At 36.5% G+C, this 217950-nt stretch overlaps 11 protein-coding genes across 17 annotated transcripts; 7 read left to right on the forward strand and 4 right to left on the reverse strand.

The window, feature by feature from the left end:
* Positions 1–2501: 2501 nt before the first annotated feature.
* Positions 2502–13119, forward strand: LOC106131156 (homeobox protein ceh-2). 2 transcript variants are annotated; one of them, XM_013330158.2, is made up of 3 exons: positions 2502–3038; positions 11357–11544; positions 12610–13119. In XM_013330158.2, the coding sequence occupies exons 1-3, from the start codon at positions 2660–2662 to the stop codon at positions 13018–13020; spliced, it is 978 nt and encodes a 325-aa protein (XP_013185612.2). In that variant the 5' UTR covers positions 2502–2659; the 3' UTR covers positions 13021–13119. The 2 variants fall into 2 exon arrangements, with proteins under 2 accessions (XP_013185612.2, XP_013185620.2); XM_013330166.2 differs by having other exon boundaries at positions 11360–11544.
* Positions 13120–32733: 19614 nt separating this feature from the next.
* On the forward strand, positions 32734–48639 carry LOC106131287 (uncharacterized). Of its 2 annotated transcripts, none has more exons than XM_013330352.2 (6): positions 32734–32900; positions 38053–38226; positions 42979–43110; positions 43984–44056; positions 44934–45007; positions 45200–48639. In XM_013330352.2, exons 2-6 carry the CDS (start codon positions 38059–38061, stop codon positions 45701–45703), a joined length of 951 nt encoding a protein of 316 aa, XP_013185806.2. In that variant the 5' UTR covers positions 32734–32900; positions 38053–38058; the 3' UTR covers positions 45704–48639. The 2 variants fall into 2 exon arrangements, with proteins under 2 accessions (XP_013185806.2, XP_060808653.1); XM_060952670.1 differs by lacking the exon at positions 32734–32900 and adding an exon at positions 33174–33340.
* A 1255-nt stretch (positions 48640–49894) lies between these two features.
* LOC106131075 (zinc finger protein OZF) lies at positions 49895–53961 on the reverse strand. The gene is made up of 2 exons (XM_013330066.2): positions 52757–53961; positions 49895–51006 (listed from the first exon to the last, which is right to left on the reverse strand). Exons 1-2 carry the CDS (start codon positions 53884–53886, stop codon positions 50556–50558), a joined length of 1581 nt encoding a protein of 526 aa, XP_013185520.2. The 5' UTR covers positions 53887–53961; the 3' UTR covers positions 49895–50555.
* Positions 53962–54381: 420 nt separating this feature from the next.
* Positions 54382–82878, forward strand: LOC106131207 (methionine--tRNA ligase, cytoplasmic). Of its 3 annotated transcripts, none has more exons than XM_060952565.1 (25): positions 54382–54601; positions 56009–56135; positions 57699–57849; positions 58596–58739; positions 59660–59757; positions 60185–60298; positions 61726–61842; positions 62687–62762; positions 63481–63608; positions 64151–64255; positions 64829–64939; positions 67112–67178; positions 68232–68396; positions 70296–70397; positions 71087–71204; positions 71875–71945; positions 72480–72577; positions 73352–73500; positions 74540–74672; positions 76212–76355; positions 76754–76892; positions 77677–77730; positions 78755–78928; positions 79821–79988; positions 81171–82878. In XM_060952565.1, exons 1-25 carry the CDS (start codon positions 54499–54501, stop codon positions 81282–81284), a joined length of 2970 nt encoding a protein of 989 aa, XP_060808548.1. In that variant the 5' UTR covers positions 54382–54498; the 3' UTR covers positions 81285–82878. The 3 variants fall into 3 exon arrangements, with proteins under 3 accessions (XP_060808548.1, XP_060808549.1, XP_060808550.1); XM_060952566.1 differs by having other exon boundaries at positions 56024–56135; XM_060952567.1 differs by lacking the exon at positions 78755–78928.
* Positions 82039–118008, reverse strand: LOC106131214 (pyruvate dehydrogenase (acetyl-transferring) kinase, mitochondrial). The gene is made up of 9 exons (XM_060952568.1): positions 117719–118008; positions 94089–94146; positions 93052–93201; positions 92010–92194; positions 88446–88640; positions 87384–87550; positions 86790–86904; positions 86224–86333; positions 82039–85707 (listed from the first exon to the last, which is right to left on the reverse strand). The coding sequence occupies exons 1-9, from the start codon at positions 117819–117821 to the stop codon at positions 85546–85548; spliced, it is 1245 nt and encodes a 414-aa protein (XP_060808551.1). The 5' UTR covers positions 117822–118008; the 3' UTR covers positions 82039–85545.
* Positions 118009–118658: 650 nt separating this feature from the next.
* Positions 118659–120838, forward strand: LOC106131310 (putative gamma-glutamylcyclotransferase CG2811). 3 transcript variants are annotated; one of them, XM_013330386.2, is made up of 5 exons: positions 118660–118830; positions 119442–119637; positions 119944–120049; positions 120458–120583; positions 120710–120838. In XM_013330386.2, exons 1-5 carry the CDS (start codon positions 118759–118761, stop codon positions 120756–120758), a joined length of 549 nt encoding a protein of 182 aa, XP_013185840.2. In that variant the 5' UTR covers positions 118660–118758; the 3' UTR covers positions 120759–120838. The 3 variants fall into 3 exon arrangements, with proteins under 3 accessions (XP_013185831.2, XP_013185840.2, XP_013185848.2); XM_013330377.2 differs by having other exon boundaries at positions 118659–118830; positions 120458–120838; XM_013330394.2 differs by lacking the exon at positions 118660–118830 and adding an exon at positions 118862–119021 and having other exon boundaries at positions 120458–120838.
* A 724-nt stretch (positions 120839–121562) lies between these two features.
* Positions 121563–124124, forward strand: LOC106131301 (G patch domain-containing protein 4). The gene is made up of 5 exons (XM_013330366.2): positions 121563–121721; positions 122047–122198; positions 122678–122842; positions 123244–123350; positions 123540–124124. The coding sequence occupies exons 1-5, from the start codon at positions 121676–121678 to the stop codon at positions 124078–124080; spliced, it is 1011 nt and encodes a 336-aa protein (XP_013185820.2). The 5' UTR covers positions 121563–121675; the 3' UTR covers positions 124081–124124.
* Positions 124125–124649: 525 nt separating this feature from the next.
* Positions 124650–127526, forward strand: LOC106131328 (probable NADH dehydrogenase [ubiquinone] 1 alpha subcomplex subunit 12). The gene is made up of 4 exons (XM_060952693.1): positions 124650–124834; positions 125417–125558; positions 126684–126740; positions 127152–127526. The coding sequence occupies exons 1-4, from the start codon at positions 124734–124736 to the stop codon at positions 127287–127289; spliced, it is 438 nt and encodes a 145-aa protein (XP_060808676.1). The 5' UTR covers positions 124650–124733; the 3' UTR covers positions 127290–127526.
* Positions 127527–140269: 12743 nt separating this feature from the next.
* Positions 140270–164107, forward strand: LOC106131084 (uncharacterized). The gene is made up of 17 exons (XM_060952721.1): positions 140270–140375; positions 141001–141154; positions 143754–143938; positions 146934–146996; positions 148784–148869; positions 149753–149853; positions 150971–151115; positions 154631–154742; positions 155419–155500; positions 156246–156339; positions 157672–158034; positions 158775–158998; positions 159410–159610; positions 160201–160287; positions 160648–160729; positions 161690–161786; positions 162349–164107. The coding sequence occupies exons 1-17, from the start codon at positions 140277–140279 to the stop codon at positions 163567–163569; spliced, it is 3396 nt and encodes a 1131-aa protein (XP_060808704.1). The 5' UTR covers positions 140270–140276; the 3' UTR covers positions 163570–164107.
* Positions 152288–153538, reverse strand: LOC132903756 (coiled-coil domain-containing protein 113-like). Its single transcript, XM_060952764.1, has one exon. The coding sequence runs from the start codon at positions 153536–153538 to the stop codon at positions 152288–152290; it is 1251 nt and encodes a 416-aa protein (XP_060808747.1).
* Positions 164108–166143: 2036 nt separating the features above from the next.
* Positions 166144–206588, reverse strand: LOC106130774 (uncharacterized). Its single transcript, XM_060952692.1, has 10 exons — positions 206413–206588; positions 203655–203760; positions 176304–176399; positions 174665–174771; positions 173739–173887; positions 172477–172557; positions 171095–171244; positions 169290–169437; positions 168422–168557; positions 166144–167418 (listed from the first exon to the last, which is right to left on the reverse strand). Exons 2-10 carry the CDS (start codon positions 203710–203712, stop codon positions 167234–167236), a joined length of 1110 nt encoding a protein of 369 aa, XP_060808675.1. The 5' UTR covers positions 203713–203760; positions 206413–206588; the 3' UTR covers positions 166144–167233.
* Between the last annotated feature and the right edge of the window lie 11362 nt (positions 206589–217950).

Here is a 217950-nt window from a genome sequence, read left to right on the forward strand (position 1 = left end):
TGTATGTATGTAGATATCTATGTTTACTTATTTACATCTCTACATTAGGAATTCTGACCACATCGACCATAAAACAGCTTCCACATCAGTCGATGCCAAACAGGACTGATCTGCGCATGGGTAATTCATTTCAATGCAATTTGTCATACCAATTAGATCGTACATTCATATATACAGACATAAACACGTCAATTTCCCTTGCGGGGTAGACAGAGCCAACAGTCTCGAAAATACTGTTTGGCTTTATGATAGAATTGAGATTTAAATAGTTTCGTTCAATTAATAAAGCCGTTCATTCAAAGTTAGTTAAGTAAGGATAAGTGTTATCATCATATTCAATCTAATTGCCGTGTGGTTACCGGCACCAATAGGAAAAGATTAGGAAAACCCCATCTTTTTGACTGAAGGATAGGCTAATAAACCCGACGTGTATTGATCATACAGGTTAGGTTGCTAAAAGAAGCCAAAATTTATAAGCCTATCCCTTTGTAGCCTTTTACAACATCCGTGGGCACGAGATGGAGTACCTAGTCCTACCTATTCTTTTTTTTTATTGGTGCCGCGAACCACACGGCACCAACTTACGCCAACAAATAGTGTATGTCGAAGTCATTTTGGACATTAGCAAATATTCTTGAAACGTCGCTTAGCAAATATCCGTCATGAATAAACCTCAAATTGTCTTCTCAATATATCAAGGGTGCACAATCAATTTGGAGGGGGCCGACGCTAAGCGACGAGGGGGGAAATTGCTCTGTAATGACTGCTGGTCGCTAAGTATCTGTGCCGCGTTTGAGTGTAAAAGTCTATTTCTGTATTTTTTTTTTGTGAAAATTTTCATTCACAAATAACATTATTGGTTGACTTTTTTTTAATGACTGCTGGTCGCTAAGTATCTGTGCCGCGTTTGAGTGGAAAAGTCTTTTTCTGTATTTTTTTTTTGTGAAAATTTTCATTCAGAAATAAAATTGGTTGACTTTGTTTTTAATGACTGCTGGTAGCTAAGTATCTGTACCGCGTTTGAGTGGAAAAGTCTATTTCTGTATTTTTTTATTGTGAAAATTTTCATTCACAAATAACATTATTGGTTAACTTTTTTTTAATGACTGCTGGTCGATAAGTATCTGTGCCGCGTTTGAGTGGAAAAGTCTGTTTTTTTTTTGGGAAAATTTTCATTCACAAATAACATTATTGGTTGACTTTTTTTTAATGACTGCTGGTCGCTAAATATCTTTGCCGCTTGTTTTTTTTTTGGGTACAAAAATTATTAATTATTATGGGTCACTTAATTTGTTTAATATAATAAATTTACTATTAAAAATCTACCTATCTAATAAAAAAAAAGAAACTATTCTGAATTACATGTACCGCATAATTTTAATAAAATTTGTTGACTGGTACCTAGATAATGCTGCCAGCATTAAGTCCGCCAATTGTGCTATACATTTGTATTTTATAGAATAAAGGTTAAAAAAATTAACATTACAACACTTAGGTTAACTAGCGACCTGCTTCTGCTTCGCACGTACCATTTATACATAATATACCTACCTTCCTCTTAAATAACTCTTTCTATTTAAAAAACTGCATCAACTTTGTTTTATACTATATATGTACCTACGTACATTAGTACATACTAACAAATGGTCACGTCCATATCGCTTACGGGGTAGGCAGAGCCAAAATTCTTGAAAAGACTGATAGGCCATGTTTGCTGTTTGGCTTGAGAGTAATGACAGAATTGATATTCAAGTAATGACTAAGTAGGTTGCTAGCCCATAGCCTAAACGAATAATCCCAAGTTTATAAGCCCATCCCTTAGTCGCCTTTAACGACATCCATGGGAAACAGATATGGAGTGGTCCTATTCTTTTTTGTATTAGTGTCGGGAACCACACGGCACCAAAGTGCTGACAAATTAAGATACTTAGTCACTAAAGTCAATAAGATCCCGCCATCAAACGAGGCACAAAACGACGAATTTGTATAAAGTGCTGACACTGCCAAAACATTTTGATCACCACCAATTACTAGTGTACACTCCGACCGCAAATATAGCTAATACTATCTCGCTTTAACTCACCGAAACTGTATTTAGTCGTCTCTTTTACTCATCACACAAAAGTCGCCTTAATCATTGAAGCCTCAGTGGATACAGGCTCTATTTACTTCGCGTTGTATTCGAATTTGTGCCTTCTTACAACGGTATACAAGTCAATTTCGTGATAAATGTAATAAATGCGATGAACTACACAATTCTTAGTAAAACAGATCTTGTGTGTATTGTACAGATATGATTTTCTATTGCCCGCTAATAAACTTACGATCTAATGAACATTTATCTGGGCATAACGATAGACGTATTAAAGCTATCGAAATAAAGCTTATATTCGCTCGGCTCGGGCGTGCTATTAATAAAATAAAATTACGCTTTGACTACACCCCGTATGTGGGCGTGGCGGAGTTGGAAACATTTGACGCGAGTATGTCGCGAGTGAGCCGCGGCGGCAACACGCGTCTGTCAAATTTGAATTTCGAATAGTAAAAACTGTTATTTCAAATTACGCGCCAGTTCTATATATATATATTTTTTTTAATTACCATTTGTGCCAATAATTTAAATGGAATAGTGACTGTTTTTTTTTTAAAGTGAGTGATTATGGAATCCGAAATAAATGAAACACAGACTCAAAAGAAAACACCTAAGCCGTTTTCAATTGAATCTCTAATAGGGAGTGACAGGAAATCTCCGGAAATAGACATAGAAAATAACATATCAGAACATTCGAGAAATTCGGAGGACGACGACAATGAAAGATTGGAGGAAATTAACCGGATGCGGTATTATTTTAATGCGCCATTTTTGCAACAAAATGGCGTTAGTTTTCCTTTTTTATTGGGCTACCCTGAGCCGTGGTTGTCGAGGGTTTTTCGACCAGGCCCGGCTGTGACTGAGAATAAGGAAGAAGAGAAGAGAGAGAGTCCGGTCAGCGTTGGGAGTGAAGTTGAGAGTGATACGGGAGAGGATAATACGCAAGGTAATTATTGAAATACCTATAACATACATACATACATATGGTCACGTCTATATCCCTTGCGGGGTAGATAGAGCCAACAGTCTTGAAAAACCTGAATGGCCACGTTCAGCTTTTTGGCTTTATGATAGAATTGATATTCAAATAGTGACAGGTTGCTAGCCCATCGAATAAAAAAGAATCCAAAGTTTGTAAGCCTATCCCTTAGTCGCCTTTTACGACATCCATGGGAAACAGATGGAGTGGTCCTATTCTTTTTCGTATTGGTGCCGGGAACCTACTTATACCTTTTAATTAATTTTAAATCATTATTAAAATGTTATAATTAGGTAGACCTTTTAACTGAGATTACCTACAATAATTGAGATAGCTGACATAGAAAATTAGTAACATTTTTGTGGTAAGATAGGAAAATAAAATGTTTGCCGTGCCGTTCCCGGCACCGGAAAAAAGAATAGGACTATATCATCTTTTAACTAAGTACCTATATCGTAAAAGGCGACTAACGGATATGCTTTTTAACTTGAGATTTTTGTAGGCGATGAGCTAGCAACCTGTCACTACTAATTTGAATCTCAGTTCTATCATTGAGCCAAACAGCTAAACGTGGCTTACCAGTCTGTTCAAGACTGTTGGCTCTGTCTACCCCGCAAGGGATATAAACGCGACTTTATGTATGTATGTAGATATGTATGAAAATAAGAATTAAGTAAATGCATTCCTTAAATATAGTTGGCAACAATACTTAGGTCTTAATTATCTAGACACTATTTATATGCATACTATGTACTTACTTACTTACTTAGCTAGGAACATTTCTACTCCTACTATAAAAACTCTACCGACCTATATTTTGACTCCAGGCGTCGTAATTATGTTAAGGGTGGAGTACCCTTATCACTAAGGGATATGAAAAATAGATGTTGGCCGATTCTAAGACCTACTCGATATGCTCGCAAAATTTCATGAGAATCGGTCAAGACGTTTCGGAGGAGTACGGGAACGAACATTGTGACACGAGAATTTTATATACATACTAGTTGTGACGCGACTTCGTCCGCGTGGAATAGTTATTTTGGGCATCATTAAAGCCCACAAGGAGGAATAATTTTACAAGTTTTTTTTCACATTTTCTATTATTTCGTCGCTCCTAAAAGTTGCAGCGTGATATTATTATAGCCTAAATCCTTCCTCGATAAATGGTCTATTCAACACAAAAATAATATTTCAATTCGAACCAGTAGTTCCTGAGATTAGCGCGTTCAAACAAACAAACTCTTCAGCTTTATAATAATAATAATATAAATATATAAAATATATAATATATTTAGATAGGTAAGATCCCGCGCAGACTATATCAGACTGTTAATTGAGACTTACTTATACTTTATTTATTTATTTATTAAGGTAAACATACAGACATACTTATTACAAAATTGCATTATTATCCTTAGGAATTGTATTGTTAGTGTACCTACACAGCGTGATCATGTTTAATGAATCTTTAGAACATTTTTCTACCAGTCGTCCGTCGGTTAGATACATACATACATACATAAAATCACGCCTCTTTCCCGGAGGGGTAGGCAGAGACTACCTCTTTCTGTCGGTTAGATACTTAATGTTAAAGTTATTCTTTTATAAGTTGTACCTACTTAGGTACATTTGCCGTGTGGTTCCCGGCGCCATTAAAAAAAAATAGGATCACTCCATTTCGTTCCCATGGATGTCGTAAAAGTGGACTAAAAGATAGGATTATAAACTTGGGATTCTTCATTCAGGCGATGTGCTAGCAACCTGTCACTATTTGAATCTCAATTCTATCTTAAAGCCAAATAGCTGAACGTGGCCTATCAGTCTTTTCGAGACTGTGGCTCTGACTACCCCGCAAGGGATATAGACGTGATTATATGTATGTATGTACTTGAGATTCTTCATTCAGGCGATGGGCTAGCAAACTGTCACTATTTGAATCTCAATTCTATCACTAAGCCAAACAGCTGAACGTGGCCTATCAGAGTTTTCAAGACTGTCGACTCTGCCTGCCCTAAAGATACGCAGCGTTATGATAGATTTGAGATTCAAATAGTGACAGGTTGCTAGTCTATCGCCTGAAAGCAGAAAAAATAACTTAAAAAAAGAATAAACTAATAATTTAATAACTTATAAAGAAATTAACTTATTATGGTATTCCAAATGTCTAAGATACTTACTTATATTACTGCAAAGTAAAGTGAAAATCCGTTCAGTAGTTTTTACGTGATCGATTAACAAACACACACATATACACACGTCTTTACAAGCTAACGCGTTTATGTATTATTGTTTAAAAAAAATATGCTGAAAAATTATGTAAATGCGCTACGAATGTGCTACAGAGGTGCTACGAAAGTGCTACGAAAATACTACGAAAGAATCCTTCACATTCACTCATTTTAACGGTGCTTATTGACATTTTTTTTTCTTTTTTGTTGCCTGCCTAGCTAGTAAATAATAATGTTAAACATAATATATAGTGAGTTCGGGACAAAGATAAGCATACATACATACATAAAATCACGCCTTTTTCCCGGAGAGGTAGACAAAGACCACATCTTTCCACTTGCCACGATCCCTGCACACTTCTTTCGCTTCATCCACATTCATAACTCTGTTCACGCAAGCTCATAATATGATTTCATAGAATTTAAAAGCCGTCGGCTAAGTGTCGCTAAGCGTTTGCTAAGCGTCTTGCATTAATTGTAATTAAGTTAGTAGTTAAATTTCTTACCATATTAGACGCAAATTATGAAAAAAAATCTGTTTAAAAATACTTTTTACAAAGTAAAGTATTTGGAGGTTTATGTAAAAATTATTATATTTGCTAAATTTCATATTTATCTCTAATTTACTGATTCATTATTTTCTAAATTACTTTGCGTGTCGTCATAACGATACTTATCTTCGTTCATTCATTCATTCATATGATCACGTCTATATCCCTTGCGAGGTAAACAGAGTCTTGAAAGACTGATAGGCCACGTTCAGCTGATAGGCTTAATGATAGAATTGTGATTCAAATAGTGACAGGTTGCTAGCCCATCGCCTAAAAGAAGAATCCAAATTATCTTCATTCAAATAATAAAAATAATTGGATTACCTAAGTATTTAGAAAAAAGATCCATTGACACCAAGTGAGTAGCATTTGCCGTGTGGTTCCCGGCACCAATACAAAAAAGAATATGACCACTCCATCTCTTTCCCATGGATGTCGTAAAAGGCGACTAAAAGGCTTACAAACTTGGAATTCTTTTTTAGGCGAAGGTCTAGCAACCTGTCACTATTTGAATCTCAATTCAATCATTAAGCCAAGCAGCTGAACGTGGCCTTTCAGTCCATTCAAGACTGTTGGCTCTGTCTACCCCGCAAGGGATATAGACGTGACCATATGTGTGTATGTATGTAAGTAGCTGATTCTAACCAATTAGTTCCACCCCCTTGTGACAGTATTTGTGAACGTGCGAACCACTTCACAGCTGTACCGTGTAATTGTCGCTCCAGCTGCTTATTTCATGCTTAATTTTGAGTCAAAGACAATTTTTTTTTTTAATATATATGTCCATACAAATTTTTGAAGAGAACAGACACAGATAAAACTGACAGGAGGAACATACCAATTTAGTAATAGTTACCTTTCTTAACTACTTAATTTTATTATTTTGTACCAAAGTGGCGCTAAGTTCCCGCGTGTAAGTCAGAGTAGCTATACTAATATTATAAAGCTAAAGAGTTTGTTTGTTTGAACGCGCTAATCTCAGGAACTACTGGTTCTATTTAAAACATTCTTTTTGCGTTGAATACACCATTTATCGAGGAAGCCTTTAGGCTATATAACATCACGCAGTTACTATAAGGGAGCAAAGAAATAATGGAAAATGTGAAAAAAAGGGAAAAATTATTAAATTGGATGATTAATTAGCGCCATTTACACCACTTATTTTTTAACTAGCTGTGCCCGCGACTTCATCCGTTTGGAACAGATGTTTTGGGCATCATTGAAGCCCTCAAGGATGAATAATTTTCCCCTTATTTTTACATTTTCCATTATTTCTTTGATCTATAAATATAATAATATTGTGAAGTTGACGTTGTTGAAGAAAATGCTGCAGTGCAGTTTGTTACCGCTTCTTCTGCACTGACGCCTTGGAAGCGGCAGTAAACTTAGTTTTTAAGTAATTTATTTGACGTCAACCAATGTTGTTAAACCATACGACAATTATTAAGCGATATAATAGTATCTATCCTATAATAATGAATAAAAATTTTGAATTTTAATTTTTGAATTTGAATCTTTATAGTTGCAGCGTGATGTTATATAGCCTAAAGCCTTCCTCTATAAATGGTCTATTCAAAGCAAAAATAATTTTTCAATTCGAACCAGTAGTTCCTGATATTAGCGCGTTCAAACAAACAGCTTTATAATATTAGTATAGACTAGCTGTTGCCCACGACTTCGTCCGCGTAAATTTAATCTTAATCATACAGTCAGATACAGACAGACAGACAAAAAATGTAAAACAAAAATTCTCTATCCGTTTCAGTCAAAATATTAAATGTACAGACAAAATATTTTTACCGTTTTATTATATGTAGTATTTTGATTTTCAGTTTTTTTTAAATAAAATACAAAAACAACAAAAAAAAATCTTTTTAATAAAAAATAATATCTTGTTTTTGTTGGGATTCGAACTTGAACAGCCAACTTCACAGTCTCACGGACTAACCACTGGACCATCGAGGCCGTTGCGGTGGTGTCGAAATTAAAGTAGACTACATACATATGGTCACTTCTATATCCCTTGCGGGGTAGACAGAGCCAACAGGCTTGAAAAGACTGAATGGCCACGTTCAGCTATTTGACTTAATGATAGAATTGAGATTCAAAAAGTGATAGGTTGCTCGCCTATCGCCAAAAAAGAATCCCAAGTTTGTAAGCCCATCCCTTAGTCGCCTTTCACTTATATTTATATGTTATAGTTATAGGTATAATGCTGTCGTATAATGATAAATAACTTTGAATTTTTAATTTCGTATCTTATTTGCAGGCAAACTGATGCCTTGAGCTCATCAAATGTCGATAACTTTTTTTTTAGTGAACCGATTTTGATGAAACAAACTTTAAATGTTATTCTGAGTTAAAACAAAGCAATTGGTGAAAGTTTGAAGTAAATCGGTTCAGTACTTTCGGAGATAATCGTGATCATACATACAGACAGACAGACAGACAAGAAATTAAAAAAATATATTTTTGCTTTCTATTATTCATTCTAAGTGTCCCTTTATCCATTTCAGTCAAAAATACTAAATGTACAGACAAAATGTTTTTACTGTTTTATAATATGTATAGATATAGATAAGTTGGTAGGTACTGGAGTATGTTAACTATTTAGCATTCAAAAAAATAATATTTCAACCTTAGTACGTAAAGCGTGAAAATTTAAACAAAACCGCATCGCACGTGACCGAACTCAGTGATGTCCATTTACCAAAATTTATCGATAAACATCCGATTCGAATGAAATGCATTTTAAATTTACAAACGATTTAACACCGCCGCACTATTTACGAATGCGTTTCGAAATTCTAATTTTGAATTCGAAACGCGAACGAACGGCGGGAACTCAGCTTTATGCATTTACAAATCTGATTTTTATCATCTAACATTGTAAAACTGAGTTCTTATTGAAACGCGATAGAGGTTATATTGAATTTTTGTGACGGCAAAGTGAATTTTGCTTTTGTTTTTACAATTCATTTGGCGCGTTCGATAGCTGTCAATCGTTGGCGGCGCGGCCATAAGAAATAAATGTATTTATTTGCCGAAGGGAACACTTTTATGGCTGTTTTTTCAAGGAAATTGCACAATTGCACATGCGAATGCTTAAATTGAATAAAGATGGCGTGATGTCGAATTTAAAATTATGGCTGATTATATCCTATGTGAGTGCGTTTGTTGTGGTTCCTTTTTAAATGCAAACATATAACAGAGCCAACAGTCAACAAGAGGAATCCCAAGTTTATAAGACTATCCCGTAATCGCCTTTTACGACATCCATGGGAAAGACATGAAGTGGTTTTATTCTAAAGTGCAGGAAACCACACGGCATTTATTTATTTTTAAAATTACTTATATAAGTACCTATTTATTTACTAATTTATACTTACAACGGAGTGATATGATTTGTGTTACATTGAAAGGCTGAAGAGACATCTAGCTAGGAGCCTCTTTAGACATAGGTACTTAAAATAAAATTTATAGTTTCATTATCTGTCCCGGCAAGCGTTGTTTTGCCATATAAATAATTTTGAAGTAATTTCTATTTAAAATGCAATGATAAGAGTGGACAACCCTTATCACTAAGGGGTATGAAAAATAGATGTTGGCCGATTCTCAGACCTACTCAACATGGTCACAAAATTTCATTAGTCTTATCCACGTTTGCACAAATTACAAACAAAATATAGGGAAGTAAAATAATAAATCTTTTTTTTTTCACATAAAAGCAAACTAACATACATACATACATATGATCACGTCTTTATCCCTTACGGGGTAGACAGAGCCAACAGTCTTGAAAAGACTTATAGGCCACGTTGAGCTGTTTGGCTTTATAATGGAATTGAGATTCAAATAGTGACGGGTTGCTAGCCCATTGCCTAAAAGAAGAATCCCAAGTTTATAAGCCTATTAGTCGACTTTTACGACATCCATGGGAACGAGATGGAGTGGTCCTATTCTTTTTTTTATTGGTGCCGGGAACCACACGGCATACTAACTATTGCAAAATAAAAATAAAAAACTTCAGTCGATCATTAGGACGGCCGTCCACTACACGGCGTAGGCGTGCCGCTGACGCGACGGCCGTTCGTTTTTATTGACCATTCGGTGGAGCGATATCTTTTTATTTTCTTCAATCCGGAATGACGTGGTTGTTTACAAATGACTGCCAACTGAGATCCGGGAGACCGGGGGTCGCGGGTTCAAATCCCGCCGGGAGGATTACTTACTTTGGTGTTTCGCGTAACTACCCGATAAAATTTATATAGACGAAGTTTTAAAGTGCCGTGTGGTTCCCGGCACCAATACAAAAAGAGTAGGACCACTCCATCTCTTTCCCATGGATGTCGTAAAAGGCGACTAAGGGATAGGCTTACGAACTTCTTCTTTTAGGCGATGGGCTAGCAACCTGTCACTATTTGAATTTCAATTATATCATTAAGCCAAATAGCTGAACGTGGCCATTCAGTCTTTCCAAGACTGTTGGCTCCGTCTACCCCGCAAGGGATATAGACGTGACCATATGTATGTATGTATGTGTACGAAGTTTTAAGAAAGAAGGATCGGTGCTCCAATGATTGACTTTATCATTTGACGATGTTTTTATTTCAACGTCATACATTATCTGCTTTTCAAATTTTAAAACACATTTTTAGATCTTCTTATAAGTATACAACCTTAGTTCATTATACGATTTAACTGTCACAGATACTGAGTAGCAGCTCTCTCACCTAATAGCCTATTTAGGCCTACAAAACTTTATCTGCTCTCATTATTGTTCCTTTGCTATAAAAAACCCTTAAAAACTTATTTTTTGTACATAAGCCACTGCTTACTTGAGAGTACCTACTGTAATTCCAAGAGCTTGCATGAAGTTATTGATGAATGAAGCGGATGAAGTATGCAAAGACCATGGCAAGTGGAAGGATGTAGTCTTTTTTTATTTCATTCGATATTGGATTAGACTTTTGTCTTCCATCTCACTTGATGGTAAGTGACGATAAAGACGAAGATGCTACATGCTTTGAGGATGCTCTGCGCCAACGCCAATCTCCTGTTTGGTTTCCTTCCACCCAAAGGTTGACTTGAACAGATTGCATTAGCGATAAGTCCGCCTTTGTCTCTATCTGTTTTATGTAGTTTTGTATGTTTTACCTCTTATCAGAAAATAAAATCAAAAATCAAAAATTTCTTAATTTTCTCTACAATCTTATAGTTAGTGTATAAACAAACAAATCACAAGTAAGGAATATAACAAAAGATTGCTAGAGACTGATGTCTGAACTAAGCAGAGCCTGTATCTCAGTGCACCAGCCTCTCCCCACAAGGTGAATGACTGGTCTTATGGTGCAATAAAGAGTTTATCTATCTACATGCCTATCTAAGAGATACCCATTTTTTCTACTTCTGAATTCTTCTCCGCCCACTCCTCCGGAAAAGAGGCGTGTTTATATATAAGCATAGATATTACTTACAGCTTGAAAATTTAACCCAAATTTGTCAGCAGGCAACGACTCTGACCAAGAAGAGGACAATGCTGACACCCCCCGCGAGAGCAAGGCCCGCCGCAGAAGGACAGCGTTCACCTCGGAACAGCTCCTGGAGCTGGAGAGAGAGTTCCACGCGAAGAAATACCTCAGCCTGACTGAGAGATCGCAGATAGCGTCCGCTTTGAAGCTCAGTGAGGTTCAGGTGAGTCTGATTTTTTTTTTTTTATTCGGGACAAATTACACTGATTGATTTAGCCTCGAAGTAAGTTCGAAACTTGTGTTACGAGATACTAACTCAACGATACTATATTTTATAATAAATACTTATATAGATAAACATCCAAGACCCAGGCCAATTAGAGAAAGTTCGTTTCTCATCATGCCCTGGCCGGGATTCGAACCCAGGACCTCCGGTGTAACAGACAAGCGCACTACCGCTGCGCCACAGAGGCCGTCGATCGTCGTCATGTGCGTTAACGGCACTTAAGAATAGGACCAATCCTTCTCTTTCTCTTGCCATTATATATGATCAAGTCTTTATCCCTATCGGGGTAGACAGATCCGACAGTCTCGAAAAATATAAGGCCACGTTTAGTTGTATGGCTTTACGTTGGAATCGAGATTCAAACAGTGCTAATCCATCGCCTAAAAGAAGAGTGCTAAGTTTATTAGCACATAAATCCCTTTATTAATAAAAGGCATTAGATGAATGAGACTAGAAAGAGACTATCATGAGATGACTAGTGCAGCTTTCACCATGACTCAAAAGGAGTTATGTGCCCCTGCAAAGGTTGCGGAGGTCAGACGGGAGTCGCTTCGTGTAAAACCCTGACTTACCATATCCAGGAACATGGTAAAAAGGCACACCCTGAGAGAAAGAGAGGATGTTAATATTATAATATGAGATATAGATTAGTAATTTAAATGCTTAACGACAAATTATGTACATCGAAATGAGAGTAGTTTAGTTACATTACAAAAGTAGATTAATTGAGTGCAACAAAATATTGATAAGGACGCTTGGATTTCACCATAGGATAGGAAAAGTACTTATAAAGATAAATTAAAATTAGTTATGGTATAAATTTAAAAGATTTAAGGCAGACAACGGATCTGTTATACATATTGACTTGACTTGGCTTTAACCAAGTGCAGTACAACACCCAAGATCAAAGCAGTTTGGATCATCTTGCCTAAAACCAGGTTCACTGAGGTGTTAGACGGAAGCCGATTTGCATAATTACTTACTTTATATTCTGAATTACAGGTAAAAATATGGTTCCAAAATCGCAGAGCTAAGTGGAAACGGGTGAAAGCCGGCCTCGCATCCGGCAGCCACTCCGGCGGGAAAAACGGATCCGGCACGAAAATCGTCGTCCCCATACCGGTTCACGTGAACCGTTTCGCCGTGAGGACCCAACACCATCAGATGGAAAAACAAAACGGATTGCAATATAGAATAGATAGGACCCAACCTATTCCTAGTAGTTTATTACAATCACAGTCATCGGCGTTTTTAAGTGCAACAAAATTATCTGATAATCGACAAGATCCGATTATTATAAATCCGCTAAGTCGCAACACTATTTATGACGCGAGCATGTCCGCTAGATTGGCAACGATGAGTCAGGCTGCCAACTTAAGACATTTTTCAAGTCAAAATGGCCGACCCAGTTAATTTTAGGTTATTTTTAAGATTGGACCACTTAGATTTAGAATTAGTGTAAAATAGTAAGGTTGATTTAGGTAAGGATTGTATTATAATTGTGATTAAAGAATGTGTGATGAAAATTATTTCAAACGTTTCATTTCAACTTGCTATTATTGTACCTAGTTCAAGTCATTTAGAAATAAATGATAATTACTACCTTCTAATAATGTAAAAGTATGTTTTTCGAAAACCATTTCTATATTAAATCGCTGATTTGTCATTTTGATTATTGCTACCATAATGAAAACGTCTTGAATAACCTTTTCTTTAGTCGCAAAAAGTTAAAGCACTCTCGCCCTTAGCTTGGAAAGAGGATTAAAAATAAAAAAATAAATAAACAAACATAATTTCGCTTTAAGAATTTACATTAAAAATAATAAGTTGTAAAAAAAATACAAACTGATGGACACCCTAGACGAAAACTTCAAACAATAATGTCAGCGATCTTTCATTGCTTTTGTCCAAATGTCAAAGGGCAATCACATCGCATTACGGCTCCTTGCTTATGACACGTCATAGACAAGCACTACACTCCAATGTAGATGCATAAACTAACTTTATCTCACTGAACAAAAAGTTGAAAATCGCATGACAAGTTGGTCACAAACTTTGGTCTGACATTCATTGGAAAATAGCGTCTATTTTCAGCCGGTAAGTTCCAAAAGCCAAATTCTTAGTTCCGGTCAATTCAAACGTCTTCCGAATCTGAAATTATTGCTTTTGAAAAGATATTTAAGCTAAAGAAAAGGGAATCGTAAGTGCTATTTTAAAGGCTGAATTTTGCTTGGCAAGTTATCTCGTGATGTGATGTTTGGAAAGGAGATGGAATTAAGTGATTTAGCGAAAAGACACGCCCATCAAACGGTAGGCCATTAGGGTGGCTAAATGTGAAAGTTATTTGAAATTATTCTCAGAAACTAAATGTTGTTCAAACTGCATCAAATATTTATAATCATCTTTAGTAATAATCTGTTGGGGAGGATTTATTTTTATAGTATACCAGATATTAATAATTTTGAATCTATATATTTTCATTAAACCTCATTAAGTGCGAGATACAAACATACATATAATTATGCCTTTATCCTTTACGGGGCAGACAGGACCAACAGTCTCGAAAAGACTGAAAGACCACGTTCGGCAGTACGGCATCATGAAAATAGTGAAAGGTTGCTAGCCCATCGCCTAAAGAAAAGATTCTTAAGTTTATTACGAGTAGCCTTTCCCTTGATTGGTTTTTATAATCTACTAGAAAAAAGCATTTCAATTTCAATAAATAAAACAATATAACCACTCCATCGCGTTCCCATGGATGTCGTAAAAGGTGACTAAGGGATATGCTTATAAACTTGGGATTCTTCTTTTAGACGATGGATTAGCAACCTGTTTCTATATGAATCTCAATTCTACCATTTAGCCAAACAGATGAACGTGGCCCATCAGTTTTTCAAGACTGTTGGCTCTGTCTACCTCGCAAGGGATATAGACGTGATATATATGTATGTATGAGAAATGCAGATGCAAGTTGTTGGTATAAAGTAAAACTAATTACAAGCTAAATTGTCGCCTCATATTAGGTAATAATCGATCTATAAAAAAAAAATTACCAAAACACATAACACCTCAAAGCTGCCAGATGTGCTGTAATTCGGTACAATGCAGATAATCTGTGGGCGGGGCCGGGTGACTAACTAGTATCGAAGCCATTGTATCGCTGGGTTTGTCTTAATACGTACTGCCTGACAGAACAGTTACGCTTGACTTAAATAAATGTAAGTTGAACAAAAATAACGAAAATTAACATAAGCCCTTGTAAGTACTAAATTTCTCTTTAGTTTAAGTTCTATACTTATTGCAATTCTATCATTAAGCCAAATAGCTGAACGTGGTCTATTCTTATATTTTTCCTTGATGTATCTATATAAATAAAATAAGTTTCGTCTTAACCATTCACTGGGCAGTCAGAGCTACCTCAAAAAGACAGATGGTGACATGTTGTTAGCCAAAAGCCTAAGAGAAGAATCCCAAGTCTTCCACTCCCTTGATTGACGTTTACAATTTGCAAGGTAAGAGAAGCAGCCGGCACACACTATATTTCTAAGACTTGCAGCTTGGAAGTTTAAAAAATTATCTCAAATATTGCATGCAACATAATGGATGCATACGATTACTTATAAAACTATAGTTCACTACACCATACCGCATTTTGACATAAAAATAAATTATAACAGTACATATTATAACCTACATAATCTCTGAATTCGATGTTAACGATAAAATCACGCCCAGAATAAACCCCAGCATTGCTTGTTCTTTTAAAGTCACTGTAGTTTATTTCTATAGTGTCACTCAAATTAACACCCCTGTTATATTTTGTTATGTTCCATTTTGAGCCTATCGATTTATCTCTTGGTCTAAGATATGTGTCAGATATTACTCTTTCTGCGCAAATAGTTCACTGGTCGAACAAAGCGAGTTAATCTGTCAATCAATTCGGGGCGAAAATACATTTTTTTGTATGTATGTATGTTTGTAACGCCATAACTTTCCGAACGTTGGTGTGATTTTGATGAAATTTAAAATTTGTAAAGGTGTGTGTCAATAGATATTTTTCGTTTTATGGCATCAAAATCGGTAAAGTAGCACATTAATTTAAAGCGCTCACGAGATATAAGTTCGCGGCGAATGACAAGTAAAAGACAATGAAAAGAAAGTCAAAAATTAGATTTCTTCTTTTAGAGCTTGTTACATTTTTTTTAATGTCATTCGAGTCTCATACATACATACATAAAATCACACCTCTTTCCCGGAGGGGTAGGTAGAGACTACCTCTTTCCACTTGCCACGATCTCTGCATACTTCCTTCGCTTCATTCATTCCAGTCTTATAACCTGACTAATTCTAATTCGCGAGGACTTAAGTCGTGATATTTCACACAATAGTCAAAAATGTACTGAGAAACTAAATCCGCAAAACTTAAAAACCTCTCTCTTTATACAAAGATATCCATCTATAAAGATAGAAATGGTTTTTATAAAGAGGTAGAAATGCAACCAGGACAATCGCCATGAGAATCATTTAGCGCCCAAAGGAGACCAGAGACAAAACTGCCAGACCCACAGCGAGTGAACTAGCGACAACAATTAACAATATTCTATTATGTCAAATTGTCACCAGCCCCCTGTGCCAGATACTATCCATATCTCAAACACAATGTGGACCACGCCTCCCGATATATTTCACAAATGGCCCACCCGGCATTAATTGTTTGTAATTCCACGATCCAGAAAATAAAATGCGAATAAGTACGGTAGACTTTTGATAATTATCCGCTTAAAATGTGATTGCTGGTCGCCCTACGATTATGAAAAAAGAATTATTTTAAATGCTGTATCAATTGATATTAATATCAATATACCTACGATATTTTTTTTGTTTAGATAAAATTTTCTAAGATTAATAAAACATATTGCAACAATCTTTATATAGAATTTTTTAAAATCTAGTTAGTTCAATTGATCAATGATCTTATTAAATTAATTAACAGACAATAAAGAAATATTAAGTATCTTACTTACATACATAATACATACATAAAAATCACGCCTCTTTCCCGGAGGGGTAGGCAGAGACTGCCTCTTTCCACTTGCCACGATCTCTGCATACTTCCTTCGCTTCATCCACATTCATAACTCTCTTCATACAAGCTCGGCGGTTTCGGGTACTTTTGACCTGACCCTTTACCAGGACGTCCTTAATTTGATCAAGATACGTTCGTCTAGGTCTTCCCACTCCGACCTTTCCCTCCACACTCTCCTTGAGGAGAGTATAAGGAGAGTATCTTACTTGTACGTAACTTAAACTCTTTCATTACTAGAGTCACCTATGCTCGACTTCAGCTCTTCAACTGTGTACCTACTAAATACTTCTGTACCAAATACATACATACATACATAATCACGTCTATATCCCTTGCGGATAGAGCCAACAGTCTTGAAAAACTGCTAGGCCACGTTCAGCTTTTTGCTTTATAATAGAATTGAGATTCAAATAGTGACAGGTTGCTAGTCCATCGCCTAAAAGAAGAATATCAAGTTAAGTTTATCGTTTAGTCAGTTTTACCGACATATAACCTAACTATTAGATACGTTGACAGAAAAGACTGCGTTTACGAATTCGCGTGTAACGAATAGGTACGTAAGCTGGGTTTTGGATGTTTATCTATATAAGTATTTATTATATTATAAAATATAGTATCGTTGTGAGTTAGAATCTCGTAACACAAGTCTCGAACTTACTTTGAGGCTAACTCAATCTGTGTAATTAAAAAGAAAAGCGCTTTCACTGTATTTTTTTTTAATAACAGTAGGTATTATAATACATACATACATACATATAGTGAGAGGTTGCTAGCCCATCGCCTAAAAAAGGAATCACAAGTATGTAAGCCTATCCCTTAATCGCCTTTTACGACATCCATGGGAAAGAAATGGAGTGGTCTTATTCTTTTTTGTATTGGTGCCGGGAGCCACACGGCACTATATAGGTAGGTATTATAACACTTAACCAAAACACTTGGAGTCAAATTGACGGACAACCGCATCCCCCTAATTCATCCCTCATCCCCCTGACGCCGTGTTTGCGAACCGTGCCGTTTTAAATCTATTTCCTTGTTATTTGTCATGCAAATGTCGTTTTGAGCACTCAGGGCGCTGTTAGTGAGTGGCGTAAAGATTTATCGATAATTTATTGTAGGTACCTAACTACAGACAAAAAAAAAAGTCAAATCACTTTTTGTCGGATTCTGTGGCGCAGCGTAGTGAGTTTGTCTGTGGCACAGTGGGTCCCGGGTTCGAATCCAGGACAGGCCATGATGAGAAAAGATTTTTCTGATTGTTCTAGGGTCTAGGGAATTTTTATGTACATAAGTATTTATTATAAAATTTAGTATCGTTACATTAGTATCTCGTTACATAACTTACTTCGAGGCTAACTCACTCTATGTAATTTGTCCCATATATATTTATGTTTATTTATTCATATTAATACACACATATCCTTATCCCTTACGGATTAAACAGACTCGAAAATACTGTAAGGCCACGTGACAGATTGCTAGTCTGTGACCTTAAAGAATAATCCCAAGTTTATTAACCTTTCCCTTGACTGACTTTAACATTGTCCATGGAAGCTTGTACTAGCTAAATGTGCTTAAGGCTTTAGTCGCCTTATACAATATCCATGGTAAAGACATGGAGTCCTATTCTCAAGTGTCGAGAACCACAAGGCACCGGATAGTCTGAAATAAAACAATAATACTTTTAAAAATCTTTCATCGACATCGATATACGACGTTTTCCCATCCCTATCCAAACGATGGCAGTCGAGGCATAAAATTCATACAGTTGTCGGCGCACCCCTAATGTTGGCCACATTTCATATCAGATTTCCTGAATCCTGATGCTGTTTGTTACTTTATCAATTTGCCACATTATGCTTAGAAAGAAACATTAGATACATATATATCGTTATTTGTTTACATAAGTAGGTACTAATACCGTGTGGTTCCCCGCACCAATAAAAAAAAAAGAATAGGACCACTCCTTCCCTGTCTCTTGGATATCGTTAGTCGTGAAAGACGACTAAGGGCTAGAGCTTATAATCTTGGGATTCTTCTTTTAGGCGATGGGCTAGCAACCTGTCCCTATATAAATCTCAGTTCTTCCATCAAGCCAAAAAAGTTTCGACGACTTGCATTTTGTCCATAATTAAGATTGGATTATGTGCACGTACGAATTACTTACATACATAGGTACCTAACCTAACTTAGAGAATAGAAGTAGACTATGAGAATGTACAAAGTCATGTTTTTGTTTTCATATACCATGTAAACAACAACATTTAATAATGTCTCTGTAATCATGCAAAGAGATTCAGGAAATAAATTCCCAAAACAATAACAAAATCCTTGTTTAGAAAAGAATGATCGGTGGTCATTGCAAGGCCGCGTGTGGTTGAAACTTTTTTAATTCTAGTAGGTACTTGTGATAAATAATTCCAAGATATTAATAGTTCGTGATTCACGATAGAGAATTCATCTTAAGACATCTTTAATCAACATTATCACATTCGGAACACGTAACCTCAGGCGCCACTTCTTAAAAACACGAATCCGGTAAAAAAAAGTAACAATAACCCATTAAAATTCTTTATTTTTTTAAATACTTTAAAAATATGTTATGTCTGTGTTCTACCACAGAGTTATCGTATTTTAATTGATTTAAAATTCGAACGGTGTCAAACATTGGCGCCGACATGAAAAAAGTTGTGAATCATAGACAATTTGAATATGGCGGGAAGGAAGTGTAGCAGTGAAAGTTTTTTTTTATTGTATTGTTTCTTTTTTTCTGGAGAAATCGAAATCTTCGGAAGTCAGTATGTATCCTTGGCTTATACATATTCACTCCACGATCTTCACGTGTATCCATCCTTTAATGAACAACCGCTACCGTAATATACTAAGATGTTACATACATACATACATACATAAAATCACGCCTCTTTCCCGGAGGGGTAGGCAGAGACTACCTCTTTCCACTTGCCACGATCTCTGCATACTTCTTTCGCTTCGTCCACATTCATAACTCTCTTCATACAAGCTCGGCGGTTTCGGGTACTTTTGACCTGACCCTTTACCAGGACGTCCTTAATTTGATCAAGATACGTTCGTCTAGGTCTTCCCACTCCGACCTTTCCCTCCACACTCTCCTTGTATATCTGCTTAGTCAACCTGCTTTCATTCATCCTCTCCACATGACCGAACCATCTTAACATACCCTTTTCTATTCCTGTAACTACATCTTCTTTCACATCACAACATTCCCTTATCACGCTGTTCACTAAGATGTTATTTGGACCGAAATATCTAATACCTGTAATCGTCGAATAAATATACCAACCGCTATATACTAAGATATTATTCGGACCTAAATACCTAATACCTGTAATCGCCGAATAAAAACATGAAAAGAGTAATGAGTGTGACGGAAGTGGGAGACGTCTGTAAGGATAGCAAGTAGAAATCATAGCAATACAGTTATTTCAGCGAACTTTTGCGGCGAAAGACGATGCGGGCAACAGCTAGTTACACAATGAAGTTTGAGGAAAATGAGCTCAGTGTTAGTGCGGCATCATACAAAGCTATCATTGAGTGCATTACGTATGCCGCGTCTACCTCAGCACGCGCGGTGCATATCATGTGCAGTGCAATTAAAATGGAAATTAAGATACAGCAGACTTGGTGTCGTGTGGTTTTTTAAATAAAATAGATTTTAGTTTTGTAGCGGGAACGATGATTCGGCTCGACCGCCACCAAAGGGAAGATCTTCCGCCAGGCTACATGTTATGCCTGGGGAACCGCGGCTCCAACGATGTTGTGTCGGAGGTTGTATACACATATAGCTTCAATCCGTGAAATCTTTGAAATCGCGATTTAGATTCCTCGCTGCTATTGGTTGACAGTAGTTGTTTGATTGGATGTTGTGACGAGTGACGTGGAAAAGTCGCCACAGTTTCAAAAAGGTGATCACTTTTACAACCAAAAATCTAAGAACTACTGCCACCGAAGCGCAGGTGTGGAAGAAGCGGCAGAACAAATTACACTGCGGCATTTTCACCGGACGTCAATTTACAAATAGATCTTAAATCAAAACCTTTAAGGGACAATTCCATCTTCCGTAGATGTCGTAAAAGGCGACCAAGAAAAATCACATTTACCATCAACCATAATCTAAGCTGGATTAGGGTCCTATAATACACAGTTCTATTCTTTGTGAAGTTGACTTTAGCAAAGAAAATGCTGCAGTGCAATTTGTTACCGTTTCTTCTTCATTGACGCTTTAAAGGGTAGAAAACTTAAAGTGATTTATTCTCCGTCAACCAATGTTGTGAATCCAAAAGATATGACAATTATTAATTAAGTGATGTTTGAAATGTCCAAATTGTTTTGAATAAAAATTTTGAATTTGACAGTGTCAAGAACCTACGTACCTACAGAGTTCAGTATCTTTACCGGAACATGAGTCGCTTCATAAAACATACAAACATACCTACTAATCACGACTTTATCCCTTGGGGTAGAAAATCATATAAATCTAGAAAAGACTGAAAGACAAATTTCAATTGCCGAGTGGTTCCCGGCACCAATAAAAAAAAGAATAGGACCACTCCGTCTCTTTCCCATGAATGTCGTAAAAGGCGACTAAGGGATACGCTTACAAACTTGGGATTTTTTCTAGGCGATGGGCTAGCAACCTGTCACTATTTAAAACTCAATTCTATCATTAAGCCATTCGGAATTTTCAAGACTGTTGGCTCTGTCTACCCCGCAAGGGATTTAGACGGGACGTATGTATGTATGTATCAAGTCTATATCCCTTGGGGTAGAAAAACATAAGTCTCAAAAAGACTAAAGGACCAATTTCAACTAGATGGCTTATAATTAAGATTTAAATATTGACAGCTTGCTAGCACATCACCTTAAATTAGAATCCAAAGCTTTTCAGCCTTTCCCTTAATTGTATTTTACAATCTGCACGGTAACAGAAGGCACTGCCTCACACCATCTATATTTTCACTTCACGAGCAAAGAAGCTTTCTGCATTAACCTTTTAATATGAGTCATCATGATCATGACTAATCATTAGTTCCTGTCACTATGCAATCAATGAAAAGTTTTAGTATTCAATGCCTGATACTCGTTATATAATTTTATGGCGTACAGGTGTTTAGTATTTGCCATAATATTTTATGACTTATTGTTTTTGTCTTCGGTCTATGGTCAACAGATGATCATAGATAAAATTGTCTGCTTGATATTCTTGAAACGTTCGTTCTTCGAAACCGTTATTAATGTTTATAATGAATGTATTGTATAGTATAGTTGTAATTAGATTCTTCCGCATTGTTAATCCATATCAAAACTAGTGACGGCCCCAATAACATAACGTGTTAATTTATAATTCATGTTTCTCTCGTTAACGTGAAAATTTTTAGAAATGATTGAAAAGAGTGGATTTTCCGTATATCTACTTTCCAGACTGACTTTCACAATTGCGAAAGAAATAAGAAAATATTTGTGAAATGACGGCAAAAGTCAGTCTGGAAAGTAAATTAAAGTAAAATTTGGATAAAATACATACATCGAGTTGAAGTAATGTACTAAAGCCTTTTACGGTAATACATCGTGAGGGAACCTGCACATTCAGGCAACTGGATGTGTAGGTAACCATGGATCCAATTCGGGTTAGATTTACCTGCAAAGATAGCGGAGGTCAAATGGGAGTCGCTTCGTGTAAAAACCTGACTCATTCACTCTAGAATTCATGGGCAAAGGCATACTCCGGGCTCCTCTCCAGAGTGGTGAGGATGCAACTGGGACTAAAGCCAGGAGGAAAGAAGTAATGTAAAGGCTTGCCTATCATCATCACAACTCACATTTTTATTGAAAGTCAAAACTCTGATTTCTTTTTTTAACCGATTGTGTAGTAATGTAATGAGTATCGACGCCATTTCAACTAAACAGGACTTTCAAGTCTTCCGGCTAAAGGTTCTTTCTTGTATAGATTTTAGGCTTACATAAATACATACATATAATCACGTCTATATCCCTTGCGGGGTAGACAGAGCCAACAGTCTTGAGCGGACTGATAGGCCACGTTCAGCTATTTGGATTTAAGATAGAATTGAGATTCAAATAGTGACAGGTTGCTAGCCCATCGCCAAAAAAAAGAATCTCAAGTTTGTAAGCCTATCCCTGAGTCGCCTTTTACGACATCCATGGGAAAGAGATGGAGTGGTCCTATTCTTTTTTGTATTGGTGCCGGGAACCACACGGCTTTATTAAAGGCTTAATGAAAATAATTTCCAATTTCTATTCACAAATGACTCAGTGCCAGACTAATAGATTAAAAATGACGGGAAATCAAAACGTCGCGGCTTCCCAACAATTGTTCCAGGAACAGACGTGGAAATTTAAATTAATCGCCTACTGTATGTATTTTACCGACGCAAAACTGCACTTTGACGAGCCGCCACGGTCAATTCCAATTATTTTATTAACATAACAACGTTAACGATACGCAATGTCCATTTTAAAGTACCTACGCCATTTTATATCGACCCCTGTAAGTTGATAATCAACCTTATTTCGCGGTAAATGGAACGCCAACAGTCAGTCGTTCGAAAATTGGCGCGAATCTATCTGTCAAAGTTATCAAAGACAATGAGCAGATATTTTTTTAATTCGTAATGCGAAGGCGTATAAAGTTGACAGTCGTTTGCATGTTGTCAATTTCATTTGTCTGAAGATTTGTAATTTTCGTAGTGGTCTCACTTCAAAGACAGATGCTATCTGTTTGAAACGCAGTGGTCATACAAATCAATGCACAGTCATTCCTTGGTCCTTTTCTAATTATGGCGTAGCATTTAAATATGCATGTGATTTGATTACGTTAATTGTTGACATTAGAGACCTATAAAACATTTTTAAAGTGCTACTTTAGAGTCCTAAGTAGTGTTTACATCAATGTTTAATAGGAGGATATTGCCTTTTCAAATTTTGTTAATAGGATAGATATGCATATGAAACAAATCAAACAATTTATAAGAAATCCCGATTGGGATAAGTCCGCCATTGTACATATTCTTTTATATCCAATGACTGTTTTTTATTTTTGTTACATTTCTTTTTATGTGCAAAATATACTTTACACCAACCAACAAACAAACAATTTATAACTAAATCACTTAATTTATTTTATTATATATACAAAAAATACATTGTTAAAATATTCAGATTTTTATGCTTTCAAGACACAATTACGTAAGTGCTCATTTCCCGCCAAAAGCTGCATAGCTGCACGACACTCATTGACAATCGTTCCTCGAACGGCGGCGCTTTAAAGAAATTAAAAAGAAATAAGGGCATAGACAACCGCCATTGTCTATGCGCGGCGAATCAAAAAGAATCGATAAATAAATTAAACAGTCGTGACGAGATTGCTATGTATGTTCAATTGTTTGAGTAATTACAAATTTATGCTTATTTTGAGCTACTGTCATTTAATTTTTGTCGGCTCCTGTGGCGTAGTGGTATAATGTGCTCTTACCCCTGCTTTCAGTTGTATGCTGTGTTAGTATCTCGAAACACAAGTCTCGAACTTACTTCGAGACTTGTGTTTCGAGATACTAACTCAACGATACTATATTTCATAATAAATACTTATACAGATAAACATCCAAGACCCAGGCCAATCAGAAAAAGTTCATTTCTCATCATGGCCCTGGTCGGGATTCGAACCCGGGACCTCCGGTGTCACAGACAAGCGTTCTACCGCTGCGCCACAGAGGCCGTCACGATGTCCTCAAAATGGCAAGAAGGGTGAACGAAGGAGTTTTAGTGGGTAGGCTGGTACATTAGGTTAGCCAGGAGTCCCACGCTCTCCCGGCTGAAGACCCGGGGATCGTTCGTAAAAAGATTTCCCCTTCGATAACAAAAAAACAGGGGTCGGAACTCAATTCTCAAATGATTCCTCACGAATCTTTGAATATGTTGTCAATGTAGGTATAATGAGTAGGTAAGAACAAAAAAAATATCACAGAACTATGTATCTTATTGCCGTGCCGTGTGGCTCCCGGCACCAATACAAAAAGAATAGGTCCACTCCATCTCTGTCGTAAAAGGCGTCTAAGGGATAGGCTTACAAACTTGGGATTCTTCTTTAGGCGATGGGCTAGCAACCTGTCACTAGTTGAATCTCAATTCTATCGTTAAGCCAAATAGCTGAACGTGGCCATTCAGTCTTTTCAAGACTGTTGGCTCTGTCTACCCCGCAAGAGTAATAGACGTGACCGTATGTATGTATCTTATTGAGTTAGTACGGTGAACGAAATTGATTATTTTGGCGGGTTACAGTCGCGTGCCTTCACGTCTCAGTACGGTCAGCAAAAACAGATAAAAATATACTTAATCAACCGTCTTTAGCTATATATTATTAATAAACCTCACTATAGCGCGCATTTTCCATAATATTGTTCATACATACATACATACCTATAGTCACATCTATATCTCTTGCGGGGTAGACAGAGCTAACAGTCTTGAAAACACTGAAAGGGCACATTTATGTATATGGCTGAATGGTGGAATTGAGATTCAAATAGTAACAGTTGCCAGCCCATCGCCTAAAAGAAGAATCCCAAGTTTATAAGCCTATCCCTTGGTTACTATTTACGACATCTATGGGAAAGATATGTAGTGGTTCTAAGTATGTATGTATGTATATGTTTATCTATTAATATAGATAAGTATTAATTATAAAGTATAGTAGCGTTGAGTTAGTATCTCGTAACACAAGTCACGAACTTACTTCGACGCTAACTCAATCTGTGTAATTTGTCCCGTATATATATTTATATTTATTTATTATTCAAAAGTGCCATAAACCACACGGCACTTAAGAATATTATTTTTCATTATTAAATATTTAACTTCTCTGCTGACGGTACAAATCTCCTATTATCCCATCACTCATCGTCCGCCATCTATACGCTTAGCTACTAAATACGATTATTATGTTAATAGCGTACGTCGGAAATATTAGCCAGCCATCGACACATTTACAGAATTCCATAGACAAAAGAAAACTAATGTGTGACAGTGTGACACATCGGTTCTATACCTAGAACATACATACATACATATAATCACGTTTATATCCCTTGCGGGGTAGACAGAGCCTACAGTCTTGTAAAGACTGATAGGCCACGTTCAGCTATTTGGCTTTAAGATAGGATTGAGATTCAAATAGTGACAGGTTGCTAGCCCATCGCCTAAAAGAAGAATCCCAAGTTTATAAGCCTACCCCTTAGTCGGCTTTTACGACATCCATGGGAAAGAGATAGAGTGGTCCTATTATTTTTTGTATTGTTGCCGGGAACCACACGGCACTATATATCTATACCTAGAAATCACAGACATACAAACTTCCTCTATAAATCTGTAATAAACTAATTGGAATTCTAGAAAGACGACTTCGCAACGTTGGGAATTAAAAAACCTCTGTATTCGGTGCGGGGCAGATAGAGCCCAGAGGTATGGCCCAATGATGGAATTGCGATATTCATTCATTCATATAGTCACGTCTTTATCCCTTTCGGGGTAGACAGAGCCAACAATCTTGAAGAGACTGATTGGCCACGTTCAGCTGTTTGGCTTTATGATAGAATTGAAATTCAAATAGTGACAGGTTGCAAGCCCATCGCCTCAAATAAGAATCCCAAGATTATAAGCCTGTCCCTTAGTAGCCTCTTACGACATCCATGGGAAATGAGATGGAGTGGTCCTATTCTTTTTTATATTGGTACCGGGAACCACACGGCACAATTGCGATATACATTCTAATATTATAAATGTGATTCATAACTCTCTTCATGCGAGCTCGGCGGTTTCGGGTACTCTAGACTACTTGTGTACTCTTTCTTCTGGAAATATGTAGTTTTCAAATAAGTAAGATAGTTACTAAATTAAGATTGAATTTTAAATAATGAATTCACCGCCAATTCCTAACACAAATAATCCAGTCTAGACGTTACGCGTCGATATTTTTAAACGAAAACCGATTGCTGGCTAATCAATCGATTTGCATTCGATTCGAGGCCGACACCAATCAATGCACATCGATTTTTGCATACAATCGATTGTATTCAACTCGCGATTCTGCTAATTGTCTGCCATTTTGGATTTCCATTTGGTGCGTTTGCCAGGAGTTTGGAACTTTATAGAGTTAACACAGACACTCCCAAACTCACTAATCACGTCTTTATATTTTACGTGGTAGAAAGAGTCAAATTGTCAAGACTCTAACGCAACGTACGGGTAGTGAAGAAGCATACATACATATTACGTCTATATCCCTTACTTGGTAGACTTTTTTGTACAATATGGTTTCTCAGAACTGCATGGAATAAAAGTAAAATGATACACAACACCTAAAAAAGTGCATTCGTGGTAATATTCTAATCGGTTTAACATGTGACAACTATTTTTTTATACTTCATTACATTAAAAGTAACGTTAATTCATTTAAATTGTTAAATTAAATATTAAATCAACATTAAAATTCATTCTTTTAATTTCGTACATATGATATTGTAGTATTTTTAGTTCAGTAACTTCATAGGTACAATATACCATATGTACCTATGATATGACGATCTCGAGAATCCTTCTCTTTCCCATGGATGTCGTCTAAGGCAACTAAGAGATAGATAGATGGATAAACTCTGTAATGCACCAAAAGAAAATGGTAAAAAAAATGATTTTGTGGTATGAGAATAGGTTTATGAACTTGAGATTCTTCTTTTAGGCCCATCGCCTAAATAAAAAGATAGATAACTGGCGACCTGTCACTGTTTAAATCTTAATTGTAACATTAAACCAAACAGCTGAACGTTGTCTATTGGACTCAGTCTACCTCGCAAGGGATAAAGACGTGATTGTATGTATGTTTAGCTCAGAGAAAAAATAAGAGAACTCCATTCGGTTTGAATCTCCTCATAGCGCGCCATTTTGGTGCTCTTGCTGGTTATGGTTTGCAATAGAGTATTTATTGTCTATACTCTAATATGTAACACAATTAAATATAATTAGCAACTAATGGGTGAGCAATAACTATTAAACACACCGCTTTGGTACTCCATAAAAAAATTAAATCATTTCAATATCTAATAATAAAGAAAGGTTGTTTTTATGTCAACTTAAGAACACGTCGTTTGCGCATCATATTATATAATGTGCCGTGAGTTTCCCGGTACCAGAAGACAAAAGAATTAGACCACTCCATTTGTTTCCCATGGATGTTCTAAAAGGCGACTAAGGGTAAGGCCTAAACCTTAGGATTTTTCTTTTAGGCGGTGGGCTAGCAACCTGTCACTATTTGAATTTCAATTCTATCATTAAGCCAAACAGCTTAAAGGTCACGTTCAGCTGTTTGGCTTACTTATAGCATTGTGATTTATATATAACTAGCTGACCCGCGCAACTTCGTTTGCGTGTATCCCGCTACTTATTACACACACATTATGACACTAACTCCCATATTATTCGCATGTGCCTCAGTAAAAAAATATCTAAATATGTACTTAGAAACAAAAGAAAGATACCTATTCTATTAAGTTCTTTTTCTGAACTTATCTTACCTTAAATTACGTTTTTTTTTTAATTATTTCCCTAATATTAAATTGACCTAACTTTAAATTTTAACCAAAATCTTAATAGAAAATATCAATCCATAAATTACGGTTTTATATTTTAAAAAACTAATCTTACTAATAAGTGCGATTTAATACTAACCTTAGAATACAATACCTACTATTATCATACAATTATTGTTGTCGCGCTGAAAAGCACGTTTTATTTTTCTCAAAGAGCTGCGATAAATAAACGCGTCCGATCGCTTCCAATTTCAAAGTGCTAATGGGGAGCCGCTGTTTTTTTTTTTTTTTTTTGATATCTCCTAAACTATATGTCTAAATAACACACTGTAAACTGCAAAAATAATCTAAATTAAATGCTCGTGATGACTTATTTTGATAAGGATATATGTATTATTGGTTATATCACCAGTTAAACATCACCCAACGAATTAAATTTTTTTTTAATACAGAAAAGTAGTTTTTGTGACTTAAATAAAAAAGCTGGATATATGTTATCGCGGACTTTTTTGTAGAACTAATAAAGACCAATGTTTTAGCTATACATTGTTCTTACTTGTATCCAACGGTATAAGCGGCGCACGCACAAATGCAATCTTCAATTAGATTTTTTTTCTGACTTCTTGGACATAAATCGCTATAACTCAGCTAATATAGTTTCAATGTATTTCAATTATATATAAAAACCTGTCGGAGAAAATACTCTTTCTATTAGTGAAAACCGCATCAAAATCCGTTGCGTAGTTTTAAAGTTTTATGCATACGAAGGGACTACAGACAAAATGGGCGACTTTGTTTTATACTATGTAGTGAAGTGACAGGTTGCTAGCCCTTCGGCTAAAAAAATAATCCCTATTTGAAGCTTACACTATTTGAATTACTTGTTAATTGTTATTTTTTTAATCATCACACGTCCATGTGGCAAGTGGAAAGAGGTAGTCTCTGCCTACCCCTCCGGGAAAGAGGCGTGATTTTATGTATGTATGTATGTATCACACACACGTCCATGGCTCACGTAAGTAATCAATAAAATAATATATTATCAGGTGTGGAAGTGAAAACTCATAAAACCAAATAACTTCCGACGACAATGACCGCCGTTACAAAAGGATAACAATGCCGTAATCGATTTTAAAACTGTTTTATTGTTGTAAGTATACGCAATAAAAATGACGTAAAAAATGTTGTGCTTGTTCTCAGAGAAAGTGTTAACAACACAATTTGTAGTTAATTTACAAATTGTGTGCCGTGTGGTTCCCGGCACCAATGGAAAAAAGAATAGGATCACTCTCATCTCTTTCCCATGGATTTCGTAAAAGGCGACTAAGGGGTAGGCTTATAAACTTGGGATTCTTCTTTTAGGCGGCAGGCTAGCAACCTGTCGCTATTTGAATCTCATTTCTGTTATTAAGCCAAACAACTGAACGTGGCCTATCAGTCTTTTCAACACTGTTGGCTTTGTCTACCCCGCAAGGGATACGTATATAAGGGATACGTGACTATACTATGTATGTATTAAAACTAAATAGTTTTTAAATCGCTGAACGTGGCCTTTCAGTATTTTGAAGGCTGTTGGCTCTGTCTACCCCGCAAGGGGTTAAGACGTGATTATATTTGTGTATGTACGTGAAAATTGGTGATACCTAATGTTATGCCTATAAATTCCCCTTTTAATATGTACTAAAAGGGGAATTTTTAGAAGATGAATGCCTTATGTTGTCATATCCCTCAGTCGCATTTACGACATCCATGGAAAAGAGAAGGAGTGGTCCTATTCTTTTTTCTATTAGTGCCGGGAACCATACAGCACAAATATTTTTGTATAAATTAGATGTTATCTTAAAAAAATATATCAATCACCACCTATTCTAATCGATTTAAACCGGACGTAGAGTGATAGCTGTGAACACAACGCATATGAATGAAAAGACATGATTCCTTTGCCGTGACTCGCCAAAATATGAAACAATGGCCATAGACAATCGCGCCAAATTTCCAAACAAACGCCACAGATACGACCACGATATTATCGTAGAAAAAAAAACTAATAAAGTAGAAAGTGACAAAACAAAATATATCATTATTTAGTTTGTGCGTAGTCATTGAACCAATTTGTTGTTTAGAATCGCCGCCATGTTATTTTATTGGTTGTGTGGAACAGAAGTGGCGTGGAGCTGCTTTCATTATATAGAATAGAATAGATTTATTTTCATCACTTAAATCTAAATATAACTACTACCGCTTCTAAGTAGAAGAAGCGGCGGAATAAACTACACTGCAACATTTTCACCGGACGTCAATTTACAAATATAGATTTCATAAATCTAAATCGTGGACAAATGCACATTGTCTACATTAAAAAACATAAATTAATGTTAAACTAATTATTTCAATACGAGTATTTAATCGTATCATATATGATATATTTTACTTGTGTTCTTTCATTAAAAATACCTATTCATTTACTAATTCATGTATGTATACATAAAACATATAGGAATGATAAACACAAGAAACAATGATACTTAATTTGTATATTTCTAAAGAAATATTTTTAGCAGAAACATACATACCTACATAAATAAAGAGTTTACAGACAAACAAACAATATTATAAAATACATAAGTAAATACAAAATAATAAACTTATACCAAATAATACAATAAATAGGTAAATGATAAGCAAGATTCGGAGAGGTAATAAACTTAAACTGGAACAGAGATTTAGTGTCACTCGGGAGGCAATAAGTTTAACAGTATGGACAGAGAAGGAGATAGTGAATTTACCTATGTTTATTTCCCAAAAATAAATTTTAATAAAATACAAACGATACCGCTCTATGGCTTCCTATTTCGGATCTGCATTTTGAAATTGGAACGGCGCGAGACATAGTCAATGTGATGGTATCGCCGACCGTTTAGCATAGAACAAGACGAGTTTGGCAATGGATAGTTCGAGTATAATATCAATCGATACTCGACTGACTTGTCTTAACTCGTAATAAGAATCGAGAATCGATATTCATAGCACCATACATTTCTTCTTGCCAAAGACTATTTTGAAAGTGACATTTAGGTACAAAAATTCTTATATGTTATTGATAAGTTCTAATCTATACTAATATTATAAAGCTGAAGAGTTTGTTTGTTTGAACGCGCTAATCTCAGGAACTACTGGTTCGAATTGAAAAAATATTTTTGTGTTGAATAGACCATTTATCGAGGAAGGCTTTAGGCTTTATAACATCACGTTGCAACTATTAAGAGCGAAGAAATAATGGAAAATGTGAAAAAGACGGGGAAAATTATTCATCCTTGAGGGCTACAATGATGCCCAAAGTAACTATGTATTCCACGTGGACGGGGTCGCTAGCACAGCTAGTGTACCAAATAAACCTTTTTTCTTTTTTTTTTAATTGCTAGTACTACGGAAGTCCAAGTGCGAAGACTGAAATATACCTATATATTCGTACCATATCAACTAGCGTACATTCTTGAATCCTCACCACTCGGAGGTCCGCCTCGGTTTTTAGACGAAGCGACTCCCGCCTGACCCTCGCAACCCTGCAGGGGAACCTTACAAATATTGTTTCATGATTACACTTCCTCTTGCATGAACGTGCAGTTTTCCTCACGACGTTTAACATCTTCTCCGTAAAACTATTGGTTTTATATTAAACTAATTAATTAAGTAGGTAAGTAGTTATTATATACGCCGGTAACTCAACAAAAATAATAAGTAATTAATATGGATGTACCGCGACAGGATATGAACCTACACCTTCGAAATATTATTATTTATTAAAATAGGCCATATTCAACTGTCTTATGGCTGGCTAGCATAGAATGATCTAATCTGGCTAAGTATTACCCATAGGTACTCAATAATAAGTGATTGACTGACGGGTTGAGATTCAAATAGTTGCAGTTCGAATTATTATTATATTAGGCCACGTTCAACTATCTTATGGGTATCATAGAATGAGCTTATCTGGCTAAGTATTATCCATACTTATTAATAACTGACTGATTGAGATTCAAATAGTGGCAGGTTAATAGCCCATCGCCTGAAAGAAGAATGCCAAGTTAACTGGCCTTTCCCTTGTCTGACTTTTGCAATCTGCATGTGAAGAAAAACAGATAGCGCTTAGCACACACATTGGTTTTTGTTTGGTCGGTATTAGATTGTGGAAGCTTATTAGAAAAAATATTTGTAAAATAGATATCTATGTTTTCTTTTAAATTGAGCATGTAGTATTTATATTGGAATATGATTAACAGGATTAATATTCAACTCAGTGATCTGATCTAAATTTTTTGCATTTACTAGCGACATCTATCATCGAATAGCAGAACGTGTTCTATTTATAACAAAACAACCTTGTCTATGGACTTGGCATAGCGATGAAGTTCAGTTTGACAGTTCTAATGTAACCAGTGGTCATCGTATTTTTTTTTACCTCCTTGCATTTTGATACCAAAATATAAGTTATTCGCAAAGTGGTATTACGTGAACAACATGAAAATAAGATCCCACGCACTTCGAGAAAGGTGGAATGCGGACCGCTAGCATCGGTGAGTACTAGTTTTCTCGTCGGCAAACCGTTCTTATTTTTAACTGATTAAAAAAACTGTAGTAGTCAATTGCCTGTTAACCTTTTAACTGAAAGCCGTGGTCGCGTAATTTGACGCTATGCCGTGTTTAATTTTATTACTATCGAGACGGCTGCATATATTACTCGCATCTAAAATTGCTTTTCGGAACTAACTGTAATCATTACTTATCACAAATTGTTTTGTTATCTCTATTATAACAAAATTCATATTTAAACCTTTGATTGGACGTAAACTGCTTGATAATATCATTAACTGATGCTTAGTTATCTTTTTATACGATTTAATATAAATTTTACGTCAGAATTTTTACCTGGTGTGTTGTTTTGTGCTGTAAAATAAAACCGCGCTTTTTCGTCGAACGACAGTTGGTGTTTGAACCCTATGCTACATGATATAAGGTACAATATATTATTAGTTAAATCGTTCAAATTTAATTTTCTTTTTATAAAATTTCAAATTATTCTTTAACTTTTTTACATGCCAGTCTTTCTAAACATTCTATTTAAAAATTAAATTAGTTTAACCAAACTTTTTGTTAACATTATAATAGCAAATATTGAAAAAAGATTTGACTAAGACTATTTGCTTCTTTTTATTAATGCTGTGTCCTCGAAACAGGCACTGGAATTTAAATTAATGGTGCCTACATATTAGACTCTATTAGTTAGTACCTATTGCAGTACATATCAATGATGATAAAAAACAGCTTATTACATTCTGTTGTAGGTATAATCTATAACTATTTTATTACTAATGTGAGATCAAGGAAATGATAAAATTAATTAAATATTTCTACCCTATGTTGATAGGTTATGGTATAATTTGTGCATACACACATACTTATAATCACGTCTATATTCCTTCTGGGGTAGACAGAACCAACAGTCTTGAAAGGTCTCAAAGGCCATGTTCAGCTGTTTGGCTTTATGATAAAATTGAGATTCAAATAGTGACAGGTTGCTATCTCGTCGTCTAAAAGAACCTCAAGTTTAACAAGTATAATTTGTATTGAATTTAAAAGAACTTTCTTATATTTTAACTAGATCCCACCCATGACTGTCTTTGTTTCTTTTTATCGTGCTAGCTGATAACTTTCTGCCAAAAAAAACATACACACTAGTATGAAGTATGATTAAGTTGATTATTCAATTAATTTATATATATATATATATACAATTAATAATGCAAGAACAGAGAAAGGACAGATCAAGAGTAGCCTTAACCGATGAAATTTCATGAAAAAATTTAAGATGTAGTCTCTGCCTACCTTTCCAGGAAAGAGGTTTAATGTATTTATCTAAATAAGACATGAGGCTTTTCACTAAGATTGTATGCCGTGTGTCTTTGAAAAAAACATAGCGTGTACCAGCTATTCTTCTCAACCTGTGAAAATTGTTATTGTACTGCTTTCTCTGTAAAGTTAATGTATATTGGTTCACCTGATTTAATTATGTTTGCTATTTGTTAAAGGTTCCCGGAACCAATACAAAAAAGAATAGGACCACTCCATCTCTTTCCCATAGATGTCGTAAAAGGCGACTAAGGGATAGGCTTACAAACTTGGGATTTTTTTTAGGCGATGGGCCAGCAACCTGTCCCTATTTGAATGTCAATTCTATCATTAAGCCAAATAGCTGAACATAGCCATTCAGTCTTTTCAAGACTGGTGGCTCTGTCTACCTCGCAAGAGATATAGACGTGACCAATGACCATATGTATGTATGTATGTTTTCTAAAGGTTGATTGACAAAGAATTTTTTTATTATTAAGTTCACCTGTTGTAATATTCTCAGTAAAGTTAATGTACATGTACACATATATAATCACGTCTATATCCCTCGCGGGGTAGACCGACCCTACAGTGTCGAAAAGACCTTTCAGGCCGCGTTCTTGAATGATCAATGATGAAATTGAGATTCAAATACTGAGGTTGCTAGGCCATCGCGCAAAAATCCGAAATTTATACACCTTATCCTTAGTCGCCACTTACGACATCCATAAGATATGGATATGGGGTGTTTCGGGAACCACACGATAAGGAAAGTTTAATTAAAATTAAATAAATAATAAGCAACCTCTGCCTGAAGAAGTTGTGCACTATAAACTTATAGATAGATAATGCATTTTTTTTTTTTATATAAGTGATAAGATTAAAATGTGGTTCTTTGTTATATGTTAATTTACGTATCGTGACGACATCCGTATGCTACAGTAGCGTAAATTCTGAATCGCACAAACAAAGTTTCTTCGTAAACGCAAACTATCCGACGTTCTGTTAAAGTTCTGACTTGACGTGTGGTTCCCGGCACCAATACAAAAAAGATTGGACCACTCCATCTCTTTCCCATGGTTGTCGTAAAAGGCGACTAAGGGGTAGGTTTACAAACTTTGTATTCTTCATTTAGGCGATGGGCTAGCAACCTGTCACTATTTGAATCTCAAATCTATCATTAAGCCAAACAGTGTCCGACTGACCGTGGCCTTTCAGTGTTTTCAAGACTGTCAGCTCTGTCTACCCCGCAAGGGATATAAACGTGATTATCCTGATATTATAATTAGGTAACAAATCAAAAACGAACTCTTTTTTTTTAGCTTTTTTTATATTTGGCACTATCTTTCTTCTTAGTTCCCGAGACTGTTAGCTCTGTCAACCCCGTAAGGGATTAAAACGTGATGTATGTATGTATGTTATGAAGTTAAAAGCGAGCCAAAGGAATGTAGTTCCATTCTCGCGAATAGTGTCATTTAGGTCTCAACACGCAGCTATCAAATTATCGATATAAAAACCGCTTCTGCAAATGCTAACTGGTTTAGATAAAATTAACATTTATATCTAAAAAAAAAAGTAAAGACACTTGATCTAAACTCAGTTTTAACTTGTTTTCGGACTGACCTTGTCAATGTCATCCAAAACGAATGAGCGTACGGCCCGGTAGATCCAATTGCGTTCTGACCTCATAGAATAGATTTATTATCAAAATTGGATACAAGGTATCACTAATTGACGTCACATCACTTAAATCTAATTATAACTACGACCGCTTCCAAAGCGCGTGTGTAGATGAAGCGGCGGAACGAACGACACTGCAGTCTGCAGTCTCTGGAGTGGAACCCAGAGTTCGCTTTTAACGGCAAGAGTGGATGAGTCAAGTTCCGAGGTCAGATTTCGGTCTGACCTACGCAACTTTTGCAGGGGATTCTAACATACATACATACATATGGTCACGTCCATATCCCATGCGGGGTAGACAGAGCCAACAGTCTTGAAGACTAAATGGCCACGTTCAGCTATTTATATATATATTTATTCTAACCTATATTGTTGATCATTTCTAATAAAAGTCTAGTCTTAAGAATTTGCATGAAGAGAGTCAGGAATGTAAATGAAGTGATAGAAGTATGCAGGGATCGTGGCTAGTGGGAATATGTAACATCTGTCTACCCCTCCGGGAAAAAGGCGTAATATTATATAATGTTACTTTATTATTTCTGACTGTATAAGTATATTAATACACCCAGATTTTTTCTTTTTTATAGTCACACTGGCATGAATGTCAATAGGACCTGATTTTATCGTGAACTTTTTGTTTGAAATCGTTGAAGCTTACCACTAATATTATAAACGCGAAAGTTTGTAAGGATGTGTGTGCGTTTGTTATTCTGTCACGCAAAAACTTCTACGAATTTTAATGTTTTGCAATAATGTTGATAAGAAAAATTTCTAGTTTTAAGGCGGATAAAGTTGCGGGCAACAGCTATTGATATAAAAATACCTTAAAAAACATTATAATGTTAATTGTAAATGAAGTTTGTCCGTACTACGTCTACTGCCAACCAACCACCAATAAAAAAAAAGACTAGGATCACTCCATCTCGTTCCCATGGATGTCGTTAAAGGCGACTAAGGGATAGGCTTATAAACTTGGGATTCTTTTTTTAGGCGATGGGCTAGCACGCTAGTAGTCACTATTTGAATCTCAATTCTATCATTAAGCCAAACAGCTGAACTTGGCCTATGAGTCTTTGCATGAAAGAGTAACAAACATTCATACTGACATCCTGACATACAAACTTTCGCATTTATAATGTTAGTAGGTAGTATTTCGAACATTGCTACCTTCTTTTTTATGAAAATCAAAAAGAAACTTCGGGAGTGAAACCCCAAACAAAAGCTAGTATGCCTAAACCGGCATAGCCAACGACTCGTCTCAATAGTAATGTCTCGGATTCAATCTCGAATAAAATCTTAATTCAGGCCTTGGACAAACCAGTTCTTTTAATAGTTAAAAGGTGTAGTTAAATCTATACTAATATTATAAAGCTGAAGAGTATGTTTGTTTGAACGCGCTAATCTCAGCTGGTTCGAATTGAAAAATTCTTTTTGTGTTTAATAGGCCGTTTATCGAGGAAGGCTTTAGGCTATATAACATCACGCTGCAACTATTAGGAGCGAAGAAATAATAGAAAATGTGAAAAAAAAACGGGCAAAATTATTCATCCTTGAGGGCTTCAATGATGCCCAAAATAACTATTCCATGCGGACGATGTCGCGGGCACAGCTAGTGTAAAAATGTTTGTTGTTAAAAAGTAGATGACGAACGCCGTTGGTAGGTGAATGGAGCCCGGTTAAAATACGCGATGCACATAATGGCGCAGGTTCAAATCCCACCTCAGTCGTATCCCAACGACTGCTTTTGAAATTATGTAGGTACATTAATTTGAATACTAACCGTTGCTCATACGATGACGGAGAACGTAGTGAGGAATCCTGCAAATTGGGACAACTGGATTTGTGACCATTATGTTATATAGTACCCGAAACCGCCGAGCTTGCATGAAGAGAGTTATGAATGTGGATGAAGCGAAGAAGTATGCTGAGATCGTGGCAAGTGGAAAGAGGTAGTCTCTGCCTACCCCTCCGGGAAAGAGGCGTGATTTACCTCCATACCTTCATGTCCAAATACAAATACACACAACAAATACAAAATACAAACACAAATATTTTTTTTTGCTATAAATGCGGTACAATTATAGGTGTTACAAAGCATATACATTTCGCGCATTTAACCAGTAATGGCATGCAAAAATTAAATGATTAAACATATTCCAGACTGATATGTCAACACGCAGCAGCGCGACCGCTAACCGAGCACGGCGCGGTCACAAGGAACGCTCGAAGAACTTCACCGAGTTGGAGAAGAGGACGGTCCTGGAGCTGATAGCGAGGCACCGGGACGTGCTGCGGCAGGGCCGATCTAACAGCGCCACCAATCGGAGCAAACAGGTAACTAAATTGACGATCCCACTTCTGATCCGTTTATCCCATTTCAGATTTATGAGTTCCACTTCTGACACCAGAGTTAAATAGTCGCATCCCACTTCTGACACCAGTAAAATGATTGTAAGTGCGATTTGGGAACCGTTGAAATACTCCAGAGATTTCAAGTGTTGTATTTATTTCGTGTTCTTATATTTATCCATCTTATTACCATATCGTAAGGCGTATAAACTTTGGATGCTTCTTTTAGGCGATGGGCAAGCAACCTGTCGCCATTTGAATGTCAATATCTATCATTGAGCCAAACAGCTGAATGTGGCCTATTGGTATTTTCGAGACTGTTGGCTCTGTCCACCCCGCAAGGGATATAGACGTGACTTTCTGTATGTATGTTCTGGCAAAAGGGCAAGTTAACAGTACCTACCCGAAACCGACGAACTAAGATGGAGTAGTTCTATTCTTTTTTTAAATTGGTGACGGGAACCACACAGCACAATATATGTATTTATAAGGATAAATATTAACCAACAAGAAACTTACATCCGGAAATAAATAAAGCGTATAATCAGTTCAAAAGTTATTGTCACCAGATTAACGCCGATACTATCACGTACGCCAGTCGTCATAACTAGTGATGTACCTGCGATTGGGAAATTCCCAATATAAACTCTTTAAATTGGGAAATCACAGATTTTAAATTGGGAATTTTCTTTTCGTGAAAGGGACTAAAATTTGGAGGCTTTGAATTACCTTCGGCCACTTTAGAAACTAGTTTCTAAATATGATTTTTTTGTCTTCCTTCTAAATTTTTTTCGGTATTTTTTTTTTCATAAAGACAATAACTGATAAATAATATATTGGAATAAATATAAATGAAGCTATGTGATTAAAACTTTTATTTATACATACATATAATCACGTCTATATCCCTTGCGGGGTAGATAGAGCTAACAGTCTTGAAAAAACTGATAGACCACGTTCAGCTGTTTGGCTTAATGATAGAGATTCAAATATTGATAGGTTGCTGGCCCATCGCCTAAAAGCAGAATCCCAAGTTTTTAAACCTATTCTTTAGACGCCTTTTACGACATCCATGGGAACGAGATGGAGTGGTTCTATTCTTCTTTTTATTGGTGCCAGGAACTCTGCCCTCCGGGAAAAAGGCGTGATTTTATCTATACTTATATTATAAAGCTGAAGAGTTTGTTTGTTTGAACGCGCTAATCTCAGGAACTACTGGTTCGAATTGAAAAATTCTTTTTGCGTTGAATAGACCATTTATCGAGGAAGGCTTTAGGCTATATAACATCACGCTGCAACTATTAGGAGCGGAGAAATAATGGAAAATGTGAAAAAAGCGGGGAAAATTTTTCATCCCTTGAGGGCTTCAATGATGCCCAAAATAACTATTCCACGCGGACGAAGTCGCGGGCACAGCTAGTGTATGTATGTGTGTAATAGTAGAATTCCCACTTGAGATAATTTCCCCCGCAGTAACATCGAAACAGGTAACGGCCCAACGCTATCATTAAAACACTATACACCTATAAGATAAGCCGATGAATTTTAACGAACAAAAAACGTTTTGTGATTTTTTTTTACTATCTGCTAACCGTCATCGATCGAAGATTGATAAAATCATGTATTACGTTATTATATTCTAGCTGTGCCAGCGACATCGTCCGAGTGGAATAGTTATTTTGGGCATCATTGAAGCCCTCAAAGATGAATAATTTTCCCCGTTTTTTTTTCACATTTTCCTTTATTTCTTTGCTCTTTATAGTTGCAGCGTGATGTTATATAGCCTAAAGCCTTCCTCGATAAATGGTCTGTCAATGAAAGAATTTTTCAATTCGAACCAGTACCTAGTTCCTGAGATTAGCTCGTTCAAACAAACAAACAAACTCTTCAGCTTTATAATATTAGTATAGATGTATTTGATCAGTGCCGTGTGGCACCAGTATAATTACATTTTTTTTTTATCAGTGCCCGGAACCACACGGCACTCAATCCATAGAATAAGATGGAGTTAACGTATCCACGCATGTTTCGTGTAGTCTCAGTTCTATTATTGAGCCGAACAGCTGAACATGGAGTAGGTACCAGTATTTTTAAGACTATTGGCTCTGTCTACCCCGCAGGGGATATAAGCGGGATTATATATTATGTTAACGGATTCTTATATACCGTAAAATACACAGTTCGAAAGTTAAATAGTTAACTAAATAATTTGATGATATACAATAATGTTAATTTGATACCAAGTTCTGTGTAACATAAAACTCATAATTTGCTGAGATATGTACTCCTCGCCTCGTGTAAGCTGTTGACATAGACTAAGGAAAAGTAGAATAGAATAGATTTATTTGCAAAATTGGATGGATGGTATCACTTATAATATATAGGTACATTGTATATGTTTACTTTTCAATGGGGAGGTATTAATTAGGGAAATATGTAGAATTTTGCCGTGTGGTGCCCGGCACCAAAAGAAAAAAAGAATAAGACCACTCCCATGGATGTCGTAAAAGGCGAGTACCTAAAGGATAGGCGTATAAACTTGGGATTCTTAATTTAGGCGGTGGGCTAGCAACTAAAGCCAAATAGCTGAACGTGGCTTATCAGTCTTTTGGACTGACACTTGGCTCTGTCTACCTTGCAATGGATATAGACGTGACAATATGTATGTATGTAGATGATTTTGTCAATTGTATTGTTTCGTAAGATGCTGTTTGCAAATTAAGAACGCGCCATCCTATTCATTCCATTCTAAATGCGAAAGTTTGTAAGTATGTCAGGATGTCAGTATGGATGTTTGTTACTCTTTCACGCAAAAACTACTGAACCGATTACGATGAAATTTGGTATGTAGGTAGCTGAAGACCCAGAATAACATATAGGCTACTTTTTGTCCCGGAGTTCCCGCGGGATTGATTGTTATGTTATTTAAAAAAGGTTCTAGGCAGACGTAGTCACGGGCGGCCTCTAGTTACGTATATTAGGGTACTAGCTGTGCCCGCGACTTCGTCCGCGTGGAATAGTTATTTTGGGCATCATTGACGCCCTCAAGAGTGAATAATTTTACCCGTCTTTTTACATTTTCCATTATTTCTTTGCTCCTTATAGTTGCAGCGTGATGTTATATAGCCTTAAGACTTCCTCGATAAATGGTCTATTCAATGCAAAAAGAATTTTTCAATTCGAACCAGTAGTTCCTGCGATTAGCGCGTTCAAACAAACATACAATCTCTTCAGCTTCATAATATTAGTATAGATGTCGACGAAAATGCCGCCTCTATATTAATTTCATTCTATATTTTAACATTATGCACACTTGATGCAAATTTAATTAAACATTGAAGTACTTGTAATGGATCCCAACAGTCAACTGTACGGTTATGTGAGTTTTTATTTTATTTGTATTTGATTTTTGCTGTGTGGGTCAAGGCACCAATATACAAAAGAATAGGGCCACTATTATCTATTTCCCATGGATGTCGTAAAAGGCGACTGAGGGATAGGCTTATAAACTTGGGATTCTTCTTTAAGGCGAGCGGCCTGTCACTATTTGAATCACAACAATTTTGTCATTGAGCCTAACAACTGAACGTGGCCTATAGATCTTTCAAGACCGTTGGCTCTGTCTACCCCGAAAGGGATATATGTGATTATATGAATGAAATCGTTTATGAATGAAATATTATGCTTTTTTCATTCGTACATGTCTGCAACGGGTTTAACCAAAGCCAGTATAACTTTACAACGATAACATACATACATACATAAACTCACGCCTCTTTCCCGGAGGGGTAGGCAGAGACTACCTCTTTCCACTTGCCACGATCCCTGCATACTTCCTTTGCTTCATCCACATTCATAACTCTCTTCATGCAAGCTCGGCGGTTTCGGGCACCTGACCCTTCACCAGGACGTCCTTAATTTGATCAAGATATGTTCGTCTAGGTCTTCCCACCCCGACCTTTCCCTCCACACTCTCCTTGTATATCTGCTTAGTCAACCTGTTTTCATTCATCCTCTCCACATGACCGAACCATCTCAACATCCCCTTTTCTATTCCTGTAACTACATCTTCTTTCACATCACAACATTCACTTATCACGCTGTTCCTTATCCGGTCACTCAATTTCACACCCAACATACTCCTTAACGCTCTCATTTCCACTGCATTTATTCTGCTTTCGTGCTTCTTTTGCCATACCCAACTTTCACTCCCATACATTAATGTCGGGACCAACACGCCCCTGTGCACAACGATAAATGCTAATTAAAATAAGTGCCGTGTGGTTCCTGGCACCAATACAAAAAAGAATAGGACCATTCCATCGCTTTCCCATGGATGTCGTAAAAGGGGACTGAGGCATACATAGGCTTACAAACTTGGGATTCTTATTAGGCGATGGGTTAATAATAATGGGTCTCAATTCTATCGTTAAGCCAAATAGCTGAACGTGACCATTCAGTCTTTTCAGGACTGTTGGCTCTGTCTACCCCGCAATGGATATAGACGTGACCATATGTAATGTTTGTTCCCGCAAAAAATTTAGAATTACCTTTATACTAACCTTCCTCTTGAATCAATTTTTTTAAAAAATAAACTGCCCATTAAAAAAAATCTATTGTGTAGTTTTAAACATTTTTTTTAACTAGAAATTACTTAAATATCATTTATATTACAAAGCAACGTTCGCCGGGACAGCTAGCTAGTGATTTATAAATGTTTTTTTTTTTTTTTTTCAGCTAGTGTGGTCGACTATATGCGAGGAGGTGAACAAGAGGTGCGGTGGCGAGCGGCCACGCACTCCCGCGCAGGTCAAGATGTGGTACGAGAACTACAAGAAGAAATGCAAGATGCGCGCGCACGATACACAAGTATGTATGCATTATGAATGCGAACGTGTGTGAGGAGGATTTGTGTGTGTGTGTGTGTGTTTATTTGTTTGTCATTCACGCAAAAACTACTGAACTAATTTTGATACACGGGTGAAATATAACCGGGAATGACATATATATTCAGCTAAACGTGACCTATCAATATTTTTAAGACTGTTAGCTCTGTCTACCCCGCAAGGGATATGGACGTGATTATATGTATGAATGAATGTATATCCCGAATTTTCCACGGGAGCGAAGCGCCGAGGCGCAACTAGTCTTATACGATTCCGCATCCAATGACTTTATCATGATCAACCGTATGTTTAATACATACAAACATATATTTTCGTTTTTATCCCTTACGGGGTAGACAGAGCCAATAGTTTTGAAGTCTAAAAGGCCACGTTCAGCTGCATGGATTAGTGATAGAATTGTAATTCAAATAGTGACAGGTTGCTAATCCATCGTCTACAAGAAGAATCCTACGATTATTAGTCCAATAAGTGTGTTTAATTATTATACATACATACATATCATCACGTCTATATCACTTGCGGGGTAGACAGAGCCAACAGTCTTGAAAAGACTGAACGGCCACGTTCAGCTGTTTGGCGTTATGATAGAATTGAGATCATTCTTCACTACACTTCTTCTCTTTCCCTGAGCGGTAGGCATCACTACATCTATCATCATCAGACTACATCTTTCCACTTGCCACGATCTCTGCACAGTTCCTTCGCTTCATCTACATTCATAACTCTCTTCATGCAACCTCGGCGGTTTCGGGCACTCTCGACCTGATCTACCAGGACGTCCTTAATTTGATCAAGATTTTGTTTACAAGTTATTTATTTAGTTATTTTGTTTCAGCAACCACAATCGGACCCCCAAGGATTGCTCGACGGCATGCTGTGGCAGAGTTTACATCCTCTAGACGTAAAAGGTTAGTTCTCATAATATATATACATACATACATATAGTCACGTGTATATCCCTTGCTTGGGTCTTGTTTGCAGTGTGGTTCCAGGCACCAATACAAAAAAGAGTAGGACCACTCCATCTCGTTCCCATGGATGTCGTAAAAGGCGACTAAGGGATAGGCTTATAAACTTGGGATTCTTTTTTAGGCAATGGGCCAGCAACCTGTCACTATTTGAATCTCAATTCTGTCATTAAGCCAAACAGCTGAACGTGACCTATCAGTCTGTTCAAGACTGTTGACTCTGTCCACCCCGCAAGCGATATAAACGTGATCATATGTATGTATGTGGGTGTGAGTTCGAAAATTAGGTTTTAATCCATTCTTGATAAAAATAAATATATATTAGTATTTCTGTTCTGTTAAAAATAAATATATATTATTATATTGTTGCTAATAACTGTGACTTGCCGCTTTTTACTGAAATATCTATTTCCTTTATTGTTTGCCGGTCGACTGGAAGAGATCCCTTCATGTGATAACTCCGCCATTGCAAGTGATTACTATTTTCTTAAATACTACTACTACCAATAGAACCACTCCATCTCGTTCCCATGGATGTCGTAAAAGGCGACTAAGGGATAGGCTTTTAAACTTGGGATTCTTCTTTTAGGCGATGGGCTAGCAACCAGCTGAACGTGGCTATCAGTCTTTTCAAGACTGTTGGCTCTGTCTACCCCGTAAGGGATAAAGACGTGATCATATGTATGTATGTATGTACTACTACTACTATTTTCTGAAGTATGTATTTATTATTTTCTTGTTACTGTGTAAATTACTATGCAATACAAAGATATTACAAACAAACAAACAAACAAATTTTCCTTTTTTTTGTTTTCAGATGAGGACGCAGACGCAGCTACCAGCGCGGAGGGTACTCACAGCGGCAAGGACGACGACTGCCTGCCTGTTAATGTGAGTCTTTGTTTTTTGTGAGTCTTTGTTTTTTGTACTTGGCAAAGGGTACTTTTTAGTTCTCGTGGGATTTGGAAATAAAAACCTGTTTTCTTTTTTAAGTGGCGCTAAATCCGCGCGTGTAGGTGGCGCCAATACGATGCGCGTGCGACTCTGCGCGTTAAAATATAATTTGAATGATATTAATTTCAGATGTCGAACGGCCGACTTTCAAGCACGAACGACAGCGACGACACGATGCCAAACGTACTCGAACCCCAGGTCCAGATCATCCCCCAGTCATCCCCCACACCCCCCCTAAAACCCCCCATACTACCCCCACACATACAACTAGCTAATTCAATACAGGCCATCGAACAAGCTAGAATGCAACAAAATATATTGCAAAAATTCAACGAATTTTCTAACACACCACTTAATTTAAGCAACCTAGATGAGGATAAGAGAAAAAACGGCCACGAAAGAGCGAAAGAGACAGACGAACAAATAAAACACGACTGCGGTACGGCAACAGAGGAGGAGAGATTATATTTCACGGCGAAACGGCAACACGCAATTTGGGAACACGAAGCGAAAATGAAGATTTTGAATATGGAACTCAGACAGAAGGAAGAAATATTCTCGTTGCAAAAACAGCTATTTCTTATCGAGTTGAAATTGAAAATGGAATTCTTGGAGAAGGCGAGTGCTAAGTGAGATCGTTTGCTCTGGCGGAGGAAGTTTGAGTTCGGAATTCGAAATTCGGTAACGAGGGTCGAAAGAACACTTCCATGACATGAAGTGATAATTTGAAAATGGAACGTATTTGATTGACACTATAAATAGTAGCACATGTATTTAATATAAAAAAAACACTATTCGTCACTGTAAAATGTACGCGCAGAACAAGTTTTTAAAGACACAATCAAAAATACTTATTATAAGAAAGAAAGATATATATTCGGGAATGTTTCCACTGTCAGAGTTCAAATTACGAAATAAGCGTTGAACGTTTTAGTCTCTATTCACCTCGTTGGGAATAAAAACGTGACAATACGTATATAAAAAAGTTAGGGTCGAAATGCATACTTGTAAATTACATAAAAAAATTTGACATAAATATTTAAGCATTTAGAAAATATGCGAAAAAGATGTTAGTACAAATACGTATAAGCTATTATGCCTAATGATTGTTATACATTTTGACCCCAAACTGTCTTCCAAGAAACTGAACGCTCAAATACCATCCAATAACAATTTATCTAGTTTTTTTTGTGCCATCATTGTACATATATTTACGCCATCAAATGGTTAAGGAGACTGGTACAGACATCTTTGCCTTTTAAAAAGTATGTCGGTAAGTCTATGGTCAGGGTATTTTATGGTACATTTGTTCGGTTCGTTCCAAATTAAAATTCCTTATATGCCCCTGGCAACATTGACAAAGTGCGTCCTCAGAATTAAAGATTAAAATCTAAAGAAATTTCTGTTAGTAAGATAACTTATAAGTGAAAAAGCATGTATTAAATAAAGTATTATAACAATGTACCATAAAAATTGTCATTGTGATCGATAAAGTATATTATTTTTGTAGCCGTTATTTTGCAAAGCTTATTTTGTAATATTTTTTTTTTAGTTTATATATTTGTTTCGTAGATTTTAAGAACTGATTTTTGCCCGTAGCACCGCCCGTGTTAGACTCAACTTAATGATATATCTTGAATGAATACGTAACTTTTAATTTGTGGGTTAATTTCTAATTATTTACATACATGCACAGCTAAAAGAACCTCTTTTTTGAAGTCTGTTTACAAAGTGTCATCTTTGTCATTTATTTCTGTCACCGCTTATCTTATTTACGCCCAAGGCAGCGATATTATAGTATTATTTTTATTTAGGCAGCTTATGAGCAATCGCATAATTTTAATAATAAAAAAAAATAACTGCCATCGCAATAAATATATTTTTTTAATATTGTTAAAAAAGCATGTTTTAGCTATATTTTACTGGACACACAAAAAAAAAACAAAATGGTGAAAATTCGAACAACTTTATTTTTTTGTTTTATATTCTGCGTGGCCAGTATTTTCTAGCAATGGCCGATAGCCATGGGCGTTGGGAATTTATTTTTGTTATGTTGGTACCCCGTACCCTCCAAAAAAAGAAAGCACGTTTGTTTCCATAAGTATTACATTGTCCAATTTCCCAAAATTCCCGTTTCTCCCACGCTTGTGGCTATTGTTCTCATTTGTTATCGTTTTTTAGTACTTAGTCCCAATGGACTTTATTTTAAGGATTTTTTAACCCATTTTATCGGGGTCAACGTACTTTTGACGCGTGTCAAGTGGCAAATTATACCTATACCTAGTCTTAGTGTATATAGTTATATGAACTAGTTATAATACAGTCCGCACAAATTAAGTACAAAAATAAAACAATATTGTATAATATTAAAAAATACATGTAGTATATACATATATTTTTCGCAATGACTTCGTGGTGAATTGTTCTTCCCTCTGACATAAAGAACTGGGTTCTGTCATCCAGTCAAGTACCCAAAATAGATAAAAATATTACACATAAGTAGATATTTGTTTTAAAATAAATATTTTTTTGAGTTAATATTCCATAACACAAGTCTTGAACTTACTTTGAGGCTGGCTCAGTCTGTGTGATTTTTTAGTACGTGTATATTTTATTCCACTCTCGTAATTTGTATTTAATTTGCACGGATTTCATGTTATTTTAAAAACTACTTAAGGAAATCGGCCGCGTCATGTATTATAGATAGTATTTTTATATTTTAAAAATATAGCGATGCGTTTGATTTATATATCTATTGAAGATATAAGTATTCTTAACGCAATGATTGGTCTTTTAGGATGCGGTTTCTAGACAAAAATAAGCTGTTGCTAAGACGTTAATTTAAAAAAAGTGATATTAATATAGTTTCATTGAGTAACTAATTCATATAACTATATATTTTTCAGTGCCAATAATAAAAGCCATTGTTATAGTAATTGTAATATAATATATATATAGTTACTACATATATAAGTTTACGGGAAATATACGTAAAGTACGGAAATATAAATTCGACATAATAAAATGATATTATTAGTGTATAAAATGCAGATATTAATGATATGTATAAATAACAGTACAAATCGAAGTATATAATATATTACCTCATTCATACAGTGTATTATAATAAATAATGTAGAGTAAATATATTATTATTAAAAAGGTTTAGAAATGTTTATATATGGGGGAAGCGTACTCATGTAATATTGTTGCCAGTAATAAAAAAACCCCTAATAAATTGTCTTAGTTTTTAACAATAGAATTTCTGTATACTTCCGATAAATTTGGTATTTCTCAAAACTGGCAACACCTGGGTGCAGTTTATCCTCCGATCATGGCAATACTTTTGAAAATTATAATATTTTACATTTTTTTTTTTTTGAAACAATGTGATGTATTTACGATCTCAATACAAAATATTAAAAAAAAATTAAAAACTGGTTTTAACTCGTTATTTTCGATGTTTATTAAAGTGAAAAATATAATACTATATTGTTTATTCGGAACGATTATGTTAATCTGATTTAATTAGATATTATTGAAATTCAATAAAGAATTTATTTTCTGTTTTGGTGTTTTTTTATTTAACTACGTAATGGCGTAAGGGGTGTGAGACCCAGTGCCCAAAGAGCCTAGACGCGACGCGACATTTTAAGACACTCATATTTATTTATAGCTTATAAATAATCCGTTTATGTTTAGGATGTTGGTCCCGACATTAATGTATGGGAGTGAAAGTTGGGTATGGCAAAAGAAGCACGAAAGCAGAAAAAATGCAGTGGAAATGAGAGCGTTAAGGAGTTTGATGGGTGTGAAATTGAGTGACCGGATAAGGAACAGCGTGATGAGGGAATGTTGTGATGTGAAAGATGTAGTTACAGGAATAGAAAAGGGCATGTTAATATGGTTTGGTCATGTGGAGAGGATGAATGAAAACAGGTTGACTAAGCAGATATACAAGGAGAGTGTGGAGGGAAAGGACGGAGTGGGAAGACCTAGACGAACGTATCTTGATCAAATTATGGACGTCCTGCCATGATTAGAATAGAATAGATTTATTTTCAAAATTGGATACAAGGTATCACTTATTGACGTCACATAACTTAAATCTAATTATAACTACTACCGCTTCCAAAGCGCATGTGTAGAAGAAGCGGCGGAACAAACTACACTGCAGCATTTTCATAGGATGTCAATTTACAAATATAGATCTCTTAAATCTAAATCGTGGACAAATGCACATTGTCTACATTGAAAAAACATGTATGAATGTAGAACTGATTATGTCAATACGAATATTTCGTCGCCTCGATTGCCTATGACTTGCCCAATCCAGGGTCATGATGAGTTGACGATTATTCAGGGACTTGACCGATTATGAGTTAAACCGAACGTGACAGAAGGGAATAGGATAGATAAACATTGAAGTCCAAAGCCAATCAGAAAAAGTTCTTATTCTATCGTGACCGGGGATCGAACCCGGGTCCTATCGGTTCTGAGGCGAGAATTCGACATCTGAGCTAAACAAGACATCGAATTTTAGGTGAAAATAAGCTTTGTATGATACAAATTTATACCACCTACTTAATAACTTTCAGTCATTATGGGTATAGGTAAGGTATTTAATTTACCTAATATCCTCTTGACTGAAGCGACCAATATCAAGATTAAAATTAAAACAAAGTGTGACAGAAATATTGTTTATTATTCATATATTTATTTTAATACAAATGATATTTACAATTTCTATTTACAGATAAAATCTAATTCAGTTCTTTTATCCTTAACTTATGTAATTTTATAATAAATATTTTGAATGTCGATTCATTATGAAAAAAAGTTCATGAAGTCGATTTTTTTTTAATATAATAAAACGATAAAATTAATATGATGTAAAGACATAAATAAATTAATTAGTAAAATAATTATCAGTCTCTTGTTATTTGTCCCTGTTGCATCTTTTTTGGGGATGTAGAAATTTGTCACTATCTTAGCTACCTACTATCTTAGAACGCGGCCTGTCAGTCTTTCAAGACTGCTGGCTCTGTCTACACCGCAAAGGATATAGACGTGATTATATGAATGAATGAATCTTAGACATCCAGCTCAATGTGACCTTTAGTCTTCTTCAGACTATTGGCTCTGTCTACCCAACAATAGACTTGTGATGTATAAATAAACATATACGGGACAAATAACACAGATTGAGTTAGCCTCGAAGTAACTTTGAAACTTGTGTTACAAAACACTAACTCAACGATACTATATTTGATAATAAATACTTATATAGATAAACATCCAAGACCCAGGACAATCAGAGAAAGTTCGTTTCTTGCCCGGGATTCGAAAACAGAACCCCGGGTGTCACAGACAAGCGCACTACCGCTGCGCCACAGAGGCCGTCAAACGAATCTATATGCAAACTTGATTAAGCTACACACATACCGTCCCATTTTCAAAAAAACTTTCAATTCAAGGTATAAATCTAGCTATTCTCAGGCATCAACAAAATATTAACACCCTGTACCAACAACTCCCTTTGCACCGTATCCTTACTATGCATTTTAACGTGAGTCTTCAAACCGGCCGCCTTCCTAAAGGACTGTCCACACTGCGAGCACACATAAGGCCTCTCTCCAGTGTGGCATCTTATATGAGAAATCAAATCGTTCCGTTGCACGAAAGCTTTCTCACAATGCGAACATTGGTAAGGTTTCTCACCCGTATGCGTCCTTCTATGGTTCTTCAGTGTGCTCAGAGCGGTGAATTTGTTCGGGCACAAGTCACAGGCGTAGGGTTTCTCACCCGTGTGTATACGACGGTGTTTGACTAGGGAGCTGGACGTGGTGAAACCGTTGCCGCATTCGTCGCAAACGAAGGGATGGGCGCCTGTGTGTTTTCGCTTGTGAGCGTCCAATTCGCCTTTCGACACGAAGCTGGAAGGTAATTATAATTTAATTATATGTCTGGGTATTATTACCTACATCCATCTCCCGTGTGGTGTGGTTCCCGGCACCAATAAAAATAAAAATAATATGACCACTCCTTCTCGTGATCTCCATGTCTCCTTCCATGGATGTCGTGAGGGGCGACTAAGAGATAGGCTTCAATAAACTTGGGATTCTTCTTTTGGCTAGCAACCTGTCACTATTCGAATCTCAATTCTATCATCAAGCCAACAAGCTGAACATGGCCTATCAAGTCTTTTCAAGACTCTTGGCTCTATCTACCCCGCAAGGGATATAGACTTGACTATATGTACCCTGTTAGTCTCTGCAAGGTTACAGAAGTCAGAAAGGAGCCATTTCGTGTCATAACCTGATACCTAATCGAGGAGATTGAGGTGATGGTGGAAGAACATAATGAAGTAATAAAATGATATAAAGATATAAGCTGGGTTAGGTTCCCCTGCCCCCTTGGCTGCCAGCATAGCGCGCGACGCCGTTTATATCGGGCAAAAAACTATCGCTGTCCCGTTTCATGCCATAATAAGTAGCGAAAATGCGATAGTTTTTCGTGCGATAAAAACAGCGACGCGCGTGTCATACTAAGAGGGCTGGTTTATTACTATGGTTTAAAAAAAGTTACGACAGAGTATAAATCTATACTAATATTATAAAGCAGAAGAGTTTGTTTGTTTGAAACCAAAAGCGCTAATCCCAGAAACTACTGGTTCGAATTGAAAAATTATTTTTGTGTGGAATAGACCATTTATCGAGAAAGGCTTCAGACTATATAACGTCACGCTGCAACTATTAGGAGCGAAGAAATAATGGAAAATGTGAAAAAATGGGGTAAATTATTCATCCTTGAGGGCTTCAATGATGCCCAAAATAACTATTCCACGCGGACGAAATCGCGGGCACAGCTAGTAAGTGATATAACATTTTTAGCACACTTAAAAACTTTGGTTCTCAATTCAACATTGTAATGTTTAACCTTTTAAGCGCTTGGCTAAATATCAATTGTCGTGCCCCTAGCGCGCCGCTACAAATCGATAAAATAATACCTACAATAAATAAGGAGGAGTAATCGTTGTATCGATAAAAAAAGTCAAAAAGTTTTTTATGTTTTTATTTAAAATCAGCCTTCTTGTATCACAATCATTCATCTTTAAGGTGAAAGCTTATCTCTAAGTGAAAATTAGTAAAATTTCCGAAATCTAACTTATTTTGACTAATTCTTTGTGAGAGCGAATGGAGCGACCGTTTTAATAATTCTTATGTTTAAAGTTATACTTGTTAATTTAACTTTATTTCGTATGACACTGTTTATTTCATGCTGAATGATGCATTATACCTGATTATTTAACTGTCTGTTATTTTGTTTTTAAAATGCGCATTGCATTGTATCCCATCCCTATGGTCATATTTATGCGACACGCGCGATAGACACCGAAGAAAAGTCCGAGCTGCCAATTACTTATTTTTGTTTAAGTTTTTTCAATGCTTAGAGCTATGAAAAATAATTTTAAGTAATTGTTGTAATAAATAGCTCTATTCAATAATATTTTTAGTTATACCACGAAGTTAATAGGACGATAATAGAACGAAAAAATCATGGATATTCTCTGTCGCAGAAATACGACACGGGCGGTAGGGGCACGGCAATATTTGTCGCATATATGCGACTCGCGCGGTTAAAAGGTTAAATTTGTTTGCGACAAAAAGATACTTAAACACAAACCTGCGTTTACATTCATCACATTTGAACGGCTTCAGCCCTTGGTGTCTACGTACATGCTGAGCCAAATTCGTATTCTGACTGAAACCCCTTCCGCATATCGAACACAAAAATGGTTTCTCACCAGTATGCGTCCTTATATGATCATTTAAAGTTGACAACATTACGAAAGACTTATTACACAACTTGCACTCGTGCTTTTTAGTAATTTTATGTGTTTTTTCATGGTTGCTTAACAGCTCTTGTGTTTCGAAACTAATTCCGCAGTGTTGACATGTAAATCCTCCTTTTTTTGGATGTACGGACCGTATGTGGTTGTCTAAAAATGCTTGATGTTTAAACTCTCGTTTGCAAGTAACACAAGTGAATTTAATCTTGTCTTTCGCATCGTGTACATTCATATGTGTTGATAACGAAGACTTTCTCAAAAACTTACGGAAACAGTATGTGCATTCGTAATTGCCAAGCTTTTCTCCATCTTTTTTATGCGTTTTCTGGTGACTTCTACGTTGTTTTAATGTGGGAAAACTCATGTCGCATTTTGAACAGTTATATTTATTTGTTTTATCTTCTGTACTATCTAATTGGTTTGTCATTGATTGAGGTTCATGATTGGAGTCTGAGATAAATTCATGTTTCTCTTCTGAGTCAAAATGATCATCATAGCTATCATTGGACATATTAAAATCAGTTAATTCAACTTTTATATTGTCATTTTTTACATCGCTGGCAGTGAAAACTGGTTCTATTAACATTGGGAGGTCAGAATATGTAGGGTCTTTCTTAAAAGGCTCTGTAGGGCCGAAAAGCTCAACTTTAACCGGACTTTCTTGAGTTTCTTGTATTTCGCCCATTACTTGGTCACAGACTTCTAAGAATTGGTCCAATATTGTTTCAGATTCAATACACCGCTTTTTTATATCGTTAGCTGTGAGTATTTTAGTTTTGCAATCACCACATACCTGCCTTGGCCAGCGGATACCCATTTTTACGTCGATATTTGTGACAAAATTCATCATTTCTAATATAGTCGTCTCTCCACTGATTTTGTCAAACAGTGATATCATGTTACTAGATTCATTTAGGCACACTCTACACACTTTCATGGCACTTATTTTTATTTTGTCCTCCATGGTTGAATGAGTATTAAATTTTAAATCTAAGATAAAAATGCAAAAAACCAAGATCGCTAAACAAACTACAGTAAACAACAGTTTACAACAGCAAACCAAACCTTCACTTCAGCAAAGCAAAATGACAACTGACTGACGCCAAACGTCAAAATTATATTGCCAACAGTCTTTGACGAGAAGGCGCAGTGTTTAATATGCGCATCGCATAAGTAGTGTCAAGAAGCGCTACTTTGTTTCGGACAATTTTGATTTTGATTATTAAAAATTGAATTGGCGCTGACGAAACATATAAACATAAGTAATTCAAGTAATATGTTTGTGTTCAAGTAAGTAATGTTTTCAAAACTGTAATTTAACGCATAAAGCAACACTTTGATGATCTTTGCCCACATTCACACCGCACTTAAAAAATATATATATCCAACAAGTTCAATTGATACATGAAAATAAATAAGGAGATGGTAATTCACGGCATTTTATTTTGGAAGGATTTTAACAGGTAGAACTATCCTGCTGTCAATTTTGTTTCTGCCAGGTGGATTGGAAAATTAGGTTATTTATGTGCAATTTTTGTTCAAAATCCTTTGGATTGTGTGAAATAAATAAATTAAGATGAAGATCTATACAAATGAAAATAATACTTCTACGCTAAAGCTTCTGATAGCTGCGAATTTGGCCGGAAAAAAAGTGGAACTTCTAAATGCGAACTTCGGAGGTAGTTTATTCTTTTTATTGAATTTTCACTATAAATTAATCTTTCAAAACACATTTTTATTGAAATTCATACATAAGTTACGATGGTATATTTTGCATGTTATTCTTACTGGATTCTACTTAGATATTACTTTGTATTATGTTGCATCAGAAACGCATGCAAATGCACCTACAGAATTTTATAAAACAAAATTACCGTTTTAATATAATCATCATTATAATTCAATTAAATGTTAATTTAATAACTTACTTTGGTTAAAGGGTGTAACAATCGAGTTTTGATGTCATAACAACATATTTTTTATGATTCCATGTTAAAGTCTTAGTTATTTGTTTAACTTTGACTTTTTACATTTTCTCTAATGTGTGGCTTTAGTTGTTAGTGGCCCACTGTACCTACATACTTAATCCAAAAGTATGTAGGTACATGGAAAATCACTTTTTTTAATGAATATTATTATTATTGGTGATTCTTTGGCATACTGTTCATAAATCTGTGTATGCATATTCACAAAAGTGTGTGTGCATGCGAGTTTTATTTACCTTAGGGGAATGCATTGCAATTACATTTTGTTAATGAGCTTAAAGGGGCCAGGTGCTGAACGGTTAAAGCATGTTAATGAATAAAGAGCTTAATAGGATTATCTATACTTAATTAAACTGAAATTAAGTTTACTCATAAAATAACTAACATCTGTATTGTAAAACTGATAGTTGTTGAAGAAAATGCTGCAGTGCAGTTTGTTACCGCTTCTTCTGCACTGACGCCTTGGAAGCGGCAGTAAACTTAGTTTTAAGTTATTTGACAATTATTAAGCTATATGATGTATCCTATAATAATGAAAAAAATTTTGAATTTGAAGTTCCTGTCACTTATAGAAAAAAGAATAGGACCACTAGGACCTACCAACGTGGCCTTTCAGTCTTTTGAACATTGTTGCCTCTGTCTACCCCGCAAGGGATATAGACGTTACATTATAATTTTCAAGCCTTTTAATTTTTTATATATAGCTGTGCCCGCGACTTCGTTCGTGTGGAATAGTTATTGTGGGCATCATTGAAGCCCTCAAGGAGGAATAATTTTCCCCATTTTTTTTCACATTTTCCATTATTTCTTCACTCTTAATAGCTGCAGCGTGATGATGAATAGCATGAAGCCTTCCTCCACAAATGGTCTATTAAACACTAAAAGAATTTTTCAATTCGAACCAGTAGTTCTTGAGATTTGCGCATTCAAACAAACAGACAAACAAACTCTTCAGCTTTATAATATTAGTATACATAGATAGATATGTATCTTTTCATATACTTATACATATTTAAGCTTACCTACACGCATGAACATTATATGCTACTAACCGGGGGACGACGGTACTCAGTCAAGGTGTCTGTCTGTCTGTGCTTACAGACGACATATTCGCAGGTCCCCGCCAGCTGCCGATCCTGGAGGTGGACGACCAGCTCAGGTTCTTCTCAAGTAACGCGGCTGCTCAGTATCTATTCCCGATCTTGGACTTGTCGGAGAATGGACAGTGGTATGTGATTTTATCTTATTTATCTATATTATATCCTGGTAAAGGGTCAGGTCAAAAGTACCCGAAACCGCCGAGCTTGCATGAAGAGAGTTATGAATGTGGATGAAGCAAGGGAAATATGCAGAGATCGTGGCAAGTGGAAAGAGGTAGTCTCTGCCTACCCCTCCGGGAAAGAGGCGTGATTTTATGTATGTATGTATATAGTGCCGTGTGGTTCCCGGCACCATAAGAAAAAAAGAATACAAGGTACATTCCACCTCTTTCCCATGGATGTCGTAAAAGGCGACTAAGTGATAGGCTAATAAACTTGGGATTACTCTTTTAGGCGATCGGCTAGCAACTTGTCACTAACTTAACACTTGAATCTCAATTCCATACAGCTCAATGTGACATTTCAGTCTTTTCGAGTCTGTTGGCTCTGTCTACCCCGTAAGGGATATAGACATGATTTTATGTATATTCCTTAGCCGCATAATTCCAATGCTGGACAAAATGCTGTGCGGAAGACCTTGACTGGTTAGTAGCGGTCTGTTATCAGTACATTTTTTGTAACACGTGTTTAACATAAACAATGCACGAGTCATATTATCAGAAAAATAATTTTATTAGAGTTATCATTGATAGGTACATAATATAACAGTGTTGAAACGCTAACCTATATTTATTTATAGCTCGGAAGGCAATGAGTATAAATATATCGATCATGTTTTTGTCTTTTTGTTTTTTTTGAAGCGAAGGAAGTATGCAGAGATCGTGGCAAGTGGAAAGAGGTAGTTTCTGCCTACCCCTCCGGGAAAGAGGCGTGATTTTATGTATGTATGTATGTTTTTGTCCGTGATTTCGGGTCGTTGTTTTTTTTTTTGACTTAGCTCTATATAGTAATAATGAATGGGAAGACTAATGTGACGTCAATAAGTGATACCTCGTATCCAATTTTGAACATAAATCTCTTCTATTCTACTCAAATAGTATTATTTAATCATCCAAGATCGGAATCCGATCAGGAAATGTTAATTCTCCGTCATGAATAGAATAGAATAGATTTATTTTCAAAATTGGATACAAGGTACCACTTATTGACGTCACATAACTTAAATCTAATTATAACTATTACCGCCTCCAAAGCGCATGTGTAGAAGAAGCGGCGGAACAAACTACACTGCAGCATTTTCATCGGACGTCAATTTACAAATATGTATAGATCAATTAAATCTAAATCGCGGAGGAATGCACATTGTCTACATTAAAAAACATGAATGAATGTAGAACTAATGAACTAAAACATGACCACGAAGTATTTGACCTTCACCCGACCTTCAGTGGCGCAGCGGTAGTACGCTTGTCTGTGACACCGGAGGTCCCGGGTTCGAATCCCGGCCAGGGCATGATGAGAAAAGAACTTTTTCTGATTGGCCTGGGATGTTTATCTATATAAGTATTTTTATTATAAAATATAGTACCGTTGAGTTAGTATCTCGTAACACAAGTCTCGAACTTACTTCGAGGCTAACTCAATCTGTGTATTTTGTCCCGTATATATTTATTTATTTATTTATTATTCAGCCAACAGATGCAGGAGTGGGAAGCGACCCGTCTCCAGCCGGCCGTGGCGGCTGTGGTCTCGGCCAGGCCCTCCCCTGAGCTGAAGCAAGCTCTGACCTCCCTGCTACATTTGCTGGAACAGATGCTGACGAAACACCAGTATATACTTGGGGTAGGTAGATTTTTTATTCACATTTTTACATCTTCTTTTTCTCAGTTAACGCTGGAATTTTTTAATGATTGGAACGGGCAGTTGCTTAGTATGATATTATTATTGCACAAAATTTGTTGTAAAAAAAAAATGGTACCACTCCATCTCTTTGCCATACAAACATGTCATCACTTCTATACCCTTGCGGGGACAAAACCATCAGTCGTGAAAATACTGATAGGCCACATTCATCATCATCATCATCATTCATCATTCATCATCATCATTCATCATCATCATCATTCATCATCATCATTCACAGCTAGGGATAAGCCCGCCTTTGTACTGTACAAAGGCGGGCTTATCCCTACTGTTTTATATTTGTAATGTACTCCTTTAGTGAACAATAAAGCATTTACTTACATACTCATTCACAGCTGTATTCCTTTAAACATACATACATATAGTCACGTCAATATCCCTTGCGGGGTAGACAGAGCCAACAGTCTTGAAAATACTGATAGGCCACGTTCAACTAATTGACATAGTAATAGATTTGAGATTCAAATAGCGACAGGTTGCTAGCCAATCGCCTTAAGAAGAATACCAAGTTTGTAAGCTATTCCTTAGTAGCCTTTTACGACATCCACGGGAAAGAGATGGAGTGGTCCTATTCTTTTTTGTATTGGTGCCGGGAATCACACGGCACTTTTTTCTTTTTTTTTTCCTTTAACATATATATATATATATAAATAAATAATTTCCAGGACAAACTCTCCGCAGCGGACATATCAATATGGAGCACAGTTTACCCTGTATATTACAACAATGATCTCAAACAACAGTATATGAGCGAGTTTGGCAATCTTAAGCGATGGGTGGAGGAGCTGGCCGGAGCGAAGGCGATACAGGTACAAACTTTGCACTAAACTAGCGCCCCGCACCGGCTGCGCACGAGTTTATACATATGTATAATGCTTCCATTTGAATTACTCTATTATCTTTACTAATATTGCTTAAAGCTGAAGAGTTTGTTTGTTTGTTTGAACGCGCTAATCTCAAGAACTACTGGTTCGAATTGAAAAATTCTTTTGGTGTTGAATAGACCATTTGTCAAGGAAAGCTTTAGGCTATATAACATCACGCTGCAAGATTAGGAGCGATGAAATAATGGAAAATGTGAAAAAATACGGATAAATTTGTTCACCCTTGAGGGCTTCAATGATGCCCAGAATAACTATTCTACGCGGACGAAGTCGCGGGCACAGCTAATATAAAAATAAACTTCATCGATTTATAGCTGAAAACCAGTGCTTAGCTGATCTCGAGCAAAGAAATCCTTTGTACTGCAACTACTACTGTTTTATATTTGTAATGTACTCCTTTAGTGATATGATGATATAAGAGTTTAAATCGCGCAAGCGAAGATTTCACGGATTGGAGCATATATACAACCTCCGACACAACATCGTGTGTCGCGCGGTTCCCCAGGCGTCACACCAGCCTACAGGAAGATCTTGCCTTTGTGGCGGTCGAGCAAGTACCGAATAAGAATACATACATATAATCACGTCTATATCCCTTGCGGGGTAGACAGAGCCAACAGTCTTGTAAAGACTGATAGGCCACGTTCAGCTGTTTGGCTTTAAGATAGAATTGAGATTCAAATATTGACAGGTTGCTAGCACATCGCCTAAAAGAAGAATCCCAAGTTTATAAGCCAACCCCTTGATCGCCTTTTACGACATCCATGAGAAGAGACGGAGTGGTCCTATTATTTTTTCTATTGGTGCCGGGAATAAGAAAATTAAAATATTTTTTGTTTTAACAGGAAGCAGTTAAACAGTGGAATGGTTCTGTAACTGGACCCTTCGCTCCATCATCAGCTCTGGGAATACCACAAATACCAAGTCTCTCATCACCAGTCGGGTGTGTAATCAGAATGCTTTTATTTTTTTTGATGTACTTTATTTTGAATTTGTGTGCCGTGTGGTTCCCGGCACCAATACAAAAAAGAATAGGACCACTCCATCTCTTTCCCATGGATGTCGTATAAGGCGACTAAGGGATAGGCTTACAAACTTGGGATTCTTTTTAGGCGATGGGCTAACCGTGGCCTTTCAGTCTTTTCAAGACTGTTGGCTCTGTCACAACAGTCTTGAAAAGACTGAATGGCCACATTCAGCTATTTGGCTTAATGATAGAATTGAGATTCAAATAGGGACAGGTTGCTAGCCCATCGCCTAAAAAAGAATCCCAAGTTTGCAAACCTATTCCTTATGTTTGGCTTAAACGATAGAATTATTAAGTAATTAAATACTTTTTATGTCATTGTAATGATGATTATCCACGACAGGTCACCGGATGAGGCCGATATAGCAATAACAGCTGACGAAATAGAGTCGGCCAAGGATAATTGGCTGAACGGCGCGGGAAAATTAGATCCGCCACTCAAACAGGAGAAGATAGTGTAAGTTATATATAGGTTTAATCTTTTTAATATAGTTATTTATTTATTTATGTACCCGAAACCGCCGAGCTTGCATGAAGAGAGTTATGAATGTGGATGAAGCAAAGGAAGTATGCAGGGATCGTGGCAAGTGGAAAGAGGTAGTCTCTGCCTACCCCTCCGGGAAAGAGGCGTGATTTTATGTATGTATGTATGTATTTATTTACTAGCTGTCCCGACAAACGTTTTACTATATAAAGATTTTTTGAGTAATTTCTAGTAAAAAAAATGTTAAGTGTGGACAACCTTTATCACTAATAGTTATAGTTATGGAAAATAGATGTTTCATGAAACTTTACGAAATTTCATGGGAATCAGTCAAGCCGTTTCGGAGGAGTACGGGAACGAACATTGTGACACGAGAATTTTATATATATGATTTAAACTACATTGTACAAAATACAAATGTATAGCACAATTGTCGGACTAAATGTTAGAAACATTGTCTACCATTGGGTCTGACAGTGACCTTTTACGTGGGGTCAAACTAAATAAATATATTTATACATACATATATATATATATATATCACGAGTCATAGAAAATGAAGAGGCGAAGCTAATGTGGGAGATACCAGTACAAACAGATAGGACAGTAACACACAATAGACCGGACATAATATACATAGACAAACACAACAAGACTACACATCTTATAGACATCACAGTACCGTCAGACTATAATATAGGAGCAAAAGAAATAGAAAAACTCAGCAAATATCACCTACTCAAAACAGAGATAACTAGATTATGGAACACCAAAACAGTAATAACACCCATAGTAATCGGATCAACAGGAGTAATAGCAAAGAACCTGCGACAGTACTGTGACAGCTTAGACTCCAACATAGACATCACCATAATGCAGAAACAAGCAGCACTACACACAGTCGCTTTGTTGAGTAAAGTTTTAGGGAACACTATGTTTATTGAAGGGGACGTCGAATCTCCCTCTTCCTGAAGGCTTCAGGACGGGAATTCGACAAGAAACCGACTCGGAAGTCGAGAAAATAAAACAAATTTCATATATATATATATATAATATATATAATCACGTCTAAATTCCTTACAGGTTAGACAGTGTCAACGTGCCACATTCAGCTGTTTGGCTCAATAAAAGAAATAATATCCCTTATATTCAAATTTTTTATTTATTATTATGGGACACTTCATATCTCTTAATAATTGTCATATCTTTTGGTTTCACAACATTGGCTGACGTCAAATAAATTACTTAAAACCAAGTTTACTGAGCGTCAGTGCAGAAGAAGCGTTAACAAACTGCACTGCGGCATTTTCGTTTAACGACTAAGGAAGTCGTCATTCATCGTCATCGTCATATGAATGAATTAATTAATGTCTCAAACTGCATAATCGTTTCATTCGCAGATTACCAATAAAAGGGAGGAAAAACGTACTCATAACGTCAGCTCTGCCGTACGTCAACAACGTGCCCCATCTCGGGAACATCATCGGTTGTGTGCTGTCCGCTGATATATTCGCCAGGTGAGTTCGCGTTGTGACAATTGGAAAATGACATATATTAGCAAAATGTCATATTAGCAAAATGTCATATTAGGGAAATGTCATATTAGCAAAATGTCATATTAGCAAAATGACATATTAGCAAAATGTCATGTTAGCAAAATGTCATATTAGCAAAATGTCATATTCGCAAAATGTCATATTAGCAAAATGTCATATTTACAAAATGTAATGTATTAGCAAAATGTTATATTCTCAAAATGTCATATAAGCAAAATGTCATATTCGCAGAATGTCATATTCGCAGAATGTCGAATTAGCAAAAAAGGAAAAAATTGCAGAATGTTACGACGCCAAAACTTATTCCCTACGGAGTAGACAGTGCCGCCAGTCACAAAACTTAAGTAAGAGAAATTTGCTGTTGGTTAAAACTGTCATTCAATTTAACACCGAACATACTTCTTAACGCTCTCATTTCCACATACATTAATGTTGGGACCAACACGCCCTTATGCACGGCCAGGCGACTTTCTCATACCAAAGTTCTCATTAATACTACCTCACATCTTGTGCAAGTTTCAACCCAGCAGTAACACGAATGCTTCGGTTATATTATTATAGAAATGAAAAAAAAATCAAAAATACATACATACATATAACCACGTCTATATCCCTTGCGGGGTAGACAGGGCCAACAGTCTTAAAAAGTCAGATAGGCCACGCCCAGCCATTCGGCTTAGTGATAGAATCGAGATTCAAACAGTGACAGGTTGCTAGCATGTCGCCTAAAACAATAATCCCAAGTTAATTAGCCTATCCTTTAGTCGCCTTTTACGACTTACAAAAATAATTCTTATTTCGTCAGGTACTGTCGTCTTTGTGGCTACAACACATTGTACATATCCGGAACAGACGAGTACGGGACAGCAACTGAGACAAAAGTAAGTCTTGCTCGCTCTCACACACTTAAAAAATACATATATCATACATCTCATACTTAAATATAAATATATACGGGACAAATGACACAGATTGAGTTAGCCTCGAAGTAAGTTCGAGACTTGTGTTACGAGATACTAACTCAACGGTACTATATTTTATAATAAATACTTATATAGATAAACATCCAAGACCCAGGCCAATCAGAGAAAGTTCTGTTTCTCATCATGCCCTGGCCGGGATTCGAACCCGGGACCTCCGGTGTCACAGACAAGCGTACTACCGCTGCGCCACAGAGGCCGTCAGCTATATATTACATACTTTGAAATCCCATTTGGTATGAGTGACAAAAGTGAGTATTACTCACTATCGTAATTAAAAAAAATCTTAGTAGTAAATAGTATGAAGCGGAAGAAGTATGCAGGGATCGTGGCAAGAGGAAAGTTGTAGCCTCCTGTAGTTGTAATCCCAAATCATATTTCCTCTTGCTTCTTTACTTAATATTACATACATATAATCACGTTTATATCCCTGACTAGACTGATGGGCCACGCTCAGCTATTTGGCTTAATGATAGAATTGAGATTCAAATAGTGACAGGTTGCTAGCCCATCGCCTAAAAGAAGACGGAGGCATGTCCATATTAATATATACTTTTCAGTTCATTGACCCCAATTCATTCTACCTATTCCGATCTTTAATTGTAAATTGTCAAAACAGGCTCTGGAAGAAGGCGTGACGCCCAGACAGATATGCGACAAGTATTTCGAGATACATAACGCGGTGTACCGCTGGTTCAACATAGGTTTCGACTATTTCGGCAGAACGAGCACAGACGAACAGACAAAGTGAGTGCCCATGTTTGTTGGATTTTTGTGATAAATTCTTATTGTCAAATTTTATTGGTCGGAAATTGTTGTAAAAACGTTTACAATTTAATTATATTATTATATATTATGTGACGTCAATAAGTGATACCTTATTTTGAATTTTGATAATTTTGAAAATAAATCTATTCTATTCTATATGTATGTATGTTAAATATTATGTCAAAATCTTGTTTAATTATTTAGTTGTATGAGTACTATTATATTTGTAATAGGCATGTGTAAATAAATTATATATATATTCATGTTCAAATAATGACACCTAAGTACTTATCAATTAACTTTTTTTCATATGATGACTGAGAGAAACATTTTAAGCTATTTTAGCTTAAGTCTGTGTATTCCAAATTACAAGCGATTCAGCGTTTTCGGCTAGGATTACAATTTCCGAAATATATTTATAAAAAAATAGTGTTTATTTCTTAAGGTAAATTATATCAAAGGTCCATAACTTTCGAGTTAAATCGACTTGTTAACTAATATTGTTTCCTGCGGTTTCCCAGGATATGCCAGTCGCTGTTTCTCAAGCTGAAAGACAACGGGTTCATCAGTACGCAATCTGTTGACCAGTTACTTTGCGAGAAATGTGACAGGTTTCTAGCTGACAGGTATGTTATAAACCTTTTTTGAAATTAGGCTCTTGTATCTCGCAGTTTCTCAGTTTAGATATTGTTTCTCGGTGTTTCTCATACCTTTAAATAATATGTACCAATATATACATATCAACGCATATCCCAAACCGTTGGGTCTGGAGACTTGAAATTTTCCGTATAGGTTCTCTGTGTGGTAATTTCCCGAAATTCCCCCGCGAACGGGGATAATAGTAATTTTTCGTTTTAACCGGGCGGTCCTTTAATCTTATATATAAAATTCTCGTGTCACAATGTTAATTCCCGCACTCCTCCGAAACGGCTTGGCCGATTCTCATGAAATTATTGTGCATGTGTGTGAGTAGGACTGAGAATCGGCCAACATCTATTTTTCATATCCCTTAGTAATAAGGGTTGTCCACACTTAACATTTTTTTTTTTTGACTAGAAACTACCATAAAAATGATTTATATTGTAAAACAACGTTTGGCGGGACACCTAGTAATGAATAAAAAATTTTGATCAACTACTTGAGTGTCGTAATTTCAGATTCGTAAATTTTGATAAACTTCTTGAGGGTTGTAATTCTAGATTCGTGGAAGGCACGTGTCCGCACCCAGGGTGCGGTTACGACAACGCGCGCGGCGACCAGTGCGACAAGTGCGGGAAACTGATCAACGCGACTGAACTCATACACGCGAGGTGTGTAGCACCCTCCTTTTTGTAGGTGGAGTAACGCGAGAACACCCGTGGTGGGTAGCACCCTCCTTTTTGTAGGTGGAGTAACGTAAGAAGCGCGAGAAACTTATCAACGGGATTGAACTCATACACCCGAGGTGTGTAGCACCCTCCTTTTTGTAGGTGAAGTAACGCGAGAACACTCGCGGTGTGTAACACCCTCCTTTTGTAGGTGGAGTAACTCGAGATACTGATCAACGCGACTGAACTCATACACCCGAGGTATGTAGCACCCTCCTTTTTGTAGGTGGAGTAACGCGAGAACACCCGTGGTGTGTAGCACCCTCCTTTTTGTAGGTGGTGCAACGCGAGAAACTGATCAACGCGACTGAACTCATACACCCGAGATGTGTAGCACCCTTCTTTTTATAGGTGGAGTAACGTAAGAAATGCGAGAAACTGATCAACGCGACTGAACTCATACACCCGAGGTGTGTAGCACCCTCCTTTTTGTAGGTGGATTAACGCGAGAAATGCGAGAAACTGATTAACGCGACTGAACTCATGCACGCGAGGTGTGTAGCACCCTCCTTTTTGTAGGTGGATTAACGCGAGAAATGCGAGAAACTGATTAACGCGACTGAACTCATGCACGCGAGGTGTGTAGCACCCTTCTTTTTGTAGGTGGATTAACGCGAGAAATGCGAGAAACTGATTAACGCGACTGAACTCATGCACGCGAGGTGTGTAGCACCCTTCTTTTTGTAGGTGGATTAACGCGAGAAATGCGAGAAACTGATCAACGCGACTGAACTCATACACCTGAGATGTGTAGCACCCTTCTTTTTGTAGGTGGAGTAACGCGAGAAGTGCGAGAAACTGATCAACGCGACTGAACTCATACACCCGAGGTATGTAGCACCCTCCTTTTTGTAGGTGGAGTAACGCGAGAACACCCGTGGTGTGTAACACCCTCCTTTTTGTAGGTGGATTAACGCGAGAAATGCGAGAAACTGATCAACGCGACTGAACTCATACACCCGAGGTGTGTAGCACCCTTCTTTTTGTAGGTGGATTAACGCGAGAAATGCGAGAAACTGATCAACGCGACTGAACTCATACACCCGAGGTGTGTAGCACCCTTCTTTTTGTAGGTGGATTAACGCGAGAAATGCGAGAAACTGATCAACGCCACTGAACTCATACACCCGAGGTGTGTAGCACCCTTCTTTTTGTAGGTGGATTAACGCGAGAAATGCGAGAAACTGATCAACGCGACTGAACTCATACACCCGAGGTGTGTAGCACCCTTCTTTTTGTAGGTGGATTAACGCGAGAAATGCGAGAAACTGATCAACGCGACTGAACTCATACACCCGAGGTGTGTAGCACCCTCCTTTTTGTAGGTGGATTAACGCGAGAAATGCGAGAAACTGATTAACGCGACTGAACTCATGCACGCGAGGTGTGTAGCACCCTTCTTTTTGTAGGTGGATTAACGCGAGAAATGCGAGAAACTGATCAACGCGACTGAACTCATACACCCGAGGTATGTAGCACCCTTCTTTTTGTAGGTGGAGTAACGTAAGAAGTGCGAGAAACTGATCAACGCGACTGAACTCATACACCTGAGATGTGTAGCACCCTTCTTTTTGTAGGTGGAGTAACGCGAGAAGTGCGAGAAACTGATCAACGCGACTGAACTCATACACCCGAGGTATGTAGCACCCTCCTTTTTGTAGGTGGAGTAACGCGAGAACACCCGTGGTGTGTAACACCCTCCTTTTTGTAGGTGGATTAACGTAAGAAGTGCGAGAAACTGATCAACGCGACTGAACTCATACACCCGAGGTATGTAGTTCACTCCTTTTTAGTACCTAAAATCGTATTGTCACGTCTTTATCCCTTACAGAGTAAACAGAGCTACCAATCTTGAAAAACTGAAATGCCGCGTTCTGTTAAATCAGTATGGCATAATGATGGTATTGAGATTCAAATAGTGACAGGTTGCTAGCCCATTGCCTTAAAAATAATCCCAAGATTGTAAGCCTATCCCTTAGTCGCCTTTTACGACATCAATGGGAAAGAGATGGAGTGGTCCTATTCTTTTTTGTATTGGTGCCGGGAACCACACGGCACAGGAGGAAGATGATGTTTAATAAACCTTGGCCAACAATTCTTATTCTTCAATTTCAGATGTAAAATTTGCGGAACGACGCCGGTGGTACGAGCTAGTGAACAAATGTTTATTGAATTGCCGCAGGTATGTAACATACATTCATACATATAATCACGTCTATATCCCTTGCGGGGAAGACAGAGCCAACAGTCCTGTAAAGACTGATAGGCCACGTTCAGCTATTTGGCTTTAAGATAGAATTGAGATTCAAATAGTGACAGGTTGCTAGCCTATCGCCTAAACAAAGAATCACAAGTATGAAAGCCTATCCCTTAGTCGCCTTTTACGACATCCATGGGAGAAAGATGGAGTGGTCCTATTCTTTTTTCTATTGGTGCCGGGAACTACAGATAAATAATCACGTCTATACCCCGCAAGGGAGGTAGACAGAGATGTTCAGCTGTACGGCTTAATGATGGAATTGAAATTCAAATAGTGATAGGTTGCTGGCCTGTCGCGTAAAGGAAGAATCGCAAGTTGTTGCCGGGAACCACACGGCAGTCCCGTATATATATATATTTATATATATCACTACATAGTATAAAACAAAGTCGCTATTTTAGTCTGTTTGTCTGTATGCTTAAATTTTTAAAATTACGCAACGGATTTTGATGCGGTTTTTTGTAACAGGTAGAGTGATTCAAGAGGAAGGTTTTTATATATATTTTTTTTCCGAATTTTGCACCCGTGCGAAGCCGGGGCGGGACGCTAGTATATATACATATAATGAATTATCAATATGCCTGTTTATTTAGAAATAAAGACGTAATTGCGTTTCTGTGAACAAAAGATTTATTTATTTACAAAAGTTTTTTAACACTTTGATAATGACATAAGCTTATAAACTAAACATTTACTCACCTGTGAACAAAAGAAACAACATTCAAAGCCCTTATTTCGGGTCTATTTTAATAATTTCACAGGCAAGATACTTACAATAAAATATCTGTTACACTACCTACACAAAACAATTCTAACCTCAATAATCACACTTGACATCTCCTTGACGTTTAAGCTGCCAGCGACCTCAACTAATTAACGCGGCAAAATTTAAATTGCATACATTACATAAAGAATACCTATAAGTTTTTTTTACATACATACATATATATATATATATATATTTATTGATTGTAGCTAGAGCCGTCCCTCCGTAGCTGGATCAGCCGGCACGAGTCGCAATGGTCTGCGCCCGCGCGCGCCGTCTCCCGCTCGTGGCTGCGGGAAGCGCTGCGCGCGCGCGCCGTCACCCGCGACCTGCGCTGGGGGGTTAAAGTGCCCGTCGCCGGGTTCGAGAACAAGGTGATGTAGTTAAAAATTCAAAATTTTTATTCATTATTATTATAGGATACTTCATACATACATACATACATAAACTCACGCCTCTTTCCCGGAGGGGTAGGCAGAGACTACCTCTTTCCACTTGCCACGATCCCTGCATACTTCCTTTGCTTCATCCACATTCATAAACTCTCTTCATGCAAGCTCGGCGGTTAGGATACTTCATATCTCTTAATATTTATTTATTTATGTACACAAAATTATATACAGAAGCATTTATTACAGTAATTCTAGTACATAGGTGCTACTTATTTCAAAAGAAATCTCTTCCAGTAGACCCATGAGAGGAGAGATTAATTTAGGAGCGGTATAAATAATAGTAATAATTGTCAAAACGTTTGGTTTAACAACATTGGTTGACGTCAAATGAATTACTTAAAAACTGAGTTTACTGCCGCTTCCGAGGCGTCAGTGCTGAAGAAGCGGTAAGAAACTGTTGAAAGCAGGTTGACTAACTGAGAGTGTGGAGGGAAAGGTCGGAGTGGGAAGATCTAGACGAACGTGTCTTGATCTAATTAAGGACGTCTTGGTGAAGGGTCAGGTCGAGAGTACCCGAAACCGCCGAGCTTGCATGAAGAGAGTTATGGATGTGGATGAAGCGAAGGAAGTATGCAGGGATCGTGGCAAGTGAAAAAAGGTAGTCTCTGCTTACCCCTCCGGGAAAGAGGCGTGATTTTATGTATGTATGTAATCTAGTTTGTTTGTAATATATTTATTACATAGAAATTTACACAGTAACAATAAAATACTACATAGTTATAAAAGAAACAAATCACTTGCAATGGCGGACTTGTCCCATGAAAGAGATAAAGAAAAGAGAGAAAAGAAGATAATTCAGTAAAAAGCGGCAAATCACAGTTATCAGCAACAAAATAATAATATACTAACAGAAATACAAATCCCACAAAAACATTTCATGCTAAATGTTGCCAATACGAGACCATATAGCTCGCACTGTCAAAAAGTAATCAGATCTCGTGTAGAGCCAAATTTCTAACCCCACATGCCCAGCCCTAAATCGATAAGCCCTAATTTTATACTCAAGTTACGGGGAAATACTACAGCCATAGTACAGATAATAGACATACCTATCCGCTAAATATATATATGTATAAACTTATTAATAAATTAACATACATAAACTATGATAAATTGCCTGACGTTCAATCTAGGTGCTCAACTGGACAGGAACTATACACTAGCTGTGCCCTAGACTTCGTCCGCGTGAAATAGTTATTTTGGGCATCATTGAATCCCTCAAGGATGATTAATTTTCCCCGTTTTTTTCACATTTTCCATTACTTCTTCGCTCCTAAAAGTTGCAGCGTGATGTAATATAGCCTAAAGCCTTCCTCGACAAATGATCTATTCAACACAAAAAGGATTTTTCAATTCGAACCATTACTTCCTGAGATTAGCGCGTTCAAACAAACAAACAAACTCTTCAGCTTTATAATATTAGTATAGAAGCCTTCCTCGACAAATGATCTATTCAACACAAAAAGAATTTTTCAATTCGAACCAGTACTTCCTGAGATTAAGTAGCGCGTGCCAACAAACAAACTCTTCAGCTTTATAATAATATTAGTATAGATTTACATGTTTTAGTGGAGTATCAAAGTGCAGTGAAATGTGAATGAAGTCTATCAGTATTTTCTTAAGACGTTGTCACGTTTGCATGAAGAGAGTTATGAATGTGGATGAAGCGAAGGAAATATGCAGAGATCGTGGCAAGTGGAAAGAGGTAGTCTCTGCCTACCCCTCCGGGAAAGAGGCGTGATTTTATGTATGTATGTATGTTGTCACGTTCAACTACCATCAGTGGACCGACTTTACAGACAACTGATTATTTTCTTCTAGGTATTCTATGTGTGGTTCGACGCTCCGATCGGCTACATGAGCATAACTGAGCTGGCCACGAGACAGTACGAGACGTGGTGGAAACCTGATAAGGAATATGATGTGAGTTATAGGTATACATACATACATATGGTCACGTCTATATCCCTTGTGGGGTAGACAGAGCCGACAGTCTTGTAAAGACTGAATGGCCACGTTCAGCTGTTTGGCTTAAAGATAGAATTGAGATTCAAATAGTGACAGGTTGCTAACCGAACGCCTAAAAAAGTATCCCAAGTTTGTAAGCCTATCCCTTTGTCGCCTTTTACGATATCCATGGGAAAAAGATGGAGTGGTCCTATTCTTTTTTGTGTTGATGCCGGGAACCACACGGCACTAATCTCAGGAACTATTGGTTCGAATTGAAAAAATCTTTATGTGTTTAACAGACCATTTATCGAGGTAGGCTTTAGGCTATATAACATCACGCTGCAACTATTAGGAGCCAAGCAATAAAAGGTGAAAAAATACGGGGAAAATTATTCATCCTTGAGGGCTTCAATGATGCCCAAAATAACTATTCCACGCGGACGAAGTCGCGGGCACAGCCAGTGTATTGTATGTATATAGATAAAGGAGTTAACTACTCAAAAATATAATAAATAAGTAATACTTTGGAAGCGGTAGTAGTTATATAATTAGATTTAAGTGATGCGACGTCAATAAGTGATACCTTGTATCCTATTTTGAAAATAAATCTATTCTATTCTATTCTAGATAAAGGAGTTACTAACAAATGTTATGTTTCCCAGGTGAAACTGTACCAGTTCATGGCCAAAGACAACGTTCCATTCCACGTGATAATGTTCCCTTCCACCCTCCTGGGGATCAACGAGGGCCACCTGATGGTCAGCCATGTTTATGCCACAGGTATTATAGTTGAAACTTGCTGCGTGTTATCTCCTTTTCGTTTTTCTACTTTAGTTTTTCTCTACCTAGCCAGTATCTTTCTCCCTCTTAACACTCTCTTTGTCCCCCCAATCACTCTCTTTCCAACCACTCTCTCCCCCCAATCACTCTTTTCTCTCCCAATCACTCTCTCTTCCCCCAATCACTCTCTCTCCCCCAACCACTCTTCCCCCCCCCCTCCAATCACTCTTCCCCTCCTCCAATCTCTCCCCCAATCACTCTCCCCTAACCACTGTCTCCCCCAACCACTCTTCCCCCCCTCCAATCTCTCCCCCAATCACTCTTCCCCTCCTCCAATCTCTCCCCCAATCACTCTCCCCTAACCACTGTCTCCCCCAACCACTCTTCCCCCCCTCCAATCTCTCCCCCAATCACTCTCCCCTAACCACTCTCTCCCCCCTACCACTCTCTTTCCCCGCTCCTGTTTCTGTCTATTTCCCTCTTAACCTTGTATTCTGTATCTCACAACGTTCCATTCATCCGGTACTCATGTTTATGATACAGGTACTTTCTTCCTCTCTTCTTGATTTCTCTCCCCCCTCTCCCCCATTTTCCCAACCCTTTCGTCTCCCACTTTTGGTTTCCAGTGTCAAGTGAAATTTTTAACAGAAACTTCATTTTCGTTTTTCAGAATATTTAAATTACGAAGAAGGGAAGTTTTCGAAGTCGAGAGGCGTTGGTGTTTTTGGAACTGACGCACAGGTAAATTGTTTAACCCTTTTTCACTCTGTGTCTTTTTGCGCGTCACGCATTTTATCCATATATATACCGGTATATCACGTCTTTATTCGGGGATGATGATATGACGGGGTTGACAGAGCCAAGTCTCGAAAGGCTCAGTTTAGCCGGATGTTTTAAAACATACATACATAAAATCACGCCTCTTTCCCGGAGGGGTAGGCAGAGACTACCTCTTTCCACTTGCCACGATCCCTGCATACTTCCTTTGCTTCATCCACATTCATAACTCTCTTCATGTTTTAAAAATGCCGTAAATATTTATATATTTTTTTTTGTATTAAGTATCTTATATTATTTTGTATTAGTTTATATATTTTAGTGTCGTGTGGTAGAACCACCACCAAAAATAAAGAATAGGCCCACTCCTTCTCTTTCCAATGGATGTCGTAACTAAAAACTAATGTCGTAAAATAATAAAACTTGGGATCCTTGATGTGACTAAATGTATGTATGTATGTTTGTATGTATATATATATATATATATATTTATTTCAGGAAACCGGTATACCTTCAGACGTGTGGCGTTTCTACCTGGCCAGCATCAGGCCCGAGACCTCGGATTCCAGCTTCAGTTGGGCGGAATTGGGTACCAGGTATGCTAATTTTATTATACTTATTATGCTAATTTTGAATTGAATAAAATCAATTATCATTAATTACATTGATAAAACCGCTTGCCAAATGAATTGATTGATTGATTGATTGATTGCCGTTCTAATCGGCCATCCAACGGGTCTCATATTCGTAGGGTATAGCAAAATTGAGACAGTTGTACCCATTATTAAAACAGTGACTGTTGTAGTAGTTAGAACTGAATAGTACAAAATGATATGCAATAAATAAATTGAAATTGAAAAAAAAATTATCAAAAGGTACCAAAGAGGTAAAAAGGTCTTCTTGTTGGCTTCGGCCCCATGAATGCCTCCCAACAAACAGGGTACTAATGTGTCCATGTGAATGTGCACTCGGCACATTCAGTCCATGGGAATGTGCACCTGGCACATTCAGTCTATGGGAATGTGCACCTGGCACATTCAGTCCATGGGAATGTGCACGAGCACATTCAGTCCATGGGAATGTGCACGAGCACATTCAGTCCATGGGAATGTGCACGGCGCACATTCAGTCCATGCGAATGTGCACGGCGCACATTCAGTCCATGGGAATGTGCACGGCGCACATTCAGTCCATGTGAATGTGCACCTGGCACATTCAGTCCATGGGAATGTGCACTGCGCACATTCAGTCCATGTGAATGTGCCGCCGTGCACATTCATTCAGTCACACACATTCAGTCCAGTCATTTCCTCCACGACACATATATTTAATACATCATTTAATTTATGGTTTTTTTTTTCTAAATCTAGAAACAATTCGGAGCTTCTGAACAACTTGGGCAACTTCTGCCACCGCTCGCTGAGCTTCTGCGCGAACAGTTTCAGCGGTGTGGTGCCCGCGGTGGAACTAACGCGCTCCGATTACGAGCTGATAGCGCTGGTCAATAGAGAAGTTGTTGGTATGTGTGCTTACATACATATATCCTACTACTATTATAAAGGCGAAAGTTTGTATGGATGTATGGATGTTTGTTACTCTTTCACGCAAAAACTACTGAACCGATTACCATGAAATTTGGTACGTAGGTAGCTGAAGACCCAGAATAACACATAGGCTACTTTTTATCCCAGAGTTCCCGCGGGACTGATAGGGTTTCCATGCGGACGAAGTCGCGGGCGGCCTCTAGTATACTAATATTATAAAGCTGAAGAGTTTGTTAGTTTGAACGCGCTAATCTCAGGAACTACTGGTTCGAATTGAAAAATTCTTCTTGCGTTGAATAGACCATTTATCGAGGAAGGCTATTTAACATCACGCTGCGACAATAAAAAGCGAAGAAATAATGGGAAATGTAAAAAAAAAAACGGGGAAAATCATTCATCCTTGAGGGCTTTAATATATATATAATATATAATATGAGGGCCGAAATAACTATTCCACGCGCACGAAGTCGCGGGCACAGCTAGTATACATATAGTCACGTCTATATCCTTTACGGGGTAGACAGAGCCGAAATAGCCCCGAAATGACTGAAAGGCCACGTTCAGCTGCTCGGCTTAATGATGGAATTGAGATCCAAATAGTGACAGGTTGCTAGCCCATCGCGTAAAAAAAAGGATCGCAATTTTATAAGCCTATCCCTTAGTCGCCTTTTACGACATCCATGGGAAAGAGATGGAGTGGTCCTATATTTTTTGTTTTATATTAGTGCCGGTAACCACACAAGTAAGTTTACAAACAAACAAACAGATAAACATTTTATTTTATCAAGCTTAAGCAACTGCGCATACGCGTTTAGTTCATTCAGTTTTTATTTTATTATGTATATATATATATTATATATATATATATATATATGAATCTCGATTCTATCATTAAGCTAAATAGCTGAACGTGGCCTATCATTCTTTTCAAGACTGTTAGCTCTGTCTACCCCGCAATGGATATACACGTGATTACGCATACGAACGAATAATGTATCTGTCTGTCTGCAACAGCATACGTCCACAACATGGAGAAGGGCCGCCTCAGGGAGGGGCTCCGCCACGTGCTCAGCGTCTCCAAGCTGGGCAACCAGCATATGCAGAGTCGGCAGCCCTGGGTACTGCTCAGGGGCTCCGCAGATGACAAGTGAGCGTTACATTCGTGTGTTGTTTTAATAACACATTAATACTTCGGTAACATAGGTAACATCGCTGCTTAGTACCAATGTTTGGTGAGCCGTCCGGTTGTAATGATTACCTTACTACCCTACATGTTTTTTTTTATTAATTATAAACTAAACTTGTTTGTCAATTTACCTTTAAATGTACTTATACTGCATCTTGCACGCAACGACATACCTACATTTGTATATTCTAAGCCTAGATTCTAAGTTCTTATGTAAGTGAATATTTTTCTTATGAGAATAAAGATTTCTTTAACCCGAATACTTACATACATACACACATACATACATACACACGTACACACATACATACGTACACACATACATACATACATACACACATACACACATACATACGTACACACATACATACATACTTACATACATACGTACACACATACATACATACACACACACATACATACATACATATGTACACACATACATACATACATACACACACACACATACATACACACACACATACATACATACGTACACACATACATACACACATAAAAATATACATAAAATCACACCTTTTTTTGTAGGATACATAAAATCCGTAAGTACGAAAATTAAGATTAAAATAAACATCCAACTATAAACATTTACAAACATACATATAATCACGTCTGTATCCCTTGCGGGGTAGACAGAGCCAACAGTCTTCAAAAGAATGAAAGGCCACGTTGGCTTTAAATAGTGACAGGTTCCTAAAAAAAATCCCAAATTTATAAGCCTACAACTCAGTCGCCTTTTACGACATCCATGGTAAAGTGGTTCTATTCTAAAGTTAACGTAAAACACACGGAACTAAAAAAATATAGTTGGCTCTCTCTACCCCGCAAGGGCGAATACACGTGACTAATTTTATATATAAAATTCTCGTGTCACGATGTTCGTTCCCGTACTCTTCCAAAACGGCTTGACCGATTGTCATGAAATTTTGTGAGCACATTGAGTAGGTCTGAGAATCGGCCAACATCTTTTTTTCATACTACTTTGTTTCTGACTGCTCATAAAGGCATGCAAAGCTCCATTCACCATGTTCCCCGCGTTCACTCTCCTTTCAATATCACTATCACACTTGCCATCTGATGTAAACTTTGATCCTAGATATACAATTTGTCCCGTATATATTTATTTATTACTTAAAAATTATTTATACGAGTATATGGCAAAACAACGTTTGCCGTGACAGCTAGTTAGTATATATATTGAAATAAATAAATATATACGGGACAAATTACACAGATTGAGTTAACCTCGATGTAAGTTCGAGACTTGTGTTACGAGATACTAACTAACAATACTATATTTTATAATAAATACATATATATAGATAAACATCCAAGACCCAGGCCAATCGGAAAAAGTTCTTTTCTCATCACGCCCTGGCCGGGATTCGAACCCGGGACCTCCGGTGTCACAGACAAGCGTACTACCGCTGCGCCACAGAGGCCGTCAAATAGTAAATAAATATTGATATATCGTTTCAGAGTGCTCGGCGCTACGGCCGTAGGACTGTGTTGTCAGCTGGTGGCGTTGTTGTGCGCGCTACTGGCGCCCTTCGTGCCGGACGCGCAGCGGCGACTAAGGGAGCAACTGAACGTGCAGCAGGAACTGCTCAGGATGTCGCCCACGTGAGTTTAATCACTACATTGTACATTATACATACATTCATAGTCATATATAATCACGTCTATATCATTTGCGGGGTAGACAGAGCCAACAGTGTTGAAAGGACTGATGGGCCACGTTCAGCTTTTTAGCTTATTGATAGAATTGAGATTGAAATAGTGACAGGTTGCTAGCCCATCGACTGAAAGAAGAATCCCGAGTTTGTAAGGCTATCCCTCAGTCGAATTTTACGACATCCATGGGAGAGAGATGGAGTGGTCCTATTCTTTTTTCTATTGGTGCCGGGAACCACACGGCATTTATTTTACGGAAAATATTTGTTTTGCTAAATCTAACTGAGTAATCCCACACATATATATATATATATATATATATGTATATATTCTTTAAATTGTTTCAGAAACCCATCGTTCGTACAGTATTTGCCCCCCGGCCACAAAATCGGCAAACCGGAACCCCTGTTTGCTAAAATAGAGCCCGAGGTTCTAGAGAGATTGAAAGCTAAGTACGCGGGCACTCAGAGCGAGAGGGCTGATAAGGTGAGAGAGATATATAAATATAAATAAATATATACGGGACAAATTACACGGATTGAGTTAGCCTAGAAGTGAGTTCGAGACTTGTGTTACGAGATACCAACTCAACGATACTATATTTTATAACAAATACTTATATAGATAAACATCCAAGATCCGGGCCAATCAGAAAAAGTACTTTTCTCATCATGCCCTGGCCGGGATTCGAACCCGGGACCTCCGGTGTCACAGACAAACGCACTACCGCTGCGCCGCAGAGGCTGTCGGATAGATAGATTTATAATCTGCTGCAAATATATATAATTCATTATTATAGGATACTTCGTATCGCTTAATAATTGTCAAAACGTATGGTTTAACAACATTGGTTGACGTCAAATAAATTACTTAAAACTAAGTTTACTGCCGCTTCCAAGGCGTCAGTGCAGAAGAAGCGGTGACAAACTGCACTGCAGCATTTTTTTTAACAACGTCAACTTCACAATATCATATATATGTATGTTAAGTGTAGTAGTTGCCGTGTGGTTCCCGGCGCCAATAGTAAAAAGAATAGGACCATTCCATCTCTTTCCCATGGATGTCGTAAAAGGCGACCAAGGGGTAGGCTTATAAACTTGGGATTCTTCTTTCAGGCGACGGGCTAGCAACCTGTCACTATTTAAATCTCAATTCTATCTTAAAGCCAAATAGCTGAGCGTGGCCTATCGGTCTTTTCAAGACTGTCGGCTCTGTCTACCCCGCAAGAGATATAGACGTGATTATATGTATGTTTGTTTGTTTTTTTCAGCAAAACGGCGTGGTTGGATCTGTGGCCGAATTAGAAGCCGCCATTGCTGCACAGGTAAATTTCTAGCAATGTATTATTCTCTGTCGGTTTTTTTTGCATTGATTTTCAAAAACAGCACAAATTTATACATTCATACATAAAATCACGCCTCTTTCCCGGAGGTGTAGGCAGAGACTACCTCTTTCCACTTGCCACGATCTCTGCACACTTCCTTCGCTTCATCCACATTCATAACTCTTCATGCAAGCTAAAATTATTTGTCTCCTAATTAATAAAGATTGTTCAAATGTCGTGTGGAGCTGATGCCGACCGTCATTATTATATATACGTATATGATTTACAATGTGCCGTGCGGTTTCCAGGACCAATAGAAAAAGAATAGGACCACTCCATCACTTTATTGTGGATGTAGAAAAAGGCGACTAAGGGTTATGCTTGCTTATAAACGTGGGATTCTTTTGAAGGTGATGGGCTAGCAACCTGTAACTATTCGAATCTCAATTCTATGATTAACCCTAACAGCTCAACGTGGTTTATCAGTCTTTTCAAGACTTTTAGCTCTGTCTACACCGCAAGGGAAATAGACGTGATAATATGTATGTATGTACAGGGTTCAAACCCGACAATAAAATTAAAATCTTAGCAACAACGGTGACAAGCCCGCGTCAAATTATCTGTTGCCGGCCGACTTTAACCGATTGTGGCGCGCGGGAGATTTATGTTACATACTTACATATAATCACGTCTATATCCCTTGCGGGGTAGACAGAGCCAACAGTCTTGTAAAGACTGATAGGCCACGTTCAGCTATTTGGCTTTAAGATAAAATTGAGATTCAAATAGTGACAGGTTGCTAGCCCATCGCCTAAAAGAGGAATCCCAAGTTTTATAAACTTGGGATTATCTCTTATATATTATATATATATCCCTTAGTCGCCTTTTACGACATCCGTGGGAAAGAGATGGAGATGGTCCTATTCTTTTTTGTAATGGTGCCGGGAACCACACGGCAATTGCGGCGAAAGTTATGTTCACAATCGAAATACCACGCGAAATACACTCATTTAAATAATTACAGGGCGACAAAGTGAGAAAACTTAAAGCAACAACGAAAGACAAGTCCGTTTGGCAACCGGAAGTGGATAAACTTTTGGAGCTCAAGAAAAAACTGGCGACCGCTCAAGATGCTGTCAAAACATCGCCGACAGGTGGCGGTAGCGTCGCTGATTTGGAGAAAGCTGTCGCTGAACAGGTATATATATATATATTATATATATATATATATATATAAGCCGGGGCGGGTCGCTAGTATATATATATATATATACACTAGCGACCCGCCCCGGCCTCGCACGGGTGCAAAATTCGGAAAAAATTATACATTATTTATTTATTTATTTATTTATTTATTTATTATCATTACAAAAAAAAAAAAAACAACAATTACAATGGTACACATAATGCATTAGGTTAAAACCACAAAGGTTTGTTGTGTACTAATGCATACGTAAAAACCTGCCTCTCGAATCACTCTACCTGTTACAAAAAACCGCATCAAAATCCGTTGCGTGATTTTAAAGGATTTAAGCATACAGACAAACAGACTAAAATAGCGACTTTGTTTTTATACTATGTAGTGATGCATAAAAGTAGAGAAGAGAGAAGTAGAAAGTTGAAGAGAGTTATGAATGCGGATGAAGCGAATGGAAGTGTGCAGAGATCGTGGAAAGTGGTAGTCTCTGCCTACCCCTCCGGGAAAGAGGCGTGATTTTATGTAGGTATGTATTATATATTTTTACATATCACATATTTTTTTCTTTTACACATTATACATACATCACATCACGTCTATATCCCTTGCGGGGTAGACAGAGCCAAATAGTCTTGAAAAGACTGAAAGGCCACGTTGAGCTGTTTGGCTGAATGATGGAATTGTGATTCATATAGTGACAGGTTGCTGGCCCAACGCCTAATAGAGGAATCTCAAATGTATAAACTTATCTCTAATGTCGCCTTTTACAAAATCCACGAGAACGAGACGGAGTAATCCTAATCTTTTTTTTTTATTAGTGCCGGGAACCACACGGCACTGTGCAAAAAAGATACATATATTATTAGGTACAAACAAACAAATTTTTTTGCAGGGCGACAAAGTGCGTCAACTCAAAGCATCCACAAAGGACAAGTCAGTCTGGCAGCCGGAGGTGGAGAGGCTGCTGCAGCTAAAAAAGCAGCTCGCCGAAGCCCAAGCTCGGAGGTCAGCCGGCGAGACGGACAGTGTTGCCAGCTTGGAGAGAGCTATTGCAGAACAGGTACATATATACATACATATAATCTAAAATCATAAAATTACGAAATATTCGTATTGACATAATCAGTTCTACATTCATTCATGTTTTTTAATGTAGACAATGTGCATTCGCCCACGATTTAGATTTAAGAGATCTATATTTGTACATTGACGTCCGATGAAAATGCTGCAGTGTAGTTTGTTCCGCCGCTTCTTCTACACATGCGCTTTGGAAGCGGTAGTAGTTATAATTAGATTTAAGTTATGTGACGTCAATAAGTGATACCTTGTATCCAATTTTGAAAATAAGTCTATTCTATTCTAATCACGTCTATATCCCTCGCGGGGTAGACAGAGCCAATAGTCTTGAAGACTGAATGGCCCCGTTCAGCTGTTTGGCTTTATGATGGAATTGAGATTCAAATAGTGACAGGTTGCTAGCCCATCGCCTGAAAAAGAATCCCAAGTGTGTAAGTCTATCCCTTTGTCGCCTTTTACGACATCCATGGGACAGAGATGGAGTGGTCCCATTCTTTTTTGTATTGGTGCCGGGAACCACACGGCACAATGCCGAACAGGTATGTCGTTTATATTCTAACAAGCGACCTGCCCCAGCTTTGCACTGTTAGCATTATACATATAAAACTTCATCTTGAATCACTCTTCTTCTTCTTCCTCCTGGCCTCTGTGGCGCAGCGGTAGTACGCTTGTCTGTGTCACCGGAGGTCCCGGGTTCCCGGGCCCGGCCAGGGCATGATGAGAAACGAACTTTTTCTTATTGGCCTGGATCTTGAATGTTTATCTGTATAAGTATTTATTATAAAATATAGTATCGTTGAGTTAGTATCTCGTGACACAAGTCTCGAACTTACTTCGAGGCTAACTCAATCTGTGTAATTTGTCCCGAATATATTTATTATTTATTATTCAGTCCCGGTTGAATCCTCACCACTCTGGAGAGGAGCCCGGGGTGTGCCTTTGACCATGGACCCTGGATTGGGTGGGTCAAGTTTTTACACGAAGCGGCTCCCGTCTGACTTAAGGGATATAGATGTGACTATATATGTATATGTAATTAGGTAAGATACTTCATTGATTGATTCAGGTTTTTACATGAAGCGACTACCCCTAATGATTTCAGCAACTTTGTTGCCTCAATTTGATGGCTTCATGAAATTCTCCAACACTATTCTCCTTGTTGCAGGGCGACAAAGTTCGTAAATTGAAAGCGTCGACTAAGGACAAGAACGTTTGGACTCCGGAAGTCAACGTACTGTTGGATCTGAAGAAACGGTTGGCAGCGTTACAAGTGAAATGAACTTCATAGTAGTGATAAAAAAAATAGTAAAATAATAAAAATGCAGTGATTTATCAGCGAATTACAGTTACGGAAAACGCAACCTACCGCCGAAATAAAACGAATTAAAACTCAATGAAATAACGACCTTATTACGTGTACATTAAAATTAAAATTCAAAACCAAAATGCATCGTGCTGTCTCGCTCTCAAGCGGGCGGTTCAGTTCGCTGGTTCAAATCGCGCGCTCTGATTGGCTGGACAGCTCAAATATTTTCGCGCCATAATAATTTGATCTTTGCGCTTGTACTTATGTGGTAATAACTGTTATTTAAACGTGGATAACGGTTGTTAACTGTTGTCAATAGTTACCTTATCAGAAAATAACGGATGTTACCGCTATTGAGTAGTGTTTATTTGTCAGTGTTTCATGATATTATAGATGATTCTCTTTCTCCGCTCACATCAAGTTAAATAATGAGATAGAAGGAAATGATAAGACTGGTCAACATTCGCGAATACCTATTTATAAAAAGCATGAAATTAACGCTCAATTTGTGTTAAAGAAAGTAACTGCTATTTTGTCTGTACTTGTAAGATGTCCAACATTATTTATTGCTTAAATTAAAAGGTATTTATTATTTAATTTAATGAAAATCTGTTTTATTTTCGACTTATGGAATTATGAATAATTAAACCTGAATGTGCACGATTTTTTGAGATTCGTGTGCAAATCAAATGATAATATTGCTCTGAATAAAATAAAAAAAAAACAATAAAGGTGTTCAAATATTTATTTTACTTGTAAAAATTAAATATTTCTCTCTACATATACACCCTAAACATAAATTATTAACAATTTTGGAATCATACTTATAGTCAAATACAAAATGCAGGTGATATCATTTCAATAAACATACATACATACAGAGCGCTACAATACATATACTTTATATAGTTTAAACACATCCACTCTTGTACTTTAATTTTATCGAGTAAAATAATAAAAATGGTAGTGCTTTAAATTAAGAGAACAATAATGTATGAAGGCGCTAAATTGAATTATTTTAAAACACAATGCTCCTGTTATATACACACATAAACATTATCACGTCTATATCTCTTGCGGGCTAGACAGAGCCGAACCAGAGTCTTGAAAAGACCGAATGGGCCATTAACGCTTTATAATGGAATTGTGATTCAAATAGTGACAGGTTGTTAGCCCATCGCCTACAACAAAAATCCCAATAATAAGTAATAACATAAACAGTTTAATAAAAAACAAAAAATATAGAATATATAAAAGAAATTTTTGGCCTTAATTACTATTTTTTATGGCAACATGCATTTTATAAAGGTATAAACGTCAAAGTAAATTAGATTTACATTTTCATTATTATTATAATTAGTTCCTGCTTTTATTCATTTCAATACAAGGCATAGAATAAAAGATAAATAGGTATACAAAATGATTTCCCGACTGCGCAAATAGGGTATTATGTTTTTGGGGCTTGTTTATCACAAAATTTTTATCGATACCTGAACAGGGATTAAACCTGGGACCTCATTGTAGAAATGAAATCAACTATTTACATTGAACTTAACTGGATTTCAATGCTGACGATAAAAAAATATAGTTGATATATTAAAAATAAAAACAAAAAAAAATATCATCACACAATACACAGTCATACTGCATTCGAAAAAATCTTTTTTAAAATTCCTAAAAATATGATATTTTTTTCATAGAGTAGTAACTTTCCAATCTTTGCCTGAAAATCACATAGTTTTAATATAATCGGACAATGTTAGGAAGGCCAAATTGAGATGAGATTATCAACTTATGAAAAATAGTTATTTGACTGTATTTAACCTTTAAAATGAAAGTCCTAAAAAAAATTCGTTAAATATTTGTGTTCAAAAAGTTAAGGTCCATTTCATCTTTAAAATGGCGGATAAAAGTTCAGATGATTTTTTTGGTTGATTATACTCTCATTTGTCATATCTTGTATAAAATTTATTAGAGTAAAAATTATAATTTTATACTTTTTATAACATCGTCATAATTATATCATTCTATATTAAAACTATGTGATCTTACACAAATTCCAATCTTCAGTCTATTTTTGGCTTCTACACATTTATACTTAAGACTTATATCACAATCACATAAATTATACGAATGATAAACTTATAATTTAAACCCTTATAGGGCGTCTCGCTTCCACTTTATTTAAAAGAAAGAGACAGCGATATCATTTTTCTCACCATTAACGCGGATGCTTCCCGATTTGGCCGGGTTTTTAAACATAAATTTGTCAATTTATGCAAAATTAATAGATTATTATGTAATAAAAAATAAAATATTTCGCAAAAAAATATGGAAACAAATTATTTTTGTATTTTTTTTTTATAAAAATCTGAAATACTAAAATGACGTTATGTAAATTAAAAAAAAAGAATATACCGATTCCCGCCAAATAGTGAAGCATCTCATGACGGCAATATTAATCTAGAAACAACATTCCAAATATAAATTTATGAGTATAAACATTGTACTTATTGCCATCGCAATTCTAAATTTAGTTCCATCTCTTTCATTCTACGCTGAAACTTGGACTCAAAGAAAGGGACAACTACATATTACTGCTTTATTATATTGGCCAACTTTTGCTTTCTAATAAAGCTGCCCAAATTACCTGACTTAGTTTTAAATAATGCCATCTAGAAATTACAGTTCTAACTTTAACATGCTATTAGTCTGTAAAATATAGCTTGATTTCTGATCTATTGGCTGATATCAAATCTATATAAATTTATATATAAGCTAGCTGTCCCGGCAAACGTTGCTTTGCCATATAAATAATTTTTATGTAATTTCTAGTTAAAAAAAAATTTAAGGGTGGACAACCCATATCACTGAGGGGTATGAAAAATAGATGTTGGTCAATTCTCAGACCTACTCAATGTGCTCACAAGATTTCATGAGAATCAGTCAAGCCGTTTCGGAGGAGTACGGGAACGAACATTGTGACACGAGAATTTTATATATAAGAAGAAGAAAGTGAATGACTGACTGACATATAGACGCATAGCCCAAACCGCTGGGTCTTTGACACACTTGAAATTTGGCGTGTAAGTTCTTTGCTTTGAGAGCATTGCCCGATATTCCCGCGGGAACAGAAGAAGATAAAAATCTGATCCAAAAAGTCGTGTCTTTTTCACACCTATGTCATAGCTATCTTTACATCCTGCTCTAACAAAGATCAAGCTATATTTATTAGACAAATGGCGGCCCATCCAAGTAATGTGTCACACGGTTACTTGACGTGCATTAGACAAGTGTAATATAGTGTATTTGGGGGTGAAACAATTTTATACAATAATTTTGTCCTTACAACACTATTTAATTAATCCCATTAAAAACTTTTCTGTCTTAGAAATCCTTAAAAAAAAACGAGTCAAATTACCGAAATTTATAAGTGGGTAAAAGTCATGCCTTGTTTTTAAAATTTTGTATTAGAAACTTTCAATGTTTTAAAACCGGTTTACAATGTTTTGAAAAATCTTCTCATTTTGATATTCAAAAACAGAACATCATTTGAGAATTTAAAAAAAAATTAACTCAATTGAAATAATTATTTTTTTGTTTCGAATTACATCTCAAGTTTTTGCCAGTATTTTAACAAGAATAAGAAAAATATCTTCAACAAATTCGAATTCAGAATAATAAAGATATCACTGGCTGCTAACAATAATAACGAAGAAAAATTTTAACACTCACTTCTTGGTTTATAGACTACTAGGTTAATGAGACGTCAGAATTAGTTGTACCACTAATTTTACAATTTAAAAATATTTCAATTAATGAAAAAATTACAAAATACTGTTGGCAGCTACAATAGGTAAATATGGAAGAAAATTTTAAATCTGAGTGAATTTTTATAATACTCTTTCTAAGATATGGACTAAAGACAACGAATTAGATGAGACCACAGAGTTGCCAGTATTTAAATAATATTTCGACATTCAAATTTAGAACAATAAAAAAAACCGCTAACAATAAATAGTGAATGCAGAGTGAATTTCAATACTCATTTCGGTTACAGACTATAGACTGATGATGTTATGATAGAAGTGACACCTTCAGTTGTTGCCAGTATTCAAATAACATTTCGACATTCAAATTCAAACTGAGAACTATCAATAAAAAAAGAAAAGAAAAACACTGGCATCTTAACATATAACGGAGTGAATTTTTATACTCACTCCTCGGTTTCGGACTATAGACTGCGTAACAGCGGTGATGATAGAGGCGACACTTTCTCCCTGTTCTTCTGGTGCGCCGGACCCGACCAGTCGGCCAACTGCTGTACGGGCCGATAGAATTTTGTCGATGTTTTGTTGAAAATTGGTAGTAGCTCGTTCGCTTCGTTTGATAAAGCCTGGAATTATTATAAATATAAATAAATATATACGGGACAAATTACACTGATTGAGTTAGCCTCGAAGTAAGTTCGAGACTTGTGTTACGAGATAATAACTCAACGATACTATATTTTATAATAAATACTTAATTATTTAACCAACCAAACACAAATAAATTAATAAACATACCAAGTTTTTTTTTTTTTACTGACAGCCAGTTTATATATTATTTCCCGTCAAGGTATTCAATACAAACATATAAATATAATCACGTCTATTTCACTTGCGGGGTAGACAGAGCCAACAGGATCTTGAAAATACTGATAGGCCACGTTCAGCTGTTTGGCTCTCTGATAGAATTGAAGATTCAGAGATGACAGGTTGCAAGCCTGTCGCCTTAAAGAAGTATCCCAAATTAATAAGCCTATCCCTTAGTCGCCTTTTACCACATTTTGATCATAACAATTACTTCTTCGTTCCCAACCTTAGCTATTGAATATTATTATTAACTCAAACAATAAAAACCATCTCACCTTCAGATATATTACTGCGTCAGTGCCGTAACCCTCGCAGGACATGAGCACCAAATCCCCGTGGAAATATCTAGCGTACAATCTAGATATAGGCAGACCGTAGCCGTATCCTGAAATGAGAGATTTATGTATAATAAGACACAGAATTAAATATTTAACTGAGCGTAGGTGGTCGAATTATGTTCCAATTCGTGAAATCATTCATTCATTCATGTAGTCACGTCTTTATCCCTTGCAGGGTAGGCAGAGCCAACAGTCTTGAAGAGACTAATAGGCCACGTTCAGCTTTTTGGCTTAATGATAGAATTGAGATTCAAATAGTGAAAGGTTGCTAGCCAATCACCTAAAAAAAGAATCCCAAGTTTGTAAGCCTCCCTTATTCGCTATCCTATATCCCCATATCCTTAGTCGCCTTTTACGACATCCATGGGAAGGAGACAAGAGTGGTTCTATTCTTTTTTTGCATTGGCGCCGGGAACCACACTGCACAATCTTATATATGTATGATGATGATGATGACGATGATGATGATGATGATGACGATGATGATGATGACGACGACTCACCAGCCAGCGGCACGGTGTGCGAGTCCGACTTGGAGGGCTGCGGCGCCGTGCTGTACATGTACTTGAACAGCAGGTCGGTCACGCTGCGCGGGATGCCGCCGCCGCGGTCAGACATCTGTTGATAATGGGAGTTTATTATCAAATATATATATATATATATACATACATACATAAAATCACGCGTCTTTCCCGGAGGTGTAGGCAGAGACTACCTCTTTCCACTTGCCACGATCTCTGCACACTTCCTTCGCTACGGAAATTTATCATCAAATATATATATATATATATATAAATATATTAAATATATAAGGCATAAAGTCAACTCGTTGTACATTTAACGTGCATAAAGTTAAAATAAAATAAAAAAATATATATATTGCTCATTATCATATTATTATATTATCATATATATACATATATTATAAAGTAACAGGATATATCAATAATGCTGGCATAAGGTTGCAGAGGTCAGATGTGAGTCGCTTCGTGTAAAAAAAAAAAAACCAGAACCAGAATCTTCTCCATGATATATCACAAGTGTTACACAGATGGCGTTGCTCGATGCTAAATCGCGCAATTAAAGTTTCCACCTACTTTGAGCGATATATCTTCCTTCCCATTGACAATGTTGACTTGTATCGGCGGCGGGCTGCCCTGGTGATTCTCCATCACGGCTCTCATCGCGTTCTTGAACAGCTCAAACAGCATGTGGTAGAGATGGGAGGGGACGTACACCACTGGCATCGGCCGCTCGCTTGGCACTGGGAGGGGGGGGGGGAAAGACAACAAATTCAAATTCAATTCAAATTTTATTAGAGATTAAATTAATATTTTATTTTATTTTTTATTACTGCGGTGGGAAAAACATTTCAATTCGAATTCAATTCAAATTTTATTAGAGATTAAATTAATATTTTATTTTATTTTTTATTACTGCGTGGGGGGTACATTTCAATTCATTCAAATTTTATTACAGACTAGCGACCCGCCCCGGCTTCGCACGGGTGCAAAATTCGGAAAAAAATTATACATAAAAACCTTCCTCTTGAATCACTCTCTACCTGTTACAAAAAACCGCATCAAAATCCGTTGCGTAATTTTAAAGATTTAAGCATACAGACAAACAGACTAAAATAGCGACTTTGTTTTATACTATGTAGTGATTAAATTATTTTATTTTTTATTACTGGGGGGGAAAACAATTCAATTCGAATTCAATTCAATTTTTATTAGAGATTAAATTATTTTATTTTATAATCTCTATATTGAAACTTCCGTCCGCGCGAAATTTACTCCTATTGTATGCATACATATTCCTAACTAGCTGTGCCCGCGACTTCGTCCGCGTGGAATAGTTATTTTTGGGCATCATTGAAGCCCTCAAGGATGAATAATTTTCCCCGTTTTTTTTTTCACATTTTCCATTACTTCTTCGCTCCGTAATGTTATACAGCCTAAAGCCTTCCTCGATAAATGGTCTATTCAACACAAAAAAAATTTTTTCAATTCGAACCAGTTCCTGAGATTAGCGCGTTCAAACAAACAAACAAACAAACTCTTCAGCTTTATAATATTAGTACAGATAAGCATTTCGTTTACGAAAACACACCAAAAAAAAAAAAAAAACTATCGAGCAACAATCGTAACGACGCTCACCGCCAGCTTGCAACATCTCCAACTCCGGCGCAGCCAGATAGTATCTGTCGCACAGGAACCTCGCGTTCTCGTACGCGTCCTTCACCACGCCGACGACGTCGCATGCCGGGTCGATTGACCCAATATGGCGGCCGCCGGAGCCCATTCCGTTGACGGAGGCCTGCTTGCCGCCCACCGGTTCGCCGAATAGGAGGGCTGTGAAAATTGAAAAAAAAAACATTAATTCATACATACATGTGGGAATAATTATGATTTATTTTTGTTTTTTTTTTGTAGTAATTCTTTTCTTTCTTTCTTTCTTTTCTATATTATGGCTTCCACCGGACTTTCGGTGATTCTGCCAATGTCATGGTTTGAAGAGACACGAAGTTACGAAATTGGACGGTATACAATCTGAAAGGAAGGTTAACAAATGTACAAACACAAAAAGACAAACACAACAAGTAGGTATTGTTAGTAAAAGAGAAGACAAGTTAATGATTATAATGTGAAGTGAGTGTGTAAGGTGTAAAAGTTATGTAAAACAAGGCATATACCTAATAAGAGATTTCGGAAGTAGGAGAGAGAGAGAGAAAAAAAAAATACTGTAATGGGAACTATAGTTTTAGGTTATTTTTAGTTATGAACTTTGCAATAATATAACAGAACCGAGTGTGGACAAGAGAAAGAAATGAATTAATGTCTAAATTTAGATGGGGAATGTTCGTCGGAATTATGTTACGAAGATGGACCACAAGTTTGGGGCAGTTGAAAATTATATGATTAAGATTACCTTCATCCAGGCCACATTCACAGACAGAAGTATCTCTAATTCGCAGTTTATGGAGGAAGACAGGGATACATACATGGCCAAGTCGCATTCGGATTATAACTGACGTTACCCACTTCTCCAAGTTTCGATGCCGGAAGAACCAAGGGACTTTGGGTAAGTTAGGTTGGATATTTCCATACCAGACACCTTTTTGCTGACGAGAATGTTGCCATTGTCTATTCCAATTAGTCATTAACTGTGGTTTAGCTAGAAGTCTAAGGTCTCGAGAGTAATGAAATTTGTGGCAGTCAGAACCTGAAGTAGAAGCTTGTTTAGCCCACATATCTACTGTTTCATTACCCTTGATTCCTGAATGGCTTGGAATCCAAGCAATAGTATTAATACTGGAAGATTGACAATTATATAAGGCTTCTCTTATTTTCAGGGTAATTGGAAAGTTATCCTTTGCATGGAAGGGTCGTTTCAAAATATCTTGGAGGCAGCTCAAAGAGTCTGAGAGGATAAGTGATTTGTCCAAATTGTGAGATAAAACAAATTGAACAGCTTCAAAGAGAGCAATGGATTCTCCAGTAAATATAGAGGATTTAGAAAAATATTTAAAACTTAATAAAAGATTGAATTTAGGTATCCAAACTGCTGCACCAACATTAGAGTCCTGAGTTAATTTGGAAGCATCCGTAAAAATGAGGGTCCAATCAGACCATTTCTCAGAAATGATCTGGTTGAATATCCTATCAGCACCAGGAAGATTCTTGGAAAGTCCTATGTTTAGAAGAACATTAGGTTGGAAGATGAGAGGGAGGAAGTCAATATCAAAGATAGGATTTTTGGAGAATTGGGCAACTGGGTGGGGAAGGTTATCTATTTTATCGAAGCTTTTAACCAAAGGCGGGTGATCTTTGTTAACCCAATAAGAAGAAGTATGACAATAGTCTGATAGAGAGTTAAGTATTTCTAATAAGGGATGAGAAAATAATTGGATTGTTTTGTAAAGAAATCTATCAGCTAAAAATTGTCTCCTTAATACAAGAGGAGGGTCCAAACATTCAACCTGAAGGGCATTTGTCGGAGAAGATTTCATAGCACCGGTTATAATTCTGAGACATTTATGTTGAATTTTGTCTAATTTCGCCAAAGCTAATTTGTTGCATGGTTCTAGTAAGAAGGCACCGTAGTCAAAATGGCTACGTACAAGGGCATTATAAATTAATTTTTGACTATAGGGATGGGAGCCCCAGCGGACTCCAGAGAGAGACCTCATGACATTAACTCCCTTTTCAGCTTTTTGGACAACATGGTTTAAGTGAGTAACACCTGTTAGTTTGGAGTCTAAGGTAATTCCTAAAAATTTACAGTTGTCTTTTTGAGGGATAGTTTCATTATTAATCGAAACAGTTAATAGGGGCAAAGATCTCTTCCGAGTAAAGACGACACAGTTTGATTTAAGCGGGGAGATAGATAATCCATGGTCTTCTAACCAGGTGTTGAGGTAAAAAAGAGCTGAATTTAAACGACGGCTAATGTCATCAAAGGAGTCCGAAGAAGCGAAAAGAACTATATCATCAGCATATTGAAGAATATTGCAAAAGCAATTGACAGACTGATCTAGGTCAGAAGTATATAAATTATACAATATGGGACTAAGTACAGAGCCCTGTGGAAGACCCTTCCAAACAGAGCGAGGGGGAAGAAGAGAACCCTGCAAACGGACAATTATGTGACGATCCAAGAGCATATTACAGATGATATTAATCAGCCTCACTGGAATACTCAGCTTATGCAATTTTTGCCTGAGAATAGGAAGTTGAACGTTATCATATGCTGAAGTTATGTCAAGAAAAGCGCCTACCACATGTTCGTTTTTAGAGAATGCCACTCTTATATGGGAGACCAGGATACTCAAGCTGTCCAGAGTTCCCATACCTCTTCTAAAGCCAAATTGAGAATTTGGAAGTATGCCCTTTGATTCAATAAACCATTCCAATCGATTTTTGATGAGATGTTCCATAATTTTATGTATTACCGATGAGAGGGCAATGGGTCTATAGCTGAGGGGGTCTAGAGGGTTCCTCCCAGGTTTAAGAATGGGAATAATAATTTGGTTCTTCCATGATTCTGGGACAGACCCAGACAGGAAGATATGATTTAAAATGGACAGAAGGTATAATTTGGAAGGAAGAGGAGCTTGAAAAAAAAAACATTAATTGATACATACATGTGGGAATAATTATGATTTATTTTTGTTTTTTTTTTGTAGTAATTCTTAAGTAGTTTGTATAGCAACACTAAAGTTAATTGTCAATGTCGGACATGACTATGTCTATTGACGTCTGACTAGATGTCAATGTCAAAAAAGAGGATCTGAAAAGAAAGATAGGTCGTTGTTGGTTTGTCAAGAAGAAAAAATAAAGATTGTGAGTGTTTGAAAAGTGTTTGCATCAAGTTGAGCCCCATTCCCACATACATACATACATAAAATCACGCCTCTTTCCCGGAGGGGTTGGCAGAGACTACCTCTTTCCACTTGCCACGATCTCTGCACACTTCCTCCGCTTCATCCACCATTCATAACTGTCTTCATACAAGCTCGGCGGTTTCGGGTACTTTTGACCTGACCCTTTACCAGGATCTTGTTCAAATTAATTCATATTTTATTTTATATCTTTATCTTTATCGAAATCTGCTAGAATGAATAAGCGACACAAGCCTATATAGAAATGTGAAAGAATTCCCATAGCGCGTTCTAATTCTCGCGCAACGCCATCTATTAACACACACTAAAAGACACTCACTATGCTGGTTTATGAGCATCCTGATCGATATCCGGCTCATGTAGAATCTGTCCAAGAAGTACTGGATGGAGTTCTCGGTGCCCGTGTCCACCTCGTGAGACTCCTTCAGCTCGAGGACGCCCTGGGCCATCGTTTGGACAACATCCGCGTGACGGTTGCGAATGTGGACCAGGCGTTCGCAGAATCTGCAATGATAAATGTAGAATGTGTAGGTATATGTATGTGTATGTGTGTGTAATGTAATATCTACAAGTATAATATATATGTATATAAATATACATACATAAATATGGTCACGTTTATATCCCTTGCGGGGATAGACAGAGCCAACAGTCTTGAAAAGACTGAACGGCCATGTTCTGCTATTTGGCTTTATTTATAATATCTCCATCTTCTCAAACTTTATGATCTAAAAATACTAATAATAATACTTTATCAAGAGCCATTATAGTCACATCTCTTTCATTCTCTTTAATTTTAATATCTCCATCTCTATCATTGTCATTACTCACTGGCTCAATATAGGCGGTTCAGACTCCATCTTCTCAAACTGTATGATCTCCTAAAAATACTTCTACAACTACTTTATCAAGAGCCATTATAATCACATCTCTTTCATTCTCTTTAATTATAATATCTCCATCTTCTTAAACTGTATGATCTGCTAAAAATACTTCTACAACTACTTTATCAATAGCCATTATAATCACATCTCTTTCATTCTCTTTAATTTTAATATCTCCATCTCTATCATTGTCAATACTCATACATACATACATATAATCACGTCTATATCCCTTGCGGGGTAGACAGAGCCAACAGTCTTGTAAAGACTAATAGGCCACGTTCAGCGGTTTGGCTTTAAGATGGAATTGAGATTCAAATAGTGACAGTTTGCTAGCCCATCTAAAAGAAGAATCCCAAGTTTATAAGCCTACCCCTTAGCCGCTTTTTACGACATCCATGGGAAGGAGATGGAGTGGTCCTATTCTTTTTTCTATTCGTGCCGGGAACCACACGGCAAATAATTTACAATACTCACTGGCTCAATATAGGCGGTTCAGGCTCCATCTTCTCAAACTCTATGATCTCCTCGAAGGACCTCTCGTACCACTGGTTCACCATACCCACTGAAGGCATCTGTAGCAGGTTCTCCGGCAGTAGAGCTATCTCTTTCATTATGTTCGCCAACCTGTGAAGAGAGAGAGAGATGAAACGTTAAATAACATTAGTATAATTTAATATATTCTTGTTTTACTATGTGATTTTAAAATTTTGCAAAAATTAATTTGAATTTTAAAAGTTTGAGCCAAATAGCTGAACTTGGCCATTAAGTCTTTTCAAGACTGTTGGCTCTGTCTACCCCGCAAGACGTGACCATATGTATGTATGTATGTATGTAAGTTTGAAATTTGAGGTTGCTAGCCCATCGCCTTCAAGACAAAATCCCAAGTTTATTAGCCTTTTCCTTAGTTGCCGTTTACTACATCCATGGAAAAGAGAACAAGTCATATTCTAATGGTCATATTTTATTTTTTTTATTTGCCGATTCGTTTTAACGTTCACTTCAATTCAATTGAATGATAAATATCTCACACGAGACACTTGTTCGTTCTTGAAATCTGCAATGTAACACAAACATAATCTTATCTCTGTGAAAACAATAAGTCTAGTGATTTCTACAACATGTACCTATAAAACTTGATCATCGACGGCCTCTGTGGCGCGGGGGTTGTGTGCTTGCCTGCGACACCGGAGGTCCCGGGTTCGAATCCTGGCCATTATGAGAAACAAACTTTCTCTGATTGGCCTGAATCTTGGAAGTTTAACACTATATATAATGTTATAATATTTTTTAAGTAATTTCTAGTTAAAAGAAAATGTTAAGGGTGAACAACCCTTATCACTAAGGGGTATGAAAAATAGATGTCGGCCGATTCTCAGACCTACTCAATATGCTCACAAAATTTCATGAGAATCGTTCGAGTCGTTTCTGAGGAGTACGGGGAACGAACATTGTGACACGAGACAATTTTATATATAAGATATATACAGACATGTATGTATATGTATTCTTACCTCACTGGGAGCTCCTTTCTGAGGAAAAGGAAAGATTTCCTTTCGCACGCATTTAGACCTGAAAAATAAGAGAATACAATTAGCATAGCACATCAACATTCTACCTTACGGTCTTGCTCAACAAGAGGCGACTGACTGACTGACTGAAACATTAACACATACCCAAACCACCGCGTCTAAATAAGTTAGTTTAAGTGTAACAAGTTAATAAACTCGTTCACCTTGACGGCTATAGGTATACAACTCACATTGTCGTTAATATTAATTATTCTTAATAATTGCATCCTGCCATAAACAATGGTGTCATTAATGATACCTAAATTGGTTTTAATGACTACCATCGTAAGTTACATGTGGTTCACGGCATATGAGAATAGAATAACATCCCTACCATACATACATACATATGGTCACGTCTATATCCCTTGCGGGGTAGACAGAGCCAACAGTCTTGAAAAGACTGAATGGCCACGTTCAGCTATATGGCCTAATGATAGAATTGAGATTCAAATAGTGACAGGTTGCAAGCCCATCACCTAAGAAACAATACCAAGTTTGTAAGCCTATCCCTTAGTCGCCTTTTAAGACATCCATGGGAAAGAGATGGAGTGGTCCTATTCCTTTTTGTATTGGCGCCGGGAACCACACGGCACAATATCCCTACCATATCCCAAATAAAGTAAACGTATGTTTGTTTGTTTGTTACCACTTCAAGGGTTATCTACTGAATTGATCTCCTTGAAATATACATATAGTAGGTAATAAAGAGTCTGGAGAATGACATAAGGTACCTTTCGTCCCGGTAAAAACTATAGTTCCCGTAGGATTTGCGAAAAACCCGGTGGCGCTAAATTCGTTGCTTTTTGTATGTTGTGCTAATGTCGTCGCTTTTTTTAGATGGCGTTAAATTTAAATTCGTCGTTTTCGTACAAGGCGATTAACTCACGCGGGCAAAGCCTAGTCTAAAAGCTAGTAGGTATAATTTAATTACCTACATATGATATAAGGTACCTACCGTGTTGTTCGCGGCACCATTATAAAAAATAATAGGACCACTCCATCTCTTTCCCATGGATGTCGTAAAGGCGACTAAGGGATAGGCTTACAAACTTGGGATTCTTTTGTAGGCGATGGACTAGCAACCTATCACTATTTGAATTTCAATTCTATCATTAAGCCAAATAGCTAAACGTGGCCATTCAGTCTTTTCAAGCCTGATGGCTCTGTCAGCCCGCAAGAGACTTGACTATATATATGTATGTGTATATATATATATATATATATATATATATATATATATATATATATATATATGTGTATATATATACATATGTGTATATATATATGTATGTGTATATATATATATATATTATTTGTATATGATTCAAGCCTCGTCAGTGTAATTGAAAACGTTATCAGCGTGTTATAAATGGGTTAGACTCCTACGCAATCGATAATGTTTCACTTTTCCAAATCGATAGGTCGGAAAATAAGCTCCATGAAGTTAGAATCTCATTTTAATTCGTATAATTTAACATCACAAACGCCCATTCTCTAAACGCGATTTGTAGCAAACAGCTCTTGTAGACCATATGATCACGTCTATATCCCTTGCGGGGTAAACAAAGTCAGGAGTCCTAAAAAGACTGAAAGGCCACGTTCAGCTGTTTGGCTTAATGATAGAATTGAGATTCAAATAGTGACAGGTTGCTAGTCCATCGCGTAAAGGAAGAATCCCATGTTTACTAGCTTATCACAAAGTCGCATACTAAGTGCTGGGAACCACACGGCATAAAAATAAAAATTTACTCTTTGAAAATGGATCAGATTAGAGATATCTTCATGGGATAAGAAGGCCATTGTAAGTGAGTTTTTTTTTGTGTAAATATCTATGCAATAAAGATATTACAAACAAACAGAAATCTTATTAAAATTTGGCGCAAACGCTTATAAAATAACACAAAACATGCACAAAATGAACTTTAAACAAAGAAATAAAATAGAAATGAGTCAATCACCTTTGGCTACTGAAGTACCTACATATTTAAAACAATTTCAAGACAAAACATAAACAAAAATTGTAATGACATTCGGACTTTGAATTCATAAAAAGAACATCTGGACCCGTGCCCGTCCGGTTTTTAGATAAAAACTATTTTCGAATGTTGCCAGGTATAAAAACGTAAATAAACTGGATTTTTTGAACTGTTGAATGTGCCTTCTAGACTTTGCTCTTTTGGCACGTTTGCGCAACTAAAAATGTATACTTTTTCACGTGTAACGTGGGTACTTAATCAATTATTACATTACATACATACATATAATCACGTCTATATTCCTTGCGGGGTAGACAGAACCAACAGTCTTGTGAAGACTGATAGGCCACGTTCAGCTTTTTAAGAATTTTTAGGCGATGGGCTAGCCACCTGTCACTATTTGAATCTCAATTCTATCTTAAAGCCAAAACAGCTGAACGTGGCCTGTTGGTCTTTTCGAGACTGTCGGCTCTGTCTATCCCGCAAGGGATATAGACGTGATTATATGTATGTAGGTACGTGATAAACACATGGTGTTTGTTACGTATCCCTTGCTAATATTATAAATGAATGAAGTCTGTCTATCTGTTCCACTTTCACAGCTAAACCGCTTGACCGATTCCAATGAAATTTGGTATGCATATATTAGTTAACAATACGCATTCTAACCTAGGATACTATTTTCAACAGAACAACAGCTCATTTACAATAAGTATTACACTGTTGCTAGCGACTTAATCCGTCTAAAATTTCTATAAATTCCAAATTTCTATGTTATTCCAATATCTAAATTATGTCATTACAATAATGAAAATTTATCAAAAAGATTTTTGCGTAAACGGATAACAAACACACACACACACATATATATACATTCTATCGATGTTATTCTAACATTCTAGATACAACACTATTTATGGTAACACTCTAGATAGTTCTAATTGTATCTCGGCCATTGTTTCTCATGAACGCAATCGAATCAACTGATAAAAAGGCCGAGTCAGGGATCATTGAGGGCAACACTGCCGTTGACAATACTATGGTTGATAAACTTATATAAATATTGTATTGTGTGCCGTGTGGTTCCCGACACCAATAAAAAGAAAGAAAGAATCACTCACATCTCTATCCCATGAATGTCGTAAAAGGCGAGTAAGGGATAAGGCTTATACAGTTGAGATTTATCTTTGAGGCGATGGGCTAGCAACCTGTCACTATTTGAATCTCAATTCTATCAGCCAAACAGCTGAACGGGGCCTATCAATCTTTTCAAGACTATTGGCTCTGTCTACCCCGTAAGGGATATAGACGTGATAATATGTATGTGTATGTAATATTGTACATATATATATCTGTATGAATAAATTTTATTTGTTGATTAAAATAAATAAAGAAGATTCTTAACTTGAAAGTATATACTTAAGCGTCTCGTCCGCAGCGAACTTAAACCTCGCAAAAAAATCTTAATCTAAAACATTCTAGAACTAACCAGAACGTTCTACCTCATTTGTATTCAACCTGACGTTTGTTTACAAACAGACCGGCGCACGCGTCGCCTTCATTTTACCTTGATACGGAACACACGGGCGGAAATGTCGACCGTTCGCGACGCGGCTTTAAAAATGGTCTGCGTGATATTATTTTCAACAATAAGAAGAAAGAATAATTATCTTATACAGTAGTTTTGATGTAGTTAGCAATTATTAAGAGTTTAATTAAAAACAAACAGTGAATAAATAAATAATAAATATATACGGGACAAATTACACTGATTGAGTTAGCCTCGAAGTAAGTTCGAGACTTGTGTTACGAGATACTAACTAATGTTTAAAATGACATGGCAATTGTTTGAAAATTCAATGAGGTATTTTAAAAAAACCCTACAGCTTGGATCCCAGTGAGATGGCAATTAGAAAAAAACTAACATACCGTGCCGACCCCACGTAGAAAGTGGGAAAAGGTAACGATGAAGAAGGAGAACTCGGATCTTACTATAAGGCGATGAACTTGCGACCTGTCACCATCATCTCGCATCATTGAGTCATCGAGTCCTGTCAACAATGGCTCCAACCCCGTAAGAGATAAAGACATGATGCCTATGTTCGTATCAATTTAAAAAAATCCGCTGCTTTTGTAAACGTTTTTATTTGGCGTATGTTTTACTTTACTTCCTGTGACTAATCTGTCAAACCATTTAATGAACTGTATCCGTTCGCTCTTCCATAATTAAAATATACAACAAATGCATAAAAATCTTTAGTGGCAGTACAAATACAGTCTTTTTCACCGCCTAAAAAAAATGTTTCTCAGTTCGACCTTTATGTATGTTCGTCCGCGATTATCTCGCATTTCGCTGCACCGATTTTGATACGGTTTTCAGGAAAGCGTTTGTTACACTTACGAGAATATTTCAGAAATTTAATCGCCTTCAAAAAATGAGGAAATTAATCAGAGGCGGTTCTCTTAATTATTACCCAGGTTATAGTATTGTATCTGTCATCGCCATTAGGCATAAATAAATCCCAATCATTTTGTACAAAAGGCTTTTTTTTTGTAGTAAATGCAAAACAAAAAAGTCATTGCAAATCATTATCTCTTTTGTTACTAAGTAATTAAAAAAAACTCTAACTACGTCTATTATATGTAAATCCATTGTACTGCGTAGAATGACTTTGTACCATGACGACTATTTACATAACTTATGTTTACTAACACATTAGGTTAGGTAAAGTATTGCAAGTTATTTAGCGATCTTGTTGCTACATGATGAAAACCTTAGCGTTTGTCTCAGTCTTATTCTTAGTTTTATTAGTTCCGAAAATACTCTTCCTCCTGGCTTCAGTCCCGGTTGCATCCTCACCACTCTGGAGAGGAGCCCCAGGTATGCTTTTGACCAAGGATTGGGTGAGTCAGGTGATTACTCCCGTATGACATTTTAAGTGATAGTGATGAGATCTGAAAATACAAACAAACAGACAGTGCCGTGTGGTTCCCGGCACCAATACAAAAAAGAATAGGACCACTCCATCTCTTTCCCATGGATGTCGTAAAAGGCGACTAAGGGATAGGCTTATAAACTTGAGATTCTTTTTTTAGGCGATGGGCTAGCAACCTGTCACTATTCGAATCACAATTCTATCATTAAGCCAAATAGCTGATCGTGGCCATTCAGTCTTTTCCAGACTGTTGGCTCTGTCTACCCCGCAAGGGATATAGACGTGACCATATGTATTCAATGTTGGAACATGATAACACTTTCAGTTTCCTGAAAAGTACAGTCATCAACGTAAATATACTACTCATTTATTGTGCCGTGTGGTTCCCGGCACCAATAGAAAAAAAGAATAGGACCGCTCCTTCTCTCTTTTGCATCGATGACGTAAAAGGAAACTAAGGGACTTATAAACTTGAGATTCTTCTTTTAGGCGATGAACTAGCCACCTGTCAATATTCCAATCACAATTCTATCATCAAGCCAAAAAGGTGAACGTGGCCTATCAGTCTTTTCAAGACCATTAAGCTCTGTCTACCCCGCAAGGGATATAGACGTGACTATACATATATATTTATGTATACATTTATTACGCAAACCAATTTTTCATTCTTATTTCATTCTATATCATATCTATGTGTGCCCGACAGCTGATTTGAGCGTATGTATCATACATACATACATATAATATATATAATATAAACATATTATGTTTTCATGGACTTTGAACGTCTCACTTTCATTTGCTTTTCAAGGGGCGTTGTCATTTGGCATGTGACTCTTTATACTGAATCCGGTACAATGTGGATTTTACTTTGTCTCTTGATATTGGTCCAAATTTTACACACCTTTTTGCATACTGTCTACTTGTGTACGACGGCCTCTGTGGCGCAGCGGCAGTGCGCTTGTCCGTGTCACCGGAGGTCCCGGGTTCGAATCCCGGCCAGGGCATGATGAGAAACGAACTTTCTCTGATTGGCCTAGGTCTTGGATGTTTATCTATATAAGTATTTATTATAAAATATAGTATCGTTGAGTTAGTATCTCGTAACACAAGTCTCGACTTACTTCGAGGCTAACTCAATCTGTGTAATTTGTCCCGTATATATTTATTTATTTATTTGTTATTTTGTGTTGATATTTTTCATATGCATCCTTCATATTGAATGGCAAAGCCTCCGTGCTAGGTTCCACTGAAAATCAGCGCATTGTGTAACCTCATCATACGTTGGTCATCACTGAAAATCAGCGCATACGTACGCGTATGCGCTGAGTGGAAACCCTTTTGGTCGCATCATGTATTTTTTTATTTCTATGTTTATGAATGAAAATGTAATGTTACATTTTGCGCCAAATAAAGATTTTTCTTTCTTCTTTCTTTCTTTCATACTCTTTCCGTTAATTGTCTGCTCGGGTTTAGACAGGCGCACCTTGACCTTGTAGCGGGAGCGATGATTCGACTCGACCGCCACCAAATGGAAGATCTTCCGCCAGGCTGGTGTGACGCCTGGGGAACCGCGCGACAGACGATGTTGTGTCGGAGGTTGTATATATAGCTCCAACCCGTGAAATCTTTGCTTGCGCGATTTAGGTTCTTCGCTGTTTTTGACTGATAGCGTCGCGTGATTTTATTTTTGTGACTTGTTGCGCAGAAATTTCGCCACAACTTTGTTCCTGGATTGGGTGAGTCAGGTTTTTACACGAAACGACTCCGGTCTGACTTTCGCGACCTTTGTAGAAATTTAACCTTGGGGCTTACCTCAACTCGAGTCATTATTTAACATTTCTCCGTATCTGCCTACTTATTTTCTATTAATCTTATATATATATAAAATTCTCGTAAAACAATGTTCGTCCGTTCCCGTACTCCTCCGAAACATCTCGACCGATTCTCATGAAATATTGTGAGCATATTGAGCAGGTCTGAGAATCGGTCAACATCTATTTTTCATACCTCTCAGTGATAAGGGTTGTCCACCCTTAACATTTTCTTTTAACTGGAAATTACTTAAAAATCATTTATATGGCAAAACAACGTTTGCCGGGACAGCTAGTTATTTTATATTATTTGTCAAATGTATCTATGTAAGCGTGATAAGGGAATGTTGTGATGTGAAAAAAGATGTAGTTACAGGAATAGAAAAGGGTATGTTAAGATGGTTTGGTCATGTGGAGAGGATGAATGAAAGCAGGTTGACTAAGCAGATATACAAGGAGAGTGTGGAGGGAAAGGTCGGAGTGGGAAGGCCTAGACGAAAGTATCTTGATCAAATTAAGGACGTCCTGGTAAAGGGTCAGGTCGAGAGTACCCGAAACCGCCGAGCTTGCATGAAGAGAGTTATGAATGTGGATGAAGCGAAGGATGTATGCTGAGATCGTGGCAAGTGGAAAGATGTAGTCTCTGCCTACCCCTCCGGGAAAGAGGCGTGATTTTATGAAAGTATGTATCTATGTATTATCTAACAATGTCATTGTAAATGCCCGATCAAGGTGATATGACACTAATGACAAGTGTCGTAAGTAAATAACAAACATTGCATGGTAACAATATGTTTATGTATGTACGTATTTTATTAATAGGCGGCTATTTATTCAAATATTTTCTTAAAATCCCGCAAAAAATTCTCTCTAAAGAAATATTCTCGTGATTGCCTGAAAGAGATTGCATAATGCGCTTAGGCCGCATTATGTACATACATACATATGGTCACGTCTATATTCCTTGCAGGGTAGACAGAGCCAACAGTCTTGAAAAGACTGAATGGCCACATTCAGCTATTTAGCTTAATAATAGAATTGTGAGATTCAAACAGTGACAGGTTGCTAACCCATCGCCTAAAAAAGAATTCCAAGTTTGTAAGCTTAGTCGCCCTTAGTCGCCTTTTACGACATGAAGAGATGGAGTGGTCCTATTCTTTTTTGTATTGGTGCCGGGAACCACACGGAAAAAAATTAATAAATGAAAATATTCATTTGACAAGTACACTACAACAATAGTTACACTATAATTAATTCATATAACCACGTCTATAGCCCTTGCGGGGTAGACAGAGCCGGCAGTCTTGAAAAACCACGTTCAGCTGTTAGGCTTAACGATAGAATTGAGATTCAAACAGTGACAGGTTGCTAGCCCGTCGCATAAAAGGAGAATCCGAAGTTTATAAGCCTACCACTTAGTCGAAATCCATGGGAAAGAGATGGAGAGGTCCTATTCTTTCAATAAAAAATTAAACTATAACATCTAAGTTATACTTTATAACTAAGCGCAAATGGTCCAAACTAGGTAAAACCTGCATTTTGTGGGGATATCAATCCTTTTGTACATTACCATTATACATTGATTTACGTCAATAATTCACCATAAAAACAAAACCAAATCACACCACACTTGAATTGATGATAACGTAACATAACATAATGATAAGCCATTACAAATATTTTGTTATACGTATTGATAAAACAAATGATATTTAAAAAAATATTATATTTCTTTACTTTATTATGAACGCATTCTTTTTTTAAATTGTTATGGCCAGCACGAACAATTTTTTTTTATTGTTAGAACTGCGTGTAGCCTGAATGAATGTTATGAATAATTTCTCTCTTTTACTTTTTAGTGTACTGAATAAATTGTATTTTCATTTTTGCAGTTTACTTTTTTTAAATATACAAATTACCAGTCATGATTTTCGTTCGCGTTTTCATTAAAATCGTGACTGGTAATTTGTATATTTTTTGTCGACAAATTGAACAATGGTATAACATTATTTTTAAACTTGAGCGATACGTTTAAAATTTTATCTTTTTTACCGTATCAACGTATTTTTCACGAAAGAAAATAATAGTTATCATTGTTATTCTAAAAAAAACAAACACTGTTATTGTCACCATATCATCTAAAATTTGCGATATACATATAAAAATAAGTGTGTGGTGAAGGACATAGGGTATATACCTTTCATCTCGATAAACACTATCGTTACCGTGGTATCTGCGGAAAAAAGGGTGGCGCTAAATTCGTCGCTTTTTTGTTGGTGGCGTTTAATTGGTTGCGGCTTATAGACGGCCTCTGTGGCGCAGCGGTAGTACGCTTGCCTGTGACATCGAAGGTCCCGGGTTCGAATCCCGGCCAGGGCATGATGAGAGAAAAGAACTTTTTCCTATTGGACTGGGTCTTGGATGTTTATCTATATAAGTATTTATTATAAAATATAGTATCGTTGAGTTAGTATCTCGTAACACAAGTCTCGAACTTACTTCGAGGCTAACTCAATTAGTTTAATTTGTTTATTTGTTGTATATATTTATTTATTTATAGAAAGTGCCAATTTCGCCTATTGTTGCCACCACAACATACTATGTTATTAACGCATACATCACATCACGTGGAGAGATTTAATGAGAACAGAGATGCACGTTCCTCACCACAATATTCTTTAGTTCTCGATAAAAAAAACATGTCCTTTTATCAATTATTCATTCATAACCTCCTACGTGCGATATACATAGATAAATCGATATGAACCAAGGCGGTGAATAATAATAAACATAGCGGTCAAGAAATATTCAAGGTCTATGTCAAGTTTTTATGAATTGCTAAGAAGTTATTATAATATGATGATGATGATGACGAAAAACTTACGATAATTAATGATAGCAACAATATGTATACAATACATGCAGATTATACGTTTTTACCAAACCGTTAAATCATGAAATATTTTTAAGGTTGTTTTTAAAATCAATACATACTACATAAAATGATTATTTATGGATTTTTTTTTGAAATAAAAGACGACTAAGGGATAAGCTTATAAACTTGGGATTCTTCTTTTAGGCGATGGGCTAGCGACCAGCCACTATTTGAATCTCAATTCTATCATTAAGCCAAACAGCTGTGCTGATAGGCCACCTGTCGGTCTTTTCAAGACTTTTGGCTCTGTCCACCCCGCAAGGGATAAAGATGTGATTATATGTATGTATATATATGGATGTATGTTTACATTTTACAATCCTGTTATATTTTCTATTTCTATATTGCCAATTTTGAGCAAGGTGTTTGAGAAGATGATGCTTAATCAAATGCAACAATATTTTAAAATCAATAACATTTTCCATTCCCAACAATATGGGTTCACTGCCGGGAAGTCCACCACTGATGCGGGAGTAGCACTTGTTACTCAAATCTATGACGCGTGGGAGAGTTCACAGGATTCAGTTGGAGTCTTTTGCGATCTCTCTAAAGCATTTGATTGCGTAGATCATCAGACACTTTTGCGTAAACTTCGTCAATATGGGTTTGACCAAAAATCAACTAAACTAATGGCATCCTATTTGACTGATAGGCTTCAAACTGTAGATATTAATGGAGTAAAGTCAAGCGGATCAAGCGTCTCAATGGGTGTTCCTCAGGGCTCAATTTTAGGACCATTCCTCTTCTTGGTATATGTCAATGACCTGCCTTTTATGGTGGAAAAACAGGCGGGTAGGGTAGTGTATAGTGCTGTTTGCCGATGACACTTCTTTAATATTTAAATTAGACCGCCATAGCGAAAATGTAAGTTCGGTTAATAATATACTGTCGGCCATATCTATCTGGTTCTCAACCAACAATCTTCTTTTAAATGCTAATAAGACCCAATGCATTAAATTTACCCTTCCAAACGTAAGGCAGGCCAATACTGACATAAAACTGGAAGGCCAGAAATTAGAATTTGTTGAAAATACAAAGTTTTTAGGAATTATAATTGATGCAAAGCTACAGTGGGGTGCTCATATTTCTAAACTATCCAATAGACTTAGCTCTACCGCTTATGCTGTTAGGAGGATCCGACAATTGACAGATGTAGCTACAGCTAGGCTTGTTTATTTCAGCTATTTTCATAGCTTGTTATCTTATGGTTTACTTTTATGGGGTAGCGCGGCTGATATACAAACTATTTTTATAATTCAGAAAAGGGCCGTTCGCGCAATTTACGGCTTAGGACCAAGAGACTCGTTAAGACAACTCTTTAAGAAAATAAACATACCTACAGTAGCGTCCCAGTACATTTTTGATCTTATAATGTATGTTAGGAAAAATACCTCTTTTTTTCAAAAAGTTAGTGCCACAACTGATAGAAATTTACGTAATAAACATAAATTAGTCATGCCGTTTCATAGGCTTAGCAAAGTCAGTAAATCATTTATGGGGAACTGTATACGATTTTATAATAGGTTGCCGGAGTCTGTTCTTGATATGCCCAACCGAAAATTCAAAGAGTATGTAAAGAAAGTACTTTGTGGGAAGGCTTATTATAGGACTGATGATTACCTTAATGATAAAAACATCTGGCTCGAGCTTGGCACAGGAACCTCGTAATTAATTGTAGTTTAATTTGAACTTAAATCAAAATTTCAGTACACTCTGTACATAAATCTTTTTAAAATTGGCAATCCATAATATATATATATATATATATATATATATATTTTCTTTTTTCAATATTAAATCTCATAAATATATAAATCTCCCGTGAACAATGTATTCTCCCGTCCACATTCTATTCTAAGTATAATTTAATATTGTGAAGTTGACGTTGTTGATGAAAATGCTGCAGTGCAGTTTGTTACCGCTTCTTCTGCACTGACGCCTTGGAAGCGGCAGTAAACTTAGTTTTTAAGTAATTTATTTGACGTCAACCAAGTTGTTAAACCATACGACAATTATTAAGCGATATAATAATATCCTATAATAATGAATAAAAATTTTGAATTTTGAATTTGAATTTGTTATGTTATAATGCAATAAAGAGTAACGGGCGTCAGCAGCCAAGATGGCGGCATCTTGATACTATGACGTCACACCATGTCGCTTTGAAGGCGCGCCAAGCCAACAGTTCCTGGGTATTACAGTTATCGGTGTACAGAGGTTTCGAGTTCCGAATGATGCCAAACTGATGCGATGTTGCGGGTTCGACCGCCATCACATACATACATACATACATATAATCACGTTTATATCCCTTGCGGGTTAGACAGAGCCAACAGTCAAAGACTGATATGCCACGCTATTTGGCTTTAAGATAGAATTGAGATTCAAATAGTGACAGCCCATCGCCTAAAAGAAGAATCCCAAGTTTATAAGCCTATCATCAAAGAGATCTTCCGCCAAGTTAGGTGTGATTCCTGGGGAACCGCACGACAGACCACGTTGAGTCGGACGTTGTATTTAGTGCCTCATACAAAATACTCGCTGTGATTGGCTGATGGGTTAGCATTCTCCGCTGTGATTGGTTAATGGCGTGTGACGTAAGAGGCGTCGACACAGAAAAAGTGCGCTGTTAGAGAGAGAGAAGGCAAACGCGAGAGCAGCGCACTCCGATCATGATTCAACTTTGTTTTTTTTTGTTTTTGCGTGATGCTTTAATATACAGACAGACAAAAAATGCCGTCGTATTTATGTTCTTATTCAATGTTTTTCTTTTTGTTACAAGACCAGCAAGGAAGCAATGTATGACTTAGGTAGCACTGTTAACAAGAATGCTTAAATAAAATGTAAACGTCATCTTAATTCTAAATATATTGGCATGATTTCAAAATATTTCATGACTTGTTAACGTGAGCTGCCAATTTTTTAACGGTGAATTTCCACGTTTTTTTAGATAGTAAAAGTTGGGAAATTTTTTAGGGACCCAAATGGAAATTATTCTTGTACTGGCTTTCGTTCAAAAGTCAAAATATACATTTCCATACAATAGATTCTAAAGATCTTAAAGTAAGTACTTATTTCCATGTTCATACGAGCTGAGCCATCAGACAGCATTTTTAGGGTCCCGGCCGCAAAAACGGTACCCTTATAAACATATATGTATAGGACCACTCCACTCCATCTCTTCCCCATGGATGTCGTAAAAAGCGACTAAGATATATACTTATAAACTTGAGATTCTTTTTGTTCTTGTTTGTTCTTCTTTCAATATATGAATCTCAATTCTATCATTAAACCAAAACAGCTGAACGTGGCCTTTTTCAAGACAGTTGGCTGTCTACTCCGCAAGGGATATAGACGTGATTACATGTAGGTATGTATGTAAATAAAATGCAGTTCATTTCTACATAGTAACAGTGTTACTTTGTATCGCATGACCTAACGAAGCTTCGTTCTAACCGATATAGACCTAGATTGATTCTTCCTGCCTAACAAACAATTGCTAAAATGGCCGACGATTGTAAAATACCTACTGCAGATTTTATTTATGGAAATCACTTCCGTACATAGAATTTTTAATATGTATACATATATACTAAACTAGCTGTGCCCGCGACTTCGTCCGCGTGGAATAGTTATTTCGGGCATCATTGAAGCCCTCAAGGATGATTAATTTTCCACGTTTTTTTTTCACATTTTCCATTATTTCTTCGCTCCTAATACATAGTTGCAGCGTGATGTTATATAGCCTAAAGCCTACCTCGATAAATAGTCTATAAAATTAAAAAAAAAAATTTTTTCAATTCGTACCAGTACTTCCTTGTAGTGTAGCCCTAATTGTAATATGTTATACTATTATATACTATATACTTGATGATCAATAAATCAGTATCGATTCAGCTTTTGTTTAATTTACACGCATTCCCTCCTATATTAGATGGCGACCCTTGCCTAGTCTGTCTCCGCGCTCGCGACCCGATACCGCGCCTTTTAAGGACTACGGAATTTTATCATCGTGTGTGGCCGTGTGGCTCTCTGTGATCGAAAATGCATTTGGAAGAGTACAATAATAAGATTCGTGAAGCGATCACAACGCTATTGTTACACGGAGGAAATTTGGTAAATTTCACGAAAAATGGGTGCATCTCAATCTAACAAGAACGAGGATGTGGTGATTGCCCAAGTTGCATCTGGAGGGAGTAATACGACCCAATTCGAGAAATATATGAACACCAATAATATAATCTTGGTCTTACTGCTGGTTTTGGTGGCCACGGGCGGCCTGATATTCATATACAGAATTTTTAAAAATTGGCAGGGATTTGTGATACGACAAGAAGTTAGAGATGCAATATTGACCAGATATTCTAGTATCATACGACGGCAGCAGGATAGGGGTGATCCTGTGTTCCAGGCCTAGCGTGATTGACGATGACGACCAACTACGTGACTAGCAGACCCAGTCCTGATGTTCATCCTACTACGTGCGTTTTAAATCTCTCGGGTGTGTACAGTGTGATATATATAGTGATGCGTTACGTTAATAAAAATTAAGAGTTGTTGCGGTATAGAAGTCGGGACTGAGTGCGAATACGGCAGAATTTACGGATTACGATACCTACCTATTTAGTGGACATTAAGTAATTATACCTCTATATTAAATTACCAATATACTTATACGTTTTATACTTATATACAAATTATTCTTATCCATATTAAAGTGTTAAAGCTAAAGCATAATTGTGGTATAAATAATATTTCATAATGATAAGTACTTAACAAAATTATTACTTTACCGTGTATTGTTTACATAGCGATGTCCATATATGATACGTCTCGGTGCCACTACTACTGGAGCTCACGGGAATTAATATGGTACGTAATTTTATATTACTTTTTCTATTGCTATTTTATACTAAGTTATGGAAAGAGAATTATTAAAATGCTTGGAAGATATCATACAAATAAAGAAGTATTTGATTAAGAAAGGAAAATCTAGGTACAAGGGAAACGTTATAAAAAATAAATTAAGTGAGTCAGATTTAATTTTGAAACGTTGTGATAGTATTGTAAAAGTTTTGTGTCAAGAGAAAGGATTGAGTAGTAAAACAGTAGATAGTATTAACTCCATAACAACTGAAATTCGTAGTGTGTACGACAATATTAAACTTTTATGTTCAACTCCTAAAGAGGAAATAAGTAGTGATAGTGATAGTAATTATAGTGAAACTGCTGAATTTTTAGACTCAAAAATGGAGTTTGATTTGAAGACGGCCTGTGAGTTTATCTCTGTAATGAACAGTAATGAAAATAATACGAAAAACATGATTGACTCGATAGAAATGTATGCTGAAATGTTGTCCAATCCAGGAAAACAAATTTTGATAAAATTTGTGCTGAAAAGCAGACTTACAGAAAATGCTAAACTTCGTATGCAAAAGGAATATTCATCTGTAAGTGACCTTGTTAAAGACTTAAGAAAATTTCTTTTATCTAAAAAATCTTTTACATCAATTCATTCGCGATTGCAAAATGTTACTCAGGGTTGGCGTACAATTGATCAGTATGGGGCAGAAATCGAAAAATTGTTTTCCGATTTGACAATTTCGCAAGCAGAGGGTAATTCAGAAAAATACGCTGTTTTGAAACCTTTGAATGAAAAGTTGGCGGTGAAACGGTTTTCAGATGGACTGCGGGATTCCCGTCTGAGCACCATCATTACAGCTCGAAACTACGAGCATCTCAAGGACGCGATCCAGGCGGCTAAAGACGAGGAGGTAGCTGCAACGTCTTCGACGACGGCCTCAGCAGGTATCATGCAGATCTCGCGCCGTGGAAGAGGTATGTATCCTCAATATACTCGCATGCAGCATGGCAGATTCCAACATTCGAGGTATCAGCATAACAATGTAAGAAATTTTAGACAAGGAAATCAGTTTCGTGGCAGTCAAAACACTTCGTTTAACAATTTTAATAGAGGACATTTTAATAATAGAAGCGGTCAGAATCGTACTCGTTATAATACCCGTGGTAGGGGACATATGAAAAATTCTTCGAATCGTGGTTCGAATCATCGTGTATTTTACAATGAACAAACGAATGAGGAGGTTCAACCCGAAACATCTAGTACAAATGAATTAAAGTTTTTTCGATCTTAAACATAACATTTTGACTTTAGATGGTAAAACAAAATTTTTGTCTTTTTATGTTAATAGGAAATTACATTTTTATTTGGTTGATAGCGGTGCATCTTTATCTGTCATAAAAAGAGATTCTTTACCTATAAACGTAACTTTAAATAAAGACGACACTATCGTGAACGGAATAGGCGGACAAATTCGTTCGGCAGGATATATTTATCTTAATTTGGAGCATAATAGTGATCATTCTAGAATAGTATTCAATCATAAGTTTTACGTATTCGATAGCATACCATTACAGGCAGATGGAATTTTAGGCTTAGACTTTCTGTGTTACTACGGTTCAAATATCAATCTGAGCTCAAATGTAGTCACTGTATCCCAAAACGGAATGGAATGTTGTTTGCCACTTTATGATTCAATCGATTATTCTAGAGAAGTGTTACTTATCCCAGCACGAAGCGAATCATTCCATCATGTTTATGTTTCTTCTAGTAGTGACAAGGATTATGTTGTTTATCCAAAGCAATTAGCGGAAAATTTGTTCATGGCAGGATCTATAGTTAGAGTAACAAATAATAGAATACCAATTAAAATATTAAACACCAATGAACATCAAATTGAGTTGCCTACATTTCAACCAGAATTACATTTGTTGTCAGATTACGATACATATAAATTCGAGTCTTGCTCAAGAAACTCAGAACGAGCAAAACGTTTATTAGATTTAATAAATTTAAAAAATTTAAATACTGAAGAACGAGATTCAATTCAACTTTTGTGTTCCAAATATGCAGATATTTTCTTTTTGCCAGGAGATAAGTTATCTTCTGCAAATGTTAATGAACAGTCTATTACATTAAAACCAAACACGACACCAGTTTATGTCAAGCAATACAGGTTACCACAATCTTTAAAAAAAGAGATAGACAATCAGATAAAAAATATGTTAGACAATGATATCATTGAGGAGTCTAGAAGTGAGTGGTCTAGTCCAATAATGTTAGTTCCAAAGAAATCGGATGGCAAAGACAAAAAATGGCGTTTTGTTGTTGACTACCGAAAATTAAATAATTGCATTGTTGATGATAAATTCCCGTTACCCAATATAACAGACATATTGGATTCATTAGCAGGTTCAATTTACTTTACACATTTAGATTTATATCAAGGGTATTTTCAAATAAGCTTAGATAAAGACAGTAGAAACTGCACATCGTTCACAACGAGCACAGGAAAGTACCACATGAAAAAATTACCCATGGGATTGAAAACTAGCCCAAGTGTTTTCAGTCGTGTAATGTCTATAGCGATGTCAGGATTAAACTATGAAAAATGTTTCATATATTTAGATGACCTTGTAATTTTTGGCCGTAACCTTGAAATTCATAATCGTAATTTAACAGATGTGTTTGAAAGGCTTCGAAAAATTAATTTGAAATTAAATCCTCAAAAATGTGTATTCTTAAAGAAAGAAATACTGTATCTAGGACATTTGGTTTCTGAAAAGGGTGTACTTCCTGACCCAGCTAAAATTGAAGTAGTTAAAAATTATCCAAAACCTACTAATACCGACGAAATCAAAAGATTTGTAGCCTTTTGTAATTACTACCGTAAATTTATAAAAAAATTTGCTGAAATAACTGCACCTTTAAACAAGCTTACAAGGAAAAATGAAGTATTTAAGTGGACGGAAGAGTGTACAGTTGCATTTGAAAAATTAAAGGAAAAATTAAGTTCACCCCCTGTTTTAGATTTTCCGGATTTTTCCGAAGGTAATGAGTTTATTTTACAGACTGATGCTTCCGGTATTGCTGTCGGAGCAGTGTTGTGTAATAAAAATATGAAACCTATAGCTTATGCCAGTAGACCCTTAAACAAAGCGGAATTAAATTACCCTACGATTCAGAAAGAATTACTTGCTATAGTCTGGGCAATAAAGTATTTTAGACCATATTTATACAATAGAAATTTTACAATTTTAACAGATCACAGACCATTAGTTTACTTATTTTCAATGAAAGACCCATCCAGTAGACTTTTAAAATTCAGACTTCTTTTAGAAGAATACGATTTCAAGATTAACTATATAAAAGGTAAAGATAATAGTGTTGCAGATGCTTTGTCTAGAGTTTATATTACGTCAGATACATTGAAAAGCATGAACGAAGACATTATAATGGTTTTGACTAGGAGACAACGTAAAAATTTGGAAGAAAGTAGTGAAAGTTCTATTTTAAGTAATCCCACTGATGAAAGGTCTGATCAGCCTCGAGTTGTGGAATTGTTTAAAATACCGAACGATTACATGGAATTGACTTTTATAGAAAAAAAGGATTTAGATAAATTGAGGAGCAAAAATAACGTAGATTTAGAAAAAGAATGTTTCATTTATTGCAAAATAAAGAATACTATTTATATAAACATTGACTTTAGGGCACATTTTACGCGAGCCGAATTTGTGACTAAGTTAATGGAATTTTGTAAAATAATCAAAGTAAAAGAACTATGCATAGTAAAAAATAATGAGATAAAAACATTCATAAATGATTTGTTACAAGAAATAAATAATAGAACGAATTGGACCGGTCCACGATTTTATATAATAAAGAGTGTTAAGAGAATAGAGAATGACGAAGACAAACAGTATATTTTGCATGACTTCCATTTGTTACCAACCAGTGGACATGCTGGAATTCGTAGAATGACTAATAACATTAAGAGGTTATTTTTTTGGCCTGGTTTAGATAAGGATATTAAGGATTTTGTAAATAAATGTAGCAAATGTCAAAAAATGAAGCATTGTAGATATACCAAGGCGCCAATGGAGATAACTACAACTGCTTCCAATGCTTTTGAGAAAATTTATTTAGACCTTTGTGGACCTTTAGAGAGAGACTCAGATGATAATCGCTATATCTTGACAATCCAATGCGAATTAACAAAGTTTGTCGAAGCTTATCCTTTAAAAAATAAAGAGACGGTAAGTATTGCACATGCGTTTGTCAATAATTTTATACTTAGGTTTGGAATACCAGATACTATTGCAACAGATCGCGGAACGGAGTTTGTCTCATCTACAATGGAACAGGTTTGTAATTTATTAGGTATAGAAAAGTTAACATCTACAGCTTACCACCACGAATCGCTAGGAGCTATTGAAATTTCTCATAAGAGCCTAGGTGCGTTTTTACGCATACATTGTGATGATCAAAAAGATACGTGGAGTCAATGGCTTCCATTTTGGTGTTATAGCTACAATAATACTGTTCACACAGAGACGAACTACACACCGTTTGAATTGGTATTTGGTAAACCTAGTAAAATTCCCTGTAGAGTTAGAAATAATAATAATATAGAACCCTTGTATAATCCAGAAAATTATCCTTTACATTTAAAGCATCGTTTACAAGTATCTCTTCAAGATGCTCGTAAGAATTTAATTTATAGTAAAGAAAAGAGGAAATGTTTATATGATAAAACATTAAATGATGTATCATATAATACTGGAGATTTAATATTAATTAAAAATGAAGTAGGTAAAAAGTTAGATTGTAAATTTTTCGGTCCTTTTACTGTCATAGAAGATTTAGGATGTAATGTGAAAATTGCAAAAGATGATAATAAAGTAGACGTAGTACACAAAAATAGGACAAAAAGGTTTATTATGTCATATCAATAATACATCGTTAAGTACTTACATTATGTTAACATTTATTAAATATGTACAATAATCGTATACTTAAATATGTAAAAAAAAAAAAAAAAAAAAATTGTACTTACCTTGTAAAATGTAGTCGTCAACAGTATACCTAAATACATACCTATATCTATAATATAATCGTCTAATATTAAGATTATCTGTGTTGTTTAGCACATAGGTATACTTTGTATTAATTAATATTCTTACAGTAGGTAATTTTCGTCGACGAAACCTACACGAATACCTATATAACATTGTATTTGTTTATAATCATAAAAATAAAACTAATATTTTTATTTTTATTCTTTTTGCACCCCCGTGGTGTAGTGTAGCCCTAATTGTAATATGTTATACTATTATATACTATATACTTGATGATCAATAAATCAGTATCGATTCAGCTTTTGTTTAATTTACACGCATTCCCTCCTATATTAGATCCTGAGATTAGCGCATTCAAACAAACAAACTTTTCAGGTTTATAATATTAGTATAGATAGATAATATTTCTCTGTCTTTATGTAAGTACTAGCTGTGCCCGCGACTTCGTCCGCGTGGAATAGTTATTTTGGGCATCATTGAAGCCCTCAAGGAACAAACAAACAAACTCTTCAGCTTTATAATATTAGTATAGATTGGAGTTCGTACATCCAGTGCAAGTTTCTACCCTGGTGTGGCGACATCTCTTCGGCCACAACAACCAATCACGCGACGCTATCAGTCATAAACGGCGAACATTCTAAATCGCGCAAGCAAAGTTTTCTCGGATTGGAGCGTATATACCGTTCCCCAGGCATAACGCCTAATCTGGCGGAAGATCTTCCCTTTGGTGGCGGTCGAGGCCGAATCATCGCTCTGATTTGGAAGCGAAGATGAAACATAACATCTCTTTTCATACCAATAAAGTCGCTTCGTGTAAAACCTGACCACAAAATGCTGGATATATAGTCAAAGGCACACCCCGGGCTGCTCTCCAGAGTGGTGAGGATGCAACCGGGACTAATGCCAATAGGAACAAGATTATGAAAGAAGAGTGCTTAGTGATATAGTCTCTGTATTCTGTAAAAATTGATGTCACTATTCACGGGGATTCCCCTAAACAACTGTCGCATGTTATTTATATAATCAGCTTATCAATATCAATAGGTTGCTAGCTCATCGCCTAAAAGTAGAATCCCAAGTTTGTAAGCCTTAGTCGCCTTTTACGTCATCCATGGGAAGAGATGGAGTGATCATATTTTGTTTTATTAGCGCCGGGAACCACACGGCACCACCCTGTCCCTGTATATAGAGTAATAAAAAGTATTGACAACAATAATTAGTAGAATGATAACAAATTGAATTCTATACGTGACAATATACACGGATGCACTTTTAACATGCACATCATTATAATATGTAAAATTGCCCATTCATTCAACATTGACCTTAACAATATGGCGTCGTGCCAAGAGCGAAACGACTAAGTACTGACGTATTAGGAGTATCGCTGTGGCAACAATTTTCGTGATGAAAAATGGCTGGGGAACTAATTAAACTAAGACCATACATAAAACCACGCTTTTATCCCTCACGGGGTAGACAGAGCCAGCAGTCTTGAAAAGACTGAAAGGCCTCGTTCAACTATATGGCTTATTGATGAAAATGAGATGCGAATAATTGCAACAGCTGAACGTGGTCTTTCAAGACTGCTGGCTCTGTCTACCCCGCAAGGGATATAGACATGATTATATGAATGAATGAATAGTTGCAAGCACAAACACTAGAAAGAATAGAATCCCAAATTTATTAGCCTTTCCTTTGATTGACTTTAACAGTCTACTCGAGAAGAGAATTGTGGACGGCACTATGTTTTTCTTCTTTTGAGTATCACCTAGTATACATATAGTATTTCTACCTAGTATTTCATGAAAAATACTTGCTTAATTAAAAAAAAATACCTGGCTTAATACGTAAATGAATGGCCCTTAGTACTTTTCCTTCTTACATTACTTCGACGGCCTTGTAATATGTTAGTCTGTGTGCAACACATATATACTAATATATTACACAGAATATCAAGTTACTGAAATGCGAACCCTGTGTCGCTTCTAACAAGCCCTCAGATACACATACATACATCACAATATCAGTCTAACTTATACTTGTTTTGCCATATAAATAACTTTAAAGTAATTATTTTATTTTATGTTCCCTGTTTTGTTTGTTTGTTTTTTTTTATTATTCTATCATTAAGCCAAATAGCTGAACGTGGCCATTCAGGTTTTTCAAGACTGTTGGCTCTGTCTACCCCGCAAGGGACATAGACGTGACCATATGTATGTATGTATGTTAAAGTGATTTCTAGTTAAATAAAAATGTTAAGGTTGGCAACTCTTACCACTAAGGGGTATGAAAAATAGATGTTGGCCGATTCTCAATATGCTCACAAAATTTCATGAGAATCGGTCAAGCTGTTTCGGAGGAGTATGGGAACAAACATTGTGACACGATAATTTTATATATAAGACAAGGTACCCACATTAATCAATTCACTTAATATTTCTCTGTCTTTATGTAAGTGCTAGCTGTGCCCGCGACTTCGTCCGCATTTAATAGTTATTTTGGAAATCATTGAAGCCCACAAGGATGAATAATTTTATAATTAATACTTAGATAGATTAACATCCATGACCCAGACCAATCAGAGAAAGTTTGTTTCTCATCATGCCCTGGCCGGGATTCGAACCCGGGACCTCTGGTGTTACATACTAGCCTAGTATTACCACTGCGCCACAGAGGCCGTGCCACACTTTATTTTGTGTGTGTAAATGGCACAAAGGCAACTGAAGAAATCATTCAAACATGATGTGCAATCTGTTTGACTGACACATCCTTAATTTAAAGCCGTTTCAAAATAGCATTAGCCACAGCAGTAATTTTTTGTTCCCTATTTTGTTTTTTTTATTACGTGCACAAATTGACCTGCACTAGAACCTAGGTAATAACTGAAAATCAGCATATTGCTCTATAGCAATACATTTGTTGAGTTGTGACCTTTTTGTATTGCTGCAACTCCTTAATTAATTTATTTGTATTCCATATGAAATTGTAATATGCGTGTAGCAAATCAAATAAATGAATTATCTATCTATCTTTAATTTATAAATAAAAAACTTCCTCAGAAAAACCTTCTTTCCAACATTTCAAACAGGTTAGTTCCTGTTTGAAATGTTGGAAAGAGGGTTCCATCCATACTTCCCGAGATTTGTGCATACATACTGACAGAGAAAGTAGGGGGCTTTGTAATATGTAATGATACATTGGGTTTAAATTAGTTTTTGATAGAGAGATCTCATTACCTTGTTTTATATTTGGTAACTGTATTTATAGAAAATTTTAAAGTGCAATATAAATTCATAAAAAAATATTTTAAAACCTTATTATAACAGACTTGTGTTGTATGATAACTATCTGATTTACAGAAGACACACCATTTAAAAAAGACAACTCAAAATTTAAAAAAGTCAACCTGCATTAGAAAGATTCTTATTTCTAAGAAAATGTTGCATAGTATTCCAATAAGAATGCTATAAGATTTGATCAGAATTTAAAAAAAAAATTGTAAGGTTTTAATAGTTTTATGTGCAATGTTTTCAATGAAATAAACCTCATGTGAGTGAGAGTGATTGCAATTATTTGGAACAAGAATATTTAAATTATTTGACAATACTGCCAGCCTTCTGGGAACACACAGGTTGATGCTATGCAGGGACTGTACAATTTGTAAATTTAATTTTAGATTAAAATCAGCTTTTAATGCACCTTAGTTGGTTTAATATTGGAAAACGTAGTTTTTTTACAGGTTATCATGGGTAGTAACGCTAGTAAATAAATATGAATAAAAAAGCCGATATATTACCAACAATACAATGTTTTGATCCACGAGGTCACAAATAATAGCTTTTCGCGTACATAATGCGATTTATAAACATAAATCGCTGCCCTCGACCTTGAAAATAACCCTCGTAATTAATGAAAAGAAAACCTATGACATATCGTTCCCATTACATAAATGAAGGGCACTTACCGAAATCTATAAACTGCTTGATTGACAACGGCGATGGATTAAACTGGGAGTAAAAATCTAGCATTTTCGTTACGTTAGTGAAAATGGCCCCTGCTAATCTCATTTTGAATGATTTAACACAAACTCAACAAACAAATTAACCAGTTCCTTTTTCTAAAAGACGTCACAGTGTATTCACAGTCACTAGAGAAAAGAACACATGTTCGCGATAATAATTATAGGTAAAAATATAATTTTGAAATAGACCGGCACAATCTTCTCGTTCAACACGCGATTTATAACTGGCTAGTGATGTATTCCAAACCCTTTTTTATCAGTCGGTTCGATGAAGTGGGAAAATAAAAAATTTAAGGAAAATGGGAAAATCAATTTTGAGAATGAGATGGGAATGTGAATTATTTATTTCGGTCAGTAACAACGACACCTTTGCGATAAGTTAACTTATGTATATATTTAATAGTTTTAAACATTTAGCACATTGACTCAATATTGTACAATTTGTTTAAGAAACAGTAAAAATTCATTTACTTCACACAATTTTATAAATGTAATTATATTTTGTGAGGTAAGAAATGAATGAAAATATTTTTGGACACCGGGAATTCCCATTCCCACGAAATTCTTCCAGGTTTTGTCTGAACATCACTATTGTAGATATTGCAGTATTGCCATTAAAAATATTTATAATGACCACACAATAGTGTGCCGACGACATTGTGTAGTGCTTTTTATGGTGGGTCTCCAGGTTTTGATGCGCGCTCATAAAAGGCTGCAGCGGTGAAAAAATTAAATAAACGTAGATGAATACTTAGACTTAAAACTGCCTACACTTGTCGCCTCGCCAAGAATTTAATTCACTATCCATATTAAAAAAAAGTAAACGTTTGACTTGACGTTGACGTAGACTTGACATCATTTTGACGTTGGTTTGGTTGTTGACTAGACATTTGATAGCTTCGATTCGAGGCGGTGTTTTCAAAAATAGTAAGATTTTGAAAAAAATTATACACCACATATCTTCATAACAAAACTTAAACTTAATGAGTTATTTTTCAGCATTAGTATTGCATATTACAGCACGGCTCTCTCATCAGTATTTTAAATTCAAGCCCGTAAGTTGGTAACTAACCTAAAAATTTAATTATCGTTTCTATTAGCACATATGAGATAAATGTTCACACGACATTAAATTTAAAGTTTCTTATCTCAATTATCATAAACAATCATAGGTCAATGGTTAGTTTAATAGCAGTTGCCAAACCGTTAGACACTTTTTACGTCGTGAAAATTAAATAAAGCCAGTGTAAGTTGTTAATCGAAGTACCATTCATATGCTAAATGTTTTCCCACAAAATTTAATATTTTCAATCTGCTGATAGTTGGCCTAGATTACAAATGATCTTAAAAGCTGGTCATTTGCAAGACATGTGATCAATCCCTTTATTTATTTAACCATACTGTCACAAATTACTAACATCAAAAAGTTAAGTTGTTGTATTTTCGTTTGTATCATAGATATACAAAAATTTTGAAATTCGGCATAGAGAAGAGACACCAGTACTTCAATTTGGCCATTTATTATTAGAAAAAGAAAGTCTATTCTATCTGTGAAAATAGATAGGTACCTAATTTCATGGAAATCAGTTTAGTTTTTCGGTTTATTCGTTACAAACATACAAATCTTTCCTCTACATTACATAACGTACATATGCTGTTATTTCAGATGACTCACAAAGTCTTTGTATATGGAACACTAAAGCGTAATGAACCTAACCATTATTGGCTGACGAAGGAAGAGAACGGTTTGGGCAAGTTCATAACGGAAGGAACCACAAAAAATAAATACCCATTAATAATTGCAACGAAATATAATATTCCCTTTTTACTGTATAGTCCGGGAAATGGACACTATGTTAAAGGTACCAAATTAATATTAAAAAAAAAAATATATGTCTAATAAGCTTAGGATACTTTTTTAAGATGATAGGCTGGCACTGGTTACTTTTTGAGTCTCAATTCTATTATAAAACTTACTGCTGAATATTGCATTTCAATATTAAAGGCTCTGATTATATTAAAAATTTGAAAGTGTGTTTGTTTGTCCGTCTTTCACGTCAAAACCACTGAACTAATCGTTATGAACTTGCTTCTCGCAGTACCTATGATATTTTTTCTTTAGATACCAAAAAAAATAGGCCATTTTAACATTATTTCCTCGTTTTTAGGTGAAATTTACGAAGTAGATGACACGATGCTAAGTAAGTTAGACATATTAGAGGACCATCCGAACTACTACGTTAGAGAAATAGATGACATTCTTGTTACAAAAGGGTGAGTTTTAAGTTTACTAGTCTTTATTACTAGGGGTACCCTAATTTATTTGGTACGCGTACAAGTAAGTAAAATCTATACTGTTTATTTAAAAGACATCAAAAATATGAAACACTGCAGTACAATGGCGGGCTTATCCTTTAGTGGGATTCCCTCCCTTATATCTATTCCTTCCCGAAATTCCAGATGATACGGAAACAACAATGATTTATCGGGTGTTCTCTGTATATTGTATACTAACTTGCTTTTGCAACGACAATTTTCTGGTAAAATAGTCAATGTTACCCTTGAAGGTTCCGTTTGTCTCTATGCTAAATATCACCAAAATCGATTCGGTAGTTTTTGTGTGAAAACCGTACAAATATACATTCAGATTTTTCTTCATGTGTCAAAATTATTTATTTTCAGGGATAAAAAGGAAACGGTAAAGTGTTGGGTGTATTTCCTCAAGAATTTCAAGCCAGAGTTGGTGACTTGGCCTCAGATGGAGAGTTATTCGTCAAAAGGAAGCCACGGACTGCCCTACATGGAAAGGTCAAAGAGAGATCCTCAATATAACTACAAAATCGAAATTCTACAAAATAAGTCACCTTGACTGTTCAACTTTTTTTGTCAGTATTTGTATGAATAAAGTTTTATTTTAATTTTTTTTATTTACAGTAACAACGAATCTACCGTTGATGATTTGGACGACGTTATTAAAAAGTGATAAAATATTGGACCTTTTTTATTGTATTGATTGTAGGTAATAAGTTTATTATATAATATCATATATAAAATTGCAGTTCATCTTTATTTGTTCCCAGTTGTACCATCATTTGTTATGCTGTAAATAAAACGGACTACTTTCGTTTTAAATATAATTTGAGCTATTGCTTGGGGCTTCCAAAAAGTATGTTACTCTTTAAGATTGTGACAATCATTATTAACATCGATTTAGTATTTTTGTGATTTTTGTCACAAACAAAAATATAAATCTTTTTACGATATAAGTATTAATTAGAAGGTATGTATGGATATAAATCTTGATTTAAACACCAGTCTTAATCATAGCGAAGAAGGTGGAGCCTAGCCAACACGTACAAAAATACTCCTTTATGATGGCAGTAGTTTAGTGTCTAAGAATAGCTTATAATAATGTAGACCGCAAATATTTACTAAATAATGTGACCTTGTACCCTTGACCTTAGCCTCTTTTGTGTTAACTTTTTAATTGAAGACCCTAATACAAGACGGTTGTAAAAAATGACAAACTTGTATATTTTTTCATTAAATTCACAATATCAAAATAGAGGTCCACCCGACTTAAATATCGTAAAAGCTACTAATGTATGACTTTTAATAATCTAGCAGGTATCAGCATATAAGAATTAAAAAAGCCAAGTGTAGATACTACTTAAAAACAAGGTTTTACTTACATCTACCCAAAATCCCAGTATTTTAAGTTCCAGTACAACACTATTTAAGTCAAACATCTTCAATGCTTCAATTCAATCAAGTTGTCAATGTCAACATTGTCAACAAGTGAAATAGGCATGTAATTTTAGGTTATTGGTTTTGTGTTTAAAATATATTTTTTGTTTATTTATTTTCTCAAAAAATGAATAACTGTTTTATTCAGTAATAATGGATTTTGCAAGGAAACAGTTGTTAAAATACGGTTGGACAGATGGTACGTAAAATTAAACAAGGCGTGTTAATTTTAGTACGTTCGAATCATAGGAATTTTGGCTTAAATCCACGCCGTTTTTATGCAATGAATACGTAATATATGTGTATTATATAACAAAAGCAACAGAATAGATACATATAATTACATCTATATCCCATATGGGACAGATAGCAGTCTCAAACAGACTGAAAAGCCATATTTAGCTTTATGGCGGATTTAGATTCAAATAGTGACAGGATGCTTGTTCATGGCTTAAAAGAACCCCAAGTTTATTAGCATTTTCTCTTGATTGGCTTTTACAACTACAATTTCTTAATAATTTTAGGAAAAGGTCTCGGTAAGCACGAGAATGGCATATCGGAACCGTTGAAGCCGAAACTAAAGAGGAGTGTAGCGGGAGTGGGGTACGATGCCGCATCAGACTTCACCGAACATTGGTGGAGCCAACTCTATGATAAGGCCGCTGGGAATGTTGAGGTGAGCAAAATTTGAGTAATTGCATCATAAGCTTTGTCTTTAAATCATTTGTGTTGATAAATTTATGTCCTCTCCTAGACTCCAGACTCTTAAAATTATATGTACACAATATATAGAAGATTGATAAAATAAACAAAATTACTTTCGGATTTATACTATTAGTTGGAATGTAAATTATTTATACATATATTTGAACATCGCTGATTGGTAGCAAGTCTGTCTTCAGCTTCACTTCGGAGAGTGGGCACTGGAATTGCATAAATGAATTCCTCCTGCACAATGCAAATATCGGACTACGCGGTGTGGGCAGCGATTCCACCTCTACACGGTCGATATCCCCACCTTTCGCATTTTGCAATTCGCCAATAATAAATCTTATACTATCATTTTTTGCTATCCAGCCAGAACTCTTTGGCATGCCTAACTTTTAAAAAAGCTCTAAGTTTACATAATAATATGAGAATATTTTTTCTTTACAGGTTGAGGAAGCAAACGGAAAAACCAAAAAGATAAAAACTAAAGACACTGACAATTTCGAGATCACGAACAGTACTTGGAAGTTGAATAGGAAGAAGGGTAAAGCCGAGAATGGAGAATATTCAGATAATTTTGTGAAGAAGTCCATATTGAGCGGAGGGAGTAAGGTACCTACTTAACATACCTTACATAAGGAATTTACAACTCTGTTGAGTGTTTTTGTAGAAACATACATACATACAGTCACATCTATGTCCCTTGCATGGTAGTCAGAGCTATACAGTCTTGTCAAGACTGATAGGCCACTTTCAGCTGTATGGCTTAATGATTGAATTGAGATTCAAATAGTGGCAGGTTGCCTTGTCATTTCCTACATTTTAGGATAGAACCACTTCTTTCCGATAGATGTCATAAAAGGCAACTCGGGGATAGACTTATAAACTTAGGATTCCTAATGTAGGCCGTGTACAAGCCCATGGCTTATAACAAGTAGTAGAGTTCTCAATTTGTCTCCAAAATCCACAAAAAGAGAAGCATTAAGAGATCTTACTTATATTTTTTGTCACAGGTGGAGAAACTTGCTGAGTCTGATTCTGAGGAAGAAGTGAAGAAGGATGTTTTCAAGATGTCTGATGAGGAACTATTTGCAGCTTGCGAGGGGCGCACAGCTCACAAGTATGTCAATGAAATTAAAAGTTTTGATTAATAAAGCCTAATATATACCTTAATTTTTCTCTTCTGGCTTTTGTCAAGTCAAGTGTCCAAATGTCTATGTGGCTCACTGTACATCTTAGAAGTAATCATTGTTATTGATTATGCATTATGTTATGTTGTTTTATTTTAATTGTATTATTATATCTACAGGGGTGCCCGTCACGGTCTTAAGGCTTTAGGCAAATTGGCGCGAATAGCGCAACAGGAACAGGCTCTGCTTCTACAACCGCAATATCAAGAGTATTCTCACGCAAAAAAGTTAAAAAAAACAAAAGAAATAGTTGAAAATGCAAATATGAATAGCGACGTTGAAGACCAAGTAATAAAGAAGAAGAAGAAAAAACGAAAGCGCTGCACTAGTCTTAATAATTCAGGAAATTGTGAAGAAATTGCTGGAGATGATAATGTGGATATGGCTGAATCAAAAATTGCGGTGCCCGAGGAAGATTCGAGGAGACAAGAAGGAAGCGTTGCCAGTAATTCTCATTGTCTAAAAATGGTAGAAAAGAAATGTACAGACGAAAATATGGTAGATTTAAGTGAAGATGTACAAAATTGTAATAAAGAGTCCAAGAAAAAGAAGAAACGGAAAACTGTTGATGCAATGGATGTAGACGACTTGAGTAATGAAAAATCTGAGTTGGATGTGAAAAAGCGAAAGAAAAAGAAACACAAGTGTGTCGATGAATGATTTATCATATTTGTTTTTGTAAATAATTATATATTTTTACATAAGCATGCAGTTTTAATGTCATTTAGTTTTGTCTTACAAAATAAGTACCTAATAAATTTGAAATGATCATTCTACATACTTACAAGTATCACGCCTCTTCAAAACGGTAAGCTACTTACCGTTGGTACATTCACTGCAATCTTCTTTCACTTAATTTACATTCATAACTCTACAGTAGCTCATGTCCCTGGTTCATTTGTGAATATCAAGGGATTTAGTAATTGTATAAGTTTTAAAAATTGCTCGTTATAAGTTTAGTTACTCAACCTGTCATTTAATGGCGTTGTTCGTTATTATTTTTATTTAGATTGCGCTATGGTTTCTCTTTAATTATTTACTATATTTAAGTGTTTTTTCATGCAATATATTCTCTCGATCCAATAGCACTAGTTGTTTTATTTCGACATCAGAGGGACTAGCGTCTCTAATTGATCAGAGGAATCAGGAATCTTTTAGTAGAAACCAATACTAGTAACTTACAACATTCTGCTATCATTTGTCAACGTCACCTATTGTCATTGTCATACTGATGTCAATGTCAAATTTGAGAATTCCGTTTCGTAGTTTTACCAAAAAAGAAAAAACACGCAAATCTTGAAAAATACAGAAAAATGTCTTTAGCAAAAATATTAGCACTTGACAAAGTGTCCAACTTTTTCAACATAATTCGCCAGAATGGCGGGATAAGAGGATCACTGTACAAACTTTTCAGGTAAACAAATTATTATTATGTAATTTCAAAACATTTTCGTGCTTCAATGATTATAGACCCATAATTTGATATTATTCCTTTTTACTGTGTGGTCATATTTTATGCTGAAAGTCGTTGTTAGGCTATATTCCATTAACAGCTAATGGGAATAATAATTTTGATGTAAACAATGATTGTAGGCAGGTAAGATGAAATGTAGTTTAGACAAACCCTAGGTTTGCTTAGCATTATATTATGATTGGAAATAATAAAAAGGTAAAGAGAAAGAAACGAGAGGCAAATAAACTCAGGATTCTCCTTATAGGTGATGGCTAGCAACTTGTCACTATTTGAATCTCAATTCAATCTAATTGAGCCATACAGCTGAATGTGCTCATAGATTTTCCAGAAGACTTGAGTCTATATATCCTGTGGTGATAGTACATACATAAAATCACGCCTCTTTCCTGGAGGGGTACACTACATCTTTCCGCTTGCTAAGATCTCTGCATACTTCCTTCACTTCATCCACATTCATCCTTCAGGGCTTCAATGATGCCCAAAATAACTATTCCATAAATCTTGAAAATAAAAACATTTCAGACAGGACGAACTCAAAGACGGTGTTCTAGTCGGTGAAGACAAGTACGGCAACAAGTATTACGAGAACCCACGCTTCTTCTACGGCAGGAACAGATGGGTGGAGTACTCTGATAAGTACTTTTTGAACTACGATGGCAGCCAGGTAAGACATCGAGCGAGTACAAGTGGTTTGAGGTCAGATTTTCGGAAGCAGGTCAAACATTTTTATTGCACACTAGCGACCCGCCCCGGCTTCGCACGGGTGCGAAATTCGGAAAAAGTTATACATAAAAACCTTCCTCTTCAATCACTCTACCTGTTACAAAAACCGCATCAAAATCCGTTGCGTAATTTTAAAGATTTAAGCATACAGACAAACAGACTAAAATAGCGACTTTGTTTTATACTATGTAGTGATACACGTGCATCATCGATGCTATAGAAACTACTTAGTAGCAAACCCGTTTCGCGTCATTATAAAAGTCGATGCCGAATCGCGCCGTGTGGTTCCCGGCACCAAGAAAAAAAAAAGAATAGGACCACTCCATCTCGCTCCCATGGATGTCGTAAAAGGCGACTGAGGGGTAGGCTTATAAACTTGGGATTCTTTTTTTAGGCGATGGGCTAGCAACCGGTCACTATTTGAATTTCAATTCTATCTTAAAGCCAAATAGCTGAACGTGGCCTATCAGTCTGTTCAAGACTGTTGGCTCTGTCTACCCCGCAAGGGATATAGACGTAATTATATGTATGTATTATTAAAATTTCATATAAGTCAATAAATCTGAACAATGTATTCTCTAGTCCACATTTCTATTCTAAGTTAGGATAGTTGTGAAGTTGACGTTGATGAAGAAAATGCTGCAGTGCAGTTTGTTACCACTTCTGCTGCACTGGCGCTTTGGAATCGGCAGTAAACTTAGTTTTGTGAAATTTATTTGACGTCAACCAAAGATGTGAATCCCAAAGATATGACAATTATTATGTGATATAAAGTGTCCTATAATAATTAATAAAAATTATGAATTTGAATTATGTGTATAAATGTTTATTATTATGTGGGAGAATATTAGTTTTTTTTGCTTTTATTTAAATCCTTTTTGTTAGCTGACCTCTTACTTATTTTAACGCTGGCAACATTAAGACATAGAATAAGGTGACAGTGGTACGATGTAAGACGTTAAAAGATGTATTTTGTAAAAATCTAATGAAACAAGAAGATGTACGATATAATTCCGCACTGTTTTACTTTCACGAATTCCACTTATATACATATTCTCTATTACAGATTCCCGCTGAATGGTACGGATGGATGCATTACAAAACCGACTTGCCACCACATCAGGTAAACTTATTTAATTGCACACTAAAGTAAAAGTAAAAAGAATTTATTCATAAAACACCATAACAAAAGACAAAAAAGGGAACAATAATATGTACAAAAATAGACATGTAGTATGGTACTCCCGAAAGGTGAAAAATCTGTTGTTCGCGACGTTACCTTGCTACTGACAATTCATACATATAATCACGTTTATAACCCTTGCGGGGTAGACAGAGTGAACAGTCTGAAAATAATAAAAGGCCATGTGTGACTGTCGGCTCTGTCTACCACATAAGAGAAAGAGAGTGTATTTAGTAATTATTTACACATACCTTCTCAATTCACCCCCAACTCTTTCCAATGGATGTCGTAAAAGGCGACTTGCCTATGAATGACCTTTAGGTTAAAAATATGAATTTTTCTATTTCACAGGACCCAAGCAGACCCAAATATAAGTGGATGAGCGATTTCACGGAGAATTTGTCCGGTACCACTGGCCAGTATACACCTTACAGCACCACCAGGCCCAAAGTAGAACCCTGGGTGCCGCAGCAAAAATCTAGCGTTTAAAAAAAAATAACGGGAAAAAAATTTATTTCGAACTGGCAACGCAGAAAATTAAAAATAAATCTGCTCTTTCTTTAATTCTTTTTAAAACAGATTCAAATTTTGGAAATAGAACACGCGAAACTTCTATATTAATTTATGCAAAAGAAAATGACTTTTGAATTAGGAACAAAATGTTTTAGTTCCCTTAACGTTGTATAGTTTTAAGTAGAAAATGAAATAAACATATTTATAAAATCATTGTTTTTATTTTATAAGTCGGTACCTGGGTACCTACCATAATTCCTTTACCTACCTATAATTAATTATTATTCATACCTATAAGCCTTCACTCTTTTGGGTAATCGCGGCACCTATTTATTTATGTTTATTGTTTATTTATTGTAGTTTTTATGTAAGTTTATTATAATTATTTTATATTTTGTGTAGGTATAAATATATTTATTTAGTTTGATCCTACATAAAGTTCTTTGTCAGACCCAATGGTTGACTGGTAGAAAATGTTTCAAGCATTAAGTCCGCCGATTTTGCTATAAATTTGTATTTTGTGCAATAAAGTTTAAATAAATATTGGAGTATTATAAGTGTTAAGTAAGATTGTGCTAATATTTTAAGATTATTATTACAAAAGATGGCCTAGTAATTATAACGATAACGAAATTTTAGCTTCCATTATAATAATATTTAATTCAATTATGGGAGAGGCTTATACGACTAATGTGTAGTTTTTCTTTAAGGCTAGCATTCTGCCACTATCTGAATTTCATTTCTAAAATTAAGCCATCAAGCTAAGAGTTTCCTTAGCCTTGTGACTAACGGCTCTGTCTTACCCGTAAGTGATAAGGACGTGCCATATACGTGTAGTCCTAAAAGATTAATACTTTACTCGGCCATTACAACAACGACATACATACATACATCATAAACGAATAGACGGAGCCATCTTACGGTGAGGGAAAACATCGTGAGGAAACCTGCACATTCAGGCAACTGAAAATGTGACTATGGATACAATACGGGTTTTTTTTTTATTTTTTTATTTATTTTATTTGTTTCACTTTGGGTTTGTTTTTGCTTTGAGTAAAATGGATTATTTGTTTAGCTTCCTGGTTTGTGTGCTATTTGATGCATCTTCAAGCCAGGTTGCCAATGTTTTGTGATGTGATGACGCAAATGGTTTATACAATACGGGTTAGGTTCCCCTGTAAAGGTTGCGGAGGTCGGATGTGAGTCGCTTCGTGTAAAAACCTGACTCCTAATCTAGGATCCATGGTCAAAGGTATACCCTGGGCTCCTCTCCAGAGTGGTGAAGATGCAACCGGGATTAATTCCAGGAGGCTGAAGAAGAAGGCAGATCCGACCGTCTTGAAAAGACTGTAAGGCCACTTTCAGTTGTATGGCTTAAAATAAATATAAATACTTACCTATATACGGACTTAAAACACAGATTGAGTTAGCCTCGAAGTAAGTCCGAAACTTGTGTTACGAGATACTAACTCAATGCTACTATATTTTATAATAAATACTTAGATAAATAAACATCCAAGACCCAGACCAATCAGAGAAAGTTTCTCATCATGCCCTGGCCGAGATTCGAACCCGGGACGGTATCACAGGCAAGCGTACTACCGCTGCGCCACAGAGGCCGTCATTGATATTCTAATTGAGATTTACTTAAATAGTGACAGGAAGAGAGAACAAGGAGAGAATCTCATTCATTTCATTTCTTACAGCGGTTGGACCAAAATGAATTAATTGGTAGCATACCCCGCATTATATGAACGTTACAAACCAGTTCCGAGCCACGTTTGGCGTGTGGTTCTCAAAGTGCGCACGCGCAACTGCCCCTCGCCATCGCGGTCAATAGGCACCGGTGAACCATAGAGTTGATTTTTTCCCCCTTTTTTTTAAAGTAGATAAGAAATAAGTTTTTTTAAATCGTTGAATAAGTACATACTAATCACGTCTTTAACTATTTTATAAACAAATTATGATTTTCCGTGAGATAGATGTGCCGTGTGGTTCCCGGCACCAATAGAAAAAAAGAATAGGACCCCTCCATCTCTTTCCTGTGGATGTCGTAAAAAGCGACTAAGGGATAAGCTTATAAACTTGGGATTCATCTTTTAAGCGATTGGCTAGCAAGCTGTCACTATTTGAATCTCAATTCTATCTTAAAGCTAAATAGCTGAACGTGGTCTATCTGTCTTTTAAAGACTGTTGGCTCTGTCTAACCCGCAAGGAATATAGACGTGATTATATATATGTATGTAGATTTTCCGGGATCGCTTCAGTATTATCGAAGATTAACTCTTAATAAAAAAAAAATTAAATTATCTTTGCCTCTTCAATATTAGTGTACAAAAACATAGAATAGCGAAGAAAGCATCAATAGAATAGAATATTTTGCAGGCGGGTAAAAAGCATACATTTTTAACGAAATTCAACTCCAAAACCTTTCACCGCCCTTTTAATTGACGCTGATGGACGTTTAAATTATTTTTAGATACATATATAGGGATGTGAACGGCTGTTCCGGGAATGCGTTATTTTGGGCAATAAGTTCATCTAATTAACCCACTTTAAAGAAGGAGTCTTTTATTTTTATACCTATGTTATTTTCGTTATAAAAAAATCTGTTATGTAAGTTGGTATTGAATGTTAATGCGTTAATAAATTGAGATAACAATCAATACTAATATTATAAAGCTGAAGAGTTTGTTTGTTTGAACGCGCTAATCTCAGGAACTACTGGTTCTATTTGAAAAATTCTTTTAGCGTTGAATAGACCATTTATCTAGGCTTTAGGTTATATAACATCACGCTGCAACTATTAGGAACGAAGAAAAAATGGAATATGTGAATAAAACGGGGAAAATTATTAAGTCTTGAGGGCGTCAATGATGCCCAAAATAACTATTCCACGCGGACAAAGTCGCGGGCACAGCTAGTAATAAATATATAGGGAATAAATAAATAATGAATTAGCTAGAAACTGGGGTTTCTTGTGTTACTTACTCATTCTTATTGTTAAGACTAATATTGTTAGCTGTTGACTTGAAATCTATATATAATCCACGATTTAATTAAAGTGTTAATTTTTCAATCAGTCGCCTCTTGCGTATAAGACAATAATTATATTAAACTATGACTATTGTTCTATCAGATTATTTAAATTACAGTACTGTGTGGTTCCCGGCACCAATACAAAAAAGGATAGGACCACTCCATCTCTTTCCCATGGATGTCGTAAAAGGCGACTAAGGGATAGGCTTACAAACTTGGGATTCTTTTTTAGGCGATGGGCTAGCAACCTATCACTATTTGAATCTCAATTTTATCATTTAGCCAAAAACCTGAACGTGGCCATTCAGGCTTTTCAAGACTGTTGGCTCTGTCTTCCCTGCAAGGGATATAGACGTGACGTATGTATGTAAGTTAAATTACATTGTGACGTTGAAAATTGAAGAATTAAGTTTAAATGTGATACACGCACAAAAGTTTAGGAATCTTTGCATCCAACCAACTGCCCATGATATAAATACAAGCGCAGAAAACGGACGGAGCTTTTAGATCCTGTTTAATTTGAAATCAACTTAAAATGTATGTACATACAGTTCAAAAAACAACAAACCAAATATTAACCGGAGACACACTCGTGCAATATTATTAAACAGGCAGAATTAACACTTAAGTTAACGTCGTAAGATCCAAAATTGTTCGCTTCAATGAGAAGCTTGAGCAAGTTGAGAACATTTTTTTTTTGCTGACACAGGTAAAAATATCTTGGGGTCCAGTCAAGATGGTGCGCGTCGCGGTGTGGTCGCGTCACTACGCCGCTTGATGTGTAAAACTTAAAAACAGCGTTGAAATTACCAAACATAAATGAGAAATTAAGGTTACAGTGTGAATTTTGATAATATCTGTATTAAACAATGAAAGAGTTGGTGCACATTCTAAATTTAACTTTTCAAAAGTGACATGTGTTCTTTTCTTTCGAAATAGTTTCGTGCGTGCAAAAAGGTTTTGAGTGTTTATTGAAACAGGATTTTGCTTATGGGTAAGTTTACGAGTGAACGTTTTTGAGCTAAGTTTTTAGACGACTTTTGAGTTTACCTCCGCCGGTACGGAACAAAGGCGAGATATACCACGATAAACTAGTTTTTGAAAGTACAAGTTTGTAATTCGTTAGCTAACTGTTTTTAAGGATGTTTGGCTTTGTTGTGCCTTTCGAAAAATGTTAGTGTTGTTGCTATGTCGATGTAATGTATCGATATTTTTTGTTTAATTTTTTGGTTTGATGCGTAAATAAGTAGGTAGGTATGTAATGAATATAAATTATTACTTCTTAGCAACAATTATTTTTTTTTTATCTTATAATGTTTGTCACGATACATACATAGTGAGTACTTTGGTACCTAGGTATATTGTTTTTAGAATAGGGCAACACATTCGGTTATAATGTATAAAGCAATACGTTGAAATATCCACGTAGCACATTACCTAACTTATCAGAATTCCTTTATAGGTATATTGAAATAGATACTTCTATATTTTATTACTACCTACCCGACCCGAGTCTTTGTTTCTTTTTATTACGTGTGCAGATTGACCTGGACTAGCACCTAGGTCATAATTGAAAATCAGCGTACTGTTCAATACCACTGAATTAGTTGAGTTATGACCTTTTTGTATTGCTGCAACTCATACCCTTATTAATTTGTTATTTCATATATAATATACGTTGTAAATTGTGTGTAGCAAATCAAATTACTGAATTACCTATCTAGCTGCTAGGACATAGCTTTAAGTCAATTATGACCTTATATTATAAGCTATTTATAAGCATCTTTTCGTGATCTTTACACTTAAGTTTTGTCATGAAGTCCTATATAGGTAGGTATTCTACTTATCTAGGTGACTTAAAATACATTCCCTTTCATCTCTGCGTATTCCCGGTTTCATCTTTCATATACATAAAATGCGTGTAAAACTGTTGTTTCACTAGCTGTGCCCGCGACTTCGCTCGGAATAATTATTTTGGACATCATTGAAGTCCTCAAGGATTAATAATTATTCCCGTTTTTTTTTTCACATTTTCCATTATTTCTTCGCGCCTACCTAATAGTTGCAACGTGATTTTATATAGCCTAAAGTCTTCCTCGATAAATAGTCTATTCAACACAAAAATAAATTTTTCAATTCGAACCTGTAATTCCTGAGATTAGCGCGTTTAAACAAACAAACAAACAAATTCTTCAGCTTGCAATATTAATATAGATTATGAGACATTGACCAAAACAAAAGAAAAAACGTAAACTCTAAAAGATACGGTAAACTCTATCTGTGGCAATGACCCGTCAATTAGTTCCAGCAACAGTTTGATAATTGTGGGAAGCTATCTACTGCTGGACTGTCATATCAATTACGAAAACCTTAAGGATATTATAATATTCTTTTATGTTTATGTCGTGTGGTTCCCGGCACCAATAAAAAAGAAGAACTAGACCACTCCATCTCTTTCCCGTGGATGTCGTAAAAGGCGATTAAGGGATAAGCTTATAAACTTGGGATTCTTCTTATAGGCGATGGACTAGCAACCTGTCACTATTTGAATCTCAATTCTATCATCAAGCCAAAAAGCTGAACGTGGCCTATCTTTTTAAGACTTTTGGCTCTGTCTATGTGTGTATATTTGTGTCTGTCTATATAGTCTCGTCTATATTTCTTGCGGGGGCAAGGGATGTTGACGTGACTATATGTATGTATGTATGCATACATAAAATCACGCCTCTTACCCGGAAGATAGGCAGAGACATTATCTTTCCACTTGTCATGATCCCTGCATTGTTTTTTTTTAATAAACAAATGTTCAGCTCTTTTAGTTTTTTTTTTGGTAATAATTATGTCTATTACAACGCAATTTTAATTTGTAATTGGGGCTCCATTCAATATCAATGACATTAATTGCTTTAATTAGCAGAATTAACGCAATGACATAATTTCAATGACCTGCCCCGCCTTGGGTCTGATTTCTAATGCAGACAAAATTACATTTTTATTTTGTGATATATAAATTGTGATAGTAAATAGGTTAGTATATATAACACATTTTGATGTTTTTCTTATTAGTTCATAAAATTCAAAAAAAAAATTCAAAAATTCAAAATTTTTTATTCAGTATTATAGGATATTATTATATCGCTTAATAATTGTCGTATGGTTTAACAACTTGGTTGACGTCAAATAAATTACTTAAAAACTAAGTTTACTGCCGCTTCCAAGGCGTCAGTGCAGAAGAAGCGGTAAATATACACAGGCTTTAGAAATAAACTTAATTTGGTAAATATTTTATCAAAAGTACCCGAAACCGCCGAGCTTGCATGAAGAGAGTTATGAATGTGGATGAAGCGAAGGAAGTATGCAGAGATCGTGGCAAGTGGAAAGAGGTAGTCTCTGCCTACCACTCCGGGAAAGAGGCGTGATTTTATGTATGTGTGTATGTATTTTATTAAATTGAACGAAAACATTCTTGTGTGACAATTCTTTTCTTTACACCGGAAACATTACGCAGAATTTTAATCGTCAGTTTTTAATCTCTAGCATAATAAATTCTTTATATGCTTAGTTTTGACGTTTATAACGTACCTTTCAGACTTTTGATAACTGTTGGCTCTGTCTACCCCGCAAGGGATATAAACGTTATTATATGTTAGAAAAAAAACTCAACTTAGATAGGTACTAGTAATTCAAAGTACTTCATAATAACATAATACGACTACTGTTCACCACAACATCGGGCAGTCTGTCTCAACCAGTCTGTCTGTCATTTGATACGCTTGCACCTCGCCGAAGTTATATTTTCTTGAAGGATATGATTACAGCCGTTATTTGTATGATAACAGTTTATTTCGTTTACAATGTATAGTGTAGTGGTGTAATGCTGGGACTTTTTTATTGTAAATGTTTTTTTATACTGCAAAATTATCTATTTGTGCTGCGATCATAGCGAATTATTAGGCGTAAACTGTTTTAAAAGTAAAATCGAATTATCGAAAAGTTACATTATTTTTGATATTCAGTAAGTATTCTGTACATCAAAGCTTAAATCATAGAAATATTGTTTTTCGTTAAAATTTTGGACAAAGTCTCATTTTAAAAAGGTATCTTTATATATAAAATGTCTTTCTACATTATATATACTCCTTTAAACTAAGTTCATGAAAAAAATGACATTATTATTTTTTATATTCCCAAATCGATACAATATATCGATTTGATACTTTCCTCTTGGTACACATTCATATTTACCTATAACACAAGCTAAATCATTTATATCTTTCCCACATTAGTTCCAAAACAATAAAAAATTATGGCATTACGTACTTAAATTGTATGAGCATCACAATTTAGTGAAAGCTGATGTTATCAAGGCTCCCACAGTTTTTGAGTAATTGCTAATTTTTCTTTGTGTACAAAAAATATGTCAAGAGGTGAAAGTGTAGATACATTATAGACACAGTCACGATTATATATTCAAATAATAATCAGTCGATACAACTAATAATTATTGCAAAAGTTTAATCTTCTTTTCATGATTTTTTGGTTTATAAAATAAATTATGCCCGTGTACTTCTTTTAAAGCCATTCAATAGTTTTTCATTCAATCATTCCGTCTGACCTCCGTAAGTTTTGTAGAAGAACCAAACCTATATTTTATTATGGTTTCACATCCATTAGCCTGAAAGTGCAGGTTTCCCCCCATTATTTTTCCTTGCCGTATTATGCCGTATAATATAGGCTATATTATAAGCCTCCTCACTAATTTCTATTTGAATCATATAATTTTGTATTATGTGCAAGTATAAATATATTAGTTTGACCCCACATAAAGTTCTCTGTCAGACCGAATGGTTAGTGATAGATAATACTCATGCTCAAATAGTGGTAGGTAACGCTCATGGCATTAAGTCCGCCAATTGTGCTATAAATTTGTATTATTTGCAATAAAGTTTAAATAAATATTATTAAATTTATTTCGTATTTAAGAATCATGGATAATCCATGGCCTATGTTACTAATAATATAAATACAAGACACAATTAAATTGACACAACAGAATATGAAAAGAACTCAACAGCTGTTACTCACTATATGTCACCTCATAACACAGGAATGATTTCTTAATTGGCCAGAAGTGAAATGACATAATTCCGCCAATTGCCGCCATTATCTTTAATTGGTTATCTGGACGAACAACACAGCAACGAGTATTGCATTTTGCGTTTAAATTCAAATGACATTTCTACTAACATTATAAATGTGAATGTAACTCTGTCTGTGTGTTAAGCTTTCACGCGTGAACCACAGAACTGATTTTGATGAAATTTGGTACAAAAATAGAATTGAACCATATGCTACTGTTTATTGCGAAAAAAGGCGAACGGATTCGCAGGCTACAGCTGTTTTAGTTATAAAATTAAGCAGTTTTTTTTGTAATTGGAAAATTAGCAGTAATGATCCCAATATGACTGATGGTAGAAAAAATTAAGTCTAAGACTCAACATGCAACTTAAACCTGCTCGTAGTGTTTGCATCTGGTAATAGATGTAATACGCTGTCTCACACACACACAAGTCGGTATCACAAATGTCAAGTTGACAGCTGCGTGCGAACGGTAATCAAATGGACGTACTCGTACTAGGGTACTTGGTGTTGTAGCGAGCCGGTGACTGAACGTAGTACAAATATCACGTATTTTACACTACTTATTGTTAATTTGGTCCGTAAAAGTCATAAATTCGATCTATATATTTTTTATTACAACAAGCCTTTTTAAATCACGCTTTGTCAGCAAAAAACAGAATCAAAATCGTGACGCGGAAGCCGTGATTTCCTAAATTGTCAGCTATTTGATTTTTTTTATCTATGGGTTTTACTTACCTGACCACGAATTCTAGGTTGAATGATCTCTTAGGTTGGACACAAACTTATTTTGCAACTTAAACACCCAAATAAAATGAATGAATAACTGTCATATGAAAGAATAAATATTGCAGATCAAACTTATATAACAGTAAGGTATATATATAATATTAAATTTAAAAATACAATAAGAATATTTAAAAAAAAGTACGAAAAATAAAACAGATTACGTACAGCGACTCACATCGTGTAAGCTGTCGTATTAAGTATACTTTGTGACTTTTTCTATATTACCTAACCCAGTGCCGTGTGGTTCCCGGCACCAATACAAAAAACAATAGGACCACTCCATCTCTTTCCCATGGATGTCGGAAAAGGCCACTAAGGGATAGGCTTATAAACTTGGGATTCTTTTTTAGACGATGGGCTAGCAACCTGTCACTATTTGAATCTCAATTCTATCATTAAGCCAAATAGCTGAACGTGGCCATTCAGTCTATTCGAGACTGTTGGCTCTGTCTACCCCGCAAGGGATATAGACGTGACCATATGTATGTATGTATGCATGTACCTAACCCAGTTTGTGAATCATGGTAAAAAATATCAATGTTTCTTCAGTCATCTTGTACGACATTCACGGGACAGAAAGAGATGCGCGTTGTGCAATTCTTAGTCCATTTCTTTAGTACTGTAATTTGTTTTAACAACACAACTATATTTTGCAACAAGAAGACGTTTCAATATGGTTTACTTTTATTTTAGGATCTAAATGAATGAATTTTAAAGTCACAAGAACTATCGATAAGTGAAACCAAAGAGCGTACATCACTATTGTTAAGACGGCTTGCAATATTTGGTTCAGGTAGGAAACGACTATCCTTTTTTTTCTCAACATTTTTGGGATCAAAGGAAAAATAAAATTATTACGGTGCATCCCACAAACTTCTGGATGTAGTTTCTATTTTATATTTTAACCTCTTTTATGTTTATGAAAGATAGGTTATAATAAAAATCTTAGGAAACAGTTTGTGAAATATACTTACCTGGTACCTCAAGGAATTGTATGACAAAATAAATACTGATGATGTTAAACTATTCAATGATAACAAGATACAATCGATTAATGACGAGGCAGTATAGTTTAGTATCAATTATTTTTAAATAAATTTATGCTATAATACCGTAAGTACTATATCTATGCAAGTACAGTCTAGACCGGTTTCTACTCAAAAAATAAAAGAGAAATGCTCTTTTTTCTAAAGGCCAGTCTCTTCATTACATCAATTTTGAAATTGCATAATATCTTCTAAACCTAAATCGTCTGAAACCGCTTAGTAAGTACTTCAGAAGATCACTTTTTCTCAACGTATCGTGTGGTTTTTCGAAGATTTTCTGAACGACCGCTTTGATTGAATGATCGGTCATTGCTCTTGCGGTTTGACGACATGTTTGTGAACAAATCTGTGAACAAATCGCTGTGGTTTACTCTCTAAGTTCAGACATTTGGTAATTCAAGAATTGATTATAGCAACCACGATTTTCTGAGTCCGTGGTGACCACAATATTTTGTCAATTTAACACAAAAATATAATTAAATTAGACTGGCTTTCCCCCTTATCTCCCGTTAGAATCATACATACATAAAAATCACACCTCTTTTCCGGAGGGGTAGGCAGAGACAACCTCTTTCCACTTGCCACGATCTCTGCATACTTCCTTCGCTTCATCCACATTCATAACTCTCTTCATGCAAGCTCGGCGGTTTCAGGTACTTTTGACCTGACCCTTTACTTACCCGTTAGAATCAATACATATAATAAAACAGTTAAAATATTTTGCCTGTACATTGAGTAGAGTTTCAAAAAAATTATAAATAATTTAAAAAAAAATAATTTTAATTATAAAAAAATTATAAGTTATTTTTTTTATGTCGTTATAAATAACGACATAAAAAAAAATAACCGAACACGAATTTAAAGAAATTATTTATTTTGATAAGGATTAATAGCATGAGTAAAAAAAAACGCGTTTAAATGTAGACCAAAAAAATTCAAGATTTTTAAATGAAAATGTGGTTGTTGTGCCTCACTCGACATAGGTAGGTATAGTGTGTCGCGGACTTTTTTGTAGATATTTATAAGATCTACAATTAATTAAAACATTTTATGGTTCTATCTTTTGTAGTTTAGGCAGCGTACGCAAAATAAGTAACTTTTTGGTTGATTTTTTTCAGTTTGTGTCCGAAAAATCCAAATATATTACGGAACCCTATTTTTTTCCAAAATAAAATATAGTCTATGTTACTCGTGGATAATGTAGCTTTCGAATGGTGAAAGAATTTTTAAAATCGGTCCAGTAGTTTTTGAGCCTGTTCATTACAACCAAACAAACAAACAAACAAAGTTTTCCTCTTTATAATATTATTATATATTATATATTATATAGTGTAGATACAACCGACTGACTAATTTTGTGAAATGTTGACAGATGTGCTCATTATGCCATGATCTAATTTAGTAATTTACCACATGCATAGATTATCTCGTAGGTACTATAATAAACTCTTTATTTTTCTATGATTATAGACAAAGTTATTTTTAATTCAAACAATCTAGGAATCTTCTTCATATTTCTCCCGGCTTTTAGTCCCGGTTGCATCCTCACCACTCTGGAGAGGAGCCCGGGGTATGCCTTTGACCATGGACCCTGTATTGGGCGAGTCAGTTTTTTACACGAAGCGACTCCCGTCTGACCTCTTGGATCGATCATTCAGTTACACATTCAGTTTCTTTAATGTGCAGGTTTCCTCACGATGTTTTCCTTCACCGTAAGAGCATCGATTAGTATTCAAACTAATGTACATAACTTTCGAAAACGGTCATTGGTGGGATAAGTATATACTAATAGTTACTAGGTGGGATTCGAACCTGTGCCTTTCTGCGCATCACGCAACCTACCCTCATGCTTTCATTAATCTATAAATATATTGGTATAATCATCCCTAATTATCCCGATCTATATTACCCGATAAATTGAATCTCAGTTCTATCGTTCTCTCTCTCTCTTTTGCATGGATGACGTAAAAGGCGACTAAGGGACAGGCTTTTAAACTTGGGATTCTTCTTTTAGGCGATGAGCTAGCTATCTGTCATTATTTGAATCATCAAACCAAAAAGGTGAACGTGGCCTATCAGTCTTTTCAAGACCGTTAGCTCTGCTACCCCGCAAGGGATATAGACGTGACCATATTTATGTAACTGTCACTATTTGAATCACAATTCTACCATTAAGCTAAATAGCTGAACGTGGCCATTCAGTCTTTTCAAGACCGTTGGCTCTGTCTACCCCGCAAGGGATATAGACGTGACCATATGTATGTATGTTAATCCAAACAGCTGAACGTGGCCTCTCAGTCTTTTCAAGACTGTTGGCTCTGTCTACCCCGCAAGGGATATAGACGTGATTATATGTATGTAAAATCATCCGCATGTCACGGTTCCACCCTAGATTCCAGTGAATTTGGATATATAAGCTAAATGCCGTTGACTGTACCAGATGTGAACTCATCTTTATGGCGACTTCAGCGACATCTGCCGGATGTACCGGTCAGCTGTTCGGCGTACTGTTTTTTTCGTGATAACACATCATACTAATTTGACCTTTAATTACAATGTTATAGAGTGCAATTTTCATATTTGTCTTGTGATACTGATTTTTTTATGGTATACTCCGATCATTTTAATATTGAATTATCTTTTGTCCGCGATTTCGTCCGCGTAGTTTCTTTTTCGCAATAAAAAGTATGTCTTGCTCAGGGTCAACTCTGTCTGTGTCAAATTTTATCAAAATCGGTTCAGTGGTTTAGGCCTGAAAGTATAACAGAGTTCTTGCGCATTTATTATTACAGTCGGGATAGGAATGAAGCTTTAATTTTTTAGCCAAAACATTCCTTTCAAGCAGGATTTTTTATTTTATTTAATCTTTTTATACGTTTCGTTTATAGTAAAACGATAACAAACATTCTATTTTTAATTTTTCACAGTAGTTACCAACTCAAGCCACGAGATGTCGCTGCCGGACGTGACGTCAGCCAGGAGCTCGCCCGCGCCCGAGGCCTGCCCGGAGTGCGACACTAGTGCATCTGTCACTTCTGATCTACATAAAGTATGTTTCTTTTTTTAAATTATTGTTGTTATCTTTTTTTTTTAATACGTACTTACAAAAATTCAAGACTCTTTTCCAGAGGGGTAGGCAAAGACTCCGTTCGCTTCATTAACATTTATATTTCTTTTCATGCAAGCTTAGCTGTTTGAGGTTCTTAATATTTTTAATATGTACGGTTATATAATATTTAATAGTTTTTAATTATGTTCTTACGAAAAAAATTACACAGATTCTATCATAGATGACGAACAATAATTTATGTGCAATTTGTCCAGTCCCTTTAGTTATAAAAGTGACGAGAAAGCTAGTAGTGTCAAAATTTTTTTTTAGTCTGTGTAGGTATTTGACATTAAGTTTGAATTTGAAACATATGTATTTAAAAAATATATATTAGTCTATACTTACAGGTGAAATTTAATTGGTTTTTTGAAATTTTCAAAGGATGATTTGACACATACTTTTATAGGTAGTAGTAGTAGTAAAAGCGAAATAAAAAAATTACTTTCCCATTACTTGCATTTCCAAACTAAGACTGATCTGCTGATCAAACAATTTTTTGTTTGCAATAATTCATGACATTTTTGAATTTCGAATGTTTCACTAATCAAGTTTCTAAACGTTTCAGTATCAAGTGGCATGCAACTGCAAGCCTTCATCTGCGCAGTACGCATGCGCGGACGACCCCGGTCCCCCTCCCCCGGCGAAGACTGATACCCCCCCGGCGCTGCCCCCTCGGCCCCCGACTAGCGTACTGGCAGCTACGAATAGAAGGACTAATAGTAGGTTTAAACTTTATTTGCTTGTGTTGAGAGTTCTAAATGGTTAGAAGTGCTTTTTTTAAATTTTGGTCGTTTTAAAAATACAGCCTAATTTGTTTTGCCAAAATTGTGCATGTATGTAAAGTAATATTTTCAGAAATATTTTCCTAAGTTTATTGATATAAGTATCACTTAAAAAATTTAAAATAAATAATAAGTAGCTACAATTTATCGATATTGATGGAAAATTAGCTGAAAAATGTACATAGTGAATCTTGTCCTATTAGATAGAAATTGTTACCGTTTTTGTATTCCAACACACATACTATTTTTAGTTATACGATTCGCAAAACTTTCACGCTAAAAAAAACTAACTAAATTCACTGACACAAAACGTAATTTATGGTTTCCGTCCCATTTTGTCTATGAAAAAAAAAAAACAAAATGGCGGGAAGACGCAACGCTAAACTCTTGTCAAAAGCTGTGTTACAATTGCAGGTGTAACAATGAACATCTTCTCACGGAATCAGTGAATTAAATCTCAGAAAAAAAATCCCATATTTCTTACCTAACAATTCACTGACCTGTTTGATATTACGAGGGGTTTTTGTTAACAAATAAATACTTTACCTCCAAACTTTTTAGAACCTGTTCGGTCGCTCATGTGCATTTTTGTAGCCATTATTCGTTAATGCATTCATAAATTATATTAGGTTTTATTTTTGTTCAATAAATATTTGGCATTTTACCACCATTTCTTTACAGAAACCTGAATATTATTCAGATTTCTTGATTTGTGCCCTTATTTTCCTCTCAATTAAATCAATCTTGTACATTTACCTACTTTCTTGTTTTATTATTACTTCCTCGTAGTGTATGACTTGTATAAATACTATTTTAATGTATATTTCATAAAAAATAAAATTTATGTAAAATGCATAAAATTTTAAACATTTATTTTTAAGCATTTTACATAAATTTTAATTAAAGTAAACATACTTGTGTTTATATTTCTTAAGTATATACTCAGTTTTATCTCTCTCTCTCTCATTAAGAACTGATAGTTTATTAATTTATGCTTGAGAATATTTTTATAAATAATGTCATACAGTTTAAAATAAAAAAAGTTCTCTCCTGATTTAGAAAGAGACCAATCTAAATGCTGTTCTCGACCCGCGATCAAATCATCATCCAACAACATGATAGCTATTTGGTATCTCCTCGGCAGAAAAAACGGTGTTACAGATTTTTTTTTAAATAAGTATAACGCATTGTTATACTTAACAATAAGCCAAGGAACGCCAGGTAGGCGAAATACGCGGATAAACGGCTTTATGTCAAATCAAAATCGCTGTTTACGACTTAACGAGATTCCTACCTGCTTGCGCTATAAACAGCTATTGCTTCTGCGCGAATTGGAACCATCCATTCCATTGTTACTACATAACCTAAGTCATTTTACGTCTTGTGTTAAATAATGTAAAAACTCGGGTCAATAAGGAAATTTCTTAAATTTTCGGCGCGTTTTGTTCAATATAAGAACGAAAATAGTTTATGATGAAAATTGTGTTGTTTCGTGTAACAAACTCGGTAAATAAAAATAGAGGGAAATCGAAATGAGTTGGTTAAAAGGTTTTAAAATAAGAATATCCATCCGTTTTTATTTTATTTAGAAGGTGATCGGTGTGTTTCCGGCCAGTGTTTATATGTCGTGATATTCGTAAAAGGTTTTAATAAAAGGACATTGTATTCTACGCTGGCTTGCGTATGTTGTAAATATCGATTTTTCCAAACGCGCGTCTTTTGAAACTTCTTATACCGCTTTTTTTTTTCATTTAAACTTATAAAATTTGGCGTTTTAATATTAAAGTCGTTGTTATTAAATATTAGTTAAACAACATTTACGTAAATTAAATTAAAATGCCTAGAAATCCTCGAAATATTTAAAAGTTTGTTTTATCTCCGAGACTGCCTAGTTTTATTTTTTAAAACGAAGGAATGCAAGCGTGTGGTGTTATGCAATTAGTCCAGTATCAAGTATCGACACCGCAGTCGACAATAGCAGCGGATGTGGCACAACACTACGTTCCACCGCCGCCGTATTTCGGTAATTTTGAAAGTTTTTTTTTTTCGAATATAATGGAACTGAAATATAATTCCTCACAGAAAATTGTATATAGACATTAGATATTATTAAATTCCTAATAATAACTAAAAATAGATATTAATCTATTACGGCGTTGTAGCTATATACACATACACATAATCACATCTATATCCCTTGCGGGGTAGACAGAGCCAACAGTCATGCAAAGACCGATAGGCCACGCTCAGTCACTTGGCCTTAAGATTGAATTGAGATAGCGTTGTAGCTAGTTGTATTGTAATGCATACTTTATAACCACCAATACAATCACTACATAGTATAAAACAAAGTCGCTATTTTAGTCTGTTAGTCTGTATGCTTAAATCTTTAAAATTACGCAACGGATTTTGATGCGGTTTTTTGTAACAGGTAGAGTGATTCAAGAGGAAGGTTTTTATGTATAATTTTTTCCGAATTTTGCACCCGTGCGAAGCTGGGGCGGGTCGCTAGTTCATGATATATGTCTTCTTCCAGCATCAGTCGGTTGCAACAACGACACGTCATGCCGCCGCCGGAAGTACGCGTGGTGGTGCGTCGGCTGCGGAGCCCTGGCCGCGGCCCTGGGCGGTCTACTGGCGGCGCAGCACATCCTGCTGCGGGCGTACACCGCGTCGCCGCAGCACCTGGAGACGGTGCCTGCCGCCGTCCCCGCTGCGATGGTGAGGTTCTGATAGTGTCTGCTGTAGAGCCCTGACTGCGGCCCTGGGTGGTCCACTTAGGAAGCCGCCGTCCCTGGTATTATGGTGAGATTCTGAATAGTGTGCTGTGGAGACCTGGGTGCGGCCCTGGGTGGTCCACTTAGGAAGCCGCCGTCCCTGGTATTATGGTGAGATTCTGAATAGTGTGCTGTGGAGACCTGGGTGCGGCCCTGGGTGGTCCACTTAGGAAGCCGCCGTCCCTGGTATTATGGTGAGATTCTGAATAGTGTGCTGTGGAGACCTGACTGCGGCCCTGGGTGGTCCACTTAGGAAGCCGCCGTCCCTGGTATTATGGTGAGATTCTGAATAGTGTGCTGTGGAGACCTGACTGCGGCCCTGGGTGGTCCACTTAGGAAGCCGCCGTCCCTGGTATTATGGTGAGATTCTGAATAGTGTGCTGTGGAGACCTGGGTGCGGCCCTGGGTGGTCCACTTAGGAAGCCGCCGTCCCTGGTATTATGGTGAGATTCTGAATAGTGTGCTGTGGAGACCTGGGTGCGGCCCTGGGTGGTCCACTTAGGAAGCCGCCGTCCCTGGTATTATGGTGAGATTCTGAATAGTGTGCTGTGGAGACCTGACTGCGGCCCTGGGTGGTCCACTTAGGAAGCCGCCGTCCCTGGTATTATGGTGAGATTCTGAATAGTGTGCTGTGGAGACCTGGGTGCGGCCCTGGGTGGTCCACTTAGGAAGCCGCCGTCCCTGGTATTATGGTGAGATTCTGAATAGTGTGCTGTGAAGCCCTGGCTGCGGCCCTGGGTGGTCCACTTAAGAAGCCGCCGTCCCTGGTATTATGGTGAGATTCTGAATAGTGTGCTGTGGAGACCTGGGTGCGGCCCTGACTGGTCCAGTTAGAGAAGGCGCCCTGTAGCCGTCCCTGGTGTTATGGTAATAGTAACGATTAGTGTGTGCTGTGGACCCCTGACTGCGGCCCTGGATTGTCTCATCAGCACTTGGAGACAGCGCCTGCAGCCGTCCCTGCTGCTATGGTTAGGTTCTAATAGTGTGCTGTGGAGCCCTAGGTGCGGCCCTGGATTGCCATATCATCATAAGAAGCCGTCACTGGTACTGTAGTAATAATAACTAATAGTGTGTGCTATAGACCCCTGACTGCGGCCCTGGATTGTCTCATCAGCACTTGGAGACAGCGCCTGCAGCCGCCTCTAGTGCTATTGTAAGAGTAACTAATAGTTTGTGCTGGTGGAGCCCTGGCCGCGGCCCTGGGCGGTCTACTGGCGGCGCAGCACATCCTGCTGCGGGCGTACACCGCGTCGCCGCAGCACCTGGAGACGGTGCCTGCCGCCGTCCCCGCTGCCATGGTGAGACTCTGAATAGAATAGTAGGTTCAGAATATTGTGCTGTGGAGACCTGGGAGCGGCCCTGGGTGGTCCACTTAGAGAAGCTGCCGTCCCTGGTGTTATGGTAATAATAACTAATAGTGTGAGCTATAGACCCCTGACTGCGGCCCTGGATTGTCTCATCAGCACTTGGAAACAGTGCCTGCAGCCGCCCCTGGTGCTATGGTGAGGTTCCAATAGTGTCTGCTGTGAAGACCTGGGTGCGGCCCTGGATTGTCATATCATCATAAGAAGCCGTCCCTTGTGTTATGGTAATAATAACTAATAGTGTGTGCTATAGACCCCTGACTGCGACCCTGGAATGTCTCATCAGCACTTGGAAACCGCGCCTGCAGCCGCCACTAGTGCTATTGTAAGAGTAACTAATAGTTTGTGCTGGTGGAGACCTGGGTGCGGCCCTGGGCGGTCTACTGGCGGCGCAGCACATCCTGCTGCGGGCGTACACCGCGTTGCCGCAGCACCTGGAGACGGTGCCTGCCGCCGACCCCGCTGCTATGGTGAGGTTCTGATAGTGTGCTGAAGAGACCTGACTGCGGCCCTGGATTGTCTCATCAGCATATAGAGATGGTGCCTGCAGCTGTCCCTGGTACTACATTAAAACTAATAGTCTGTGCTGGTGGAGCCCTGGCTGCGGCCCTGGGTGGATTCCTCGGCACTTGAAAAAGGTGCCTGCAGCCGTCCCTGGTGCTAAAGTAAAATATTAATAGTGTATGCTGAGCCTTCCAGCATCTAAAGTTCCTATTCTCTTATAACGTTTCCCGATTCTCTTAGAGGCAAACCGATTAATCTTTTCATTTTATGATTATGCTGTGTTGTTTCCGAGACTTTGTAATAAAACCACTAAATATCTTTTCCATGAATGTCGTAAAAGGCGACAAACGAATGGGCTTATAAGCTTGCGAATCCTCTTGTAGACGATGTGCTAGTAACCTGTCACTATTTAAATCTCAATTCCATCATAAAGCCATATTGCTGTACGTGTAATTTCAGTCAGAGTAATGGCTGTGTCTACCCTGCAAGGGATATAGACGTGACTATATGTATGTATTAAAGATTTATACTTAATCTATAGGTACTAATATTGTAAAGCTAAAGAGTTTGTTTGTTTGAACGCCCAAATCTCAGGAACTACTGGTTCGAATTGAAAAATTCTTTTTGCATTGAATAGCCCATTTATCGTGGAAGGCTTTAGTCTATACAACATCACGCTGCAACCATAAGGAGCAAAGAAATAATGGAATATGTGCAAAAAAGCGGGGAAAATTATTCATCCTTGAGGGCTTCAATGATGCCCAAAATAACTATTCCACGCGGACGAAGTCTCAGGCACAGCTAGTTCTCAATAAAACTCCGAACAGGGCCGACCCCTTCTTGGTATATACGTGTACATATATACCTCCATGACATTATATTTACATTTATTTATCTTGCTCTGCGCCAACGCCGATCTCCTGTTTGGTTTCCTTCCACCCAAAGGTTGACTGGAAGAGATTGCATTAGCGATAAGTCCGCCTTTGTACCATCTATATCTGTTTTGTATGTTTTACTCTTATGGTGCAATAAAGAGTTTTATCTATCTATCTATATTTTGTTTTGTTCCAGCTGGTACTGACTGGAGTCTGCATCATGAGTCTGGCCCGGAGACGTAACAGATACAGTTATATGGTAAGAAAAGTATGTCGTTTTCTGCTTATATTGTTTTTGTAATTTTAATTTTATTATTTTGTGTGGTTCCCGGCACCAATACAAAAAATAATTGGACCACTCCATCTCTTTCCCATGGATGTCGTAAAAGCCGACTAAGGGGTAGGCTTATAAACTTGGGATTCTTCTTTTAGTTTTAGGCGATGGGCTAGCAACCTGTCACTATTTGAATCTCAATTCTATCTTAAAGTAAAAATAGCAGAACGTGGCCTATCAGTCTTTTCAAGACTGTTGGCTCTGTCTACCCCGCAAGGGATATAGACGTGATTAAATTTATGTATGTTTTATTATTTTATTAAAGACGGCCTCTGTGGCGCAGCAGTAGTGCGCTTGTCTGTGACACCGGCGGTCCCGGGTTTGAATCCCGGTCAGGGCATGATGAGAAAAGAACTTTTTCTGATTGACCTGGGTCTTGGATGTTTATCTATATGCCTAAGTATTTATTATAAAATATAGTATCGTTGAGTTAGTATCTCGTAACACAAGTCTCGAACTTAACTTCGAGGCTAACTCAATCTGTGTAATTTGTCCCGTATATATTTATTATTATTTATTATTTGCGCTAATTACTCCATGCATATACTCACAGCAAAATTAATCCACCCGCTCTTTGATTCCTGCACTGCGAGTAGCTTAATAGCGTAAATTGAGATTTTATAGTGAACGTTTTTTAATTAAATTTAATAGAAAATCAATGGAAATGTCACATTGTACTTGAATCTGAAGAATTTATGAATCGTCACCTTGCCGTGTGGTTCCCGGCACCAATACAAAAAAGAATAGGACCACACCATCTCTTTCCCATGGATGTCGTAAAAGGCGACTAAGGGATAGGCTTACAAAGTTGGGATTTTTTTTTAAGGCGATGGGTTAGCAACCTGTCACTATTTGAATCTCAATTCTATCATTAAGCCAAATAGCTGAACGTGGCCATTCAGTATTTACAAGACCGTTGGCTCTGTCTACCCCGCAAGGGATATAGACCATATGTATGTTTATGTATGTCATCTCGCATATCACCCAATGTTCTGCATAGTTTTCATTCGAAGCGTGTCACATGACCTGCGCAACGTTGCAAATCCCGTACCATTACACGCGCGGCGCAGTTTCGCTTTTTATTATGTTGTGAAAATGGGACAACTATAGTTTTAAGTAGCAGGGGTACTTTAACATATTGGATCTTCATCCAGTTGCCCGAATGTGCAGGTTTCCTCACGATGTTTAACCTCACCTTCTCTTCTTCTTTCTGGCTTTAGTCCCGGTTGCATCCTCACCACTCTGGAGAGGAGCCCGGGGTATGCCTCTGACCATGGATCCTAGATTGGGTGAGTCAGGTTTTTACACGAAACGACTCCTATCTGACCTCCGCGACCTTTGCAGGTTAACCTATCCCGTATTAGAACCATGGTTACACATTCAGTTGCCTGAATGTGCAGGTTTCCTCACGATGTTCTCCCTAACCGTAAGAGTTGTATTAAAAAAACACTAACACTTAGGTTCTTATTCAAAACTATGATTTTTATTGGTATATTGTCATTTGACGTCAACCAATGTTGTGAAACCAAACGTTTTGACAATTATTAAGCTATATGAAGTATCCTGTAATAATGAATAAAAAATTTTTAATTTAGAAATTTTTTTAAATTGCCGAATAGGATTTAAAAATGTGCCTGCGCATCGCGCATTTTAATCGGGCACGATATACTGTGGCCACTAGAGAGAGATAAATGTATATTTCTGTTTCACAGATCAAAGTGGTTGGAGCTTGCTGTCTAGTATGCGCGCTGACATGCGTTTTGGTCACCATTACAACTACTGTCATACATATGAACAAGTAAGTAACCAACTAGTTTCATACATACATACATATGGTCACGTCTATATCCCTTGCGGGGTAGACAGCCAACAGTCTTGAAAAGACTAAATGGCCACGTTCAGCTATTTGGCTTAATGATAGAATTGAGATTCAAATAGTGACAGGTTGCTAGCCCATCGCCTAAAAGAAGAATCCCAAATTTATATGCCTATCCCTTAGTCGCCTTTTACGACATCCATGAGAACGAGATGGAGTAGTCCTATTCTATTTTTTATTGGTGCCGGGAACCACACGGCACTAGTTTCATTTGAAATTATTATATTGTTTATTATTTGAATGAAAGCAGGTTGACTAAGCAGATATACAAGGAGAGTGTGGAGGGAAATGTCGGAGTGGGAAGACCTAGACGAACGTATCTTGATCAAATTAAGGACGTCCTGGTAAAGGGTCAGGTCGAGATTACCCGAAACTGCCGAGCTTGCATGACGAGAGTTATGAATGTGGATGAAGCGAAGGAAGTATGCAGAGATCGTGGCAAGTGGAAAGAGGTAGTCTCTGCCTACCCCTCCGGGAAAGAGGCGTGATTTTTATGTATGTATGTATTATTTAAACATACATATAGTCACGTCTATATCCCTTGCATTGGTAGACAGAGCCAACAGTCTTGAATAACTGAACGGCCACGTTCAGCTGTTTGGCTTAATGATAGCATTGAGATTCAATCAAATAGTGACAGGTTGTTAACCCATCGCCTAAAAGAAGAATCCCAAGTTTATAAGCCTTCCCCTTAGTCGCTTTCTACGACACCCATGGAAGAGAGATGGAGTGGTCCTATTCTTTAATCTATTGGTGCCGGGAACCACACGGCATCGTTGTAAACTTTGTTTTTTTTTTGTCACAGATTACAAACGCTGAAATTCTGCGAGTATACTAAACTCACCAGGACCTGCACGTGTTTTTCGATGCCTCCTGACTTGCAGCACAGCGGGGCAGACGATGATGGTAAGCATTCATTCATTCATTCATTCATTCATTCATTCATTCATTCATTCATTCTATCGTTCATTCGTTCGTTCGTTCATTCATTCATTCATTCATTCATTCATCCATGCCTCACCCCATTCTCCACATTTTGATGACATAGCACCTGGAGCGATGATTCTGGTCGAATGCCACAAAGGAAAGATCTTCCTGTAGGGGGGGTGGGTGGTGTTATGTCTTGGGGGTCTCCAGACATGACAACAGCTTACAGGAAAGAACGAAAAAGTCGGGAAGTTTTATTTGTTCTCCGATCCGTGAAATCTTTATATATATATATGTAAATATATATATCCCTTGCGGGGTAGACAGAGCCAACAGTCTTGTAAACACTGAATGGCCACGTTCAGCCATTTAGTTTAATGATAGAATTGAGATTCAAATAGTGACAGGTTGCTAAACCATCGCCTAAAAAAGTATCCCAAGTTTGAAGCCGTGAATTGCTTGCGCGATTTAGACTCTTCACTGCTATTGGCTGTGTGGTCCTATTCTTTTTTTTTTAATTCTGGTGCCGGGAACCACAAGGCACGAATAGCTTATAATAACTAATCTTGTTCCATTCAGTGCCGTGTGGTTCCCGGCACTAATACAAAAAAAGAATAGAACCACTCCATTTCTTTTCCATGTATGTCGTAAAAGGCGACTAAGGGATAGGCTCACAAACTTGGGATTCTTCTTTTTTAGGCGATAGGCTAGCAACCTGTCACTATTCGAATCTCAATTCTATCATTAAGCCAAACAGCTGAACGTGGCCATTCAGTCTTTTCCAGGCTGTCAACTCTGTCTACCCCAGATATAGACGTGACCATATGTATGTCAAAATTCAAATTCAAATTCAAAAATTTTTATTCATTATTATAGGATACTATATATCGCTTAATAATTGTCGTATGGTTTAACAACATTGGTTGACGTCAAATAAATTACTTAAAAACTAAGTTTACTGCCGCTTCCAAGGCGTCAGTGCAGAAGAAGCGGTAACAAACTGCACTGCAGCATTTTCTTCAACAACGTCAACTTCACAATATTAAATTATACTTAGAATAGAATAGAATAGAAATATGTATGTTCCATTCAACAGGAGTTCGCTGCGTGTTCGAAGGTGTCACTGACTGCGGTGTCGTCCACGGAGCTCTTTATTGGTGTTTACGTGGCGTCTTCGCGTTGTCAGTAAGCGCTGTACTCGTCTGCATCTTCAGTTGCATGCTGGCGTATCAATTGCTCAGGTCAGTTGTCAATTTTTAACGTATTTTGTAATGTGAATTAAAAGTAACTAGCGACCCGCCCCGGCTTCGCACGGGTGCAAAATTCGGAAACAAAATATACATAAAAACCTTCCTCTTGAATCACTCTACCTGTTACAAAAAACCGCATCAAAATCCGTTGCGTAATTTTAAAGATTTAAGCATACAGACAAACAGACTAAAATAGCGACTATGTTTTATACTATGTAGTGATAGTGAAGTACCCGGTTGACCGAGCTTTGCTCGGTCTACCAGAGATGGCGCTGATATAGTTTCTTAAAACGCGGTTTTTTTAAATGTTTATATATATATTGCGAACCCAGCTTTTCTCGAACCTAGGACCTTGACAAATCGATTCCTTGAGCCGAAAAGCCCCTAATCTGTAACTTTCATGAAAATCGTTGGAGCCATTTCCCAGATCCTGATAAATATATATACAAGAATTGCTCGTTTAAATATACTAGATACATACATACGGTCACGTCTTTATCCCTTGCGGGGTAGACAGAGCCGGCAGTCTTGAAAAGACTGAATGGCGCCCTTTATTGGTGTTTACGCGGAGTCTTCGCGTTGTCAGTCAGCGCAGTGCTAGTATGCATCTTCAGTTGCATGCTGGCGTATTAATTGCTCAGGTCAGTTGTCAATTTTTAACGTATTTTGTAACCTTGGCAAGATGAGAATTAAAAGTACATATGTACATACATATGGTCACGTCTTTATCCCGTGCGGGGTAGACAGAGCCAACAGTCTTGATAAGACTGAATGGTCACGTTCAGCTATATGGCTTAATGATAGAATTGAGATTCAAATAGTGACAGGTTGCTAGCCCATCGCTTAAAAAAAATCCACAAGTTTGTAAGCATATCCCTTAGTCGCCTTTTACGACATTACAACGTATAGCGTATAGAGGTTACGTATATAGCAAGGATATTTTAATTCGAAAATTAAGGATTTGGCTAATTATAAGAATTATAGGAAGAATTCTTGAAGATCGATGGTGGAATTTTTAGTGGGATCTTTGACGAACTACTTTGTAAATATACAAACAAAAAAATTATAATAAATATGTAAAAAAAAAGAAAAACAAATATTTAAATTACTTTAAATATAATAAACCAAAAGCAATATATGTACGACACGACATTGACAAAAACTTAACCATTATTCGCTCGACTGGACAACGACATCAGCTGTTTGTTCAAAGACGCCAACGCTATCTGATAAATGTGCACCCTGTTCTCCAGAACCTTGACTGAATGCTTCAAATCCGCCACTTCAGCCTTTACCTTGACGTAATCCATCACATCTGGCACCTCATAAGCCAAACGCACCTTTTTCACTTCACTCAATTTCAAATCCAAGCTATCTGCCTGCACCTGAATTTTATCCCGCTCTTTGTCCAATTCAACTATCAATTTCTCCCTAGTCTTTATAGATTTAATTATATTACTCAAATAATTGTTCTGGTCCATCATTGCTTTCTTGTGTATCGTCAGTGTCAGGTTAGCATCGCCCGTCATCTTCTTCAGTTCGATTAGCTGCTGCATTTTGTAATCAATTAGTTTCTCACTCTCACCGTTCTCAATTTTCAACTTTTCAAAGTCAACCGCGCGCAGACTCTCGCTCAGTTCTGTTTTGACTCGAATCTGTCCGTTCAATTTACTGTACTGTGTGTTTAAAGTGCTCGTCCTCAGCCGAAGTTTCCCTATTTTGCTGTCGCATATTTTCACCCATTCAGTCATAAATCGTATCCAAATTTCGGCTGGGATCCTTTGAGCGATTTTGTCCCAACCTCCTACTATAACTTCTTGATTAAACATGACACTGGCTTTGTCAATATCAGCTTCGCGCAATTTTATTTCTTCAATCTCTGCTTTGAGGAGCGCGTGTTTCCTAGCCGCCTTCATCCTAGCGTTTTCAAGATTATTAATCAGTATTTCCATCTCAACGGTTACAAGTTCAGATCTTTCTATAACATTCACCCGGGGGCCTGATCCGAAGATTATGGTACCTCCTAGTTTTGCTGATGACGTGTCGAATTTCCTTGTCGAGATTCTAGATGGACTGGAAAAGGCTAGAGTCCTGGATGGGCTGTTAAAAGAGTCTAAACCTCCGACTCTAGAGGCTTGTGATCTGACGAAACTTCCGACGTTTAGCGACGAATTGCTCTGAAGTTTCAGTGCGTATTCCAACGCTTGTTGTACTCCGTGCATTAATGACGGCTCCACTCTCATTATAGTCCTTTCTATGATCTCATTCTCTAGCGTCAAGATCTTTATTTGCTTTTTCAACTCGTTGACTTGTTTGATCAACTCATCATCTGTTAGTTCATCTGTATCAGTGAATAGCCTGCTGAGAGATCTGGAGTTGTGGCTCGCTGTGCTTTTCGTGATTTGAGACAGCATTTTTCTCCAATAAATATTACAAAGTTAGGTATATCGACGGTAAATAATCGAAAAGGCGAAACGTCATTTCTCTTACAGTTATTGTAGTTGACACAACATTTTCTTTACTCATTTTGTTAGACTCTATTAGCAAGTGTTAAGGATGAAAATGGAAAGTTTCAAAATTGCCTTTGAATATGTTATTTTCGTGTCACTATGACGATACGTCGCTATAGTTACTAATGTCATTGGTTTTCGATATTATGAAGGTAATAAAGTAAAAAAGGTGGTATTAGTGCGATTATGTTGAATAAGTTTTTCGTCAATCAATAAGAAATGTTTGTTAGGGTTGTCGCAATGTATTTATTAATTTATTCTTTAATTATTCTTTAACATAAGAGTCATTATTATTTGTCGAAGCATAATTTTTATTTTTAATGCAATCATGCAATGAAGATGTTTTATTTTAAAAACATTGTGTTTCGTAAAAGTCTGTTTTCTCATTGAGTTGTAAGATAATTTTTGTGGTCTCAGAGTTTTGATGATGTGTTTTAAGACTAACACGTAAAAATAAACATAATAAAATTTGAAATATGTGTTAAGTATCCTAAATAAACAATTAAACCACTAAAACTTTTTTATTTATTTGGTTCGCAAACTGGTTGATCCAATGATATTATGACAAATTTTTATTACGATATTAACGGCCTCTGTGTCGCAGCGGTAGTGCGCTTGTCTGTGACACCGGAGGTCCCGAGTTCGAATCCAGGCCAGGGCATGATGAAGAGAACTTTTTCTGACTGGCCTGGGTCTTGGATGTTTATCTATATAAGTATTTATTATAAAATATAATATCGTTGAGTTAGTATCTCGTAACACAAGTCTCGAACTTACTTCGAGGCTAACTCAATCCGTGTAATTTGTCCCGTATATATTTAATTATTTATATTTATTTAAGCAAAATTATACATATATAACCTTCTTTGAGCGAACACAGCATTCGTATTAATATAAAAGCTTACAGTAAAGTTAACAGATAATAAAAAAAAACTTATAAACTAAACAGGAATTCCGGATTCTTTTGGAAAATACAATTTATTCTATCTTTTCCAGTCACGAGCGCAAGAAGATGTATTGGGAGCAGTTGGAATTGCGATGTAGGTCACTGTACCACAGGCGGTCACCCCCTGGACAATCTGCTCCTCAACCAGGAAGACCAGTGCAGGTAACTGTCTCTCTTCTTCCTCCCGGCTTTAGTCCCGGTCGCATCCTCACCACTCTGGAGAGGAGCCCGGGGTGTGCCTTTGACCATGGATCCTGGATTGGGTGAGGCAGTTTTTTTACACGAAGCTACTCCAGTCTGTAAACTTTTCAGGGCAGCGTAACCATTATTGGATCATGGTTACACATCTAGTTGCCTGAATGTGCAGGATTTTTTGATAACTTAATTAGGTTTTTTATTTACTTGTATTTTTGTATCTTATGTAATTAATTCAAATTCAAAATAATAATTCTATTTAAAATTATATATTTTTTCAAAATAATTTCAAAAAATTATATAAATTTAAATAGAATGTCTAATTTCAATAAATTGATGTAAAGAGTGATTATTGGAAATAACCTTATGATCGATTACAATTGACTTTATGATTGATTAGAATTAACCTTATGAGATTGATTAGAATTAACCTTATGATTGATTAGAATCAACCTTATGATTGATTAGAATCAACCTTATGATTGATTAGAATCAACCTTATGATTGATTAGAATCAACCTTATGATTGATTAGAATCAACCTTATGATTGATTAGAATCAACCTTATGATTGATTAGAATCAACCTTACGATTGATCATAATTAACCTTATGATTGATTATAATTAACCTTATTTTTTTCAGAGTAACTGCAGCTGCTGTGCCCAGTGCCGTCCCACACAGCCATCTTGGGATATCAGTCTGCAGCACAGATTCTGGGCACCAGGTAATTACAGTACTTACTTTAAACTGTGTAACTCTTTACTGGAATGACTCATTGAGTCGTATCTTCGAAGTGATCTCTTGATGTATTTTCAAATACTTATTATCAGTGGGCCTGTTGGAAGATATTTATCTTGAAATAAGTAGTGCCCTTGTACTGAATTTTTGTTTATTTTAAGTTTTATTCTTGTTTTCCTTGATGTAGGTATATAAATATATATAATAAATAAGTCTCACTGTATGCGATGCGGAAATAAAAATCTCCCTTCATATTCCTGGCTTCAGTCCCGGTTGCATCCTCACCACTGATAGGAGCCCGGGGTATGCCTTTGACCATGGATCCTGGATTGGGTGAGTCAGGTTTTTACACGAAACAACTACCATCTGACCTCCGCAAACCTAACTTGTATTGGATCGATCATGGTCACACATCCAGTTGCCTGAATGTGCAGGTTTCCTCACGATGTTTTACCTCACCGTACGAGCATCGGTTAGTAATCAAACTAATGTACATAACTTATACGACATCCATGAAAACGAGATGGAGTACGATGAATCGTCTACCTCGCAAGCGATAAAGTCGTGATTATATGTATGTATAAAATTATTGACGACAAATATTATTTTTTTATTCATACTTGCATATAGTCACGTCTATATCCCTTGCGGGGTAGACAGAGGCAGCAGTCTCGAAAAGACTGAAAGGCCACGTTCAACTGATGGAATTGAGATTTCTTTTTTGATTGCAGGTCGTATCGGCAACCTGTACTCTCCGAACCCTGGGACCGGTCGTAAAGCTTCAGCTTGGAGCTGGTTCCCTTGGCCGAGGAGTAACAGTCAGAAGTGAGTACTGATTACCTGATATTTTTGAGTATAATATGGGTAGTTTGAAGTGAATATTGTGGAATGTAGCCTTACATAATGAACAGAGACCGGAATAGGTAGATTGATTTTATGTACTTGCATCATGAATTACCATAGAAAGCATAACATGGATAAGCCTCTTTTCCGGGATTCCATTTCAGTACTTACACTAACAGTAAACTACATTGTCCGCGGGTAACATAGGACTACAATTTACGTGAACGAAGTCGGGGCAAAACAGCTACCACTAATATATTCTTCATCCAACTTGTAAAAATTCCGGAAAAAATCTTAATAATTTACAAATCCCGCAATCCCGGAGGCATGTCCATATTAATATATACGTTTCAATTCATTGAACCCAATTCAATCTACCTATTCCGATCTCTGATAATGAATCATCAATAATTTCTTATTACCTAAATAATATCTATATTGTATCTATATAAACATAATATATTATTTACCTTCTTCGTCGTTACCTTTTCCCACTTTCTACGCGGGGTCGGCACAGTATGTTAGTTTTTTCCAATTACTTCGGTAACTCGCCATCTCACTGGTCACTCTCTTTCTACTCATACTATTCTTGACGCTGTCCTTTTATCTCTTTTTCTGTCTTCCCCTATTTCTTAAAACTTTCACATCCATTTCTTCACCTAAGAAAGGTTATTTATTTATTTATTTTTGTTTTTTAGATGTAAGTTTATATTATCTTACATTTACATAACCCTACTAATATTATAAATGCGAAAGTTTGTTAGTATGTCAGTATGGATGTTTGTTACTCTTTCACGCAAAAACTGCTGAAACGATAACGATGAAATTTGGTATGTAGGTAGCTGAAGATCCAGAATAACATATAAGCTACTTTTATCCCGGAGTTCCGGGAACGAAGTCGCGGGCGGCCTCTAGTATACGATATATGTATATGGAATGAGCCAAATTAAAACTTAAACTACTTATATTATTATATATATGTACTTATTTGTTTATGTATGTCTATTATTTGTTGTGTAAGTGGAGTACACCTCTGTCACCCTTTCCATCATGTCTCCTATCTCGGGTCTGCTGGAAGAGATTTCTTTTGAAATAAGCAGAACCTTTGTAATTTTGTTTCTTGTGTTTATCAGTCTCGATGTTTTCTGTGTAAGTACATAAATTAGTAAATAAATACAATAAATAAATAAACAAGATTTATTTCTTATTTTCCACATTCTTGTAATTTTGTTTATTGTGTTTATCATCAGTCTCGATGTTTTCTGTGTAAGTACATAAATTATTTATGTCTCCTATTTCCTACATTTTCCCCAGTTCCCGCTGCCGAATGGGGGGCGTGCCCCAATCTGGGGACAGCGCTTACGGTTTCTGCGACACGGACGCCGTGCCCCCCCAGAATCCTCAGCCGTACGACGAAACATCATACCCTACCAACTTCAACCAGTTCCCACGCAACCAACAAGGGAATTTCGTCCAGAATCAAGCGAATTTCGTCCAGAATCAAGCCGGTTTCGTCCAGAATCAAGCGAACTTGGGACAGAATCAAGCGGGTTTCGGACAAGCTCAAGGGTATCAGTATCAAGAGGGCTACGGAGAAGCGAGCGGGAGTTTCGACGCCCAAACCGGGGTGTGGGGCCCTCCCCCCCCTTACAGTCCGCAAGGGAGGAGTGGGAGCAGGTGAGTCATCTCTTTTTGATCACAGATGATATACATACAGTCATACATACATAAAATCAGGTTTATATCCCTTGCGGGTTAGAGCTATCAGTCTTGAAAAGACTGATAGCTCTAACCAGCTCTAACTATCAATGTCGTAAAAGGCGACTAAGGGATATGCTAATAAACTTGGGATTCTTCTTTTAGGTGACGGGCTAGCAACCTATCGCTGTTTGAATCTCAATTCTATCATTAAGCCTAAATAGCTAAACGTGGCCTATCAGTCTTTTCAAGACTGTTGGCTCTGTCTACCCCGCAAGGGATATAGACGTGATTGTGTGTATGTGTATGTGTTCCTTTGTTAAGGTTTTAGGAGGTCAGATGGGAGTCGCTTCGTGTAAAAACCTGACTCCAGGATCATGGTTAAAGGCAGACCTCAGGCTCCTTATCAGAGAAGTGACGACCATGAAGACGGACTGAATTATCATATTTTTTTCTGGAAAATTTTTATGAGAGCGAAGCCTTTAACAAAAATTCAGTTATTTATTGATTTCACAAATAAATAGAATGGAATAGATTTATGTTCAAAATTGGATACAAGGTATCACTTATTGACGGCACATCACTTGAATTTAATTATACCTACCACCGCTTCCAAAGCGCACGTGTAGAAGAAGCGGCGGAACAAACTACACTGCAGCATTTTCACCGGACGTCAGTTTACAAATATATATCTTTAAATATTAATTGATATCTTCCAGACATCACCTTCATCACCCAGACCCAGCAACAGCAACCCTTCTCCATCACCACCACGTGGACATGAGGAATTCAATGCACGAACACCCAAACATACAGCCACACACATGCAGGAACTCCTACCTGATGAACCTGCCCATGGCCGATGTCAGGTTGAACCCAGAACTGGCCCGTTTGAACCCGGACCTAGTTAGGTTGAACCCGGAACTGGCGAGGATAAACCCAGGTCTGTATTAAAAAAAAAATAATAAAAATCATTTATTTCAGACAATTGAGTCCATACAAATACAAATTATTATTGTACGCTATTCATAAATCTGTAATTGTTTTTTTTTTAAATTAGATAAGGTTATGTACGCGGATACATATTGAACGTTTTAAATCGATAGTTTTTAACTATAAGCATACCTCATTCGAATCGGTCCAGCGGTTTCGCTGTGAAAGCAGAACAAACAGATAGACTTTAGCATTAAAAATATTGGTAAGGGATTACTTGAAAACACAGACCCACAGCAGTCTTCTTCCAGACATTTCCAAGGAAGCGAATGTTTTATTTAACAATATCATTAAACGATTTCGTTACTAACCCAATCCTGGCCCGGCTGTAGCTTAACTAAAACGATTACTTTAATTTCAGAACTCATTCGTTTGAATCCGGAACTGGCGCGTTTGAATCCAGAACTGGCCCGTTTGAATCCGGAACTGGCTCGTTTGAACCCGGAACTGGCTTTACAAATGTGGCCAGAGAATGAGATAGCGCATCTGCCTGAAGGGAGGCTCAACACTCTGAGGGGGCATTTAGTGCCCCACACGGCAAGAGGGTGCCAGAGGTCTTTAGGTTGGTAGAAGAAATAATTTAAGTTTTTAAAGACATGTTTCTTTACATTCTACAGCTTATTTTCTTCGTCCTGGCTTTAGTCCCGGTTGCATCTTCACCACTCTGGAGAGGAGCCTGGGGTATGCCTTTGACCATGGATCTTGGATTGGGTGAGTCAGGTTTTCACACGAAGTGACTCCCGTCTGACCTCCGCAACCTTTGCAGGGGAACCTAACCCGTATTGGATCCATAGTTACACATCCAGTTGCCTGAATGTGCAGGTTTCCTCACGATGTTTTCCCTTACCGTAATATCATCAGTTAATATTCAAACCAATGTACAAAACATCGAAAATAACATCATTTCATCATCACTTGTCTGTGACACCGGAGGTCCCGGGTTCGAATCCCGGCCAGGGCATCATGAGAAACAAACTTTCTCTAATTGGCGTGGGTCTTGGATGTTTATCTATATAAGTATTTATTATAAATTATAGTATCGTTGAGTTAGTATCTTGTAACACAAGTCTCGAACTTACTTCGAGGCTAACTCAATCCGTGTAATTTGTCCCGTATATATTTATTTATTTATAAATGTTTTTTTAATCACAGGTCTAAGCGCCGGTAACATCCACAGGGAGTGCAGGGCTGATGACAATGTCACTATCGAATGCTTGCACCAGAAAAGCGCCAGTAAAGGTACAGACAAACATACATTTCAACTCCCGCGCAGATTGTAATAGTCAACTCGGAGATAGGTTTGTAGAGGGAAAAATAGATCGAGCTGGACCGGTACAAAAGGAACATGTTTTTGAAGTTCAAATTCAAATTCAAATTCATTTATTTACATGTTTAGTTTTAATTTCTTTTTGAAGTATTGGTCTTTAATAAAGCGTGTGACGTAGTTTTTGAGGGTTTTTTAAATGTGAAAATGATGACGTTTAATTTAAATAAAAATAGGCTCAAACGGCTCAGAAGCATGAGTAGTCTATGTTTGAAAGGATGCAGTTGTTTTAAATGTCACCTGTATAATATATTATCGTATTATTTTTATTACAGTTTCAGATCAGAGCACAGATTCCTGTCCCAAACAGGGCAAGGAGAATCTAGGATTTCAGAACGACAAGCATTCTCCTATAAGGTGAATAAATATAAGTGTTTAACATAGAATAGTATAGAATAGATTTATTTTCAAAATTGGATACAAGGTATCACTTATTGACGTCACATCACTTAAATCTAATTATAACTACTACCGCTTCCAAAGCGCATGTGTAGAAGAAGCGGCGGAACAAACTACACTGCAGCAGTTACAGCTGCTACATAAATATCTGTACCACTGTAAATTGCTTCGTTTTAGTCTTAACCACATAAACTTTTAGGTCTTCCTCCTGGCTTTAGTCCCGGTTGCATCCTCACCACTCTGGAGAGGAGCCCGGGGTGTGCCTCTGACCATGGACCCTGGATTGTGTGAGTCAGGTTTTCACACGAAGCGACTCCCGTCTGACCTCCGCGACCTTCGCAGGGGAACCTAAACCGTGTTGGATCGATCACGGTTACATATCCAGTTGCCTGAATGTGCTGGTTTTCTCACGATTTTTTCCCTCACCGTAACGAAATAAATTTATATTGAAACTTGTTGCTGGTAATGTAAAAAAAAGTATACAAAATACTTAGGAAGGTTTCAAAAATTAATTTGAATTAGGTACTTACTCTAAATAAAATTGAAAAATCTTTAAATATTTCATCTTATAACCGTAAGATCTTACATCCCGTTATCAGCAACATGCTTCGTCAAATGATTGTAAAAGATTTTCAGCGTGATTTAATACATACATATGGTCACGTCTATATCCCTTGCGGGTTAAACAGAGCCAACAGTCTCGAAAAGACTGATAGGCCACGCTCAGCTATTTGGCCTAATGATAGAATTGTGATCCAAATAGTTGCTAGCCCATCGCCTAAAAAAGAATCCCAAGTTTGTAAGCCTATCCCTTTATCGATATCCATGGGAAAGAGATGGAGTGGTCCTATTCTTTTTTGTACTGATGCCGGGAACCACACGGCACGCGTGATTTAATTTGACCTCACAAATCTGCAGGTCTTCAATGCAAGACTGCCACCGTAATGTAAATCAGAATGCCGAGTCTGAAGTGTACTTCGCCGACGTTTCCAGTTGCTGTAATGTTTCTGTCAAGGTATTAACTTATTAGTACTTTAAAATTAAATTATTTTTTTTTTGCTAAACATGAGTAAAAGTAATGTCTCAAATTTTTATATCATTTTAATTTTTTTTTTGCTTAGCATGATTACAATAAGGTCTTAAATTTTTATATCAGATCTTCATATTTACCGTTTCGGATGTTTTATTATGTAACAAACGTTTATTATGTATTATTAGACATACTTGTACATAAAGGTACCTATTTGGTATCATATTATAATTTTAAATCTAACTAGAACTGTTTAAACTTTACTTAACAAACATAATCTTAAACAAGGGCTTTCATTCCATGAGAATTTACAAAAAAACAGTTGTCACATTGTTTGAAATGGAACGCGTCATTTTTCATTTATGTCACTGTCAAAAATGGATGACGTTGAATTTACCGCGCTTTCTCTGCTCTCTTTTCATTTGTGATTCCTTATGGTTGTGCGTGCTATAAAATATTTTAGTTTTCTTTGTTTATACGTTTTTAATAAGTACAAATTATAGTCAATAGTTGTTTAAATTCACTTTTTTTAATTCTTTTTTTCCAGGCTGACTGTTGCATGAACGCCAACGTATCAGCTCTTGTTGGAACGATCGAGAATCATCCAGAATCTACATCTGAATCAGACACTGGCTCCTTCACATTGACGCGACAACAGCGCCCCCAACCCCAAGTTGGATCAAAACGGCGACCGCGTCAAGAGAAACATTTGAAAAACAATGAAAAAATAAGACAAGACCATATAAGAATGAGCGAACAACAATTGTTTGAACAACTAAATAATTCGATGAGAATGAGCGATAGGATGAACGAACGGATTTTAAGTGAACGAAACGAGTCTAGGGACCGATTGAATGAGTCGAGAGATAGGTTGAATGATTCTAGAATGGATTCCAGAATGAATGAAACACGATTGAGTGAACGCATGAGTGATTCCAGAGATAGACTGAATGATTCCAGAATCGAACGGCTGAACGAATCGAGGATTGAAAGAATGAATGATTCCAGGATTAGTGACAGGATGAATGAAACTAGAATGAGTGACAGGATGAATGAAACTAGAATGAGTGACAGGATGAATGATTCCAGAATCAGTGATAGAATGAATGACTCTAGAATCACTGACAGAATGAACGATACTAGAATCAGTGACAGAATGAACGATACTAGAATCAGCGACAGAATGAACGATACTAGAATCAGTGATAGAATGAACGATACTAGAATCAGTGACAGAATGAACGATACTAGAATCAGTGACAGAATGAACGATACTAGAATCAGTGATAGAATGAATGACACAAGGATCAGTGACAGATTGAACGAATCCAGAATAAGTGACAGGATCGAGGATAGAAGAATGTCCGATCTGAACTCTAGCATCAGAATTGATGGTAGTCCCAAAATGCGAGCTCACATGAGCCCTTTGCGGATGCCTAGGTCTAGTCCTAAGAATTTACCTAAAGAACATCTTAGGCAGTCGAGTTCCGACTCATCTAAACCTGAATTCTTTGTCCCTCCCCCTCCTAATCATTCTCCACTGTCGCCTAACACTGAAGAATCGCTATTATCAGACGATGATGGAAAAGATCAAGTTTACTCAAATGAACCTGAGTCTTCCAAGTGCTTAGGTCCCGATTCTCAATACGAACCGGTGAGGGAAGAGAAGGATGAGATATTGAAGACAAATCATCATCATTGCTATAGTGATACTAATACTATGGACTCTGGATGGCAGAGCGGCTCGGAAAAACAAGTCACAGATTAGATATGCTCTTGTAATTAATGGTATTTTTTAATACCTCACCATTTAAGAAGCAACATTGTGAAGGTTCAAATTTTTGTTGCCAGAACTGCTGCCAATAAAAAGAACTGTTTCTGGTAGCAAAATTGAGAAAATTTCAGTGTAATGTTGCTTTTGCCCGATTTTTGCCAATTTTTTGACAATAATGTCAATGTAAGATTATGGTAACATGACACGTTTTGATGGCAGAAGAAAAAAAAATGATGCGGAACGGATTCTGACGATATTTGTCTAAAAAATTAAGTTAAGTCTAATAATTGGAATTGCCAAGAAATAAAGTGAATTGTATCCATGTGTTCTATATTTGTAAGAAAACGTTTTGAATTGTATAAATTAATGATTTCTATACTCTTATTTAACTAGTTGTTTTTAATGTTTAACAGTTGTATTTATTAAGGTAATTTATCTTAAATTCACCGTATTATTTACTTTTGTTGCCATGAAATGAGTACTCTTTAAGAACTTGAGAATTTTACTAATAATCTCGTAATTTACAAGAATCGACCTTATATGGTTGATAATAAATTTCAAAACATTTGTCGCGTACACGGTGTGTTCTACTTTTTATTTTAGATACATATATCTGTCGAGCTCTATACCACCTTGTGATTAAAACTGTAATACTCAAATTTTAATCTTTTGTATGTAAAGAAGTTCTTGTGAATAAAATTGCATTTATTAAATTTTAGAAATATTCTAAAAAGTCCACGAATTTTACTGATAACATAATAATGATATTTCCTACAGTAAGTAGCCAAATAGGGCACACAAAACCTTCCAATTGTATTGTGAGTGTAATGTAATGTGCCAAGTAGAGAGTTTAGACATTTTTATAATAAAATGACCAAAATAGATTTCTATAATCGATAAAAATATTTGTTTATTTGACAAGTCCAATTGCTTATAAAACATAATATCAAAAATAATAATCCTGTATTAGGTCAAAGTTAATAAGGTTTCATAAAACTGATATTCTTATAATATCAGATTCAGAGATTAAAACATCAACCATGTAAATATGTTGTCGTCAAAGTAACTTATGTACCTTGATGACAACATACATACCTATCTATAAATTGAACATTGAGAGAGTAGGTTATCAAGACAAAGTATTTTTATGGCCAAAGGATGCAAAATAGATCGTGTTACAGCGCTGTTACTGAGACTTTATCGTCTATCCGTATATCATTTATTCATAGAAAGAGTTGATGGAAACCTTAAGAGGGATCTACATTTGATTTTATTTGACGAGTGTTAATATTTCAAAATATTGTAAAAGTAGTTTTTACCTATTTAAAAAACATCTTAATTTTTTTTTAAAGGTCATTAATTTGAATTATAGAACAATCGATTTTGTTTACAAAATATGATGCCATATTTTGCTTATTCTTTTTTTATTATTTACAATTTATTCTTCCATTTGCAAATATTTTACTCAATAAAGCAATAAATGTGTAAATATTTCATTTAAAATTAAGTGTGTATTATTACATTCAATTCTCTAAGGTGATTAGAGCTTCATAATAAATTCTATATTTCAGTAAAATAATCTTTTCTCTATTTTCAGATTAAATTAAATAAGAGTTGTAAAAAAGTAAGTTTAAGTTTTAAGTAAATGCAAGGGAATTGTTTCTTTCATTGTTCATAAAGTTATTGTACATTTATTTTGTGTAATTTAAGTCTGCAAAGATATTCAAGAATTTAAATTAAATTATTATTGAAATAATCAGGTCCCTGTTTTACATAAATAAGTTCAAATATATTATTGGTTTCTTCCAATTGATAAGTGATAAACAAAAAAAGAAAATATTTTATATCTTCCACTGAATTTATTTTCTTGAAAATTTTTCATATAATTTTTATGTTATACTATGTTTCCTATATAACGACAAATATTTTTCTTTTGAAAATAAAAAAATTAACTAAAATTAAAATTATAGAATTTAGTGACGATACTATTCCTTGCCGACAATTATGTTTATAATGAATTAAGTATTATTTTCATAATATAAGTGACGATTGGTAGTTGAAATATTTTTATTTTTTGCCATGACAAAGTATAAGAGGTTATTTTTGTTGCTGTAAAACCAATTGTACGCTTAGACTAGTAGGTATGTATCTATATTGTTAAGTTGATCAGTTATTAATAATGGTTCTATTAAAAGACTGAAATCTCAATTTCTTTTTTTTATTTTACTTATCATTAACATACATACATTATTATTTAAAACAATTTTAATTGATTGTTTCACATCCAATTGCCTGAACGTGCAGGTTTCCTCACGATGTTTTCCCTCACCGTAAGAGCATCGGTTAGTATTCAAACTAATGTACTTATCTTCGAATATAGTCATTGGACCCTTGACATCTTAATTCCCCTCTGGCATATAAAAACGTGTTGTTGAAATAAAAGATACAAAATATTAGAAAATATTTTTATTACATCATTTTGTTATTTGATTTACATTTTCAAGAACATTTTTTTCTCACATGATATAATAAACTAGAAATATTGACAAAATCAATTAAAATCATCGCTTATGTAGAGAAGAATGGTAATATATGAACATTAATAAAATTAATTTAAATGTAATAGTTATTGCTATTGTTTTATAAAAAGGTTGTAAAGAATGTACAATCAATTAAAAAAATTGTCTTAAATTAAAAAAAAAGGTAAAAAAGTAATACAAGTATTATGCAGTTTCTCAAATTAAAATCAAGCACATATTAAAACAAAAAAAAAAAGCTTGTGTTATAATCTATTTAAATTATAAGACTAGTAAGCTTAATAATAATTATATTTATTAATAACGGCATCCTGACTTGGATTAAATTGGTACAAAGAAAATTTTAAAAAGAAAAACCAAATTCATAACTTCTAAGCCGAAATCCAAATAAATTATCTGATCGAATTTGATAAATCAATATAACTTAGTCAAAGTTCGATAAGAAGTTTTATCGCTTTGTAAAGTTTTGTGGCTCTGACTGTAAATTTGTAAAATAAAAAAATTAAAATCAACGAAAGACAAATAAAAAAAAAAAAATTATTACATAATATAATATTCTCAACCATCACCAACCCTACACCGATATCCGGCAAATTAAAGTGTAAAAAGGAAACCTTTTTAAAAAAGTAATCGTCCAATCTAAGTCAGGATATAATTAGTCTTATTACATACTAATGTTACATTAAAATCACTTTTATTTAAAACTAAATCATTTAAATCGTTAGTCGGTGTAAAATTCGGTCGGTCAAAAAGATTTTTTTTTTTAATATTTTTAAAGAAAACAATATCAAAATGAATTAAAAAACCACATAATTAAAATTAGTAAAATGTCATTCATTTTCGTCACTAAATTCCTGAGCTGAATTCAATCTCATTACTACCAGGATTTCGTAAAAAAAAATATAGGTATTTACGTTGGTACTTTTTGTTTTTGGCATTGTACTGGCTGGAATGCAATGAAAAAAAAAAAAAACTCAATTTCCCTCCAATTTCCATAAACCAAAGCCCTATTTCAAAACTGGCTGACATAAAAGAATCTTAATTTTTTTTTAAAACCGAAATTTAACTCTATGGCCTATGTTCCTAATTCGGAATTCTATAAAGAAGAGAGATCGATTTATTTATTTGAAGAGTATCAACAAACATATGAGTAGTACGCTACTTAACCTGCATATATTTGCACTAGAGGCCTGTAAAACTAGCTTGCTCTCCTCGGACCACTCGCTTATTGAGGCGGGAGTACCGTCGGCGTCTCCCAACATTTGATTACCGATTTTCAAGTTCTTCAGATGAGCTAGGATGTCCTCTGCAAAGTAAATGTCAGTGTCAGATTAAAAATTGGGTCCGAATTAAAAGGTGTTCCTCTTTTTTTTTTATTACAATTCCAGCCTCAGTTTCGGCGCATTTTTTATCGCGTGAAAACTATCGCTGTCCCGTTTCATACATACATACATATAATCACGTCTATATCCCTTGCGGGTTAGACAGAGCCAACAGTCTTAAAAAGACTGATAGGCCACGTTCAGCTATTTGGCTTAATGATAGAATTGTCCCGTCCTTCAAATCCTTCTTCCTCCTGGCTTTAGTCCCGGTCGCATCCTCACCACTCTGGAGAGGAGCCCGGGGTATGCCTTTGACCATGGACCCTGGATTGGGTGAGTCAGGTTTTCAACGCAACTCCCGTCTGACCTCCGCAACCTTTGCAGGTAAACTTAACCCACCGTTACACATCCAGTTGCCTGAATGTGCAGGTTTCCTCACGATTATTTCCCTCAACACCGCCAATCTGTGTAATTTGTCCCGTATATAAAAAAATCAATTAAAATTCTCACCAGCCTCCTGGCCGCCCCCAGCGTCGACCCTGATGAAGGTGGTGAAAGACACCTTCGTACAACTTTGAGTTAGTATCTCGTAACACAAGTTTTAAACTTACTTCGAGGCTAACCCAATCTTACATCGAGGCTAACCCAATCTGTGTAATTTGTCCCGTATATATTTATTTATATTTACATATAATCACGTCTATATCCCTTCTATGTGTGTTTCATATAGGAATTTATAAAATAAAACACTTTCAAGCTTCGGTCGCATGATGACGCCATCACAAACTGATTTATTGTGTGTCCGTTACAAACTGTTAGTCTATATCTGTTGACAATGACATTGACACTCATAGATAATTAATCATATGACACAATGTGTATATTTATTAACTAGGTACGTTGTTGTTGTCATTTTTCAGGTGATAGGCTATTTCTATAGTCGGCTTCAACGCGAGATATAAAATAAAAAACAATTAAAATTCTCACCAGCCTCCTGGCCGCCCCCAGCGTCGACCCTGATGAAGGTAGTGAGAGACACCTCGTACAACTTGTTCGGCAGACCCTCGCTGGAGACGGAGCGGCGCCGCCGACCGTACCCAGTGGCTCCGTTTGTGCATTGTACCTGAAATACATATGGTCACGTCTATATCCCATGCGGGGTAGACAGAGCCAACAGTCTCGAAAAGACTGATAGGCTATGTTCAGCTATTTGGCTTTAAGATAGAATTGAGATTCAAATAGTGACAGGTTGCTAGCCTATCGCCTAAAAGATGAATCCCAAGTTTATAAGCCTACCCCTCAGTCGCCTTTTACGACTTCCATGGGAAAGAGATGGAGTGGTCCTATTCTTTTTTGTATTGGTGCCGGAAACCACACAGCACTACCTGAAATATATAAATAAAATCTTATCTATACTAATATTATAAAACTGAAGAGTTTGTTATATTATCATATGTAGGTATTTATGAATTGGCCATTCAGTCTTTTCAAGACTGTTGGCTCTGTCTACCCCGCAAGGGATATAGACGTGACCATATGTATGTATGTAGATATGGACCATATGTATGTATGTAATTTTTATATATACATATGGTCTTATATTATTATTAAATCTAATATAGTTAAAGGAGCAATTCTTGTATATATATAATCAGGATCTCGGAAACGGCTCCAACGATTTTCATGAAAGTTACAGATCAAGGTCCTAAGTTCGAGAAAAGCTCGGTTCCCAAGATATATAAACATTTTAAAAACCGCGTTTTAAGAAACTATATCAGCGCCATCTCTGGTAGACCGGGTACTTTAAACAATTGGCTCTCTTTTAACATCCCACAGAAAGTCTAAGTACACTCACCCCCTGACATTTGTCCAGGCAAACGCTGACCGTACCCTTGAACTGGACGTACGTGGTATCAGGGAACTTGAACGCCCTGAACTTGGCGGCGAGGAGGTCACCGTCTGTGGTCAAGAAGTTGTCGAAGAGGTACGGGTCTACCGAACACCTGGAATAGAATAGAATAGAATAGAATATTTATTTGCATCTGGAATAAATCGAAAATCAAATATTTAATGAACAGTTTTCAGTGTCGTGTGTCGTTCATACATACATAGATACATATGGTCACGTCCATATCCCTTGCGGGGTGGACAGAGCCGACAGTCTTGAAAAGACTGAATGGCCACGTTCAGCTGTTCGGCTTAATGATAGAATTGAGATTCAAATAGTGACAGGTTGCTAGCCCATCGCCTAAAAAGGAATCCCAAGTTTGTAAGCATATCCCTTAGTCGCCTCTTACGACATCCACGGGAAAGAGATGGAGTGGTCCTATTTTTTTGTATTGTTGCCAGGAACCACACGACACTGTGACCGTGTGGTTCACATGGCAACAATACCAAGAAAAGAATAGGACAACTCTATCTCTTTCGCGTGGATGTGGTTAAAGGCGACTAAGGGATAGGCTTATTGTAGGAGTTATTGTAATGTTAGTTATTCACTACAGAAGACAGGACAAGAGAAAAGAGGAGAGAAATAATCAATTTAAAGTACTATATTATTGAAATAAAATGAAAAATATTGGGGTTCGACCACCTCAAAGGAAAGATCTGCCTGTAGGCTGGTGCCTGGGGAACCGCACGACACACAATGTTAAGTCGGAGGTCCTATTTATGCTCCAATCCGTGAAATCTGCAATCGCGATTTAGACTCTCCGCTGCTATTGGCTGAGCGCGTCATTTTCTTCGCTACCATTGACAATTATTGATGTGTTACATTAGTGATGACATCACACATTTATTTTGAATTAAATGTGATTTCAGACAGATTAGTCAATACTTATAAAGTAATTAGCTGTACCCGCGACTCCGTCCGTGTGGAATAGTTATTTTGGGCATCATTCCCCAAGGGTGAATAATTTCCCCCGCTTTTTTCACATTTTCCATTATTTCTTCGCTCCTTATAGTTGCAGCGTGATGTTATACAGCCTAAAGCCTTCCACGATAAATGGTCTAGTCAACACAAAAAGAATTTTTCAATTCGGACCAGTAGTTCCTGAGATAAGCGCATTCAAACAAACAAACAAACGAACAAACAAACTCTTCAGTTTTACAATCTTTCTTTATCTTTATCTTTTCTTCTTCTTTCTTTATATATATAAAATTCTCGTGTCACAATGTTTGTCTCCGTACTCCTCCGAAACGGCTTTACCGATTTTAACCAAATTTTGCATGCACATTCAATAGGTCAGAGAATCGGCTAACATCTATTTTTCATACCCCTAAGTGTTAAGGCTTGTCCACCCTTAACATTTTTTTTAGAATAGAATAGAATAGATTTATTTTCAAAATTGGATACAAGGTATCACTTATTGACGTCACATAACTTAAATCTAATTATAACTACTACCGCTTCCAAAGCGCACGTGTAGAAGAAGCGGCGGAAACACTGCAGCATTTTCATAGGGCGTCAATTTACAAATATAGATCTCTTAAATCTAAATCGTGGACGAATGCACATTGTCTACATTAAAAAACATGTATTAATGCAGAACTGATTATGTCAATACGAATATTTCGTCAAATAAAATAAATATAAAATAAAATATGTACGTACATACTGTACAAATTATGTCAAGATCATATATATTACAGACATGTACTGACCCGTTCAATATAATGGTCTCCTGCTGTTTGCCAGTATCAGTGACGTGCATATAACTGACCAGTAGGCCGTACACTTTAGCCGACTCCTCGTTCAGGAAGATCTCCATGGAGAGTGGGGTGCCTGGACTCACTGAGATCTCGCCTGATACCCTGGAAGGTGGAATATTAAGTTAAATTAATACATACATATAAATCACGTCTATATGTAGTAGACAGAGGCTAGTCTTAATAATTTTATTAAGTAAACAACTTCCTATATAAATAATATATAAACTCGATAGTTTAAGTTTTATAAATACATACATATGGTCACGTCTATATCCCTTGCGGGGTAGACAGAGGCAGTAGTCTTGATAAGACTGGATGGCCACGTTCAGCTATTTGGCTTAATGATAGATTGATTGAGATTCATATAGTTACATACATACATACATATGGTCACGTCTATATCCCTTGCGGGGTAGACAGAGGCAGTAATCTTGAAAAGACTGGATGGCCACGTTCAGCTATTTGGCTTAATGATAGATTGATTGAGATTCATATAGTTTAATTAATTAAATATGCAAATAATAGTGCGTGCCGTGTGGATGTCGGCACTTTAGAATAGGACAACTCCATACATTTCCCGTGGATGTCGTAAAAGGTGACTAAGGGAAAGGCTGAATAAACTTGTGATTCTTGTAGGCTAGCAACCTGTCACTGTCAGAATCTCAATTTGTATCATTAAGCATAACAGCTGAACGTGGCCTGTCAGTCTTTCAAGTCCGCTGGCTCTGTCTACCCCGCAACGGATATAGTCGTGATTATATGAATGTATGAATTGTTTGTCTCTTCACGCGTTATCTACTGAACCAATTTTCTTTTAAATTTTGCGTTTATATATTTAATTAAGAGGGAGAGAAAGAGACATAGGTAGGGTACTTTTACATCCCGGTAAAAATCATAGTTCCCGTGGGATTTGCGTAATACCTGCATCACTTTGTGGCGGTGGCGTTAAATTCGCGCGTGTAGGTCGCGCTAAATTCGCGTGGGCATAGCTGTAAGCGAGCAAAAGCCAGTTTCTTATAGGTAACGGTTAATACATACATACATATGGTCACGTACACGTCTATAACCCTTGCGGGGAAGACAGAGCCAACAGTATTAAATGGCCACGATCAGCTATTTGGCTTATAATGATAGAATTGAAATTCAAATAGTGACAGGTTGCTAGCCCATCGCCTAAAAGAAGAATCAAAAAGTTTGTAAACCTATCCCTTAGTCGCCTTTTACGACATCCATGGGAAAGAAATAGAGTGGACCTATTATTTTTTTGTATTGGTGCCGGGAACCACACGGCACGGTTAATAGGAAAGGTTTCTTAATTTGTAGGTAACACTTACTGTTTGCCATTCTCCTTCACCACGGCTCCGATGACAGGGTCGGGCGCCATGCCTTCCTGATATCTCGTGATGTTGATAGCACTGCAATGAATGAGTGATAGGAATTATAGGGAGCGTTGTGATTAAAAAAAAAACTAAAAAAAAATCAAAATTAAAAAATTAGAAACACAAAAATTCAAAATACAAAAATACAAAAATTCAAAAATACAAAATGTCAAAATTCAAAAATTCTAAACTAAAAAATTCAAAAATTTATTTTTTTTGTATAATTTTTGCTATAGGATACTTCAAATCGCTTTATAATAGTCAAATCTTTTGGTATCACAACATTGGTTGACGTCAAATGAATTACTTAAACCTAAGTTTACTGCCGCTTCCGAAGCGTCAGTGCAGAAGAAGCGGTAACAAACTGTACTGCAGCATTTTCTTCAACAACGTCAACATGACAACTATCCGAACTTAGAATAAAAATTATGTAAAGAAGATAGTGACTTTAGTGTGAACCGTTTTGTCGTGAGGTTTCCAACCCCTTGGAATTTCTATTTCAAGGGGTACCATACCATATAAACCACACCATATAAACTACCCCAGGCTTATGAACTTGTGTTTTTACATGAAGGCGATGGGCTGGCAACTTGTCACTATTTGAATCTTAATTCTATCATTAAGCCAAATACCTGAACGTGGCCATTCAGTCTTTTCATAACTGTTGGCTCTGTCTACCCCGCAAGGGATATAGGCTTGATTATATGTATGTATGTATCACGTAATATAATCTCGTGTCTTGAAAGTGCAGTGTGGTTCCCGGCACTAAATAGAACCACTCCATCTCGTTCCCATGGATATCAACGTAAGGGACATAGACGTGACCATATGTATGTATGTATGTATAATAGTTTCTAACATTTTGTACCTTTAATTTTCAACAACACGTTATTATATACCAGGGGAGTAAAGATGTTGAGGGTCGAGTCCCACCTCGGCCAATGACTATATTCGAAGGTAATTACATTAGTTTGAACACTAACCGACGCTCTCACGGTGAGGGAAAACATCGTGAGGAAACCTGCACATTCAGGCAACTGGATGTGTTATATGATCGAACCGAAACAATTTACTTGCAAAGGTCGCTTCGTGTAATAACCTGACTCACCCAATCCAGGATCCATGGTCAAAGGCGTACCCCGATCTCCTCATCAAAATAGTGAGGATGAAGGGACTAAAGCCGGGAGGAAGTAGAAGAAATAAAGGGATAGACTTACTCAGGCTCGTTGAAGTCCAAAGGGAACGGCTCCACCGCCCTCCTGGTCAGAGCGCGTAGTTTGTTTGTGACCACGCAACGCGCCGTGACCGTCTCCCGACCACCATTAGAGTTTTCTATCACGATTTTGTGGTAAAAAGTTCTTTTGCCCTGTAGAAATAGGGTTTTGTATTAGTCAGATGTTTGTTTTTTGTAACTTCTTTATTGTAGGACGCTAGCTGTGCCCGCGACTAAGTCCGCGTGGAATAGTTATTTTGGGCATCATTGAAGCCCTCAAGGATGATAATTTTCCTCGTTTTTTTTCACATTTTCCATTATTTTTTCGCTCGCAATAGTTGCAGCGTTATGTTATATAGCCTTAAAGCCTTCCTCGATAAATGGTCTATTCAACGCAAAAAGAATTTTTCAGTTTGAACCAGTAGTTACTGAGATTAGCGCGTTCAAACAAACAAACTCTTCAGCATTATAATATTAGTATAGATACAAAAAAACACAATAAATTTGTAAGGTGAAATATACAAAGGCGGACTTATCCCATTTAGGGATCTCTTCCAGTCAATTTCAGAATTTGTTAGTTTGTAGATTAAAAAGTATAAATTGTAAGCAAGTAGTAAGTATCGCCGTGTGGTTCCCGGCACCAATACAAAAAAGTATAGGACCACTCCATCTCTTTCTCATGGATGTCGTATAAGGTGACTAAAGGATACGCTTACAAACTTGGGATTCTTCTATTAGGCGATGGGCTACCAACCTGTCACTATTTGAATCTCAATTCTATCATTAAGCCATATAGCTGAACGTGGCCATTCAGTCTATTCAAGACTGTTGGCTCTGTCCACCCCGCAAGGGATATAGACGTGACCATATGTATGTATGCAAATTGTAAGAATTGTAACACTGTAAGAATAAATTAAATAAATTACTTACAGTGATTTGGTTCACGATCCTCGTGACCCCACATCTGTGGTGGTCTTGGAGGTCCAGCATGAAGGTGGCCACTCCCTCGCTCACCACAGGCTTGCACGGCTGGTAATCTGAGTAGAGAATGGTTTATCTCACTAACTAACTAACTAGCGACCCGCCCAGGCTTCGCACAAGTGCAATGCTGATTGTCGTATAAAGTAAATGAAAACAACTTTGCACGGGTGCAATGCTGATTGTCGTAAAACGTAAATGACAAAATACTTTGCACGGGTGCAATGCTGATTGTCGTAAAAAGTAAATGAAAAATACTTTGCACGGGTGCAATGCTGATTGCCGTAAAAAGTAAATAAAAACAACTTTGCACGGGTGCAATGCTGATTGTCGTAAAAAGTAAATGACAAATACTTTGCACGGGTGCAATGCTGATTGTCGTAAAAAGTAAATGACAAAAACTTTGCACGGGTGCAATGCTGATTGTCGTAAAAAGTAAATGACAAAAACAATTTTATTGTGGGATATCCATGAGAGAGCGAGAGATATACCGTCGCGGAGTTTTCTGTAGACCTTTTCAATGTGTACAAATAATTCGTACATTTTTTTGATAAATCTCGTAGGGTTCAGCCTACGTTTGCAATGTAAGCGGAAAAAATATGATAATTAACAACATCACATTAGAAACCTCAAAAATAACAGTATTTCTCCACTATTTAATGGATGTTATTATACATATAAACCTTCCTCTTGAATCATTCTATCTAGTGAAAAAGACCATATCAAAATCCGGTGCGTAGTTTTAAAGATTTAAGCATACAAAGGGACATAGGGATAGAGAAAGCAACTTTATTTTATACTATGTAGTGATGTATGTAGTGCCGTGTGGTTCCCGGCACCAATACAACAAAGAATAGGACCACTCCATCTCTTTCCCACGAATGTCGTAAAAGGCGACTAAGGGAAAGGTTTACAAACTTGGGATTCTTTTTAGGCGATGGGCTAGCAACCTGTCACTATTTGAATCTCATTTCTATCATTAAGCCAAATAGCTGAACGTGGCCATGCAGTCTTTTCAAGGCTGGTGGATATCCCAAAATTCCCACGGGATCGCGAATTAACTTTTTATGTGTGCAAAACCAAGTGAACCCACGTGTGTAAATGGTAGTTCTCAACTTTGTTAATCGTGAGAATTAGTTTGCACTTTCTCTAGAATCTGTTATTACTGTATGGCCGACTTCCAAGAAATGACATTAGATGTTGCGATATTCTGTTTAACTCTTGTGGTTTTGGCGTCAGATTGGTATATACATACATAATATAATGTATGTATGTATATACCAATGCCGTGTGGTTCCCGCCACCATTAGTAAAAAAGGGCAGGCTAGCAACCTGTCACTATTTGAATCTCAATTCTATCATTAAGCCAAACAGCTGAACGTGGCCTATCAGTATTTTTTAAGACTGTTGGCTCTGTCTACCCTGATGGGCTAGCAACCTGCTCCTATTTGTAGCAGGTTGCTAGCCCATAGCCTAAAAGAAGAATCCCAAGTTTATAACCCTGTCCCTTAATCGATTTTTAAGATATCCATGGAAACTAGATGGAATGGTTCCAAGAGTTTGGTTTTTTTTAACAAAATTTTCTACTTACTCTTCATTTGGTCAAGATACGATATTTGTCGGTCCCCATCCATAGGTACAGTCACCTTCATCACCTCAGGGGTACAGTCCACTTGGGCTTCGGAACCTGACGACAAAAAGATAAGTACCTATTATTTGATGGTGCATGTACATTGTAAATTTTTCCATGTGGAGTTAGTTCCTGTTATATACTCTTCTTTCGTGAAGATAAGTCAGGTTTTACACGAAGCGACTCCCGTCTGACCTTCGCAACCTTTGCTGGGGAACCTAACCCGTATTGAATCATAGTAAAACCTACACTTATATGCATATATCCTTAGTCGCCTTTTACGATATTCCTGGGAAAGAGATGGAGTAGTCCTATTATAAAATGTTGATGCCTCAAAATGAATGCAGAGAACGCCTTGTGGCATTAAGTCCACCTGTTATACATTTTAAAGCGTAAAGTTTAAATTAATAATACTAAGTAATATTATAAAGCTGAAGAGTTTGTTTGTTTGAACGCGCTAATCTCAGGAACTACTGCTTCAAATTCAAAATTCAAAAAAAGAAATAATAGAAAATGTGAAAAAAAAACGGGGAAATTATTCACCCTTGAGGCCTTCAATTTTGCCCAAAATAACAATTTCACGCGGACAAAGTCGCGGGCGCAGCTAGTAAATAAATAAAATGGGAGTACATGTACCTAAATAAAATTATAAAAAAAATTAAACCGACCTCGTTTTCTTTTTATGGAAGGCTATAAATAAATCCTACTAATATTATAAATGCGAAAGTTTGTGAGTATGTCAGTGTCAGGATGTGAGTATGGATGTTTGTTACTCTTTCACGCAAAAACAACTGAACCGATTACGATGAAATTTGGTATGTAGATAGCTGTAGACCCAGAATAACTTTTTATCCTGTAGTTCACGCGGGATTGATTTCACGTGGACGAAGTCGCCGGCGGCTTCTAGAAAATTAATATATACGGGACAGATTACACAGACTGAATTAGTTTCGAAGTAAGTTCGAGACTTGTGTTACGAGATACTAACTCGACGATACTATATTTTATAATAAATACTTACTTTATATGTTAACATCCAAGACCAAGGCCAATCAGAGAAAGTTCGTTTCTCATTATGCCGTGGCGGTATTGGAACCCGGGACCCATGTTATGTTAGGTAATGGTACCTTGTATCTAATGAAACGCAAAGATATGATTTTACGTGATTTGCAGCTGAACATGGCCTGCCTTTATGAGACTGTTGGCTCTGTCCACCCCGCAAGGGATATAGACGTGACTAAGTAAGATTTTACATAGATACATTACATATTATTATTAATGTACTACTACTGAAGTCGTGGGAGGCAGCTAGCATAACAATATGTATGTATAGCTTTATTAGCTATTAGCGTCGAACAAGGTTATGTAAACAATATGCAATTGTACCTACACACTTGGTATAATTCTGGGGACCTTGGTCACGTGACGTCATAGAGGTCACGAGACCGGTCGCAGAGATGAATGTCGGGTTATTTAAGTATTGTGCAAAGCAGATTTATTTTAAGTTAATAAAAAAACAAAAACGTCAAAGTTGCTAACAGCGTCACATATCACTATTAATATTTTTTTAATTACATACATATATATACATATGGTCACGTCTGTTTCGCTTGTAGGGTAGACCGAGCCTTGTCACAGTGAACAGTCTTGAAAAGACTGATAGGCCACGTTCAGCTATTTGGCTTAATGATAGAATTGAGATTCAAATAGTGACAGGTTGCTAGCCTATCGCCTAAAAAAAAGAATCCCAAGTTTGTAAGCCTATCCCTTAGTCGCCTTTTACTACATCCATGGGAAAGAGACGGAATGGTCTTTTCTTTTTTGTATTGGTGCCGGGAACCACACGGCTCAAGAGAAATTACATAAATTTTAATTAAACCTCAACAGTTTCTGAGATCCGATGGAACTGACAAACATACCATTAAAGGAGCGTAACCATTAAGCATCATACACATACCACGGCCGTGATGGGCCGATTAAGGTTCGTCGGCCGTTCCATGCGGCTAGTCATTGCGTGTGACCGCGCCTTTATCATCAGATGGGAGTGAAACATCGAGGGTATAGAAGTAAGGTTTTACCATATTATAATGATCTTCTACAAAATAATGTCTTTATTTTGTAGAAGATCATATGTACCAAATAAAGACTTTTATCAATAACTAGAAGCAAGGTTTTACCATATGATAATCTTCTACTATACTAGCTGTACCCGCGACTTCGTCCGCGTGGAATAGTTATTACGGGCATCATTGAAGCCCTCAAGGATGAATCATTTTTCCCGTTTTTTTCTCATATTCCATTATTTATTTGCTCTTATAGTTGAAGCGCGATGTTATATAGCCTAGAGCCTTCCTTGATAAATGGTATATTCCACCCAAAAAGAATTTTTCAATTAGAACCATGAGTTCCCGAGATTAGCGCGTTCAAACAAACAAACTCTTCAGCTTTATAATATTAGTATAGATATATATATATATATATATATATATATTTTTAATACTAGCTGTTGCCCGCGACTTCGTCCGCGTAAACTTATTTGCAGGCAAACCTTGCCTTGAGTTCATTCAAATGACGATAACTTTTTTTTAGTGAACCGATTTTGATGAAACAAACTTTAAATGTTTTTCTGAGTTAAAACAAAGCAATTGGTGAAAGTTTAAAGTAAATCGATTCAGTACTTTCGGAGATAATCATGATCATACATACAGACAGACAAGAAATAAAAAAAAAATATTTTTCTTTCTATTATTCATTCTAGGTGTCCCTCTATCCATTTCAGTCAAAAATACTAAATGTACAGACAAAATATTTTTACTGTTTTTTTATATGTATAGATTTTATTATATGTATAGACTAGGCGTTCGCCGCGGACTTAGACCTCGCGAACATTATATTTTTCAAACTCGTATATATTTAAAAAACTACTTAACCGATTTTGTTCTTGGCAATTGGATATATATAGTCTCTGCCTACTTTTCTGGGAATGAGGTGAGCTTGGGTAAATAGGTAGGAGGTATAAATAGTCCAGTATAGTATAAATAATGTACCTACATATAATAAACATACTAACACCATACAGAAATAAAAGTAGAAACCATTTTTGGATGTCTTATGACTGAAAATATACTTTTAAATTCATTTATAGCCACAAGAAAATATAATTAACATCTGTTAATGTTGTCATACACTTTTAATTTTTTAAATAATCAGTTCTTTAAGAAATAGACTATACGTATGTACAGAGCTTTTTTTTCCGTGTCCTCTATATTTTGTGTTGGAGGCGTAAATTAAACGAATGTCTGTTCCTAACATGATTTAGTTGGATTCGGGATTCCGCTTAAGACGTTTCGAAGATTCATCGTAATTCATCATTAATTGTTTAATTAGTGCCGTGTGGTTCACGGAACCAATAGAAAAAGAGTACCACTTCATCTCTTACCTGTGGATATCGTAAAAGGTGACTAAGGGATAGGCTTATGAACTTGAGATTCTTCTTTTAGGCGATGGGCTAGCAACCTGTCGCTATTATCATTTCAATTCTATCATTAAGCCAAACAGCTGAGCGGTCTTTCAAGACTGGCTTGTCTACCCCGCTAGGGATATAGACGTCATTATATGTATGTATGTATCCGAAATTTATTAGCCATTCCCTTGATAGACTTTTACAACCCTACGCTACTCTTCAGAGAGATATATTTAGTTTATAAAATTGGTAAGTACATTATTAAATTAAAGAATAAAGTTGAACATTAATTTTAAAAAGGTAAGTAGGTACATTAATAAATTGAAGAATAAAACATGATAAACCACGCAAAGCCGCAGCGCAATGATAGTTAAAGTCAGTTAATCAAGAATTATTACTAATAGTACATACATTAAAAGGTAATGTCTGGTAAGCAATTAATGTTAGGTACATTTAGTGAGATTATATGACCAATAAAGTCTTTAACAGCAATACGTAATAAAATGATTGCCGTTTTTCTAACTTTGCTTCGAAGTGTGAGATGAGCTTAGCTTTCTTTTACGTGTGGCCCAAGTCATAAACTACGTGCAGTTCAATACTCAAGATTGATAATTAATTTTAATTAGACTTTTACTGTTACAATAGGAAGTTGGTGATCAGACGCATTGTTTATCAATAAATCAATACAAATTCAAAAATTTCATTCATTATTATGGGATACTTCATATCACTTAATAATCGTCATATCTTTTGGTTTTACAACATCGGTTGACGTCAAATAAATTTTATTTAAAACTAAGTTTACTGCTGCTTTAAAAGCGTCAGTGGAGAAGAAAATTTTTCGGTCAGATATTTCTTATTCTTCCTACTGGCTTTTAGTCCCGTTTACATCCTCACCACTCTGGAGAGGAGCACGGGGTATGCCTTTGACCATGACTAACTGACTGGCCACAAATGTTATCACAATCGCTACCTCCTATCTCTTAAGACAGACAAACATAACTTTCAACTGACAATACTATTGAACAATTTGAATAAACCTCCGCATTGTAATCTTACGTATGGATGCAATAAAATCCTTTTATAGCGAACTAGCTGTACCACGCGTCTTCATTCCCGTGGGAATTGACTTTTATATTTGGGTAGTACAGCTTTCCAATCTATACTAATATTATAAAGCTGAAGAATTTGTTTGTTTGTTTGAACGCGCTAATCTCAGGAACTACTGGTTCTAATTGAAAAATTCTTTTTGCGTTGAATAAACCATTTATCGAGGAAGGCTTTAGGCTATATAACATCACGCTGCAACTATAAGGAGCGAAGAAATAATGCAAAATGTAAAAAAAGGGGAAAATTACTCATCCTTGAGGGCTTCAATGATGCCCAAAATAACTAGTCCACGAGGACCAAGGTACAGCCTTGAAGTCTTGTCAACAGCCTCGAATAAACTAAAAGGCCACATTCAGCTGTTTGGCATAATGATAGAATTGAGAATTCAATTCAAGAAGAGAATTCAAACAATCAAGAACACAAAAATGACAGGCTGCTAGCCCATCGCCTAAAAAAAAGAAATCCCAAGTTTATGAGCCTATCGCTTAGTCGCCTTTTACGACATCCACGGTAAAGAAACGGAGTGGTCCTATGCTTTTATTGTATTGGAACCGCCGGGAAACCATACATACATATGGTCACGTCTATATCCCTTGTGGGGTAGACAGAGCCAACAGTCTTGAAAAGACTGATAGGCCACGCTCAGCTATTTGGCTTAATGATAGAATTGAGATTCAAATAGTGACAGATTGCTAGCCCATCGCCTTAAAAAAAGAATCCCAAGTTTATCAGCCTATCCCTTAGTCGCCTTTTACAACATCCACGGTAAAGAAACGGTGTGGTCCTATGATTTTATTGTATTGGAACCGCACGGCGAATGTATGAAAATAAATCTATTCTTTTCTATTTCCCAACAGAATCCGTTGGACCGTCTTCGAGATGTGCGATGCCGGAAGAACAAAACATGAGTTTTGTACCGCGGACGTACTGCCGGCTATCTGATTGAAGCACTTAACGTACGGGGTGTTCACATTAAGAACACGTACATACATACATACGTATGTGGCGCCATCTGTACGCTACTCGTCGACGAAGAAATTGACGCGCTCAACCAATAGCAGCGTAGAATCTAAGACGCGATTTCAAAGATTTCACGGATTGGAGCTATATATACAACCTCCGACACAACACCGTCTGTCGCGCGGTTCCCCAGACGTCACACCAGCCTGGCGGAAGATCTTCCCTTTGGTGGCGGTCGAGCCGAATCATCGCTCCCGCTACACATACATATGATCACGTCTATATCCCTTGTGGGGTAGACAGAGCAAACAGTCTTGGAACACGTAATTTGAGTTAACTTAGTGGCTTTGTGTAGTATTATGACGTCAAGTTATCTTTTATGGCAAAATAAACAAAATGTGGTTCCCGGCACCTCTCACCGGCATATCTTTCCCATGGATGTCATAAAAGGCGACTAAGGGATTACCTTATAAAATTGGAGTCCTTCTTTTAGACGATAGGCTAACAACCTGCCACTATTTGAATGCCAATTCTATCAACACGCCAGACAGCTGAAAGTGGCCTGTCAGACTTTTCAAGAATGTTGGCTCTGTTTACCCCGTATGGGAGATAGACGTGATTGTATGAATTTATGTTAAAAAAAATATAATTAATATTTTTTTAACATTATTCTTATTTTTATTGCGAACGGTACCTATTACGGTATTTTGGAATGAAAAAAAGTTACATTCTACCCAACCATTGCCTATGCCTATACGATGAATTTCATGGCCTATTATTTTTTATATTAGTGCTGGGAACCACACGACACCAAACGACGACGATTTTACTTCTCATATATAAAATTCTCGTGTCACTATATATGTTGACTCCCATGAAATTTTCCATCTCTTTCCCACGGATATCGTAAAAGGTGACTAAGGGATAGGCTTATAAACTTGGGATTACTCTTTTTGCGTGATGTTGTAGACAGAGCCACCAGTCTTGAAAAGACTGATAGGCCACGTTTAGCTGTTTGGCTTAATGACAGAATTGAGATTCAAATAGTGACAGGTTGCTAGCCTGTCGACTAAAAGAAGAATCCCAAGTTAGTCGCCTTTTACGACATCCATGGCAATGGTGCCGGAAACCACACGGTCTATTTTATTTTACTATGTCTTTTTGTTAAACACTCAAAGCTAAGTGGTGTGTACAATTTAGAAGTATCCGGTGTTTGACTTAAATAGTTGAAGGCACGTTAAACTGCCTACTGTGGTTGTTAGAGGAACAGTTCTTGTTCATTTACTGGCTTTGATGAATGGTATATTCACTTAATACATACATACATATGGTCACGTCTATATCCCTAGCGGGGTAGACAGGGCCAACAGTCTTGAATACACTAAATGGCCACGTTCAGCTATTTGGCTTAATGAATAGAATTGAGATTCAAATAGTGACAGGTTGCTAGCCCATCGCCCAAAAAAGAATCCCAAGTTTGTAAGCATATCGCTTAGTCGCGTTTTACGACATCCATGGGAAAGAGATGGAGTGGTCCTATTCTTTTTGTTTTGGTGCCGGGAACCACTTACTGTCTTTGACACACAACTTTCCACTTACAGATATAGTTAGTAACCTGGATTAGAATATAGGCTACTTTTTATCCTAAAATTCTATCCCAAGGGGATGAAATAGGGGGTGCAGGTTTGTATGGAACTTCGTCATTTTTGAATCGATTTAAAGAGCTACAAATAATTAATTATTATATTTATTACTAGAAATTTCTTTAAAATTTATTTATATGGCAAAACAATTTTATTTGCCGGGACAGCTAGTTATTAATAATAACATTTAACTGATTTTGGAGCAGCCTGTATAAATAACATGCAGTGGATCATTCCACTCCGCTGGATACTAGTCACGCCCCGCGGTTTCGGACACAAACAGATTCGTATCGTAATTAAAATGGTTTTTATATCAACTTTCTTGTTTTTTTTTTTTTACTGAATTGTAGACAATGCGATGGTTTTAACTTTTTGTTTTGTTGGAACCATCTTTGTTTGTTACTCTTTCACGCAAAAACTACTGAACCGATTACGATGAAATTTGGTATGTATGTAGGTAGCTGAAGACCCAGAATAACATATAGGCTTTTTATCCCGGAGTTCCCGCGATTTCGATAGGATTTCCATGCGGACGAAGTCGCGGGCGGCCTCTAGTATTAAATAATAATGGCATGGCGGCATGCACTACAATGAACTCATTATTATTCTTAAATTTATTTATTTGGAAAACGAACAACCGTTTACAAAAAATAGCGTCAATTTTTCAAACAATATCTGACTTTACATTCTATTTTGGTTTTAATTTTTTTCTAAGTGGCCAGTTTCAGCTAGTAATAAATAAACTACCTACAGCTGCACAGGCCTTAGTCAAAACTACCGGCTCTGTCTATCCCGTAAGGTGATTGTATATGTGTTTGAGCCCCAATGATCGTTGCCGCTAAACATCCAATGACGTACAAACAAACAGACAGACTTGCAAAACGGACGCCTTAAACAGTCAAATAGGCCGCCGCGTCCGGCGCGACGCCATCGTGACTTGAATACATCATTATTGTGGGTTGTGGGAATCAATATGTTATTGAGAAATGTTTAAATTTTGCACAAACAGTTGGTCACGTCTTTATTTTTTGCGGCAAAGACAGAGTTAATGGTTACAAGACTCCAGTTGACATCCGTACAAACAACTTAAGTACATACATACATACATACATATGGTCACGTGTACTCGTATATCCCTTGTGGGGTAGACGGAGCCACCAGACTTGAAAGACTGATAGGCCACGTTCAGCTGTTTGGTTTAATGACAGAATTGAGATTCAAATAGTGACAGGTTGCTAGCCCATCGCGTAAAAAAAAAATCCCAAGTTTGTAAGCCTATCCCTTAATCGCCTTTTACGGCATCCATAGGAAAGAGATGGAGTGGTCCATTTTTTTTTGTACTGGTGCCGGGAACCACACGGCACATGTTATTGAAAAATGTTTAAGTTTTGCACAAACACTTGGTCACATCTTTATCCCCTGCGGGGAGTCTTCCAGTCTTTTCAAGACCGTTTGCTATGTCTATAGCAAACGGTCTTGAAAAGACTGGAAGGCCAATCAGCTGTTTGGCTTAATGATAGAATTGATATTCAAACAGTGACAGGTTGCTAGCCTATCGCCTAAAAGGAGAATCCCCAGTTCGCCTATACCTCAGCCGCTTTTTACGACATCCATAGTAAGAGATGGAGTAGGGTCCTCTTTCTATTGGTGCCCGGAACCATACGGCACTATACTGCCTAGTATAGTGCCGTATGTATAGTCTTATTAGCGGACAAGTTGCAGTTATAGTAAAAAATAACCGGAAAGTTATAAAAAGGATGCACAACTAGCCTAGTTAGAACCTGTCCGTGATATTTATTTCACGACCCGTTTTTTTATCGAGAAAAAGCATCGCCACAACGAGGGAGTAGTGTTGGGGACATGGGGTGCAGACTTAATCGATATCGATTACCAGTTTTATAATGTTTTAGAAATTGTCATGAAAACAAAAAAAAAATATTTTATGACGATCATGAACTAAAAAATGTTAGACAAAATAATACTTACTATCTATTTTCTATTAAAGTGTATAAAATAATAAAAAAAAACTTAATTTTACGGTTCGTTCCCAGATAATACTATTTTGTGCCAAAACCACAATTTTTATTTATTTATTTATACTTCTTGTATTATTGCACATATTATGTGCAATTAATAATGTATAGCAAAGATTGGCGGACAAAATGCTGCAGTGCAGTTTGTTATCGCTTCTTCTGCACTGACGTTTGAAGCGACAATAAACTTAGTTTAAAGTAATTTCTTTGACGTCAACCAAAAGATATGACAATTTATAAGTTACGTTCGAAATGTTTCATAAAAATGAATAAAAAATTAATTATTTGCAAGTAAGTACCTATGATAGATGCAAGATGATCTTATCCCGGTCATAAGCTTTGGTTATCATAAGAATTAGGGCGTAAATGTGCTAGGTTATATAATAAATACATATTGTCAGTATCACGTCTTTATCTCTTACAAAGCAGACAGAGCCAACAGTAACTCGCAGAGACTGAAAGCCACGTTTGGCTGTACAGCTTAATGATAGAATTGAGATTCAAATAGTGACAGGTTGCTAGCCCATCGCTTACAAGAAGAGTCCCAAGTTTATTTGGTAGTTTTGATTTATCGATAAAATAGTTTTACATACCCCACACTATTTTATCCTTTCAACGTCTCGCCACTGGGCTAGTGTTATGAAGCCGTTTTTCTCAAGATATTATTGGAATACTGGTTATTTTTAATTTAAAGATAAGGTAAATATTAAAGACCTATATTGTAACCATATTCAAGGAACAAATTATTATGATTATTTTTATGAAAAGTGTAATTTCTTTTTAAATATTTTTAAACAAGGGAAAAGCTTATTAACTTGGGATTATTTTAAGCAATGGACTAGCAACCTGTAACTATTTGAATCTCAATACCATCATTACACCAAACATTACTTCTACTTTATTGCTGGCTCTGTCTACCCCGTGAGGGATATATAGACGTGATTATTGTATGTATGTACATACTTATAATCACGTCTATAGCCCTTGCGGGGAAGACATAGCCAACAGTCTTGGAACTGATAGGCCACATTCAGCTGTTTGGCTCAATGACAGAATTGAAATTCAAATAGTGACAGGTTGCTAATGTAGGTAATAAGTATGTATGTTTAACATACATATTGTCTCTTAAGTAAAAACATAAAAGAAAGCTAAACGTGGCCTTCAAGTCTTCGAGATTGTTAACTTTGTTTACCCCGTTAGGGATAAAGACGTGAATATATACAACGTCCATTAATCTCTTATGACCTCCGTTATCCTAGACCAATTTGTATCTGTCTTCAAGACTGGTGGCTCTGTTTACCCCGTGAGGGATGAAGACGTGAATATGAACAACGTCCATTGACCTCATATGACCTCCGTTATCCTAGACCAGTTTGTAAATACGAAGCCTTGGGATATCACGAAGTCATTGAAATAATGTGATGTATGATGATTTGAGTAGCAATTGTTTCTGTAATCCTATACAACATAATACATATAGTCACGTCTATATGCCTTGAGGGGTAGACATAGCCAACAGTCTTGAAAAGACTGAATGGCCACGTTCAGGCTTAATGATAGAATTAAAATTCAAATAGTGACAGGTTGCTAGCCCATCGCCTAAAAGAAGAATCCCAAGTATACAAGCCTATCCTAAACTGACTTTTACGACATCCATGGAAAAGAGATGGAGTGGTTCTATTCTTTATTTTATCGGTGCCGAAAACCAGACGGCATACATATATTAAATACATACATATACTATGATAAAGATGATGAAATGAGCAATATTAACAAGAAGAATCCCAAGTTATTTCAAGCCTTTCCCTTAGTCATTTCAAGACTGTGCTCTATGCACCCCGGGATGTATAAAGATGTGATCATATGTATGTTTGTATATACATACATACATACATATAGTCACGTCTATATTCCTTACGGGGTAGACAGAGCCAATAGTCCCGAAAAGACTGAAGGGCCACGTTCAGCTGCTCGGGTTAATGATGGAATTGAGATCCAAATAGTAACAGGTTGCTAGCCCATCGCCTAAAAAAAGGTTCGCAATTTCATAAGCCTATCCCTTAGTCGCCTTTTACGACATCCATGGTAAAGAGGTGGAGTGGTCCTATTCTTTTTTTATTGGTGTCGGGGACCACACGGCACTCATATGTATGTTTGTATATATATACATACATCCACGCTGTACGCATTCACCTCAATACACTGGAATTCAAAACCTCATTTAAAAATAAACCAGGTATGAGTGAAACCACAGGCAGAAACTAGTTGCCCATAATGCCGCAGCCCTCAGCTAGTTTAAATGCAAATTGTCGTATGCCGGTATAAGGTATGTTTCGTAGTGAAAGATTGGCGAAGCTATGTTTGAGAAGATATACACAAATATGTAATGAAAAGTAGAAAAAGATTAATTAATTCCGATTATATTATGTGGATGAAACGAAGGAAGTATGCAGAGATCGTGGCAAGTGGAAAGAGGTAGTCTCTGCCTACCCTTTTTACTCCGGGAAAGAGGCGTGATTTTATGTATGTATGTAGGTATGTTATTCCGATTATAACAGAATACATACATATAGGCTAATTACGAATGTTTAAAAATCAGGAGGAGACCTGCACATTCAGACGATTGGATGTGTAACCATGATCCAATCGAGTTAGGTTCCTCTGCAAAGGTTGAGGAAGTCAGATGACAGTTGCTTAGTATATACATTGGACTTGGTTATGTGTGTAGGTGCATTTTAAGCAAAAACAGGTATTGCTACTCGTATAATAAATATCTCAGCAAATGTTGGATGTTAAAAAACAAACAAACACAGCAAATATCTATATCACTATCTATCTATCTATAAACAAAAATCTGTCAGACCCAATGGTTGACTGGCAGATAATAACTTCTAGCATTAAGTCCGCCAATTGTGCTATACATTTGTATTTTGTAAAATAAAGATTAAATAAATAAAATTTAATCTTCATTTAAAGGCGACTAAGAGATCGGCTTACAAACTTGGTATTCTTTTTTAGGCGATGGGCTAGCAACCTGTCACTATTTGAATCTCAATTCTATCATTAAGCCAAATAGCTGAACGTGGCCATTCAGTCTTTTCAAGACTATTGGACCTGTCTACCCCGCAAGGGATATAGACGTGACCGTATGTATTTATGTATGTAATTAAATCTGTAGCTACGACTGATGAACTGTATTATAGTATAGCTTTTGGTGTAGCGAGGTCTTAACAGCAATATTCTCAGTTGCGGTCATAGGGTCCGGTTGTATATGTGTCTCTGTGTTAACCGCATATGTCCCGGCAACTTTTACCTTTACCATAAATATCAATATCACAGAAGAATATCTTATAGATACCGATTCATTCATATAATTACACCTACATCCCTTGCGGAATAGACAGAGCCAGAGGCCTTGCAAGACTGATAGGTTCAGCTGTTGGGCTTAATGATAGAATTGAGATTCAAATAGTGACGGGTTGCTAGCCCATCGCCTGAAAGGAGAATACCAAGTTTATAAGGTTATATCTCTTAGTCGCCTTTTACGATATCCATGGGAAAGAGATGGAGTGGTCTTTTTTCTATTGGTGTCAGGAACTATACGACATATGATGGAATTTATATTCAAATAGTGACAGGTTGGTAGCCCATCGCCTATAAGAAGAATCCCAACTTTACTAGCCTTTCCCCTTGATAGAGATTTAAATAAGCCGAGAGAAAGAAACCGTTTCATATAAAATAGAAAGGGTATGTTGAGATGGTTTGGTCATGTGGAGAGGATGAGTGAAAACAGGTTGACTAAGCAGATATACATGGAGAGTGTGGAGGGAAAGGTCGGAGTGGGAAGACCTAGACGAACGTATCTTGATCAAATTAAGGACGTCCTGGTAAAGGGTCAGGTCAAAAGTACCCGAAACCGCCGAGCTTGCATGAAGAGAGGAATGTGGATGAAGCGAAGGAAGTATGCAGAGATCGTGGCAAGTGGAAAGAGGTAGTCTCTGCCTACCCCTCCGGGAAAGAGGCGTGTTTTTAGGTATGTATGTATAAAATAGAATCTAATATTTCTGTGTTCTCCTTATTTTTATGACTGAAAATAGAGATGTCTAGACAATTGCGTTATTACTAGAGTTTATATTATGTTTTTATGTCCTATAAACAAGACTTTTATCCTTGTTTTATCGCTACATATCATATACTAGCTGTGCCCGCGACTTCGTCCGAGTGGAATAGTTATTTTGGGCATCATTGAAGCCCACAAGGATGAATAATTTCCCCCGTTTTTTCCCACATTCTCCATTATTTTTTCGCTCCTAATAGTTGCAGCGTGATGTTATATAGCCTAAAGCCTTCCTCGATTAATGGTCTATTCAACACAAAATATTTTTTTAATCCGAACCAGTAGTTCCTGAGATTAGCGTGTTCAAACAAACAAACAAACTCTTCAGCTTTATAATATTAGTGAAGATTACTTTGAAAAGTTTATTATCAACTCGCTCGCTTCTAACACAATAAATTTCCGCCATTTTCTTTCTGTTCACACAATTAGGTACTGACATGTCGAAACAATGACAGATGTGTATCGGCTACAAACTAGATTACATTTTAATACTATAATTTTGTATAATAAAGAAGTTCCCATACTCGATATCTTTAACAGAGATCGTGTTTAGAACGCATTCTTTGATGGGGTCACAGAGCGGGGAACGCTGGTTCAGTGCTTTGTGCTAGTAAGTAATTAATAAATAGGTGTATAGGTACATACATACATACATATAATCACGTCTATATCCCTTGCGGGGTAGACAGAGCCAACAGTCCTGAGCGGACTGATAGGCCAGATGTCCAGCTATTTGGCTTTAAGATAGAGAGATTCGAATAGTGACAGGTTGCTAGCTCATCGCCTAAAAAAAGAATCTTAAGTTTGTAAGCCTATCCCTTAGTCGCCTTTTACGACATTCATGGGAAAGAGATGGAGTGGTCCTATTCTTTTTTGTAATGGTGCCGGGGACCACACGGCATATAGTGTGTGTGTATAGGTACCTATATGTAATGTTCTAGCAACCTGCCATTAGTAAAAAAAAAAATTGTATCTCAATTCTAAGATTAAGCTACACGGCTGAACGTGGCTTATCAGTCTTTTCAAGACTGTTGGCTCTGACTAGCCCGCAAACAATATAGACGTGATTATATGTATGTATGTATGTTATGTAAAACGCGTTTTCAAACCCCTTAGTGATAAGACTTGTCCACCCTTAATATTTTTTTTAAACTAGAAATTACTTAAAATTTATTAAATTTAATTATAAAAAGACGTTTGCCGGGACATGTAATAGGTATACCTATACATATATAAAATAATAAATAACGCAAAACAAAAAATAAAAAATCCTCATTTTGCTATAAATCTTACCAGTTTTAACCCGATTAAAATGTAACAGATAATTGTAATTTATTACAGGATTACAAATGTGGACTGAACGGGCGATATCAGCCAATTATGTTTGTGAAGTACTCCTACTAATATTATAAATGCGAAAGTTCATGAGTATGTCAGTATGGATGTTTGTTACTCTATCACGCAAAAACTACTGAACCGATTACGATGAAATTTGGTATGTAGGTAGCTGAAGACCCAGAATAACATACAGGGTTTTTATCCCGGAGTTCCCGCGGGATTGATTCCACGCGGTCGAAGTCGCGGGCGGCCTCTATAGAATATATTTATAACATTCGCATATATGTAAGGCCACTTAGCCATTTTTTTCATTAATTAAAGTAAGTATTTCGAAAAAGCTTATTTCGAAGAAAAATAGATACATATTATAGTACCTAATCACGTTTTTATCCCTTACGGGGTAAACAGTGTCAACAGTCTCAAAAAGACTGAAAGCCATGTTCAGCTGTAGGGCTTAATGATGTAATTGGGATTCAAATAGTGACAGGTTATTAGCCCATCTCCTATTTAGTCAGGCTATGCCTAGGTACTAAGGCATAGCCTGACAAAAAAGAAAATGGTCTCGCGGAAGGATATGGACAAGGAGTACCTTTGATCCGTAACTCGAGCTCTCGTCCAGCGCCGGTATCTTCCACGATCCAAAGGGTAGTTTTTGGGAAACACAAATCACTGCACTTCACAAATTAACCCCGGGGTGCGTAGTTAATAAAGTTTTAGCGTCTTTGATGAATTTTGCGAATATTCACAACCGACGCAGAGAGCGATGCAGATGCGCGCGGAGAGACGAATTAGAACGTTTTCTTTTAAATTATTTTGACATTTGTGAAAGGAGTGAGAGTGGGACAGGAATAGGATTGAGTGCGTGCGTGAAAGAGTGCGTGTATGTAGTGTTGCGTTTATAAAAAAATATATTAAAAAATAAATAATTGGCGAAGACAGAAAATAATCATTTTTTTTTTTATTTATTATGGGATATTTCGAACATCACAAAATAATTGTCACATCTCTTGGTTTCACAATGATTTGATATGATACCTATCTATGACAGAGAGATGTAGTGGTCCCAACCTATTCTGAAGTGCCGTAAACCACACGACACTCTTTCTAACAGTCGGTTAAAAAGGAATCTCAATGATATCATTAAGCCAAATAGCTGAACGTGGCCATTCAGTCTTTTCAAGACTGTTGGCTCTGTCTACCCCGCAAGGGATATAGACGTGACCATATGTATGTATGTTAAAAAGGTACATTTTTACACGTACACTCTTTGTAATTACACGTCGGATCTCAAAAACATGTAAGGTGTAATTATTTTCGAATTATGCCGACAAGTCATAGGGTTCCTCACTGCTTATAACGAAACGTAGGATTTAGGCTTTATCATGTTAATACTGAATAAAAAAAGAAAACATTTATCCTTACTTTTTTGTCACAGCCACGGATTTACCCGTGGTACATACAAAGCCTATAACACCTTTATAACATATAACCACGTCTATATCCCTTGCGGGGTAGACAGAGCCAATGGCTTAAGTAAAGATAGAATTGAGATTCAAATAGTGTCATGTTACCAACCTACCGCTTAAACGAAGAATCTCAAGTTTATAAGCCTATCCCTTAGTTGTCTTTTACGATATCCACGGGAAAGAGATGGATGGATTCTATTCTTTTTTCTATTTTACTAATATTATCAATGCAAAAGTTCATGAGGACTGTGGCGGCAATTCAACGCAACAAGAAGCGACGTCACAGTGAAAAAGTCTAAATCGCGCAAGCGAAGATATCACAGATTGGAGCATTTTTACAACCTCCGACACAACATCGTCTGTCGCGCGGTTCCCCAGGCGTCACACCAGCCTGGCGGAAGATCTTCCCTTTGGTGGCGGTCGAGCCGAATCATCACCGAATTTACAAGGATGGATGTATGTATGTTTGTTTCTCTTTCATGCAAAATCTATTGAATAGATTTTGATGAAATTTGGTACACTATACAGGTTACAAAATGGAATAAAACAAAAAGTAATATTAATTCCCACGGGAGCGAAACTACATTTTATATTGATATTAAGACCTATACGGAATTCTTTTCAGTCCAACAGCTGCACACTTCACGCAAATAATACCTGCAGTGTTGCCACTAATTACCTTAAATTCTTGAGCTGTTGCAATACAAAAACTTTATCAATTCTTCGTTCTCCGCGGTAACGTTTGTTGTTTAATGATGTGGTTAAAATATTACGTAATTTATAACATACGTAGCTAACTTTAAATACTTTTAAAGAGTATGGCGTATGTGTATACCTTACCTAACCTAATACCAACCAACCAAGCCCGATAAGTGATAAATAAGTCTTTACAAGTCATGCATATAAACATTGAATCAATTTAAATAGCAACTGGATGGCGATAATGCCTTTTTAAAAATAATATTAGCAATTGTAATTCCTTTCTCACATTACATACAAATTACCAACGCCTTCCACAATGAAACGCAAAAAAAAGTATGTGAACAGCCTTACGAAAGCACTGGCCGGTTGGAAAAATATTAATGTCGCCGGAAAAAAAAGAAAGCGCGGGAGCGCGACTGGAGCGTTCTATTTTTAAAACGCTGTCAGTTTTACTTTTTTCCCGCCGTGTCCATGAGTAGTGTTGTCTACGTCGTGTTTTATCTGAAATCGATATCGACTTGGCGTATCGGTACTCGATGACATGTTGATGATACCTGTTATTTGTAACAAGTACTTCTTATTACTATCTGGCCACTGTTGTTGCTGTCGATCGAATTTTAACTTTTATTTTCTTCATTTATCATTTTATAACGCTGTGAATAGATGCCGTGTGTATTTCTTACTTTGTAAGCTTGTGCAGTACTGGAAGTAATTTGTGAAGTGTCGTTTGGGAACATTGTAGATAAAAGTTTCTAAACTTATGCAATTTGCAACGCGGAGGAAACAATTTATTATAACGATTAAGTAACATTTTCGTATCTGAGCATTACTTTTGTATGTATTTTTTTGGATTTTTGTTAGTGTTATTTTATTCATACTCATCCATAATTCATACTAGCTATTTTAAAGAGTATATTTACGTATTTCAAACTCCGGGACTATAAATCACATTTCAATAAAACAATTTAAAGAGGTAGGTACCATCAGTGATGATAATTTTTGTCTAGTCTAGTATTTATCTACTGCTATAAGTAAAAATTTGGAATATTTTTTATTCTGTTCAATTTACACTATGTTCCCGACACCAATACAAAAAATAATAGGACCATTCCATCTCTTTCCCATGGATGTCGTAAAAGGCGACTAAGGGATAGGCTTACAAACTTGGGATTTTTTTTAGGCGATGGTTTTGCAACCTGTCACTGTTTGAATCCTAATTCCATCATTAAGCCAAATAGCTGAACGTGGCCATTCAGTCTTTTCAAGACTGTTGGCTCTGTCTACCCCGCAAGGGCTATAGACGTGACCATATGTATATATGTATGTATGTTGAATGTCAAGGTAAGTAGCTTCAGGCCATTCATAAACATTAATTCAAACAAGCCAGTCTATAACAATAACGATTTTCCCTATATGAATAATGTATGTAGCAAGTAATTCATTGCAAAAAATGTTCTGCCTTCCAATGGACGTAAGGAATACATAAAATGTGTTTATTTATATTGACACTGATGACAGATGACAGTTCAATATCCCTGAATGATTTGCCATTGTTGACTTGGAGTGGGTTTTGAAATATTTATTTATTAGTTTTATACTCATTCACGTTTTTAAATGTAGACAATGTGCATTACACGATTAAGATTTGACAGATTTATACATATTTGTGAATTGACGTCCGGTGTAAATACTGCAGTGTAGTTGTTTCCGCCGCTTCTTCTCCAATATGCGTTTTGGAAGCGGTAGTAGATATAATAAGATAGATATAAGTGATGTGACGTCAATAAGTGATAGCTTGTATCCCATTTTGATTCTATATAATTTTGATACTATTCTATTAAAAGATTATATTGCTTCTCGTTCGATAAAGAGTAGCTAAGTCGCGGATGATTAAAGGATACTTTCATCTGCAAATAAAATAAATACGAGACAAATAACACAGGTTGAGTTAGCTTCGAAGTAAGTTCGAGACTTGTGTTACGAGAAACTTAACGATACTATATTTTATAATAAATACTTAATACTTATACATATAGATACACCCAAGGCGCAAGCCAATTAAAAAAATCATTTCATTCAGGATGTTTCCGGTAGCACAGAACGCCTGACAACCCTACGCAAGTCCGAATCATCTTCTTCAAACTGGAACTGACAAATTGGTATGTATATTTTTTTTGCAAGATTTAACCTGCTTACCTCCCGACCAACAGTTAACTGTCTAGACAACTGGCCCACGGCACATTGAGAAAGTATATTTACCCACACGCCGATAACTTAAACAAAAAAAGGTAAAAACGATAAAAACGATCGTATCAAAAGAACATTGACCTTAGATCAATGAAATACCCCGGCTCTTACAAAGTAGCGAGCGTCTAATAAACTCCGATTTATCGATAAAAATTCGAGGTATTCAACGCGCCTCCCTATTTATTTAGCATGCGCAAGATTCGAAGAATTTTAGTTATTGTTCACCATTGTAATTAAAGCAGAACCACGTCTTTAGCTTAGAAAGCACGACGGTTATTTCCTTTGCGAGCTAATTTGTGGCGTCGTCGCGTAAAAATAAATTTAAAAGCCTCAGTACTAAATAGTTGCTCACTTCTTTGTCTGCGTGAATTTGGTTCTTAAGAGATTTTCATGATAACCACGTCGGGTGTAGCCATCCGTACAAATATTATAATTATAGCGAGCTTTTACGGCTGTATAAAAAATATTAGTTAGTAGACTTATCCTAGGAATGTAGGAAAAACGGCGGAACTACGAGCTAAGTCTAATATATCCATACTAATTATTTTGTATGTGAAAGAAATAATTTTGTATGTGAAAGTGTGTTCATTCATTTATCAAATAGTTAAGTCTAACGTCCACATTTTCATTTCTAATTCTAAGTTTGGATTATTGTGAAGATGACGTTTTAGAAGAAAATGCTGCGGTGCAGTTTGTTACCGCTTCTACTGCACCGACGCTTTGGAAGCGACACTTAGTTTCAAGTATTTTATTCGACGTCAACCAATGATGTAAAACCAAAACAAAAATGTCAATTCATTACATGCTCAAAATGTCCCATTAATATTGAATAAACATTTTAAATTTAAATTTGTGATTGTTTATCCGTCTTTCACGTCAAAACTACTGAACCGATGTCCCCACACATGTGTGTGAACACCCTGTATATTACTTTTCAGTACGTCGGCGGAGCAGCAATGTAAGTAGATGATTTCAAATGTATCTAGAAGGAGGGTAGCCTACTATAGTACCTAGTATACTCAAAACGAGTGTGTTACGCAAATCCTCTGGACGTTTTACATCTATGGTATAGATAACACTAATCTATGGTGCTCATTAATCAAAGTCATTAATCTATGCCTCGTGCGCTTCGGTATATTGTGTGGGTAATTTACAAAAAAAAAGATATTTATTATTGTGTCTATTAACGAGTACAATATTTTACTGTAATGCCGTGTAGTTCCCGGCGGTTTAGAATAGGACCACTCAATCGCTTTCCTAAGGATGTTGTAAAAGGCGATAAAGGGAAAAGACGTAGCCATCAAGCTTTCATTCTGGTCTGGTAGCGAATAGTATAAGAAATTCCCAAAATTCCCACAGGGGCGGAGTCTTTCACAAAGTCTAGTTTCACAAGCTTGTTAGAACTAATATAAATTGATGTATGTATGCGCATGCGCAAGCGTGGTCACGGCGTATGAAATTAATCTATTATGCGGACTTTCCTAGGAACAAAACTGTGAGAACGCACTTAACTCAATTAGGCAAAAAGAGGGTGTTATTGTAAGGAATTATGTGTGAGAGAAAACATCGTGAGGAAACCTGCACATTCAGGCAACTGGATGTGTAACCATGGATCCAATACGGAATTAGGTTTACCTGCAAAGGTTGCGGAGGTCAGATGGGAGTTGTTTCGTGTACAAACCTGACTCACCCAATCCAGGATCCATGGTCAAAGGCGTACCCCGGGCTCCTCTCCAGAGTGGTGAGGGTGCAACCGGGAGTAAAAAGGGTGTTATTGTAAGCCAATGTCATATTTCTCTTCTTCCCACGTCTTCACGCCTCTTTCCCAGAGGGATAGGTAGACACTGGGTTTCGTCTGGTTAGTCGCCTTTTACGACATCCATGGGAAAGAGATAGAGTGGTCCTGTTCTGTTTTTGTATTGGTGCTGGGAACCACACGGCACCGTACGTGGCACGTATAACCCAAAGTCACGAGGAAAGTAAAAAAAAAATATATAAAATGTCGACAATAATAATAATTATGAACAGCTGAACGAGTATCAGTGTTATCAAGACTGTCGGCTCTGTTTACCCCGCAAGAGATATAGACGTGATCATATGACTGAATGACTGATTAGTATTCTAAAGTGTCGTGAGGTTCCTGGCACTTTCAATTCCGTCATTAAGCTATACAGCTAAACGTGGCGTTACAGTCTTTTAAAGAATCTCGGCTCTGTCTACCCCGCAAGGGATAAAGACGTGATTATATGTATGTATATTAAGTAAGGATTAGTGATATACCCCATTTAAAAATCCAGCTTCATAGCCTACATTTAGGACCCCATTCCTAGGGCCTGCCTAGGTCACATAGTATTAAGAATGTTTTAGAACTGTACATAGGTTTATTTACATATGTGAAGTGTAGTGTAGTGTGGCGTGTGGTTCCCGGCACCAATAAAAAAAAGAATAGGACCATTCCATCTCGTTCCCATGGATGTCGTAAAATGCGACTAAGGGATAGGCTTATAAACTTGAGATTCTTCTTTTAGGCGATGGGCTAGCAACCCGTCACTATTTGAATCTCAATTCTATCATTAAGCCAAACAGCTGAACGTGGCCTTTCAGTCTTTTCAAGACTGTTGGCTCTGTCTGCCCCTTCAGGGATAAAGACGTGATCATTTGTATGTATGTGAAGTATAAACGCGTGGCCATCCATCACAGTCTGAGGAATAAAATACGTTGTTTGTAAAGGAAGGTTAATGTACTTTGTTAACATGAGTTGTATTCGTTACTACCTTGGAAAGGAAATCGAGAAAATCAACTTAAAACAGATAAATGTATGTAAAACTAGCTGTGCCCGCAACTTGGTCCGCGTGGAATAGTTATTTGGGCATCATTGAAGCCCTCAATGATAAATAATTTTCATTGATTTTTGTCACATATTCCATTATTTATTTACTCCTTATAGTTGCAGCGTGATGTTATACAGCCTAAAGCCTTTCTCGATAAATGGTCTATTTAACGCAAAAAGAATTTTACAATTTGAACCAGTAGTGCCTGAGATTAGCGTGTACAAACAAATAAACAAACTAACTCTTCAGATTTATACTATTAGTATAGATTATAAATGCGAAAGTCTGTCTGTTTGTCTGCTTTGATCAGCTGTTCTCGCGGGAATTCGGGAAATTTTATTATAGTGCGCGGCGACATTTCTACGCCACGCTTTCAGTCAAGAACAGTGAATAGTCTAAATCGCGCAAGCAAAGATTTCACGGATTGGAGCATATATACTACAACCTCCGACACAACATCGTCTGTCGCGCGGCTCCCCAGGCGTCACACCAGCCTGGCGGAAGATCCTTCCTTTGGTGGCGGTCGAGCCTATATCAACGCTCCCGCTACAAGTATACATACATACATATATATTATCAGGTCTATATCCCTTGTCCAAAATCCAACAGTCTTGAAAAGAATGAAAGGCCACGTAAAGCTGAATGGCTTAATGATGGAATTGAGATTCAAATAGTGACAGATCGTCTACAAAAGGAATACTAAGTGTTTAAGCCTATCCTTTAGTCGCCTTTTACAGCATCCATGGGAACGACCGTGGATGCTGATACGAAGTGCCGTGTGGTTCCCGGCACCAATACAAAAAAGAATAGGACCACTCCATCTCTTTCCCATGGATGTCGTAACAGGCGACTAAGGGATAGGCTTACAAACTTGGGATTCTTTTTTAGGCGATGGGCTAGCAACCTGTCACTATTTGAATCTCAATTCTTAGCTGAACGTGGCCATTCAGTTTCTTCAAGACTGTTGCCTCTGTCTACCCCGCAAGGTATATTGAGTGGTGTGCCGCAAACCGCACGGCATGTTACGTTAAACTTTTATAAATTTCAACACATATTAATCATAGTCTCCCACACATGCAAACGACCTTTACGAACGTAGGTATAACCTCTGACAAACTTATAATTGCACCTTTAAAAGATAATACCTGACTCTTAACACAAGTGACAAGAGTTTAAAATTGCACAATTTTATTATTAAGATGTGATTCATTGTGTACCCACACGCATCCCACACTTCTCCTTATGAGTGTAGGATAAATTTCAAGTTATACAGAATAAACAACTATGTATGCCGTGTGGTTCCCGGCACCAGTAAAAAAAAGAAAAGGACCACTCCATCTCGTTCCCATGGATGTCGTAAAAGGCGACTAAGGGATAGGCTTATAAACTTGGGATTCTTCTTTTAGGCGATGGGCAAGCAACCTGTCACTATTTGAATCTCAATTCTATCATTAAGCCAAACAGCTGAACGTGGCCTATCAGTCTTTTCAAGACTGTTGGCTCTGTCTACCCCGTAAGGGATAAAGACGTGATCATATGTAGGTATGTATGTAAAGAACTATGTCTTTTTTTGTTATATTATGTACGCCCGAAGCTCTGTCATCAAGACAAACAGCTGAACGTGGCCTCTCAGTCTTTCAAGACTGTTAGCTCTGTCTACCCTGCAAGGGATAAAGACGTGATTGTATTTATGTATTTACTTGTTAATATCACTACATTTATATCCAAAAAAATTTTCAATTTGAACCAGTTGTTCCTGAGATTAGCGCTTTCAAACAAACACTTCAGCTTCATAATATGTGAGAAGCTTGCTTCAAAGTCGCGGGCACAGCTAGTTAATCATATTCAAAATTCAAAACTTTTTTCATGATTATGAGACACTTCATTATCACTTAATAATTGTCATATCTTTTGGTTTCACAACATTGGCTGACGTCGAGTAAATTAATTAAAACTAAGTTTTCTGCCGCTTCCAAAGCGTCAGCGACTAAGGGATAGGCTTACAAACTTGGGATTCTTTTTTAGGCGATGGGCGAGCAACCTATCACTATTTGAATCTCAATTCTATCATTAAGCCAAATAGCTGAGCGTGGATTCACTCTTTTCAAGACTGTTGGCTCTGTCTACCCCGCAAGGGATATAGACTATTATAGACCATGTATGTATGTATGAAACTCACGGACCGAGTGATTCAAACCAAATTAATTGTAGGTAGGTATATCTTTATTCCACCCACATACCACGCGTCATTGACCGACATACAGTTATAAAGAGCAGATGCAAAAAAATTGAGACATTTTATTGTTAAAGAGATTTTTGTATATAGATATTTTTTGTGTGTGCCGCACCAACACAAAAAAGAATAGGACCACTCCACCTCTTTCCCATGGATGTCATAAAAGGCGACTAAGGGATAGGCTTATAAACTTGGGATTCTTTTTTAGGCGATGGGCTAGCAACCTGTCACTATTTGAATCTCGATTCTATCATTAAGCCTAATAGCTGAACGTGGCCATTCAGACTTTTGAAGACTGTTGGCTCTGTCTACCCGGCAAGGGACGACAAGACGTGACCATATGTATGTATCATTCGTATGTCTAGTCGGTCCAATGAACTGTTAAATAAGTCATTGTTATAAATGTATACAGGAATTTCTTTAAATACTCTCCTAATGCACCCCTATTTCACACAAAAATATACATACATATAGTCACGTCTATATCCCTTATGGGGTAGACAGAGCCAACAGTCCCGTAAAGATTGATAGGCAACGTTCAGCTATTTGGCTTTAAGATAGAATTGAGATTCAAATAGTGACAGGTTGCTAGCCCATCGATTAAAAGAAGAATCCCAAGTTTATAACCATATCCCTTAGTCGCCTTTTACGACATCCATGGGTAAGATATAGGAGTGTTCCTGTTATTTTTTTTAACGGTGTCGGGAACCACACGGCACCACACAAAAAACCTATATGTTAAATTTCAAATATTTAGACCCAGCTGTTAATCAGTCGGTGTTTTCTTTATAAGATAATTGCTGTCATCTAGTCGCTTCCGTGCTGTTCTGGCTGTGAAGATAAATGGGCCAGTTGCTTTTCTACCCGTCATTGTAAAAAGGGCTGCAGTGTAGTTTGTTCCGCCGCTTCTTCTGCACATGCACTTTGGAAGCGGTAGCAGTTATAAATAGATTTAAGTGATGTGACGTCAATTAGTGATACCTTGTATCCAATTTTGAAAATAAAAATAATTATTTTCTAACATCGGTGTTGTAGAAAAGTAGAAGCATTGAACCGTTATATTAGCCTTTGTTAAAAATATATTTTTGCGACTCATTAACTACGTATGTGCGAAAAGTTTTAAGATTTAACTGTAACTAGCTGCGATTTAATTTACCTACTTTGCGTGTTTTTGTGTTTAAATATAAAATTATCATACAATGCTATTTAAATTCTACGCATTTCGTTTTATTTGTATGTCTTTATTACTAAAAAAGATGGTATTTTTATGTGAATTTTCATCTGTCGAATTCAGTGTTCCACAGGGAAGCGTTTTAGGGCCGTTATTATCGATAAAATGTTGCGGGAATTCTATTGTAGAAACATTATTAAAAATAGAGGTCATGACTGTATTGGCATACAAATATCAGATAGATATACGAGTATATATGTATATTAACGAAGATAAATAAGGGAAATATGTCTTAAAGGATCACAATAGTGCTTCGGTAAGTACTTAAACTATATAATATGTGACCGGAAAATAACAAGAACTGCTAATTATTTTATCTTCCTATGAAATGAATAAATTCTCGAAGATTATAAATTGTATCGTCTTACGTAGAAGTACCCCTCGTCTTTGACCACGTGAAAGCGTTGAGATTCAATTCTTGGGGCATTTTGGGAGTAGGCCTTTTTGAGTCAGATATCTTAACCACTCGGCTCGAAGATGGTAAATTAGATAAATAAATAACATATTGTGAATTATTCTTCTTCTTCCTGACTAAAGTTCTGATTGCATCCTCACCACTCTGGACAGAAGCCCGGGGTAAGCTCTTGACCATGGATCCTGGATTGGGCGAGTCAAGTTTATACACGAAGCGACTCCCATCTGACCACCGCAACCACGTTTTGACCAGGCATCTTACCGATCCGACGATAGACGCTCTGAATTAATATTGTAAACTAGCTGTGCCCGCGATTCGTCGGAGTGGAATAGTTATTGAAGCCCTCAAGGATGAATAATGTTCCCCGTGTTTTTTCACATATTCCATTATTTCTTTGCTCCTTATCGTTGCAGCGTGATGTTATATAACCTAAAGCCTTCCTCGATAAATGGTCTATTAAACACAAAAATATTTTTTCAATTCGAACCAGTAGTTCCTGAGATTAGCGTGTTCAAACAAACAAACAAAGTTCAGCTTTATAAAATTAGTATAGATGTTTTCTCTCACTTTAGCATCGGTTAAGCCTTCGGTAAAGCCTTCCTCGATAAATGGTCTATTAAACACAAAAATATTTTTTTCAATTCGAACCAGTAGTTCCAGAGATTAGCGCGTTCAAACAAACAAACTCTTCAGCTTTATAATATTAGTACAGATTATTCTCTAAACATATGTTTAAAACAATAACAACATAATGAAGAAGCACTTGTTAATGTTCTTTAAATTAGCATAGACAATGCTAACTGGAGCACCTGACCACAGACTATAAACGGCATAATGCAAGCGAATCGAATAGTTTTCACGGTCCAAATTTCAGGCACGCCAGACCTACTGCCCGAGTGTTTTGTCCATTAAATTAAAAAACAAAAACGCAATTTTTTTTGTCTTTGAATATGTATAATAATGTGTTTATGGTAATATATGTGTGTTGTTAGACAATGTTTTTAGTAATGGCCGTTTGAATAGTTTAAAGAATTCTCGACTTTCCTTTCAAATGAGTAACACAAAGTCTAATTAGTTTGGGTTTGGAAATCTGTGCTTTTATACATTTTAGTGCCTTAATTTTATTATTGTCGACAGCTTTCTTCAGTTCTGATGTTTGTTTCTGTTGCTTTTTCTCAGGGGCTAGCACAGTATTTTTAACTAGCTGTGCCCGCGACTTCGTCCGCCTGGAATAGTTATTTTGGGCATCATTGAAGCCCTCAAGGATGAATTATTTTCCCCGTTTTTTTCACATATTCCGTTTTTTCTTTGCTCCTTATAGTTGCAGTGTGATGTTATAAAGCCTTCCTCGATAAATGGTCTATTCAACACAAACATATTTTTTTAATTCGAACAAGTAGTTCCTGAGATAAGCGCGTTCAAACAACAAACTAACTCTTCAGCCTAATAATATTAGTATAGATTCACCATAAAATTGTTGAGAAACATAATTTTTTGAGAGTCACAAAGAAAGATCTCACCTTTGCCAAAGGCCGTGTGCACGAGACATAGGACAAGGAAGAAATTGATGGCCGCCATTTTGAAAAACGCACTTTTCACTTATCACTGATCACCTCAGTTCAGTACCTGTGAAATAAAAAAAAAAATACAAATTTAAATTATATTAACGTTTAGTGCTGTGTGGTTCTCGGCACCAATACAAAAAAGAATAAGACCACTCCATCTCCTTCCCATGGATGTCGTAAAAGGCGACTATGGGATAGGCTTACAAACTTGGGATTCTTTTTTAGGCGATGAAATAGCAACCTGTCAATATTTGAATCTCAATTATATCATTAAGCCAATTAGCTGAACGTGGCCTATCAGTCTTTTCAAGACTGTTTGGCTCTGTCTACCCCGCAAGGGATATAGACTTTTTGGGGTATTCAACTTTTGAGTAATCTCTTTTGAGGCTCCCTCAAACGTTATTTAAATGTTTGACGTTAGCGATACATACTTACATATTATCACGTCTGTATCTCTTGTGGGTAAAAAGAGCCAGCAGAATTGAATGACTCATAGGCCACGTTCATCTGTCAGGCTTAATGATACAATTGAGATTCAAATAGTGACCGATTGCTAGCCCATCGCCAAAGAGAAGATTTCCAAGTTCATCAATACCTTATTCGCCTTTTACGATATCCAGTGATGTAGTGGTCCTATCCTTTTTTATATTGGTGCCGGGAACCACACGGCACGACGTTACCCATTTAGAAAACAATTGAACTGTACGCTGTGTATAGTACCGTAGGATCACGCATCGGCGCGCGCGCAACCGACCGTGCGGTTCAATACTCAAGATTGATAATTAAATTTAATTAGACTTTTACTGTTACAATAGGAAGTTGGTGATCAGACGCGTTGTTCATCAATAAATAAATATAAATTCAAATTTCAATATACATACATAAAATCACGCCTCTTTCCCGGAGGGGTAGGCAGAGACAACCTCATTCCACTTGCCACGATCTCTGCATATTTCCTTCGCTTCATCCACATTCATAACTCTCTTCATGCAAGCTCGGCGGTTTCGGGTACTTTTGACCTGACCCTTTACCAGGACGTCCTTAATTGGATCAAGATATGTTCGTCTAGGTCTTCCCACTCCGACCTTTCCCTCCACACCCTCCATGTATATCTGCTTAGTCAACCTGTTTTCATTCATCCTCTCCACATGACCGAACCATCTCAACATATCCTTTTCTATTCCTTTAACTACATCTTTTAAATTTCAATATTTTATTCATTATTATAGGATAGGTACTTCATATCACTTAATAATTGTCATATCTTTTGGTTTCACAACATTGGTTGACGTCAAATTAATTACATAAAACTCAGTTTACTGCCGCTCCCGAAGCGTCAGTGCAAAAGGAGCGGTAAAAAACTGCACTGCAGCATTTTCTTCAACAACGTCAATTTCACAATTCGTTATTTCTTCTCGCGCAGACTGCAAAAATATATCATGGAAAAGGCTTAATAGCATTTTAGTTCAAAATGCATTCTAAAATCAATTTATGGTCAAGAAATTACAGATGTCATAATTGATTACTTTAAAGATTCTTCTCTTCTCACACAGATTGTAAAATTACAATCAAGGGACTAATTTATTTGACGTCACCCAATGTTGTGAAACCAAAAGATTTGAAAATTATTAAGCGATATGAAGTACCCTTTAATAATGAATAAAAATTTTGGATTTGAATTTGAAGAAGCAATTGGCATACACATTTTTTTCTTACTATTATACCAGCAGACGTGACGCTTTTTATTATGACTTGAAACGGAACAGCGATAGTTTTTCGCGCGATGAAAACGGCGTCGCGCGTGCATAGGTACGGGGGCGGTATGGACATCTATACTAATATTATAAAGCTGTAGAGTTTTTTTGTTTGTTTAAACGCGCTAATCTCAGAAACTACGAGTTCGAATTGAAAAATTATTTTCGTGTTGAATAGACCATTTATCGAGGAAGGCTTTAGGCTATATAATATCAACTACAAGAAGCGAAGAAATAATGGAAAATGTAAAAAAAAAACCGGGAAAATTATTCATCCTTGAGGGCTTTAGTGATGCCCAAAATAACTATTCCACGCGGACGAAGTCGCGGGCAGAGTTAGCACTTACATATTTATCCTTTGTCAACCTTGACATTAAAAACCTAGCTGCGTTAGGTCATTTTATGATGTAAGCATTTACTTTGCTTAAGACTTTTTTTTTATTGTTTTTATAATTCGTTGCACAGCGCCACACATACGGAAACATTAGACCACATAATTTTTTAATCGGATAATACCAGCTTATTGGATAATTTCAAATATTGAGACTCAATAATAACAAATAAATATGAGAAAATCCATAAATATGACTTTTATTCTCTTTTTATCTGTGAAAGTATTAACTATGTTTTGGACCAGTATCAAATCATCATTATTAAATACATACGTGTTCTTATGTTATTTTTGAATAAATGAACGGTCATCTTATCGCAAGAAAAAAAAAACTGCTAGGTAATGCAAAAAGCGTACAAAAGGTAGTTAAGTTATACAACTTGTCGACCTGCCTAATAAGCACTATGTTGTCATAAGTACTTAAAATATAACCAATCTTGTTGTTGCAACAATAAGTATACATATACTACAATCGCTTTTTTTTCAATAAAATAAACCGACGATCCGTCTCCGCCTCGCCTTTCTGATGATAAAAACCCAAAACAAGTGAAAAAAAAAAAAAACTCACCACAAAATTCTTAGCGTTTCAATGACATAACCTCAAAAACGTAAAATTAATGAAAAACGCGCGGGAACAACTGTCACTGAACTCCTTACATCAAACTTTTTGAAATCTATTTTCTTTTTTCAAATAATTTATTTTTCTTTTTTTTTTGACACAGCGCACGTTAGGACCGCGCGGAGGTTTTGCGGCGACTGGCTTTACGCCTTGAAGCGTTGACGGGTTAGGCTGCGTGCACGCAGATGCTTTTGCTGGGTTTAAGAAAAAAAGGTGTGTGTGTATTTAGGTTGCTCCCTGACCTGTCCTAGATAAGCAGTAATACAACTAGTATTTACGCTGAACGGAACGAATATCAAGAAAGGAGTAAAGTGTGTGTCTGACATAAAGCTATAATATATTTTCCATTGAATTACAACTTTTCTACTGTCTTATACTGAATAGTAAGATAGGAATAATACATACATACTCATACTCACGTCTATCTCTCTTGCGGGGTAGACAGAGCCAACAGTATTGAAAAGACTGATAAGGCACGTTCAGCTTCTTGGTTTGATGATAGAATTGAGATTCAAATAGTGACGGGTTGCTAGCCCATCGCCTAAAAGAAGAATCCCAAGTTTATAAGCCTATCCCTTAGTCGCCTTTTACGACATGGACATGGAGTGGTCCTATTATTTTTTTAATTGATGCCGGGAACCACACGGCACTCGTGGGCTTTTTGTAGCATTTTATAAAGCAGGCTATTGAATTTTTAAATTACTCACAACCACGCCTTTACAAATATGTAGTGAGAGCCTGCGAAGGTTGCACAATCCACCACAAAAGAAACCTAACTACACTACAATAGACAAGCGAAAATATACCTTAATAAAATCCACGTGAGTTCATATTTCAATGTACTCTTTTCCATCTACTTTGACCCCTTAAATGGTCTGTATTGCATGACATTATTCGTAGATAGTTAACTACTTAATATCATAATCACTTATTTTAGGCAACTGGATGTGTTAACAATTATCCAATACGGGTTAGGTTCCCCTGCAAAGGTTGCGGAGGTCAGACGGGAGTCGCTTCAGTGCGCTCAATTTAATGCCGTGTGGTTCCCGCCACTTAAGAATATGACCACTCCCGCTCTCTTTCTCCCATTGATGTCGTAAAGGGTGACTAAGGGATAGGCTTAAACTTAGGATTCGTGCACTTTCTCAGACCCCATCTCGCTTACCATCAGGCAGATTGAGGTCAAACGCACTCAAATTTATTACTTGTACATACATGTGTCTACATGTGTCTGTCTACCCCACAAGGAATATAGACGTGACCATATGTATGTAATCATACACTGCTGTGCCCGCAACTTCGTCCGCGTGGAATAGTTATTTTGGGCATCATTGAAGCCCTCAAGGATGAATAATTTTCCCCGTTTTTTTCACATTTTCCATTATTTCATCGCTCCTAGTAGTTGCAGCGTGATGTTATATAGCCTAAAGCCTTCCTCGATAAATGGTCTATTCAACGCAAAAAGAATTTTTCAATTCGATCCATCAGTTCCTGAGATAAGCGCGTTCAAACAAACAAACTCTTCAGCTTTATAATATTAAGTAAGTATAGATACAGAAAATCAATAATTAATTGGATGCAAGTGCTCAAACCACTTTCGGGGGTCAATGACCGCGACAGGTTTCGGAGGCACGTACAAACATACACGCAGACTGAACTGTAACTGGAATATAGACTGGACAGTGTCTGGACAGTGTATTTTTGGGTAGACAGAAAACAATGTAAAAAAAATCTAGTTTTTTTTAAATTCAAGACATTAGTATCTGTTGTAGTATAGAGAGTTGTGACGTGTGGTTCCCGGCACTAATAAAGAAAAAGAATAGGACCAGGCCGCCTCTTTCCCATGGATGTCGTAAAACGCGACTGAGGGATAGGCATATAAACTTGGGATTCTTCTGTTAGACGATGGGCTAAGTACTTACCTGTTAATATTTGAATCTCAATTCTATCATCAAGCCAAAAAGTAGAACGTGACGTATCAGTCTTTCAAGACTCCCGGCTCTGTCCACCCCGAAAGGGATATAAACGTGATTATACGCGTCCCATTCCCTAGTCTCTGTCTACCATTCCAGCAAAGAGGCGTGATCATGTCTGTACGTTCTACGAGCAAAAACTACTAGGAATATTATTGACTTTTATTTTTCATCAGGCGTTTCGAATGCATAGCATACATATTTAATAGTCACGTCTATATACCTTGCGGGGTAGACAGAGTCAACTGTTTTTGAAAGACTGAAAAGTCACGTTCAGTTGTATGGCTTTATATAGGAATTGAGATTCAAATAGTAATAGGTTACTAGCCTATCACCAACAAGAAGAATCAAAATTTTTTGAGTCTATCCCTTAGTCGTCTTTTATGATTTTATGTCATCACCGGTTACAATGTTCAAATCGGAGGCTTTAATTCCTGTATCACTATTCTCTGCAGCTTCATACAACCCTGAAAATCTAGGATTCAGTTTTAACCTAAATAACCAGGTTTCAAATTCAAGAACTTGGGACCATGCTTTGCAAATTTAGATCATAACGGCTTGGAATAAGGTATAAAATGGCTTTACATATATAGATTAGATTCAGTTAGATCGTTCGGGTCAAGAACGATAGTGACGTAAACGGAAGGCAGGATGTTTAGGGATGGGAAAGTGTTTATCGATATGATTTTCATGCGACAAAATGGCGTCAGGAACACCTGATGCAGAACAGTACCATTACAGATCAGCTTAAATCATTCGAATTATGGAAAAGACGTCTTGACGAAAGTTGTTCAACCTGAAGAACATTTTCTTTTGGCAAAAAAAAATATGGAAGATCTGGATCATGTGATGTGGAAACCAAAGGGACCAGCTACTCTGTAAATTGTACGGAAATTTGAGTAAATTAAATAACATAACCCTTAGTTTTTCCAATAACACGCAAACGGAGTTGCGGGCGACAACTAGTATGCAATAAATGTTTTGTATTGAATTGAATCTTAAGTTTTAAGGTAAAAACTCTAGAATATACCCTTAAATGTAAAGAAACAAACGTGCCGTGTGGTTCCCGGAACCAATAGATAAAAGAATAGGATCACTCCATCTCTCCCTCATGGGTCTCGTAAAAGCGGACTAAGGGATAGGCTAATAAACTTGGGATTCTTCTTTAAGGCGACGGACTAGCCACCTGTCACTATATGAATGTCGATTCTACCATTAAGATTACTGAACGTCGACTCTTGGTCTTTCCGAGACTGTTGGCTCTGTCTACCCCGAAAGGGATATAGAATTGATTCTATGTATGTATGTATTTATTGTGACATCGATATTAATACTGCTTCCGCCCTTGTCTGGCAGCAAATAAAATACAAAAAACCTATAGCCACACAGTTTTTTCAAGATTGTTGGCTCTGTCTACCCCATTAGGTTAAAATATGTTATTATTATTATTAGTTATGTGTTTGTACCTATGTATGTAGAATACGTATTAGCTCTGTATTGAGTCTATAGATTTACACGATTATCGATATCGATATGTCGATGTTGACAGCGTGACATCACTGTCACTGTAGCCAGGCGCATCTGCAACGTTAGTGCAATCGATGCAGCTAGTCCGGGACTTGCATTAACATAGGTATATATGCTTTGTTAGTTACCGTCTCACTCCTATGGATGTATTTCATATAGGTATATATGAATTATAGGTTCGGTCATGTGGAGAGAATGAATGAAAACAGGTTGACTAAGCAGATTTACAAGGAGAGTGTGGAGGGAAAGGTCGGAGTGGGAAGACCTAGACGAACGTATCTTGATCAAGTTAAGGACGTCCTGGTAAAGGGTCAGGTCAAAAGTACCCGAAACCGCCGAGCTTGCACGAAGAGAGTTATGAATGTGGATGAAGCGAAGGAAGTATGCAGAGATCGTGGCAAGTGGAAAGATGTAGTCTCTGCCTACCCCTCCGGGAAAGAGGCGTGATTATATATATATATATGTATTTATGACTTACATCCATATGAATACCTATATGAATTATATATAGGTCCCTTATAATTATTATATTAGATAAGATGTAGGATTATATTATATTAGATATAGGTACATACAAATACACATAAAAACATTACACTTAGGATAGAGTAGAAAGATATTGAGATCTAATGATTGAACAGGCTCTTCAAATTCAAATTTTGACGGCCTCTGTGGCGCAGCGGTAGTATGCACCGTCTGTAACACCGGAAGTCCCGGGTTCGAATCCCGGCCAGGGCATGAGGAGAAAAGAACTATTTCTGATTGGCCTGGGTCTTGGATGTTTATCTATATAAGTATTTATTATAAAATATAGTATCGTTGAGTTAGTATCCCGTAACACAAGTCTCGAACTTACTTCGAGGCTAACTCAATCTGTGTAATTTGTCCCGTATATATTTATTTATTTATTTTATGTAAAATATGGTGACAGGTTGCTAGCCCATCGCCTGAAAGAAGAATCCAAAGTTCATAAGCCTATTCCTTGATTCCCTTTTCTTCACGGAAAACTCAATTCGAACTTGACAAATATTTTTATACTAGCTGTGCTCGCAACTTCGTCCGCGTGGAATAGTTATTTTGGGCATCATTGAAGCCCTCAAGGATGAATAATTTTCCTCGTTTTATTTCACATTTCCCATTATTTCTTTGCTCCTTATAGTTGCAGCGTGATGTTATATAGCCTAAAGCCTTCCTCGATAAATGGTCTATTCAACGCAAAAAGAATTTTTCTATTCGAACCAGTAGTTCCTGAGATTAGCGCGTTTAAACAAACAAACTCTTCAGCTTTAAAATATTTATTTTTATATGACCGACCAATGACACTAACTTATTAACACTATTGATACGAATAATATTGAAACTGTGGCGGTGTTTTCCGAGATATATGATTTCGTTTAGAGTCATATTGCTAATTGGCTTATTTTGTTCCAGGCTCCGCATGCGTGTAGGTCGCTTTTGGCGTTAAAATTATGAGGCGTGTTCCGAAAATACGACTTCGGCTTTATTTATATATTTGAAACTTTATTTGTACGGTCAAAAGTGCCCGAAACCGCCGAGCTTGCATGAAGAGAGTTATGAATGTGGATGAAGCGAAGGAAGTATGCAGAGATCGTGGCAAGTGGAAAGAGGTAGTCTCTGTCTACCCCTCCGGGAAAGAGGCGTGATTTTATGTATGTAAGCTTTATGTATAAAAACTTTATTGCACAAAATAAAAATGTACAAAAGGCGGACTTAATGCCGTTTGGCATTCTCTACCAGTCAACCAGCTGACCATACAGATAGATATTGAACATACATATGATCACGTCTTTATCCCTTACGAGGTAGACAGAGCCAACAGTCTTCAAAAGACTGATATGCCACATTCAGCTGTTTGGCTTAATGATAGAATTCAGATTCAAATAGTGACGGGTTGCTAGCCCATCGCCTAAAAGAAGAATCCCAAGTTCATAAGCCTATCCCTTAGTCGCCTTTTACGACATCCATGGGAATGAGCCACACGGCACATAGATATTGAAATCGGTTCAGTACCTTCGGAGAAACATATAGGCTCACAGACCTTTTTGTAATATTAGTATAAGTATTATTGGCTAGCAAACTTTGTATCTAAACATAAAAGCACTATCTTTCAATCTTACCATAGTACTCTACCGACTGTCTACCCCGTAATGGACAAAGATGTGATATGTGTTGTCATTCCTAAGTCTCAAAATTGGCTATTCTCAAAGGAACCCTGAAAAATCCTATAAAAGGTGCTATTTCACAATGATTTTAATAGATGACTGTATGCCGTTGCGAAGATAAGTTATATTAACGCTGACATAGTATATTATTTAACAGTGATATTATATAGTAATATATAAATTATGTCTGTCCGTTTGTTTGTGTTGTTTGTTACCGTGTTTGTGGTGATCCAGGTATGTTCATATTTTTTTTTATTTCAACTTTATTTACCATTCATACATACATATAAATCACGTCTATATCCCTTGCGGGGTAGACAGAGCCAACAATCTTGAATAGACCGATAGACCACGTTTAGCTGTTTGGCTTACTGATAGAATTGAGATTCAAATAGTGACTGGTTGCTAGCCCGTCGCGTGAAAGAAGAATCCCGAGTTTATAAGCCTATCCCTTAGTCGCCTTTTACGACATCCATGGGAACGGATGGAGTGGTCCTATTCTTTTTTTTATTGGTGCAACTAAAGGATAGGCTTACACATTTGAGATTCTTCTTTTACGCTATGGGCTAGTAACTTGTCACTATTTGAATCACAATTCTATCATTAAGCCTAACACTTTAACTTAGCCTATTAGTCTTTCAAGACTGCTACCCCTACCCCGCAAGGGATATAGACGTGATTATATGAATTAATAAATGAATAATCTTTATAAGATGTTCATTGAGATTTAAATTATACATACATACATAAAGTCACGCCTCTTTCCCGGAGGGGTAGGCAGAGACTACATCTTTCCACTTGCCACGATCTCTGCATACTTCCTTCGCTTCATCCACATTCATAACTCTCTTCATGCAAGCTCGGCGGTTTTGGGTACTTTTGACCTGACCCTGTTTATTTTATTTAAATTATCTTTTTAATTTTTAGGGTGTCACCAACCATTGGCTTGGGGGCCCAGGTTTTGGTCCCGGATACGGTTATGGCCGCGGATTTGGTGCTGGGGGTATTGTAGTCGGTGGATTTGGCGGATATTACAGACCTCCACCTCCTCCTCCCCCTCCCCCGCTAGTATACGGACCCTACCCATACCCTTATTGGGGTTGAACTGATGGAAATAATTATAGACAAAAATATTGTTGAGTAGTTACATAATTAATTATCGAATTATCAAAATAAAACGTTCGAATCGATTCGAATTATAATTTTTTTTTAATTATCAAATTAAGAATCACTTGAATAAATTACTTTGCTGGTAAATTCCTGTTTTTCGTAAGTAGACTATTATTTTTATATTAATGTTAAAAAAAAATTAAAACACTGATGTAAAGAAATTAATCATCTCAACATTCGAGTGGACATTTTGATGTTCGAATTATTATATTTGACGGAATATCAGTAAAGTAAATATGATAAATATAATTTATTATTTAATTACAGAATTTATAATCTATCATCTTTTTTAGGCGATGGGCTAGCAATCTGTCACTATTTGGATCTCAATTCTATCTTAAAGCAAAAAAAACTGAACGTGGCCTATCAGTCTTTTCAAGACTGTTGACTCTGTCTACCCCGCAAGGGATAAAGACGTGATTATGTGTATATATGTATGTATGTATGTATAAGGGTATTACATGTATGTATTATTTTTTTTATTATGTTTCTTTATAAATCTGTTACGTGTATATTTTTTTAAAATGTATAACTAGCGGCCCGCCCCGGCTTCGCACGGGTGGACATATTTTTGTGTTTTATGTTTTGAAATAAATTTATTTCAAAACAAATTTATGCCTATGTCACTTTTGAAGGTCTATTCTATATCTGTGCCAAATTTTATCAAAATCGGACCAGTAGTTTTTGAGTTTATTCCACACAATACAAATCTTTCCTCTTTATTATTAGTGTGGATAAATAAATGAAACGTCCGATTTCGCACATCTGTAGAGGAAAAAAAATAGGATTTCTCAGCCGATTGATTTAGGTCCCAACCCGAATCACTTCGGACCGGGGCTCCGGACCTAAGTAAATATTACCTTATAATTCAATGTTTGGCTGAATACTTATATTATGAAAGCAAATATTATTACACATACAATGTTTATTTGGAATTGTTTATTATTAAAAATAGATTGGAGCTATTATATTAAAGTCAAAGTAAAAAATGTATTTTTACTTTCACAAATACAAAGTACCTATGTGAGTTATCAAACCTCTTATAGTAGATTATATATCGTCTATCTGTACCAAATCGACGATTACTGCAGCGGGCAAGTCAGCCGCAACGTGTGTTTGCACCTCCGACCACGCGCACCATATCGCATGCGCAATCCCCTCTCTGTCGCATGCTCACGAGCCTTAACGCATTCTTAAATCAACATCCTGATTGTGATATTTATGTGGATGGATGGAATATGATTATAAGAAATTTTTTGTTATTTTGTGAGAAAGGTGAAAGTACTTCAACTTGTTTGTTTCTGTAAGTTACTTCTTTGTTTCATACCCATAGTATACTTATTATTTGTCCTTTAAGTTGAAATGAAGACTTTCAAGATTTTATTATATTTTGTTATACTTATAAGAATTCCTTGCCAAATACTGTAAGAGGTGTACTACTACCGTTGTATTTTTGGCGTAAATAAATAAATAAAAAATCATTGATAACAGCTTATTTTATGTTTAAAAATTTGCTAGCTAGCTATTGCGCAATGCTTTGCTCCCGTGAGTATGTCCATAAATACTCATGTCTATTCTTTCTCCGTGCCCATACATACATACATATGGTAACGTCTATATTCCTTGTGGGGTAGACAGAGCTAATTTCTGTGCCCAATTTCTGCAAAATCGGTTTTACATAAACAAATATTTTGTCTATACATGAGTAATATTGTACGGATTTATAAAGAAAAAAAAAACTATTTTCTGACTGGCAATCGACCGATTTTTTGTTTGGCAGAAAAATATATATTTTTTTTAAATCCTGATAGGTATACGGTAAAACACCCAATCATCGACACTTTAACGCACGAATTCTAGTATTTATACAATATTTGTTTTATTTTTATTATTTTATCGTATTTTGAAGTTTTGAGTAAAATTTTGGGGTATTTTGCATAATATATTAAAGTAGAAATTAATGTGATATAAAAATTTACAAGATATACCAATATAGATTTATGGTATTTTTGTCCTAATATTCGACTGCAGAAATCCATTTACCGACCACCGGTTATCGACATGTTCCAATAATCGAGATCTTGTAATCGACATGTTCTATTTATCGACACCCAATATTTAACGGTCCATTAGTGCACCCAGCCAAAAATTTTCAAATGGTAGTTTTTAATCATTTCAATTAAACTTACACAGTAGTAAATTATTCATAAATGGTCAATGATAATGCGTTGTACACTGTCGAGTAATTCATCTTTGGTTCCTCTTCCGTGGATAAATATGTGCCAGGGCCCATTCAACATGTGACTAGAGATTTACCAGTAATTTTTATATGTGAGGTGATCCTGGGTACGCCAAACTTTTTTGCTTCCGTCGCAATTTTTTTTCCTTTCTTGACTGCGTCTATCGCCTGTGCAATTTGAAACGGGGTGTAGTTTTTTTAGGTGCTATTCTTAAAAAAATTATGTCAATTATTGGTAACGGTTCAATTTTTAAATATATTTATGATTGTTTTTAAAGTGCTAATAAAAGCTAACTGTCCATGAATTAAGCAGCAAAGAATTTAAAACAAAAATAATTTCAACATTTGTCGATTATTGGAACATGCGCTTAAAAAAATAACCAATGATCGACAAGCGAGTAATCGCTTTAAAAGTAACCTTAATTGAAAAAAAATATAATATTAAGAAGTATTGACTTTGAGTCCCCATCTGTTTAATAATTAGCTCTCTCAATTTAACAAAACCGAAATAGTTATGAGCAATAAACCTTACTCACCTCCTTAGTGATTTCGCTAATAAAACTGGATTTCCGTTAAAAAACTTCTGCCGGTCGATATTTTAAGCTCCGCCATTTTTATCAAAATAACCGAATGTAGAAAGTGACACTTGCAATGAGAGCTGAATGAACCTTGTCTTTAACCTATGCTTCATTTACGTTCAAATACACAACATTAGTATATCCTTTTTTTATTTTACTTTTTATGTGTCGATCATTGGTGGTCTGTCGGACATTGGGTACTTTACGTTATATTTTTTTTTATGTTTTTGCAACACTGAGGGAGGAAAGGATTTGAAATGACAACTACATTGCAGACATAATTTATATAATATAACACATAATAATATTTTTAATACACAATTACACCATACATACAAAATATTATCGCATGTCACTACATGTAATATACTATGTATGTTTCTGGCATTACGTAGTAGCGTAGTAGTGGCGTAGTTCCTACGAAGCCGTCGCTAGGTTTAGGCCATTCTGATATATAATAAAAAAAAATACAAGAAGATATTTCATATCTTTAACAGCGATTTTTTGGCAGAAAAATATTTTTATTTTTTTTAACATTTTTTTTTATTCCATTTATATATTTTCAGAAAATAGGTAGAGACATCACAGATCTTAGGCTAATTTTTTTATCATTAAAATACAACAGAGTTTAAACAGACATGTGATATGTAATATATTATATATTTTTTTTTGTGATTACATCTAAATTTACTTAAAGAAAAATTATTTTTAGTGATATGTTTTACCTAGGCACCTAGCATATTTGATTTCAAAGATGCATTCATATAATCATTTTGAAAAAACAAGCATAAAATCAAATATATATTACACTTAATCTACCATTTCACTTACAACTATATGATATGTTTATTAATATATATTATTTTTTAAATATATTAATTTAACATCAATATTATTTAAAATCTATATAAATGCCTCAGCCAGTAAGATATGTATTGGTTTCAATCTTGAAGACTTAATTTATTAATTAATAATTAATTCTATTATATAATTTAAAGATTAAACACATTAAGATGTGCTAATAATAATAAGATGCGACTCGAATTATCGCTTATTTTTTTTATTAACATTCATAAGTACGAATTAATTTTTTAAAACATTTATTATTAGGTAGGTAAATCTAAATTCTACACATATAATTACTCCAAAACTAAAAAGATATGTCGCTTTTTTTCTATTAATATTTTTGTAATTTTTGTCTTGATTATTTCAAAATTAAAGGGTGCTAATCGTTTAACCGTTTTTCAAAGCACATTATCATTGTTTAATCCATCCAGTTTAAAATTACACTAATCGTTTTAAAAAAAATGTCAATTTAAATTAATATTTGCATGCTATATACATATAAAAGGAATCTCATTCAATTAATCTGACTAGTCTTATTAAAAGATTAAAAAATGGAAGATAAGATTTGATTAATGTAATTTTAAATTATATTCATAGTAAGAAGAAAATGTTAAAAGTTCAATATTTATTATTTGTTTCAGTAGAGTGTATAAGTACAACTTTTGCTTCGTAATAAAAAATAAAGTTTAAATTGACCAAAATTTAAAAATGAAACTTTTAACATTTTTTCCTTCGTCAAATTTTCATTTTTACTAATAAAATTGAATTTTTCATTAACAAAACAACATTTTAACAACAGACAGGTAGATATTGTCTTCTTACTTCTTAGACTTAACAATTTTATTAGTAAAAATTATTTTCAAAATACAATACGTATTATAATACCCCATTATATTTAATATAATAAAAATATATGTCTATTTTAAGTTTTTCGCGATATGAATTCATAATACAAGTATTATTAATTATAT

Source organism: Amyelois transitella, chromosome 29 (assembly GCF_032362555.1).
Source record: "Amyelois transitella isolate CPQ chromosome 29, ilAmyTran1.1, whole genome shotgun sequence".
Classification (NCBI taxonomy): Eukaryota; Metazoa; Arthropoda; class Insecta; order Lepidoptera; family Pyralidae; genus Amyelois; species Amyelois transitella.

Coding starts and splice junctions, on each gene's coding strand:
- LOC106131156 (XM_013330158.2), top strand. CDS start 2,660: ATGGAATCCGAAATAAATGAAACACAGACTCAAAAGAAAACACCTAAG. Junction 3,039..11,356: donor GGGAGAGGATAATACGCAAG/GTAATTATTGAA, acceptor CAAATTTGTCAG/CAGGCAACGACTCTGACCAA. Junction 11,545..12,609: donor TGAAGCTCAGTGAGGTTCAG/GTGAGTCTGATT, acceptor TCTGAATTACAG/GTAAAAATATGGTTCCAAAA.
- LOC106131287 (XM_013330352.2), top strand. CDS start 38,059: ATGTCAACACGCAGCAGCGCGACCGCTAACCGAGCACGGCGCGGTCAC. Junction 38,227..42,978: donor CCACCAATCGGAGCAAACAG/GTAACTAAATTG, acceptor TTTTTTTTTCAG/CTAGTGTGGTCGACTATATG. Junction 44,057..44,933: donor ACATCCTCTAGACGTAAAAG/GTTAGTTCTCAT, acceptor TTTTGTTTTCAG/ATGAGGACGCAGACGCAGCT.
- LOC106131075 (XM_013330066.2), bottom strand. CDS start 53,886: ATGGAGGACAAAATAAAAATAAGTGCCATGAAAGTGTGTAGAGTGTGC. Junction 51,007..52,756: donor TGTGATGAATGTAAACGCAG/GTTTGTGTTTAA, acceptor ATTACCTTCCAG/CTTCGTGTCGAAAGGCGAAT.
- LOC106131207 (XM_060952565.1), top strand. CDS start 54,499: ATGAAGATCTATACAAATGAAAATAATACTTCTACGCTAAAGCTTCTG. Junction 72,578..73,351: donor TGGGCGGAATTGGGTACCAG/GTATGCTAATTT, acceptor TTCTAAATCTAG/AAACAATTCGGAGCTTCTGA. Junction 79,989..81,170: donor AGAGAGCTATTGCAGAACAG/GTACATATATAC, acceptor TCCTTGTTGCAG/GGCGACAAAGTTCGTAAATT.
- LOC106131214 (XM_060952568.1), bottom strand. CDS start 117,821: ATGAGATTAGCAGGGGCCATTTTCACTAACGTAACGAAAATGCTAGAT. Junction 86,334..86,789: donor GCACACCGTGCCGCTGGCTG/GTGAGTCGTCGT, acceptor CTCTCATTTCAG/GATACGGCTACGGTCTGCCT. Junction 85,708..86,223: donor ACGCAGTAATATATCTGAAG/GTGAGATGGTTT, acceptor TAATAATTCCAG/GCTTTATCAAACGAAGCGAA.
- LOC106131310 (XM_013330377.2), top strand. CDS start 118,759: ATGAGTTATTTTTCAGCATTAGTATTGCATATTACAGCACGGCTCTCT. Junction 119,638..119,943: donor AAATGGACACTATGTTAAAG/GTACCAAATTAA, acceptor CCTCGTTTTTAG/GTGAAATTTACGAAGTAGAT. Junction 120,050..120,457: donor GACATTCTTGTTACAAAAGG/GTGAGTTTTAAG, acceptor ATTTATTTTCAG/GGATAAAAAGGAAACGGTAA.
- LOC106131301 (XM_013330366.2), top strand. CDS start 121,676: ATGGATTTTGCAAGGAAACAGTTGTTAAAATACGGTTGGACAGATG. Junction 122,843..123,243: donor TATTGAGCGGAGGGAGTAAG/GTACCTACTTAA, acceptor TTTTTGTCACAG/GTGGAGAAACTTGCTGAGTC. Junction 123,351..123,539: donor GAGGGGCGCACAGCTCACAA/GTATGTCAATGA, acceptor TTATATCTACAG/GGGTGCCCGTCACGGTCTTA.
- LOC106131328 (XM_060952693.1), top strand. CDS start 124,734: ATGTCTTTAGCAAAAATATTAGCACTTGACAAAGTGTCCAACTTTTTC. Junction 125,559..126,683: donor TGAACTACGATGGCAGCCAG/GTAAGACATCGA, acceptor TCTCTATTACAG/ATTCCCGCTGAATGGTACGG. Junction 126,741..127,151: donor CCGACTTGCCACCACATCAG/GTAAACTTATTT, acceptor TCTATTTCACAG/GACCCAAGCAGACCCAAATA.
- LOC106131084 (XM_060952721.1), top strand. CDS start 140,277: ATGTCGCTGCCGGACGTGACGTCAGCCAGGAGCTCGCCCGCGCCCGAG. Junction 143,939..146,933: donor CCGCCGTCCCCGCTGCGATG/GTGAGGTTCTGA, acceptor GTTTTGTTCCAG/CTGGTACTGACTGGAGTCTG. Junction 148,870..149,752: donor ACTGTCATACATATGAACAA/GTAAGTAACCAA, acceptor TTTTTGTCACAG/ATTACAAACGCTGAAATTCT.
- LOC132903756 (XM_060952764.1), bottom strand. CDS start 153,538: ATGCTGTCTCAAATCACGAAAAGCACAGCGAGCCACAACTCCAGATCT.
- LOC106130774 (XM_060952692.1), bottom strand. CDS start 203,712: ATGGCGGCCATCAATTTCTTCCTTGTCCTATGTCTCGTGCACACGGCC. Junction 174,772..176,303: donor GTATCTTGACCAAATGAAGA/GTAAGTAGAAAA, acceptor TTCTCTACTCAG/ATTACCAGCCGTGCAAGCCT. Junction 168,558..169,289: donor GCCTGGACAAATGTCAGGGG/GTGAGTGTACTT, acceptor TATGTATTTCAG/GTACAATGCACAAACGGAGC.